Source organism: Oryza glaberrima, chromosome 1, assembly GCF_000147395.1.
Source record: "Oryza glaberrima chromosome 1, OglaRS2, whole genome shotgun sequence".
Classification (NCBI taxonomy): Eukaryota; Viridiplantae; Streptophyta; class Magnoliopsida; order Poales; family Poaceae; genus Oryza; species Oryza glaberrima.
In genome coordinates, this window is record NC_068326.1 from 8792059 (window position 1) to 9062247 (window position 270189).

At 40.8% G+C, this 270189-nt stretch overlaps 21 protein-coding genes, 2 long non-coding RNA genes, 7 other non-coding genes and 1 pseudogene across 45 annotated transcripts; 10 read left to right on the plus strand and 21 right to left on the minus strand.

Moving 5' to 3' along the window:
* Positions 1-22952: 22952 nt before the first annotated feature.
* LOC127768643 (protein argonaute 15-like) lies at positions 22953-33729 on the minus strand. Its single transcript, XM_052294266.1, is given in 23 exon segments — positions 22953-23119; positions 23231-23262; positions 23403-23497; positions 24379-24452; positions 24569-24704; positions 24823-24906; positions 25088-25154; positions 25276-25403; positions 26524-26661; positions 26760-26872; positions 26960-27119; positions 27193-27306; positions 27403-27465; positions 27565-27672; positions 27760-27876; positions 27973-28138; positions 28218-28315; positions 28455-28552; positions 28674-28742; positions 29386-29393; positions 30804-31088; positions 31410-31618; positions 31742-33729. Coding segments are annotated over 23 exon segments (2697 nt in total). The 5' UTR covers positions 31910-33729.
* Positions 28815-29778, plus strand: LOC127768652 (uncharacterized). Its single transcript, XR_008016607.1, has 2 exons — positions 28815-29233; positions 29317-29778. It is a non-coding gene; the product is annotated as an uncharacterized LOC127768652 (long non-coding RNA).
* Positions 33730-35070: 1341 nt separating the features above from the next.
* On the minus strand, positions 35071-42639 carry LOC127768628 (protein argonaute 4A). 2 transcript variants are annotated; one of them, XM_052294249.1, is made up of 24 exons: positions 42521-42639; positions 41580-41617; positions 40695-40928; positions 40397-40602; positions 40079-40300; positions 39824-39960; positions 39622-39719; positions 39416-39513; positions 39113-39275; positions 38913-39029; positions 38723-38830; positions 38561-38623; positions 38358-38471; positions 38076-38241; positions 37885-37997; positions 37654-37791; positions 37161-37291; positions 36975-37040; positions 36732-36795; positions 36496-36607; positions 36333-36406; positions 35655-35749; positions 35535-35566; positions 35071-35442 (listed from the first exon to the last, which is right to left on the minus strand). In XM_052294249.1, exons 3-24 carry the CDS (start codon positions 40914-40916, stop codon positions 35267-35269), a joined length of 2715 nt encoding a protein of 904 aa, XP_052150209.1. In that variant the 5' UTR covers positions 40917-40928; positions 41580-41617; positions 42521-42639; the 3' UTR covers positions 35071-35266. The 2 variants fall into 2 exon arrangements, with proteins under 2 accessions (XP_052150209.1, XP_052150216.1); XM_052294256.1 differs by having other exon boundaries at positions 41580-41612; positions 42521-42624.
* Positions 42640-47850: 5211 nt separating this feature from the next.
* Positions 47851-55186, minus strand: LOC127784867 (uncharacterized). Of its 2 annotated transcripts, XM_052312284.1 has the most exons (10): positions 54611-55186; positions 54053-54189; positions 53898-53960; positions 53207-53296; positions 52348-52513; positions 51373-51559; positions 49927-50762; positions 48673-49257; positions 48508-48573; positions 47852-48353 (listed from the first exon to the last, which is right to left on the minus strand). In XM_052312284.1, exons 1-10 carry the CDS (start codon positions 55184-55186, stop codon positions 48237-48239), a joined length of 2823 nt encoding a protein of 940 aa, XP_052168244.1. In that variant the 3' UTR covers positions 47852-48236. The 2 variants fall into 2 exon arrangements, with proteins under 2 accessions (XP_052168237.1, XP_052168244.1); XM_052312277.1 differs by having other exon boundaries at positions 47851-48573.
* On the plus strand, positions 48269-57047 carry LOC127784881 (uncharacterized). 4 transcript variants are annotated; one of them, XR_008019611.1, is made up of 5 exons: positions 48269-48391; positions 51955-52079; positions 54948-54998; positions 55072-56183; positions 56682-57047. It is a non-coding gene; the product is annotated as an uncharacterized LOC127784881 (long non-coding RNA). The 4 variants fall into 4 exon arrangements; XR_008019610.1 differs by lacking the exon at positions 48269-48391 and having other exon boundaries at positions 51585-52079; positions 55072-55230; positions 55322-56183; XR_008019615.1 differs by lacking the exon at positions 51955-52079 and having other exon boundaries at positions 48295-48391.
* Positions 57048-59630: 2583 nt separating this feature from the next.
* LOC127760887 (small nucleolar RNA Z103) lies at positions 59631-59724 on the minus strand. The gene has a single exon (XR_008015164.1). It is a non-coding gene; the product is annotated as a small nucleolar RNA Z103 (small nucleolar RNA).
* A 69-nt stretch (positions 59725-59793) lies between these two features.
* Positions 59794-59845, minus strand: LOC127760890 (small nucleolar RNA Z103). The gene has a single exon (XR_008015166.1). It is a non-coding gene; the product is annotated as a small nucleolar RNA Z103 (small nucleolar RNA).
* A 173-nt stretch (positions 59846-60018) lies between these two features.
* Positions 60019-60104, minus strand: LOC127760907 (small nucleolar RNA Z102/R77). The gene has a single exon (XR_008015181.1). It is a non-coding gene; the product is annotated as a small nucleolar RNA Z102/R77 (small nucleolar RNA).
* Positions 60105-60221: 117 nt separating this feature from the next.
* On the minus strand, positions 60222-60321 carry LOC127760906 (small nucleolar RNA Z101). The gene has a single exon (XR_008015180.1). It is a non-coding gene; the product is annotated as a small nucleolar RNA Z101 (small nucleolar RNA).
* Positions 60322-62269: 1948 nt separating this feature from the next.
* On the minus strand, positions 62270-65352 carry LOC127760917 (60S ribosomal protein L30). Its single transcript, XM_052285199.1, has 5 exons — positions 65232-65352; positions 64978-65083; positions 63043-63144; positions 62606-62674; positions 62270-62516 (listed from the first exon to the last, which is right to left on the minus strand). Exons 1-5 carry the CDS (start codon positions 65250-65252, stop codon positions 62479-62481), a joined length of 336 nt encoding a protein of 111 aa, XP_052141159.1. The 5' UTR covers positions 65253-65352; the 3' UTR covers positions 62270-62478.
* On the minus strand, positions 63689-63782 carry LOC127760886 (small nucleolar RNA Z103). Its single transcript, XR_008015163.1, has one exon. It is a non-coding gene; the product is annotated as a small nucleolar RNA Z103 (small nucleolar RNA).
* LOC127760888 (small nucleolar RNA Z103) lies at positions 63925-64019 on the minus strand. The gene has a single exon (XR_008015165.1). It is a non-coding gene; the product is annotated as a small nucleolar RNA Z103 (small nucleolar RNA).
* LOC127760884 (small nucleolar RNA Z103) lies at positions 64479-64573 on the minus strand. The gene has a single exon (XR_008015161.1). It is a non-coding gene; the product is annotated as a small nucleolar RNA Z103 (small nucleolar RNA).
* Positions 65353-69453: 4101 nt separating the features above from the next.
* LOC127760933 (isocitrate dehydrogenase [NAD] catalytic subunit 5, mitochondrial-like) lies at positions 69454-74226 on the plus strand. Its single transcript, XM_052285200.1, has 8 exons — positions 69454-69577; positions 69881-70068; positions 72117-72437; positions 72516-72677; positions 72772-72846; positions 73040-73149; positions 73228-73300; positions 73687-74226. Exons 2-8 carry the CDS (start codon positions 69913-69915, stop codon positions 73876-73878), a joined length of 1089 nt encoding a protein of 362 aa, XP_052141160.1. The 5' UTR covers positions 69454-69577; positions 69881-69912; the 3' UTR covers positions 73879-74226.
* Positions 74227-74933: 707 nt separating this feature from the next.
* On the minus strand, positions 74934-79883 carry LOC127760949 (mitochondrial import receptor subunit TOM40-1-like). The gene is made up of 11 exons (XM_052285201.1): positions 79615-79883; positions 79430-79511; positions 79228-79327; positions 79040-79135; positions 78878-78928; positions 77893-77958; positions 76978-77079; positions 76136-76204; positions 75972-76055; positions 75649-75744; positions 74934-75248 (listed from the first exon to the last, which is right to left on the minus strand). The coding sequence occupies exons 1-11, from the start codon at positions 79808-79810 to the stop codon at positions 75192-75194; spliced, it is 999 nt and encodes a 332-aa protein (XP_052141161.1). The 5' UTR covers positions 79811-79883; the 3' UTR covers positions 74934-75191.
* Positions 79884-83999: 4116 nt separating this feature from the next.
* LOC127760485 (embryonic protein DC-8-like) lies at positions 84000-84947 on the plus strand. Its single transcript, XM_052284754.1, has 2 exons — positions 84000-84418; positions 84524-84947. The coding sequence occupies exons 1-2, from the start codon at positions 84000-84002 to the stop codon at positions 84828-84830; spliced, it is 726 nt and encodes a 241-aa protein (XP_052140714.1). The 3' UTR covers positions 84831-84947.
* Positions 84948-86280: 1333 nt separating this feature from the next.
* LOC127763021 (presenilin-like protein At1g08700) lies at positions 86281-88488 on the minus strand. Its single transcript, XM_052287592.1, has one exon. The coding sequence runs from the start codon at positions 88399-88401 to the stop codon at positions 86965-86967; it is 1437 nt and encodes a 478-aa protein (XP_052143552.1). The 5' UTR covers positions 88402-88488; the 3' UTR covers positions 86281-86964.
* Positions 88489-89000: 512 nt separating this feature from the next.
* LOC127762639 (histidine biosynthesis bifunctional protein hisIE, chloroplastic) lies at positions 89001-93595 on the minus strand. The gene is made up of 5 exons (XM_052287139.1): positions 93321-93595; positions 91943-92188; positions 91759-91854; positions 91535-91686; positions 89001-89383 (listed from the first exon to the last, which is right to left on the minus strand). The coding sequence occupies exons 1-5, from the start codon at positions 93549-93551 to the stop codon at positions 89182-89184; spliced, it is 927 nt and encodes a 308-aa protein (XP_052143099.1). The 5' UTR covers positions 93552-93595; the 3' UTR covers positions 89001-89181.
* A 748-nt stretch (positions 93596-94343) lies between these two features.
* LOC127775062 (E3 ubiquitin-protein ligase SIRP1-like) lies at positions 94344-96153 on the plus strand. Its single transcript, XM_052301379.1, has 2 exons — positions 94344-94503; positions 94926-96153. Exon 2 carries the CDS (start codon positions 94998-95000, stop codon positions 95985-95987), a length of 990 nt encoding a protein of 329 aa, XP_052157339.1. The 5' UTR covers positions 94344-94503; positions 94926-94997; the 3' UTR covers positions 95988-96153.
* A 2263-nt stretch (positions 96154-98416) lies between these two features.
* On the minus strand, positions 98417-103706 carry LOC127775053 (pyruvate kinase, cytosolic isozyme). The gene is made up of 3 exons (XM_052301368.1): positions 103294-103706; positions 99559-100020; positions 98417-99485 (listed from the first exon to the last, which is right to left on the minus strand). Exons 1-3 carry the CDS (start codon positions 103546-103548, stop codon positions 98670-98672), a joined length of 1533 nt encoding a protein of 510 aa, XP_052157328.1. The 5' UTR covers positions 103549-103706; the 3' UTR covers positions 98417-98669.
* Positions 103707-106775: 3069 nt separating this feature from the next.
* On the minus strand, positions 106776-113745 carry LOC127782432 (glucosidase 2 subunit beta). 2 transcript variants are annotated; one of them, XM_052309617.1, is made up of 16 exons: positions 113495-113744; positions 113255-113368; positions 112984-113079; positions 112563-112802; positions 112254-112432; positions 111489-111563; positions 111067-111162; positions 109320-109671; positions 109122-109226; positions 108942-109043; positions 108270-108327; positions 108071-108139; positions 107623-107710; positions 107455-107516; positions 107317-107368; positions 106776-107229 (listed from the first exon to the last, which is right to left on the minus strand). In XM_052309617.1, exons 1-16 carry the CDS (start codon positions 113592-113594, stop codon positions 107173-107175), a joined length of 1845 nt encoding a protein of 614 aa, XP_052165577.1. In that variant the 5' UTR covers positions 113595-113744; the 3' UTR covers positions 106776-107172. The 2 variants fall into 2 exon arrangements, with proteins under 2 accessions (XP_052165577.1, XP_052165585.1); XM_052309625.1 differs by lacking the exon at positions 107317-107368 and having other exon boundaries at positions 106776-107262; positions 107369-107516; positions 113495-113745.
* A 1913-nt stretch (positions 113746-115658) lies between these two features.
* Positions 115659-116492, minus strand: LOC127758743 (uncharacterized). The gene is made up of 2 exons (XM_052283935.1): positions 116230-116492; positions 115659-116136 (listed from the first exon to the last, which is right to left on the minus strand). The coding sequence occupies exons 1-2, from the start codon at positions 116315-116317 to the stop codon at positions 115874-115876; spliced, it is 351 nt and encodes a 116-aa protein (XP_052139895.1). The 5' UTR covers positions 116318-116492; the 3' UTR covers positions 115659-115873.
* Positions 116493-138110: 21618 nt separating this feature from the next.
* LOC127774405 (cyclic dof factor 2-like) lies at positions 138111-142802 on the plus strand. Its single transcript, XM_052300651.1, has 2 exons — positions 138111-138626; positions 140747-142802. The coding sequence occupies exons 1-2, from the start codon at positions 138528-138530 to the stop codon at positions 142112-142114; spliced, it is 1467 nt and encodes a 488-aa protein (XP_052156611.1). The 5' UTR covers positions 138111-138527; the 3' UTR covers positions 142115-142802.
* A 108-nt stretch (positions 142803-142910) lies between these two features.
* Positions 142911-149366, minus strand: LOC127774400 (phospholipid-transporting ATPase 1-like). The gene is made up of 7 exons (XM_052300639.1): positions 147708-149366; positions 147321-147627; positions 145422-146130; positions 145203-145326; positions 144884-145103; positions 144198-144656; positions 142911-143307 (listed from the first exon to the last, which is right to left on the minus strand). The coding sequence occupies exons 1-7, from the start codon at positions 149197-149199 to the stop codon at positions 143091-143093; spliced, it is 3528 nt and encodes a 1175-aa protein (XP_052156599.1). The 5' UTR covers positions 149200-149366; the 3' UTR covers positions 142911-143090.
* Positions 149367-154602: 5236 nt separating this feature from the next.
* LOC127760811 (uncharacterized) lies at positions 154603-158206 on the plus strand. The gene is made up of 3 exons (XM_052285109.1): positions 154603-154914; positions 156346-156673; positions 157736-158206. Exons 1-3 carry the CDS (start codon positions 154719-154721, stop codon positions 157938-157940), a joined length of 729 nt encoding a protein of 242 aa, XP_052141069.1. The 5' UTR covers positions 154603-154718; the 3' UTR covers positions 157941-158206.
* A 12526-nt stretch (positions 158207-170732) lies between these two features.
* On the plus strand, positions 170733-174407 carry LOC127765796 (chaperone protein dnaJ 72). Its single transcript, XM_052290759.1, has 3 exons — positions 170733-171303; positions 172069-172138; positions 174065-174407. The coding sequence occupies exons 1-3, from the start codon at positions 170840-170842 to the stop codon at positions 174125-174127; spliced, it is 597 nt and encodes a 198-aa protein (XP_052146719.1). The 5' UTR covers positions 170733-170839; the 3' UTR covers positions 174128-174407.
* Positions 174408-175933: 1526 nt separating this feature from the next.
* On the minus strand, positions 175934-176911 carry LOC127756838 (calmodulin-binding protein 25). The gene has a single exon (XM_052282229.1). It carries the CDS (start codon positions 176870-176872, stop codon positions 176165-176167), a length of 708 nt encoding a protein of 235 aa, XP_052138189.1. The 5' UTR covers positions 176873-176911; the 3' UTR covers positions 175934-176164.
* A 23371-nt stretch (positions 176912-200282) lies between these two features.
* Positions 200283-217037, minus strand: LOC127771921 (uncharacterized). Of its 10 annotated transcripts, XR_008017241.1 has the most exons (31): positions 216844-217037; positions 215330-215932; positions 214663-214823; positions 214280-214345; positions 212862-212976; positions 212653-212762; positions 212460-212555; positions 211820-211943; positions 211386-211453; positions 210124-210210; positions 209880-210032; positions 209687-209782; positions 208498-208557; positions 208301-208422; positions 208130-208217; positions 207376-207480; positions 207167-207271; positions 207035-207087; positions 206889-206952; positions 206663-206797; positions 206389-206501; positions 206226-206319; positions 205865-206084; positions 204881-205011; positions 203815-203961; positions 203122-203250; positions 202947-203045; positions 202760-202798; positions 201163-201343; positions 200741-200803; positions 200283-200617 (listed from the first exon to the last, which is right to left on the minus strand). XR_008017241.1 is itself a non-coding variant. In XM_052297881.1 (30 exons), the coding sequence occupies exons 2-29, from the start codon at positions 215577-215579 to the stop codon at positions 201194-201196; spliced, it is 3180 nt and encodes a 1059-aa protein (XP_052153841.1). In that variant the 5' UTR covers positions 215580-215932; positions 216844-217037; the 3' UTR covers positions 200283-200803; positions 201163-201193. The 10 variants fall into 10 exon arrangements, 7 of the variants coding, with proteins under 7 accessions (XP_052153841.1, XP_052153853.1, XP_052153870.1 ...); XR_008017240.1 differs by having other exon boundaries at positions 200741-201343; XR_008017239.1 differs by having other exon boundaries at positions 200697-201343.
* A 6073-nt stretch (positions 217038-223110) lies between these two features.
* On the plus strand, positions 223111-229683 carry LOC127760836 (putative protease Do-like 14; annotated as a pseudogene).
* Positions 229684-229925: 242 nt separating this feature from the next.
* LOC127771570 (uncharacterized) lies at positions 229926-230607 on the minus strand. Its single transcript, XM_052297496.1, has 3 exons — positions 230291-230607; positions 230118-230219; positions 229926-230064 (listed from the first exon to the last, which is right to left on the minus strand). The coding sequence occupies exons 1-3, from the start codon at positions 230605-230607 to the stop codon at positions 229926-229928; spliced, it is 558 nt and encodes a 185-aa protein (XP_052153456.1).
* Positions 230608-261551: 30944 nt separating this feature from the next.
* LOC127760196 (putative disease resistance protein RGA1) lies at positions 261552-268152 on the plus strand. Its single transcript, XM_052284416.1, has 6 exons — positions 261552-261860; positions 262637-264437; positions 264525-264765; positions 266768-266872; positions 267890-267976; positions 268062-268152. The coding sequence occupies exons 1-6, from the start codon at positions 261552-261554 to the stop codon at positions 268150-268152; spliced, it is 2634 nt and encodes an 877-aa protein (XP_052140376.1).
* The last annotated feature ends 2037 nt before the right edge of the window (positions 268153-270189 follow it).

Here is a 270189-nt window from a genome sequence, read left to right on the forward strand (position 1 = left end):
TTGACACCATGAAAAAGGGTTTATTTATGGAATAAATTTTTTGAAATGCCTATTTATAAAATAAATTTTTGAAAATACCAAAAAATTTTAAAAAATCCAGCCGTTTTTCTCTTGTGTTTTCTTCTTTTCTCCTTGGAATAGTAAAAGATCTTGTGAAGATTAAAATAATCATTACTGTGACTCAAATACAACTCCAGTGTACAGTACAGTCTCCAGGAACGGAGAGGGGGCGACCGTTACGGGCACCGACCGAGACGACCCGGCGAAAGGCGACAAAAGGTGTGTGGGTCCCACAGACTGACAAGACCCCGCGCACGCACACACGCTCAGGCACCAGCTTTTTCCGACCGAGCAGCCACGCACACACCACCCCCAGCTAACGCCGTCAACGTAAATCTCCGCCTCTCCTATGCTTACTGTACAGCGAACCAGTACTCCACTCTAAACGGCGCCGTTATCTTGTTGTCGCGTAGCATGGCGGGAAAGGAAAGGAGCGGACCCGTCGCGTCGGTGTGTGGTGTGCGGGGGTTATGAGGCCACACGTGTGGGGGGGTGGGGTGGTGGGGCCACGTGGACGGCCCAGACTGGACGGGGCCGACGGGACGTGGACGGCCGTGATGCGGGCCCGTCTCGTCTCTCTCGGGGAGGAGAGGAATAAAGATCGGGTTTGCAGGATTCGATCGGGTCGGGTCGGGTCACCTGTTGGGCTGTGGGCCCCACCTGGCACTGACTGAGTGGTTTTCTTTGCTCCTCTTTTTCAACGGGGCTGCTTGTCCTGCCGGTCCACTTGATGCAATCCTGCTCCTTATGCTACTACGTGGTACTCCCTCCGTCCCAAAATAAGTACCCCTCTATACTCATAAAGGAAGTCGTTTAGAACAATATTTAAGTCAAATCTTGGGAATATAAATTATCAATAACTCTTAAGTTGTTGAGTTTGAAAATATAAAAGTTATATGAATAGATTTGTCTTGAAAAATACTTTCATAAAAGTATAAATATATCACTTTTTAATAAATATTTTTATAGAAACAAGAAGACAAAGTTGTATTTTAGAGGCCGTGTCGCTGTCTTAAACGACTTCCTTTACGAGTACGGAGGGAGTACAGTTTTGCACTATTCACGTTCAACGTTTGACCGTTCGTCTTATTTGAAATTTTTTTATGGTTAGTATTTTTATTGCTATTAGATGATAAAACATGAATAGTACTTTATGTGTGACTAAATATTTTCAAATTTTTCATAAATTTTTCAAATAAGATGAACGGTCAAACGTTGGGCACGGATATCCACGGCTGCACTTATTTTGGGACGGAGGTAGTAAGTGCAGCCATGAGTTTCCGCGTCCAACTTTGATCGTCCGTTTTATTTGAAATTTTTTTATAATTAGCTTTTTTGTTGTTATAAGATGATAAAACATGAATAATACTTTACTCGCGACTTATGTTTTTAATTTTTTTCAAAAAAATTCAAATAAGACGAATGGTCAAAGTTGGGCGCGGAAAACTATGGCTGCACTTATTTTGGGACGGAGGGAGTACAAAAATAGATCTAACTTTTTGTCAAAAAAGGAGTTGGATTAAAAATTAGTGCATTTTTCAGCTAAAAATATTTAGGCTGTGTTTGAAGTATTAAACGTAAACTAATAACAAACAAATTACATAATCCGCCTGTTAACTACGAGATGAATTTATTAAGCCTAATTAATCTGTCATTAGCAAATGTTTTTTAGCAGCGCACCATATTGTCAAATCATGGAGCAATTGGGCTGAAAAGATTCATCTCGCAAATTACATGCAATTTGTGTAATTAGTTATTCTTCTCATTTATATTTAATACCCTGTGCATATGTTCAAATATTCGATGTGACAGGATGAAAAATTTTGTCAGGGATCTAAACAGGGTATGTGAAAGAGTTTATAACACATTACCACCACTACATACAACAATACAAGGAGGAGCCTCGATGGCATACGAGTTGGGCTAACACGAGAGGGAACTGGGGTGGATCAACCACGTATGTGTCCGGGCATGTATATATAGGCCCCGATCGAGAGTGAGAGTGAGGGGCGGGGAATAATCCCTCCGACACATAAAACGAAGCAAGCCATTAGCACGTAATTAATTAAGTATTAGCTAATTTTTTTAAAAAAATGCATCAATATGAATTTTTTAAGTAACTTTTATATATAAACTTTTTTAAAAAACACAACGTTTAACAGCTTAGGAAGCATGCGCGCGAAAAACGAGGTGGCGGGAGCAGTTGCCCGCGGGAACGAGCGCACCCATAGACCTAGGTGGCATGTTTGGATCCATTGACTAATTCAAGGCTAAAAGGTGAAAAGAGAGTAGAAAAAGAGGAGAGAGAGAGGGAGAGAGAGAGCTGCTTTTTTATGGTCCCCATACAAAATTAGTCACATTAGAACCTCTTGGAGGGGCTAATGTTTTGAGAGGGGTTAATTCACTTTAGCCTCAAATTAGCCCAAGAGTTTGGATCCTTGGGGACTAATTCATGGCTAAAAGGTGGGGCTAATAATTAGCCCATGGAACCAAACAGGGCCCTGGTTCAAACCTGAAAAAAAAAAGGATTAAGTAAGATAATGATTAATTAAAATATAATTATTACTATAAATTTGAAAGGAGTTTATTTGATTTTTAGAGCAACTTTATATTAATAGCTTCCGTATGTTATGCACCATTTAGCAGATCGAGGTAGAATATCTGAATATGCATCTTAATCATAAAAGAGCAGGAGTTTAATGCATCATCACCTACTACTAATCCTATCTTAGAGCAAGCATAATAACATAGCTCACTTTCTACTATTAGCCAATTTTAAAGCCAACACATATAATAGATTAGCTATAAGGTTGACTAAAATTTTCTTCTCCTCTCTCTATTTGTCACTTATACATTAATTGTATTTGTCTAGAAGCTTGTGTTAAGCTGGCTCTTACATGAGAGCCAACACCCTTAACTTTTTGTCACATCTCTCCTCCATGTAAGCTTATAGTAGGCACATAAGCTTATAATAGGCTTATAGCTCACTATTATACTTGCTCTTACTAGTATAAAGTTATAACCCACTAATTTTAAAGCTCACATGCAAACATGCCACCTCAAATGATAACAATCCGGCCCAGGTGGGGTCGGCCGAGGCCCAATAACTTAAGGTTGCCCGGACCCAACAGTTCTTAGGCACACCCACTCGGGGAAAGGCCCAATATCCCTAAAAGACTAGTCCAATAGGGGATGGGTGGCTCTCCCTTTTAAGGTGGCTTCCTTCTCCCAAGCTAAGCAAAGTGGGATTATCAGAGGCTCACACGGTCGCAGCCCGACTTTTGCGTCTCTGCCAGCGGGTAATAGTGGAGGATGTCCTCATCATTCCCAACCTCTTAACAAGGGCCCAAGCTCTGATACCAAATGATAACAATCCGGCCTAGGTGGGGTCGGCCGAGGCCCAATAACTTAAGGTTGTCCGGACCCCAACAGTTCACAATCCGGCCCAGGTGGGGTCGGCCGAGGCCCAATAACTTAAGGTTGCCCGGACCCCAACAGTTCTTAGGCACACCCACTCGAGGAAAGGCCCAATCTCCCTAAAAGACTAGTCCAATAGGAGAAGGGTGGCTTTCCTTTTTAAGATGGCTTCCTCCTCCCAAGCTAAGCAAGGTGGGATTATCAGAGGCTCACACGGTCGCCGCCCGACTTTTGCGTCTCTGCCAGCGGGTAATAGTGGAGGATGTCCTCATCATCATCATCCACTAGCAATAATTACATGCAAAACTTATGCAAGCATGCAACATCATCTATAATTCATTGAATTCTACAAATCAACATCCAATCATCTTCCTTCACATTATTTTTCACAATAAATAACATGTATATATATCCATCATTTTTATAATCCTTAACATATATTCATCCATATAATCAAAGTACGGGATATCATATTTCACCTATAATCTCATACAGAGTCTATTAAATGTATTTCTATCTGAATATAGTTTGACAAACCAGTTTTATTTGTTGTTAATAACTAATATAATTTTTACTTTTAGCCCGATTACTAAAAAATATTAAAAGTTACATAAAAATTTCCGCAGCAAAGAGCGGGGAAACACCTAGTTTAACTAATCGTATGCCTGCACGCATACCACGACGTACATGTGCATGAATATTGAATTGATGTTCACCTAAGTATAATATGGCTATACTACAAATCGGGGAAAAATTAATGTAGTGGCTAGTTTGTGATTCTCCTCCTCCATGTATTAGCATAGTATATGTGCAGTAGATGTGTGTTTGTTTTCGTTTGCAGATGTGATCGATTTGGATCTAACGGTACACGGATTGATCGAGCAGAGACATAACGACACTGTGTGTTTATGTACTAGACGACGACGACGACGACGACGACATCGATCGATCGATCCGGACGTTACGGCCTACCGCAGCCATTGTTGAATTGAACAGTCTAAACTACAGTAGTAAAGCTACACCCAAATTAATTGCTAGGACGAGCGTGCGTATGCACGTGCATTTTACTGCTAGCTAGAAAATATAAGTATTTTTTAAGTTGGCACGGGTATTAAGAAAGTATATGAGAATGATTTAAGAAGGCGTGTGATTGGTTGAAAAGAGAAAGTAGTTGAAAAAGAATGGTTGTGATTGGTTGAGAGGAGAAGGTAGGTAGAAAAATAGCTTTATTTTGGGACAAAGTACTGTGCTAGAAATAGCTATATTTTGGGACGGAGGTAGTACTTCCTCTATCCCATAATAAATTTATTTTTGTTCCGCTCATTTATCGAAAATAAGTTCATTTTATATAATCATTGAATCAGAGTTCGTAAAAGTAGAAAATAATTGTATTGGAGTACGGAGCATATGCTAAGGGCATTCTCAACCCAATGATTAGGATGGTGTCCATAGCATTAAATAAACTGCCACCTAGGATGAAAAATGATGTGGAAAGCGAATAAATGAGGAAAGAAAAGGAAACCATGTCTTGTATGAGACAAGGTTTTTACACAACATCCAAGATGAGATAAGTAGCATTAAATTTAAGTATGGAATAGTAGTGTTTGCATTGGAAGAGTATTATCTAATACTAGTTTCTTGATGATGTGGAGTTTATAAAAACTATGTCTAGTATCTTGGGTTGGGAATGTCCTAAGTAAGAACGTCCTATCAAGCATGAATCTAAATTAGGTGAAATCTAGTGTAAAATGGACCGTACGTACGTCGCACCAATACGCTAAGTAAAATGGACACGGAATCATATAAATCAGAAAATGGGGGCTAGCCGTAGCCGACGACATGGTTAGCTAAGATATTCAAAGGATCGAGAGATTATAATCGTTCGTAGTACAAAATCAATCCGGTAAAGCCAACTGTTAAATTAAGCGAAAGAGAATCAATATGACTTAGGTTGTGTACGTTTCTCCAACAAGAGTTGGATGAAATTTCGGATACTCATGGCATGCTTTTTAAACTGCTAAACGATGCATTTCATACGAAAACTTTCTATATGAAAGTTGCTCTAAAATATTAGATTAATTAATCCATTTTTCAAGTTTGTAATAATTAAAACTCAATTAATCACACGTTATTACCACATCGTTTTTGCGTGAAATACTTAATTTTTATCTTCATCTTCATCTTCAGAAGATTCAAACACTATCTTAGTACAATTTATACGCACGTATCCTGTTAAAAACACATATACACTGTATATAGACAAATTAGTCGAAAGTAACCACTGGTGGAGAAGGGGTTTTTACTCCCGGTACGTAACCCCCCTATAGTCCCGGGACTACGAATCTGGGACTAAAGATAGCGACCTTTAGTCCCGGATGAAAAAACCGGGAGTAAAAAGACTAAAGATAGAGCCTTTTTAGTCCCGGTTGGTGTTACCAACCGGGACTAAAGATAGAGCTAGACTAGCTAGATCCGGTTGCTCTATTATTATTTTCTTTTCTTCATTGTGTTTTTAATATATTTTTATCACTCCATCCCCATCCCAAAATCCCAAATAAATTATCCCCAAATCCTCAAATCCCTAAATCGGCCATATCCGAATGCATTACAAATTCTTTTAAAAAAATTACATCACAACTTCTACAAAATTCATCACAATACATCACATATTCACATGTCACATCTCACACAAATCAAATACATAGATCCGAATCACAAATTTCAAAAAAAAAAAAGAAAAAAAGAAAAAAACGCCTACTGCCCGGCCGCTGGCGCGCCGCCCGTCGCGAGGCCGCCCGGCCTGCCGTGGCCCCGCCACATCGCCCGCCGCCGCGAGGCTGCCCGGGCCTCCGCCCGCCGGCGCGCTGCCGCGAGGCCTCCGGCCGCCCGGCCCATGGGATGATGGGGGAGGGAAAGGAGGAGAGGAGTTATAGGAGAGGAGGAGGAGGAGGAGGAAGAGGAAGAGATGGGAGGAGGAAGAGATAAGGCTAGGGAGGAAGAGATAAGGCTGCCTGTCTCGTACTCTTCATCGCGCATACCGATCTTTAGTCCCGGTTGGTGTTACCAACCGGGACAAGAAATTTTTAGTCCCGATTTGTGTTACCAACCGGGACTAAAGATAATAGGGATCTTTTTTTTCGGTTGGTGTTACCAACCAAGACTAAAAATAGATCTTTAGTCCCGGTTGGTAGCTTTAAACTTTTGAACCGGGACTAAAGATATCTTTAGTCCCAGTTTTTATTGCAACCGGAACTATTGTGGATTTTGGCTGACCGACCAAAGATGGTTTCTCCACCAATGAACGTAACGTCTGAGAAAGAGGAGAAAAAACAAACAACCCAGCCCCATCAAACACATACTAGCAAACAAAGAGAACTGTTAAATTAAGCTGCATAATTAGCGCTTGATTTTTCTAGTACTGTTTTTCTTCGTACTTCTTTCGTTTCAAAATATAAGAACATAAAATCCAGATGAGAAATTTTTTATTACTATGATTTTGGATAAACAACCTGTCCAGAACTCCAGATTCGTAGGTAGGAAATGTTTCATTCAGTTCTAATTTCTTATATATTTTAGGATGAAGAAAGTAGTACTGCGTACTTCATTCGTTCAAAAAAAACCTAATCCTAAGTATAAGTCTAAGACATTAACATTATTATGTTGAGATTCAAATTTAGAATTGGTTTTTTTCTGAGGGACTACGTCCAAATTAAGCGAGCACTCAACATCACATCACATCAACCTTGGATTACCCTGTCCTCCAATTCGCGCACGTGATCGATGCAGATTACTGTCACTGGCCGAGTGGCTTCAATAATTAAATCCGCTTAGGTTATATAATAATTCTATTATATGACTGTATGAGTCATGAACACGACAAATTAAAGGCTTGCCATCACAGATGCACGTACAGTAACAGTGCCTTTTCCTTTAGTAGGACACATGCACATTTACTTAATTAATCACACGTCGGACAGTCGGAACGGGAAGATCGTCAAGAAGGTGCACAAGTTTAACTTGTCTAGCAGGCAGGAATGAAAACGGTCGTAAACGATCGGAATTAATAGCATCTCTTCTTCGAATATGATCCTCAATTGACCGGTAATTAATTATATTTATCATTTAAATTACTCGGTGTCGACATTAATACGATGCAGAAAAAATTAGAAAAAATAAAATTTAAAAATAGCCAAAAACGGTACGGTCAAAAAGATAACTCTTATACGAAAATGACGCTCAGTTGATCGGGAATTTTCGTACGCGACCATTTTTTTTTTACCGACCTTCAGTCATCCTAGTTTCATCGTTCACTATCTTTAGCTATCCACTTGAGGATAACTAAAGATAATCCTAGCTCCATTTCATATTATAAATTATTTTGATTTTCTATTTAATTTTTTAAAAAATTGATTAAGGTTATAAAGAATATAGCAACAATTTTAATACAAGACAAACATACAACCAAAATATATTCAATGTTACATATAACAAAACTAATTTAGTGTCGTCGATGTTGCTAAATTTTTATATATTTATCGAATCTAAAGTAGTTTTAACAGAAAAAATCAAAACGATCTGTAATATAAAACGGGGGAAGTATGCCTCTACTCTAGTTAACACAGTAGACTTGGCGAAATATAGATGGTAGGTACTTCCTCCGTCCCAGTAAACGTGACGTTTTAAGGTTTGGAACCAAAATTAGCTGAGGTGTAAAATGACCAAATTGTCCCCATGATTTGATTGAGCTATCATTTCTAGCATTTGTTAATGCACCCAGATTATCATTTCTGGAAGTTTCCTGATTGCTGATGAAACCACAACACAGTGCCACGTGTTACAAGAAGTTTACAAATTGGCGCCTTGGCCACACTATTGATACAGGGAAAAGGCATCATTAACATATTCAAAAATTTGAATCAACCATTAAGTAATCTTTGCCGCCCAGGACTGCCTCTTCATTTGCTAGTTCTGGCGCCCAAGAGTGCCTCTTCATATGCTACAAATCCTGAAAGGGCCATCCATTTCATTCCATTTCATCAACCTACATATCCAACTGAACACCACTCACATCCAATCCAAATAATCAGAGATCTAAATTTACTACCGGAAGAGGAAGGAGATGGAGGGGCTTTACCTGATCTCAATGGAGAAGCTGATATGGAAGAAGATGGAAGAGCTGCTGTTATCCTTGGAGATAACCTTCTTGGAGTTGATGGCCAGGAACATGGAGGTTTTCTTGATCTCAACTTGCATCCTTTTGATCTCAACATGGAGGCTATAGAAGAAGAACAAATGCAACAAGGTAAGATTTCAATACTTATCAATCATCTGCGCTGGACCAAGCACTTACTAACTTGATGGAATCAAGGGCTTTTATTTGAAATGGTTTTATGGATGATTTACACTAGCACACACCAGTTTCCTATTAGTTAAATAAATCAATCAATTCCATTTAGTAACTGTGTTCCATTCCAGTTTGATGATCCAGAATCATACCATAATTCAGATATAAGCTGGTGTTGTAAGGTTCGAATGTTACAGATAATGTACCCCGGAAAAGAATGGTACAGTTAGTGTACAATTTGAGCATTTTGGTTTCTAGTATTATTTTTCCTGATCCTTACTCATATAAGTGATATGTAAGTGCATATCTTTAATTCTAAGCAATGACTAGAATCTTATAAGTGATCCTTATCAGTATACTAGAAAATTATAAAATGGTATGTATATGCTGAGTACAGGCAATGACAGCCAAAGGTATATGACACCAATGCATATTCCCTGGCCTGTATGTATTGCTCACAATATGCATGAAACAAGGCCAAACAGCTAGGATGCGACAATGCGTACGTGGATTATAAATTTACATCTTCAAAGACTACTGGAAATTTGCTCCAACTGTATAGATTCAGTTTCTTATGCAGTGCATTAGAGCTAATACTGCTTTTCACAGATCCATCATGGATGATCTTACTTTCCCATTGAATGGAAGTGCTCCATAAATCTTTTGTTGAATCAACTTTAATTTTTTTACAGTACATTAGTTTTTTTTTTAAATACATTACATTAGTTTTTATTTAGCAACTAACAATCTTTCTTTATACATATGCAGATTAGTTATCTCCAAAATGTTCTCTCACTCCACACTACATATTTAAACAACAAAATTTCAAGCATGTATACATGAACAAAGGTCGCATTAGTTAGTCGCTGACCTCTTGCAATTTGCATTATTAGACCACTAACCATTCATGCATAAGCCTGCATGTAAAATGCAACTTGAAAACATTTACAAGTGTGCATGACAACATGAGCAGTGACATATTTACAAGTGTACTAACCAAGAAGTATTTGGGCAGACAACGTGATGCACTGTGCGGCGCATGTCGTGCATGGGAATGCACATGTAAATGAGGAACAAGAAGAAACTGAACTAGGTAAAATTAATGTTTGAATAAATGTACGCATTCTTATTAACCCAGATTAACTTACCATGTCAAACATTTTTTGTAGATGATCATGACGCATTGCAATTTGAGTTGGAAGCCTTGGAGGATGATCTTCGAGAGTACGGAGTGTACGCCGAAGCTGTCAATGTTGTCTTTGATGTAGAGGAGTTGCCCGACTTAGATGACGATCAAGAAGAACATGCAAATGATAATGTGGCAAGTAAGTCAAAAGATTTGACAAACATACAAAGGCGATGCATTTATCAATTGTTGCTTCAGAAAAGTAAAGATGGAAAATTAGAAAAACACACCACACGTTTAGTTGCTCAAGAGTTCCATGTTAGCATCCGTACAGTCCAACGTATTTGGAAGAGAGCAAAGATTTGCCATGAACAGGGAATAACAGTGAATGTTGATTCAAGGAAGCATGGAAACTCTCGACGCAAGAAGGTCGAAATAGACTTATCAGTTATTGCAGCTATTCCATTGCATCAAAGGAGCACTATCTGGTCACTAGCACAAGCCCTTGGTGTTTCCAAAAGCACATTACATAGGTGGTTCAAAGAAGGACTGATACGGCGTCACTCAAACTCGCTAAAGCCTTATTTGAAGGAAGCAAATAAAAAGGAAAGGCTGCAGTGGTGTGTTTCTATGTTGGATCCGCATACATTGCCAAACAACCCAAAGTTTATTGAAATGGAAAATATTATCCACATAGATGAGAAATGGTTCAATGCATCAAAGAAGGAGAAGACTTTCTACCTGTATCCGGGTGAAGAGGAGCCATATTTCACAGTGCACAACAAGAACGCCATTGATAAAGTAATGTTCTTATCAGCAGTTGCGAAACCAAGGTATGATGATGAGGGTAATTGCACTTTTGATGGAAAGATAGGCATTTGGCCTTTTACTAGGAAGGTAAAATATTCTTCTTATTACAAGTGTTGTTGATGTACATTTATTTCTGATATTCATGGGTAAACATAACTTATTTCATATACTAACAGGAACCAGCCCAAAGGAGAAGTCGTAATAGAGAAAGGGGAACACTAGTAACCAAGCTAATAAAGGTTGATAGAGACACCATAAGATCATTCATGATCTCTAAAGTGCTACCAGCTATTAGAGCATGTTGGCCTCGAGAAGATGCAAGAAAAACCATATGGATTCAGCAGGATAATGCTAGAACTCATCTCACTATCGATGATTCACAGTTTGGTGTGGCAGTAGCCCAAACCGGACTTGATATTCGCCTCGTGAATCAACCTCCAAATTCCCCGGATATGAATTGTCTAGATCTTGGATTCTTTGCTTCACTTTAGTCCTTAACACATAATAGGATATCTAGAAACATGGATGAGCTAATCGAGAATGTTCACAAGGAATACCGTGACTACAATCCTAATACTCTTAATAGGGTATTCCTTACACTACAAGGCTGCTACATTGAGGTCATGAGAGCTAACGGAGGGAATAAGTACAAGATCCCTCACATGAACAAGGAGAGGCTAGAGGCACTTGGTGTTTTGCCTAAAGCCCTTAGTTGTGATCGTGGGCTATATGAGAGAGTCGTGGAGTCTTTGGCTAACTAGTGGTGGCTATTTTGTGTTATATATGTAAATTGCTAATGCTATCTATGTAATTGTGGTTTGGAGAACTAACTGGTGTTATTTTGGGTTGTGTATGTAAACGTCATCTATCACTACGCCATCCGCAGGTTTTGGCAACAACCACTATGTATTTTCGACAGTCCTCATATAATATGTGTTATATATGTATTTTCACTGTTCGTTTCATCCTTAACAGATACATCAATGGCTGACTATCATATAATATTCCTAAACTATAATGTCGGTTCAATTGTGCACCAAATGCTTAGCATACTCAACTCGAAATTTTGCAATACTGTATTTACAATCAAAATCTCGCAGCATAGACTACAAGAAGTTTTTTTTAGGTTCGAGGTGCAAGTGACATATTGAGCTAAGTAAACAAATTCACCAAAGATGACACAAATAAACTTTAAAAGGTCCTTATAATTAATTAGTTAATTACACATATTGATCAAGCATGTACTGCTTACAGACTACGCAAAAGGGAATGTGAACCAAATAGGCTTGGTAGTCATGCTAGTTCTTCATTTTTTTACATATATGCAGAGATCAAAGTGGTTTAGCCAAAGCAGGATTCCATTTCTCTAGCCTTGATCTCATCATTAGTAATGCAATATTACTAATATGTCTTACTCCTAGAACTAATACTCCTAGATGGCATATCTTCCATGGCATTATTTGTGAGGTATGGTGAAGTATAGGGGAAGTAAAATCCGTAACATACTTTCGCGAATTTCAGCAAATTCGTCGACGCCCTCATCTCCAGCAGCTACACCGTCGGGAGGCAGCTCGGAATCGTAGTCGCCGCCACACGCCTCGTCCTTTGAGTCAGGGATGACGCAGCCGTCGGGAGGCAGCTCGGAGTCGTGGTCACCGCCACACGCCTCCTCCTCGGAATCAGGGACGACGCAGCCGTCGGGAGGCAGCTCGGAGTCGGGGTCGCCGCCACACGCCTCCTCCTCGGAATCAGGGACGACGCAGCCGTCGGGAGGCAGCTGGGAGTCGGGGTCGCCACCACACGCCTCCTCCTCGGAATCAGGGACGACACAGCCGTCGGGAGGCAGCTCGGAGTCAGGGTCGTCGCCACACGCCTCCTCCTCGGAATCAGGGACGACGCAGCTGTCGGGAGGTAGCTCGGAGTCGAGGTCACCGCCACATGCCTCCTCCTCGGAGTTAGGGATGACGCAGCCGTCGGGAGGCAGCTGGGAGTCGGGGTCACCGCCACACGTCTCGTCCTCGAAGTCAGGGACAAAGCCGCCGCCGGGAGGCAGCTCGGAGTTGGGGACGGCACCGTACTCCTCACCCTCGGAGTCAGGGACAAAGGTGCCCTCGGGAGGCAGCTCCGACTCAAGATCGCCGCCACAAACCTCGTCCTCGGAGTCAAGGACAAACCCGCTGCCAAGGGGCAGATCGGAGTTCGGTACGCCGCCACTTGCCTCGTCATCGGAGTCAACGACGAAGCCACCGCCGGGATGGCGCTCCGCATCGGACATGTAGCCACATGCATGCTGCTCCTCGGTGAGGTAGTGGACGCCGCCGACGCCGAGCACCCTACCACCACGCCGCCTGCATCCTCCTCGGCTTCCTCCACTTGCCTGCTGTGAGTCGGCATCTATTTCCACAGCCCTCCGCTTGCGTACAGCCCTTCTACCCCGCCGAGCAGTTACCTCCACGACCGTGACGGCCGGAGAATCGGCGCAGCCCCGCCGCGCCATTGCTGACACGGACCGCCGAGGGGAGAGGAGAGGTAAGGAGGCTAGGGAGGTGGGAGGCGACGGATGAGATGGATCGGGGTGGGGGAGATTGGGGATCGTTGGGGGGCAGGGGGGCGATGGAGGAGCCGAGGAGAGGAGAAATTGGGGATCGCCAGATTGGGGATCGGCGCAGGGAGGGGGTTGCGGGCGACGGAGGAATCGAGTGGTGCGTCATGCGAGAGGATAAGGTGCGGAAAAAAAATCGAGCGGTACTTAGATCGGAGAAAAAAATCGAGCAGAAAAAAAATTCGCCACATGCATTTTTTTCTGGGTCCCACCTCTGTAGATTGGTCCCACCTCTGTAGGTTGGTTGAAGTAGTGCAGGAGCAGCAAAACGACATGTTTACTGGGACATGGATAGATCGGTAGAACGACACGTTTACTGGGACGGAGGAAGTAGATAATTTTAGGCTAGTATTTTATATTTGGAACAAGAGAGTATACTAATTTATTGTTGGTCGGTCTCGCGGTTAATAGTTCGAGAGACCTAATCATGAGGGTATGGGGTACACTCTGTATCTACTCGTGTATGTTCATAATGATATCTCACACGCTAAACCTAAAACCTCCGAAAATATTATGCGTACGATTTACATGTACGATCATTGTATGATTGCTAACATACGTTAAATGTTATGTGTTGCTTTGTTAGAAACGGCCAGAAAATACCATGGGATTTGACTGGTAGACGTTACATCGTACAAGTATCGTACACAAATAATCGTACGTATAGCAGCTATCTAAAACCTCCTCCCAAATAAATCCTGACACGACCAACTAATCCTCGTAAGCACAACGTTGCAAGGGATCCGATCGATCGAATGACATTTAATTTCCATGGCTCATTGCAAGAGATCCCTGATGTCTCCGTCCTCAGGCTGGTCATTTATCGGCGGTTTTAATTGGCTTCAATTCCCAAAAACTCCGATCAGTATCTAGTTCCACAACAATTATCACGTAATTATGCTTAGGATAAGGTGTTTTAATTCATACTTTGAGATAACATTAATTGTATTTCAGTTTGTTAATTGCACCTCTTGGATCGACCTAGGAATCTAAGCTGTCGAACTCTAGAGATCAGTAGAACTAATTTGACAGATTCGAAGAAATAAAGTCATAGTCGATGACATACTACTACTGTATAAGAATGATGACAAAGTGAGAACAATAATAACGTACTCCGTAACAAAATAAACTAAACTGTAGATTTTAAAATTTATTCTAAAATAAACTACGGAATACTAACTCCTAGTACTTCTTACATACAACCAATCCGTAAATCCAAAAATTTTATTCCGTGGATACTTTTTACCTACCCATCAACCATTTCAAATTACTAATCAATTAAATTATTACTCATTTTAAATTCGCCATCAGATGGTAAGGTTTGAGTATTTTAGACATAGGGATATAAATTGTTAACCGTATGAGTACTAATTAATTAGCAGGCTGCTGCAACGATTGCACGGGTGTGATCGATTCGAGGGCTTCAGATCATTTCACCGCGGCTTCCTGCTTGGAGCGTGCATGCATGTGTACATGAGCTACATGGTGACTGTCATATGTGAGATGGACGGCATATTTCGAGAAATTTTTGACAAATGCAGCTTCTTTTCAGTAACCAGAAACCCTTCTAAATAATTCTTTCAAAAAGAAACTCTTCTAAAGAGTACAGTTTTCTCGTTCAGTTTCTTTCAGCATCTGATTTATTGTACAATTCAGAAAATAAATCAGTAGTTAGAAACTGAAAACCCAGTTTTTTTTTTTTCTAATTAGAGCTGAAATCCGGTTGGCGACAGGGCATATGAGTGTTGTCGCTTTCATGTTGTTAATTACACGCAGCTCTTCTAATCGCGATTGATTAGATAGCCGAAAGCGATATGTACTCCTCTTCCACGTTCTCTAGTTCGGCGCTGTTTATGGAACAGAATGTGAACGAATCCCTTGGCTGTATTAGGCGGATTAAACTACTAGTACTAATCAATCTGATTACTCTAATCTAATCTCGCCTGATCGTTCGTGTTACTGTTCCCCTACAAGTTAATTACTAGCTACTAATCTAGAGTTATAACTAGTAAAACACTCCTAGGAGTGGAGGTGGAGCAGTGGCGCGTGGAGATTCGTGCGGTGGCCGACAGGGCGACGGACAGCGGGGCCCACGGGCCGAGGGCGCCCGTGCGGCGTGCCAGGCCAGGCTAGGCTTTGGGCGCACGTGTGGGGGGTTGGACTTTTGGCGACCCCCTCCGTGGGCCGCCTCGCACGCCACGTGGCCCAGCCGCCTCTGCTCCTGCTCCTGCTCCGCACCCGTGCGCGCGCGCAACCCGACGCACCCACGCGCGCGCGCGCATACACACTTGTGGTTTGGTTTGGTTTGGCCGGCGTGGGTCCCACCCTGTCTTTTTCCTTTTTAAAAGAGAAATGTTGAAATGGACTCGCTCCTAAACTGGAGATGAACTCGAATTTGCATCCATTTGAATATAATCCAGATTGTAGATTCTAGTATTTGAATGCACATATATAGCTTCTTCTTCTTCTTCTTCTTCTTCTTCTTCTTCTTGATTGAGGCGAAAACATGTATTATCAAAATTTGGTAACTTAAGTAGCAATAAATACGCTCCTAATTTAGATTGGAGCCAAACATGGGAGTGCCCATGCTCTAGTTCGTTACATTTTAGAAATTTATTCACTGTACTAGTATTAAAAATTGGCTTCATATTAATAGCAAATCAAATAGTAGGCGCTAGCTAACTTTGTTCTACCAAATTATTTATCGTATCAAAATTTGTCTACATATTGCACCAAAAAAAATTGGTAGGGCAACAGATTTTAGGTTGCATTCGTTTCGAAAAAAATAAATCCGTCGTTTTTCGCGTGCTCGCTTTACGAACTACTTCCTCCATCCAATAAAAAATAAATCATGACTGGATATGACACATTCTACTGCAACGAACCTGGACAAATATCTATCCATATTCGTTTTACTATGATGTGTTACATTTTGTACTAGGTTGGTTTTTCATGAGACGAAGAGAGTACTAACGAGTCGGGGTATGTTTTTTTCTTAAAGAAGAATTCATATAGGAGAGTTGTTTTCTCCTACTCTCTAACATAACCTTAATAGTTTCTTCTTCCTTTCTACTCCCTCCATCCCATAATATAAGATATTTTGAGTTTTTGCTTGCACTGTTTGACCACTTGTCTTATTTAAAAAATTTGTGCAAATATAAAAACAAAAAGTTGTGCTTAAAGTACTTTGGATAATAAAATAAGTTAAAAAAATAAATAATAATTTCAAAAAATTTTGAATAAGACGAATGGTCAAACAGTGCAAATAAAAACTTAAAATCTCTTATATTATGGGACGGAGGGAGTAGTTCTACTCCTAGTACGTACGTACTACAATTTGCTGGTTGGTCACCATAGTCAAGATCCAGGATCACCTCAACTAAATACGTATTGAGTATATATTTGTTTGAATCGCCCACTAATTAAGCACGCATGCATGTAACTAACTAACTAACCAACCAGAAAACTTGATATTCTAGCATCGATCATCAGTAGCTTTCACTCGAGTCACAAAAGGGAGAGAAAGTTCAGTACCATCGCTCCTCCATTCCACGAGCGAAAGCGACGGTGGATTCACAGAATCCTCTCCCCAGATTACACAACTCGATCGAGTGCATGCATGTACACATGAACTACTACTACACGAGACTGCGAGTGAGTGAGTGATCCACGAACCAAACATTTCAACATCAAAGGTCTTCACGCCACATAAAACAAAATCAAAGCCAGAGGAGAAAACCTGCAGAATTCAAGTTCTACCTCCGTCTCAAAATAAATACAGCCGTAGATATTCGTGTCCAACATTTAACCGTCCGTCTTATTTAAATAATTTATTAAAAAAAACTAAAAAAAGATGGTCACACATAAAATACTATTTATGTTTTATCATTTAATAATAAAAAAAAATACTAATAATAAAAAAAATTAAATAAGACGAATGGTCAAACGTGGAATATCAACCGTGGAAAATGGGACGGGGAGAGTAGATAACAGTTTAAGTTAGGAGTAACTTGGAATGTTGCGACGGGGCGCGTGGCCACTGTCATTCGAATCTGTCCTTGATAGAGTAGTATGAGTAGTATATTAGTTGGACAGGGACGGATTATAATTAGGCAGGTGCATGCGATATGGTACGAGACAAAATCTGCAGTTAATCTGTCTGCGATGTTGATGCCCTTGTTGTTGATAGGAGTAGTATAGTCAGTAGTGTGTAATGAATGATCGTCCGGTCAAAAAGGTTGCTGTGTTAGTCGGCGCATATGCAGGCGCGGACAGTGAGTTGAGTTGAGCTGGTTTAGCTAAAAAGGCTATCTCCGCTAATTCAGATTAATTAGCTAGAGCTGCACCACTAGATCTGTTTAGTTATTTAGCGGACGTGTCTCTTGTTTTGTAGTTGCTCACTCACGTATTAGCTTTTGGCAGAGTTTATGTTGGACGCGCGATCATGTCGCCGGAACAGAACAAGATCCGGCACCGGCCAGCCGCCGTGAGCACACTAGAGCTAATTTTATTTTTATACTCCATCCGTCCCTAAATAGTTGATGCCGTTAACTTTTTAAAGCATATTTGACTGTTCGTTTTATTTAAAAAACTTTTATGAATATTATTAAAAACTAGAGTAGTAGTAGTATATTTAACCATGAATTAAATGATAGAAAAATAATTAATAATTAATTAATTTTTTAATAAGACAAACGGTTAAACATGTTTATAAAAGTTAACGGCATCAAATATTTAGGGATGGAGGGAGTTTTTTTAGGGGGTCTTTTTCACGAGCAGATGTGAGGTAGCGTGGCCACCGCCGGTGCCGATACGGCAAGAAGAGAGAGAGGATGACACGTGGTTCTTTTTCATTGTTTTTCTTTTTCATTTTGGTCTGTCATTTCACTAAGCATGTCATCTCAATTTTTAATTATGTGATAACCTATTGCAGTGTGTAAGCATTGAGATTTCACATGAATATTTTCTCCGTGTCCTAATATGTACATATATCCTCCGAAAAAAGGGATTGCTTAATTATCACATCATATTTTTCGCTTGATTTTGTATGCGATTGTGCTCTCTCCTATAGTAAGTATGCTTTTATCTCTTGTATATCCTCCTTTAAGAAATAAATTACTTCTAATCCTAATCCTCTTATACATTATGCATTAGAAAAATTACAATGTAAGTATTGAAACTTATAATGTAATTATAACACTGTAAGTTTTGAAATTTACAATGCAATTATACTATAAATGTATGTAACTTACAGTGTAAAAACGATTTGACTATTTTTGTGAAAACATTATGGTACCACAATATGCTATAAAAAAACAAATCATGTCTTTGAACATGAAAAAATACTAGTCCAAATGCATGAATTGTTTTTTTAACGGAGAGAGGACAGCCTACCTATTCATGGGTGGAACAGCATTATGGGACCAAGGTGATACTTATGGCTCTCCACTTATCTATTGGAGGTTGCAAAGAATTTGCTACCCAGTGCTTAGAGTAACACTTATGTTGCTAGTTTGAGGTTATCTTTACAGAATTATAGACAGTATCATATGAACATATCATTATTTTACAAATTGGATGGATGCGGAGGAGTAGACACAGTAGAATGTACGCCACTTAAAACAAAGCCAAATAGCAGTACTATCAAACATGGGAAAAAACAGGGGAACAGGCAAGGAGAGATCAGGGACGATTCAGATCACAAAATAGTTAGTACCTAGTCAATTACCTAGCCTAACTAACGGAAGAATGTGCACACACCACATGATCTAGCTGAACAACAACAAGAACAAAAGAACTGCAGAGAGAATCTCTGCATGATGGATCCATGGTCCTGCAGCCCATGATCTGTTCTCACATAGGTAGATGCATGCACTCATTAATCTATTACTCCTAATTCCCATAGTCGGGTTAGTTTAATAATCAATGTAGTATCACTAGCTAATTTTTGTTGGTTAATTTATGGGCTCCAAAGGCTTTGCCTCTCGTGCACACAGTCATCAGGTCAGATGTATGGAAAACCCTAACCCAATCCATTTTGTTAATTAAGCTAGCTCCCAGTACTGTATTATAGTATGTACCTGCCTCCACTAAGCTCCAATAGTTGCATTTCCAAGGACCTCCCAAACTTCCATAACTAACAGTTTTGTTTAGTGACTAGGCAGTGTTGATGTCCAATTAAGGATTATTCATGTAGAGGAGGCAGTACAACCAAAGCTCTGAGCATTGGAGAAGTGATTGTACTACTGCTGCCAAATAGGCAAATGTTATGGTACATGTACCAAACAAAGTTTACTAGTAGCAGAACAATGCAAAGTGTGCCGTGGGGCTTTGGATTCTTTGCCTCCGTCCTCTGTTAATTTTACAATGGCATTCTGTTTTGAATCAGGCTCTTAGTTGTAGATTGTCTGCATGCTCCTTTTTAACGGTCACATTGATAGTATATCCTCCCTGCGTTTTTTTTTTAAATATAGGATGCTGTTATTTTTTTTAACGTGATGTTTGACTATTTATGTTACTCAAAAAATTTATATAAATATCACTTATTTTGTTATGACTTTTTACTATCAAACAAACTCTTACTTTAACTTATATTTACACTAAACCTTTAAATAAGATGGATGATCAAATGTTATAAAAAAACATAACAGTGTCACCATATTAAAAAACACAGAGGTAGTATCTCGATAATCTTGAACTAACATTGTCCTATGGTCTGTATATGTGTGGAAAGGCAAAATATGATATTCTTCTGACCGTCCCCCTAATTTTTTGTTCAACATACATCGGACGCTAGCTTTTGTGTGCTTATTACATAATTTAAACTTTATTTATTTATGGCAAATAATGGTTATGTTTGATAGGTAGACTATGAAATCTTGAAACTAATTTGCTACTCTCACTTAACTCGTTTAATTTGTGGCTCCATATATATAGCTAGGATTATCTTTTTAAGTCACTCGATAATGACCATCATCCCTCACTGTACACCTTGCGTCTGTGGCGCTTCTCACATGTGTATAGTGATCGTTGTCGACTCGTTTAATTATTTACTTTCATGCCTTCTTTTATCATATTAATCCATTTAGCTTTATAAACTGCTAAACGATATATTTTTTAAAAAAATTAAAAATCATATTAATTTATTTTTAGTTTTTAGCTAATATTTAATTAATCCCACACTAATGACCTAATCTATCTCGTTTTTCATGCGGAGAGAATAATTAAGTTTCTGAATGCACCCTTAATGTTGAGTTCTTTGTTGAGGTTACTAACTCAACTTGCATGTTTTTTCGGCATGCACGCTTTGTTTTTATTTTTGAAATCCATACAAAAGTTCCTTAAAAAATCATACTCCGTATTAATCTATTTTCTTTTTAAAAAAATAGTTAATACTTAATTAATCATGTGCTAATAAGTCACTTCGTTTTATATGGGCGAGACATGGGTTACCAACACCAAGCAACGAACTGAGCCTAAAAGTCGTCTTTGTAATCCATTCCCTTTCTATTTATAACGAGGCTAGGCACATGAACACACAGGATACCTTCAGTCAAATCCTTCACCATATGCAACTGACCGCCCAGCGTTTTGGGAGTACGTACCAATGTACCACCCGCAGCGTTTTTACTTAGTAGTTTGCTGTAAGAGCAAGTTTAATAATAGAGCTAAATATGAGCTTATAGCTTATATTAAAGTTAGCATGTATAGTAGGTGAGCTATAAGGTTATCTTTTTTTTTTTCTCCTTCTCCTTCTCTCCCTTTCCTATAGTATGTGAATAGCTAGCTCTTGCATGAGAGTCAACCCTCTCTATTTTTCAAATTCTCTTTTATCCATATAAGCTTATAATTGGCTTATAACCTACTATTATACTTGCTCTAATGTAGGAGTAGTGGTACGTCAAAAATCCAAAGATCAATGAGGCAGCAATCGAGGGGGAGGGGGAGAGAGAGAGAAAGAGAGCAATGCACAGATGTTGAGACCCCTCGTGTGAGAAATTAACCGGCGGCTTAATTAGCTACGACTCCTATAGCTGTTGGACTGCACGGTCTTTGAGCGTGTGTGGACAAGCGCGCGCTCGGCGGGCGAGACAACATGGCCGGCTGGTGTACAGTACCAACACTAATAGCCCCGTTTGAGTTCACTGTGTTAAGATGAATATTTTGTACGGTTACATGAAACGAGAAAGATATTAGCGTATGATTAATCAAGTTTAAGTAATTTTAGTTTTTTTTAAAGAATATATTTTTTTGATAATTTAAAACAGCTTCTCTACGTAGTAGGTTTCCGTATGGAACATACTCCCTCCATTTCAAATTGATCTACATATTTCATAGGTACACCAAGACCAAGAAGAGCTAATAACTATCCCATACTATATTTACTCTAGCAACAAACTCGATGTATGCACCATCCCCACAATTTCCTAGCCAATAGCAAATCAAGATATTGCATGTGGGTTATAAATACTTGTGTGCATGGATGCATACATCAATGTCCATTTACTCCAATGCACAGATAACGAATAGACGGAATGAACACAAATATGTAGATCATTTAGAAATAACCTCAAAAAAACTATATGTAGATCAATTTGGAATGGAGGGAGTACCATTTAGTAGTTTGAAAAACTTGCTAATAAAAATATAGATAAAATGTGTATCTTAGAGATGATGTCGTAGAGGTGAGCCAACTCATACACCATCTCAAGGCAGCCACCCTATTGCGACATGAACCTGATCGCTGTGCGCACTAGCCAGCCAGCCAACGAGAGCTCAGCGACACCTGAACAGTACAATTGGAGAGTAGAGTCGAAAGCTAGAGAGGAGGGCCGAGAAGGAGCCAATAGCATAAGCGTGGGCGAGGTGACATGTCGCTATGTCTGGCTCGTTGAGCTACTGGAGGAAAAATATGGGCGAGAAACTCAAGAAAGCGCATTTGGATTTACCACTTCTTCCATCGTTTGCTTAATGGGCTGATAAGCCGTGAAAAAAATAAACAAATCAACAAAAAGTTATTTATGGGTAAAGCTTTTACTTGTGCCATTAGTGATTTAAAAGTCAAAAATGAAATAAATAAATAAATTATGATGAAAAACCTCGTAAGGCACACATGACCATGCGTTAGTGCACATGGTACAACTGGGCCAACTATCTGAACCTGGGCCGGACCAAGCCCAACACGACAATTAGCATGTTTGCTCACGCAGCAAAGCATTTTAAACAGTGCAAGAATCAGTAGGAATCAGTTCGTTTAGCATGCTGTTATCCATTCAAAGCTGCAAAACAACAGCCCAAATAAAATGCACAGATCAAACTATTCAAGCCCATTGCAGACTAACAGTGCAGTCTAATAAGATCCAAATGAAAAACAGATAGAAGAAGGCACTTATGTCCATTTTGACATTCCCTAGATAGATCATAGACTGATAATCTAGCGTCTGCTGCGAACAAAGACGCACAAAGCCTAACAATGTCGCATTACAGCTTGTGATTATTGAGTAGCAACAACCAGTTTCAGTTTTCAGAGATCAATCCCAACGAACAGCAAAGCTGCGCCACAGCAACAGCTACTTCTTGCATTGCTCACAGACTCAGCAGAAGAACATGGACTGCCTGACGTCCGGGTGCAGGCGCGGGAGCTCCGGCACCGGCCGCGGCGGCGCGCCGCCGTCACCGCTGCCCTCCGACGCCGCGTCGTCGAGTCTCACGAACTGCGACACCTGCGCCGCCGCCAGGTGCGCGTAGCAGATCGGAGCGACTGAAAAGAACAAAAGGAATGACATGTCAGGTGAAACTACTGAACTTTTGATTTTTCAGAGTGACAGAAAAATCGACTGGTCTAATTTGTCTGTGTTTAGATCAAATTTACCAACTGAGATGGCCGTCGTGCTCCTCTGGTACCTGAGGCAGAGTTCACAAGCATCACAAAGTTGATTAGAATTTCAGAACAGACGAACGAAATGCAGTCGAATGATCACCAGAGATTACTGAATTTTTTTTCTTCTTTTTCTGTGCGGTTTCAGAGTTTCAGTGTGGCTTACACGTATGAGAGGTTGTGCACAAGCTCCTGCAAGTCATCAGGGGTGAAATTGTTCTCATCATGCAGCACATGGTAATGCGTCGGCCTTGTAGTCCCCTGTCAAATATAAAGCCAATCTGATTAGAGCACAAATTGCAATTGTGTAGCAAGTGTGTTCAAATTTTTATCCCAAATATAGCAAACTAAGACATGTATAACTTTTATCACTAAACTACTCATACTCTCTACCTCCCTCCCTCTCTCTCCTTACCCTCTTTTTAGTACCTATGTCATCTCTAAAAATTACTAAATTTTGGGATAGAGAGTAGTACATGTACATTTGTTTGAGATGTAGTTGGGAAAAAAATAGAGTGAATTTTGCAAACTATATACTTTGATCAAATTATCGTAAAACTACAAATTTAAGCCGGTATATCACAAAACTAATTTAGCAAAAAATACCACGGAACTACAAATTTAAGATGAAGTATCACAAAACTATAGATTTTGTATCAAAATTATATGAAAAAAAAACACTACATGTTTAGCACAATTTAATCATAAAACTACCACATTGATAGCTTCAGCATAACATCAGTGCTAAGGATTTAAACTCTAAAATAGTTTTTTACAATATATAGTTATGTGATAACTTTAAGATTAAATCTATAGTTTTTACAACATATAGTTATGTGATAACTTTAGAAATAAATCTGTAGTATTTACGATGCTCAGTCTTAAGTCTATAGTTTGTGATAAATTAGGTCTAAATCTGTAGATTTGTGGTATAACGCCTTAAATCTTTAGTTTTGTGATAGTTTGATCAAATATGCAAGTTTTGTGAAATTTACTCAAAAGAATATCACATTTGTCCGAATGACATGTGGATCTGAGAGTTACACGTGTCCAGTGGCGCGTATGTGGTAATTTTCTCGATTATGTAATCTTTCCAATGGTACTAAGCCAACTGGAATTCATATTTAAGATAGGGCACTTACAATCATCCCAGCATGAGCACACATGTAGAAATCACAGTTCCTGGGATGACAGATTCCTTTGTCAACAACAGTACCTACAAAACAACGGCACATCTTCAAGAGTGAGGAGAAAAATGTTGATGGTACCTGACCAGAATAGGATTAAGAGAGGATCCTGAAAAAAAAGTGAGATGAAGGATGGAATTGTTACCAGGAGGAACATTGACAACTTTGTTCGATCGATCTGTCTGAAAAAATTTGGTGTGATGGTTCTTCTGTGCAACTATCACCGTGAACTTTGGAGACCATTCACTGTCATTTTTCTCATTGGCAAGAAACTCGCATGCCTAAATCGATTCGAAATACATGAGTATCAACTAAAATATGCAGAAGATAGATGTTCATTGTATCAAAAGCACAGGGGCTGAGCAGTAAATGCAGACTGTGCAGATCGGGCATGTTTACCTTGATTATCTGGGCTAGCTCAATGTTCAGCACCTGATTAAACTGGCCTTCACTAACCCCATCTCTAAAATTAAGATGGCAAAACTAGTTAGAAAACAATAGTACCGAGATAACGAAGTAGTAAAACTTACTGTCAGACAATTCCACCAAGACTGAATTAGAGTGGTTTTGTGAAATTTACTCTTGTTTAACGTAAGAGACAGGTCCAGAAAAATTTCAGTATAAATTAGAAGTTGCAAACATATATTTCAGAAGAACAACCAACCTGAAAATGATTTTTTTTTTCTGGCTTGTGTCCGCGAGAACTGTTGTAGAAGTCCATTAGTGACTCCCTGTGGTAAACAATTCCGATTCTTAGCAAGCAAAACTATTACGGAACAATAGTGGCAGTCTGCAAGATATACCTCAAACTATTCGAAATGAACCGAATTGAATGTCATAGAAGCATCTCACCTAATGATACCATGATCCTCATTCCCCACTAGCTTAAACAAGGAATCGATCATTTCTAGCCTGGGAGACTGGGTGCATACGGAAGCTTTATATTTTGATATGAGAGGCCACTCCAGGGAACTAACAACCTAGATAAGAACAGAAAACACTGTAGCACATCAGCTAATTGTCAGCTGCAAGAACCATCCAGATGTCACTGAGCTTCATATGCTGATACTTTCAGAAGTAGAGAAACATAAGTAAGAGAGGTTTTACGGTGTTTGCATTCCAAAAAGAAGATCCAACGCTCCTCAATCACAGGTACCATGTTAAAAGTATTTAAGTATTGATATAAGTACTTAGGTACTAAGAGTAAAAACATAATTTTGCTAGTAGAGAGAAAAGGGTAGAATTGTCTCCCAAATTATAAAAGGTACCGCATAGGTATAATGGTACGTATTAACACCGTAAAACCTCTTTGCACTGTTTAATTTCCTGATTTGCGTGGTTTATTGTAGATTTATGTTGTATTTGAGTTAAGTCGTTTACTGCGTCACTAAGGTTTAATTTTCTGATTTGCGTGGTTTCTTGTAGATTTACGTTGGATTTGAGTCTAGATTTACATTGTGTTCTTATAACACATTATTGACCCAATTATGTGATTTTTTTTCTACATTTACATTTTATTCCAACGAATACGTAAAAACTCCTACCTTAATTATGTTGAAAATTATATTTTATTTCCAGCAAGAGATTTATATCGTCGACCAGACAATCTAGTCTCCTATTCAACCCTCAACCATACCTACACTTTTCCCTCTGTCTCTTTCCGGTGAAACGTTCAAACCCTAGAACAAGAACAAAGCAGGGAAAGAAGACGATGCGATCTGGAAAAGAAGACGATGCGATCTGGTATAGATCGATTGGATATCCGTGATTTTCTTTTTTTTTTTCTGATGGCATACCGATCGATGGATATTAGATTTACTCTTTTTTCTGATGGCATACCGATCGATGGATATTAGATTTACTCTTTTTTCTGATGGCATACCGATCGATGGATGTTAGTATTCAATTAAAGTATAATGGTCATGTTTTACAAGTTAATTACACCACTGCCATCATGTTACAATAAATTTGTTCCGTACCTTACCCCTCTCTTGATCAACAGTGCACGTTGTTCCACCTCCAGGTACCTCTAGGTACCTCGCAAACACCGTAAAACATCTCCATAAGTAAGCAAGATCATAGCATACGGGGGAAACTTACCGCAGCGACAGACGGTACATCATCCCGTCCCGGTGAGCCATGGGAAACATCCATGCCTAAGATAATGGTTGGAGTCTTCGACAAGAGAGGAATGGCTTGGTTTCTTTCAATTTGCAGCAGCGAATTCAACCCTCCAAGCTGATTGAAAACACAGAAAAACAACATAAAATTCACAACAGGTGGCAACAAGAAACCGTGTAATTTTGTTTTCTGATCACGTCTGCAGTGCAGATTACCTTTGCATTTATCTTTAGAAGCACATTAGTCAGGTACTGATCGTTGATCTTGGTAGGAGCCAAGCATTGTGTTACAATACCGTATTTGACGAGACACATACGCTTCCATGGTCCTGAAAATAAACAAGAAAATAAATGATCCTTGATGATAGAGGCATGGTAAGCTCATTTACAGGGTTAAAAAGTTAAGTGGAGCAAACCATAGATGTCACAGTTCTTCCTCTCAGGGAGAACACACAACACAAAAGAGGGCTTGTCGCCAGACAACAACTGCTGAAACATGTCATTCACCCTTGTTTCCGCACGCTCGCGTCCCATGTGAGATCTCTCTTGAAACACATGATCTTCAGGATCTACTGGCTGCAAGCCAAACTAGTTGAGCGATACCGGAATCTGCAGAAAAGGCACAAGATTGGGTGGAGGATGAACTTACAAGTCCCTTCAAGTTCCCACAATGGATGAGACGCTGAGCAAGATGATGGGCATTGCACCGCGCAGAAAAATTGACAACTACCCATCTCTGCACTCTCTTGGGCTGAATGAGCCTCTAGAGGAAGAGAATTGGCAACATTATCGACAATGAACATGATGATGAATAGTAGGTACGGTATACAAATGGAGTGCAACTAAGCGACGTACTCACATTGTTATTGAAGTTCCACCTCCCATTGCGCGCAAAAATATCTTCGCCATCTCCAGATTTCAGCTTAACAATGCAAGATTTGATTAGATCAACAATGCTTCCTACATCATCAGTTCATCAAGAAAAGTTTCTGAAAGGCAGCAGTGGATAGTTATGACCAACCTTTGGTGCCGGAAGGACTCTAGCAGCAACCTGGGTAAATTCTTGAGCTATAGAAATGCCACACTCCCTCAGCATTGGCACAGAGTTATAATCACTGTCCCTCAACACCTGCCACAGATGGTGAATTTTTGACAATCATGGATACGGGATACCATCAGCTGAGCTGAATTTAGGGTATTAAGCATTGCAACTTACACCAGACAAGACAAACATCCTCTCTTGAGGATTCTGCCTTGATCTCTCAACCAACATGGACCGCTGTAACGTCGACAAAGCCTTTTTGTACCTTTGCAATGGCACCAAATGGCAAAGCTGGTAGAACATTTTCCACACAGTTAATGACATGAACAATAAAAACAGCTATAGAGATTTGTACCTAAAAAATGTTTCAGAGAAAGTAAGACATACCTCCAATGGGATATATGTTGGCCGCTTTGGCTTCCCAACATTTAGACAGGGAAAGTGAGCAGATCCCTTCAAATCTATTTTCCAATTCTTCCTGTAGTATTCAAAGACTGTCACTTCTTCCACTGTATCCGAGCCACCGTTGCCATTTTTTCTCTTTATTTGGAACCTGGATCAGGAAAGAAAAACTAGAATAAGGTCGAGGCGCGTTTGCAGCTCAGAAATGGAATTCAGGAATATGGCCTCACGTCTGCGAATAGCAAGTGTCTTCAGACAAACCGATGATCCTAAATTCAGAGCCGGTGTGAGTCGTTTTTATCCTCAGGTTCTTCAGTGCACGCTTGGCCTTAAAAGGAAAAAAAACAAGCAAAGAACATGGAAACTATGTGATCTAATGAACGTTCACTGGTTATCCCTCTTTCAGGACTAGTACATTTGATAATTATGAAAAAAAAACATGATCAATAACAACGCTTTTGATTTACCTTTCCCCAGTCAATTTCATGAGGGTTCTTGATATTCTGGTTGAAGAGAAGAAACTCTATGACAGGTCCAGGTCTGACGATCATCGTCGTGGATACATCTGCACAAAATCAGATAATGTTCTGCATTTAATATCACTTTGTCACATGTTGTTTACTTTGCTAAGGATCTGATGATAGGTGATCTCATGCAAAAATTAAACATGTAGATGATGAACATACCAACATTCAGTGACAGGCCACTGTCAGTGGGTCGAAAGCTGGAGTGAAAGCAGAGGCGAAAATCATTCGCTGTCATGGTGAACAGGCATCGCTATTTAAAAAGAGATTTTCTCCCGTCCTCCTTTCGGTACCCCAGTTTTCATCCAGCCGTCCATTGCTGAGGGGTACGATGGGCATGAGGCTGTATCGCGTGCGCTATCCATAGACCATCTCAGGTTTTGGGCGACCTCATCCTGAAGCGCCATAGCCATCCCACGACCAAGCAGGCATCAAGGGTTACCGACCCGCTCGACCGGAAGCGCCGCCGCGGCAGGTGCACGGGCTACCTCCGGTGGACGTTGCCGCCGCCGCAGTAGGGGCAAGTCGCCAACGCCGCCCTCCACGGCCGCTGCTGGAGCCGTCGCCACCGCCGCAGGAGTCAACCGCCGCCGCAGGTGCACGTCGCCCCTGCCGCCGTGGGGGCACGTCGCCAACGCCGCCCCCCGCGCCCGTCGCTGCCGCCGCTGCAGGTGCTCGTCGCCCCTGCCGCCGACTCCTGTGATTTCATCGCTCTCGTAGAGGTAGACTGTTGTGATTTGACTGTGCCGATTTTTGTTTGACCGGATTTGAGTACTGAGAATGAATTGTGAAATTTTCTTTATAGGCAAACTCTTTATGGGTGAAGATATGGCAGACAATTTCAGGACCCTGAGGAGGAAGAGGAGTATCGTACGATTACTGCTATGAGATTCAAGACTGAGGATGACGGCTTCAAGTTATAGGCTATTACATTTTGCAATCATGTCTCTAAGTTGTTTTCGTCATTCCTACAATTTCAGGAAAGTAGAAGAAGATGTGTGAGATGGATAAGAAGTAGAAGCAGCCCTTTGCTATGCACTTTACATAGTTTTGTCATGCTCTTGGTCCTAATGAATACATTGGACTGTAATAAATCTTGATGTGCTTTCCTGTAGTATGATGGATGTACTACTATTTTGAGTTGTGCTCGCATGGTTGAATTTTGATGTGTTTTACTGTATGTGAACATGGTGTATGCGAATCTGAAAATTATGTGTTTTGGTGCTGGTGCGTTCTGGAAATGAAGATATGTTTGATGTATTGCAATTTGGTGCGCTAAATTGTTTACTGTATGTGAGTATGAAGTTGTGCTAGCAAATTTGGTAATTGAGCCAATATTGCTTGATATGCTTGAGACTGACAGCCGGATGGTTCTAATTTATTTGAGATTTGAGAAAAAAAATTGCATTCATAACAATACAGTTCGTACATAAATTATTCAACACTGGTACATATACTCCAAGATATTGTACATAAGAATTGCAATAACAACTAGGGAACCCATGAACCAACTTTTAACATGGTCTGCCTCTTTTTTTAGCTTTGTAATTTTTTTCTTATATGTTGCTTCACAAGCCAAAATCTTGGCAGCCATTTCAAATTCAAGTTTCATTTTGTCTTCCTCAACTTTTGCTCTATCTGGACCATTCGTACTGCCGCCTGGTTGGATTTGTTGTGCTAGCATGGTCCAGCGCAAGCCAAAGCTTCTCGAATGCCAAGCAGGGGCCGCCGTCGCCACCGTGCCTTCATCGTGGCCGCCGCCGCCGCCGCGCAGGGGCTGCCGTCACCGCCGTGCCTTCAACAAGGCCGCCGCCCCCGCCGCGCACGGGCCACCGCCGCGCCGTCCAGATCGGGAGAAAGGGTAGGATTTTGCTAGTCAAGAAGGATATGCCGCACTTCCCCAAACTATCTATCATCATCAACGGTTGGGATTTCATCATCATCATCATCAACGGTTGCGAGGTACCAACTAATCTTAACCGTTCGATCTATCATCATCAACGGTTGGGATTTCAGTACCTCGCGGTACCAGTACCTTGCGGTAAAAAAGAAGGACTGGAGCAATTCTCATTTAAAAAATCCATTGAATCCGGTTCAAAAATTCCCACATAAGCAAAAAATAAATGTCGAATTCATTCTGGCATTGAATATTTGCATACTTCATAACTTTGAGCACTACATTCAGTTTTTTTTTCCCGATGGTGTGGATGTAGGACTAGACCACCCAAGTTTAAGACCTCGTTGAGGAGAGTTTTTTATTTTATTTTATTTACAAAAGCATTGCTGAATCACTGAAACATGGTGAATTCTAACAAGCAAGGCCTTGCAACGAGAGGATCAAGAATTTACTGCTTAGCAGAGTGCTGCCTGAGCGTGATGTCAAGAACCCTAAGAGCCTCCATCGAGTTCTCTGTCTCCTGCCCTCTCAGCACCTCGGCAATGGCGCTCATGGGGACCTTCGCCGCGAAGGAGATCTCCACCATGAACTTCTTCACCGCCATCGGCCGCTTCATCCTCTTCCTGTCACTCCCCCCAGGGCTTCCATCGTCTCCTCCGGGGCTCCGCCTCGTCGTCGTCCTGCACACAGCAAAAAAACCAAAGAAATGGTGCTCACCACCTTGACAATTTTTTTTAGTTACTGGAAAATGGTTACATCTCCGGCCTCTGCCAACAGACGTCACCACCTGGACATAGCAACAGTTACATATCCATAGTTTACTTGGCTTATCAGCCGCGAACAAAATTTAATTTATGAAACTTAATTTCAAAGATGATTTTGAGGGTTCTTTTGTCGTAGTTTAGTTTTGGTTGATTTGTTCATTTTTAAACGGCTTATCAAGTATCAACCCATAATTATTATTATTATTTATTTTTCAAGCGCTTTGTGATCGATACTACCTTCCAGATGAGGAGGCGTCCTCCATGACGACGACGAACTGGTGCTTCGTCTGCAGCAGAGCTCCGGCGGTGAAGAGGCCCTTCTCGCCGTCGTAGGCGAACTCCCTGCCGGCGAGCTCCGACGCGTAGGTCTCCTGCAGCTTGTCGACGACTCGCCGGCACACGCCTTTCGCCTCCACGGGGCCGCCGTCCTCGTACTTCACCTCCACCTGCAGCCATGGACACACAACAACACACATGAAATGCAAGGATTCAGACATGGAATTTCAGATGCAGAAATGACCAAGATAGCAATGAAGAAGAAAAAAATTGCGGGGATTGTGTTGGTGTACGTGGTAATGGTAGAAGTGGCCGTCCATTCGCCGGACAGAGACTCTGAAGTGGTTCGTCAAAAGCTGTATCGACTGCCCTCTCGTGCCAAACCCTTTCCTCGACATTGGAAGCTTCTTGGGTGGCTTGGCCATGGCCGAAGGTTCGCCTTCATCACCATGAGACTCCATCCAAGCTCAGCTCAACTTGTAACTGCAGACCCAAAAAAAAAAAAAAGAAGAGAAAAAGGAAAGATTGCACGATGGATTGATGGATGGGATTGGGAAAATAACCAAACAAACTGAAGTTTCCTAAAGTTAAGACCAGGTCAATGAATAGATTATGGTGATCAGGACTAGCATACATAAAGATTAAAATCGATAGATATAGCCGCGATCCTGGAACCAAAACGGTGAACTATGTATACAGAAATGAAGAATCAAAACAGTACATTTTGGAAAAGCAATTCGAGACTATATATATTTCGACAGCCTATATATAAGCAATGAGGGTCCACGAGGATGATAGATTAGGAAACTTGTATATAGACAGGCGACTCCAGAAAGCTATCCTTTTCACATTTGGAAAATAGCCTTATTTGCACAAAAGTGTAGTATTGGTAAGTTGTAAATAAAAAAGTTATATTTTCTCGATGACATTAAATAAAAGTCAAGTTTGACACACATCAATAACGAAAAGTAAATCATTCTTTATTATTAAAAAAAGAGGAATATAAGTGAGTTGGCCCGCATATAAAGGGCTACCTACTTAAATGGCTTATAAGGATTTAACGGTTAACCCACTTACACGGTTACACCTTGTCCTACCGTACGTACGGCTATACTCCTAACATCACTCCTCCTTGCACCCGCATATGAGTATAGGCCCTAAAAGCCTCCTCCTAAAACTTTTTTAAAAAAAAAATCATGAGCATCACGATGTCGTTGGCGCACAAACCTTCATACACAACCTAAACTGTGAAAGTAATCCTCTTTAGAAAAAAAAAGTTGATGGATGGTTACCAAATAAAAAAAAACTGCAATATTCAAATGTGAAATAAAACAGTGATTCTACAATCCTTGGTAAAATGAGAATCATCATGAGTTGTTAAAATACTATATCCATCCCAAAATATAGCAATTTCTAGCTATGTATTTGGACATGTGTCTAGATACATATCATTTGGATTTGGATAATGGTCTGTCCAAATACATAGCTAAAAAATTACTATATTTTGAGATAAAGATAGTTTGCTACAAAATGTGGAATTCCCATACATCTTTGAGGACTTGGAAAAAAAAAACTCTGAAGTCTAAAGAGAAGAAGCAAACAGCGGCGTTTTATCCTAAGTGGAGCTGTGGAGGTGATGATGCAAAACCCCAACCAAAGTTAATATTGCAGCACACGGAAGATGTGGTTTTTGTCTCTGTGTTTCATATAGATGCACATCTCTTCTTTATTTAACCGATATCAAAGTTGCTAAATGGTGCATGGTGCCCCCATTTTCTTGTTTTTACCAACCGATCGAAAGAAAGATCAAAATAGCAAAATTCAGGAATTAAAAGAACCCAACCGTCCTTACAGAGCGAAAAACCGCAGATCAAACCCTGGCCAAAAAAGAACTCTACAACAACATCAAAGATCAGCAAAGGTAACTGCACCGAAACGAACTAAAGCAGAGAGATCGACGAACTCTGACGATGAAACTGTGAAGAGACAGAAATGAGATGGACGAGATTGAAGAGGGGAATCAGAGAGCACAAAATCGGTAGGCTAGTGAGATGCCAATGCAACTCAACCAAGACAAGGTAGCAGCAGGAGAGAGAGGAAGAAGCAGCTTTTCAACTCAAAACATATAACATATATAGAAGAAAAATGAGGAGAACGAGAATAAGATTGGCAATTCATATGGTATATCTTTTGAGATATATTAGGATACAAAGAACCAATATTCACTGTACATCTCTCTTTTGTACACGCTTCAAAGAAGAAAGAAGAAGAGAAGGAGGCATCTCACCTTGGTGTGGCCAGACTCCAGAGAGAGGACTGTTCTGGCAGTGCAAAACCCTCTTCGTCTTCAGCAGGAAGAAGCGAAGAAGGAAGCTTAAAAGGGCACGGCAGAGCAGAGCAAAAACCCACTTTGTTTGCTTTTTAAATGATTTGACCTCAAACGTTTAGCGAATCACCAAGAGCCTACTACTGTTACTGTATTAATAATTAATCAGTTTAAAGACTATCCAAATAATCCAACATTCAATGCACCAAAACATTTTTTTTTACTATCTTTCTTTCCTTTTTCTCCATCCTCTAGTAGCAAATGAGTTAACATATACGGAAGATAATAAGCTATAGTTGTATTCTATTTAATCCTACCAGCAAATGAGTTAACGTATACAATAGTTTTTTCTCCATCCTCCTATAGCAAATGAGTTAACATATACGATCGATAATAAGCTATAGCTGTATCCTATTTAATCCTACCAGCAAATGAGTTTACGTATACAATAGATAAGATATGGTTATATTCTATTTAATCCTACATTAGAGCATGTCTTGCTCTTTTAGCTTCTAATATAAAACCAACCAAATTGTACTTGCTCTTTAGCATCTTACATGAAAACCAACCTAGTAATCGTACTCTGCTCTTTTAGCTTTTATAGATGGACTTTGCGAGACATTTGATTGGGCCCACCGTCGCAGAAGCCATGGAATGAATCCATGGTACTCGTTGTCTATCTCAGTTTCAAGCTAAAAAGTGTGCACCATGTGATCTCCTTTGCAAAGCTCTCTCCACTTGTTGATGCTTGCTGCTGGTTTCCATTCACGGTAGATGCACAGACGTAGCAAAAAAAAAGCTCACCAATGCACGCTACTGTTCATACTTCGTTCTCTACGTTAGAACCTCTAATGCAGATTATCCTGATTCATGAGACAGCTGTCAGAGTAGGGAGCAAAATTTATGACTTGCAACGTTTTAAAACCAATTTGTTAAAGGGGCTAGCAATTCAGCAAAACTATGTCACCTACTCCTTCCGTCTTAATAAAAGGCAAACCCAGATTTAGCACGCCCTAGGTAGACCCTAGGTTTGACACGCCCTAGATTACCGTGCCAACGTTTGACTGTCCATCTTATATAAAAATTTTTTATAATTAATATTTTCATTGTTGTTAGATAATAAAATATGATTAATACTTTATACATAACTTATTTTTTTAAATAAGACGAACGGTCAAAGATTTGGGACGGAGGGAGGTACACGGCTACATGGGTTCCAAGAAAACATGAGCTGATTCCAACGGATGCAAGCAAAATTCAGCAAAAAATCGAAAAGAAAAAAGGCAACCCAACCCATAAGGGCAGCAAAGCAGAGCATGGAACAAGCTGCGATTAAGATGGACAGGTTCAGTAGTTATCCTAACAGGTTCAGAAGTGCGGCATCCAGCCTAATAACATCCACCCCCCAGCTGGTACTTAAACAAACACGACATAAACAAGACTACCAAAACATCCACAAGTTCAGGCCATAACATAGCAGCCAAGCGGCTGCTCAGCAGAAGAACATGGAGCTCCTGACTTTGTTATGCAGGCGAGGCAGCTCGGGCACCGGAGCGCTGCCCGCCGAGGTATGGCCACCATGGCTCGACGACGTCTCCGACATCTCGTCGAACTTGATGAACTGGCTGACCTGAGCAGCAGCGAGATGCGCGTAGCAAATGGGTGCAACTGCAAGGAAACAAGATAAAGATGAATAAATAAACACTGGCATGCAAGTTCCAAGCAAACATCTATCACTAAACCAGGTATTGCCCACTTACCGACTGATATGGCTGTAGTGCTCCTCTGGTAGCTGAAAGGGTACAAACAAGCATTTGGATGTCAGAACAAGTCTGTTTCCAAGAAGCGAAAAAAGGAATCATGGCATATATCAAACTTACACATAGGAAAGGGAGTGGACCAATTCCTGAAGATCGTCAGCAGAGAAGCCTATCTCATCATGAAGGATATGATAATGTGTAGGCCTTGTAGTTCCCTAATACAGCACAGGCACAACCACCATCAATTCAAGTAGGACCCAAAAAAAAGGGACTGGCAAAAGGAGTGAAACTTCATACAGAGAACACACACACAAAAAAAACTATTAGAAATTTCTGATATTAGGCTATAAAGAAATTCACATAATAATACTACAGCTGGCCAAGATGGTTTTATAGCATAATTAAAAGAAGTTGCATAAAGCACCCAAGATAAATGAATTAATTCATCCAACATAAATCAGAAGTTGCACATTAGTTTGGTTACCAGCTGTAGCAATGCATTCCTGATCAACCGTCAATAGTTACTGATTCAATTCATCAATGACACGTACAAACATTTATGTACAAAGAGTACAAAGCTTGGCCTGATGGGATCATGGTAAGTATCAATCTAGATCACTTTTGAAGGATAAAAAACTCAGGGCAAGGATTGAACAAAGCAACAGCCTACAAGTGCCATGTATCAATAACTTAATTTTAATATGAAAGACTTGCCTAAACAATCGACCTTGAAAGTGGAATATTATACGTGACCCAATTAAAGCCAACCCCGATAAAATACACCAAGACGATACTTACAATCATTCCAGCGTGCGCACACATGTAGAAGTCATTGTTCCTTGGATGACAGACTGCGTTGTCCACAACAGTACCTAAAAGTTACATCATTCAAATCATTAGATATTAGATTAAGGATGTACAATTGCCAGTTTTGACACAACATATCGAACAATGGGATTACCAGGAGGAACGTTATTTTGAGATCCAGGCACAAAAAATTTGGTATGATGATTCTTCTGTGCAACAATCAGTGTAAACTTTGGAGACCAGTTTTCGTCAAGAAACTTGCATGCCTGCAACAATTTAAGGATACAAAAGTGATTGTGCAGCTGATGATAGTAATGATACTTGGCAGTCTTGCATACAAAATAAAAAAGAACTAAAAACAATAGAACAGAAAGTTATAATGAACAATACCTCAATTATTTGATCCAGCTCAATGTTCAGCACCTGGGTAAACTGGCTCTCACTGACCCCATCCCTATATTTAAAGCACCAAATAAGTGAAAAAAATTAAACGGTTACACAAAGAACCAGTTAAGTCAAAGCACAAAGTAATCATTGTCCATAATTTAAGTTTTGCTTTTACAATCCTGCATTCAGGTGTTTCACTGAAGCTTATTAATGGCATTTACGAGAAGCTTTCAAAGAGTAACTGACCTGAAGATAATGACTTGATCAGGCTTACGTTTACCAGTACTGGTATAGAAGTCAACTAATAACTCCCTGAAATAATTTCCAGCACAAATGGCAGAAGATATCATTAGCACTGGCAGAATTTAATGAACAATGGAACATGCCACAAAGTTATAAGGATTGCATCACGGTCCAAATAAAATTGCTTACCGAATGAGGCCATCATCTTCCTGAGCTCCTTGTGGCTTAAATAGTCCATCAATCATTTCTAACTTAGGTGACTGAGAACGGACTGAAGCCCTGTATTTTGATACAAGAGGCCATTCACGAGAACTAACGACCTAAAAAAAGGTTAACGATTAAGAATTAAGGACCGGTAAGAGCAAGAATAATAGTGGACTATAAGCCCACTATAAGCTTATGTGGAGAAAGACACAGAAAAATTATGTGTTGGCTCTAATGAAAGAGCTAGTTCTCCACATGCTCCAAGATAGATGTATTAAATATACAAGTGAGAGAGAGGAGAAAAAAGTGAAGGCAACCTTATAGCTAATCTATTATAAATATTAGCCAAGATGGGTTTATACTTATTAACTTGTAGTTAGCTCTCTAAGCTCTAAACTATCAAACTTGCTCTAATGATTAAGTATAGTAAAGCTTTTTGTTTCTGGTACAGTGCAGAAAATTAGAAAAGTTTACTTACCGCAGCAATTGAAGGTATATCAGACTGTCCAGGTGATCCATGGGAAACATCCATTCCCAATATTATTGTCGGGACCTTGGATACAAGAGGAATGGAAGGGGATGTTTCAATTTGAAGCAGGGAGTTCAAGCCACCAAGCTGATTAATAAACAAGCAAAAATGTTAGTGCTGACCAGACCAGATATAAAATGGTACAATGCGAGAGAAGGAAGGATGTGAAAATCCACAAACCTTTGCATTTATCTTTAACAGTACATTTGTAATATACTGATCATTGACCCTAGTAGGGGCCACACATTGTGTAATAATCCCAAATTCAGCAAGACATTTCCGCTTCCAGGGCCCTATTAGAGAAGAACATGTGAATGCCATAGAAGGGTTGCATATTTGAATAGGCATAGCACAATCTTAGTGTAACTGACCATAAATATCTGAATTCTTCCTCTCAGCAAGAACACAGAGCAGAAACTTTGGTTGTCCAGGAAGCTTTTTTTGCATCTTGTCAATCATGCCATCTACCCTTCTTGCAGCAGGAGCTCGTCGCATTGAAGGGTCCTCCTCAATGACATCAAATGGATCTTCTACTTTCTGCAAAGCCAGTCTTTTAAGTGAGGGAATCGCATTTGATGAAACATGCAACACTAAAGTGAGGGAATTGCATTTGATGAAACATGCAACATTTTGAGTAAAACAGAAAAACCTACAATTCCTTTCATGCCACCACACTTGATGATGTCTCGGACAAGATCCCTAATATTACACCGTGCAGAAAAGTTAACAACTGCCCATTTCTCGATACTGCTAGCCTTAATGAGCCTCTGTAAAAAAAAGATATAACAGAAGTTACAATATGTATCACAACATGGAAGTCTAAAGAGTAAAGTGGGAGTAGAACTGAGACACTAACCTTATTATTAAAGTTCCACCGCCCATTACGTGCAAAAAGATCTTCACCATTTCCAGCTTTTAGCTGCCAAAGAAAAAAATACAATTGATCTAAACCATATACAAATAAGAGAACACAGCAAAGGGTTAATTAAAAAACGCAGCATAGACAGTTCTGACTGACCTTGGGGGCCTGCAGCACCCTGCCAGCAACTTGTGTAAAACCTCGAGCAATTGAAATACCACAAGAATTCAACATAGGCTCTGAATCATAGTTGCTGCGTTTCAGCACCTGCAAATTCACCATTGATGATTTGATTATTCTGTCAGGAAAGGGGTACATCAGCTCTTAAGCTGACAGAGGAGCAACTCACATCAGACAAAACTGACATCCTTTCTTCAGGTTTCTGCCTGGACTTCTCAACAAGCGAAGACCTCTGTAGTGTACTCAAAGCCTTGGTATACCTTTGCAAAGGCACAAGAGAGCAGAGCTAGCAAGCATAGGAACATTCACCACAATCAGCAAAGGATGTTAATTGGAAAATATTTATGTTGGATTAAGGAAAACAATTACCTCAATTGGAAAATAAGTTGGCCGTTTTGGTTTCCCCACATTGATACAGGGAAAATCACCAGAGTATCTCAACTCTATGCCCCGATTCTTCACAAAGTACTCGTAAACAGATACTTCCACACCTTCAGGTTCACCATCACCATTTCTTTGCTTCAAAGTGAACCTAGATAATTATGAGTAGCTAAGTAAATAAAGCTATTTCTCAAAGTACATAAAAAACCAAAGTTGCAATTGCAAAAATGTCAAATATCCAAGCACACAACAATATAAAATATAAGAAAAACAACACATGAACAAGCTCACATTTGTTCATAGCAGTTTCTCTCACTCAAACCAACAATCTTGTATTCAGTATTTGCTGGACTTGTTTTTATCCTTAAATTCTTCAGAGCACGCTTGGCCTACAAATTTGTGTTAACAATACAATTCAGTCATCTCAAAGGGTTCACATTGTTCTTGTCATTCATTCTTAAATTATTGTTTTACTCAGTGAAATGACAACATAATACCTTTGCCCAGTCAATTTTGTTTGGGTGATCAACCTTCTGGTTGGCAAGTAGAAAATCTACCACAGGACCAGGTTTCACAATCATCGTTGTGGACACATCTGCACAAGTTAAAGCAGCAACATGCAAACATGTATTATCAGCTACAGCGTGCATGTGACCACATACAAAATATGAAATTGGGGCCATAATAGCAATCGTTTACCGATATTGAGTGAAAGTCCACTCTGTGTAGCTCGGAAGCTTGAATGGAATCCCCTACAGCCCATCACACCACCACCCAAGTCAACAAAATTTGAAGGATTGTTATGGAAAAAGGATTGGCGAACCAAAAGGCAACCCCTGCATAAAAAAAGGAAAAGTTAAGAACAAATGCAAATCAGCCATGATGTTAAACATTCTAAACAATATAGCTAGAATATTTGCAAAGTAGGGGCTTCCAAAAGATATGGAAACATACTGTTTTGCGGAATGCTGTCTTAATATAATATCAATAACACGAATTGCTTCTTGGGTGTTTTCAGATTCCTGGCCTCTCAAGGCCTGAGCAATGGCGCTCATAGGAATTTTTGCTGCAAAGTTCAGCTCAACTTTAAAAGTTTTCGTCTGATATGGCCTTCTAACCCTTTTCCTGTCATTTCCTGGACTGTCATTGCCAGGGCTGCCACCATTTGCAGATGACCTAATAGCATTGGAAGTTATGTGAGCAAAGGGAAAGAAGTAAAAAAAAATGTTGGCATCATTGAAAGTAGCAGAAAGAATTGAGATAGATAATTACTTTCCAGTGTTGAAGTCTTCCAGAACTACCGTGAACTCATTGTTCACTTGAGGAAGAGCACCAATGGTGAACAGGCTCTTCTCACCATCGTATGCAAAATCTTTATTTGCCAGCTCAGACGCATAGGTCTGCTGGAGTTTGTCCAGCACCTTTCTACCTATGCCCTTTCCATCCACTGGTCTATCATCCTCATACTTCAGATTAACCTGTGTAACTCAAGCAGTAGTGGCAATCAGACATGAACAAAAGGAACTCAAAGAAGATAAATAAAGAACTGTTACAAGGGCTAGAGACAAACATAGTAGTGATGGAAAAATTCGTCTGCTGCCTTCAGTGAAACCTTGAAGTGGTTCGTCAGCAGCTGTATCGGCTGCCCTTTTTTGCCACAACCAGAGCGAGCCATCAAGGCCCTCTTAGATTTTGATAACTTTTTTGTATCATCAGTTTTAATTGGCTCAGCATTTGGTGGCAAAGGTGGGGGAGGTGGCAACTCCTCGATTTCACCACTGTTGGACTCCATGTGCACACTTCTCTGAAATAGAGCATAAAAGCCAACTAAATAAACACTTCTCTCAGACTAGAATATAACAAGTTAAATCAATCTTCAAAACTAGAATCATACAGAAAACCCCTAGGTCTCACTAATATATTTTGCATGCAAATGAAATCGTAAAATACAAGAAAATTATTATGACACCACAAGGTTTAAAACATTCAACTAAAAGCATAATATAGTAATATGCTAACACAAACGTTATGTCAGTCAGTCTGCCATGTTGCATATGCACACAAAAGAACACACAACAAACGTTTCAAGTCACCGTTCAAGTCCAAACTCTTATCACACCTACATGAGTTTGCCAGTACACTTTAAATACACTGTCATACTGAGAATGACCTGAGGTTACTACTACTTCGAGGGTCAACCGGTGCCAAAACAACTAAGCTTCTTGTTTGCCATCTACATTAAAATGGTACTCCAGTTTTTAACAATGTATTCAAAGACACTAATCGTTTGTCAGACGATTGCAACATTTGCAAGAAAGCCTGAGAAACTAGTAGTACATGCAAAAAAAATATGTATAACTACTGAGAGTGAGACCACAAATATAGAAAATTCCTAGTCAACTCACAAAGATTAAAACATTAATTAATAGCCAAATTAAGAGCGTAGTACACTTACCGACTAACTCCCCAAAGCTGTCAAAGCGCTGCCCTATCCTGCACACAAAATACATAACTCATTCAACAATTAACAAGGTAAATCAAAACAGAAAAGGAAAGGAAACTAAAACCCATGCTAACAGATACCAGACAATGAAAATGCTCTGGGTCAAGAGTTTTTCCTCCAGAAAAAGAAAAGAAAAGCAAAATTAGAAAACTATTTTCTTAATTTTTCTTCCAAAAAGATAGGAGAAGAGTGCATCCAGCCTACAGACTTTCAAAACTACAACAAACACAACCTACCCATTTTTAAGTACAAGAAACTTAGCCATTTTCTTAATCAGCAAATCTTCTTTTCCCAGTCAAGATCAGTATCATAAACCTTCCCAAAAACCCCTAAACCCTAACAAAACTACACAGGCAGATATCCACCAAAACAAGCATCAAAAGGAGGTGCTCCCAAACAAAAAAAATAAAGGTTTAAAACAACAAGGACCAGAAATATCAAACGAAGAAAGAACGCAAAAATGAAAAAGAATCGCACAAACACTGTTTCGGATAAATCTTCAAAAAAAACATCTAAAACAAACCACCATAAACGGCAAAAGACGAAAAAGCCCCGAGAACAACGCAACGAAGAACGAACGAAATCAGGGGAAAAAAAGAAAGAAAACCCCAAATCAAACTCCTTAATAGAATGCATCAAAATGCAGCGATCTTTAAACCAAGAACAGAGGAAAACCGCAAAAGAACACAAAAGAACAGAAACTTCCACGGTAAAACCCCACGGAATCCGCCCTCCTCTCCTCCCCGAAAAACCCCACCACCACCAAGAACCGCACCAAACAACACAAGCCCAACCGCTCCCGCATACACAACAATCCAATCTGCAAAAACCCCCCCGCCAAGAACCCTAGATTTCCCTCCACCCAAAATGAAAAGCGGGACTCCTCGCCTTACCAAAGAAAACGATGCAAGAACGGAGGCGACCTCTCCGAGAGGGTGGTGCGCTCCTCCTCCTTGTCCCCCCTCCCTCCTCTCGAAACTCGAACGCCTCGCCTCTCCACACACTCTCTCTCTCTCTCTCTTGTAGGAGGAGAAGACGCAGCGGCAGGGGACGAAGGGTAAAACCGGCACTTCGCAGGACATCGTCGAGGCCACCCGCGCCACCGTGGCACGGGGGTGGATCGGGAACGTACACGTGTCCCCCGCGAGCACACGGGGATGCGCGGCGACACGTGGACGGGCCAGATGGCCCCCGCGCGCACGACGGCCCAGTTGGAATGACGCTTTTACCCCCGGGGCTCTCCCCCCTCTACCCCCGTGTTCTCCTCCACTACCCAACCGAAACCATCCGCTTTACTGCTGGGACATCGCTGACGTGTGGACCACGAGGGTTTCTGGCCCCACGTGTCATCGACCTGTGTGGCTGTGGATGCCGAACAGTCAGCCTTCTTTCCAGCTTGCCGATGGTATCCCGGCGGCGACACGTACTCGCTCACCGTGGGCCCCGGGGGAAGGTCTGGGCCCACCTGTAAGTGACAGCAGTTCGTTTCGCCTAGGGTAGTTCCGCGCTCACGGTAGACGTGACAACGACACTTTCGCCGTATGGAGCGGTGGAGCCCACCCACCCATCCTCCGCTGCGTACGGCGTTAAGTCCGACGGAGGGGGAGGGGGCGAGGAATCCGAAGCTTCGAACGATCCGACGGCTGAGTCGCCTCCACGCGGGCAATCCCAGCCGTCGGATATTCACGCCGTCCCCCGAGCCGTTAAACTCCCCGGGCATCCACGCCCTCTCGGCTCTCTTCTCTTCGCTTCCTCCACCCGAAAAGGCTGCCCCGCACGCGCGCGAGCGAGGGAACCCGCGCCCATGGGCCATGGCCCATGGACCGAGCCTACCAAACACCATCCCACCGACACGTGGGTCCCAAGCGGCCCTCCCATCCGAGCCGTCTCCGCGGTGCACGGTGGACGCGGCGCATTCAACGCGGGGTGTGGAGGGAGTACGAGCGGTGGCTGCATCTCTGCGTGTTGTCTGGCCTGGTTTTCGCAAAGGATTTTTGGATGAGGGGGGAGAGAGGGCGAGGCTAAAGCTGGGCCGGTGCGTTTCCTTCTTCAATGGTGGCCAACCCTACACCTGCCAACCATGCTACTGTCCTACAATTGCCACATTTGGGGGGTTGGGTGTCAGGCTCATGGGGCCCCGGCGGTAAGCACGGTTACCGCGCGATAACCGTAAAAAACCGTATGAAACCGTGTAAAATTTATTAAAAATTTAAATTATTTTTTAAATTTATTTGAATTTAAGGAGGTTACCGCGGTATTTATATTACCGTACCCCCGCGGTAACCGCGCAGTTACCGGCGGTAAGTCGAACCCTGGTCAGGCTGTGATTTTGGTACAGATTCCATGTTTGAGTTTTGGGGGTGTTTGTGGAAAGAGAGGTATAATGGGGAAGGATTTTAAATTTGAATAATTGGAGGATGAAGTGGAAGCGCAGATGGGGTGGGTTCTAAATTTTTTTTTTTTACTTTTGTATATGAGTACTCTTTTGGAAGGTAATTGTGTGAATATTTAATTATAACTAATATTAGTCTAGTTTTTTTTAATTAGACTAATGGTATTACATATTTGACGTCAACAATTCATTGTTCTTAACTTTTGTGGATAGAACTCATTTAGTAGGAAAAAAAGAAGATATTAGATAGGGTGATTAATTATGTAGACATTTAGATAAGATGGCATAGATTTAGTATGCATTTGCCCAATTTCTTTTAGGCCCATTTTGGATCTAAAATTTTGATAAATGGATTTCATTTTCATTTCTAATATAATTTAGGGGAAAAAAACGATGAAGTTCAGTTCAAATGTTAAATTCTTTTTTTTCAGTGCCATCTAGAATTGCAAAAGCAAAATAATCAACCTAAGCATAATTGAATAGAGGCTAGTGTAAGCAACAATCATAACGTACCACCTCCACCGCATTTGTTTATGTCATCGATCAGTCCCCATTGTTGCACAGTGCACATCGGATCTAGCACGTCATTCAGTGATGGGATATGTTGGTTGTTTTACGAAGGATGTCACACCACCCATGGATCTAAACATCTCTTAAAAATGGATCTAAGGATCAACGACCATGGAGTCATGCCAAAATATAGGAGAATACGATGGCCTAACCCCGAGGCCTTGGAGCACCATCAGAGCTTGAGGCTAGAGCCGTCGATAAAGAAATAGAGTTCCAATAGACAGTAGAGTGAGGGAAGGATGCCCGGACATCAACAAAGACGTAGGCGTAGTGCATAGGAAGTAGATTGCGGCAGTGGCGGCGTGCATTTGGAGGAGGTGTGGAGGATAGAGTGATCTCGATGCGCAGTGCATGGAAAAAGGAGGATTAGAGTCCTTGGACAGATGGATCACGAAAATGATGTTTCTTACCCTGATTTATAGGATCCAAATGGGCCTTGAAGGTTGCATTTTAACCCTTCCATTCTTTGCCTCGAGATTTCGGCGACAAATATGCAATATGATAATATCGCTAAACTAAACTAACACGCGGAAATCCCGGCCCGTCTTATCGAAATCTCACATAGCTAAATGCTATCAATCTTTCTTTTATGTCAACGTGGTGCACACGTGTTCACTTGCATGTCAAAGTCAACACAATGATTCCAACTAGTCGTTGACTAACGGTGGTCCAACGAGCTCTAGTGAGTGCACCATAGAGTAAATATCAATCTCGTGAACTTATCTATTCATATGTGACAACATAGAGATTGATGAAGCGGAATAAACTATGACGGTATTATGGTCTCGATTGAAGGTTCGGTGGATATAGAGTAGCAACTAGAGTAGAGCATGAGGCGGTTAAGCCAGATGCGATGACACCAGCTCGTGGTGGTGTTCTAGTCATCAAATAGTAGAGGTCAAAGGAACTATCTCGATGGTGGCGAAGATGGATTGTGTGCAAAGGCAGCAGGAGAATGTAAGAGGTTCAAGCGGCAATTGGGTGACATTGAGAACTCCTCAAGCATAGGTCCCATACGTTAGTGAGAGAGAGTACCCGCCTATCCACCTAACAATGGGACGATGGGAGTAGAGAGAGAGAGAGAGAGAGCATGAGAGGAAGAAGGGAAGACACAATGTTAAGTGGATTCCACATTCCCACGTGATTTTTTTAATCCTTTTTTGCTAGGATGCCATGTAGATCAAAATCATCTCGTATTAGTTGAGAGCCGTAAAGTGGAAGAGTTTGAATAGTAGGGATGGTAAATGATTTTTGACTTTTGCAAAAAGTTTATATATGCAAAATGATCCCCCCCTATTTATTTATGATAGATAGCAAAACAAGATTTTTAAGAATGACATGATCCAAGTACCGATCACTGACTACTCAACGATGTTTTGCGATGGAAAGCCTTGTACTTGTCATCTTCTAGCTCCTCCAACATTTGAGGTGGTTCAAAATACCCAGCCAAACAAAACCCATGCATAACCACCATCATGCCATTGATGATTCCAATAAATCTTGGTAGTCGAATTATTTGACAACCAATGCAAACCTTAGGTAAAAAAAAAGGGGTTAATTGGAACCATGCCATTATAAATATCATAGTTTTGAAATATGCCATTAATATTCATCTATTTGGATTCATGCCATTATAATTCCACATCTATCCATTATACACCACTACTTGCCCCTTTAACATATTTTCCAAGATGTTATGATCAAATTACCCATATCTTCTTCTTCATCCCCTCCCATCTCTATCTTGTTCGTTGAACCTGACATCCTAGCAAACGAAGATGCTCACTACGGACGATCGATGGGGTGGAGAAAAATCGGACGCTGTCTGCCACTGCATCATGCAAAGAATCTTTTCTTTTCTTATTTCTTCAAAAGATTTTTTTATCGTAAACTATTTATCTAATCTACGATCTGATTGCACCACTAAATTCATTACAATTAAATCTTTACAACAAGACCACACATGATTATATTTCGACAAAAAAATATTTTAATTTTTTATTGATTTTTTTAATGTTGCATGTGGTCTCTTTTGATGTTTCAACCAGTAGTTTTACAATGTTTCAGCTAGTGTACTCATTATGTTTCATTGTGTATGGATCAAATGTTGCAGTGGAACGCGCTGTTGCAATAAATCAACCACATATTTTGGAAACCCTCTATTAAGAGAATTTGGTTTATTTTTTGTTCCACAAAAAAATGTTTCACCTAGTGCACTCACAATGTTCCACTATGTATAGATCTAATGTTGCAGTGAACTGAAATATTTCATTGCAACAAAAAACCCACATATTTTGGAAACCTCCTATTAAGGAAATTTGTTTCATTTTTTGTTTCACCGAAAAATGTTTCACTTAGTGTACTTATAATGTTTCACTATGTATAGATTTAATGTTGCAGTGAACTGAAACATTCTTCTGCTATTTGCTGAAACATTATTTTTATATAAGGTGAAACAACACCAGATTTAAACGAGTGAAACATTTTCAATTTACTTAGTGAAACAATTCCGATATATCTGGTGGAACATCATGCAACATTTAAAAATAATTCAATAATAAGCTAATTTTTTTTCATCGGAATATATCCATGTGTGGTTTTGTTTTGAAGATTTAATTGCAACAAATTTAATGGTGTAATCGGATCATGATTTGGATAAGTAATTTAAGAGAAAAATCAGTTTAAAAGTAGTTTTGCATGTAAATCGGATGATAACGTCATGCTGATATGAGCGTCCGATTTTTCCCTAAAGCATCGGACGTCCGACGCGTAGCCCTCTCCCCTAGCAAACGAGGTGAGGTTACGGGCGCAGGGGATGTTCACACCCGGCCGGATGTGCTCGCGCTCCGCCTCACGCACTTGCTGCTCTCGCCGGCGCAACCCTCCGTGCCCATGGCTGCCGTGCTCCTGCGCCGTTTTATTTCCGCCGGGTCACAGGATGCGGGCCTCCACGTCGGGGTTCCCCATGTTTATCTGGAAGAAGCTCTCCTACTAGGAGAAGGAGATGGAAGATGAATAGGGTAGAGATTGGAAGAGGATGAGGAAGAAGATAGGGATAATTTGGTCATATACATTTAGAAAATGTGTTGAAGAGACAAGTAGTGGCATATAATAGATATAAAATGTGTTGAAGAGACAAATAGTGGCATATAATAGATATGTATGAAATTATAATGACATGGTTTCAAATAGACAAATATCAATGGCATATTTTAAAACCATAAAAGTTATAATGGCATGGATCTAATTAACCCAAAAAGAAAAACGGTCACTAACTTACGAGTTCCATTCAAACTCTGATCCATTCAAAACAGTAGCTGATCGACCTTGATCTTTTTTTCTTTTCCAACAGTAAGTATTCAAAGAGCAATTTCATATGCTCTGATAAGTTAAAGTGTCAATAACATGTCATGATACAATCCCCATCAAGAGCCCTAAGTGTTCTATTTACATTGTAACTCTAGTTAAAGAGATTAATCCTAGTACTAGTGTACTGGTACAGTACAACGGTACAAGTACCAGATCTATGACACGTGTCACGTGTAGTATACCTTTACAGTTCCCCGTTTCCCGCTATGACGCGGCACACCAAAAATTTCAGCGACCCCGCTTCGACGGCGGCGGCGGCGCCGCCGCCGGGCGGCGGACTACGTGGCGACGGCCGTCCAGTAGCTGGTCATGCAGGCGCTGGCCGGCGTGCCGATGATCCGCGCCCACTCCCACCCGCCGCCGCACCCGTCCGCTCCTCGCCGCAGCTCCGCCAGCTGCAACCACGAGTCCACGACCAAAAAAAAAAGCTCCGGTAATTAGACAAAGCTCATCTTCCTGGCATTCTTTGAGCGAGGGCGCGCGGTTCTTGATTTCGTGCGATGTGATGATGATGATGAGGAGGGGAATCGAGGCCGGTCGCTTGCTTACCCTGCCGTCCCGTAGCTCGAAGACCACCGCGTCCTCCGAGAACTGCACCGGCCGCGCGGCCGCCACCTGTTCGACGAAATGCCCCCAGCGCCATTAGCAGCCTTTTAGACTCCCTAGACCCTAGTTACTACCAAGAAACAGCGAAATGGAAGAGGGGTATCAGACCTTCTCGTCGCAGCTTCCCACGAAGCCGTCCGCGTAGTGCGCGTCGGCGGCGGAGCCCGGGGTGGCGCAGCTCTTGTCGCCGCCGGCCGCGTTCATCGCCACGGCGGACGGTGCCGACGGGTGCCCGTGGCTCGTCCACCTCCACGTCCAGTTCTCGAGGTGTCGCCGGTAGACGTCGCCGTCGGACCCGATGACGAACAGCTGGGAGCCGTCGAAGCACGGCCCCGGGGCGCCGACGATGGCCACGTCCCGGTGGGGCGTCCCGTGCTCCACCCACTCCCACCCGTCCTGCGGGCTGAAATGGTACTCGACTAGGCCGCCGTGCTCCGACACCATGAAGATGGAGCCGGCGAGGGAGAGATGGGACGGCCTCATCGCTGTCCCCGGTGACCGTGAGAGGACGAGGTGGGGTGATTGGTAGTGCTTGTGCCATAGCTCTGTGATTCTGTTGTACTGGTACAGGCGGCCGTTGCGGCCAACCGCAAAGATGACGTTTCTTCTGAACACTTCCTGATCCACTATGAATGCAATCTTGGTATCAGGAGGGCTCTGGCAGTCCTTCCACTTGAATTTCCTTAATGCAACCTGCAAAAGTTTTAGAAGGGCATCAACTTGGTGCTGTTCTGCACAGAGGTTGGCATATCTGGAGTGTTAATTATTGTCATGTAGGGTTTACTTGGTATGCTTACCATTTAATTGTACTTTGTTTATGGTTTGTATTATTAATTAAAAAAGTATGTCAAACTCTTTAGTTACTGTCTATCTTGTCTCAACTGCAAGCAATATGAGTAATGATTGTTTAGAATTACAAGATGTTCCTCAACATGAATTCCTTTTTATTTTATACTGCTTTGCTCATACTAAATGCTAAGAACGTAGGAAGATGTATGGTTATCCTGAATTACTGAAGTATATGATAGCAGATATATTTGCTACATTTGCCATAATATGGACCTATTTCAAGCACTCTGTTTCTGTTCTCTGCCTGTAAACTCCTATCAGTGAATCTCATTTCTAACTACTCTAGATTAGTATGATGCATAGACATGCCATTATCTTGAGTAATGCATTCATCATTTGTTCATTGAATCATTATTTAGCAAGAATTAATCAATTTTGCCTGCCAAATATGCACATGTTTAAATCTTGGGCAAAGGAACAGCTCAACTAAAAGTGGGCACATTCGAAATCATTTTTATTTCTAATAAGGCTAACAATCGCATGAATGAGATTAGAGCATGTTTAAACTTTTACCGTGAACTGTAGTAGCCTGCCTCTCTTGTTAACAAAGAAGAGTGCGTCATCTGTTGTCACTCTGCGTGGTAAACCTGGAATGCCATCCCATGGAGACCCACTTGCGACCTGCCTTCCCTTCCTCATTGCTGTGCAGTTGATCCATAATAAGTCATCTCCATTTCTTTCTCTGATATGTAAGTTCCCGTGAACATCGACAAGATACAAGCTGCCATTATAGCTTCCTACTGTACCTTTCATGGAAGTAGTGTGCTCATGTCTTAGCCATAACCAAACACCATTATTGTTTAGATATTCAAAAGTTAAGCCGTTATCTGTTATGAGAAAAAGTGATCTATCTGCATGCATCACCCGCATGTGGAAGTTAATATCAATACTTCTTGATAGAAAGTTATATGATTCGATTTCATCCCTCTCATGGGTATTAACGTACAGGTATTGTTGCTTATCTTCTTTACGCCATCTGGAAGGTGGGATATTGCTCAAGTCATTTGATTTGGTATCTGCAGCTACATTCTTTGCTCCAGTAATACAATTTGTTGGACCATGCTCTTCTGTGCAATATTCTGCATTCCAACCTTCTGTTTCTGGTGCATCTAGAATGGACCACTCATACTTGTTTGGCACTTTCCTTCTCATGCTATAGTGTTGACTTGGACCAAAATCATCACCACCCATACCAGGCAAATGCAGCTCCCCAAGCCTACCATCATCCAGTGGGAATATTACTCGGCCAACTTGAACCTGTACACCTCGGACATTTCTTGCTACCTTTGTATTCTCAGGAGACATGTGATTTACCCATAGTCCTCTGATCTTATTGCTTTGAGCTCCACCTTTTCCATTGAAAATATAGATCATGTCAACTCTGTTTCAGCTTGATATTAATAATAAGTTGTTGCTCTAGTATAATAATTAAATGATTGAATGAAGACAATTTGTTCAAAGAAAAAGGTTCACACAAGAATGTTCCACAAGCATTAATCTAGTTGTTTTGCTTTGAATGCATGATTCTATTGTGTTACCTTTATTATTGTTTTTTTCATAGAACATTACTTTTTGTTGATAAAACAAGAGCAAGAACTAAGAACTAAGAACTAAGAACCAAGAACAATATTTTTTTTTAAAAAAGAATAAGTGCATACGACATTGAATCAGGAGCATATGGTTTAGATGAAAGGTGTTTTGCTGGAGATATCACCTTAAGAGCAGTTCCTTCGTTTTTTTTTTCTTGTTTTCATATTTCAAACTGAAACCACACATTGAAATAAATCAATATATGGATCTGCTATGAAAATTTTCTTCAATTCTCAAATTCATCTTTGTTGTTTGTTTGATTTTATTGACCTTTTTAAGGGGAACAGTAGGGGAGAACTCTACGAGAATACTTGATTGACCTTGAGCAAATGAACATAAAGAAAGCAGCATCTCCAAAGGAGTCTATACCTGTATATTTTGGAAACTGATACTCAAATACTTTTCCTGTGGTTGTTGTAAAATACATTGAAGTTGCATCATTAGATTCATCTTGTTGCACTTCTGTGATCGAACTAAGTCTTTGACTCTTAGGAGCTCCATGTTTATACCATTTCCACTTCCTTCTATGCAAGCGCCGCTCCACTAATAAACCATCCTGCCAATCTATAAAATATCTTTAGCAAATAGATAAATACCGTTTTACAATGGAAATAGAGGTCCTAGCCATGGCATAATTTTACTTTATTGGTTAACAAGAATTCCTATTATTACATATATATTACTCTGAACTTATCTATAATGAGTTCATGAAGAGGCTGTCAATTTCTCTTCAATTGTATTATAACACATGATCGGTCATAATGTTCTTGTTGACACCCTATTTTGGTTGTTTTGCTTCTGCTACAAGATGTCCAACTAAGGAACCATATACATGTTTCTTTTTCTTTTAGTACATTTCTTGATATCATACTTATTGCAAAACTATCATAAAAACCACAACTTTAAACAGGATTTTAAGGAACCATATGAACTTTGCAAAAAATGTTTCAGAAAATGGGCTGCTCAGTCAAGATGGTTTCTGACGCATTGGACCACATAAAAGAGAGATAAGGCACATCCTTCCTGTTTACTTGACATGGGGGCAGATTCCGTTGAGGCTAAAATATCCACATCAGGTACCTTAAACAGACTGAATATGTCTTAAAAAGTATTCTTTTGTAGAAAAAGGTTTGTGCAAAAGCATGATCTCAACTTCTCAAGAAATACACTAATCTTTTTGCAAGTACCTTCATCAGCTCTGTCAGTCTATCAGGAGCAGATAATATATTTTTGAGATTATTTTCATATTATAACAATCAGCATCGCTAGACTGTATGCATTTATAATGTTGCTGCATTAGCTTGGATCCAGTAAGTCATTTCTGAAAAGAAAATCCTTGCATACCTTTGTTATCAAGAAAAGTGATACTGAGTTAGATCCTAGCAGGCCATGTAAAGCACACCCAACTGATGAGCTTAATGAGACATTCTCTGCTGTTTCTTCACTCCATATGTGCTTTTTCCATGATGGTCTTGATTCTCTGTCGAACTCATACAAGTCTCCTGTAGAACTGCACCACACTTTCCCATCTTAGCACTGAAATACAGTAATTATACAAGGTATTCTACATCTTGGGATAAAAACATAAATGAGTATAGCCTTTTTCTTGTTTGAAAAACTGAGCGTAGCTTAGCTAGCGGGAGGTCTGAATGACCTTATTTGAAATCTAAGAGTGGCTTATTTGGTGGAGGTATACACCCTGCTACTTGAAATCCTTATGGCTCTAGATATTCTTATGCTGTATTTGTCTAATAGGTGGATCATCCATCTGCATAACATATCAATGATTCTAGGAAGGTACTCCATTAGAGATACCTTCACTTCAAAGAAATATCAACAGTTGATCAATTTTAAGTGAAGGTACATCTAATGCTTTCTAATGCCTTCCAAGTACTTGTAAAACATCTCAACCATGGTAGTTCTTAAAATAAAGGTGCCTCTAGTTTCTTTCAGGCACCAAAAATATCTCAAATGTCTAAATTGTAATGTACACAGAGCAGGGGCAGAAGATAAGGAAAATAGTGCATAAACATTGTCATTTTTCTCACCTTCCTCTCTCCCCATTTGTACAAGTTGACTTTTGTTTCAGATATTCAAGATTCACAAAAACAATAGAGAACCGACTATTGCACCAGTTTATTTTCCCACTAAAGTAGTTTGGATTGACACAACCCATTACCTCCTAAAGAACACATGACCATACCTTACTGTGAACACTGTCCCTGGTCTTGCATTTCCAGCATCAGATATATATGATACATCTCCTCCTGGTGGGTGGCCATGGTAAGTCCACCTGTACATCAGTAGTATTGGACCATTATTTTGTGGAGTAGGTCATGGTAATAGTGTAAATAAGCTGCCAATTTCTTAATTCCCGAAAAAAATAGCGGCATTCACTCAAGTTAATCAAGTGGTAGCCTGGTAGGCATGGAACCATTCAGAATTTTATATGTACCGTCAGCATTTTAATCAGTAGAAATATAATGGTCAACCCTTTATTGTGGCATGGCATCATTATTTTTTTGAGAAGTATGTGGATTGCCATCTAATATAGTGATGTTTATGATGATGTGGCACATTCATGTACTTTTTTGTACTTAGCTCTAAATATTATTAAAGATGCGTTGTTTTCAACCTCATATGTTTTCTTTATATATCAGATGCACTCACACAACAATAATAGTAATGAAAATATCATAAAACATGACTTTACGGTACTGATTTATCATGTCAAATTTGAATAGGACATCATATGTTTTCCGGTAGGGCTCTCCCCTACTGTTTTCTTTTCAGTAAAAGAACATTGTATTCATATGCTAGTTATTTCATTGAATATTGACCAAGATATGGCAGCCGTGCAAATTAATATAAACTTCAGTAATACTGCTTCATACCTTAGGGGCTGAAGTTCTGTGACCTCCACTAGGGATCCATGTGTAATAGATAGGAAAAGTTTCCTGTTTGGGAGGAACAATAATTTCCTAAATTATTTTCTTATATGCACAAACTGCACTAGAAAGGAAGCATCAGGTGTAGAAAGCAGTCTCACCTTCCATCATAGGACACTATCCCATTTCTTATGTGCATAGCTTGACTTTGTGTCTTTTCTCCAAGGACTATGAATTGTTGTTCAGAGTTGAATATTACCTCTGTCCAGATAGGTTGTGCATGTTCATTTAGCTGTAGCTGAAAGTGTGTAGAAATATTAGGTCTAGCATAATAGAAACTTTCTTTTTTTGGCAATTGAATTCATCAGAAGCTTATTGTCTCATGAGAGGAAACTACTTCCCTAGTTATTTACATACAGTTCTTATTCCTCTGCTCTTCCCATAAGACTTCCTATCGGCTCTTCATTAATCATGACTACATGTCTATTGATCTTTGCTTAACAATTTCAAATTTTGGGCACATGTAATATAAGGTACTGCAACAAAACAACGGAATTGGGTTGGGGAAAAGAAGGGAGGGGAGGGGATAAAACTACTGTTCTGTTACAGAACTTCAACAGTTGAAGAAAAACATACAACGGTAAAGATGACCAAGGAAGGGTATTGTAACAGTTATGATATGAGCATAGTTCTGTCATACAGATAGAGATGCAAGTTACCTGATAGAGGATTCCAGCCTCTGAGAGAGCAAGAATAGTTGTATTCACAATGAAAGTTGCTGTAGCATAGCCAACTGAAATTGGTAGTTCATGAGGAGCAATCACCCATGCCAGCCCATTCCAGAACCTCTCATAAATTGATCCACTTTGCCCTGTCACCCACACAGATGATTCTGACATGCGCGTCAAGGAAATCCTTTTTCTTATGGGCAGGACTGGATCATTTCTATCTGCTTGATCATTGTCATCGATCTCTGCATCCTTCTCCTCCTGACTAGAAATTGAAGCACGGCCATGTCTCCTTTCCGGTTGCTCGATTGATCCTACCTTCGTGCAGGTATCGTTGATGCAGGACATCAAATTGAAAGGCATGCTTATTTCCACCCAGGTATTACTCTGTTCCTGGTACTCCCAGAACTTGTTTGTCTTCTGCTTAAACTTTGCTTCCTGCCTCGAGCTAGGATGTAAGGGGCACCATGAATGAACAGAAGCAGCAGACTCCAGGAGAACACATGCTACAAAACATAGGAACCACAACAGGAATCTGCAACTGCAAGATGGATCATCCATGGCCATCTTATAGGACTTATCCTCGATGTTGATGTGTGCCGGCGTCCAAGGTGTCCTCCATAGCAGCACAGTTCTTGCAGCGATAGCCCTTGAACCTGGAAGGTTGGAAGCTAGATATCATGAGCTCTTTTTTTTCTGCAGGAGAATGAAGTATGGGAAGGACCCCCTCTTGTACTTGCTGTCCTGCAGCTCAAAACAAATAGGTATGCAGTGCAAATAAATGTTGCAGAGAAGAGGAAGAGAGAGGAGGTATGGAGGAGGGTACCAATATCTCGCTGTGAGACTCAACTGTCATTTGATGAAGGCCATAAAGTCATTAGCACAGAAGCTGGGTGGTTTGCTTTCCTTTTCAATTGTTTCTTTTCCCTACAACTTTCTCACCAGTCGCTGTTAATTCCACCAATCAAAATTTTTTAAGGAGATAGTTGTTGCAACCTTCGCATCTCCCACACACATATCGGTACTGTTAGATAATGGTCCTAATCTCTTATACTAGTGAATAACTTTATGCCTGGTAGGGAGGGGGAAAGGCATGAGAATCTTGGATATATTTCCATTGGACAAGTTTTTTTGTGGAAAATGAAGTTAAAATTCATTGGGACCGAATAAAGTTGTAGCTTTTATATGACCAGTTCTTAAATCGTCCTTTTCTCCTTCTATTCCTGAAGTTGATGGTTGCTTGAGAGTTCAAATGTCCATGTGCAAGTTGCCAAACGCTAACCACTGCCGATGACTGCAGGTTCTTGAAAAACATGGAAAAGGAGCTCCCGTTTGCTGATATCAGACCTGGGAATTTCTTTTACACCTGCTTTGTCATCACTTGCTGAAAAAGAATATCAAGATCTGATCGACTGATTGATCACCCTGAGTCAGCTAAAGCTTGCGGTCAGGGAGGGGTAAGTGCAACGTGAGGCCTGCGTCACTCGCTCTTGCCTTGTACCGCGATCCATTATTGGTGGCATGGAAATTCTTAATCCAATCACAATAATCAGCAGCCAGCCAAGTAAGTTCACCATCTTATTTACTAGTACTATGCATGCGTCTAGTGGTTTGTGTAGTCAATCTAGTGATCCCTCCCCCAAAAAAGATATATAAAAAATATCCTCGATTGTTGATACTACATGATTACCCTGGCTTATTTCAGTTGGTATTTCACAGTCACAGCCACTGACCATATGATTGAGCTTCCCACATGGCCCTAAGTTCCTAACTTGTGGTAGCACAGCTAACTACTACACTAAAGGCATCACCACCAAATTAGTCCAATTACACTGCTCGTAATGTCTTACCTGTCTCCTGTGTGCTATGCCTAACAACTTAAGCACGAATTTTAGCTACAACGTTCTGTGCTAGTACTATTTCAGTTCAGTTTATCAGAGATGAAGAAGTTTCTGTTCTTGTGGGAGGACTTAAGCAAAAACAGTACTTGCTGCAAAACCTTAACTGACAATGGTTCCTTGCCTGACCATCCAAAACTATACTTTTCGGAAACACTGTGCAGGCAAAACGAGGAAGGTGTTCTTGCCTACGCTGTGACCATAGCACAGCAGTACAGAACTACAGCGCGGTGCAATCCAACTCCTGTTTCACTCAACTAGTCAAGCTTCTCTTCCTGCTGGATGATCGATCGGCTCGTCAGAAGCCATGCAGGCTAGGTAATTAATTACATTACACACTCCCATTTAGGACCCCTTTGAATAGTCGGATTAAGAAAACATAGGAATAGAAAAAACGTAGGTTTTTGATAGGAATGTAAGTGTAAAACAGAGGATTGCAAAACACAGGAAAAACACAGAAATGAACGTTTGATTGAACCACAGGAAAAACGCAGGAATTGGATGAGAGAGATAGACTCAAAGGAAAGTTACCAAGAGATTGAAGCTTTTGCTAAATTTCCTCCAAAATCTCTATAGGATTGTCCATTCCATATGAATTTCGAAGGATTGGATTGGATTCAATCCTTTGTTTCAAAGGGCTTCATAGGAAATTTTACTATAGGATTGAAATCCTCCAAAATTCCTATAATTTTCCTCTAAATCAAATGGGCCCTTACTGGCCATGGCTATTGGTTTGTCACTGGCGGTCCGGCACTGCAGAGTTTCATTTGCGATGTGCAGCTCTCCTCTGGCAACTGAAGCGTTTTAACCAGGTGTGGATATTCTTAGATGTGAGTGAACCAGGTTGCTTTGAAGGATGGGACTGAAATCCAAATTGTGAGAACTGAGAAATACTCGATATTATGTGAAAGGTAAATAATCCTAACACAGATGAAGAATCACCTCTAGCAAAGTCAAAATTATATAAAAATAATAATTCCGGTCAGTTAGCAGCTGATTCAAACAGATAGCAACACTTGCCTGATAGTCAAACACGTGGAACGTCCTAATTAAACATATAACTTAAAAATTATACACACATACACATATGTTTATAAATATATATACCCGTACTCGCACAACCGTATAGGAAGTACATACATGTGTGTGTGTGTGTTTTTTTTTGCTTAAAGGCATCGGCCAAATACCAACTACTCCGTAAAACATGTCCTAATAACTTGCACTCCTCTTTAAAGTCAAGTCTTTAGAGTTCAAATTTTAAACCCATTGGAATGGAATACTTTGATTAGCATTTCAGTTAATTCCACGCCAAAGTTACGCCATCCTTTGAACAATTTTTCCTACTGCAATCCAAACAATTACTGTCGAAATTACGCCGTACTTATGCAGTTGACCTGTGAATAGAATTGCCTAATAATTTTTTTGTTGAGAAGTAAAACTAACTGGTAAACCTACGGCGAATGGTAACCTGCACGTCGCGGTCCAGTTTTTGTTGGCCCAAGCAGCAATATATATGGCCGAGATTAGAATTGCGAGGAATCTTCAGCCCCGCTGGGTCCCACAATGTAGTTAAGATTCCTCTTCCAAAGTTGCCATCACAACGACTTATATTAAGGCGAATATTATGTAATTGCGTCTTTAATTAATCGACCAATATATCCAATCGATCGTTAAGTTATAGTTGCCATCACAGCAACGACTTAAAAAGGCAATTGTGTAATAGCGTCTTTAATAAATGCAATGCTGATGATTAATGGAACGCTGTTTCGAAGGTGAGGCTTTTCGTTACGGATGGGCTTTTCTTCCTTACTAAATGGGAAGAGATCGGGCGTAAAATACGGATGGGCTTAACTTCCGGACAAAATGGGCCGAGATTATTGGACGGGATTGGGTAGTGTTGAGATATTCGAAAATTCCTCCAAAATTATCAAACTTCTCCAAACTATGGGGAGGAATTAATAGCAAGGCTCCTTCACTCGTCCGTAGGACTGGGCAACGTGTCAAAGCAAACCGTCATCTAGTCCCCACGTCGTTAAATTGTTCCTGGCTTTGCTCGAGGCGTGACACGAAGCTACGTCAATGGCAGCGGCGGCGTGGGCATTCGGCGGAAAATGAAGCGGCATGGCATCGCTGATGGCAACTTTACCTGAAAATGGCATCGCCCTGATGCATAAAAACATTGAGAAGCTATGGCCTACGGATGCACTCTGAGCTTAGAAGAAATAGAAGTGCGGAACGAACATCATCGTCGTCGTTCTAAGATTTGTCAGATTGTATTACTGCAGCCTACCATCGTTGGTTTGGAATCAAGCTTTTGCTGTAGATACTGATGCATGTCTGTCTCACGGGTTTGCTACATGATGAGCAGAGAAAGACGGCATCACCCTGCTAGCTGAATTCCCTACATTTACAGAAAATTTTCCTAGCAAACATACTGAAGACTCGTAGTAAAGCGTTTTCCATAAAGCGTATTTCCACTTCTGCTAATAAGTACTCCTTCCGTCAAAAAAAAAAAAAGTCTAGAATTCCATACCAACATTTGACTGTCTGTCTTATATAAAATTTTTTTATATTTAGTCTTTTCAATGTTGTTAGATGATAAAACATAATTAATACTTTATATGTGACTTATCTTTTTAATTTTTTTTATAATTTATTTAAATAAGATGAACGGTCAAACATTGGACACATAATTTGTCTTTTTTGGAACAGAGTACTAGTTGACTTCATACTGAAGACTGGTAGTAAAAACAAGCGTTTTCCATAAAGCATATTCCCACTTCTGCTACAAGTTGACGAGTGAAGCGTTTTTCATAAAGATCATAATAGTTGGCATCACAGTTACTGTATGGAGAATTATTATGACTCAATACGTACTAAATCACAGTTACTGTTTGATGAATTATTATGACTCATACACAATCGGTACTAAATCCACTGGTAATCAGTTTTCAACGCTAAAGGTTTCAACCTGGAGAACCAAATTTGCAGAGATAATAATAGACAATTATCTGTGTTATCATACGCAAGCTAAACAATTGAACATATCAATAAATCCATCATACACAACCACTGCTTGCTCAAAATAAAAGGAAATGCCTGCATAATATTTGGAGAATCAGAATACTGGCTTGGTTCTCAAAGGAGAAATAATAGCGCTCAGTATGTTCATTGTCGATCATCTGGGGAAAGGATCATCATATTCTCCATATTAAGCAGCACCAAATAAAATTTCACCACAACATGCTAAAAGAATCAACTCATGCATTAAAATTGGAGGATAGCATGTTCATTGTTGATCATCTGGGGAAAGGATCATCATATCCTCCAGTACGGACTTATCCAAAACTAAAATGTAGACAACAGCACAACAACAACATACAGGAATCAAGTACAATGAACACAGCAAATAAAATTTTGCAAAAAAAAAAACAGCAGAAAGATCCAGGAGGGAAAAAAACAATAAGATCATTCAAAATGAAACAAGAAAAATGTGGAGGAAGATGATCAGATAGAGCTAATACTTTGAGGCCATCATGGCGGCCAATCAAACCAATAGGGAAACAAATTTGATCATCATATCATCAATCCCCAGCGTTTTTTCTTTTCTTCGAAAGACTAAAAGAACAAGGGCTAATAGAGGAAAACTTTTTAAAAGAAAATAAAAGTTAATCGAGGAAAAAAATAAGAAGGCAGAAGATTTGTAGATGCATCAGATCTCCAAGGTGAAAAAGGGTGTGACATCACAGAGATGCCTCAGACGCAAATTACCCATTAAATCTTGTGCCTCCTCATCTGCATCATCCATCATCCTCAAGCCCAAACAAAATCCCATCGACAAAACAGCCCAAAAAAAAGCAAACAGATTTGAAAGCGAGACCAAATCAAATCAAATCAAACCAGCTGGAAAGAGCAAGCAGCGCAGCAGCAAAGATTACAAGTCCTCAGCCATCACGAGAAGAGACCGCGTGTGCAAACCCTAGAACACGAGAGGGCGAAGGCAATGGAGAGCGGCGGCGCTTATATAGACAGAGAGCAGACGGAGACGCTAGGGTTTGTTAGGGTTTTCCTCCCATCCGACGGCTCGTGACGCACACCGCGACCAAGGCACGGGCGGCCCAGATTTATTCTCGATGTTATGGGCTGTCGTCGATGGGCCTAATTTTGGGGCTGTCAACGAACGGGTCGGGCTCGACTTCGAGCTAACCCAGTCTTTATGTACTTGAAAAGTACATAACTGCTCCCTCAACTATGTACCGAGTAAGATTAACGTCGCAAAATCGGGTATAAAAGCTCACTCAAGTATTAAGGCTGTGTTCTTTGCTTTAGTGGGGAGCCAATCCCTCCAGTACGAAAAACATAGCGGTCCATTAGCACGTGATTAATTATATATTAACTAATTTTTTAAAAAAAATGGATCATTATAATTTTTTAAGCAATTTTCGTATAGAAATTTTTTTATAAAAAACGCACACCGTTTAATAGTTTGAAAAGCTTACGCGCGGAATACGAGGGAGAGGGGGTGGCAAAGAACACAGCCTAAAACCAGATCAATTTACGTCCCTGATCGGTTTTGAAGGTTGTTTCGACTTAGCGTTTTACAACTACGAAAAAAGTTGACCGTTTCTGTCAGTGGCACTTCCTCTCTCCTTTTCCTATCTCCTCTGCTCTGTGTGTCTCCATCATGTCTTACCCTGACGCTAAGTTCGATGCCTGGTCGTGGCTTGAGCTCGAGCGGCTGCTTGGATCACCGCATGCCCTCAACTCCCCTAACTTGGCCACTGTAGATCACCTTCGACGTCGCCGGAGCTGTTCGTTCCTCCCATTCTACGCTTTCCCTCGCGGCGGAGACGTTCTGGAAACGACGGAGCTCGAGCTCTAGCAGCGAGCAGGTTCCTAAGAATTATATAACTATTTACCACTCTTAAATGTGCCAATTAATGATTTATCATCTGAGCCCGTATGTCATAAATAGATGATGGCTCACATATCTGGGTGGTAAATAATTAAACACCAGATCTAAAAGTGACAAATAGTTAAATACCATGGGTCCTACGGGAGGTGTCGAGATGGAGACATGGGTGGCCTACACTATGTTAATGTATGAGTAAATTTTATAAAACTACACGTTTTGTAATCCAAGTTTCCACTGCTAAAATATATGTACTTTTTCTGCCACTTGAACTATAAAACATAAAACATATAAAACATGTAATTCTGTGAAATTTACTCTTATTGTATTCAGGGTCTGTTTTGTTTATACTGAATTCAAAGTCTCTAACTCTGTATGTTAAATCACAGAGTTTTAAAAGATTTCAACTAAATAATAAGAAAATGATTTGTAATGTTAGGAATATATATAGATAATTTCACAAGTCCTGTTTCCTATTAATTCAGATGTATAAATTCTATTCAAATGGCCGAAATGCTGGTTGCTCAATACAGCGTTATGAATCGGCAAAGCTCTCCCATGGTCTGTCAGTTTATGAAGCCGGTCTCCATCGTGCATGCAAATCAGGGTTTCCCAAACCGTAGAAAAACCGTAATAAACCAGACAAAATTTATCAAAAATTCAAATTATTTTTAAAATTTATTTGAATTTAAGGAGGTTACCACGGTATTTATATTTCCGTACCCCCGGTAAGCCACGCGTTACCGGCGGTATCGTCAACCCTCGTGCAAATGCAGCAGCGCAAGCTGGTCTGCATCTAAAGAGCTCTTTAACAACCACGTGTAATGATGCGAAGTTCAGTGAACAAACAGCCAAGCGTTCTAATTGAAAACATGATTCGGGCCAGGAACAAAATTTTCCAATCCAAGAACAATGTTCCCACGAAACTTTGGTTGACTGGTAAAAGCTGTTCGATACACGAGAGAGACCAAATCAAGTCCAGCAACAACTACAATGTCTAGAACAGCTCAGTGTGACAGCATCTGAAGCGCCAGCGGAACCGCTCATCCTTACTGCTCACCCGTGGTCTTGATGATATCCGAGTCACCTGGAAATCAAGCGCATTGTACAGTATTACAATCAAATAACGGTTTTGTTTAGTTTCTTTCAAATACTAGGTAGACGTATGGAAGTTACCAGGATCAATAATGCTGAGGCAGCAAACACGGAAGTATTTACCACAGGCTGTCCCCAGATCGACATTATCTGAAAACAAACAGATAGCTGTTATTTTTCAAACAAAGACACAGCTAATGTAATAAGACTGGCTAATCAAGCAATATGGGCATATGGCAGAAACCGATGTCTGCACAGTTTATTCATTTGTCCTATCTATGAATTTGTAAGTCTTCTTTGGTCCACTTTGCAGTTGCGAAAAACAAATGCAGCATTGCCATGGCAACAGAAGATAGAACTGTGCACCTTATTTCAGTTTCATTTAAAAAAACGCATAAAAATAATTAGCATGGCGTTTCTACGATATAATTTGATTACATATTTACTCCCAAGCATGCCTCACTGTTTAAATCTTTGCAAAGGTCAAGAGATGTCGAAAAGCATGGGTGTCAACTTACTTCCGTGGAAGTGGTGGACGGTGACCTTGGCCAACATAGCGTAGTACTCAATTTCTGACTTCCGAAGAGGTGGGCAGTTGTTAGAAATGATCACTAGCTTCGCTGTAATGAAGACATGCGGGGACATTAGATATCAGTCTGCCAGCAAAGATGACAAAACAAAGTAGGGTAGTATGCAGCCATGCTCTGAAAAGTTTACACAATGAAAAAGAGCTGATGAAAGTAAAACATTACATGCAATTGGTCAGAGAGAAAAAAGGACACTCTGCAAGCTTAATTCCCTACAGTTACAGAAAATTTTCCTTGCAATCATACTGAAGACTCATAGTAAAAAAACGTTTTTCATAAAGCATGTTTCCACTTCTGCAAATAAGCAGTTGACATCACAGTTACTGTATGCAGAATATGGAGAATTATTATGGCGTTGACTCATACACATTGGCCATATTGGTACTAAATCCACCGGTAATCAGTTTTCAACGCTAAAGGTTTCAACCTGGAGCAACAAATTTGCAAAGATCATAATAGACAATTATCTATGTTATCATACCCAAGCTAAACAATTGAACATATCAATAAATCCATCACAGTCTAGGAAACAACCACTGCTTGCTCAATATAAAAGGAAATGCCTGCATAAGATTTGGAGAATCAGAATACTGGCTTGGTTCTCAAAAGAGAAATAATAGCGCTCAGTATGTTCATTGTCGATCATCTGGGGAAAGGATCATCATATTCTCCATATTAAGCAGCACCAAATAAAATTTCACCACAACATGCTAAAAGAATCAGGAAAAATAGGCAGCACAATCAAATTAACCACAAATCAGTACATTTTCAGATAACACAAATCTTTCAGCAAAAGAGACTGCATTAAATTTGGAGAATCATAGTTCTGGCTTGATTATCTCTTAAGAGAACAATAGCGCACATTATGCTCATCGTCGATCATCTGGGGAAAGGATCGTCATATCCTCCACTACCAATTCAACCAAAACTAAATAAAGAAAGTGCACTACAACATACAGGCTACTCAGCTAGGAGAAACAGCTGATAAACACATAAACTAGAAATAGATTGACAACGTATTCACATTTGAGTACAACACAGCCAAACAAAAAAGCATACAGGAATATGTCAAGTCTTGGCTAAGTCTATGTTAATACTAAACCATAAAGCGTATATACACCACTGCCAAATACTGAACCACAACATCGAGCACATTCAGAAGAACAATGACAGTGGGGCATGGCTATGGCATCGACTCATACACAGCAGCAATGAGATCCACCGGTAATCAGTTTATACGATGCGCATACTCACACTAACATCCATCCAAAGGATGATGGTAAATAAGCACAATGAAACTAATCAAGAACCAACTCATTTGAAGATAAAGGAAATCTTTCAGAAAAAAAAACTCTACATTAAAATTCGAGGATCAGATTTCTGGCTTGATTATCTCCTAAGAGAAAACAATCGCACGGTATGTTCATTGTCGATCATCTGGGGAAAGGATCATCATATCCTCCGTACGGACATATCCAAAGCTAAAATGTAGACAACAGCACACAGCAATACAACATACAGGCAATAAAAAAACAGAGAGCGGGTATAAGTTTCATTGGGTACAAAGATTGAATGTAAGAGGGGAATGTTTTAAGTCTTGGGGTAAGTCCATGTAAATCCTACCTAAGTATATACACCACCATCAGCTACTGAACAGCAATATCAAGCACATTCAGAAGAACAGAGACAGTGGGGCTAATCACTGTGGCATCGACTCATACGCGGCGGCGATGAGATCCACCGGTAATCAGTTATTACGATGCCCAAACTCACTATAAAACCGCAATACTAACAACAACGGATGCGAACCTTAAACTAGAATTTGGCGTAATCTAACAGGGAAAGGAGAGCATTGATCCATCTTACCCTTGGAGTTCCTGAGGGTCCTGAGGACGGTCTTGTAGCCGAGCGTGTACTTGCCGCTCTTCATCACGAGCTGCAGCTTGTTGTTGATGTTGTCCGTGGACTTCTTCTGCAAACACAACCACCATCACACCATCACCACGACGAACAGAGAGGCGTTAGCGCCATGAGAAATGCAGGATCTCGCTCGCTCGCTCGCTCGCTCGCGCGGCGGACCGAGGTGATGGAGGGAGAGACCGGGAGGAGGACAACGTTACCGTCTTCTTTGCGGCCACCATGGCTGCGCCCGAGGAGAAGCGACGGCGGCGAGGGTTTCGGGCGGCGGCGGCGGCTTCTGCTCGGGGTGGCGACTGCGAGGTGGAAGAGTGGGGGCGTTAGGGTTTGTGGACTTATATAGGCACGGGAGGGAAAGGGTTCGCCTGCCCACGCTGGGGGTAAATGGGTTTGTTGGGCTTGGGCTCCGCTTTCCTGGATAAGGCCTGACTGTTGGGCTTCTTTTGTTTCACCAGGTTAGTTAAGAATATATTTTTTATTTTTTGAGCATTTTAATTTTTAGTTTTAAAAATAAATTCTTCTAAAATTTATTTCCATGATATGAACCTTTGTCCATGTAATGCAGGTTGGCATGGCAAAAATAATATTGCCATGTCAGTCTGGTTAGCGTGATAACGTTGTCTTGCTGGCGTGGCAGGACAAAATTGTCATGCCCGCTGCGGAGTGACGTGAACTGTTGTTTTGCCACGCCAAACGCGTTTTGAAAATAAGTTTTGGAATAGTTTGTTTAAAAAAATAATAAAAATAAAAATGTTTAAACAGTAAAAAAATATGGTTAACGAGATGTGGGTTTTTTTCTTCCTGTGAACAATTCTGTCTTGCCACACGCTTGTGCTTAAGAAATGTGCCAAAGTTTATCAAATGCTGGATGATTAAGAAACGAACGAACCAACATTGACTGATGTATAGTAAAATTTGGCTAGAGCATGCTTGATTCATATGATGTTATGATTAATGTTTGTGGTTTTCTTAGTAACCTTTTCGCTGTTTGACTCCCTTTTCATGATTGATAAGAAAATAAGTAATAATTTCTCCTAAAATTATTTTTAAAACAGAAATCGAAAAAAAAATGTCTGTGACCCATAGCAAACCAGTTGGGATCTTATCCTTTGATATATCTATTATGCAACCCCTCCTACTACCGAAGTAGTCTAAGAAGGATAGTATAATTCTTAAAAAATTAGACACAGGATATAAGGGTGTGACATCCTTTCATTCATGGTCTTCTTATTCATTAGTACAATCCTCGATAGGAAGCAAGCTGACAAGGAATGGAAGATTATAGAAAGTTAAGTAGTTGGAACTAACCTTGTAGTGTTTATGCCTTATTTTCTCAAGGCCCATTGAGGAATTTCTAAAAATATAGATTACTGCATATCAAGTTTTTTTTAATCAAAATGATTGGGCCATTTTGGTTTGAAGTCAAAGGCGATGTTTAGATCTAGGGGTGTAAAGTTTTGGCGTGTCACATCAGATATACGGACACACATTTGAAGTATTAAACGTAGTCTAATAACAAAATAAATTACATAATCTGCCTGTAAACTGCGAGACGAATTTATTAAGCCTAATTAATCCGTCATTAGCAAGTGTTTACTGTAGCACCACATTGTCAAATCATGGCGCAATTAGGCTTAAAAGATTCATCTCGCAATTTACACGCAAACTGTGTAATTTATTTTTTTCGTCCACATTTAATACTCCATGCATGTGTCCAAACGTTACATGTGATAGGGTGAAAGATTTTGGGGTGGGATTTTAACAGGGCCTACACCCTACCATATTGTTGGGACTTTAAATACTTTAGCTAGCATTTGGTTTGCTACCAAAATACACCAATGACAAACATAAGTTGCCAAAAAATTGAAACTACCAAAATTGCCTAGATTTTGGTATGGTAGCAAAACAAACAAGCCCATGATCATTTGGAAAAATATAGATTGGCAAAATGGAATGCTTGTTGAGCTAAACCACAAGGAGATCTGGGGCATGTGTGTACGTATTGTTGATGATGTTACGTCTATCCTTCGTTGGATGTCCTTTCAGCTTTCTTGTCACCTTGAATTTTGAGAGGTGTTAATTGAAGTTGTATCAGCAATGAACGATGTAATAATTGGTTATAGCTTCTTTGAAGCAGTGGCTAGGATGCATATTTTCCATTATCAAAAAACAAACCAATTGGGACTTGGGAGTGGGATATTTATCGAGAGCAAACCTCAACATCCCCCCGAGAGCAAGTTCGACTAAGGTTAGGTCTTACTCCCAACAACCTCATAATATCCTTGTTAAAGGGAGATTTATATGTTAGTCTATAATGCAATGAGACGAGTCAGTGTTCTAGATATGAGATACCTTATACCTGCGTATTAAGACTTGGTGGACCCATCATACACCAAGTCCTATATGGAATAAAATCTCATGTGGAAGGTTTCCGAATAAGAAAAATAAATAGAGTCCCTGCTTGATACCTACAAGGTCTACTTGGATAGTATCCATACTTGCTTCTGTAATACTACTTGGACAAGGGGGGCATTGAGGGTATAAATACAAAACCCTCGAGGAGGAGATGGGGGAGACGAAGATAAGCCAAGATAAGACCAATACAATGCCACAAAAGCCAAGACAATACAAGACACCTTCAATCTCGTCGAGTTAATATTCAATGAAGCCAACAACAGCTAACCACTAGAGACTAGATTAGGTTTTCCTCTCTATTGTATTTGTGTGAGATTGATATATAAAAGCAATACCGACTTCGGACAATGGGAGTAGGGCTATTATCCGTATAAAAATTTCTGTCTCCCATATCTTTTACCGCAATCTCATGTATGCTCTTGTACCAATGATCCCCATACATTACAAATACCATAGGTGGGTATAACCTGTCAACAGGACAGGGGTTTGTACCAAAACTTGTGCAAAAATTGCTCATTTACCGCAAATTTCACAGCCAAGTGGAACCCCTCTCTTTTGCCACAACTTCGTAGGGAACACCCATTTTGCGTTCATCTCCAGCCATCCATTGGTCAATGCGAGCACACCAACTACACTTGGTGTCTCTCGTGCTTGATCTCCATCACCCTTCTGCATCGGCCCGTGCATAGAGCTTTGGCTGACACCTGACTCATACAAATAGCTCCATCATGTCCTGCTTGCCTATTTGCTGAGCTCCAGTCACCGCCTACCTCATGCGAGTCCATTCTGCAGTGGCATTAGCTTGTAGCTGTTGCCCCTAGCTTGTTGAATTCTAGCTGCCATCTAAGTAAGCAAGGTGTTGGTGCAATAGATTAGTTGCTAGAGTACCCGTGGGCACATGATGGAGATCGAGCGTAGAGGCATTATCGACAACTACTGGCGAGATTTGGAGGTGACAAAGGATAAGGGAGAGGAATAACATGAGGAAAGGCTATATATGGGTGCAAATTCAATATTTCTAATGAAGTTACATCCCATTCAGCTTAAACTAATTTTAGGGTAAACGTGTGTACAATGCACGACCCTCAACTCATTAGCAAATAGAAGTAAGTAGTTTTGAGAAAGCTTGTTCCACCTCTTGACATGCTATAGCAATAGATATGATAGGTCAAATAGTGTGCGATGGATTATAGGCTGATTTTGATTAGAAAGGCTTAGATCGGACAATAGGACTAGCTAGCTAATTAGAGAGAAAATGTTCATGACTTTTGTAGCGTGCATTGTAGTTACACACTTACATGTATCGTTATGCTACGAGCAATGGCTTTTCTTTTATCTCTATTTGCTGTGTTACTCTCGAGTTTTAGTTTCACGCCAATATTCGTGCTTCCACTCTAGAATAATAGGACAATATTTGTTTTGAGCAAATACAATTAAATGTCATTTTTGGTATACGGGAAATGCACATAAGTACAAACCACCTATGCCTATTTGTCATTGTCACCAATATCAATTCAATTAGAATGACAATGTAGAAGTGCTAAATTATCAAATCTCAGAACCATAAACATATCGTGATACATCGAAATTGATCATTTAATTTTGTTTTTTTATCGTTGTTGAAAAAAGTGTTGTCATTTTTTAAAGTTATCTTAGAAAATACTTAATCATCTGCAAGCATTTATAAAATACTTACGAGAGACTGAATTCCCTTCGAGCTGTTAGATGACAAAGCTGACTCCACAACTTTTGTTCTAGTAGTATATTTCTTTTAGAGGAAACCTAACAATTTTTTTTTTAAAACAAGAACAAGCCCAATTCGTTGTACCTCAATCAACTTGGAATAAGAACATCCCCGGGCCCACTTGAAAGCATCAATTTTATTCATCTTTCTCCTCCGCAAGAAAGAAAGAAACCCGGGGAGCATCGTCGCCGTCAACGCGCCGTGGGCCCGGGCAAATCCCAGCCGTCCGATCCAGATCGACGGCCGAATAAATGGGAGAGGACGCAGGAGAAAAAGTCTCCCCTTCCACCATCCTCTCCTCCTCCTCCTCCCCTTTCCCATCCATCTCTCTCTCTCTCCTCCTCCTCGCCGCCGACCGCCGCCGCCGCCGCGAGTCGCCTTCGCCGTCCGGTACATTCCCCTCTTCCCCATCTCACCTCCCCTGCCCCTCGCTACCCGGATCGCCTCCGATTCGATCGGAGGTCGTGGGGGGCGCCGTTCGCCCGATCGATCGAATTTTGCGCGGTCGCGCCGCGCGCTCCATCGGGGGGGATTGGGTGGGTGCCCCCCCCCCCCCCCCCGGCGCGTTCGATCGAGCGAGCGTGATTTGGTTGATGATTTTTGTGTTGGGGTTGGGGTTGGACTAGTCCGCGCCCCGTTCGTTCCGCGGGTGTTGGGAGTCTAGGGTTGACGTGTGTTTGTGGTGGTGCGCAGGGTAGCAGCAGGAAGAGGGAGGAAGGGGGGGCATGGCGCTACGGAGGCTGCTCCAGGGGAGCGTCCTGCCGCGGATGGCGGGCAGAGCCGCCGCGGCGCCGTTCTCGACGGCGTCCGGGGAGACCGTCCGCGCCACGCTCTTCCCAGGCGACGGCATCGGGCCGGAGATCGCCGAGTCGGTCAAGCAGGTACGGAATTTCGGTTTTGTATATCCTGATTTGTTATTATATATACCCCTCTGTGACCACGACTCCCATCAGCTCGGGCTGTATTCGTCCGACGCGGACCTTCCTTGATCCGATGAGAAAAAAAAAAGCAAGTTTGTTAGTTTGTTTTCAAGCTGTGTGCAACAGCTTTAAGATTTATTTTGGCCATGACGTGCAGGGAAGATGATTAAATTCTTCGTCTCTTTTAGTTTTTTGTCTGCTGCCCACAGATTTATTTACATTCTGTCTAGAACGTGCAAAGATGGTTCTTATTACGCCATCTGATAATTGATGTGAACTTATGCCCCCGCCACTACTGCATGTAAATAATAATGACCTCTACCGCCTGTAAATGGCAATGAAAATAACGAGGACATTGCTTATTTCTGTTTTGTTTCTTTTCCATGAAAACTTAGATATGACAATGAGCATAAATAGTTTGCACATTCTACCTTAGTTTTTCTGTTCACTGGGAATGTTGCTTATTGAAGGATTACATTTACGTCGATAAAGAAGCAGAAGGCCCTTGTAAATTCTAGCCTCTTACCCAAGAGACAGCATTTTGGACCCTTCAAATTAAATCACGTTCCTGAATTAGGGAGGATAAATCATGTTGCACAAAATTAAAATACCTTATACCTCTGTTTGGATCTCATGACTTTTTAGTCCATTGCGTGCATGCACTTTAAGGTAATTTCAGTTTAAATTTGACATGGCCTACTCTGCAGACAAGTCTATGTATGATATATGCTATTATTCTTGAAAGTAGAGCACTTGATTATTTATAATTCTAGTTGGAGAGCCAACTGAATTGAGCTGATTTCTTCTAAAATTTGCTATTGGTGTCAGTTGGGCAACTAGGTTTTCTTGTTTTGATGTTTCAATCCCCTTGAAATTTTATGTGGCCGGTAATGATATCTACGGTTTTGTTCACAATGTATCCTCATCATTTATGTAGGTCACATGCAATGTAGTAGAGAGTTTATGGGTTACAATATGCACCTTGGTCAAGTGTTTTATTTTTGATAAATTATATTTTATTATTCAATCATTGATTGAATGTGTGCCAGGCTACTGTGTTTATAAGCTTTCTAAGATAAGTAGTAGATAGAGTGTGTGCATCAAAAACTTCACAGTGGAAAATAAATAAATTTAAACCCCATAGTATTTCTGTGATAATCGAGAAAAAGTAGAATATCCACCGGCCGTTGATCTCTCTTTTGCTTTATTTGAATATGTGTGCCTAGTTAGTTTAGCTTGTAAATAAAAAGGAAGGGGCCTTTGGGTTTAACTTAGCACAGCTCCACTATTGAGTTTCATTTAGGCATATCAGCCCATTCCTTTTGATTTCTTTCTCTTTTCATGTCTGAAATCATGTTTGGTTAATTGGCTGCAAGCACATGCCTTTGATATCTCTGTTTGATTTACCTCCAATCAAACTGATTTAATAACTGCTGTCAATTGTGTACCATCAGATTACTCTGTCATACTCTAATAATCAAACGACAATCAAATCTCCCTAGGGAACCTGAATGTTGGAGCTAGTGTTGATGTGATGTTGCTGGCTTGCTTAAGATAGTGCTATATCCGTCCCAAAACGAATGCAAGTCTAGCAATGCACCTAGACAAGTGTTTGTCCATGTGCATAGCTAGAATTGCATTCTTTTTGGAACAAGGTAGTACATTTTATGCTTATGCTGAGCTAATTATCTTCCTAGTTTTTTTGGTGGACATAAATGCACATTAGAGTTCATGTTTAAGCGGGGTGTTTAATTATTGCATAGAGCATGGGATCCAAAACTTACTGAGCAATGCTACTATGCTAGGCAACTCTTCTATATGTAAATATCCTCATTCTTGCAAAATAGGATACAACCTTACATAACTCTTCCGGCGATTGATGCAATGAAGTCACACCTTCTTGTTCCAAAAATGGTGCCAAGTGCTTTCTGATCATGCTTTCTGACTATGTAGCTCGTTCTTATGTATTTATTATATCTTAGTTTGAACTTTTCCTTTTGCTGTTTCAGGTATTCAATGTTGCAGGGGTACCAATAGAATGGGAAGAACACTATGTTGGTACAGAAGTTGATCCCAGAACAGAGAGTTTTCTGACTTGGGAAAGCTTGGAGTCGGTGCGGAGAAACAAAGTTGGCTTGAAAGGTCCTATGGCTACGCCTATTGGAAAAGGCCACCGTTCATTGAATCTTACACTAAGGAAAGAGCTTGGTCTTTATGCAAATGTTAGACCTTGCAACAGCCTCCCAGGATACAAGACTCGATATGATGATGTGAACCTTGTGACTATTCGTGAAAATACCGAGGGAGAATATAGTGGCCTTGAGCATCAGGTAAGCATTCTTAAAAGCAATATCATTTTCATTGGTCTTGTTAGCATTATTCATCACTGTGTGCTATTTATTCTCCAGGTTGTGAGGGGTGTTGTGGAAAGCTTAAAAATTATCACTCGCCAAGCAAGTTTAAGAGTGGCAGAGTATGCTTTCCACTATGCCAAGACCAATGGCCGGGAGAGGGTCTCTGCGATACACAAGGCCAATATCATGAGGAAGACCGATGGTCTTTTCCTCAAGGTCTGTTTGCTACCTGTTCCTTCTAACTTGATGGAATGTATTAATTCATATCACTGGGAGCTGATGTTCTGTTTGTTCTTTGTTTTACTTTCAGTGCTGTCGTGAAGTGGCTGAGAAGTACCCTGAAATTGTATACGAGGAGGTCATCATTGACAATTGTTGTATGACGGTATGTTGTTCTGCTGATACCAAAACCTGTGCTTTGTTTGGTGTTAATGTTGAAGCATTCTTCACACTGGTCTGATGATCTCTGATCGACCTGAGAAATGCAAATTATCCTATTTGTATTCTAGCCACTTCTATTGCTGTCCTGGACAGTTAATTAATGACACCATTGATTTGTGAACATTGTCCCCTTGCAGCTTGTGAAGAATCCTGGTCTTTTTGATGTACTGGTGATGCCAAATCTTTATGGTGATATTATTAGTGATCTTTGTGCTGGTCTGATTGGAGGCTTGGGCTTGACACCCAGGTAAATTTGTTATTGTTTGTTCTATCAATTTGACATCCAGGTAATACAACGCCAACTAACTATTTTGCACTCTCCCAGCTGCAACATTGGTGAAGGTGGCATTTGTCTGGCAGAAGCTGTTCACGGTTCTGCTCCTGATATTGCTGGCAAGGTGAGTTAGACATGAACAATTCCTGCTTCATAGCTTGATTTACGATGTTTCAACCTATATAAATTTCCTAGTACTTGTAGAGTCAGTTGTATCACTTGATAATTCATGACATTTCTCGTTATGTACGGGCCTGTTTGGTACAGCTCCAACTCCTAAATTTAGCTCCAGGAGTTAGGTCTGGAGTGGAGTTGTGGAGCTGCCTAAACCCAGCTCCACAACTCTAGATTATTTTGTGAGAGAGCTCCACCCATGGCTGAGCTCCAGCTCCAGGAGAGGTGGAGCTGGAGCTGTGCCAAACAGGCCCTACATAGGAAAATTATCAATGTGAATTACTGATCAGCCAATTGTTCCTACAACACTTTAACTGAATGTTTTTTTTTCCCCAGAACCTTGCAAACCCGACCGCTCTTATGCTGAGTGCTGTTATGATGTTGCGCCACTTGCAATTCAATAACCAAGCAGACCGGATCCACAACGCCATCCTCCAGACCATCTCCGAGGGGAAATTCAGGACTGCTGATCTCGGCGGAAAGGCGTCGACTTCAGACTTCACGAAGGCAGTCTGTGATCATATCTGATCGTCCGATGTGATTCCGTCCTCTTGATTGTTTTCCTTCCCCCTAATTTTTGTTGCATACGCGGAGAGAAGCTTTAGCTTTAAGAGGTTAACTGGCGGCACCTCAATTTCTTTGGGCTTCAGCATGGGTTAAGACCACCTAATAATCCTGTCGCATTCTTGCTCTTGGAAAAGTTTCTTCCAACATTGCAGTCCAGTCAGAGAATGGCCTGTAATAATTAGTGACAAAATTATAGCAGTAGATAGAATCTGTTCATTCAAGTTCTTCAAATTACTGGGCCAAGCTTCAATGTCATTTTTTGCTTAACTCGTGCTCGTGCTGTTATAGTTTACAACTATCTTCTTTACCTGCCCATAACCAGTGTGACCATCGAATCAAACGTATGTGGCGGTGAATCCCGTTGCTTGTGCGTTGCTAGATTTTTGAGGTCGCCTTCTGTTCCAAATTCCAATCATTTGAATTTGAAGGGATTACCTGTCGACTGCGCATACGATCTTTTATTGAGAATATTTGCTAGGTGTGGGAGTTCCTGCGTGTGTTCGTTTAGTGGACGTGCGTATATGAGCATGTGTTATATGTTGTGCTTCGTGAAAACTCAGCTTCTTTTCATCAAGATCGGCACCTCTGCTTATCACCTAATCCCATCATTCCAATAGCAACATAACATAGATGTGACACATCCTATACATGATATTGGGATGGAGAGAGTATTCCTAAGATGCATCTCTACCCTTTCTCTTCGAATGCACATTTATTGGGAGTCATTTTTAATGTGCATTTGTGCAAACTGGTACCATGGAACCCTAGTGCTACCCTAACAGATATGCTCCATCGTCACTACAAACTCTTGTTTACATCCACAAACTACTGCTTGGAAGGACACGCTGACATTTGATCAGAAGAAAGAATGACATGGGTGCCAAAGTTATGGATCAATGTGGTGAAATTCGAGAATAACCGACAAGATACTTCTCAATCTTGTCACAATAAGAGGGTTATTTTTGTTTAGTACAGTACAACTAACGATACCGCACAAAAAACGGTGAACTCGATATCGCACAAAAAAAGAGCAACACGTTTGAATTATATTCAGGTTTGCTACTCCAATCCAACACCATCTCATAACTACATTATCCTAATCGAGCCTTTTTAAGTAATGAGGCCAGTACAATTAAAAAAGGTGCCGTAGACAATAGCAAACCCATGAAGAACTGAAAACAAATGAATGCAAAACTAAAATTGTCTTAGTTCTGTCGACAAATGCCAACTGCTATAATCGTACATGCGTCTCCGAAGAAACCGCCGACACTGCCTCACTCTCCAAGAACCATACCAAACCCAAATTTGTAATCTTTCTTCCAGTGATCAAGCTGCACAGGATTGTAGAAACATCATGTCAATTCAAAATTATACTCCAAATACAACTAAATGCAGGGCACGATAAAATTCACCTATGATGGCTAGATATGCTTCTCAAATGCTAAGTTCTGCTGCCTACGAAAGCTGATATCTTGGAATTTCAAGCATCTGAGATGGCTAGGATTTTGAAGGCGTGTAATGTTTCTTTACCTTTTGCTATTATTTTATTATTCAGCGCAGCTCACTAAGGAGACATCTATATTTCATTAATTTACGTTTCTACTTAACCTTCTGATTCAATAATCCAGTTCCAGACTTGGTTTCCCACTTACATAAACGTGTTAAAAATAGAGGGCATTGAATCAGTAATAGGTAGCCTGGTGTATAGAATAAGTAGGGCTGCAAGCTGACCTCTGCAGAAAGAACGAAATTCACGCCGGGGGTCAACCGCTCCTCCAAAAGAGCAGAAACAACGCCATTGGTATCAATCTTCCCCCTCAGACGACACTGCAAGGTTAAACATAAATGTACTTTAATTTAATGAGGTGGTTACAACTTCAATAATCAAAATTCTCTAAAAACATAGAATTTTCCATTTTTGAAAAAAAAAAAGGTTCCATAGAAGAGGCAAAATATGCTCAAGTTGTTGCAGCAACTTTTACATCCCACATACCATGCTAGACCAACGCACAAAAAAAAAAAAAACCGAAAAGCTGGAAACAATCAAGATATACCTGTCTCAACATATAATCATAGCCGAAACTTGCTGTTACATCCTTCGCCATATGATTGTACATAAAATCAGATGCAAGGGAAACCTGCAAGAAGAAACTTATAGAGTAAGATGGTATAAAGAAAATAAAAGCAAATGTTCAAAACATCATTACAGAACACCGACCTTTTCTGATACTTTTTGGACGTAACTGAGTGAAACCAATCCAGTGGTTGCGATTTGTCCAGTTGCAACCTGCACATATATATCACATGTCTCCATTAATTATACAAATTTAATGTCAAGTTGACCATCCAGCTACCAATTAAGTAACCGATATGAATTCTAATGTCTCTTACAATTCAATGAACCAAAAAAAGGGTCAATTCAATATTTCAACAATGTCTCAAAAAACCACTACCAGTTTACTAATCATATGAAAGAGCCATCTGAGCTCATACAATACAATTCATGGTTTGTATTTGCATCTGGTAGAACATTTATCACTAATGCATGCTTATTGCACAAGAAATTAAAAATACAATGCTTGCAGTTAGTTTAGATTCAACAATGGGAGGCACTAGGGATGTAATAATAGAGTTTGTGAGAGGCAGCAAACTTGAAGAGAAAACAAAAGGCTGGCTGTCAGGATTATAAATTGCAAATAGTCCGATTCATATACATGTATGAACTTGTGTGTGCTATTTTGACTATTTGCTTACACGATATTACAAACAATTGTGGAAGTGGTAACTAACACCCCAGAGGTATTGACCTGTTGCCATGACTGCAAACGCGCTCTCATGACTAAGCCCCCCAAAGTAGTAATTAAGCAAATGCGTCCCCATGACTATATGGCTGAGCGCTAGAACAGCGCTTAGAAATCTATCCTATAAAACCTTGAACGTAGCCTTTTGAGGCCGTGGGCATTAGTTACATGGTAAATGAATGGTAACCTAACAACTTCACATGGGTGGACACTGTAATCATGATTCTTAAATAGCTTAAAGATAGGTAAACAAACTTACCATTTTCTTTGTGTCATATCGAGCAACAAAGCCAACTCCTGATTTTCTTTGTTGCCCAAGCCAGAAAGCTTCAGTTCCCAAGGAGAGGTTCTTAGTTACACTCTGAAACACACAAAAATATTAGTTTAATATATATGTTAGAATAAAAACATATTCTCTGCAACTCAATTCATGCAGTTAAATCAGGCATTTTCTTTTGGATCATGACCCTAACAAAAAAAGTGAACCGTTTAATCACTTTTATCCTCCAGTTTAATCAACAGAATCACATGGCAAACACCACAAAGTTACTTAAGAGATTTCTAGAGTTATATTCTTACGCTTATTGTACAAAGAAGCTACCACGGCACATTGTTTTTGAAATATGTTTGTCTTCTCTTAGCATTATTACTTCCTCTCTCCCAGTTTAGTGGGCGTTTTTTTTTTGGTTGTTGTTGATGTACCAAATCACAGGACACACTGGGGCTTTCAGCCAAGAGTGCTCTGCTACATGCATGCATGCAAGCGAGGAGGTGCTGGCCACATAATTGGTGCATGCAGTGTGGCGCCATTTTAATTGGCTTATCCGTTTCATGCATGAGGAAACGGAGCGCTTCAATTTACTAGAATTTGGTGGCTTGGTGCTTTGTTTACATGCATTGTCTGCTTAATAGGGGCAGATCAGGAAGAAAATATATTGCATGCAAGGGCCTTAGCGAAATATTTTACACACCCTGTAAATGGGGACAGAGGGAGTACTTCGTCTAGGTAAATTTTAAGTTGAGAAAAGGAAAAGGGAAAAAAAGCTGTCTAGTCATTACATCATATTAACAAGAACTGTCTTCATAGCAGCTGTCTATGCACTTACACAAGAATCTAAAATGTAGAAAATCCTCAAAGGGCATGGTTATTATATGCAAACACATAAACACATACCTGGATGTAGTTCCCTCCATAGAAGGCATTATTCCCAAGTTGGAACTGTGATCTAAAATCTTTGCCCTGCAATCAAAGATATAAAAGCAACACAAGTTATAAAATAAAGTACACCTTCAGATATAATTGATAGGAAGAAACTAAATAAAAGATATATCTATCTGGAATACACTATATCTCAAATACACCCCTTTACACTTGCGAGAAATTTAAACAGGAAACAACACAAAGTTTCATGGAAAGAAAAAGTTTCTTGCATTGGCCATTCCCAGTAGTATTCTTCAGAACTAGATATTATGGAAAAGGAAGGGGTAAAACTGGGAGGAAAGGGAACAAAAGAAAACTATGGAAATTATGTGTTGTTGAGAACTCCTAAGAAATGCATCACTACATCAACAAACACGTCTATCAAATTAACAAACTAGTAAAAATTAGGGGCACGTTTCAGAGTGTGCATTCCATCTTCACGTTCTTGATGTTTTCGATTGAAATTAAAGATACATGACAATAGGAATTTATTTGGAATGCAAAGTAATTGTAGGAAACAGACTGAAAATGAGCTATAACGCATTTCATTAAATCAGCCATAACTTTCTTTTGAAACTAAATTGTTCAGCATCTGCTAAGAAAGAGTCATCTGTTAATGATTCATGAGATGCATTATGAAAATACTACGAAAGTTTCGATGCCATCTCTTTTCTTAAAATCGTTCGGCAAGATAACAGGCTTTATGTTGTCCTAAGTGGAAATTTAAAAGATGCCAGAAAAAACAATCATATCTTCCATTATTCCATCATTTTCATAAAAAAAAATAGCAACAATATAGGACACACTTTCATTAAGTGAGAAGGATTCTATACCAAAACACAGTAGCTTGTTGAAGAAAAGAAAAAAAAATGTATCGCTGGAATGACATTGCCATCAAATAAATTTACCAAACTAGGAAAACCCATCATCACAAATCCAAATGTACACAAAGACTGACCTTATAATCAAAGCTAAACATGCCTTGGGAGTAATGGGGCTCGTTCGTCAACTGCCAGGATACATACAAGGTAAGCTAATTAGTAAGTACAAAAGGATGGTGTTAATTAGCGCTAATCTCATATTGAACACAGTTTGGCTCATATGGTTCCAAACAAAAAACCTGAGCATTTATCTTGAGGCAAAGATTTTCCAATAGATCGCACTTAACGCGACCGGTCACCCTCCCGTCGTGCGAAACCCTCCCAATGAGCATCATCTGGCAAATGAACCACACTAGGATCAACACTGAAACCAACCATATTAGAACACCAAGCATGAACCCCTTCACAGAAGAAAAGCATTGCAAACCTTGGGATCCATAAAGTTTGCGCCGAACTCGTAGTTGGAGGTGGGGACCTTGATCACATCCGCCCCCTGCGATGGGAGCTCCATGGATCCCATGGACACACTGAGGCGCACAAGGATTGTCACGATACAGCCAAAACCGCTAGTAATAATTTACAAAGGGAAAAAAACGAGACTAGATGATGGGGGGAACCGGAAGTCGAACCTGTGGCTCAATCCGAAGAACGGGTTGAGCATCTTGGTGAAATCGAAGCGCAATCCCTCGAAGACATCGGGCTTCAGCGACACTGCAGCGAGAGAGGATCACACGGCGTCACCACCGAATCAACAACCACCACCAGATCAAGGGGGGGATGCAAAGGGAGGCGGGGGCGGGGGGCGGAGGCTTACTGAAGGCCTCGCGCTGGATCTCCTCGTAGGGGACGGGGCAGGGGAGGTTCATGTAGTCCACCTTCTCCTCGTCGGCCGCCGCGTCCTTCTCCGCCGGTGGCGGCGCCTCCGCGGCCGCGGGGTCCACGAAGGGCGCGTAGCCCGTGGGTGGGGGAGGCGGGGCCGCGGCGGAGGCGTGGCTGACGACCGCGCCCATGGCGGTGGCGGCGCGCTTGCGATTTGGGGGGAGGCGGCGGCGGCGGCGGAGCGAGAGAGGGGGTAGGTCGGATGCGTGTCGTGGTGTGGGTTTTAGGAGGGTTTTCTGGAGTTGGGGGGGTTGACGGGCTCGGTGCTGGTAGGCGCCTCACACCCGTTGGATTTGCATCGGGATTCGTGCGTTGTATTTGGGAGGGGGCTTGATTCCTTCTTGGGCTTCAAGTATACGCTGCCGATTTTTTGTTGGCCAGAATTTAGGGATAAAATCTTTGTAAACGCAGAATAACCTAGCTATATTAATAATAATATGGTTTTTCAAGAGTATTATATCATAACTAATGGAACGGTAACGCAAGAGAATTCAGTAGATGCAAAAGTTAGGTGAACGAGAGTTAAGGTGGCAAGTAGTAGTCACACGATGCAGCGATAGTTGTCGGTGTCAAACACGGTAGATGTGAGGAATCACATATTCGGGGATCTACCAGGGGCTCAGAATGCAAACGGCATATTCGAGTGTGCTAGGGAGTAAGAGAGAACATGATCACGTATACAGGTTTAGCCTCTCGAATAATACCCCTCTCCTGGTCACTATCGAAGAAGTTCGTATAAGTTTTGGGAGGCTCTCGAGCTAGCTTAGCAAGCCAGATGCTCTTGCCAATTTCTAGCGTTTAACCCTCCTACAGGGTTTAAGATGGGCATTTATAACCTACAATTAATAGTCATCTCTTTCTCTCTGACGAGATACAAAACATTGTGCACACTCATAAGCTTGAGCTACCTCCTTCGACTCTCCATTAGATCTACTATAGTAGTCGACCTCCTGTTGGAATCCATGCTAGGCCCACTTACAGTCTCCTCGATATTTTACGCGTCTTAAAAGCCACGCCTGATGACCTGAGAGTGATTGAATCTTGGATACTCTGTATCTCTTTGTATCTCGGTTTGGTCTTTTATTTCAGTTTGGTCTTTTATTTTGTTGGGTGTGTTTAATTTCATTATGAACTACACTCTTCGTTTGAGTGATACATTGTAATAATTGGCTGTAGCTTTGATGAGCAAAGGCCGGAATGTTCATTCCATTATCTTAAAAAAAATACAATGGACGAGCTCTATAGCTTGTGCATGCTCCCAAGGGTGGCATAGTGCCCTATTGAACACACATCAACATGTCATCGGCACGCGAGTATGCCACTCTACCCTTGACGAGGTGCCAAGGTTGATTGCAATATGACACATGGAGTGCAGGGTTCACCCTCGGGTGCAATTATATGGTGGACCGCGAGAAGGGGTGACCTGCCTACTCCACTTGATCTCACTAGCCAAGATACACCTAGTAGTCCTCAGGCAACCCAAAGTCATGTACCCCTAGCATGACTTGGTTCCTAGGTGGCTAGCCAGCATGCCTCATGCTCCAACGCAAAAGGATACGTGATTGTTTTCGAGCAGCTCTGGGGAACGAATTCAACTTAGGTTAGTTGACCCAACCAGAGTCTCGAATGTCTAGCTTTTCTTGGCATATCTTTAGACAGATGATGGACACGTGGACCTTCTCGAAAGACCTTGATTTTGGTTTAAGCTATGGAGGTGTTGGCCCATAATCCACACAGTTTCGATGACTTGCCTTCTGAACTAAGCAAGATGGTCAAGTCAGGACTCCCTCTGGCAACAATATTCACTTGATGAAGCAATAGGTATGGGTCTACATTCGGAAATTTAGTGTCATTGATCAGGGTATGTCCATCCCAAGTGTTAAAGAGTAACGACCGTGCATATATTAATTATTCATAACTTTTATGGTCATTTTCATGCTAAATGGAAAAAAAACCACCTAATAAGAGATAACTTTTAATCCTACCGATATACTATTTCTATCTTATTTTATCCTAACTTTTTTCACTTAGTTTTGTTCATATTTTTTTATATTGCAAATGGCAAGAAGAGTAAAACGTTAACCAATGTTTACCGCATTTTTATCCTTACAAGTTTGTTTCGACATGTATTTACATAAAAATATTCTTAAATATGTATCAAAGAGCTTTCAACATTTAAATTCGGTGACTATTGATCTATGTATAGATGGCGTTCCTCTCAAAGGTTGCTAATTGGAACATACTCATCAATGGGCACATGATACATGTGGTCAAAAGAGATAAATGGGGCCTGATAAGTCAGAGGGTCGAGAGTCCCTGATAAGTGAGGCCCACACCTATGGGCCCATAAGTCAGAGAGACACATCCTTTGACGTACGTGAGAGGAGCCCCACCGGGACATAACATAATAATAGCACTCAAAATCTTTTTTCTTCACTTGGGAAATTATCAATTGTAGTTTGATCAAATTATATTTTGAATGTTATATGCGTATGACCAAATCACCGAAGGAAGGGAGGATGACATTTCACATTTTGTTTTGATAGCACGTGTTTGTTACTTTATATCAGACTAGATTTATAAAGTCTAATAAATCTTAATTGATTATGAAAGTTTCTTTAAGACAAATATACTAATAATATTTTTATTATTTTAACTAAAATGTATCGTTCATCAAAGTTTTAAAATTTTGATTGATCTTACCCAAACATTGAAATTTTGTGATAGAAAGGAGGAACTAGCTCACACATTGGTTTATCTTAGAAACGTGCATTTTTATCCTCAAGACGAGAAACATTTTGTAGGGTGTTTAAGATGCTAGAAGGATAGGGAGTTGCCAATTAGTCACAATCTGAAAAAGCTAAATTTCTTAGCTTGCTGCTACTAGTTTGTTTTTTACACTATATAAATACTTATTTCAAAACCAGGAATAAAAATCAAGATCGAGAACTGGTAGCTGACGGATGTTCCTTAAATATAACATATTTGGCGTGTTTCTGAAGATAATGCCAGCAGCATTGCGCAAAAAATTCAAAATGCTAAGGAATATATTTACAGTTTGGTTAATTATATCAATGCCATTATAAATTTATCAGTTTTGAAAAATACCACTACTATCACATAATTAAAATCATGTGCTGCAAAACATCAAAATTCCACATTATACGTCTAAAACACATTATGAATCGTTTTGTGACTACTCTATTTTTTATGGACTAAAATAAAACCGTCTCTTACAACTCAAAGAACAACAACACTATCCTTCCTCCTGCCAACTCCACAATTTGATGCTTTAGTTCTAATCAAAATTTTCAATCTAACATTTGAAATCGCTACCACAACAAACTGCTGCCACTTCACCATTCATAATTCGTGTACAAAATAATTGAATGAATATCATATACAAAAACTACATAGGAAAAAAAGAGAAAAATAATTGGGTGGTGGAGGAGCCAGGTCGCCGTTCACGACCATTGGCATCGCTTGTCGGCATGGAGGGGTCGCCGTCCACGACCGCTCAAGTCGGCTAGCTGGCACTCATTGCCAGCACCAGCACCATTAGCTTGGTGCTCATCGGCGCCTAGACTGCGCATCGTAGCTGTCGAACGCGTCGTCCTAGACCTTGCCGCCTCCACCAGTGCTAGGTCTGCTCATGTTGAGCTCGCCGTCGCCAGAACCGACTTTGCGCAACCTAGATCGAAACTTCATCGTTACCGTGCGCAGCCACTGCATATGCTTGTGTCGAGAGCAAGCTTTGTATTTAGCTAGTCGTCACTTGCCGCCGGCGTCGTCGCAGCTGATTGGCGCTCCCCATGTTGGCAAGATTAGGTGATCGATTTAGTTATGGTCGTTGGATTTGAGGTTAGAGTTAAAAGGAGACATAAAAATACAGTAGGAAAGAAAAATTCAAAACGCGTATATGGATCAAATTATATAAATTGTAAAGATATTTTTTAAAACAAATGATTTTTTCAATTTGCAATGGCAATGATCCCATTAACCCCCTCCCCCGCATTGAGGAAGAAGCGAACACACTCCATGCGCCCCCGCAGCACACGTATGCATGGTACGTGTCCGCCGGCGTCACACGCGGCGTGCAGCGCGACGCCCGCGGCGCATCTCGGCGGCCGCCCGCGCCGCCGCCTCATCCATCTCCAGAGGATTCCTCCGATCCTCTCGCCGCCCTCCTTTTTATCCCCCACCCCCCTCCTCCTCCTCCTCCTCTTCATCCTCCAAGAAGCAGAGAGCGAAGCAAGCTCGAATCGATTTCCAACCCAGAGGATTTGATTAGCTTTGACGCAGACCAAGATCATCTGATCAATGGCGTCCATGCAGAAGAGCCGCGAGGAGCGCGCGGAGGCGGCGGCGCACAGGGCGGCCGACGAGCTCCACGCCGCCAGGCGGGACGAGCCTGGCGGCGGCGGAGGCGGCATGCTGGGCACCGTGCAGGAGAGCGCGCGGTCCCTCCTCGGCGCCGTCCGCGACAAGATCCCCGGGCCCGGCAGCGGCGGCGCTGGCGCAGGCGCAGCCGCCGGGGAGGGGAAGGCCGCCGAGGCGAAGGGCTTCGCGGCGGACAAGGCGGAGGGCGCGCGGCGCGCGCTCGCGGGATCCGCGGCGGCGAGGAAGGGCGAGACGGACGAGTCCGCGTGGCAGCACGGGGAGGACGTGCGGCGGCGCGCCGCGGAGAAGGCCGAGGAGGCGCGGCGGCGGAGCGAGCCTCAGCCGTCGTCGGAGGAGAAGTAGCCGTCGCCTCGGCTCGCCGCCATTTCTCTCTCTGTTCTTGAAAGCTTCTTCCTACTCGGCTCACCTGACCGGAGTCCGGGACGTGTCGTGCTCGTGCGCAGGGGGAGGTCGGCGACGGAGAACATCTACGGGTCGGCGGCGAGCGCGGCGGAGGCGTTCAGGCAGAAGATGACGATGCCGGAGGACGTGGTGGAGCAGAAGCGCGCCGAGGCTGCCGCCGGCGGGAACAAGGGAACAGCCGCCGCGACGGCGACGGCGACGAACACCGGCGGGGAGGCGGCGGCGGAGGAGGTGATGATGCGGGTGAAGGCGGCGGACCAGATGACGGGGCAGGCGTTCAACGACGTGGGCAAGATGGGGGAGGAGGGCACCGGCATGGCGGCCGGAGATGGTGGGCGCCGCCGCTGAGATCGCCGGAGCCGACCGCGCGGCGCCACGCCACGGTGTTTTTGCTCGTCGCGTTTTGTACTAATCTCAGTATAATCTGTAATGTAAATATGTAATGCGGCAGTTAAAAGTAATAAAATATCCCCTAATCACTTGTCCAAAGCAGAGAACAGTTTGCTATCCCCTCACTCTCCCTCCTTACGGACGGTCTAGTATCTCAATTAATCTCTCGTCTAATTCACAATGCATGAAACTATTTAAAACCCAAAACATGAATCTATTTAAAACTCAAAAACATATGACGAATCTATTTAAAGCCCAAAACCCAAAACATATGAATAACAGATGAAAAATAACATATGAAGTACGAAAATACTTGTCTTTTGTTTTTAATTTTTATCATTCGTCTTATTTAAAAAATTATAAAAAATATTATAGAATTATTATTTATTATAGAATTATTATTTATTTTATTTGTGACTTACTTTATTACTAAAATGCTAATTTTTTAAGTAAGGTAAAACGTTTACAAGAAAAAATCGAAATCGACCACTATTTTTTTTTTTTTTTTTTGGGACGGAAGTAGTAACAATTATCGGAAAACCACTCACATTCATTTCTTCGTTATGCATGCTACGAAGTCCACCATAGTTCATGATAGCCATGTAAATGTTATACAGCACACAAGATGTCAGAATCAATCAGCCAATCGAGTTTGAAAAGAGGGACTGTGCAAATGCAACACTGCAAAGAATTGGAGAGGTGCATCAAGATTCAAGGCACATCTGCACACAGCCTACACAAGGCCTCAATTCAGCTACACAAAAACATCCTGAAATTTGATCGATGTTACTTACACCTGATCGGCGGCCAAGCAATTTATTTACCCATTCATCGGTGACAGGACCTGCGTTAATTTTGTCAACAGTGAAAGAAACATCATCTCCACGATTATGTACCACAATGTCACGTATCAACATATCCGTTGAAGAAAAAAAGACTAACCAAAAGCACGAAGCAGTTTTGCTACGATGTAGGAGTACTATTATTATCGTCTTGCGAACAAACACAAACCTCCCAGCAGCAGGTGTAATTCAGTTTTGACAAAACGGTGTGCAGGCAAACACATACTACAATGCAAGGAAAGGAACCGTATGCAACACTAAAACTGCTATCAAGAAACAATCGGCAGATCTCATTTCTGAACCTCTCTTTAGCTTCACTATTTCCTCATGAGCTCCAAAAGTTTCTAGTTTGTGAAGATATAAGCTCCAAGATGTAAAAATGCCACTGCCATACCTTCCCCTGAAAGTATCAAAATATGCTCATACAACTCAGGATTTTCATTAATGAATGATGAATCTTCTCAGCCGTTCTGTACATGTACTGATTAATTCTGTTAGAGATTAGAGAAGCTTAAAAAATGCATTTTCCACAAGTCAAACTTGCCAAAGGCTAAGCACTGAAGTATGAAGTTGTCAAAATGCTTAGGCTCACCTGCACAGAAATATGTTGGGTTCTGAAATCAAATACACATGAAACATCAGGTTTCTGATTATTTTTGCTTCAAAAATCACAAATTGGGTGTACTAAAAGAACAACTAAAGAATGGCGAAGTGGCAAATCCTAGAGCAACATCTACTAAAGGATGGCAAATTCAATTAGTCCTGAACAGTGCCAAATCCAATAGTTTCCATTTAGTGTATCTGCAATACTGAAGAGTACTAAGAATAATAGAAAGTTCTGATCTTAAGTTTAGCTCCAATTCACTAAATTAAGCTTATGGGAGGAATAAGAATATTAATTTGACTTCAGGTTGGTAAAAAGTATGATGAATAAGTGATTACTTGACCTCTGATCTTAGTGAGAGCAACCCAAAATATCAGTCAAAGAGTAATCAAGAGAACATGAAACGAAAATCTTTCTTCTCAAATGTCATGTCATGTTGATAGAACCATACAACAAGGCATGTAACTAGTCGATCCCTGAGACTACCTTAAGAGCCTAAGGTCTTGAACTTGTAACAACATTTCCTAATGATAAATACATATGACTGCTCTACGAAGTGACCAACAAAAATACCAGTCACTGAAAAAAAATGCCAATCATTTCCTCTTTCTTGTTTCACATATGTAAAATGGCAATAGCAGATTAATCAGAACATCACCAAGTTGGTTGAAGAGCCAACGACGAACGGCTCCATCAGCAACCGAGTCAAGAAGTAGAATGTGACACCCAGCAAGATGGAGATCGGGAGTGCAGGCAATGCATGCTTGCATATTGACAGCAAGATAAGGGTGCAGCCAAGCCCAGCAATGATGGCAAGGTAGCACGCATACACCGTCATCAGATCATACATCGCAGCCCTCCCCACAAGCACGCTGTAGAAGATAAAATCACCAAGTCCCAGTTTGATGCCCCTGGTGGACTCGAACATCTCGAACTCCATACCAGAGTCTGAAGAAGAGCTTTCTCTGTGCTCCTCATTAGGGGCTGCATTGTTGGCAGATGCCGCTGATACCAATGGCACTGTCTCTCCTTCCTCGTGCTGCTCAATCTGAATCACAGCATGCTGTGAACTCCCACCCTGATTCGATGAATGCCCTGATACCGATACCGCCATCGGCGCCTCCCTTTCGAGGTTCCTCTCACGAATGCTTGATCGGCTACCACCAACATCCCTCATTTCCACCACGGCGCGGCTCGAATCATCCTCCTGCTCTACTCTGTCATACTGATTTCCACCCGATCGACCGGGATCGGCCACCGGCTGCATCTCAACTGATCCCATGGCCGAAGCGTAGGAGGAAGAACCGGAAGCCGGCCCAACCGTCGGCCTCGACTCGTAGACGAGCGCAGGGAGCTCATCGTCCCTGGATGAGGCGAGCTCCACAAGCATCCTGAGAGGACCCCGCGGCGCGAGCACGGCGACGAGGTCATACAGGGCGAGCGCGATGAGCATGATCCAGGTGGTCCACTCGGGCAGCCTGGAGAGCCAGGCGGCGACGATGACGGCGAGGGCGACCATGTAGCCCTGGCGCACGACGATGGGGACCGCGGAGGCGAAGACGGAGAGGACGCCGACGGCGGAGGCGTTGAAGAGGAGCACGAGCGCGGTGGCGGCGTCGAGCGGGGCGCCGAGGCGGCGGAGGACGGCGGCGGCGATGGCGCCGCCCATGGAGAAGAGGACGAAGAAGGCGGAGAAGCGCATGTAGTTCTTGAGGAAGCCCGTGCAGCGGTAGTAGTAGAGCGCGACGAGGACGAAGGTGACGACGGCGACGAGGGCGACGAAGACGGCGGCGTCGAGGAGCGCGCCGACGAGCTTCTGCCCCGGGGTGTCGGTGGGGCTCTCGAGGTAGACGAGCGTCGCGGCGGTGACCGGCGGCGGCGGCTGCGCGGCGGCCGCGGCGGACCCCGGGGCGGAGGGCGGCGCGAGGAGGGAGATGAGGAGCACGACCAGCGCCATGCAGATGGAGACCGGCGACATCACCGCGAGCACCTCCGCGCCGAGGCCGTCGAGGACGGTCGCCGCCGTGGAGGTGGTCGCCCCCGGCGCCGGCGCCGGATCCGGCGAGCCGGCGGCGGGATCCATGCGGCGGCGGCGGCGGAGGAGGAGGAGACGGGGGGATTTGGGGATTTCTCTGTCTCGTCTCGGAGTCGGGAGTCCGACCGGGGTCAGAGTTCTCGGGGTATTTTCGGGCGGCTCACGCGTTTGTGTAAATTCGCGCGAAATTTCTCAAATTTACGGGCATTTTCTTTCTTATGGAACTGACTGCTCGATTTTTTTTTAATCTATTGCAGGGAATTTGTTTGCACGCTGTTTTTTATTTTTGTCCGTTTCCTTTAATTTGCTACTACTTGGCTGTGAACATCTCCGAGGCGATGTAACAAATTCGTTGAATTTCAAATGAAATTCAGCGCAAACCGATCTGCTTAGGAGAGCTTCAGATTTCGGATGACAAAATTCGAACAAATTTGTGAACACTGCTTAACTAATACAGTTAATAAAAGTGTAGTATACTAACGACTTGTATGTGTAGCATTTTCCCCAGATTCCTGTTGAGATTGAACTTTGCACGGCGTTGAAATAAGAGCAGCGGTTTCACAACATAGCTAAAAAAAGATCATCAAATCAGGAAGATGCTTTACTTATGAGCTGATTTTATTATTTTATTGGCGACAGCAAGAACAGCACTGCAAATTCCAGACATGTATTTGCTCAGTGTCTTATTGGAGAACAATTAAAGCATAATCACAATTCACAACCTTCGGTCTAATTAAGAAGACCAAACTACTCAATGGTACACACTTGGCACCAATGCCGATACGACATAAGCAAACTGGTAAACCCATCCACTCTGTGAGTAATATGCTAAGATTTGTTGCGACTGGCCTTCTCCTCAATACCAGACTGCGAGAATCGCTTCCTGAGGACCTCCAAGACCTGTTCCATCCTCACGCCCTTGACCCTAAGCAGCACCATCGCGTGGTATAGCAAATCACCCATCTCACTGATTGTGCGGCTCTCGTCCTCGTTCTCAAGCAGTGTTTGGTTTAGCTCTCCAGCTTCTTCGCTGGAAAATATGAAAAACCAAATCAGTATGTATGTCAAATATATGGGCATTCACATTGAGAGAGGGATAGGGAAAAGGCGAAAGAACGACGGCAATATAATACAAGGTACACAATATGTATGTCAATTGCTTTCACAACGCACATCGATCATCATATTGTACATGCTAACAGATAAACTCTGAAAGAGAGGCCAAATGATTAACAACATATGGTGCATGAGACGCATTAATGGCTATAAGAGTATGTTCTTTTGCTATATGATGATTAAGAGGATTCCTTTACCTTGATCAAATGCTGAATACTTCAAACAGGTTGACGATGATGAATTTTATTATCTAGTCGAGCCCGGAACCGTATCCTCTGACATTACACACTAATGTCACAGTGTGACATTCTTGAATCCAGACCATCCAAACTAAATCAATGGCTATAGATTAATTGGCATACAAGTAATCAAATTAATTAGCAGATTATGTAGTTAAACATTACCATACTTAATGAGTAGGAAATTTTTTTAGCACTAAAGTAGTCCCTTCATGTTCAGTAACATGAGCCCACCAACTTGTAGATTAAGAGAATTGTCTTTTTCTGATGGAAGATGTGGCAACACAAAGAAAATTGATGCACGAGATTTATTCCTTAACAGGTTCATATGCTAATCATTGCGTCTAACAGGTAAGAGCAAGTTTAATAGTATAGCCAACTACTAGCTCCAATTCATCTATAGCCAATCTAATAACTCATTTATACAATAGTTACATACTACACTATTAATATTTGGTCCCGCCTGTCATACACACACCGTGCTATAGCTGGCTACAAATCTGTAGCCCACTACCCTTCTCTCTCCTCATTTATCTTCTTAAAATATGTTTGCAGCTGGCTTATAGCCTGCTATTGTACCTGCTCTAAGTTAAACCTAATTATCGACATGTGCTTGTTACTTGCCTGAATTTGCCTGAATTTGTTTAACTACATAATCTACTAATTAGTTTGATTAATTGCATGCCAAAAAATCTATGACCTTTGATTTAGAATGGATGGTGTGGATGGAGGGGGAATGTCACACGGTGACATTAGTGTGTAATGTTAGAGGATACGGTTCCGTCGAGCCCACCCCCAAGATGCCTTTTAAACCTTTGTTGATCCATATTAACGAAATCTTAAAATGGTATCCCCTGAATGGTGTTCAAGCCTAAGGCTATATCAAAAGTTCAAAACTGAGGTATTAGGATCTAATTTTATATCCAACAGTCATACCCTAAGAACAAGTTAAGTGTATTAGGCTCCCATTTGACCATTTCCAAATGCTGATGAAAAAGTCCGAGAAAAAATGTTGCAACCAGTAATAATTTTATCAACTTCAGTTGTTTGCAAGATGATGTTTTTTTTTCTTGACAGGTGAATAGGGAGAATATACAAGGGACCAGAAGAATATGCAAGACCTCACCAAGGGCAGAAAAGGAAGAAATCTAACCCAGCAAGTTGTGTCCTAAAATTATTTCCCGTTCGATATGATGTAGAATGACACCTTCCCTAAACAGGATTTCATTGCAATAACATTTTGAACGGTTCTATTTTCATGTTGTGCTATTGTAAAAAGGTAGATTCTTCTAGTAGACCACCATAAAAATGCTTGTCAATTTGTCACTGTAGCGCATGGTATCAAAACTTTTGCTCCAGAACTAACAGTGTCTTCTTCAACATCTGTGACCAAGTAAAGATCACATGTGTACTATGTTCACCATAGAAACTACTTCCAGTATGTTTTATGTTGATAACTTGAAAGTATATCACAGAAACTGACATGGTTTTATCTCAAAAGACAAGAAACTAAAAACGAGGTTAAGACCAGAGGGAGTACACAATATTAATAGTATCACATAATGTCCTGCAAGCTCATAATGTTTAACAAAAACCATGGATAAAGAATAACTGTGAACTGTCTTGGATATTGAACAAGCATACATAACAGCACATCAATTAACTAACCAATCGGCATACCCAATAGTGATGACTGAACTAGAATATGAGAATTAATGACAGGGAATAATGCAATGTTTTGTCCTGAGCCATGCATAATATGCTTATTTATTTAATGTTTGGACCATTAGTTTTATAGACGAATTTTGAAATATAACATCACATACCTTATTTTTGAGCAAAGCAGCCGGTTATCAAGTATTAGTTTTTTTGTCCATGATGGCTTGCCACTTCCTTCAGTAACTATCTCTTCCTTCCGTCTACTAATTGTATCTTCAAGTGAGTACAGAGTTGAGACAACCTGCCTATCTTGATTGGGCTGTGAAGGAGTCTCATAGTTAAATTATATGTAAAGGTTCATTTACAGAAAGGGTAACCCAAGAACAGATACCTTCGAACCTTGTAGAGCATCATAGACTGAAGTATAGTAACAAGTCTCTGCCCCTGTATGGCAAGTAGGCCCATCTGGCTTCCCAAGGTATATTATCTATGTTTCAGGAAAAAAAAACAAACAACCCAATTAGCAGTTAGTATCCACTGAAGCAAAAGTAAGCATCGTGACAAGCAAGGCTTACAGAATCACGGTCACAGTCCAAGAAAATGTCATGCACATTGATGAAATTCATTGATGTCTCCCCTTTTGTCCACAATGAAGACCGTGAACGGCTATAGAATGTAGCTTTCCTGGTTGATATAGTTGTTGCAAGGGCTTCTTTGTTGGCAAAACCCTGCATGAGAATGGCTCCAGTATCCACATTTTGGGCAATAGCAACAGCCAAGCCTTTACTGTCCCACTTCACACTGTCTAGTATTGCTTTGACCTAAAATTCGTCCAGAATGAAAATAAAATTTAGGTAAGATATGATATAACTAAGCAAACCAGTCACATACAGTACATGATGATTAAAATTGTATTGCATCTTAAGAAAGTTTATTTGTGAAAAATGTTTCTTCAGATCCATGCAAAAACTGGCAGTCTCATATTCTGTCTTAGTTCCTCTAGAACCTAGAACAAACTAGCTCCATAGCACTGTGAAAGTTATAGTTCAGCGAAAGTCTATGGAAGGCAAATCTGCTAAAATACCCAATAGTCATCAAACAGTCACGGAATGGAAAACACTGCATCTATGTCAATTCATTTAGAAGCTAGTTTAAATTCATGAGACCATGGCAAATATTTGCTTTACTAAAGTAAATGCCTCCCATCAAGAGCAACCAAGATATGTATAAGAACATAGTTAAGAAACTAGGGTGTATTAATATTAAAATACAGAACAAACATGCACTGCAAACTAAGAAACACGTCATCATATTCCCCCAAAATACAAAAGTATATTTAACACATAGAAGGTACTGAAGTAGTCATCTGATAATTGTGCATTTTAGAATAATCCCTGCTAAAAAACAGTTAATTGAGATTCTGATAGAATGGGTAGGACAGTAGGTGACATGACAGGGCCATTCGATGTTTCATATCTACAAGTTGATAAAAGGGCCCAGGATGATGAATTGCATGCCCTTCAGTGGCTGAATCCTTGTTAGTGCATACATCAACGTAGCTACGCATCACTCCAAAAATGAACTGCCATTGTGCCTCTAATCAGCTTGCCCACGGGTCTTATACTAACAGCATCGTTCTATCAATAACTAGCGTGATATACTACCATCTGCAAAGATTTGCAGCAACAAAATAAGCTTAGCTCAAAGCAAGAAATCCCCAACTCTGCGGCACAAGAAATCCAGCATACTCTTCTATCTCTACATGAACAACAATAAAAGCCTCACGCTACACAGCACTACAGCGGTGAACCCTCATCTAGGAATTCCGACGAACATGTGGCGGCTGTCATTCTCGTCTGTCTTTAGAGCACCAAAGGAGAGGCACATCCACCCTGAAACGCTTCCGGCAACCTCTCGCCGAGAACCGATAGGGATAGTGGTGCAGAGACCAACCTTAGGATCGACGGCGACCTCTCCCGGCGTGGTACCAGCCGAGCGCGCCGCGACGGAGGCAGCCGGGAACGGCCGCCGCCAACCCGGTGCCGCCGCCGCCGCCGCCGCCACGCCAGCGCATCTTCCGGAACCTCCTCCGCCGACGCGGAGGAGGAGGAGAGCGCGGACCCCCGGTGACGCGGCGGCGGCGGAGGAGGAGACGGGGGCGCGGGGAAGCGGAGGCGCCGCCATCGGAAGCAGCAGCAGCAGCGCAGAGAGGGTGACGGGGGCGATGTCGTGCGCGATGGACGCGTCAGCGTCACCTCGCGATATTCCGGCCCACTATATCTGGACCAACTCAGGCCCAGCCTAAACCGGCCCGTAATACGGCCCATGTTAGCCTGCTTTAGGCCCGTTATTAAGGTTGGGTACGTAGATAGAACTATTAGCGTATGATTAATTAAGTTTTAATTAAAATAAACCGAAAATAGATTTATTTATATTTTAAAGTAAGTTATATATGCCTTTTTTTTAACCAAAAGTCAAGATAAAATATGTGTCTTATTTATAGTACATTAATGCAACAATTAGTGGTAGATATCATACGAGGGTTTATGCTTTTGACGAAAACCGATCGAAAACAGTGAAAAAATTTTAGGTTCAAAGCGGGATGAAAGCAAATTGGAAGTGAAATTTTTAATGGTTTTTAAGAATTCATAATACGTTTGATCGAAATTTGGTAAATATCGCTGTACTTCAATTAAAAAGGTGAACCGGCTCGGAGCGCACGCATTGCTTTTTTTAAGGAATCATAATAATGTCATCAGCACATGATTAAATCTATTAGAGAATAAATGGGAAATAATCTTTTAGAAAAAAAAAGCATATTTCTTTTCGTCGCTTTTATGTTCCTTTTCATGATCTATTTCTGGGTTGGATGAAAGCGAAATGGCACCACCACTGAAACTTTTTTCACGGGAGAAAAGAGCATAGAGAAAAATCAACAAGAAATTGTTGGGGAGTTTAAAATTAGGATGACAGAGCATCCTAGGCAATAATTAAGCAGGCAAAAGCCCTCTTTAATAACTGCCTAAAAAATGTGTTGGATTAGGAGGTCATCACTGTAATAATAAAGAGGAGGCTGGTGGAGAGCCCCTCCCTCTCTGGCCCTGATCTCCTCCCCCTCTCACTTGCCCTGCCCAAGGTGACCATCTCTTTTTTTTTTTTGATTGATTGACTGATTTGGTTGATGATTTCCTCTGATTTTGTGTTCTTTCTCCTTCGATCGGTTCTGTCAAGAGCGTGTTCAGAGGAATTTAGGGTTGCAGTTGTTCTGTTTGGTGCAAAGATTTGTGGTTGCTCGGTTGGTTTCTTGATCGTATCCTAATTTCGTTTGCGGCCTTGTTGAACATGTTGTTAGAATCTTCTGTTCTTGGTGTTAATTTGTGGTTGCCGTTCTTGTTTTTTTTTTTGTTCCTGGTTGGATCTGAGTGGTTCTTGTTTCTTGTTGATGGAACTTTGTTCTTGATTTGGGGATCTGAGTGCCTTTCGATGATGGAAAGGAAAAGGAAAAAGAAATCGTGCATTGGGTTTTGATCTCTCGGTTTGTTGAATCCTTCGTCGCAGCCCAAGAGAGGAATCCAAGCTGCTGCATTGACGGCGGCGGCGGCGGCGGCGGCGGCGAGGAGATCGGGAGCAATGGCGGAGGAGGCGGCGGCAGGCGGGCTGTACTACTGCCACATGTGCGCTTCGACGGTGAGCGCCGTGGCGGCGGCGGAGGGGGAGGTGGAGATCAAGTGCCCGTACTGCCACAGCGGCTTCGTCGAGGAGATCGAGTCCGCGCGCGGCGCCGCCACCGGCGGCGGCGGCGCGATCTCCTCCGTCTGGGCCCCCATCATCGACGGCATGGTTGGCGGCGGCGGCGGCGACGCCGTCCGCCGCCACCGCCGCAGCCGTCGCCTCGCGGACGCCGCCGGCGCGGACGACGGCTACTACCGCGACCTGGCCCTCCTCGACTTCTCCGAGAGCCGGCGGCGCACCGCCGCGCTGCTGCTGCTCATGCAGGAGTTTCGGGAGCGCCAGCTCCAGCGCCTCGAGTCCGCCACCGCCACGATCTCCGCCGCCGCGGCCGAGGCCGGCGCCGTCGTCGGGACCTCGAGAGACGCGGAGGGCGTGGCGCTGGCCGACTACTTCCTCGGCCCCGGCCTGGACGCCCTGATGCAGCGGCTGGGCGACGGCGACGCGGGGCGGCAGGGCACGCTCCCGGCCAAGAAGGAGGCCGTGGAGTCCATGCCGACGGTGGAGGTGGCCGCCGGGGGCGACTGCGACTCCGCCTGCGCCGTCTGCCTCGAGGACTACGCCGCCGGCGAGCGCGCCACGGAGATGCCGTGCCGGCACAGGTTCCACGCCAAGTGCATCGTGCCGTGGCTCAAGATGCACAGCTCCTGCCCCGTCTGCCGCTTCCAGCTCCCCACCGACGACGACGACGACTCCTCCAAGTCCGCACGCGGCGGCGCCGCCCACGCCGGCGGCGGCCGGCGGTTGTCCCAGCCGGCGCCGCGGATCGACGGGGGAGGCCTGGGCAGGTTGCCGGCCGTGATGCAGGAGCTCAGGAGCATCCTCTCCCAGCCGTCGCCGGCGTCGACTTCCGGCAGCAGCTCGCACGCGCAGCAGCACAGCGACGAGTGATGACGACTCAGGATGGTCGCCGGTCACCGGTCACCGGCGGTGCTGCTGCTCCGGCGACCGGCGGAGGAGCTCATGGTTTTGCAACTTTGACAATGTACATAATCCGGGGTTCGTCGTCGCTGTGGTGACTGGCTTTGGTGCCAATGGAACTTCATTTTTCCTCGTCTCCCCTTTCTTTAGCAATCATCTTGTGATATATCCCATGATTTTAATATACAATTTGCGTTCGGCGGAAAATGGAGTATATTAACTCTGCATGATGCTAATCAAGTTCAAGGTTGCACCGGTGTCCTGAACACAAATACTAGTACCGTTCAAAAAAAAAAACAAACCAACCTCGTGTTAAAGATGCGATACATCATATGTCCATATGTCACATCGTAGTATGAGATTTGCCTTTTTTATTTGGAGTACTCCCTCCATTCTATTTTAAGGGCGTTTACAAATTACCAAGGTGGCGTTCAGCCTCGCACCCAAAAACCGAATATTCGGTGCCACATCGGCAATTCGCGCGGAATCCTCAAGAACGCGGAGCAAGTTTTGGCTACGAGTTCCTCGTCGCAGCCGGCGGGACCCACACATGCCAGAGGAGAGAGGGAGAGAGGAGCGAGGAGGGGAGGGCGGGGCCGACCGGGAGAAAGGAGCGGCGGCTCCGGCCGCGCCGCCCCCTGATCTGTGCCGGCCAGGGCTCGCCAGCCGCCCCGCCCCTCGATCTGCGCCAGCTGGGGCTCGCCGCCGCTCCGACGCTTCACTCGGCTCCGCGCGAGGATGAGCTCGCCACCGCCCCGCCGCGCTCCACTCGCTCGCTGCTTGGGCCGCCCAGCCGTCGCTCCGGTCGCCGCCTTGTTGATTCCGTCGGTGGGGAGGAGTTTATGGTTCAGTGACTTTCTTTGGTAGGAACGAAGACTAGAGGATAGAGAGAGGGTAAATGGAAAGTAAAAGGGAATAAAGATTGGTGGCCCCACTTAAAAAAAATCTGCACTGTGGAGTATTGTTCTTGGGCGTTCTCCTGCACAAGTGGCATACGAGGCTCCTCAAATTTTGATGACGCACTGCTACTGCCCTAAGTGCAACCATAAATTTCCGTGCTAAATTTTGATCGTCCGTCTTATTTGAAATTTTTTTATAATTAATATTTTTGTTTTTTGAGATGATAAAACATGAATAGTATTTTATGTTTTCAATTTTTTTCAAAATTTTTTTTAAATAAGATGGACGGTTAAGGTTAGACGCGAAAAACCATAGCTACACTTAAAATAGGACAGATGGCTACACTTAAAATAAGACGGAGGGAGTACAAGTTTCAGCTTACGAGGAAGAATGTTGTTTGAAATGCTCATTTGATGCTATGCAATGCCATACTGTAGTAATTCAGTTAGAAATATGAAAATGTTACTAACTTCAACAAACTCCTTCTGTTCCGATAAAAATTCAATTCTAAAGATATCCAAATTCATCCTCGGAATTGGATTTTTTTTTTCAGGACTACATCCATATACAGAGGATGGCAGACCAAAAAAAAAAGACAAATCAGTGGTAGCAGCTAAAGTAATCCAAAAGCAACTTGCTAGCATAAGTATTCAACTCCATATACTGGTTCATTTTGTCAAGAACGCAATTCATCCTATGAGGCATGCATTCAACTTCCCAGTTGCCTCACTTTTCTTTGGAGATCTTTAACTCCCCAGTTCATTCTGATTGCAGTAGCTTCCCAGGTTTTTTTTTTTTTTTTTTTTTTTGGCGGGGAGCAGTAGCTTCCCAGTTGCCCCACTTTTCTTTGGAGATCTTTAACACCCCAATTCATTCTGATTGCAGTAGCTAGGGATAAAAATGGAGCTGAGGATAAAAACAGGATGAATACAGATAGATAATGTTTATACCATATTCGTTTTTATTTTTTCTAGATTAAAAAATAATATGAATAGCTCAGATAAAAAGATACAAAATATCTTGAATACAAGTATAATCGAATATGATCGTACGCAAATATCAAAACAAAAATTTCTCAAAACATGAAAACCACCTAAACTTCTAATAAAAACAAATACCATCACATAAACACAAAATAAGCTTGTTTTATATAAAAAAGTTTGATCATAAATTATAAACAATGCCTAATTAAGTCCAACATGTAAAAAATGAGATGTTTCACGCCTTCAACAGATATCCAAATAACACTGTTCTATCCATTTGGAGCAGTTTCTGCTCCGAACGGATAGAAACTATCCACTCCATTTTATATCCCTACAAGTACTGCTCCGAACGGATGAAACTATCCACTCCATTTTATATCACAAGAAGTAGTGGACGGAAACTATCAACTCCATTTCATATCCCTAGCAGTAACCAGTCAAGCAGAACCCCAAACCATATTCATCATAACGAAACGAATTCAAGAAATGCATTTCAGCCAAGAAAACAGAACAGAATAGAACTAACAAATTACGTAACGGCTGTCAAGTTTAATACTAGTAGCAGCAGAGGCAGCGAAATAAGCTGCGGTAGCAATAACGAATTTAACTGTTTCAATGGTTAACCCATGAACAGCAAACACCGAAGGTGCACCTGAATGCAAATGCCACTATCATGGCAACAAAAGCTATAGATATGCGTGGTAAGTAAGAATCCCCCAGCAAAAATTTTCCTCCGAGCAAAATGGTGTGGATTAACTGCCGTCTGCCACTAGTTCGCTGTCAGGAGCTTGATGACAGATGCAGTTCCGATCCGGTGGAGGGCGACGACGGACTCACCGGAGTTGCAGAGCCCCATCGCCTTGGCGTTGCTGATGGCGAACCCGAGAGCTTCTTCAGTGGCTTCGTTGTCGAAGGCCTTGGCAGTGGCTGCACTCAGCATCGGGATCACTCCCCTGACGATGAGGCTGTGCCGCGCAGGAGCTTCGTCGCTGCAGGTCCAGTCGAAGGAGTCGGTCTGTTTCAGCTCAGGAACCACGACGGACAGAATCGGCATGGATGGCCTGTACTTGGCCACCAGCCTAGCAGTTGTTCCTCCCCTAGTCAGGACCAAGATGAGCGCCGCCTTGGCAGAGTTCGCTGTACGCACAGCTGATGATGCAAGGCTCTCCAATGGGCTCATGGGAATTGGAGCTGATGCGGTAATGGACTTGAAAACAGCGGCATGGTCGACGCATGACTCCGCTTGCAGGCAGATCTTGGCCATGGTCCGCACAGCCAGATCCGGGTAAGCCCCAGCAGCTGTCTCACCACTGAGCATGACACAGTCAGTGCCATCAAGAACTGCATTGGCAACATCAGTCGCTTCTGCTCTAGTAGGGCGGGGAGACTTGATCATAGATTCCAACATCTGGGTTGCAGTCACAACTGGCTTGCCCTGAATATTGCACTTGAAAATCATCACCTTCTGTGCATAAAAGATCTTCTCTATCGGAATTTCCATTCCCAAATCACCTCTTGCAACCATAAAAGCATCAGATTGTGCCAGGATATCATCAAAGTTAGCCACTCCCTCTTGATTCTCAACCTGAAAATTCAATAGATTAAAATCTTTGCAAAGTGCAGCTTAGAAGTGCAATACTCAAAAGAGAATGTTATACCTTTGACATCAGCATTATTGACTTTGCATGCTTCCCAAGCACCTTCCTGACCTCTACAAGGTCTGAGCCTTTACGAACAAAAGACAGAGCAATCATGTCAATCTTGTTTGGGACACCCCATTTAAGAATATCCTCCTTGTCCTTCTCAGTAAGTGTCGGGAGATCAACAATAACTCCTGGAAGGTTAACATTCTTCCTCTCACCAAGCATAGCAGTGTTCTCACAACGGCAGCGAACCAAGCCTTGCTCTTTATCACAGTGAAGGACAGTAAGAGTGATGGTGCCATCAGCACATAATATTACACTGCCTGGCTTCAGATCCACCGCTAGCTTCTTGTAGCTCATTGATATCATGTTGTCATCACCCTTTATGCTATAATCAGTTGAAACTGTGATTTCTTGACCCTTCTTCAACTGTACGGGTTTTCCATCTTTCAGAAATCCAGTTCGGATCTCTGGCCCCTGTATTTTAAGCAAATCCAATATCTGATAAGTACACATTTTTATACAACAATAGTTATACATTAAACAAGCAATTTCAACAATACTTCTCTAGAAAAGGAATTCAGGAGATTGAATGTTGTTTCATAATTTCATTAGTCACAGGACTCATGGAGAAATAAATAATTGCTGTTACCCTCGTGAAATTATATATATTAAAGGCAGGGGATGCTACGATTCATGCAGATAGAAACAAAAACATTTTGCGTGTACTTGTAGTATCTGCACAAAGCACAGCGTGTTCAAGGTATTTATTTGTAAACACCAACTAACGTTGTTACAACATCTTAACCCCTCAAGTACAAGTCCACATAACCAAATGTACGTATTCATAGAAGAACACTACATCTTAAAGAAAAAAAAAACAAAGCAAAGGCAGATAATGGCAAAACAACCAAAATATTGAAATATGCCCTAATAATGCATCCCATAAATTCAGACTCATGTTTTAACTTCAACTAATAGTTCATACTCTTCAGAGTCGATCAACTGAAGATTATACCGTTAGCATTGTATTTTTACTTTACATTCTTTTTAGACTAATACCCATATAACAGGAAGACAGGAAACCGCTGCTGCAAAAAGAATGGGAGCATAAATCAAGCCAGTAGTCATAGTCAAAATAAATGGAATTCCTGAGGGTAGTCACAGGAAGGAATAAGAATTTCTTAAGGGCTATACTATGCAGCATAATTGATAGTATACTGACAGAAGAGAAGATGCTGAAATGAAATAACCCAATATCCACAAAATAAATGCTGTTCACTAAACGCAATTAACACGGCTTTTCTTTTTTCATTGTGAGAGCGACTGTCTCAAATGCAACATGCATTTCCATCGCAAATATTAACGCTGCGTAGAAACCAGGATGAAAAGAAAATTTTCCCTACAAGTATCTATGAAGAAAAAATGTAAGATGATTTGACAATTGACATCCTGTCTATTTTACAAGCACTAGTCTCCACCCTATTGTTCACTAGGGTGGACAGAATCTCTTATTATTGGTATATATACAGATAAAACTGAAAGGAAACTTGTCCCATCTCAAACTCTGGACAGAAATAAGAACTACAAATTCAACTAGACAAGAACAAGGGAAAAATATGTTATCATGCAGATCTGGAGTTCTGGACAGCTACAACCTACAAGAGTTCCTCGAATCCAAGAACAAATACGATTATCGTTGTCAGTGCAGGTCCATGGGACAAGCTTGTTTGGTGGTGGATGGAAGACAGCATATGAGGTTGTTCTTCAGTTGGTCACCCAAGGTAATGCAGAATCAGTTCTGATGCTTCTAATTTAAACAATAAGCTACTTCTACCAATCTCAAATATCAAGCTCATGATCATCTATATCAGTGAAAAGTGGTGTGGGTCGGATGGGTGAGGAGCTGGAGGTGCGTGGATCACATCACGTGCTATGTGATATAGATAGTGTACAATATCACATCTCTATTCCTAAGCACAAGACACTTGCTAGGTTTGGCACTCCCTGAGTTAATAAAAGGAGGCCATCATTTCGAATTTCCAAACATACGTACAATACATAAAATCAGAAACTCTCCATGGAGTAGGGTTAACCTTTTAAGCTTCTAGATTCTAAGAGACCTCAAGCCTCTGATAGTCTGATACTACAAAGATGCTGAAGTCATTTTTCATCAGCTACTGAGAGAAGACCAACTTTTCCAAATATGGCCTTGAAGATAAACCTAACTTGATATAGCATAATAACAGAAATATTTATACATAATAACGACAGCAAGCCCATAAGAAGCAGTTCCTTTCCCAGCAGATTAGCAGGGATCAAATCACTTAATTTGCATCTCCTAAATAAACTGAACCAACTCTGGAAAAGTTGGGAAGCGTGTACTGGCCCGCAACTGCGTGTTCGGGAATATATGAAAAATATGGAAAATAACGTACAGGTTTAATGCCATTGAGAAATCCTGAACAAAGTCTTTCAGAAAATTGGTCATGTACCACACAAATCTTATCATCGTCTAAGCTAAAGATTGGAAGTCCTCAAAACAACATAACTAATTCTCCCTTTACGACCATTTTCCAGAGTTATAACATACAGTCCAAATTAATCCAGAGCGCTAAACTCCACTAATTGAAAAACTGGCCACTTAGAGCAAGTTTAATAGTATAGCCAACTACTGGCTCTAAACCATCTATAACCAATTTAATATCCAATTCATATAATAGTTACCTATAAACATATACTACAATATTAATACATGGTCCCACCTATCATACACACATTGTGTCTTGGAGCTGGCTACATATCTGTAGCCCGGTGCTCCTCTCTCTCCTATTTTATCTTCTCAATATGTGTTTATAGCTAGCTTATAGCCTACTATTTTACCTGCTCTTAGCACCAGGTGAAAATACAGATCAAAACAAAAATAAACTTCACTAACAATGGACCCGCCAAATGAAGAAAGACGAGAAGAACAGAGGACCACAGCCAACAGTGGGAGGAAATGGACAAACAACACGCTAAGCGAGCACCAATTTGTACCAGTTCAGGAGCTAATTCAACGTTAATGTTCCATCCAATCCACAGAATCCGCACGCGGAATGACGCAATCCAACTAACTATCCAATCTACTACAAGCCAAAAACGCGGACAAATCGAATACCCAGATCTTCAGAAACTCGTATGCATCGCTCATCCATCGTCAGCGTTTCTTGCCGCTTCTAACGCGTCGGTGGCGGGCAAATCAATCCATCCACAGTACGAAAAGTACTACTACCAACATCCACAAACAGCCAAACGTACCTGATTTTGAGCCAACAAAACATGACTGATATTGTCTTTTGACCAGCAGAATAGTCAGGGGGTGAGAACCCAAGAATCAGGGACGAGCAACGGCCTACTGTGAAAACGACCGCACAAAAGTCTTGAAGAAAATAAAAGGTGGCCAAAATTCACACCCCAAGAACGAAATCACGCGCCTGAAAAGTTGGCAAGAACAGATAGATAGATAGATCGATCGATCGTTCGTCTAAAATGCACCGGAATCATCGGATCAAACATGGACCAAATCTCTTTCTACCCTAATCTCCCTCTACATATTTCAAAGGATGTTCCCAAGCGCATAGATGAAACTTCTCTCTCTTTTTTGAAAACCTTAAATTGCGGATCAAGAACAATAGATCAAGAAGAGAAAAAATTAAACCGAGAGATCGAGGAGGGAGGCAGGGAGGGGATTGGAGACACGAATGGGACCTTGGTGTCGAGCATAACGGCGCAGAGGATGCCGGTGCTCTCCATGGCGGCGCGGAGGTTGTCGAGCGTCTCCTGGTGGTACTCGTGGGATCCGTGGGAGAAGTTGAAGCGCGCGACGCACATCCCGGCGCGGAGCAGCCGCCCGATCATCTCCACCGACCTCGACGCCGGCCCCAGCGTGCACACGATCTTCGTCTTGGGCCTCCGCCGCATCACCCCCGCGGCTCCCTCCTGCTGCTCCTCCATCACCGCCATCCTCCTCCTCCTCCTCGCTCTCGCTGGATCTCCCCCTCGACTTGGTAGGCGGCGGCGGCGGCGGCGGAGGCGGAGATGGAGGTGGTGTGGTTTCCTCTTTCTTCTTCTTGGTCTCCAAGAATGGAGGCGAGATGGGGGAAGGGTTAAATAAATAAATAGGGTTGGGCGAGGTGAAATTGGAAAGGGAACCAATGGGTGGGGAGATGCGGATGCGGCGGTGCGGTGGGTTGGGTTGGGTCCAACGGGAAAGGCCTCCACAATGTCGGTCAAAACCGTGGGGAGGTGTGGGCCGGGGACTGACAGGTGGGACCACCCCGGGGTGTGGGTGGGGGCTGGTAAAAAGACCTCCAGGAATAGGATGTTTCTTGACGGGAGGGCATATTTGCCCAGTTGTCCATCCATGCTGATGCTGGGGGGGCGGTGGATACAACCAAGGTTGTCTGTCAGCATCGGCATAGATTCGTTTTGCTTAAAGTAATATCGTATCGTATGGTCGTATTATAGTATCGGGATATTATGAGATTTTCTTTTTTTAAGTTTAATTAACATTTATATTAATTATATATAGCTATTCTATATAAAAAAAAGTAGTAATGATATATGTCATGCAAATAGAGACATTTATCAAGAGAAATCATGTTGGTTTTGATATATTTAACTGATTTTCATATAAATTTGAGCATATTTAGTTACATTATTTTCAAACCATGTTATTTTAAATAATATTTTATAGTATCGTAGGGATTGTAGAATCAGGATACCACCTAAGATTTCGTAGGATCGTGTAGTAATGAATAGTAGGATCGAGATACTATAAAAATTAGGATACTAGATGGGATCGGTATCATAGTATCGTAAGATACTAGGATACGAATCGGGATACTGACAACCTTGGATACAACTGGATGCCGTTCAATCTCCTCTTTTGGAGATATTTTCAGCGCATGTCGAGAAAAGTAATTAATATATAATTAATTAATTATTATTAATTATAAACTTAAAAAGTATTTATTTAATTTTTTTAAAGCAATATATATATATATATATGAATTTTTCAAAAAAAATATCATTTAACAGTTTGAAAAGCGTGCAAACCAAAAACAAGAAAAATTAAAGTTTGAAGTTGAAGAAAACTTGGCTTTGTGTTATTTTGTTTGATAGAATGTTTAAATATATTTTGCATTAATTTCAAAATATTAAAATGAACCAGGATATGATGTTTCTAATCACCTAGGTTAGTAGTACATTTTAGAACGGAGGGAGTAATACCTTTTATGTCCATTCGAGCACGTAAAATGAGAAAGCCATTTGTGTATAATTAGTTAAACTTTAATCATTTTAAACTTATGAGACTATATTTATATGATATTTTATAATAACTTATATATAAAAAGTTTTCACGTAAATTATACTGTTTAACAGTTTAAAAAGCACACTAACGAATGCCAAAATAAAATATATATCTTTATTAGGGGCATTTAACATATCCGATCCACAGAAATGGTGTTCTCAAGAAAGGGAAAGAAAATCCACTGAAATGGTAGTACATCTATCATCTCTGGTGGTTTGCCCTGCTGGTTTCCGTTGGCTGTCTCCTGCAAAACGTGCACGCGCGCCTTGGGAGCGAAGCCGAGTCGCACGCAGAAATTGACCGGGCGCGTCGTACGACACACACGCAGAAATTAAATGCGTCTCGTTCTAGAAGAGTTGGAGTCACGGGGGAATTTCTCGTCCTCTTTTTTGTTGGAAACTTTGAACGTCTTTGAACCCAAAAAAAAAAAAAAGGTCGGTGGGAGAACAAAATCGCAAATGGCTTATGCATTTCGGATATGATTAAAAGAACTCTTTTGATTTCAATCTCCATCGTACAAATATCAAGTTTGGCACCATGATGTTACAACCGTTTTTGTATTTTTGCAAATGTATAGTGCTTCAGTTGTCAGTTCGATAAAAATAGCCCTTTTTTTAAAAAAAAAATCGGTGGAGCATTTCGTTTTCTCTTGTGTTTAATAGTGGTACAGGCCTATAGCTGTTTAAAGTTAATATAATAAATAATATGCCCCCACAGCCAGTATCAGCGCCCCACCTGCTGATCGAGATCAATTAGTACTTATTCTATTAAACTAAACCATCTGTTCAGATTCTCTTCTCGAGCATTCTCTCTTTAATCTATGCTCTTTCCACCGAATCAACTTAGGCCCTGTTTGGTTCCATGGGCTAATGTTAGCCCTCACCTTTTAGTCTCAAATTAGCCCTCAAGGATCCAAACAAATGGGCTAATTTTAGTCTCAAATTAGCCCTTAAAATTAGCCCCCCTTAAAACATTAGCTCCTCCAAGGGGTGCTAATGGGGCTAATTTTGTGTGGGAACCATAAAAAGCAGCTCTCTCTCTCTCATTCTCTCTCCTCTCTTTCTACTCTCTCTCCATCTTTTAGCCTTGAATTAGACCATGGATCCAAACATACCACCCTAGGCTAATGTTTAGTCTACCAATTCATGACTAAACATTATCTCTCAAAATTAGCCCTAGGCTAATCTTCCAAACAGGGCCCTATACATATGCCACGCGTATCGTGCATCCGTTCTAGCGAACATTCCCAACAACTATATATAAAAAAAGAAAAGACAAAATATTTAACCATCAGCGTTTACTAATTTAACACCTAACCTACATATGGCTTACACATATGGTAAATATCTAAAATGATAAATAGTTAAAATGCCATAAAAATGAACTAGTACTAGTACACTTGGTCCAAATTGGTATCCGTCTCTTTACGAAACAATGAGCTTCAACTTCTTTTAGAATATCCAGCTATCAAAAGCTCGTCAGACAATTTAGATATTTCACCTAAAATCTAACTAAAAGCCAGAGATTAGGTTTCCTAGCTTGTCCAGATTCTTACCAGCTGTTTTTAAGAATTTTAAGTTCCACAAATAAACCCTTATATTCATCCCTAATTGGAGTAATCCAAAGCGATTTTATCAAATTTCACAGTTTTACTTTTCAAAGATTTTTCCATTTGTCCTATTAGCAACCATGAAAACGACCAAAAAGCACCTAAAAATCTAAAATTAAATTCGGCGTTGAATTTTATAATCCAACAACGAGCCAAGCATACAACAGCGCAGTGCAATAACCACAAACTAACTAGCCCCACCTACTAGACATTCTGGAGCAGTGTTAAAAAAAAACAAGGCTTGAATTTGATCAGAAACAGCAGCCGGCAGATGCTACATCCAGAGTGATGAATATCCAGGATGTAGTTCATAAATATACTATTCATAACTCAGAAACACTCAGATTGTTACAAACAACAGTCTAGCATCTTTGGGGTGGCCTAGAAACATTGAGCAAATACGTTTACAGGGAATAGTGGTAAAAGAAAATCTACCGACAAATCAGGGTGAGGAATTTCGCGATATCCTACAGCTTTTGTTCAAAAATTTTTCTTGCCAAACTAATGCTGCTTCGGTGGCAATCCGAGTGCTGAACTCCAAGAATTCCAGTTTCATATGCTATTCTATTCATATAATAAACCTGTTAAACCTCTCTTGTGAGTATGGCTGTATGGTGAGAGTTGTTTTCCTTGTAGCAAGTTCATTATTGTCTCACCCCATAATTTAGAGTTCATCATGGTCACGCTGGTTCGAAGATGCCTCGAGCTTCTGTTCCAATTCCTGTTACATTAGCACAATTCCGTAAGCTTCAACCTATATTGGGAAAAAGAAAGAACAGAACAAATTAGCCAGAGGGTGAGAAAGAACCTTCAGTTTTTGTTCATCGCAAAGCGCTGGAGTCGATAATACAGCCACATACCTGTCACATGAAGTAGGCATGTAAGTTAAAGAGTAATGTGCATTTTCAGGAAAAGGTGGAAGGTGTATGTAGAGAAATCAACATACTCGCATCTACTAGGCTCATCGACACCATTAAGTTCATTGTTCAGCCCGCATCGAAGCCTAACCTGTATCATAAGGCAAGCCATATTTTATTAAGTTTCAAGACCTGCAAACAGAAACAGACAATCCATCTTAAGATAACGGGCACGAAGGCATGAAAAGGAGAAGCACCTTTAGACTTCGGTCAGGGCCATTCCAGCATCTGTCTCCATTTGAAAATTGCATTACTCTGTAGGATTCTTCAAATTTGTCCCAGCGCCTGACAGCAGAAAAATTTATGTTATCGCACAAAACAACTGCAAAATCACTATTCTGAGAGTAATAAAGTATTGCTTAACATAATGGTTCTGTACTTGTATGATGCATGCACAGAGTTGGAATTTTGGAGCCATAAAGCAAACAAGAAAACAAAACATTGCATTCAATCAGCTCATATACAACCTTTTGCAGTATGTAAAGCTAGGTGGCCTGCTAGCTAAAACTGAGCAGGAGAGTTATTCTGAACTCTACGACTCTTTGCAAAGTGGTATAACCCATTATTAGGAAAAACTGAACTAGACATCTGCAGAGCAATAATAATGAAAACTTAGTACACCTGAAAGGAGGCTAACAAACATACCCCAGGCTGGTGGTACTATGTCCTTCAACCTGCGAAGCTTTCTTGAATGGACATACCTTGTAAACATACCTATCAATAAGAATAACAATAAACGAGGAATTAACAAAATATAGAATGGTAATAAAGTAAACCATGGAAATATTTACGAGAGAGAGAGAGAGAGAGAGCGCATGTGAGGTTGGATGACTAATATACGTACTTGCCCTCCTTGCTCTCAAAGCACTGATCATAAAAGTAATAGAACTCCTTCTCCTTACCTAATAAGAATGTATTCCTTCAATTAATTTCAATATTATAGGCCTATCAAATAATATATGAACTAGACATAACTCTGATGAAGTCAACATCTAGAATACCTATCAACTCATATAATTCTTAAAAATGCATTTTTCTACAGTAATGAAGCTCAATGGTAAAAATATAATCAAGCTTTTTTTTTACAGCTATTAATGAAACACACTGCTGTCTAGTGTCCACCACAAAGGCGTTACTGCTGAAATTGGATATGGTAACGATAGAAAAATAGGAGAAAGGAAGAACACCCTCAACATGCCTTGCCTGCATGAGAGGTGACTTGAAAGTGCACATTCCTGCAAATGCTCCTACGACTTGAGTATTTATTTTCCAGTTTAAAGACAGGTTTTTCAATGCACAAGTTACCATTCTGGGACAAGTCAAATCATGCTAACTGGGTGATTTTTGCTAAGAACCATCAATATTAGAAGTAAAAAAAACTGGATGGCTTAGGCAGTAATTCAATGGTGGCAAGCGCTGCCATATATAAACTTGCAAGGCCATTATATAGCTAACAAGAATATACAAGTGTCTTGTGCATTCAATCACCAAGTAAACAAACTTTCAACTGACTTACCAAAGTCGTGTTTTAGCTTATCTGTCAGAGTAGATATCCTAGACTGAATCTTGGACAGCTTTGAGCTTGCATCATCATACTCCTTCCGAACACGAGAAGCCTCTAAAAAGGAGATCAATAAGTGACACAGCATCTCACATGATTTTTGAAGGATCATAGCAGGTAGAATACACAACCTACCAGATAAATCCACAGGGGTCTTGAAAAAGTTGAATGTTCGTAAAACATTCTGTACAGTTTGCTGAATTTTATCCAGCCATGATGCTTGCCCAGAGGCAGTGAAATCTGACAGAACAAAAGAAAAAAGAAAAATCGATAACCAAATACAGAAAGGAGTCAAAGAAGAGAGATAGTGGGCAGGTTACATGAACCATATACCTGAATGGTCATCACCTTTCTGATCATCATCAGACTTGTATGACGCAACATGATCATCATGATCATCGACATATTCATCATCTGATTCATGTGAGAAGTCTTCATCATCATATTTATGTCTGTCATCCTCAACTTCTGAATGGTAACCAGCATAGCTGTCTTCAGCAGATTCTGGTACATCTGATTCATCTTCATGTGTTTCTTCTGAATGTTCTGGCATATCATGCTCAGCTTCATGCTCGTTTTTATCATCTTTACTGACCTCATCAACCTTTTCTCCAGTCCATCTGGAAGCTACCAGACGACCTAACTCCTCTCTTGATAAACCTTCTGAGTCAGCAGGAGTGGATTCCTACAAAATTTATCAATACAAGTTCACATTGCTTCAACCCTTGCAGTGCATTAGGAAAACCATGAAAATTACTGCTTGTACTGATATTTGTAATGTAACAACCCCTGGAAAAAGTTTTAGCTGTATTCAACCAAGTACAATTGAACATAAGGGCAGGAAAGATGTGCAAGTGTTGTACAAGTAGCAAGTGCTGGTGTTGGCATGGCTTATGGGGCATTAGACATCTAGCTACGAATGTTGGTTTATTACACACTGCAGAGATCATCAGTTGGACTAATCCAAAGAGAGAGTCATAAATGGGTTGTTATGACATAATCAGACTTGAAAACATTTAAAGGGATTTGAATCCATAAATTCATAAGGCTTATTCAGTTTGGAGGAATTTGAATCCATAGGAATAGGAAAGGTGAAGGAATAGGAATGTTTGCACACATCAATCCATATGAATTTTTCCAAGAGGTTTGAGTGGATGGAAAAATTCCTATATGTTTCCTCTATACAACTTGTACGAAGGGGAATTTTCCTTTGGTTTTCCTACTTCAATCCTATAAACTGAATGACACTCATAGGAATTAATCCTTAGGAATCCAAATCCTTTGTTTTTTCCACCAAAACGAACTATTAGAAGGGAAATGGCTTGGTGCACAGGGAAACAGGGAAACATGCATATCCCTGTTAGTGAAAATACGATGGATCCAGCACATTTTGATGTTTCAAAAGTTCCAAAAACAAACATGAATGCAGTGCACATAAAATTATCTAAACCTGCAAAATTTCAATTTCAAAGTCCATTGTATTAAGATCCAATGCCAGATTGATTTGTTGTCATTCTTGTTTACCGATGCCATTGAGGACGAGTATGAAACTGATATTTTTGTATATTTACTTAATTTTCAGAGCGCAACATACTACACACATGGTTTGCTTGAATGTTTCAAACACCGTAACATGGCAAATTTGCAACGGAAGTACCGGTTCTTGGGACACCAAAACAGTCACATACCAAAGATTAGGTAAACAACATTACAAATTTAGATTTCAGTAACTATCATTAATATGCATATGAGTGGCTCATATTCCATCATGTAGCTCAACTCACAACAGCAAATTAGATTTGAGGGCTGTTAGATTGGCCTATTGGAGGGATGTTTACAAGGAGGGCACTAAACGGTATAGAGTTATATATATTTAAAGAGGGTATGCAGGATATCAGTTTTTGAGTTATAATAGAGAGAAATGCACAATACTTTTTTGAAACAGGTTCAATCCCTGGAAGGAATATGCTATTATTAATATAATCAAATTTATCTCTACTATTGCCTCTAAAGAACAGGGAAAAACATATATCAAAAGGGCCCAAAGAATGACTCAGATGCAAAGCAGTTATTAAGTCACCTGCTCTTTAGTAGGTGCTGCAGATGTCTCCTCTGGTGGTGATTCATCAGCAGGTGCGGCTTTTATGCTAATGTCATCTTGGCTTTCAGGATCATGCTGACATACAAACCCAATATATATATGGAAAAATCCCTTAATGTGATATTCCCTCCTTCCAAAAGTCTAAGACCTATTTCATTCTTTGGTTTTTCCAAAAGTCTAAGTCCTATTTGTAGTCATTATGTGCTAAATTAAATTGTTGAGGAACACAAGAAGCCATTTTAATGCTTATTGGTTGCATGTTCATTGGTTTTGTCATATGGTGAATGAATTAATTGCTTCTTGGTCTTGGTGCAAAAAGAAATAGGACTCAGATTTTTGGAAGGAGGGAGTATGTAGCACTAGAATTGTTAGTATTTTATAATAACGAAGTTAAATTATACCTGCTCAACAGATGACTCGCTTTCTGGTGTGTGATTGTCATGGCTCATGGCATGTCCATCATGATGTTCAGCTACCTGTATTCATCATCAAAAACAAAATAATATAAATATCTCTTTATGGCATTGAGCTACCTAGTTGTGCAGTAAGTTCCTACAATTCATAAGTGAGGAACTGAGGATTAGTACAGCATAGCATCATATGTTACCACAGTGATGATCATTTTTATGTTCTTTATGACTAACCATTACTGGTAAATTGTGGGGAAAAAGGTTATAAATAGCATTGATGGAACATCCAGTCGCTAGGATACATGGGGACTATCCGTTCTTGATGTATGTATGTATGCATATGGTATCTCTGTTAAGAAGGCAGTTTAATGGTTCAGATCGTCTAGCCCAAAACCTAAAATGAAGCCAACAATTTGAGGCTTTAAGTGCCACCAAGAAACTTAAGGTTCTGCACAATTATGACATAAATCCTGTACTTTTCGATAAACCATTGTTACAAAACTCTGTAGAACATTGATTTATCTTCTTATGTGAATCATTTTGCGATAAAAATGCACTGAAACCATTGGAAGGATGGTAGTTCTCTCCCAAAGCATAGTAATTTCATGAGTATACAACACATAGCTGCACCCTATTAGACGTGTCAACATGCTAACACCAACTTAACTCGATTCAAGATATTAATGGTGAGGATGAAGAGTTCATCAGACAAAGGTATATATGGCAATCTAACAGATATATAGAAAGAATGCTAACCTTGCTCTCATCTTCTTGCACAGTTTCATGATTTTCCTGAGAATCTACCTCCTGAGAGGCATCTGACGCTTTCTTTTCATCAGCAGCTTGCTTTTCGGCTTCTTCCTTCATCCTCTTTTCTTCCTTTTCTTTTCTTAAGCGTTCCTCTTCCTCTGCCTTCTCTATCAATTTCTTTTGTTCTGCACAACATGAGAAGTCATAGTTTAACACAAAATAAACTATCCATTGAAAATTAGCAGCGCCAACAGCATTTCCCAACATAACATTCTTTGGTAAATGACTCAAGACAAACCGCCACGAAGAGCACACCTGTGAGCTTGTCAACAAGGCCTTGTAGTATTTTCTCTTCACCCTTCAGTTTCGCTAGCTCTGCCTCGTCTTTAGCAAATGCCACTTTTGCCTTTTGAATTTCCTGATTTCGAATAACAACTCCGCTTTTATATGTAGCTACTTTTTTCTTCAATTTATCCCTTGCCGCTTTACCAGCCTCCCAGCACGTATTCTTGCAAGTGACATTGCTATCATACTCATCACTCCCGTCGCAGCAATCTAAGAGGCAGCGACAAACACATATGGGTAATTAGAAAAAAATATAGCGGGAATTTCCTCAAGCACTATGTTTACGGAACAAAAGCACCCTAATCTCTAGCCTTACAATTGATTTTGTGTACATTTACTATGTTTACATTTGAATGATACAGAGAATGGCCACCGATTATAATCCTCTTACCACAGATACCATCATTCACTCGCGACGAGAAGATCGTGATGGGAGAATGCCCAGCATTCTGGCAGTAGAACTTCCCCTCCGGGCACGCCGATGTCCCTGCGCCAAGGCAAAAGGTAAACACAATTCGATTAAACAGCTCTCTTAGATTGCCTACAGTAAGTAGATTCGAGCTACTAGCACAAACACGAGAACCTAAAACCAGAACACCTCCGCAAAAAGCTAAGGCAAAAAAAAAGGGATAATCTTTTTCAGGCGAGAGCAAGGAAGCAACCTGGCTCGTCGGTGCCGTCGGGGCAGTCGCAGAAGTCGTCGTTGAGCTTGTCCCTGGCGAACCTCCCCGATCCGTCCCTGCACCTGATCACGCCGCCCCTGAAGTACGCCTCGTCTGCAGTGCAGTGCAGCCAGCCACCCCCCCCCCCCCCCCCACAGGCACCAAATCAAGAACCGCATCAAGCACCAAGAAAGAGAGATACAGGCAGATCCGGGGGGGAGAAAAAGAACAAGATGGAACCTTGCGGCGGGATGCCGAGGGTGTCGAGCGGCGGCCTGGAGGCGGCTGCGGAGGCGGAGATCCGGAGGAGGAGGAGGAGGAGGAGCGCCTGGAGCCCCATGGCCGCGCGGCGCGGCGGCAGGGGGTGGTGGGCGACGGCGTCGGCGTGCGTGTGTCTCTCTCCTCCTCCTCCGCCTCCCAGGGAAACGGGAAGTGTAGCAGGGGAGGGCGAGAGGAGCAGTGGTGCCCCGTCTTCAATTCAACACGGGGTTGCTGAAATTTCTTGATATGCAGTTTACAGAGCATGAGATTTTAATGGCTGATTGATTGTACTGTAATCCTTCCGTCCCGAAATATAAGCATTGGATTATGCGATTATAGCTTATTCGATTGTTTTATGGTTGGTATGGTGCGAGATTATCCTTCTTATACATGCAGGCTATCTAGGTTTTCTCGATCATCGCATTTTATTACTGAAATTGAGATTTATTTGTTTCTATAAAGTAGACGATTGGCTATTTGGAACTTATTTAGATTCACTCAAATTATACTTATGTGCTGGATTCACTTTATAGTTTTCAAAAAAAAAGTCTTAAGTTGATCTATCTAAGGGGCAGAGCAGGAGCGCCACGAGTGGTGCCCAAGGCGGATGCACGAGGGGGGGGGGGGGGGGGACAAGCGAGCTCCATAGTTGGCAATCTTCCCTGCTGCCATGACAAAAAGATGTAGACGGCATATGGACTAAAAGGATGAGGGAGAGAGGATAGAGAGGAATGAAAAAAAGGATTATATTTACTGTAACTGACATGTAGGTCCTACTTTTTTTTTCTACTTATTATGTCAAGTAAGCGTCACGTAGACGTCATGTCAAATGAAAACCAAATCAAACATCGCGTGGATGTCACGTCAGCTAAAATTCACCGTCTAAAGCATCTTGGAACTATATTTGTACTGGTTTTGAAAGATAAAAGATACTCCTATATTGGCTTTGTTCGGACGGCTTAGCTACAGCAGCGTTGTGGCTACGCTGCAGCTAAACAGCCAGTAGCTACAGGAGCTATAACTATCCAGCAGCAAGCAACAACTTCCTGTAACTATGTGTTTGTGTAGCCGAACGGCTACATTGTACAACACAACTTAAAACGCTACAGCAAAGTCTTACTGAACATGCTAGTATCCAGTTTTGCGGTTGAGAGATATGATTTAAACTCAACCTATAATGAGGAACCAAATTTGAACTTTCTCCACCCGTAAACCCACGTAGGGCATATGCCATTTAGGTGGGCCTTCCCCAAATCCATGATGAGCCCAGTAGTTGGGTGGGCCTTCAATATGCATCATCAGCCCATCGGTGCAGTTAGGAACAAGGTCACTATGTAAAAGGATGTTTGGTTTGCTCCCAAAGTTTACCAAAGGTTGCCAACTTGCCACACCTCATGTTAGTCAAGTTTGACTTGGTCTATTGTTTGGTTCATAGCCACACTTGTGGCAAGATTCCTTCTCATCTGTTTGAGTCCCACATGTCATCAACTCACCAAAGCGTGGCACAATCCAATTTTGCTAGCTAAGTTGTGGCTCACTTTTTGTAAGCCACAATTTAGGCACGTGTGGCATAAAAAACATGGTGAATGGTGGCAAACTTAGTATAGCATCCAAACAACCCCTAAGTACCCCGGGTTTTGACCGGCCTATCTTTTCGCTTATTCTTATCAGCCAAAATTTAAAATTTTAAACTTAAATTCAAAGTTGATTTTAAGATTTTGTTTTCATTTGTAAATATGTTGTTTCGCTTATGCTTAAAAACAACCAACCAATGGATCCGGACATCTTTGTGTTTGAGGAAAAGGGAAAAGAGAAGAATGGAGAGGTATACAAAATAAGGTGAGTCATTAGTGCATGATTAATTTAGTATTAACAATTTTAAATTTTAAAAATAGATTGATATGATTTTTTAAAGCAATTTTCCTATAATTTTTTTTAAGAAAAACACCGTTTAATAGTTCGGGAAGCGTACGCATGAAAAACGAGATAAATCTTCAATCTTTCACCTGCTGAGGAAAGCAGTCATATTGAGATTCATATATAAAAGTAGACTTACTTTGAGATGAAATGGAGGGTGTATTTTTTTGTTGAAAAAAAGTTAAATAGCATCCCTTTGCATGCCCTTGACAATATTTGAGCAGGATCACATTAAGATAATGTTTAATTTGATATGTATACGAGTGTTACATGTAATACTACTAGTTATACATGCGGTACTACTAATACTGTGTGCAAAATTAATTAATTGTGTGATAAACTCAACACACGCGTTTGCTGCATGTGTAGTATTGTACAAGTAGGCGTATGCATCTCCACCCCATGAATCAACGGTAGATAGATAGCTTCCCTGCACGAATCTCAATGCGGGTTCCTCGGATCGTGGCGGCTGTTGGCGCCGGAGCTCGGGTAGTCCTGCGTCGTCTGCATGTCCATCCGCCTCGCCGCCGCCGCCGCCGCCTCGTCGGCGACGACCGGCAGCTCTCCCTCTACTCCGGCCATCCCCACCACCGCCGCGTCCTCCGCCGTCGACGTCGTCGGCATCACCACCGCCGCCGCCTCCCTGGGAAGCAGCGCCCTCCGGTAGCCGACGACGCTGGTGGTGGTTGTGGTCACCGCCGCCGCTGCAAGGAGGAGAAAACACAGGGCAAAGATGAGGAGCATGGCCTCCGGCGAGAGTTCCGGCGAGCCGAAGAGCTCGATCAAGCCGTACAAACCGTGGACGAGGAAGACGCAGGAGAGGGCGGCCAGCGCCGCCAGGATGAAGGGCACCGAGCACCGCGCCTTCGCCGCCGCCGTCCTCATCGCCGGCCAGCCACCAATCCAATCCAATCCAAGCTAGAGGAAGAAGAAGAAGCTAGCTAGCTAAGCCAGAGTACTATGGGCAGTGACGACGAGCTACACAGATTAATTCAGATTGGTTGCTCGCCCCTTTATATAGCGGAAGAAGTACAAGGAATGTGTGGGTTGCTGTGGCCAGGAAGCAGCCATGGGTGAAGTAGATATATATGTATGCAAAGATTGATAGATGAGAGGTCGCGAGGTAGAAGAAGGGTCACATCAAATGGAGGTCAAACGAGCACACAATCACTAGATCCCACTGACACTACCAATGCGTACTTAGAGTAATTGTTTAGGGTTTATTACCAGCAAGCAATATGTAGGGATGCGGATTTTCAATCTCTACGTAGGGATGTGGATTTTCATTCCTTGAGAGAGAGGATATCTCCATGTTCTATGTATGCCGCGTTATCCAGAATTTTTTTCTAAAAAAAGAAGATAGAATAAATCAATATGTAATATATTTATTGTACAAATATTTTATCAAGGCTATAAATACCACATAACTAATAGTAGTTGGCTAAATCTCGACAGGTCCCACCACATACCATGTTTTATACGGAAACAACCTTCGGGTATAGAAGGAGTTCCGGATAAGGAAAAATAAATAGAATTCTACATAGAAACGACAAGGATTACTCGGATTGTATCCATATTGGTTTCCCTAGTTCTACTTGGAAAAAGGAACACGTATGGGTATAAATACAAGACCCCCTAGGAGGAGAGGGGGGACGAAAAAATAGATCAAGACACAAGATCAACATACAAACTAACATGCACTAAGATAAGACGCCGGATATCGACTTCAGAGATAAGTATGGCTAGTCCCCTACGGTGTCTACGGATACTGTCAGGAGAGACATAGCGATGTCTTTGATCTCGCTGGATGCGGATTCGAGGAGGAAGGCTACCCTGGTGTCGACTACGAGTCAGCACTTCATACCGCCAAGTCGACAACAGTTAGATAGGCTACCCCAAATATTGTACTGGTGTGATTATGGTGAATAAAAGTAACGACCGGCTTTGGCCAACAGGAGTAGGGTTATTACCTGACAATTCAGGGGCCCGAACCTGTATAAAAATCCTCGTCCCCATCTCTTTTACCTCAATCTCGCATATATCCTAGTACCAACGATCCCCATACTATGCAAATACTGTAGTCGTGACATCAAACGTCGACACATATAAATTCAACTTGGACAAAAAAAAGTTGATATTTCTCATTTATATTGATCTACCATGTTATGTTTAAAATAAAAAATCATTTATGAAAATTGGATTTACCTTAAAAATGAGAGCGGAATCTCCTTAATGAATAAAGAGTTTTCCGCTATTGTCTATCTAGTACGAAATGAGACACATTCTAGCACTATGTACGAATTCGAATATGGGACATATCGAGAATCATAGTTCTATCATATACTTCATCCATTCTAAAAAAACCAATTCCGTATTTAGGGATTTAGGATGTGACAACGAATCTGAATATTCGTTATACTATATATGAGGTGGTTGGTTTTTTTTTTTTGGGCGGAGGGAGTATTAGCTAGGATATTTTTAGTTAGAGAGAGTACTATAGCTGGTAGTAGACTACTAGCTAGGTTAGGCTTAGGTGTAGAATCATTGGTCTTTTTGGTGCGAAAAGGTGGGGTCGTGGGCGTGCACTCCACTAACACACACAAGGGTCGATCACGCGCACTAGAAATGGGCGGGATTACGGCCACGTATATACGACCATGCACATACATGCGTCGTTGCGTTTCACTGGCATCCACTACGATCCAACTGTTTAATTGCGCCGTGATTATCTATCAATCTATCTAATCTTGGCTGGAATTTCATCGATCGAAAAGCCAACGAGCTTTAATTAGTTTGGCCATGGAGATCGATCAGAAATAATGGAATTAGTCAGAAAATAATTAATGGTTAATTATCCAGTGGATGATCACACGTTTTCAACGTCGAACCATCTCGATCGATCTGACATGCATGTATGATGTATTGGTGGCAGTGGATCTGTATGTTTGTGTGTGATACATTAGGCGTGTTGAGATCTCCATGAGAGATAAAGCATGGTGATCTGATGACACAGACATAAGCATTGACCTGCACATGATCACCCTTAGCTTTATGCTGGATTGATTGACGGGCAAGTACAGAAAAAGGGAAAACCTTATAAGTAATTTACGACCAAGATCTAGCTGTTTGGCAATTTGGCATACATTTTCTTTAAGAAACACGAACGCCTCGTCGCCCAAAGATACATCGTTTATATCATTAAAAAAATAATTAGACATAAATACGATCACTCGTGTCAAGTCTAAAACTTGTATCCATGTAGGCTGAGATTTCACCAAACCTAATCAGTTGAGCTATGCTCACCTCGCAACAATTTGACATACATAATTTTAGTTCTCTTCATCGTAAACCGTAAGTATTTTTAGAGCCGAACGCATGAGTATTAATAAGAAACTACATAAAAATGATCGTAGGAAATCACGATTAGTTGAGAAGATAAATTAGCTAAAGAAATTAAATGAAGAATAATTATAATTGATAGAAATGAGACGATAACTAGAGAAATAGCTTTATTTCAAAACAAAGTTTGAGTGGTAGAAATAGCAACTTCTCTAGACATTCCCTTCCAAATACAAAACAGAAGAATATTATATTTTGGTACGGACTGTACAACTTCAGAGTGAGTTTTTTTTTTTCTTTTGAAGAAATCTCTGAAAGATATCGTCTCTTCGATCTTGTCTGACAACGAAACTAAAAGTTTTCTCTCGCAGCTGCAAAGAAAGTTTTCTGACGGCTGTTTCGTCGATATATCCGGGCTAGCTCCATGAAAATTCAAGGAGACGCACCCCTGCCGTGTGTGAAGTGTCGGTCGGTATATCACATCATATATATCAGTCTTCAAAAGAAAAAAAACTCCCTTTATCCCCTAATATAATGGATTTTGATATTTTACTGGTACTGTTCGACCATTCGTCTTATTAAAAAATAGAATTATTATTTATTTTATTTGTGACTTATTATCCAAAGTACTTTAAGCACAATTTTTTATATTTGTGCAAATTTTTTAAATAAGAGAAGTGGTCAAACGTCACAAGAAAAATAGTGAATATCCTTTATATTAGGATAAAGAGGTGGTATATCACATTATTAATTGGACATGACCTAATTTCTTTCGGCCACGGAATTTATCCAAGCCGTTCATACTGCTAAACACGTGTGGCAATTAGCTGTCTAGCTAGCTGGAGTAGTACTAGCTAGAACCGTTACTACCAAACACAGATCTACCTTTAATACAGATCAGGTATGATCGAGATCGAGATGGTTAAATTAATCTCTCACTTGAGAGTCAAACCACTTGCAAAAAGTCAGCATGGAAAGAAAAGACGATAAAGCTAGATCGACACAGTACATATATCATGTTCAGATTGAGATGATCGATCGAAGAGACGGCGACGATATATATGTATCCAATCTAGAATTAATTAGTACTCCCTTCCGCTTCAGATTATAAAATATTTTGACTTTAATAAAAGTTAAACTACCATAAATTTGACTAATTTTATAAAAGAAAGTAGTGCTAGTATTGTAAATATTACTATTTTTTTTAAAATTAGTTAAACTTAAAGTAGTTTGACTTTAACAAAATTTAAAACATCTTATAACCTGAAACGGAGGGAGTGGTAAGTTGCAACCGGATTAATTATTCTGCAACACACTTTTAAAGATACGATTTTTATTTAAAAAGAACTTTCTTCTGTTATATACATGCATCATGCATCACTTAAACGACAGATTAGATTTAATTAGATTGCTAGATTGATTACTGATCGAATAAGATGCATCTCTTTTCTTTTATTTTAGTGTGTGTTCCAAACTTAACTTTTCGTTATCTTTCGTTCGTTAGTGTTCTAAACTTAACTTTTCGTTAGTGCCCAAGACACTTACTTGTAATACGAGACACTATATATAGCTTCTGTTAAAGATCCGATATCTTATTTCATTACAGAAAGAAAAATATTTTCTATATAATTAAGTAGATATATATGATAGAACTTTTCATAAAAAGCGCTAGCTTAGACATGCAGATAAAATTAAACATACATAGTCCATGCTTAGTCCACACAGTGAGAATCCGTGATACAAGTACAGAGCATCCGTAGAAATGGGCAACTTGCAAGTCGTGTCGTCAATTCGAACAGATTTATGCGAGGATTCGGGTATTTGACAAGAGAGAGAGAGGCGCCACCTTTGATTTTTGCTGCTGCTAATTGTCACACACACACACACACACACACACACACACACACACACACATATATATATATATATATATATATATATATATATATATATATATATATATATATATCGATATAGTGTGGGTCCGGATCCTCTGCAATAATACAGTGAACAATGTGAGAAGCAAGATAAATCAATGCAGTGAACAATGTCGATCTATTGTAGCAACAGTAACCGTTGAGTACCACAACAGATTTACTGTAGCACACGATCTGATTCTTGGTTTTTGATCGAACGGTCTCCATTTCCTCTAATACCAGGTACTCCCTCTGTATTTTAATGTATGACGCCGTTGACTTTTTAACTAACGTTCGATCATTCGTCTTATTTAAATTTTTTATGCAAATATAAAAATACTTATGTCATGCTTAAAGAACATTTGATGATAAATCAAGTCACAATAAAATAAATGATAATTACATAAATTTTTTGAATAAGACAAAAGGTCAAACGTTTGTCAAAAAGTCAACGGTGTCATATATTAAAATAGGGAGGGAGTAATATAGATTCTCTACGTTACAACTTGCAATTCAGATAATCCCGATTCACACAGTATACGTACGTACGTACATATCGATCGCGGTGGCAGTGATGAAGCTATAGTGACTGTAGTGGTGGTGGTGCATGCGTGAGCTAATCACTCGCACTGTTAGCCACACGCATATGCCCAACCCCCACACACAAATTAAAGTGCCTCTCGATCGATCGATCAGTCTCTCACCACATCATGCATCTCTTGGAAAGTTAATTAGTTTTGATACACGCAATAGTCCACTACTCCCACTGCTTGTACATCCCAGCGCTGCAGCTAATAGGTTGCCTAAAATAAATCAACCGATGTTACGTTCTAAAATAAATCACTTTTCAATGTTGTCTGCCGATTCCCTCGTCTTAAAATAAATAAACTTTTATATATTAATTTAAACATTGTTAATCTTCTGTCTCAAATAAATCATTTTTTTTACATGAATCTAGATAGGACGAAAGAAGTACTCCCTACTAATTAATTATCCCATTCCTTACTAGGTTATCGTATTTTGGGACGGAAGAGTAGCTTGTATTGCAGATTCTAATATGAACTAGTATAATTTAGTTACTACGAGTATACTCTTTCTGTTTTAAAATAAACGACCTAAAATATGATTGGAAATTACATATTATAACGAATAGTATTAGATAAAGTATGTTGTCACATCCTATTCTAAGTTGATTTATTTTGAGACGAAAAAAATATGGTGTGTGATCTTTCGTGGAATCATCCCATAAAATTTAAGGAATGATGATTCTGTCATTCATCTAACAAGTTAGCATGTGCTTTTGAAGAATAAGACAGTGATGGATCGACAAACTCATTCTAATCCTCAAACCAACCAACTTGTCGATTTAAAGTGGTGAATTTATCATCCCACTACTCGAATCAAATAGGCCATATAGAAAGACGACATGCACGATATAACTGAGCTAGCTAGCTTGAACCAGGACGGAAATGCTATATGTATATTAGTATATACAGTATAATTAATGCGACCTACCTAGGAGGATAACGAACTTGGATGACGTGTACATATGTTGCATGCTGAGATACGTACGCTACAAGATCGCTATATATATATTACTATGGCTGTGTGTTTAGTTACTTTCAAACTTTTAATTTTTCTTCACATCAAATATTTGGACACATGTATAGAGTATTAAATGTGGACAGAAAAAACAATTGCACAGTTTGCATGTAAATTACGAGACGAATCTTTTGAGCCTAACTACGCCATGATTTGACAATATGGTGTTACAGTAAACATTTACTAATGACGGATTAATTAGGCTTAATAGATTCGTCTCGCAGTTTAATTTATAGGCGGAATATGTAATTTGTTTTGTTATTAGTCTACGTTTAATATTTCAAATGTGTGTCCATATACATCAAATTTTTTTTACCAAAACAACTATACACGGCCTATATGGAATGGATGGACACAGAAAAAAGGTTTCTTATGTCTCCTTCACTTTTCTTACCTCGATCTTGGGAACTTATTACTCCGCACCTATAAAAAAATTACTGTGTTCGGTTGTACTACTTGGGAACTTATTTCTCCGCACCTATAAAAAAAATAAGTAGCTCATTAGCATATAAATATTAATAATTAGCTTAGATGATATAGAAATGAATTAATATGACTTTTAAAGTAATTTTTATATAGTTTTTTTAAGAAAAGGGTATCGTTTAATAGTTTGGGAAGCATGCCTATACTTTTATTCTTCCATTTGTGTCAAAAGTTTTAGTTTTTTAAGCAAGCAGCATATTATTGTCTCTCTTGTGCTTTAACAAATCCGATTAAATCTGAATAGTGCAAGCCACATAATATGTATATGGAGCATGCATGAGATGAAATGAAGGCCCACCTGCCACCATAAAAAACCATAGAAAAGGACAATGCCTTGAGCCGGGTGCTCGATGAATGATCTAAAAATCGGGCGTCCACCTCGCCTCCTCCATACACTACTATCCATGCACATGCATGTTATATCATGTCTATCCATGCATGTCCACGCAAGTTTTTATATCTCATTTGCACATTTTTGTCTCTTCTTCAAATGTATTTTCTTCTAAAATAATTGTTCATTCTACAATTCGATTACACCTTTGTATTCCTCATAATTAAACCTTTATAATAAGATATCACACGATTATATTTTGATAAAAAATTGAACGTTGTTTCACCCCTTGAAAAAAAATGTTTTAGTTTACCGCATAAAGTGTTTCAGAGAAATGGTATTCAAAAATACCAACTACAACACCAGTAACCACCTAGTATATGAAAACACTAAGTCCCAACAAGTAAAACAAGAAAAGTCATATGAAAGATACAATATATTTGAAAAAACATGATATTGTTAAAATATTTTTATATCACATATGAATATTAAGTTGTAACTATCGAAACACTACAAAATACTTGGTGAAACATTCCAAGAATATCATGTGTAACATTTGCAAATAAACTAGTAAAACATCATACAATACTAGTTGAGACTGTCACATCTATAAAACATGTGCAACATTTAAAAAATCCATGAAAAAAATCTAAATATTCTTTTTATCGAAATATAACCATGTAGTCGTGTCCTAAAGATTTAATTGCAACGAATTTAGCGATGCAATCGGATAGATTGGAGAAGTAATTTAAGTGGAAAAATAGTTTAAAAATTGCTAAAGAAAAACTTATAGCAACCCAAATACTAAAACTTATACTGACTTGGTTTCTAGTAGGCTCTCTGTAGGATGCATCTATGCCAAGTCTCTGACGGAGTGATGGAGACTCAGGCGGGCGTCCGATTCTTAGCTAAAAATTGGACGCTCAATCCGGAGTCACGTCCCATAAAAAAGGCTGGTGTGGTTGATGTAGCACGCAAATTCGGATCAAATGGTTTTGATTGGCAAATCGAGGGTTGGTTTAATTACCTACAACTTTTTTTTTGAAAACACAGTACAAGTGCAGCACACTCATCTTTATAAACGCACACACGCATACCTTACCCTTATGAACATCTCTGGAAGACGGGATGAGCATATGTTGAGATTCATGAAGTCACCTCAGGCGCCTCGTTATCAACAGTTACATCGCTTAGCACTGTAAAAATAATTAGCTATAAATATGAACACCCGAGTGGACTGGTTCTACCACTTGGAACCTAACCAGTTGAGTTACGCACACCTTGCAATGACCTGCAAATTTTGATCTATTAGGCCCTCAATAATCCCTCAATAATGCCAAAATATTAGTATGAAGCATATGGGTATGCAACTCTGTATATATTCAAACAACAATTTAGAATTCCTAGAGCTCCATGTAAGATTTGTTGGAAAGCTCGGGCCGTTGCGATTCAGTCATCTTTCTAATTTCAAAATTATGTTACCGTGAGATAAACATGTAGATTGGGGTCAAATATAATCTCATAGACTAGTATTTCAACATTAAGTGACTGTATAGCTTCTGTTAAATGCAAAGACTAGATTTTATCAGTTTTCTTAAAAATATATACTGCGATAGTTAATAAATTACGTTTAATTTAGCACTTATTTTTTTTATATTACTAAATATTTTAGTATGGTAGCGAAACAAACAAACTAGCCCCACATGACCTAATCGAACAAACCATGCATACCAGCCAAGGGAAAAAGCAAATAAATGGGGGCTTATGTGAGATCAACCTCAAAACCCCGGTAGTGGTTTCTTTTGTACCATGATGTCATCATCAGTATTCATGTATATTCCTCCCTACATGCACTCTATTGTATGTGTTGGGCACAATGAAATGTGGCTACAACCTAGCTGATGTGCATCTCACAGGTGTCGCCACAAAATTAAATGCTGTGGCTTCAATCTGTTTATGCTCTTACCAAACAATTAGAGCAAGTTTAATAATATAGTCAATTGTTGGCTTTAAAATATTTATAGTCAATTTAATAATCAATTTATATAATAGTTACCAATTTAATAACCAATAGAGTCCTACACAATTAATATATGGTCCCACCTATCATACACACATGTATTTTAGAGTCCATGCTATAGCTGGTTACAAATCTGTAGTCCACTGCTCTTTTTTCTTATTTTTTATCTCTTTGAAATATTTTTGTAGCTGGCTTATAGTCTACTGTTGTAGCTGCTCTTCACAGTGCCTATTTTTTCGGTCACACAGGGAAAATGCTCTCTTAATTATGAGTGTGTACTACTACTCTACCAGTGCACATGCATGTTTGTTAGTGACCGAAATATTCCATATACTAGCTAGCTAGTGGGTTTTGGTGATGCACAGAGCCACAGGTGCATGGGGTCATATATGTGTGAGATTGTGAAGTGAGGATGAGAGGAAGCTTCCAGGTTTGTTGGACCATATCAATGATGGATCACACATACTCCCTCTGTTGCTCAGAAACTCTAACACTAACTTCTCGAGGTTGAGATATATAAGGAGAAAGATAAATGATCAAAATACTCCTATTGAATGGAACATTTACTAGTACCTGTCCAGATTTAGAGTACTAAAAAATATCTTATCCAATACTAGGTTCTTATATTTTAGACGAAGGTAGCAATAAAGTTATATTCAGTGATGTGTACGTGAGGGTTATATAAGAGATAGAATTTTTTTTAGTTTACAAACCAATGGCAGATAATAATGTAGAAGTTGGTTTATTTTAGGAAAAAGTTCAATCTTTAGAAATTACTTCATCCGTTTCACAATGTAAGTCATTCTAGCATTTTACACATTCATATTGCTAATATGAATGTGGAAAATGCTAGAATGACTTACATTGTGAAACGGATGGAGTAGTTTATTTAGGACGGAGAGAGTATTTCATTATTTACAACAATGTTAATAGACGTCAGATTAAGGTATTGTTGCAATTGATTATAATACAGTTGGTTAGTTTTTTAGGCTGGAACCAATCTATCTTGGTCAAGGGTAGATTCAGTGTGGGTGCGGCAGAAGGAGAGAATGATGAGGAAGAAGACGTAAGGTGGTGTTGGAGTAAGAAGCAACCCCACAACTGATTTCAGCTTAAGTTTTTAATTCAGATGCTTAAATTTATAGCTAACTATTTACTTTTAAACGCTGGATGATATATTAAAAATGAACAGCAAACTAATAAATATTATTTGGATGATAAATTAACAACAAAAACTAAATACTGTTGCCTGAACCGTAAAATCACTTCCTCCACATATCCTCTCTCTTTCCCTTACGCATTGGGCTATGTTGGGCCCAAATGCTTGCAGAGCTTTTTAATTCCGAAGAGACTTTCAGGTTGGAAATGACTTATGCAGCATTTTGGTTGGAAATAAATCCAGGCCAATTTATATGCTAATTAAATTATGTGGCACCATTAAGGCCTCATTTGGTCCAGACCAAATTTCTGGACCAAAGTTATTATACAATGAATAATCGGTGCGTACGCTGCATCCACATCATACAATGACAGATCAAATTGATGGAATCAAATTGATGGCCACAAATCCATTTTTTTTAGATAATGGAATGAAATAGCATCCCGGCCTTTAATTAAAAGCACTCTGTAAGAGTGAAGTCCAAATAGAAGCAAACACACCAACCAAACTAGACAAAATAACATTATTCCAGTCTATTGGTAAATCTCCATCCATGATTGGCAAACAGTTGCATAACCGTCGCTTCAAGCTTACGACATGCAACAATTAATAAATCTGCATCTTCATCACACTTTTGTAACTGTGCCCACAGACGAAGCCAATATGTTGCCTTGAAAATGACCTGCATATAAGTAACAGTAGGTGATTTGTCAAAAACCCTATCATTCCTACTCAGCCACAGAGTCCAACACAAGGCAGAAGCTCCAACAAATATTAGTTTGCTCTTTTTGTTTACGACTCCCTGAAGCCAATCATAAAAAATATGAGATATGCTAGTAGGAATATATAAAACAAAAGAAAACTGAACTGCTCTCCAAATAAACTTGGCCACAAATCCATAGATCAATCGCATTATTGGCTTATTGCACCTTATACAAGTACAGAAAACTATAGGCCCCGAATTCATCATCATCTCTCGATGGACTAACTCATTTAGTATTTGAGCAAATTGTCGCATAAAAAATATCTTGAATAATGGGCAGTGCAAATCAGCAAATAAGAAGCAAAGATCACCGTTGAGGCATGCACTAGAGACACTCCATTTGTTCAGCTTGTTGCATTTGTTACATCAAGCTTATACCAAAAGAAAAATTCGTACATATTTATTCACTTCTTATTAATTTCAGGCTTTCAGCAAAGATTTATGTTGTCCAGAGAAAATTCTGCTCATATGCAGTTCTATGCAACTTATCATGTCAGTCATTTTCTCTTTCTGTTTTTTTTTGTTCTTTTTGAAGTATCATTATGTATTTATGTTAGTCTGGGTTACAAAGAATTCTGAATTCCTGAATCTGACGACAACTTCAGAACTGACAAGTGTACACTGTTGTTTCTTTTTTCTAGTGGAAGTTGGAGTAATTATGAGTTCTGTCCATCATCTTCTCCTCTGTCCGGATGATGCATCAATTAAGTCAACTGCTACAAGACTCGTTCTTCGTGAAAACACTGGAAGATAATAGAGAAATCTCGTCTTGTTGGTATTAAAGGAAAAGCCAAAAATGTGGGTTGCCGAGGCTCGTTCAGGTTTCAGAACTTGCTTCGTCAGAGTAGGATAAAATGGCTGCTCCTCTCCATTTTCATAATAGAAAATCACTAGTACATTGATAAAGTATTCATCATGTCAATTGTCCAAAGAAAATCTGCTAATATGTACTTAGTTCTTGAAAGCTCATCCTGCTTGTTTTGTCAGTCAAGGGTCTGAATGCCTGAATCTGATGGACAAGTTCAGAACTACACCCTGCAGGTGTTAATTGATGGGATTCATTGCTTAAACTGTTTATGCCTTCAGATATTTCAGAAGTTTTACTAGCATCTAGTTGGAGCTAAATCTTGGCTTCTCTTGCCCTGTTTCCGGACGATGCATCTATCAATTGCCAGGAAGAATTGTGGGTTATGAAAACATGCTGTCTCTACGCGTTCTTTTGGTTCTCAGAGACAGTCTGTCTCCTGATTTTGCATTATTTAGGATTATTGTCTGGTTTGCTAACATGTTAAAAACAAAAGCAATGCAGCCTCTGAATATCTAGCTGAGTGGTCACATGCTGAAAATTCTTTTCTTCTGTGAACTGTGATGGTTCTGACAAAATTTCTTTATGATCTAGCTGAGAAGGAAGTTAACATGGCGGCCTAACATGTTCAACAGGTGATTGAGAAGTTCTGCCCTTGCATCAAGATTCTCTCTGCACAAGTAAATGCTTCACATGGCAACATAACATTTTTCAGACGGTGCTTTCAATCCTCATCTTCCCAGTCATTCAAATTCCCATGGCCTACTGAATGCTTCCATTAGGATAAGAACTGGACTAGCTTAGCCACTGAACCCATGGTTAATTATGAATGCTTTGGTAACTACTATGGTCTAGTAGGGCATGTGGACAGCAGGTGAAGGGCTCAAAGATTCAGCCTCTTGAATGGGCATTGCAAACCAGATGCAAATCAAACATAAATTCAGAGTCGCCGCCAAGGCACAGAGCAACTAGATTACTCACCTGAAAAATCTGAAATCTTTGGTCTACTCCACCACAGTTTCAGACACTTGACAGACAGGTTACACTTAAAAACTCAAATCCATATAAACACCACAAATCTTTATCATACGTCAGTACCAGAACCTATGAGATGGAAATTTATCAAATCATCTAATGGTAGCCATCCTGAAATTGTACTTATTTTTTCACTGTGCCAAGTTGAGTAAAGGCTTGCACAACCTTTAATTTCCTCTGCATCAACTTTACTTAGCTGAGCTGCAAAGCTTCTTGAGAAAAGGCCACATCTTGCAAAATCTCAAGGCCAAAGTACAGAGCTTAAATGCAGATCCATGCATGCACCAATGACCTATGTAAAGTAAAGGACCCGGCTTAGCAAAGAGAAAAAGGCCAGGGTTGGGTAGGGCCACACATCACATGATCATTCTGTACTAATTACTCAGACCATTTCCTGTACAAATTACTCAGAGCATCTGCTGTGTAATTCTGTACAACACTATATAGATCAATAGATGCACTTGAGAGAACTTCTAATCCAGTGTGTTTATTAATTCTGCCGATCTACTCCCCCCATTTAAAATTATGTCATTCTAGATTTATATGTATCATCAATTTATAGAAATTCATATAATTTAACGTCATAAGATTTATATTTTTATATTCACCATGAAAAGTAATTTCATAATATATACTACATACATCCCAAAATATAACAACTTTCAAGTACAAATGTAGATAAAAGTATGTCTAGATTATCACCAAAAGTTAGTATATTCTAGGACGGAGGGATTAATTAATATGTTGTTAAACATAAAAACATGCTGTTAAACCACACAAATTTTAAAAAATGGTTGTTAAACTTAGGATAAAACTAAAATAATAAGTAATTCGAAACGGACGGAGTAATTAAAATGAAGGAGCATCATAGGATACGCATGCTCGTTATTCAGCCGTGACTTCTGAGAGGTTCTTCAATTCGCTCTAATTTCATTCATGCATGACCGAATGGCTATTTTCTTTTTAAACTAAGTTTCAGATCATGGAAAATAGAATTGTTTTTCTTGTGGATGAAAGGTGCAACCAGCTTTGTGTCTTTTTCTGGATCTAGGTGGCCCATTTTGTTGGAGGATCATTTCGATAGGCTTTGGCTTGTGGTGGTGAAGAGCTGTAGATCGATGCGGATGTGTACTGGTTACTGATGTGAAGTTCTCCTATTAATGACGTGACATTTAAGAGATAAACTTATCGCTTTGGCTTATTTATGCTGAGCATTGAACACTTCTCGTTAATAAATTTCCTGGGGCATTTTCTATTTTTCTTGATCTGTAATACTCCATCCATTTTAAAATGTAGCTATTTCTAAAATTTAAACATGTCTAAAAAAATATAGCTATTCCTAGGTCAGTGCTATTATGTCAATTATAATCCTATGAATCCAAAAAGCCTTATTCGCGAACGTGCACACAATTGTTAGTGAACACTTTCTGCATGTATAACAACAAGAGGTTAGGGTTAAGGGGTGGAGGGGGGCTAAGGGGGCTGGGCTGTAGGAACGTGCCTACGGCTTGCGAACACGCTCGCCCATTAGACCCACCCTATGAACCACCTCGCACCCACCAACCTACATATTCCTTCATGTCTTTTGTGTTTTAAAGAAGGCATTGTGGTATTTTTACCTTTATTCCTTACTCCCTCGAAAAACCTAGAAATAGACATTTTAGGATAGAAGGATTATGCACTACACCCTCCATCTTTTAATTGTAGTTTTAGTCTTAGAATTCGTCCTTAAAAATGTGTGGTTTTAGAGTGGTCCACTATACCTCTTTAATGCTACTACTAATAGTAATCTTTTTTTCTCATTTGTAGTTATTGAATCACTACAAATCATTTATTTCGGTTTTAGAGTAGTTGTTTGGAAGAAAGGGATTTGCTCTGTGCATTTGATTGGAGAAGTACAGAATCACCACTTGTTTTCTCTCTTGTCCATACGGGAAAATTTCCATGAAGTTTTGATGTAGTTTCGTTTTCGATGAAATGGTAGGAAAAGAAGAGAAAATAAATATAAACCTTAGGAATACTATTCACGAATTCCTTTGTTCCAAACGGCGCAACAGTAAACTCCTCCAAGAGCCCTTTCTCCATCTCCTCCATCTTCCCATATGAGCTTTTACTTGTTGAATAAATTAAGAGCTTACATAAGCTGATTGTCAAATGATTAAAACAAATCATGAGTATATTAAGAATTGATGCACTAGACCTTGGATTAAAACCACATGACTCTTGACAGTTGCCTTAGCACTGTTAAGTACTCCATCCGTATTAGAATAAATTTATTTTTTGGCACATCACATTTATTCCAAAATAAGTTAATTTTTAAGTAACCATTATACCGGAGCTTATAAAAATACAAGATAAATACATAAGGGTATCCTAATATATTTTTGTATTGATATATATATGTGTGTGATGGATTAAAAAATAAATTTATTTTAGTACGGAAATCGTACTTTACTAGCATCCATAACATCATCTTGTCTCACCATTAAAAGAAAACAGCATTATGCTGTCCCCGGGCCTCGCATAATTGCGTTGCTCCTCCCCTCCTCCCTCGAAAACCAAAATAAAAAAAATTAAAAAATACCACCACGAAATTATTTCTCCTTTTCGTTCTCGGAAAAAGTACGAATTACCCCCCTAATCACAAAATCAGACATTTTACACCCTTAACTATTTTTATCGGGCAAATAACCCCCTGAATCAATCCGGAGTAGTTTTACGCCTACGTGTCAGTTTAGTCAGCAATTATTTATTAAAAAAGTCGGTGGGGCCCACCTGCCAGATTCTCTCTCCTCTCCATCTCTTTCCCCTCTCTCTATCTCTCCGCGTTGTGCCGAAGAACTCCTACATGCGCTCGCCCGTCGGCCATCGGTGGAGCTCAGGGGATGCTGCTGAAGCACGCGGCGGCGGCCAGCCCGTCGAGCTCGCCAGCCGGGCCTCCACCTCCTTGTCGGCATAACATCGCAGCAAGTCGCTACGCGGTAGCGGAAGTACTCCCGCACGGCGGAGCTCGGGCGGCGGCGGCAAGCCCGTCAAGCTCGCCGGCCGGGCGTCCTCCTCCTCGTCGGCACAGCAGCACGTTGTCGGCCGAAGCACTCCTGCATGCGCTCGCCTGGCGGCCAACGGTGGAACTCGGGCGAAAGCGGATGCAACGGCGGCGGAGCCGGAGCTCGCGCGCAGGCAGTGACGAGCCCGCTGCCGCTGTCGTGCTTTCTCACACTTTGTCAGCCACGCCCGGAAAATCCTAACAACCTACTTCTAGCTGCCAACAAACACTCAGAAGATTGGATCAAATCAGTACACGGAGGAAGACGAGATTTTGGTGCCGCGTACTGCTGCTGCTACTTTTCTGGTTTGTTATCAACATAAATAGGAAAACTACATGCAGACTCGCCATCTTCTTGTGGGTGTCGTTCCAAGACGATGAGTCCGGCCGCCGCGCTCGCCATTTTCTCGCGCAAGTCCGGCGCCGGCTGCCGCTCATCGACCATCGCCATCTTCTTGCACAAGTCCGGCGCTGAGGCCCAGCTCGTGAGCTTGACTGGCCGGCGTCCACCGGCGCGCGCCTCATACTCGGCCTCTGCCGCGAGGAGGCTCGCAGCCGCCGGCGCGCCGCTCGTCCTCGGCCTCCGTCGGCGCGTGGGGTTCCTCGTCGGTCTTCGGCGTGAGAGAGATAGGGAGAGGTGGGAGAGGAAAGAGAGAGAGAGGAGATAGAATCTGGCAGGTGGGCCCCACTGACTTTTCTTAATAAAAAGTATTGCTGACTAGACTGCCACGTAGGTGTAAAATCACTTCGGGTTAATTTAGAGGGTTATTTGCCCGATAAAACTAGTTGAGGGTGTAAAATGTCCGATTTTATAATTTAGGGAGTTAATTCGATCGACCACGATAGTTGAGGGGGGTAATTCTTACTCTTTTTTTTTCCTTTCGTTCTCCCCCGCGATCGAGCGAGGCACACCCACGTGCGGATGCCTCGCCATGCCATGCCGGCGTGGGGCCCACTCCGCCAGCGACTGCGGGTGGGCCCGGATAAAGGTAGGGCCCACGGGTGTGGGCCCGGGGGTGGCACGTGGGCGTGCTGATGTGGTGGTGGTGGGGCCGAAAAGCTGACGGCGGCGAGGCGACTTTCCCGGGCTCTCCGTTGGCCGTCGCTGTCGCTTTATCCTCGCTTTTGGGGGTGGGCCCCACTCGCTGAACGTGAAACGGGCGAGCAGATCAGATGTGGGCAACGCCAAAAATATGCCACGGCCACACGTAACCCCTACACAAATCTCCTGCTCTTTTTTTTTTTTAATTTTTTTGAAAGGTTGGTTTTTTCAAAAACTTATTACGAAACTAGATTGTAAGAAAAGCTTCATTAAAATACTATTTTTCGGTTGAGAGTTTTTTTTTAAAAATAACCAATTTGTCAAAAAAGGGGGGGGGACACAACTCTAAGCATAGTAGTGGCGGAGCTTAAACGAAATATAGGTGTTACAATGCTTGAAGTGTACATATGGTGAAAATAAATAAATAAATAAAATTAGCTTGGGTTGTTCGACATCCCCTAGATACATATAGCTCCGCTCCCGATATCAGACTCTTGCTCCAAATATTAGGTGTAGCAGAAAAAGAAAAAGAATACTCCAAATATAGGTGAGGAGTATATGCAGAAATTGGAAGACACGGGCAGGGTTCACAGTTCCAACGAAAACCGATCGAATTCCGTAAAATTTTGACGTTTCGACACGGCTCAGAATCAAGTTTCGATTTCGAAGGTTAAACAGTAGATTTAGTCGAAATTCATCAAAAACCGTGATACCGATGGAGCTCAAAATTTAGTGGTCAACCGGTAATGTAAACCATGGACACGGGAAAATATGTCGCAGTCGCATACGGCAATTTTCCGTATTGGTGTGTTTTTATGTTTGTCGCTACTACTACTATATTATCCATTTGCACTGCATTTCAAAGTTGGGCATCGCTTTACCACAAGCGCTCAGATTGTATACATACTAATATATGCTCCTCTTAGAAAATTAAGGACTTATTTAGTTGGTGAAATGAAAATTTTTGGGTGTCACGTCGGATGTTTGACCAGATGTCAAAAGGGGTCTTCGGACACGAATGAAAAAACTAATTTCATATCTTGTTTGGAAACCACGAGACGAATCTTTTGAGCCTAATTAAACCGTCATTAGCACATGTAGGTTACTGTAGCACTTATGGCTAATCATGGACTAATTAGGCTCATAATATTCGTCTCGCGATTTATATGCAAACTGTGCAATTAGTTTTTTCTTTTTATCTATATTTAATGCTCCATACATGTGTCTAAAGATTCGATGTGATGTTTTTACGAAAAGTTTTTGGAGAACTAAACAGGGCTTAAGTAAAACTAGTCATGTAGTCTCTCCTTTTGCAGGACTTTTGATCTAGTTTAAGAACTTTTGTATATGATTTGTTAGTTAGCTTAGCTTTTAAGAAGGTTTTGATATGAGTTAATGTATTTACAAAATATTGATTGGTCTAATCAACTATAGATTTAGCTAAATTATGCTATATTTCTTTTAAAAAAAGGATTCACTAGAAGCCTCCTGTGTTTTTTCCCTCATAGTCTTTGCCCGTATCATGTAATTCCCATATGTTTAGCCTTACCGTTTAATCCAATGAACATTGTTTATTAAAATTCTTTATCCAACAGTTTTCGATGACATGAAGTATTTAGGGGCTGTTCAGATTGATGTCATTTTCAACCGTACCATTTATTGTAAAATTATCAAAAAAATAACTACATTTAGTTTATTGTCAGGCTTTGAGAAATATATAAAAAATTCTGTCAAAATTTTGATAATATTATCAACTTGTCAAAATTTTGACATTGCTAAAATTTGGTAAGATTTATTTTAGCTATAATCTGAACAAACTTAGAGTATCATAATTTAAAGTGCAATATGAATTGAAAAATGGAACCCCATTGAATTTTGAAAGTAGCACAATTTTTTTTTAATTGCTAGAGAGGCTGGAAGGGCAAGTCGAGGAGCAACGCAAACGCAAGTGTTCTCAAAAAATTAAAAACGCAAACGCAATTAGTTCGAGTAGGGCCCACCTACCTGCCAAAAAGTTCATGCTCTGAAATTGCCTCGTCAAAAGCATCCCCGTGACGTGGATCCGCCAGCGGCTCACGTGACCGGCTGCAGCAGGTCGCTGCCCGTCGTCAATTCGGGCCTGGTTTTCGAAAGGACAACACAAAATTCGGGAAAATTCGAGTTCATAAATTTATAATATGATTTTATAATTTATAACAAATTGGTATTGTAAATTTGTAAGTTCACGACACCTATAATTACGTGTCAGATCCCTTATGATTTCATATACTTAGAGCAAGTTTAACAGTATAGCCAACTTCTACCTCTAAATCATTTATAACCAATGCAATAGCTAATTCATACAATACTCCCTCTGGTTCTATATTAATTGACGTTTTGGACAAGGTTGAGGTTAAACTTTTATAACTTTGACCATCAATAACTTTAAAAATATTTAGTTTAAAGAAACTAGAAAAACATATATAGATTTGTCTTTCAAAATACTATAATAAAAGTAACCATGCATTTATTTATTATATATATTATAATAGAAAAATAAGGTCAAAGTTATATCTTATAGAACGTGTCATTGTCCAAAGCGTCAATTAAAATGAAACTGGAGGGAGTAGATGCTTACTATACTATTAATAACTATTAATAACTGGTCACACCTATCATACATGTATTACGTCTTAGAGTCCGTGCTGCAGCTGATTATAAATCTGTAACCCACTGCTCTTCTCTCTATTCATTTATCTCTTTAAAATATGTTTATAGCTAGTTTATAATCTGCTACTGTACCTGCTCTAATATAACACCTAATGGTTAAGATTTATTGTCTCCATTTAAAAATATAAACGCTTTTAGCTGTGCAGTGAGTACTGAGGGAGTAACATTTCCCTATTACCTGGAAAAGACCCTCATGCATACACATAATCACGCGCCTACATCACACACACATTAAACCTTATGATTTGAATGCAAGGCATCCTATAATTCTATCCACTAGTAGTATTCAAACTTCTAATTAGACTAAAGCGAAATCTGTTTTACTATTCATCCGTCAGAAAATGTATTTTATAGGTTGTTTAGTATATATTAAGGTTAATGGAAAATATATCTTTACTCGTCTCAGTGGTTAAAATTTAGGTAAATTTTGTAACAAGATATTGTGGCTCCGCGGTTTTAGATGTAGGACACCGCGCAAAGTGATTTTTGGAGAAAGATACTCTTTAAAGTTAGATATTTGCTGGTGAACACCGTGTCCATTAAAACAATAATTTTCAGGTGAGGAAGAGAGAGTAATCACATGAAACGTCAAAAATTCTCATGGGCCCACATGTCAACTCTCCTATCACTCTTCCTAAAGCACTTAACGGAAAGCCGCTAACGAAATCTGTTAGGTGATGGCATTTCTCTGACAAATTATCCTGTACGATAATATTTTATAAAATTCACGCTTATCGATGATATTTTGTGAAATCGGGTGTTTGTCAATGACATTATTTGTATTTTCTCAAAAGAGAAAAAAAAATCTTTTTAGAGTTGACCGGTGCAGCCGGTCTCCCTCCCATACCCTGCAGGCTGCAGCAGCAATCAATCAGAAAGCGCGACTCTGCTGGTACTACTTAGAGCAAGGATAATGGTGAGCTATAAGCAAGCTAAATGGTTATGTGGAACAGAGAGATAAATAAAAGTGGAGAGTGTTGGCTCTTATGTAAGAGTTAGCTCCACACAAGCTCCAAGAAATATGCATTAAATTTATAGAGAGATAAAGAGAGATGATGAAAAAAAAATAAAGCTAACCTTATAGCTAACATTATATATGTTAGTTTTAACATTAGCTTATAGTAAGTAGTGGGCTGTACTACTAAACTTGCTCTTAGGGGTGAATAGCGAGCTAGCTCGGCTCGGTAAAGCTCGTTAGGATAACGAGCTGGCTCAGCTCGTTCCGGCTCGGCTCGTTTAAAAGCTCGAGCTAGCTCGTTAAGCTCGCGAGCCAAACCATACAAAAACTGCCTCTAGCCCTCAGCAACAGCCAACAGCAAGCATGCATAATGATAATACGATAAATTGTTACATGAAAATATCAAAGGAGGAGGCCGAGCACGAGGAGCAGCTTCGACGCCGACGAGAGGGAGCCGAAGGTCGACGTCGTGGCGACGTTGTGGGAGCGGCACGGGGAGAGGAAGGCGCTGCAGAGGCCTGGGTTACCGGCGAATGATGTGGCGTTGAAGTAGGCGAACTGGCCGGTCGCTAGGACCTCGCCAGAGAGATTGTTGTCGGAGAAATCGACGGCCGTTAGGCTCTGCATTCCAGCGCGTTGTGGGACAGATTGAGATAGTTGAGGACTCGTAGCCCGGCGGCACCGATGGCCATGGGGTTGGCGGTGTTGAGTTCCTTCGGTGGACGGTGGCTGAGGAGTGGCCGGATGCGGCGGCGGCGCCGCTCCTTCGGTGGCGTGGCGGCGGCGCTTGGTGGTGGTGGCTGGCTGGCGGCGGCGGCGCTTGGCGGTGGCGGCTGGCGGCGGCGCTTGGCGGCTGGCGGGTGGTGGTGGTGGCTGGCGGCGGGGAGGATGAGACGAGAGAAGGGGATGGATCGGGAACGGAATTGCTAGAAAACTTGCGACAGTTTTCTTCAAAGAAAACTGTTAAATTTTCAGCCCTTAGATCCGCTTCAAGATTCGTGCGTGCAACAAGATAAAAAACAGCATATAATGTGTCGTGGACAGGAATCGATCATTGGCCTTGCTCATACATAGGGCAGCATTCAAACCACTAAGCCAGCACAACTTCATGTTTGTTAATCTACTTATATAGCATTTACACTCTAGTTACATAGTAGTTACACGCCAGTTATATACTAGTTACATAGTACTTATACCCTAATTATATAGTAGTTACATGATAGTTACGGGGTAGTTACATTTGTATAAAATTAGTATTTGTAATTTTTTTCAAGAGCATGTGTTTTACTTTTGAATTATTTTTCCATTATACATGTTGACCAATTTCTTACCGTTCAATCAACTTGGATGCTAAGATTAGTGGTTTCTACTTGTGTGTACCCATTTCAACTGTTGATGACAAATCATATGGTTAAAAATTTGAAAGTTGAGCCTCAAAAACTGTCGATAGATTACTAGCTAGTTCCATCGGGAATCGGCCATGCCAGACCGGGATCGAGGTGTCACTAGGGTTTTTTGGCTGCCGAGTTGGGCTCTTGGGCCTCCATTCTCTACCAAAATCCAATTCCAAAGGCCCATAGCTCATATGCCCTGGCTCGTGAGCGGCTCGCGAGCCAGCTCGATTCGTTAGGAAAATCAAACGAGCCGAGCTTAACGAGCCAACCAGCCACGAGCTTCCTCCACCCCCTAGTACTACTACTATAGTGTCATTACTCCGAACACAACGCGAGCGGCCGCCTCCTCCTCCGCCCAGTGACATGCCACCCGCCCGCGCCGCCGCCGCCGCCGGCATCATCCCCGCTCGTCGCCGTCGTCGTGCTGCGCCCGAGGAGGAGGAGCCGGTGCCGGTGCCGGTGGTGGCAGCGCGGACGAGATCGGGGCGCCGCTATGGCCGCGCTTAGGCAGGGCGACAACCCCGCCATCAAGCTCTTCGGCCGCACCATCCCCCTCCTCCTCGACCCCGCCGCCGCCGCCGCCGCCGACGAGGTGAGCCATCGATTTCATCCAATGCCAATAGGGAAGTAGTCCGAGAGAGGAATCTTTATCTAACTCCCTCCCCGCTTTGGACGAGATGCGACGCGCCTCACTTTCTTTCTCTCTTTCTCTCTTTTCCTGGCTGCTTTTTGGGGTATCGATGCTTTGGGTTTGCTCTTCTAGTTCGTGTCGGCTAATTAGGAGATTGAGAAATGAGTTTAAAAAAGGGATTAATTCTTTGCCGCCATGGTGTTCGATGCAAATTCTCAACCACATTCTTCTTGTTTTTTCTCTCCCCAAAGAATTCAAATACCGCCATGGTGTTCGATGCACGGCTCCCACTTTTTGGCAAATACAAAATTGCCAACTTTTGCTTAGATCCATTTTGTAAAAAGTACTCCAAAACAGCAAAACTTTTACTACCTCCGTCCCAAAATAAGTGTAGCCATGAGTTTCAGCGCCCTACTTTGATCATCCGTCTTATTTTAAATTTTTTTATAATTAGCAATTTTGTAGTTATAAGACGATAAAACATGAATACTACTTTACTCGTGAATTATGTTTTTAATTTTTTTTTAAATTTTTTTCAAATAAGACGAGTTGTCAAAGTTGGACGCGGAAAACTATGACTGCACTTATTTTGGGATGGATGGAGTACTATTTTGGAGGAACTAAACAGGGCCTAAATATACTAATATAACTAGAGAAAAGAACATTTTTTTTTTCAGTTTTAGCTCATTTATTTGAACAAATAGAGTTGGTCAACGGTATATTAGTGACCCATGCTAATCCCCAACCTCATATTTGTTGGTAGGAAAATTCTGTTCTATCCTTTCTTGATTTCTTGGCAACATTTGGGGTAAGATTCTGGGAGTTTGATTGGCTTATCTTAGCTTTCTTTGTGCAAAGAACCATCTTTCGATAACCATATGCAGAACCTAGAATAGATGGTACTAAGTCTGTTTGTCCTGAAACCTGATAGACTGGATAGTCCGTGCCTTTGAACCAAATTGCTTATCAGGACTTGATTTCAGTGCACTTGCACTCTAGTATGGGTTAACTTTTGTTGCCAAAGGTACTTTTTACGTACTAGTATATGAGTTATTCCAGCAAGCAATTCTGGAAAAAAAGAAAAAAAAACAGACTCTAAATGCTAAATTGGAGTCTGGAAAAGTAGTGTTATACTATGTACTATGATAGTGGAACTGAGCCTTAGTTTTCAAACAGTAGTTGTACGTACCTCTGAAAACCGTATTGGTTTGCAATTTGGTTTCAAAACACTGGAGAAGGGACTCTGATCAGCTCTCTGCAAGAAGGAACTGAAAATGTGTCATATATCGTATATGTCGATTGCTATTTGCTACAGAGCAAATTTGCCATACATCAAACAATTTTGCATGTCAAACTGACTCCAAAGATGATTTTACTACCAGCCTTAAAAATAAAATGCCCACTCATTACTTATTTACATATGCACATTGTATTGTTGCTATGTAACAGGTTTGATACTGAGTAGCTCTGGTACTAACATGTGAAGTATTGAGCTATGAAACTGAAGTAATGTTTTGCTCGAAGTGCTGCTTTATGCTTAAACTCAAGTGCGCCAGAAAACAGTTGCATAGCCACACAGTGATAACTTGAAATGTTAACATATGGTATTTTTAGCAACCCCAAGTATGAACTAGAGTTTTACAAGTGCAAGTGAATACTGAGTATAATAGAGAAAAGATCCCAACGGGGAGAAATTCTTAGTAACATTAGGCAATAACTTATCGCACAAACATGGCGACTCTGATTATTCAGGGATAACATAAAATGATTTATATTTAACTGAAGGACATTGAAACTGCAACAGAACATTGTAATGGCGATGTATCAGTTGTGCCATCAGGTAGTTTCCGTGACCCCACATGATTCAGCTGAAGCTGAAGAAAGACTTTCATGAAAATTTAGGCCAGTAGCACCTGCATCATTTTGAATATAACATGGCTTATATGCCTCATAATAATTGAATACTTGACACTATCACACTATCACAGTTTTAACATTTTGCTATACTTTTAGCTAAATGATCCAAAATCTCTGCTTGATATTTTATTATTTTCTTACCTCTTATGTATAATCCATTTCAGGTCATGCCTAATTTAGGAAATGGTGTAAAAACCAATAATGACTTACCTTTAGTCTCAGACAAGCTTTTGATTGTCAAAGGTATTCCTTTTTGTCCCAACAATAGTAAGAAAAATGATTTACAAGGCATCAGCAGACCGGATGGAAGAATAGAAATCGATTCCATGACTGAGGATGTTAAGACTGAGCCTGATGGATCTGTCCCTGAGAAGATACTCAAGAAGCCAGATAAGATTCTGCCATGTCCACGCTGCAATAGCATGGAAACAAAGTTCTGCTACTTCAACAACTACAATGTTCACCAGCCCAGGCACTTCTGCAGGAACTGCCAAAGATATTGGACCGCTGGTGGAGCTATGAGGAATGTCCCAGTTGGTGCTGGAAGACGCAGAAATAAGCATGTGTTAAAATACCGTCAGGCGATGATGACGTGCAATAATACTGTAGCTCCTGGAGATGTTTCTGATGTGGTTCACCATCAGGTTATTACACATGGATCTTCTCTCCTTCCAGCAACACTGAAGGAAAATGAAACACCTACAGAATTCATATCAGAAGTACCACCATGTAAGTCTTCAGCTTCAATCCTTGATATTGGAGAGCCGAATGATACTGACCTTGTTCCCTTGGCCTCTGGTGATAACAAGGAAGAAAAATCATGTGCATCTTCTGTGGTAGTATCCAGCTGTTCAGAGAATCTGATGCCAGATAATGCAATTATGAAAGAGCCAAACAACAGGTCAGGATGTTGTAATGGTGTGGCATTGCCTTTCCCTACTGGACCTGCTTTGGTGCTCCCCTGGAGTCTTGGATGGAACAGTGTTGCTCTCATGCCAGCTACCCAGTGCTCGACGCAGCCCGTTCTTGGGTTAAAAGATGGGATACCCTGCCCGCCTTCATGGCCACCGCAACTGATGGTGCCGGCCCCAGGAATCTGTACTCCTGTTGTTCCAATCCCTCTTGTGCCACCTCTGTGGAGCTGCTTCCCTGGCTGGCCTAATGGAATGTGGAATGCACAATGTCCTGGAGGTAATACTACTGTGCTGCCGTCAACCGCTCCAAACAAAATTTCTTGTTCAGGAAGCAGTTCTCTGGTGTTGGGAAAGCATTCAAGAGAAGAAAGCTTGCAGGAAGAAGAGAAGACGAGAAATTACTTATGGGTACCTAAAACTCTTAGGATTGATGATCCAGCTGAGGCTGCAAAGAGTTCAATCTGGGCGACCCTTGGCATCAAGCCTGACGATAAAGGCATATTCAAGTCTTTCCAGCCAAATGTTGCGAAAAATGGCACGGCACCAGAATCGCCTCAGGCTCTGCAGGCCAATCCAGCAGCATTTTCGCGTTCTCAATCGTTTCAAGAGACGACTTGAGGAGCTTTTCTGTTTGTTTTCTGACATAAGGATCATACTGCTACCTCCACAGGAATGGTCACAATGTTTCTATCCAGTGTGATCTTGAGCTCATATGTTGCTAGAGCCAGATCAAATCTAGCAACTCAAATCTGGCAGAGTTGCCAGTGATGAACTTGGTTCTGTGGTAATGTTTATGTTGATCAAAAATCTCTGCTTCTCCCCAAGGAGAGAATTGTGAGCTTGTGATCCGGAGCTCAAAACATGCTCCATCTGAAATCATTAGTCAATAGCTGTCGCTGTGATGGAGGTGAAAAGGATAACTGTGAAGTCTCTTTTTTCTTACTTTCTTTGAATTTTTAGACTGGCATTCTGACGTTTGTATATAGCTTCTCAAAATTCATGTAATGGCTTCTATGTTAACCTGCAGAAAATGCATAATTTTGTAACTGGATGGGGATCAACTCCGTTTGGACATAAGCAAATCAGCCTAGTTATCTCATTTGCAGCATTGAAATTTACCCCAAACTAACACCATATCTGTCAATACCATTGGGTCAAAATGAACACCCATTTCTAAATTATCAAAATTCATTTACCTCACTGAATCAAAGGGTGTAAAAACCCTATGTTGTGCACTTGTGTGGAGGTGACAGATAGCATGAATAAACTGAAGCTAAGAAACTAAAAATACAAAGATAAATCAGCTTATGCAATAGGACAGGATCATCGTAGTGATAGAGTAAGAGGTAATATAGGTATATAACACTCTTCACCTTACAGTTGTGCTGGTCGACACAAGGATGAGAAACTTGCATACATCAAACAATTTATATTTCCTTTTCAGTAAATGTTAGATGAACACATGCCTACATACATACATCTTGGAGGCTAAACCTATCACCTTAGTGCTAAATGAATTTACTCGTATACACACCAAAGAGGCGAAAAACAACAGAAAAAAAAAGAAATTTCTATAAAGGAGAATTTTCTATAGCTATCTCCTTGGGTCATGCAGACGTGTCATTGGAACTTCTGAACGGTTCACCTGATTTACATTCTCGAATTTTTCTCTCTCTCGGGCAACTTGAATATCACTGGGGGTAAAATACTCTGTAAAGGCCTTGATTACAAAATGTGGTACCATTGCTGCAACAACAATGATAAGCAGCAGTAACCAAAACAAACCTGTCCCCATTATATGAAAGATGGCCCTGAAATAGTTATATTGAGTCAGTATGCAATCAATCAAGAAATTGCAAAAAGAATTCCTATTTCACTTTAGGAGATCCATTCAAGAAAACATGATCATGGTGCTCGCATTACATGATGGATGTAGCACAAACATGCTTGCAAAGAAAGAGGCATTTAATCTAACTATGTATCAGGGCAACTTTTATCCCTTTTACATAGGAGATATTGAGAGGTAGCAGCATCTATGTTAATTTTCTATATATCTTAATCTGAACACTTATCCCTCTCAATAAATCATAGTTACCACTTGAATATATCTCTACTTCTCAATATCCTCCTAGGAATAAAAGAACTCTACAAGGATTAACGTGAACAGCAACAAGGCAACACAAAATACTACAAATGAGAAAATAGAGACCACATACTCCCTCCGTACTCATAAAGAAAGTCGTAACACAACTTTGACTTCTTGTTTCTATAAAAATATTTATTGAAAAGTGATATATGTATACTTTTATGAAAGTATTTTTCAAGACAAATCTATTTATATAATTTTTACATTTTCAAACTCAACGACTTGAGAGTTATTCATGATTTATATTCCCAAGGTTTGACTTAAACATTATCCTAAACGACTTCCTTTACGAGTACGAAAGGAGTACTCAGGAGCTCCTCCCATAACAGTTGCATAAGCTCAAAAGTCATTTTACTTCCTAGGATAACTGATATTAACACATATTTCAGAAATTTACAGTTATGAAATTTACAAAATGCCTTGCAGGAAAGAATTTAAAAAGCCATTGCCAGTTCCAAACATCAGGTTGGTTACTACATTTTTAGCACCAAAACATTTTAAAAAAAAAAGAGGGTTCGCCTATAAATAAAAGAAAGCTGGAAATGAAGTACTTACCCATATCCAGGAAGAAACCAAATGGAGTCGATCACAAAGAGGCAAATGGTTGTTGCTGCTATTGTTCCCCACACAAAAGCATGTACGATCCAATTCCACCGAAAGATGTCCATGGCTAGTAGCATATTTACAACAATGACAGGGGCAAGTGCCCATAGATCTCCCAGACTAGACATATCTATCGTACTTTGTCTATATGCAAAATATGGCATGTAGAAAACAACCAGACTTTGCCATAGCGCTTCGAGCATATTGAGGACAAACAAATTTACATTATACTTCTCATCCCTTTGGCCAGATCCATATAGCTTTGGATAAGCTAGTAGTGTTTCCTTACTAAGATCCTTGTCAAGAATACCAACAACAATTGTTGGAAGGGATGTATATAGCACAGTATACAAAAGGCTACTCCATTCTGTGATAGCAGTTGTCAGAGTGAATGCTGTATAAAGTACATACCTGAGATCACAAAATTAAGTGTTATATTTTGGAGACAATGTCTCTGAATATTGCAAAAATTAAGAAAGCAACAACTTTGGTAATTCAACTGAACATAAATAGAGTCCACTTCTTTTCACTAGGTCTTACTAACATGGGGGTTTCCACAGTAACGTTTAGATAATTTTCTACATAAAAACAGTTTTTTTTTTCAAAGTGTGAAAACTTCAATGCAAAAGGGCTCTTACCAGAAAAGAACCAAGACAAATGTCGCATTCTTGTAAAAGTTGTAGAGGATCATATATGACATTCTTTGATAATTCCAATGGCCATGAACTAATAGAAGAGGGACCAAGAATCTGAATTGGCCCATCGCAAAATCTGATGCCATTACAGCCTGCCGTCCTTCTTGACCACTGATGCCAACACCAACATCAGCCATTTGAATCATTGAAACATCATTTGCACCTGAACAACAAAAGATTAATTAGCATATATCACATGTACATAAATTGGTTCTCACAGAATATTATATGCCATAATAGCAGAACCAGGAGGGAATAATACCATCACCAATTGCTAAGGTCATGTCATCTGTTCGGTTTTTGATAAGTGCAACTATCCCTGCCTTTTGTAACGGGGCCACCCGACAACACAATACAACACTACATTCTCTTGCCACTTTGAAAAGCTACACAAACAAAAGAAGAAAGTCCATGCATCAACTATGATTTTATACCAAGGATGAAAGGAAATGAAAAAAAAGAATCATATTTAGATGAGTACCTCTTCTTGCAACTCTGTCTCAAGTATGTAAACCAGGCTGTTACCATCTACAATTAACGCAAGAGTTACACCAGCAGATTCTGATGCTAATTCTGGACTCTGTGTGCCAGTTGAAGCAATTCTGAGCTTCTTAACCGTTGCATGTGCTTCCTCGAGACTCCTCTTACAGGACTCCTTTGAGTTGTTGTTTATCACAATTTGTGTCATGTCATTGGTCAGCAGTTTACAAGAGTAGCCAATAGAAATTGCTGTCTCCTGCTTATCTCCTGTTAAAATCCAAACCTTTATGTCTGCTTGTCGAAGAGATTCTATTGCTTCTGGAACCCCATCTTGAAGCTTATCTTCTATCCCAGTAGCCCCCAATATGCGGATATTGTTCTCTATATTGGCCGCAACTGATCGGAGTAAATTTCCCCTTCCAAGTACTGACGTGCTAGCATTTTCATATGCCAATTGCCACTCCTCAAACTCAGGTTGACTCAATTCACGCATGCCAATAACGAGAGTTCTTAGACCAAACGATGAATATTTGTGGAGGTGTGCCTCTGTAGCACGAACAATGTCCAGATCTAATGAATTTTTGGTAATTCCAAACAATGAACTGTCCGCACCTTTCACATATAGCTTAACAGTCTTATCGGGGCAGCCAACTATGACAGACATCCTCTTACGATCACTATCAAACTCATGAAGTCCTAATATATCAAATCTGCACATCCCATACCAGAAGATAAATTGGAACTATAAGCCATTCTTGTAAACAAGATATTGAAAATAAAATTTACACATAAAGAACAACGAACTGAAAGAATGGAGCAGAGTAGTCAATGTAGTAACAAAGCGGGCATTTATAAACAAAGCTGGCGTACTTTGTACATATGAGGTAACTAAGAATGCCTTTTGGAATAGTGTTATTAAAAATGTTAGATAAACATTTGGTTTGGTGAAAAATGATATGGTTTTATCCAAATTATCCAGAAATTCAGCTGCAAATCCATATGCACATCCTAAATTTGCTTTGTTTATAAATGCCAGCCTGTTCAATGCAGCTCCTTACAAATTTATGGCCCTAGTGCAGATATGTGCTCATCACAATAACTGGGTTCAAAGTGATAATTAACTTGGTTTTGCCTATAGCCCAGGTGTTTGACATGGACTTACAGCAAACACATTTAACTCTCTACAGTTGGTGATTAACCAATAAAAAGAGCTCCATTCATCAAATATATTCAACCAATATATTACAGTATTGGCTCCACAAACTAGCTTACTATAATAGGATATGCAAGCATGTCTATAAACACAAGGAAAAGTCAAGACATGCACTTGGAGAGTTGTAACATATCTCCAAGAGGTAAGCCTGATAAACTAAGTACTGAAATTTCGCTCATGTGGGGTAATGCCACAAATCATTTGGAGTTGGCATGTTGCATCCCAAAATATTCCAAATTATTATTTTTATTTTGAATAAATATTAACTGTATGCTAAGAATAGGAATAGGAAGATAACTAGCAAGATACAACTCAAAGTTAGCATTCACACCAGCAAACCAATAAGATAAGACAAAAGAATGACGTCACTAAACACCATAAAGCAAAGTGCATAAAACACTTGTGAAAATCGTTATTGAATAAGTTATGCTACCAACTGTTGATGACTATATGACATTGCAGTTGAATAAAGTTTTGTAGGTATAATTTTCCAGAGATGTAAACATCATGGATCAGGTAGCACACTAGCACTGTAGCAGACATCCACTCCTAGTCACATAATGATGTTGATACACCAAAATTGGTATTAGCTAAATTGCATAATGCCACTAATTATTATTGAAAACACACTCATGCAGAGTTGAAAATTAGCATGTCCATAAAGCAAATGATGAAAGACTACCTTACCTCTGTCTGTCACCAAGGACATCAATCACCACATAACCAGATGTTCGCTCAACAAGCACAATGCCATAAGATGCTGCAGCATACACTAGTGCCTGCTCATCAGGGGACTCACCCTGATAATCAATCAACTTTTGCTTAGAATCACGAGTATCTAGGACAAGTGGCACAATGGTATTACATGCAGCAAGAGCAAGGAAGAATTCGAGGACAAGCTTTGTTTCCTCATCTGTGCCACCACCCCTCAGTAACTTCAAAAGCCGATGATCAGTCTTGACTGCCATCTTGGGTGTCCATAGGAGATCATCGACTGTCCAAAACCAGAAAATAAGCAGCCATACTAGGAAAGTTCAACATGAAAACCAGAAATATACATTAAAGACATCGTACCTACAACTGAGTATCCGCATGAATCTTTGCCAGAACAGTAATCAACCCCCCGAATTGATGCACACTGGAACTCCATCTTGTTCTCTGTCAGCGTCCCTGTCTTATCAGAAAATACATATTTAATCTGTCCTAGATCCTCGTTTATATTCAGGGCCCTGCATTGGAACTTTGACCTTGATGACTCATCATACAAATCTCTGTCAGCACCCATGAAATATGCCTGCCCAAGCCGTACCAACTCCATTGATATATACAAAGAGATCGGAATGATGACCTGATATACAATCACAGCCATGAGGAATGTAATGAATATCTGCATCCCCATGCCATAGTAATTGTAGTTCTTCCCTGTCGTGTAATCCTTCTCCCTAAAGAACTGGGTGAATTCCAAATCCCCACGGTGATTCAGTATCCAAATCCCCGCGAGCACACTTGCGGTCGTGCACATCCCAATGAGCATAATGGACAGTATGACAGTCTCCCGGTTCAACTGTGTCTCCAACCGGCTCCGTTTCGACGGCGCCCCGGAGCTATTAAGCATGACCTTGGTCTCCTTTCCAGCATACACAACAACCCCTATCGCCCAGGTGGTATTCTTGAGCTCACATCCACGGAGCACAATGTTCGATGGCCCTAGCGAGACACGCTTGCCATCAATCTCCAAATTCGCCTGAAATCCATAGATGTTCCTGTTTGGCCGCTCACAATGAAGGACACCGCCGATTCCACCGTCCTGCGAGAACCTCAGTTGCGTCTCCTGCTTAGCATACCTCGTCTTGAGGTTGGTCTCCCCGTCAAGATTGACGGTCTGGACGTGCGCGACGCCGGAGGGGTCGCTGGTGGCGAGGAGCACCATGTCGGCAGGGAGCGTCTCGCTGGAAGCGACGCGGACGACGTCCCCGACGCGGATGTGCTTCCATTTCTTGGGCGCGAACTCCCCCGCGGCGGGCGGCGCCAGGAGGACCCTGGCGAGGCGGTTGTTCTCCTGGCGGTCGGAGCGGTGGCGGCGGAGGTCCTCGTAGGCGTCCTTGACGGCGGTGACGAAGAGGACGAAGGCGAGCGGGAGCACGGAGGCGCCGCGGCCGAAGACGGCGACCTGGGGGAGCTGGTTGAGCACGGTGATGGCGAGGAAGTAGACGTACGACAGCCGCCGGAACTGCTCGAACAGGTTCCGCGGCAGGAACGTCAGCACCGAGTACTTCGCCGTCCGTACGCCGTTCCCTGCGAACCCCGCCGCCGCCGCCGAAGACGAGGGCTCCCCGACAACAACCGCGCGGGACTCCTCCTCGCCGCCCCCCTCCTCCTCCCCCCGCTGCGACGCGGCCGACGACGGGTCGGGCTCCCGGCGGAAGGGGTCGGGCACCTCGAGGGAGAACGCGAGGCGGTCGGCTCGGAGGGGCGGCTCCGGCTGCGGCGGCGGGAGCAGCGACGACGCCGGCGGCTGCTGCGTCGGCCGCGGCGAGGCGTCGAGCAGCGGGCGCTCGGAAGCCATGGAGTCGGGGAAGCCGGAGCGAGCAGGGCTAGTGGGCCACCACCGGAGGCATGGCGGCGCGCGGTGGCGTCGGATTTGGGCGGGAGGTCGCCGGCGACGGCGAGGCAGCTTGGAGAGGAAGAATCGAGAGGTTTCGGTTTGGAATTTTTTGGGGAAGAAGAAGAAGCGAAGCAGAGGAGAGGAAAGGGGTTAGGGGTTGGATTGTGATTTCTGGAGAGTACAGGGGGTTTACTGCGAAGTTTGGTCAGCCGATGGAAGACTACTGTCTTTTGAATTCGTGTGGCTTTTACGAACAACGGACCTGTTCACTTTATATTCATTTTTAATTTTTCCAGAATTTGGCATTACCAAAAATATTTGGTAAGTTGCTAACGCTATCAAGGTTTTAAGGATTGGTTAAATATGATGGTCAATTCTCTGATAAATATTTAGTAACAAACTAAATAATATCATATATTTATCAATTTTACTAAATAATGGTATGGTATAAAATGACATGATTCTGAATAGGCCCTACCAATTACAATCGCCGTTCGAAATTTTAGGTCATGTTTTTTTAGAGAAAAGTAAGTGAATGAATTAATTTAGATATCTCAGGATGAAATTTTCATGTATTGGAAAACGGTGCCTTAGGAGGGAAGTAGTAGTAAACGGAATTATTTGCTTACCTTAGCTATGTTTTTTTTTATTTACGTTTTGCAGTTAAGTCCTACTAGTGTCGAGTTTTCTATGCCAGCGACGTCACATTGATTTTCGTAGCAACTCCGTACGAGGGCATCGGTGCTCCTGAAAATATTGGTTTTATACTCTGTAAAAGACGAAAAATTTGCGAAAAAGAACATATCTCCAAATTACATGGAAATATCCACGAGTTTCAAAAAAATCAAATTCCTATAACAACAATAAGAAATCAGCGTTCTACGAGGTAAGCTCAATAATACATATCACTCTTTGTTCTCTCTATAATAGCCGGCTGAAGTCTACCATCTGCATGTCATATAATAAAATTTTAAACAAATATAAATCACAAAGGGTTTGCTAAAAAGTTATCATCACATTTTATGACTGATTATAGTCAAGATCTAATGGCTACTTATAAGTTTTCCATTAAATTTGCACCAGCATTTTCTATTTACATCTATTTACGTCAACTTAACTTACATTGTAAATACATTAAAATTATATATATATATATATATATATATATATATATATATATATATATATATATATATATATATATATATATATATAACTTAGGGACTTACGATGTACGTACGTGTTAACTATATTTTATGAAAAATACGACGGAATAAATATAGGTAGTCCCAATCACAAAATCAACTCATTAAACTATTTGCCTTCCAAAATTTTCTTCAACACGAAGAACATGATTATATAGCCATTATGTCAATGTCTCTACCAACGCACGGAAATAATATGTTCTTGCAGGAGGTCCACTATGAAAAAAAAAAAAAAAGCGACCATTCTTCCCGTCCCCCTACTGCTCAGCCGTTTGCTGTTCCGTTTTGTGATTGGATTTCAGAGATTTCCGACGGGAAAAAAACTGAACCTGATTGACTACCTGATGCTGCGTGAGTTGGTGGCCGGCTCTGATGACGGCTGGCTCTACCAAATCGGCATATCCAGTTTGGGTTGCAAGAATCTTCAGTTTTTCCTCGTCTGGAATAATGCGGGTCTTTTTTAGGGGAATTCTCAGTGGCATGGTCAGAGGAAACATTTTCATCATACACCGTAGGTTTTTTGTTTAAAAAAAGAAAACACATCACACTTTATTAAACGACAGCATTTAGGGAATTGAAATCCCGAATACTTCGCCCATGATAAACATAAGAGTTGAACCATCTTTAATAAGAGAGAGGTTAACTGAAAAAAGGGAAGCAAACTTCCTAATGAAACTAAGCAGCAATGAAGGAGCAAATCGACAGGGTACTGCGGCAATGCCGCGACGACTGCATCCGAGGGACTCTATTGATGTGCACTTCGCTTGACGAACCGGTAAACCTCTTCGGCTGCCTCCACAGGAACAACACATATGAGAGGTTTGTTGTGAAGCCGTATATCAAACACGATACAACTTGTTATATACTCCCACCATCTGAGAAAAGAATGCAATTGTACAGTATTCAAAACATGAATTAGCAGGGAAGCAAAATGGCTTAGATGTCTCCCCTTAAATGGGGATGGTAGGAAGTGAAAGGGTGATTGTGATCAGGGTTCATAATTTCAGATTGAAATTTCCAAAATTTTGGTTCTATCGGACCCCCCCTCCCCCGGCGATACAATATAGTTTCGGCCATTTTCTTTTCATTTTTTCATGAATTTGATAATATTTTGTTCAAATTTTATTCAAAAAATCGTAAAAATTTCGGACCAAAATTTCAGAAATTTTGGCCACCCTTGATACAAATCAGCAAACCAAAACATTAAACCCTAATTGTGATACGATTAAGAAAAGTAAATAACTAGTATTTTTTATACATTAGAGCATCTGCGCTTCTTGTTTGATTACTAAGGGTCTGTTTAGTTGGCAAAAAAATTTCATCCCTTCATATCACATCGAATATACGGATACACATTTAAAGTATTAAACGTAGTCTAATAACAAAACAAATTACAGATTCCGCTAGAAAACTGCGAGATGAATTTATTAAGTATAATTAATCCATCATTAGCAAATGTTTAATGTAGCACCACATTGTCAAATCATGTTGTAATTAGGCTTAAAAGATTCATCTCGCAATTTGCTGGCGAACTGTGTAATTGGTTTTTTTTGTCTACATTTAAATATTTAATACTCTATGCATGTGTCCAAACATTCGACATGACAGCGAAAAAATTTTGTTTGGAACTAAACAGGCCCTAAGATTGAACAAAAGTTTGTTTCTTTCGTTGACCGTAACGTTTGACATTAATTGTGGAACCATGTAAAAAAAAATCTCTAATCACATGCCCACATCCTTCCTTGCGCGGCCAGCCAACTACGGCAGACCATTTTTTTCATCGCTAAGTTCAACTAATTGACTCTTTCTTTGTGGTAGATTTTTTTTATAGGCAACAGTTGGTTGTCATAGCGTGTTGTGTTTTTTTTTAATATATGGTTCAATTTTACTTATACATTCGAGATGCTTTTATAAGAAAAGTTCTAGTATGTATTGGACAGAGGAATTATTGAACTTCTAATATTTATTCATGACAGGCTAAAATGTATTAGTAGTTAATTTTATTTGACTTTTTAGACTAAGTGCAGTTACTTGAAGGGTGCGGTTGCCTGTGCACGCACGAATGCTTCGGCGGTGAGTACCACCATCTATTTCACTCGTCCACTTATCATTGTTGTTATGTGACTGTCTGAATGGACCAAAATGACATGATTGTTCACCTAGACCTATAACTATCAGTGGTGGATCCAGAAAATCGATTCGTTGATGTCATAACGTGTTTATCGTTGTCATAGAATGTTAATTATGCTTAGATCATAGTGTTATAACATGTGGATAAACAGTTTCGCTATAGGTTTTGCCGAAAGTCGTCGGTGTCGCCTGACACCGCTCATACTACTGTAGATCCGCCCCTGATAACTATCCAAGGCATGAAAAATATTACTAGAGTTATCAATCTCTCACCCTTTTCTTTTTTGCTTATACATAGTGAGTTCATATGAGCTTTCACCCAATACTAATATTGTGCAAAACTTTAGAACTGTTTTCCTGGTACGTAACCAATATTCGCCGGAAGTGTTATCTTTATTTTCTTTTTTCAAAGAAACAATTGGTCTTCTTAGATTTTGTTGATCTAATGGGGAAAAGGACAGCAAAGAATAGAAACAAAAATACATTGAGCCAACTTGATATCATTAACATATTTTGATGAGTTACTGTCATGCATACTTTTAAATGGAAGAAGCTAAGTTGATGTGTTTATTAGTTTGTCCTTTCTTCATTGTCAATTCTTTCTCAATTGACATTCTGAAGCGGTGAAAGTAAAAAAGAACTGGTGGATAGGAGCAGGCAAATAGGTGGCGTGTCCTTTCAAGTTTGTTGACCTTAATTCTTTTTAATTATACCAATCACTTGTGGAATTAGCGGCTTTGCTAGATGGATAGCTTCTTTCCAGAAGCATTCCAGAAAATCCACGCTCTCCACTAACTTCAGAGATACTATAAAAACATAATTCAAAAATGTTTTAAAAGGTTAATGTAATAATGCTCATGGAGTGACATCTCAATTTCTATTTAAAAGTCTAATATAAAATAAAGAATGATGTACATAACATTTTGCTTCTCTAAATTAATTATCAGGCCATCTATAGTGCAAATAAAAAGTGTAGTTCCCCATATCATCTAAACAGCCTTTGAAAAGAGTTATTTTTAATCTTATTTTGATGGTTCTAAAATCAATTAATTCATTTTAAAAAAAGGATCAGCTCAACTGAAATAAAGGATCAAAGACTAAAGTATTAATGATGAAGAACTTTTTCAAAGATCTATCTACTCATCAAATTAGTTCTCCGTGACTCAAAATTTACCTTCCAAACAACATAACTCCAAACACCATATTTTTTTCTGTTTGAATTTAAATTTTAACTGGCCTCTACTGTTTAAAAGAGATAGTCATGCTCCTTTTCTTTCTCTCCCCCACTTCCTCCTAAAAGCCACTTCCTTCCTATAAAAATTGATTTTAAAAAACCTATTATATCGGCTCTGTTCGGCTGCACTCATTTTCATTGTGTTGTAGCCAACAGCCACATTGTTTTCTTTGTGCAGCAGCACAACTGCTAAACATAACAGGCGAACAGGCCCATTATAAAAAACTAATCAACCTAATATGTTTAAATCAGATGGTATCCCGCGCCATCCAGATACTACAAACAATTAAGGTGATGGAGTGAGCGTAACTCAAGTGATTAGATTCCATGTGGTTGAACCAGTTCACCCGGGTTCAAGTTCTAGATTTGACATGGGTGTTCGTATTTATAACTAATTATTCTTTAGATTTGACATGAGTGCTCGTATTTATGGCTAATTATCTTTCCAGCAATAGACGCTTGTGGCGACTTCTTTTGAATCTCAAGATTACTAGCCTAGTCTTCTGAAAGTGCTCATAGGAGTAGGATGTGCGCGTATTATGAGCGTATGTATTTGTACCGTGTTTCTAGCAAAATGTGATGTAGTTTATGAGAGAAGAGAGTTAGGATGAACCTCTAAAGTCCTTTCACAGATCTGTTGTAAAGCACGGGCCTATAAATAAAAAGTCAGAAATATCAAAAATTTTCTTTTCCATGGAGACGATCGACAAGTTTCCACAGTTCCACTTCCACAGCAAACGGGTAATTAACTGGGATTAATTTGCCATAAGCCGAGGTGAGGTGGGCCCCACCGCAGCCCGCTTCGCCCTCTCCCACTTGCTCGCCTTCTCTCTCCTCTCCTCTTGTGCTTCTCCTCCCAGATCTCTCTCCCACACCCCACCGCCGCCAGCGACGCGAGGCGGGATCAGGCCATGGACGGCGGCGGCGGCGGCGGCGGAGGAGGCGGGTTCGGACTGGGCGGCCTCCAGTGGACGGCGGAGGAGGCGTCGACGATCGGGGGCATCGCGACGGTGTCGCTGCTGCACTCCTTCATCCCCACGCACTGGCTCCCCTTCTCCATCGTCGCCCGCGCCCAGCGGTGGCCGCTCTCCCGCACCCTCCTCGTCAGTCAGTATCCCCCAAATTTCCCCCCCGCTTCCCTTTCCCCAATCTCGCTTCTGCTGTGCCGCTTTACGCTACTACCGCGCCCCCCCCCCCCCCCCCCCCCCCCCAGATCTTCGGGGTCAGTGGTGAGGGGGCACGCGCCACATTTCTTGCAATGGCGATACTCTAGTTTGGTGTGCTCGTGCTGACGAATTTGTTGCATTCTAAAAAAAACCCAATGTTCTATCGCAAAACTGAAGTTATAGTATTTGGATTGTGGCTAACTGCTTGATGCGGTGGGTTTCATGCACCGATTAGTAAGTTTCGCCCGAAAATCTTGAGCTGTTACTGACGAATTGGTGGACAATCGAGTAGTCTGCTCATAGTTTGATAGGTAAACTTCTGAGTCCTCTACTGTGATCTTTTCAGTGGGGATCTCTGTTCCATGGGATGTATTTCTGTCAACAATGTGTAGTTATCATGTTTTCCAACTTCAGGGCCATGTGCCTTTTGTTTCGTACATAACGGTAGTTCAGGCAATACAACTTTCACTTTGTGTGACTACATGGGTTGAATACATCTAAGTTCGGTGCTGCTTCGCTATTATTATATGATTGCAAGATGTGTACCGTATGTGAGTGCATGGAGTTCGATTTATAGACTGCAAGCCTGCAACTATTTGATTGATCCAACTTGGAGTTACACAATATCCTAGTTGGGATGTTGATCAATGATTAATTCCTGGGAACAATAATGCAAACTGAATCAATATTGCATCTTTCTGTTTTGTTATGCTGTGAATATGTTATTTTGTCATAATTACAGGGATATGTGTATTTCGTCGCAAGTATGGGGATATTTTTTTAAATCAGAACACACAGAAAATTTTTGATTGAGGTCTATTGCTGTTTATATTTGTGTAGATTGATCATTGGCATTGGTGTTCCTTTATCAGGCTTACTTTTCTAATTAATCTTGTAATAATATATGCAGCTTACCAATCTGTTATCCCTTAATCTTGCACGATTGTTGTGATTTCAGTAAACTACGCACAATCACTTCTTTTTTCTGTTCAACTGTGCATTATCACTTGGATAACAAAAAGTGCATTTGAATGACCAGACTCCTAACTTTGTAGTTATTTTTCCATCCTATGTTGTATTTATTGTCTGCAAACCTCCAAAGCTTACTGTATAATTTTTTATTAAAAAAGTTCTAATTTCTAAATCTTATAAAATAAACCTTTTATTTCTGTTTGATTCCTTGTTCATGTGTTACTATTGTGCTGTTAGCCTCAGCCATGATACGCGTTTAGAAAGTTACTTGTATTTTGTAATTTCATACTGTACCCTACCCCCTAGTATTTTCTACATAAATTAGTGATGAATACTCATATTACTTTTCCATGTTCTTATTCTATATATCACTACTAATAAAATATCCTAACTTCCGCAGCTGCATTTGGAGGCGTCCTTCATGTTGTTTCCACTGCTCTTCTTGGGATAACTGCTGTTACTATGGCAAATACTATAGCAGGCGAGGAAACAGTGCATAAACTTGCATCACTGTTGCTGATTGTTCTTGGTGGAAGCTATATCCTGCTGTTTGCACTGGGAAAAGGTGGCCATGGCCATGCTCATAATCATCCAATGGAGAAGATGGCAGTTGCAGGTCTTGTACTTGTACCTGCATTATCACCCTGTGCAACAACTCTTCCAGTGTTTCTTGCTGTTGGCAATTCATCCTCCATGATGATCCTTGCGATCATTGTGCTCCTCTTTAGGTAGGTACCCCTTTCCACTGTTTTCAGTTGCATTGCTTGTTTTCTACCGAACAATAAATTGCTATACTTTTTTTTTATAGCCGCAACACATTATGAAAGAGGGAACAATAATAGTTTATCCTTCCACTAAAATAATGGGATTGTCTTGTTGAGAAGTTTTTCTAAGCTCTTGTTAGGACTTAGGAGTATCACACTCTAGGCTTATAGGAATCTCCTTGTATTGAAAACCCTTTTTTTCATTGGGTCAAATCATCAAGGTATCACCTACCAGGCTACCATAGATATACAAAAGCACATTTAGTTGGGACAAAATGAACATCGAAATATATCCTTCTTAGTAGACTGTATGTTGTGGTAAAGTAGAAAGATAAATACTCCTATACTTCCATGTGCCACCTTTCCTTTTGGGATGTTTCTTTTTCCTCGTTTACCAACTAGCTAATGTTGTGTTTATAACTATGGATTCTACAAATGTTTTAATATTTAATTCACAATGAATTTGCTCAATATGGCATTCTGTAACCTATATGAGGTGTAATATCTTAAGATAAGTTATGTCTCAATTTACCCTTTAGTTGATGTGAAATGTTCCCACAAACTGACTGCTTTACATGTATGGAAACAAATGGTGGTATTTGATAAATATTTAGTCTTCAACGGTGTGCCTGACAAGATTAATAGATTCTTAAGAACCACTTACATTATAACCCTTTGAATCTCCTGAGACCCTGCGTCCCTGCCACTGTTATGAACCTTCAAGGGTGGGTCTTAGCAACACCTCAGTTGTGAACTATAGGTCCATCTCTATGTTGTGCACTCTATTGGGCATTCTGGTCAGTCATCTTGAACACAAGAATAGCTGGATTGAACGTTATAAAAATACCTTGTGCAGTGCAATGTATGATCAGTAAGATTGCTGAATACTAGAATAGCTGAATTGAGTGTTTTTGTGATTCAAGATTTCCCTTGTGTGCTTTGTGTTAATTGGCATGTGAATAGATCAGATATTTATCAAAATCTTTACCAATTCTTCTGTTTGATTTGTATTTTCCCCACTTGCAGTACCATCACAGTGATGACATCCTTGGTGGCCCTCTCATTCTACGGTGCTAGCCAGATTAAGTTCCACTGGGTGGAACGTTACGACAAGATCCTTGTCGGCTCGGTCCTGTGCCTCGTTGGGGTTTTGACATACGTATTCCATCACCATGACGGCGACGAACACTCTCTCCATGAACACGTGCACCGGAAACTCGTGGGTCTTTAGAGTATAGTATAAGATTGCGGATGAAACTTTCCTACACTTGCGAGAGAAAATTGTGTTGTTCCCTAACCACTGTAACGGGTTTGCTGTATACAGATCTGATTATTAATCCATCTGAAGTCAGCTAGCCGGTTTTCTGGCAATGCAAAGGTTGTGCTGACTTGTGTTGTAGTTGCCTGTACATAGAGGTATTCTATCGTTTGCTTATGCTGTTATGCACCCCCAAAATCTGAATACTACTTGCAAATGGGAAACATACTTGAACTGCATCCGTTGAATTTGGAGTATTTGGTGGTAATGCAGAACTGGAAATCAGATTTGATTATTGCGAGTGATCTACTGTAATAGTTGGGGGTAATGGTTTGAGATTATTACTTCCAAAGTGTTTGTTTCCTTTTCAACTTTGTTTGCGACTTTTGAAGTTTGATCAGATCTGTATCTACCGTAACGAATACTGATCAAGGCCGAGAGCATGTCCAATTAATTGTCAGCAAACAGTAAGAGTTTAATTAATTAAAATTCAAACTCGGTAATAGATTTGACCTAAGTAAAAAAAAAGTTCAAATCCAGAAATTGGATTCCACTATATGAACTCTCGTGAATCTCACACGCGACAGAGAAATCCAGGCCGTACGCCAACGTGGGGTTTAGACGTAGGCACAAATAAGTTTTTAGGTGTATTTGTAAATAAGCTTTTAGAAAGGGACAAATTGTAAAAAAATCAGTTGTTAAAGAAGCTGATCAAAATGTGAAAAAAACGGCTGGGAAATGAATAGATTAATAACTGGTGAAGGAGTTGATAGAGCGAAACACCTCCTAATTAGAGTCGATCAAGAAGTTGATCGAACGTTTGAATTACGCGCGTGTAAAAATAGGGGCTTCTTCCGGCAAAAGAGAGTCGGATTTGACTGACCTATAAACACAAATCCGATCGAATTCTATCGAAATGTATTACTCGAACTCAGACTCAGTTTCTATTCGGACTCGCAGGCGAAATCAAAAGGCTACAAGCGCCCTATTAATAGTGATCTAAATTGAATCGCTTCGTATACAGTTTTTTGGATCCTAAATTACTGCATCGCGCGCGAAGAGAAGCTAGCTAGCCCGACACCTCTTGCAGCTTCGTCTTCGTCGTCGACATCGATCAATGGCGCCCGGCGGCGACGGCGACTACTACCGGACGCTGGGGATCGAGCGCGGCGCCAGCAAGGCCGAGGTGAAGGCCGCGTTCTACCGCCTCGCGCCGCTGCACCACCCCGACCGCCACGCGGCCTCCGACGCCGCCGCCCGCGCCGCCGCCGGCGGCCGCTTCCGCCGGGTGTACGACGCGTACACCGTCCTCCACAGCGACGCCACCCGCGCCGCCTACGACCACCTCCCTCGCACCGCCACCTCGCCGCCCACGAGCCGCGGGAGCGGCGGCGCCGCCGCCTCGGGTAGCAGCTACGGCCGCTGCTTCTCTCGGCCTCAGCCGCCGTCGATGAAGCTGCCCGTAATCTTGTTCTTTTCGCTCGTAACCGGCAGGTAATTATACTTAAGCTGATCAGCTCGTAGTTAATTTCGATATCTCCGTTTTTATATTGTAATATGTTTTAACTTTTTTGAAGTCAAAATTTTGTTTTAGAAACTTAGCAAATATTTACGATATCAAATTAGTTTTCTAAATGTTGCTTTATTTTTTTTATAATCTTTGTCAAACTTAATGAAATTTGATTAAAAAAGCTTAAAATATTTTATAATATGAAATAGTGGGAGAATTAGTTACTTTTTTCTGACATATATTTAATTTGACTGTGGGAGATCGAAGTGGGAGTAATAAATCAGGAGGGAGCAAATTATGTATAAGCAAATGCATTTTTATAAATTGTTCTAAGAATATATTTTTGTATTGCAGCGCCCTGCTTGTGGCTTTGTCAAGAGGAAAAAACAAAGCAGCAAATGAGGTAAGGATGAGTGTGTTCTTTATAGTATGCCAGCTGATCAGTGTGCATTCTTGTGTTCTAGTCGACCTTCAGAAAATTAATACTGATGCTGTAAAATCTCATAATTTTTTTTATAAGTGTGAGAAAATACCAAATTCAAGAGAAAACTGAAATATGATTTTTTTTTTCACAAAAGTATGCATTATAGATCCGAGAATTTACCAATTTTAAGAGAAAACTGAACTACTTTTTTATTCACAAAAAATCTGCAAAATGTAGTCTTCCAATCAAGAGTTGTTTTTAAAAAAGAGCGAGAATAAATTAAAAAAATTCAAAATAGGGACCACCATTGAGAAGCATTTGCATACCTAGATATCTTTTTTTTTATATTTGCGAATATGATATCTACACACTGTAACTAAAGCATTCGGTTGTTGTTAAATTTGTTCTCCAGGGAGCAACGATGGCACAGGGAAATTGATGGATTGATCAAGGCCTTGATAGACTACGTCGATTAAGAAGCTGAGTCTGTTAAGGAAAGAAACCAATTAATATGATGGATTCATCATGCTAGCTTGTCTCTTAATTTGTGAAATGTTCATGGCTAATGCCTCTGAATCAGTATTTTATATACACCTAATGTGAATTTGGTTGATACACACAGTTCATGTATATCTCATGTACACCATGTATACCATTCTCTCGCCCTCCACCTAGCGTATTTTTTTTGGGAAATTCATTTTGACCTTTGCTTCTAAGAAGTTATAACCAATTATTATAAAGTCTACAGCCAAAACGATTGCAGAAATACAAAATGCATGTTGATACAAAACAAGAAAACTAACTACAACACCAACCTAAAGACAATGATAACGACCTCTAATGCTAAACCTCTCTCCGCGGAAGGCGAAAATCCGCATAATATGTATGTAGTCCTTGTCCTCTTAAACCTTTGTAGCAAGATCCTAATGTCAATAAAGCGGATACACATCGTCACCACCTAAGTTCTGAATTCAAACTCTAAGCAACAAAGACTCATTGAAATCTATGCTCGATTCTTCAACCGAATGATCACCTACATATCACCACTAACGATTGCTCTTCAACCGAAGCAGAAGATATCATCGAAAAATTAAATAAACTGCAAATCAAAGTCTCTCTTTACCATAGAGGGAGAACTAGACGCCGTCACCATAAGACAATAAGACAGGATGGGCTAAAACTCAGACTCTAGGAGGCAAGCCTAGGGTAACTTGGGTTTGAGCCCTAGGCTTACCTTCATATAATCATGCTTAAATTCTCTTAATTCACCATGTACTTTTTTGAAAAAAATTAGAGACTATTAAAAAACAGCAGCAAGTTTTTTAAGGGAAAAACTTTCAACTATAACTATAGTATAATTATAATATAATTTTGCTATAACTGTATTAACTAGAAAAAATATCCGTGCGTTGCAACGGGTAAATATTATTTTAATTCTATTGTTGTTATACGGTTTAGCTAGGGTAAAATTCACTGTGGGAATTCGCTTGGATATTTATTTTTTAGAAAATCATAAGCTACAATTAGTAGTCCATATTTTATCTCAAGTTAGCATGCGAGTTTTTTAAAGAGATTTCTTATCTTTTTTATTTCCAAAAGCAAATGAGCTTAAAATCCAACTCAAAAACATATCTGTATTTCTAAAAATGAGCGATCTTAAAAACCGACTCAAACACGGACGACGTATCAAAATGCCGGCAAAAACATCCTTAACTTTTATAAGTACTAGAAAAATACCCGTGAGTTGCAACGGGTGAATACTATTTTAATCTTATTATCATTATACGGTTTAGCTAGGATAAAATTTACTGTGGAAATTCGTTTGAATTTTTTTTAAGAAATCATGAGCCGTAATTGGGAGTCCGACTTTCATCTTAAGTTAGCATACGAAGTTTTTTTAAAATAGATTTCTTATAGGACTCCTTTTGTATTTCCAAAAGCAAACAAGCTTAAAATCCAACCAAAACATGGATCTGTATTTCCAAAAGTGAACGATCTTAAAAACTGACTCAAACACGGATGACGTATCAAAATACTGGCAAAAACATCCTCAATTTTTATAAGTACTAGAAAAATACCCGTGAGTTGCAACGGGTGTATGCTATTTTAATATTATTATTATAGGGTTTAGCTAGGGTAAAATTGACTGTGGAAATTCAAAATTAACGGGTAAGGATGAGTGTAGCTAAGTGCACAATATTAGAGTTCTCGTGGACCTTAACAAAATTAATAGTGATGCTGTAAAATCTCAAATTTTAATTTTGTTATACGTAGAGATGCAAAAAATTATCAAATCAATTAGAAATTTGAACTAGTTTTTTTTTCATATAAGTCTGCAAAATATAGTCTTCCAAATAAGAGTAAACTAAAATTCAAAATAGGGACCAACGTTGCCATGGATATGCATATGTAGATATATCTTTTGTTCTTTGCGAATATGATATCTACATATTCTAACTAAAAACGTACTGTGTTTCTTAAATTTATTCTCCAGGGAGCAAAGACAGCAGGCAAATTATTGATGTAGGAATTGAGCAAAGCCAAAGCTGAAGCAGTCTGTTGAAGCAAAGAACTAAACCAATTAATTCTGGTGGATTCTCATGCTAGCTTGTCTCTAAATAGGTTGATAATAGAAAGTGAACTCTTATCCTTGCTCTAATACATCTTAAATAGTTCTCTATACACCTGGAGTTGATACACACAGCTCATGTATCTCTTATATATACGTGTACACCATGCATCCATTCTCTTAATATTAAGAAGATATAAAAGGGGTGAGTAATTGAAACGTAAGAAAATGAAAATTAAAGAAAGAAATAGATATTTACTGTCTGTTTTTATAATTGTTATCTGGCACATGGACACAATCTTCAATACCCACATTTATTATTATCCTAAAATATGTATTTGTAAAAAAAAATGATTACACGCATGTAAGCATTTTCAAAGTTCTAACTAAATATCATACTTTACTTAGCAACTATTCATATTTTTGCTTATCTATAACTAATATAAATATTCGTATTTTTCCGGTCGTCACATCTAATTTTCGTCCGTTTTTCGTCCATACACAATCCGATTCGGTTAGCAATAGCCATGAAAAAAAATTGAAAAAAAAAATCGGCGGCCACCGCCGCCGGAGGGAAAAGAGAGGCGGCGGAGGGAGCGCCGATGCCGGATCCGCCCGCGGTGGCCGTCACCGCCGACGGATCCACCCTTGGACGAAGTCGTTGCCGTCGACGCCGCCGTTGAGAAGGCGCCGTCGCCGTCGAGGCCGACGGGGAGAGGGAGAGGGATCGATCCGCGGCCGCCGCCAACGCCGCCACCGCCGCCAGATCCATCGCCGCCGGATCTAGGTCGGGAGGGAGGCGAGAGGGGAGGAGGGAGCCACCGCCGGCCCGTGGCTGCCGCCACCGTCGACGCCGCCGACACTGCAGCCGCCGCCACCACCCTCGCAGCCTCCCGCGGCTATCGCCGCTACCGCCGCCACCACCGGCAGATCTGCCGTGGGAGGAAGCGCCGCCGACGCCGCCCCCACCCTCGGATCCGCCGCGGCCGCCACCAACCCGCCACCGCCGACCCGAGAGGGAGAGGAGGAGGGGGGGCCGCCACCGTCGCATTGAGAGAGGGGATCGGGGGCACCAGTCGCTGCTCCGCGCCGCCGCAGCTGCTCGGGTAAAGGAGGGGGGGCGCGACGCCGTCGTCGCTCGGGAGAAGGGGGGAGGGCGGGGGGAGGGAGGAAATGAATCCTAGGGTTAGGGTTAGGGTCTGGGTGTATTTATTTAGGATAGGATTAATCTGGACTGTCCATTCGATCGGACGGCTCCAGTTGCTCCCACGTCGGGTCGCCGGCCTATTGGGCCACCGAATGGAGGACGTAAAATGGACTTCAATGGAGAAAGAAAACAGGCCAGACACATAGAATAGACAAAAGGAGGGAATATAAACTTTTCTATATTCGGCCCAATCATAGAAAGGAGGATTTTGATTTTTTTTCCAATTAAATAATTTTTAAATGCTTTTTTATTATTAAAAATTAGTAATTAAGCTCTGATAATTCCAATAAAATTTCAAAGAGCGTAACTAATCATGGAAAATTTAATAAAATTAAATTTAACCATGTCATTTTATTTTTCACACTTGCTTTACTTGTAAATTGATTTAATTATACACCTACCTACTTAAAAATACCAAATATTTTAATTAATTACATAATGTAAAGTTTTCTTAACTTTTTCTCAATTTTTTTCTGTACACTTCCTGTTGCAACGCACGGGCACCTTTGCTTATTTTAATTAATTACATAATGTAAATTTTTCTTAACTTTTTCTCAATTTTTTTGTTTTGTACACTTCCCGTTGCAACGCACGGGCACCTTTACTAGTATATTAGTGAATTTTGATTGAGTGGTTTGGTTGGACGCATCCTGGGATATCTGTTTAATATACAGATTGAGTTATATGTTGAATTATGTTGCAACTTTTCGTAGCTGAAAAGTTCTGCCGAACCGGAAATCCTACGTGCGTAATGGAAGAAAAAGAAAGGGTTACCGTCCTAACCTTTCAATTTTCGACCTTCACTAAAACCATAAATTCCTAAACTTTCTTATCACGTGACCTATCTTATCATTCTATATTATCGTGAAAGCCGAGGCGAGATTTTCGTGGTCGCTGATCATGAATGACACACTGCGATTTTGGGAGAGGAACCGGCGTAGACAGTCTGGGACGTTGGATCAAACTGAGATGATTTCCATCGTTGAATTTGATAAATGAAGGATGTAGAACTGCACTCTGCGATTTTGGGAGGAACCAGTGTAGACAGCCTGGGACGTTGGATCAAACTGAGATGATTTTCATTGTTGAATTTGATAAATGAAGGATGAAGGATGTAGAACTGTAGTTGGTGAATATATAAGAAGAACGTTAAAGTTGGAACTTGTTCAATTGATTAAAAGTGAAGAAAATAATGAAGATTAAAGTGTGAAAAAGAAAAGATAAAAAAAAGAAAGGAAAAAAAAAAAGCATGGCTACCGCCTATCCTCTCTCAAACATATTGATGAGCTGGGAGAGAGTGATGAGTGGGCAAGAGAGTTTGGGGAAGAGATCTCCGGATGCCCCGCCGGCCCTCCGTGAGAAGACGAGAGAGGAGATGAGCAGGGGAAAAGTATTTTCTACACCTGTATACTACGGTGTCCACATATATTTATGTGGTTTAAATAGTTATTTAAAATATTTATAAAATTTAATAAGATATTTGATAATATAAGACACTATATAAACATTAAGTCTAAATTCAATCTACACATGAAGAAAGAAAAATAACGAATTTTATCTACGTTGTGTAGGTACTATTCACTCCTTGATTTTATTATTTTTTTTCTCTGGTTCTAAATTAAATTTAGTCTTGTATTTTTGTTTATGGATTCATATCATTCTAATTGATGTTACTATTCTTTTTCCAATTTTTTTAGCTATTCGAGTTACATTAAATAGCGGGTGATATGATGTCGAGTTGAAAAACCTAGCAGGGAGTAGACGATAAGGATGTCACTGCAATTTTGTATTTTGGTCCTTTAGTAAATTAAATTTACAAGGTAACCTCAGCGTTAAACGTGATATTCACCTAGTTATGGCCTTGGCGCTTCGTGGCGGCTGGTAACGATCAATTACGATTTTACGCTCCCACATAAATAAACAGTTGACAGAAAAATAAAAATAAGATTTCTGTTCTTTTAAAAATACAGCGAATGCTATAAAAATACAACGGATTTCCTTGAGATGATTGCAAATCTTTAGGTCTCTACAAGCTACTGTTTTTAAATCCATCAATAGGTCTTTTGAATGTATATACAATTTTAGAATCAATTTATGATAATTAAACTAAGTGTTGTATCAATATTTTAAAAATCATGTTAATCTAAACAAAGTACCATGCCATCTATTTTCATGCGCACGAAAAATAAAAAAGTGATAAATAAATTAAGAATAGTGTTTACGAGGTACTAAGGCACGAACGCTATATGCTTTAATAACCTCGAGGCAGTTCAGATTCATGACATTTTCAATCATACCATTTTTGGCATCAATTTGAACAACGCCTAAATATAGAGTGAGAATTAATATATATACAATCCAAAGGACAAAAATAAAGACATAAACAGGGCTATATAACAGGGAAACTTTTTTTTCCAAGAACAAATGTATATTCAAACGTTAGATATTTAGATTGATATCAAAGCTTAAAAAGGAGAAGAAAAACAAATGATCGTTCATTACTGCAGAAAACCAGAACGCAACATGTCCTTATATATATACATTATATTGTTCCTTGACCAGAATGAGTAAATTAGAAAAAGAAACAAAAGTGCCGTGTACATGCTAGTTTATTTTCTCGTAATTGATAATCATGGCTCTTGAACAATCTGCCTCCGGCCCTCCGACAACTAATATATACTCCTTCTATCCCATAAAAACTAACCTAAAACAAAATGTGACATTTATACCTCTTCTTCTGCTTTCCCGTCATTGTATACTCACTCCTGTGGTGATAAAACAAACCCCAAATTAATCAAGAACAAGAAGCTAGCTGCAAACAACGTTAATACACATACCATGCATGATGATATAGTAATATCAAAGAGAGAGAGATGACAGAGATGTAGCTAGAGGAGCTCCCTTCAATCCAATCAATAGAGGAAGACAATGGCGGGTTCATCTCCCGAGTCATGCAAACCCATGAAAGGGTAGGACTATTTGCCCTGCACTCCAGAGGTATCCATGAACCGGCAGCTGCATCCTACCACTTCCTCTCCTGAATTGGATCGAAAGGGAGCTCTTCTTCTTCATCATCTTCTGATCCCCTTCACATCACACCAATATTATATCGTCAATCTTCTACTTATCAAACGCAACAAAAAAAAAAAAAGGGGTGTGATATAGGTTTCTTCTAGCCTAGGAACACATGAGTTCTGATGAGTACGACGATTGCTTAGGGGTTGGTGATTTATATAGAAGTCGGGCTAATCTTGGATAGATGACTTGCCATTAATTTCTTTCTTGACCTTTGCCCTTTTTTTTCGATTGGCCTCGTGATTTTTAATCGGTATTTATCATCCATGCATGGCAAGTGAGGCTCTGGCGGCTGGTTTTGTTGCTAGCTTATTTAAAAATATTTTCGCGAATCTCTTAATGTTGTATATATAGAGAGCAATTTGATGGCCGGATTTCCAAATTATTTAAAAAATATTTTCGCGAATTATCTCTTAATGTTGTATATATAGAGAGCAATTTGATGGCCGGATTTGGCTGTTGGAAGCGTCGATCTCGTTCTCGAATCCTCGTGTGTTCGAGCACTTGTCATAAAAAGAAAATCGCGAAAAGAATATCATACGTGCAAATTTGTTTCCTTTTTACACATGATTCTCAGTTTTCTCACAGTATTTGTTAACATTGTCGTGAAGTTTCCATATCCATTATTCATTTATTCAGCTATTTCTGCTTGATTCACGCTTCTTTGTATATTGACTTGATGTTTTGTGAGGCATGCAAATATGCAAAAGGAAACAATTCCCACCAAATGGTGAGACATTTCCAGATAATCTGCGTGCATATACTTGGTGGTAGCTCAGGCTACAACGAGCCTCCTATATGTTAGTTTAAATTTAATCTATCTTTGTTTAGGATTGTAAACCAGCTTATAAACCGAAAAGTTCAAAGACTGAACAAACAATCAGCCTTTTCGTTTGGCTTTTTCGTTTATGTACAGTTAAGTAAACTATGCGGAGTCTGAAACTATTCAGATAGTCATATCTATATATATTTATAGACGACTCGATAAAAAATCTTATCCACAGTAACTTTGATAGGCCACCCCAAATAAAACAGTGAGTATAGTTTTGTACTCCCTTCATTCTAAAATATAAGAGATTTTGATAGGATAAGACATATAATATTACTACGAAAAGTAAATTGCATCCAAGGTGCATCAACTTGGCAGGTGGATATAATTTGGTGCAATAACTTGAGAAATGAGCGTTCTAGTGCAACAACTTGATATGTAGGTGTAATTTAGTATAAGAACTTTATAAGTGATCGTATGAATGCAACAACTTGCAAGCTAGGTACGATTTTGATACAATAAATTTGCGACAACTTAATTATTTGGAGCATTTTTTAATATAAAATCAAGTTTTAAGTACTTATTTTGACAATATACTAGCACGGATTTGTATAAGTGTATTATATTTTTATCCTAATAAATAATAACTGAAAGTCAATTAAACTGGATGTAGAAATTATTATATTTTGGTTGATATTTGAGAAGGTGAAGAAAACAAAAAAATCTTAAAGGTAATTAGATGTAAATTGTACTACTATGTGCCAGTATAATTCTTAAAGGTTAAATTCAATATTATAAGATAATATCCGTATAATTATTATGTAATGGCATATTGAAATCATGAAAAAAATCACCTAGCATATGCTTAGCCAAGTTGATGCACCAAAATACTAAATTGTTAAGTTCTTGTACTAGAACGCACCCACTTGCCATATTGTACCGTGGGTACAATTTACTCGACATATAATATTACTACGAATCTGGATAGAGGATATGACTCATCTAACTAAAATCTCTTATATTTTAGGACGGAGGGAGTAGGTAACATGTTGGCCCATCCCACCTAATTTACAAGCTGGGGTAAGACAAAAAGAAATTTTAAATAGGTACCATTGATGGGACATGTAAAAATACTGATAAGTTTTAAATAGAAAAATTTATTACAGGACACTGAAAATTTATATAATTTACTTGTAGACATAAAAAAAGTGTCATGACCGAAAAACTAACCTAAAAAATAGGTAATTTGCTGAAGGACACTTTTGTCTCAATTGGAGAAAGAAATTTTTCAAAAAGATGAAAAGCACATAGTGTTAAAAGATTTTTAGCTTAGGCTAAAGTGAAGATGAAATATGATGTATGCTAGTGATGTACTTGGGGTGATGGCAAATTTAGAGTTGCATAATTTCTAGATTTTTCACTCTAACGCCATGTTTGAAGCATGTGGTCCTAGGGGCATTCTCGTCTTTCTTCAGAATTTATCTCTCTAATTAAGCCCAAAATATAACCTCTAGAAAATGACTAGTTTTTTAGAGTGCCTTTTAGCCATGGAACGTTTTCACAATATCTATCAGCAACAAATTTTTGATGTCCTATAACAAAATTTGCCATTTTAAATGGTCATAATGATTATGTTTGTGGACATAGAGAGTATGTTGAGAAAAAACCATGCATTCAGTTAAATGTTTTGAATTCTGAGATGAAGTTTTCAAATTTGATTTGAAAGTTTCAAATCTTCAGTTCAAAGTTGTTAAATCCTTGTTGAAAGTTTTCACTCTAAGTTTAAATTTCAAATCTAAGTTGAAAGTTTTCACTCTAAGTTTAAATTTCAAATCTGGACTTGAAAGTTTTCAAATCTGAGTTAAACATTTTTTGAATCTGAGTTGAAAGTTTTCAAATCTTGACTTGAAATTTTTCAAAACTGAGTTGAAAGTTTTCAAAAATCTTGACTTGAAAATTTTTAAATCTAAGTTGAAAGTTTGTTCAAGTCAACTCCAAAACAAGATAAGAGGGAAGAAACACACGCAGAAGGAACTTTTTCCTGAAAGAAAAAAGGGAAGGGGCATGCGCGTGGGAAGATTTCTTTTTGGTGAAGTAGAACAACCAGTGGACCCCACCAATACCTTCCTAGTCCACCGCACACGCGACTTAGGACATGTTTAGTGGAGTTGGAGATTTTGTTAAAAGCTGCAATTGCTAAAAGCTTCCCTCGAATAGTTCAAATTATCACTCGGATACTCAGAAGTTATATATTTTAGCAAATAAAACTAAACTTAGAAGTTAGAAAATCAGCTTCTTTATATTCTCAGAAGTTGGCTATCAAGTACCAACAAACAAGTTCTTAGGACCTTAAGCTCCCCGTACAAGGCCCTCGCGCGTGGGGTAGGAGCATCTTGTAGGGAGTACAATTTTGTAGGGAATAAGTCCACTTTGACTCCCTCAAATATACGTCAAATCTAATTTGTATCCCTCAATTGCAATGTCAGATATCTTGAACCCTTAACTATTAAAACTGGTGCAACATATGACTCCCTCGATGGTTTTTAGTGTGGTTTTCGCTAATATGGCCCATTGACCTAGTCCAACCGCTAAGTCATTATTGTGGGGGCCACATGTCATCCTCTCTCTTTCCTTTCTTCCTCCTCCCCCCTTTATCTTTTCCCCCTTATCTTCCTCTCCCCTTCTGATTCCCTTCTCCACAACGACGACGGTAGCGATGGGAGGACGAGGGGAGTGGCAGCAGTTGGGGGCAAGCTCCTGCCGGGGCGAAGCGAACTTAGCGGCTGGACTAGGTCAATGGGCCATGTCAGTGAAAAACCACCCCAAAAACCACCGAGATAGTTATTTTGCACCGTTTAAATAGTTAAGAGTTCAACATATCTCAATGTCATGTTGAACTTAGTTATTTTGCACCGTTTAACTATTTGCCACTTTTAGATTTAGTATTTAACTATTTGCCACCACTATATCAATGACACGTGGGTCTACATGTGTCTATGACATGTGGGTCCAGTGACAAATAGTTGTCTAAAAGTGGCAAATAGTTAAATATCTCCTCGACATGTGCGAGATCAGATTTGACTTATTTTTTGAGGGAGTGAAAGTGCACTTATTCCATTTTCTAAACTGACTGCCTAACTGGGCCGGGCTTAGAGGGCCCGAGGAAACGCGCGGCGGGGAGAAAGGCCACGCCACGCCACGCAACCGTCGTCGCGCTCCATCGCCTCCTCCTTCCCCTTCTCCCTCGCCGAGAAATTTCGTGATCCACCGGCCGGCGAGATCCTCTCCAAGCTGCCGCGGTCGTCGCCGCCGGTGGCGATGGGCGGCGACCACTACCAGACGCTGGGGCTGCGGCAGGACGCCACCAAGGCCGAGGTGAAGGCCGCCTTCCGCCGCCGCGCGCTCCGCGACCACCCGGACCGCCACGCCCACTCCCCCGACGCGGCCGCGCGCGCCGACGCCGCGCGCCGCTTCCGCCTCGCCTCCGACGCCTACAGGGTCCTCTCCGACGACCGACTCCGCGCCGAGTACGACCTCCGCATCCGCTCGTCCTCCTTCTACGGCCGCGCCTCCTCCTCCGCCTCCGCCTCCGCCTCGGCCTCGGCCTCCTCCTCGTCGGCCTCGTATGACTACGGCTACGGCTACGGCCACAGACGCGGAGGTGGTACCTGGCGCCGGCCGCCTCCGGGCGGAGGGGGCGCCGCCTCGGCCGGATTCGATTGGGACTTGCTGCTGAAGTCGGTCACGCGGCGAGGGTTCCTCATCAATCTGGGTTTCGCCAGGTGAAGCTGCTCATATGCGCTGATGCTTTTCTTGCTTTGGCTGATTTGATATGCCGCCATTGCGTGATTGTTGTGCTGATCCGTTACATTGCTGGCTTTTCTCGAGGGAATCATTGTGGCAATTGCCAAGTTCATAAATAATAGGACAACATAGGATGTTCATGTATGTCTGACCGAGATCAAAATAGAACCAAACCTGCAAATGTTGCCGAGTACAGATAAAATGAATACCGTTAGAAATTGCATGCCCATTTATGACCTACGAAAGAAGAGGATTTAGTCTTTATGACCATTTCTGTTGTGTCAAACATGAATTCACTTGGTGTGGATTCAACGGTTCCATAAAAAAGTATTATCGTTGCTGTTCCATAAGAAAAAGGATCAAATCTTTATGACCATTGATGTTCCAATGGTTCTTCGTAAAAAGGAAGCTCATCAATTCAGTTTGTATTTTAACGACTGCTGAGACAGTTAAACCAGCAAGATAGCAACTACCAAAATAAATTAGAGTAGCTATTGTTGGTACCAGCCAGATCTGGTACTATACATAGATTTTGAGCAAGGTGACGGGAAGAACAAAATGCCATGTATTGGGTCAAAATCTGTCAAATAACGCACCCTGATGTTGGAGACTCATGTCATTCCACACACTACTTTTTTGCAGCAGTTCTGTGTATTCTACTGCTGGAAGTATTTTAGTATTTGAAATGTAACAGCGTTTTAGAGTTTGAGATGTTAGCTCATGTTGACAACTCTGTACTGCAGTGTACTGCTGACTGGAGCAGCTTTTCTTGATGGAAGTATTTTAGAAATCTGGAAGATGAATAATTCTGGGGTAAGTATACACCTTGTTAGCTTATCATTTTATTTGGAGCACCCTGCATAACGTTTCTTCAATACTTCTTTTTTTCCTTGCATCTATGTGAATTATTTCGCAGCTCATTCAATTGACCCTCTACACTTTTGAACTTAGTGATGTATTGATCAAACACCCACTGGCTATTGAATTGAGTGGCTACTTTGCACATTGTTGTCCATAAGGATGTGATAGGCTGATAGCAGATTTTTAGGGATGCAATTAGTTTGTTCATTTCATTGGTAATTATGAAATTTGAGCTGAATAAAAAGCAAGTAAGGAGGGAGTTAATTGGAAACTTTCACTAGTGTACTCTGAAAGGTCTAGAAAAAAATGGAGATAAATGTGTTTACCAAGTAAAAGCGGCATCACTTCGATGACTTGTTCATATATAAAATTTCAAACAGCAGAAATAGCTTTGCTTTTTCCCCTATTGGTTGTTTACTATTGAACCTTGCAACTTGCAAGGAGCCAAGGACTGAATGATTAGGACACTTAATTAAAATCTATGGCATTTAGATTTGATTTCTAAAACCTTTCATTGTAATTGTGTACCATCGAACACTATGGAAGAGTTTAGGGTGTCAGCATATGATTTTCATTTGTTTTATAGAAAGAGCAAAAGTTTTCTTTCAGGAAATTAAACCATCCATGTATTTAACTTAACAATGCTGGAGAGAAGATAGTATATGTTTCTTTATTGTCATTGTTTTTGTTTTGTATGTTGAAAAGTATCTAATCTGCATATATAATGTTTGATTTCACATGGATTACAAACTGTATTGTTTTTCTCATATAGCGCCTACTATGAGAGTCAGAGAGTGTGTACTTTCTTGTATTGTGTGTTAGTAGAAAGTAAAGGGTGACCCTTGTATAGTAGATTCAGGTTATTCTCACATCCTATGCTCTAGTATATATGCCATTTTTCATACGAAACCATGGCATTGCATTTTTAATATGTCCATGCCTTACTTTTTTAAATTACTACAATGTGCATTTAGTCTAGTTGCACCAATGACTGGAATTCTAGAAGAGTAAAGTGCACAGATAGTTCTTAAACTTGTAATGGTGTGTCATCTAGGTCCTTAAACTATCAAAATGCATATCCAAGTCCCAGAACTTATCATAGTGTGTCATCTAAGTCCCAAATCACCACAACCCCTTTTGGGATCCTACGTAGCGCTAATGTGGCATGCCACACGGACATGACGAGACAAATGGAACCCATTTAAAAATTTTTTCCTTTTCCTTTTTCCTTCTTTTCTTCTCTTTTTCTTCTCCTTTTTTTTTCCTTTCTTCTCCTTTCTCTGTGACCAGAGCAGAAGAAAGGAAAGAAAAAAAGAAGAATTAGAAGAAAACAAAAAGGAAAAAGAAAAAGAAAAGAAGAAAAAAAAGAGAGAGAATGATATGCCACGTCCATGTGGCGTGCCACATCAGCGCCACGTAGGATCCTAGAGGGGCTATGTCGATTTGGGACCTAAATGATACACTTTGACAAGTTCTAGGACCTCAATCTGCATTTTGAGACTTTGGGGATCTAGATGACACAACCCTACAAGTTTAAGGACCGCCTATGCACTTTACTCATTCTAGAATGTCTGAAATGTTCGGTGCAAACATGGGATGCTATATCCTGTCATAGATAACCTGTTTCTATTAAGCATCCTAGGGATGTTTGAGTACCGTTAGCATCCTAGGGATGTTTGAGTACTGTTGGGTTGGGGTGAGCTGTCTGCTTGATATGTTGTTGAACACTTGATTGATTAGAAGCATGGCAGGAGGAGATTACACACGACGTGTGAGAAATCAATCCAAGCCATTTGAACCATATTCTTCCTGCCAAATGTTTGCTTAATTGTTTGTTACTGATGTAATGTAATGAGCTGTTTGATAAATAATGTGCAGAAATCATTTGAGGATGCGATGGAATCAATTGAGAAGGTCAAAATACAGAAGGGAAATAGGTAGAAGTTATATCGACTTTCCGTATATATATACATATATGTAGAAAACCAATGTGCATATACTGTTGTTCAGGTGGTGATATGTTGTAATGCGTGTGTTCTGAATAATTTATTTCTCGCGAAGTCATGATTGATCCTTGTAATCTCATTGATCAGTATTCTCTGCTAGAGAAAAATGAGTATCTCATGTTGGAGTACTTATTTAAGTTGTAGCCCCGTATATGCTTATGTTCTTCAAATGCAAAAGAGTGCCGGTTACAGGACTTGGCGACTTGCAGTGTGTACGTCAAAGAGGCTCAAACCATGGGTGACTGAAATATGTTGCGGACTTCATAAGTTTTCAAGTCTTTTACTTTTATCTTGTCTTAGTGCCTGTTTAGTTCCCAAACAAAATTTTTCACATTGTCACATCGAATGTTTGGACATATGCATGGAGTATTAAATGTAGACAAAAAAAAAATCAATTACACAGTTCGCTAGGAAATTGCCAAACGAATCTTTTAAGTCTAATTGCGCCATGATTTGATAGTGTGGTGCTACATTAAATATTTGCTAATGATGGATTAATTTGGCTTGATAAATTCGTCTGGTGGAATCTGTAATTTGTTTTGTTATTAGACTACGTTTAATATTTCAAATGTGTGTTCGTATACATGTGTTTAGATTATAGCCAAAATAAACCTTATCAAATTTTGGTAATTTCAAAATTTTGGTAAATTGACAATATTACTAAAATTTTGACAGAATTTCTTATATACTTACCAAAGTTTAGCAAAAAAACTAAATATATACACATTTTTGTTAATTTTACCAAAAAATGGTATGGTTTGAAATGGCATAACAACCCCTTAACTATGGGTGTGTTTAGTTCACGCTAAAATTGAAAGTTTGGTTGAAATTGGAACGATGTGATGGAAAAGTTGAAAATTTGTGTGTAGGAAAGTTTTGATGTGATGAAAAAGTTGGAAGTTTGAAAAAAAAGTTTGGAACTAAACTCGGCCTATCACTATCACAAACAACCTTTAATAGCAGTATCTCAAAATGATTATTTGCTAATATTCTCTCCATATATAACCTAGCATCGAATGAGGCGCATTATAATACATTAGTACTATGAATCTGTCCAACATTAGTAGTATGGTGTGTCTAGATTTGTAATACTATCATATGTCCATTCAGTCCATTATGTATCATATTCAAACATAATTTCTTATATTTGGGACAGTAGCACACTATTCATTGTCACGGATTAATTATATGGTAAATTAAATACTTTAAGAAATACATTTAGTTAAAATAAAATGAAGTAGATAAAAGTTCGTTAAAGAATAGTAAGCGTGGATCAAATAATTTTAAACAATAAGTAAGGTGAAAAAGATGGAGCAAATATTCCCACGAGATCATGGCTGATCAAGGTCGTCGGGTCGCAGGTCCAGTGGTGGGGTCAAAGCTGTCCGTACCACGGTACAATAAAGACAAGCACGGCCAAAGCCGGGTTTCACATTACCCTTTGCAGGCTTTTCACATTAACCCTTTCCAGCTAATTTGATTTCATCACGTAGGAGGATACCACTGTCCACGTCACCCCCTGCCTACGCTTTTATTTGTGGCCACGCACGAGTCGAGCCACTAGCGACGTGAACGAAAGCCATACCACATTAAAGGCGTTCACACTACATCATTACGTGGTGCCATCATCACCACGGTGGGGTTATTACGGCAGCTCAAATTAGCGGATGAATCAAGACACAGTGGTTTAGAACTAATTAAGCATATCATTAAACTCGTTAACTAAATGAAGGCAATGATGAGCAACAAACAGAAAGGAGTAATAATTACACCATGAGAAAAAGAGAGCGAGAGAGAGAGGCTGATTTGGTTTCTAGTGCTACGCTACTTGGCTACGACATCATCATCATCATCATCAGCTTGGCTAAGGGGAGGACAACCCGCAGCCGTCCGATCCTCGCATCGGACGGACCAAAAAAAACCCTGAAATTTTATGGGAGAAAAAAAAAGAGAGGAGAAATCGAGGTCAGAATCAGATCATCCCCCAGCTCTCCAATGTCGGGAAGGCCGACGCGCCGATCAACTCCTCCAGCTCTTGCAGCAGCAGCGACGACGCCGCCGCCTCGTCCGCCGCCGCCGGCGGCTGCGGCGGCGTGGAGGCCATTGTGGTGGTGGGCGTCTTGTCGTTCTTCCGCCCCGGCTGTGGCTGCGGCGGCGGCGGCGGAGGTGAAGCGCGGTCGAGCAGGAACGCGGACGTGTCCAGAGTCGGGAGCACGCACGCGAGCGCTGCGGCGGCGTGCGGGGCCGCCGGGGCCGACGACGCGGAGGCGGAGGGGTAGGCGGTGTGGGCGCCGGGGACGGGGAAGCCGGTGATCTCCTGCACCATGCGGCGGAAGTCGGCAGGGTCGGCGGTGATGTAGGTGGTGTGCGCGCGCCGCGACGGGCGCGGCTTCCGCTTCGACACGCGCCCGCTCGGCCGCGTCGCCGCCGCCGCCGCCCGCGCTCCGCCGCCCGCGAGGATCTCTGCCGACGCGGCGGAGGAGGAGGTGGTGGTGGTGGAGGTCGACGGCGTCGGCGAGGCGGCGGAGCCACAGTACGAGGACGCGGAGGACGGCGCCATGGAGGCCCAGAGCGCGGCGGTGATCGCGTCGTCGGCGGCGGGGGAGAGCCAGGTGTGGTGCGGCGGCGGCGCGGGGAGGTGGGCCCAGGTGGCGTCGAGGCTGACGCAGCGGTTCGCCATGGTGATGGTGTGGTTGCTTGGTGGATGGATTGGGCGGGTGGGTGGGTGTGGTTGGGAAAGGGGGAGGGAGGGCGGTGGGATTTATAGTCGAGGGGAAGGCATTCGAGGCAAAAATGGGTGGGTGTACCCAGCGGAATGTACCCAGAGTTGTCGCTAGATTATAGTTTTTTAAGATAATGGAAGCTTTATTTAGACTCAATTAATTACATTGAGATGATGGCCCCCGCCGCCAGATTATGGTAACACGTTCAAAACTAGATACTTGAATTTTCATTATATTTCGATAAGATTTCAGTGGATTTTTAAGACTAAGCCTTTTTACCTCAAACCCAATGTGTTCCATTTGTGTTGTGTCTTCGCTACTAGTAAGTAATTTCAGAGTAGTATATTTTAGTTTCAAAAAAGTCGGGGGAAATTTTCTGATAGAAAATATTAGTAGAGGGAATTTAAGGAAAAAAATGTGCCTGCATTTTAAAAAACTTGTACTTTTCAAGGGCCTAATTTGAGAAACTAATACTTTTCCAAGACCAATTTTGAGAAACTCAATACCACTCCGTACTAGTACGTCTAGTGGTACTAGAACCGTGGGCGCGGCACAGGTAGAGAAAAGCGTTGCCGCCGCGCGCGGGGGGGGGGGGGCGCGGGTTGTCATGCGCGGCGTGTGGAGTGTGAAGGAGAGCTGGAGAGAAACCGCGTGGAGTGCCGCGCGGTGCCACGCACGCATATGCCTCTGGGCGGCTGCTGCTGCTGGCTGCTGGCTGCGGGTGAAGCCGGCCGTTACTACCGTGGGACCCAGCTATCCTCCCTCTTGGCTGCCACATCGCCGCATCCGCATGTGCCCTGTGCTCCTCCTCCTCCTCCTCCTCCTCTCCTTGCACAGGAAGCCACGCCGTTTTATTTATTTTTACCTGAGCACACAACACAAGGTGGGAGTACAACTGTGGCATGTGTCGGTCAACTGGGCAGTCAACTCTTCTTGCGGCCCAAGCCATGCCACGCTGGTTACATTGTTAATGATGTACTACTAGTAGTAATATTCAACAAATAATATATGTTACATTAGAACTATATAACCGCAAAAAAAAACTCCTCTAAATTTGGTTTAAGTTAATAGAGAAATATTAGTAACATCTATAATAGGAGATTAGTTTTATTAAATGTGACATTGGTTATAGTTTGATAAACATGTTTGTTTTGTGTTAGGGATATTATTATATTTTATTTATAAATTTGATCAAACTTTAAAAGATTGACTTTGAAAAAAAAGTTAAATTGGATTATAATATAAAACAAAGGGAATAGTAGCCAATATTATATTATATAAGTCCACAACTACTACATGTTTTATTTTAGGACAACTACGCTGTGTTCGTTATGGTAGGTTGGGAACAAATCTCCTCCGCACGGAAAACGGAGCGATACATTAGCACGTGATTAATTAAGTATTTACTATTTTTTTAAAAAAGATCAATGATTTTTTTAAACAACTTTCGTATAGAAATTTTTTGCAAAAAAACACACCGTTTAGCAGTTTGAAACGCGCGAAAAATAAGAAGGGGGAGTTGGGAACACAGAGTTCCGAACACAGCTTAAGTACATGTTCCTTTTTAATTCTCTCCCTCCGTACTTGTTAGTCAAGGAACATAGTACTAAAGTTCTTTCAATAACACCATAATTTGCATTTTCTCCAAAATAGACCATTATGTTATGCCATAATCCTTTCATTCCATAGAACAACAACGTAGGGAGTGTGATGTTTCTTATTTCCCTTCTCTTGTTTCCAATTTTTTTTGCTCACATGATGCAGAGGGCAGAAGAGAAGAGAAAGGTGGGGAAAAAGAAAAAAAAAAGAAAAGAGTCAACGCCCGTGTGTCATGTCACGTAGGATTCTGGTGATGTCACGGCGATTATCAGAGTCATTACTGTAGGATCCTAGTCAGGTATATTATCCTTGGAATGTCAAAAGTTTATTTTAGAAAGAACAATATGTTAGCTAGCAGACCTCATTCTTTTTATCCTATAAAAAAATACATATAAAAGCAACCATGAGAAGAAGGAAAAAAAAAGCAACGTGCACCGCCAGATCATCAAAAGAACGGTACTCCCTATGTCCCATAATATAAGGGATTTTGAGTTTTTGTTTGCATTATTTGACTACACATCTTATTGAAAAAATTTATGCAAATATAAAAAACGAGAAATTGTGCTTAAAATACTTTAGATAATAAAATAAATAAAAAATAATAATTCTAACTTTTTTAATAAAACGAATGGCCAAGCCGTGCAAGCAAACACTCAAAATGGGAGTAGTAACGATGGGGGACGCGTCAGGCAGGCAAGTGTGAACACAAATTGATTGTGCAATGGGCGTCGACCCAGACCGAAACGGTTTGATCACCGGGTTGTTGTTGCTTCAAGGGGAAGGGAAGAAAGTCGCGGGCTCGCGGCGGCGGTGGTGGTCGTGGGGTGGGTCAAGCAGCTGTCGCCTGTCAGTCTGTCAGTCAGAGAGGCAGGCGACAAACCGAGAAGCCGCGTTGTCAGAGGCTCGACCCGCTGCGGGCCCCACCGGCCCACCGAGAAATCCCGTGATCGATTGATTGCGATTTTGCGATTGCGACAGTTTGGCTGCGCCTTCGTGCGGATGGCAAGGGGGGCTGGAGGCTGCCAGGTGGGACCCACGCGCCCCAGCCGCGGATTAGCCTGCTGCTGGCCTCCACCTCGCCGCCCGGACACCGCTTCGCCGCCTCGCAACCGTCGGATCTTACAGATGGACGGACTAGATCGACCCGGCCACCGCTCTACCTCGACGGATAGCAATTGACTAGTAGCAGCGGATGACGCTGACGCGGCTGCGGCTGAGCTTCATACTTTTGTTTCTTCAGTTGTAGTACTATAGCAGAAAAGAAAGGGCCAAAGGGGTGCGTGGCGAACTAGCCAAACGTGTTTGCGCTTCTATCTTATTCTATCATAATACAGTCTCGTTAGCTTTGGCTGTGTTTAGTTTCTTTTAAAGTTGAAAGTTTGGGTTGAAATTGGTACGATGAGACTGAAAAGTTATGTGTGTATGACAGGTTGATGTGATGAAAAAAGTTGGAAGTTTGGATCTAAACACGGCCTTTCTCCCCCTATTTGAACTTGGATTAAGAATACATCTCCTAATCAATTTCCTCCTAAATCTCAAATTTCAATCGGAACCTCTCAAAAGTTCTTCTATTTGTGGTATAAAATTTTCAACCCAATCGATAAAATCTACAATTCATAACATTTTCAACTCGACGTCGAAAACTTTCAATTCATACTTTAGAAATTTTCAACTATATACTGAAACTTTATATCCGAATTTTTGAAAAGTTTCAAATCATAACCTCAAAAGTTTTAACTTACATAACAAACTTCCAAATTTAGAAAACTCAAATTTTCAACCGAGGGGAGCTCACTTATATCCCATTCCCGTAGCTTTCCCCACAACACTGATATCTCGCTGGGAGGAGAAAGAAGGAGAATCGAGTCTCCCCAAGGAAGAAGAGACATAAGGTCTATGAGAGCGGCGGCTCACATGTTGTGTCGTGTGGAAGTTGGTAGCGAGGTGCCGAGGTCCGTTCGACGCCATCAATGTCTCGCCAAGGATGAGTAGGAAGGGGAACTTAGAATCGCTCAAGAGGAAGAAAAGGGGGGCAGGGTGTGCAAGGTGCTGGGGGAGGAGGAAGAAATGAACCTCGCTTGGTAGTGTCGAGGGGAGCTAGGAGCGGCATCTCATCTATGGTGGAACGAAACATCAAGGTTGGGGGGCAAAACCAAGGGAATCGGATGGAGGAGTAACCGATCGAGTGAACGGATAAGTGGATAAAGTGTTCGCCAGTTCGGTTGCTAGCACATTTGCGCCAAAGTAGGAATTCTAGAAAATAAATTCATTTTACTCCTAACTATTTCGCTGAGCTTTTAACCCGTAAATATTTTTTTGGTTCATTTCACACCCTCAACTATAAAAAGCACTCCATCTTACTTCATATAAAAACGATCAATCTTACTCCCTAACAATATTTTGTCTGTGTCTATATATATGTCATATTATGCTCCGAAATTTGATGGGTTAGTAGATGCATTATAACATATACCTCTTAACATTTTTGAGAATTTCTATTATTGTCGTTTGCATATGTTGAAAGTACATAGGCTGATTTAAATATCAAGGTTTTAAATTTAAAGTAAATAGCAATAGAAATATTTGGGAACTTTGATAGGGTGTCATTTATGTCTTAAAAATTTTAGCTTAAAATAGGACTGATACAAAGAGAAACAAAAGGTGATAAATAATATTCAGTACTAAAGTGAACTATTTTTAGTAGTTTAGGGTAAAATTAGGAAAAAAAATATTGTAGCGGTTAATTCAAATGAAATAGTTTAGGGGATAATTAAATGGACTTTTTTTTTACGTATATATACATGTTTGTACATAATTGAGTACAAATTGGACCATTATTAATACCATCTCTGTCCTCAAATAAATTCATCTTTAGCCATTGGAACACAAATTAATGTGGAGTAAAAAGACCAAAGTATCCTCGATTAATAGAAAATTATAGTATTGATGGGTAGCTAAGGGTATTGAACGAGTAAAATTGATTTGCGGACTGCACACACGTATAGATAAAGGAATGTACTTATTTTGGGATAAATAGTAGAGGTTGAAGATAAACTAGTTTGGGGACAGAGGGATTTATATACCTTAGCTTTGCTTTTCTCTCTACACATCAGGTAAGTAGACAACGTATCCTATATGCACAAGTTCACAGTACACACTCCGTATACACCAACTAACAAATTTCACTAAAAATTCAAAACAAACAACTATGCGTTACTTCTAATAGTATTATACCTACATGCATATCATCTTAAAATTCATTATATTTTATATTTTAAAAATACAAAATCCTTACACATATATACTCTTAAAACTGTAGGTTTTTTGTTGTTTTATAGCTAAAATATAATAAATTTGAAGTTGATACTTTATATATGCAATACTATTATATTTACTTTTTTTTAAAAAAAAATTAGTGACATTTGTTAGCTGGTGTGAATGGAGTGTGTACCATAAGCTTGTATATACGTAGGATTCCAAGATATGTCCCGGTCATTTATATATAACACAAAATAAATAATTGATGCCTATTTGGCACATGCATGCTTAACACGTGACAACGACCATAGTACCTAACAGTAATATAACAAATGACCACAAACCATATTCACCTTAAAATAAACGTTATCAAACTATAAATATCCATGTGTTCTAGGCATGCAAACCCATCGTCAATTAATATTGCTTTGGTACGAGATAGATACCACCAACGCTCGTGCTACTTATAAATGATCTAAATATAGTTTTCAAGTCATTAATATATGCGTAATTCAAGTATATAATACACTAAATATATAAAAGGACAAATATTAAAGAGTAAAGTATGTTCAACCTCGAGAAAACGTACTAGCTTCAACATCGTTCACGTCATGCATCAAGATCGATTTACTCAAAAAATCGGGACATATGTACAAAGTGATCATTTTTCACAACAGAACACAGCTTAGCGTTCTCTCAGAGTCATCGTCCTCGAGGCCATGCGTACGTGTGGAGCACCACAGCCTCCTCGTCGTCTTCCTCATCCGCGCGGCCGTGGCGCACATGCACCTCATCTCCAACAAAACTTGGATAAAATTTTGGATACTCATGGCATAATTTTTAAACTGCTAAATGGTATATTTCGTGCGAAAACTTTCTATATGAAAGTTGCTCTAAAATATCAAATTAATCTATTTTTTAAGTTTGTAATAATTAAAACTCAATCAATCATACGTTAATATCACCTCGTTTTGCGTAAAACACTTAATATTCATCTTTATCTTCATCTTCAGCAGAAAAACACCACCATAGTCGTTGAGTCCCCATCGACCTCGTTGTCGCTGTTCTCGAGCACACGCCCCATCCTTGCTGAGCACGAGCGCGAGAAGCGGGTAGCTAAATCGGCGTACCCATCGGGTTATCCATTTATTTATACCACAAGTAAGTTCGCGGATCTGTTCGCTTGTATTTCTATCTAAGCTTGACAATTAATGGAGAGAAAAAAAAGAAAAAGAAGGGAACATAAGGAAGGAAGGAGGAAAGAAAAGAATACGATGACGATGGAATAATTTTAATTTTATAAAATTTCAGAAGCATTAGACCTATATCGTAAATAGTAATGATGAACTTTTAAAATAGAAAGTGTGAGGGCATGTACAATGGTTTTTATTAGCGATCTCTCTGTATTGTCATGCAAGCATATTTGGTGACGTGGAAGAGAGAGGAAGAAGGAAAGAGAAAGATGGTTGCTACGCATGACAACGGCGTAGAGTCGACTCTTAGCATTTATTAGGAAATTTTTTGTTGCATTGAGTCTAAGGGCATGTACAATGGTGTCTAAAAACGAGCTCTCTTCGTTGTCATGCAAGTAAATTTGATGACGTTCATTGCTACGCATGACAACGGCTCAGAGTCGACTCTTAGCATTTATTAATGGAAAATTTGTTGCATGAGAGTGGAGAAAAGGAAAGAAGTATAATTAAAAAAATATTTAGTGTATTAATGGTTTAGAAATCTCATTATCTCTACTATTGTAGGAGGATAGTCTCTAGTGACATAATTAGTATAGAGAGCTCATATTAGACTCACATTTGTACATGCTCTAATAAAAAAAAATGACTAGTAAGAAAGTATTTTGGTACATTAATAGTTAGAGACTGTATTGTCTTAACTATTTGTAACATGACAATGTCTAATTAACGTAGTACCTTTGTACTTGCCTTAATGATATAGATTAAATTTATCCTAGTAATTAACCGTATGTGGGACCATGCAGGCATGTGGATGTGTCATCGATCGACCGACGGTCGGCGACACGCTAACGTTGACCGATCGGATATTCGGATTACGAGTAGCCCTATGAAGTCTGAACTTATTATTATATAAACTTCGTTAATTTAATAACTTATTAGTTGCTTAAATGTATTAATAAATTAATCGACGATATATAGGGCCGTACACATATGCATGCAGCACGCGGAGTACGTACAGTGTTCCGTGTGTACCTGACCTACAGTAACAGTGAAGAATATAATAAAAATTCTGGGAGTACTCGTGGCAAGCTGCTACGATATTATATTTTGAAAATATGTAGGAGTAGGGTGTGTTTAGTTCACGCTAAAATTGGAAGTTTGGTTGAAATTGGAATGATGTGACGGAAAAGTTAAAAGTTTATGTGTGTAGGAAAGTTTTGATGTGATAAAAAAGTTGGAAGTTTGAAGAAAATGTTTGAAACTAAACTCGGCCTAGTATAACTAGAACAGCAAAAATTAGGGGGTGTTCATCAGGGGTGTAAAGTTTTAGCGTGTCACATCGGATATTATATAGGGTATCGTATGGGGTGCCCGGGCACTAATATAAAAAACTAATTAAAGAGTCCGTTCTGTCATTATATAGGGTGTAGCACCACATTGTTAAATCATAGAGAAATTAGGTATAAAAGATTAGTATCACAAATTAGTTGTGATCTGTGCAATTAGTTTTTTTAGCCTATATTTAATACTTCATGCATGTATTCAAACGTTCGATGTGAAAGGATGTAAAATTTTTGGTGGGATCTAAACATGCCCTATGGCCGAGTTTAGTTCCAAACTTTTTCTTCAAATTTCTAATTTTTCATCACATCAAAACTTTCCTACACACAAACTTCCAACTTTTCCGTCACATCGTTCCAATTTCAACCAAACTTTTAATTTTAGCGTGAACTAAATACATCCTATGTTAATATGTTGATTTTTTTTAGGACGGAGGGAATACACCAATCAAAGTCACCTTTTAACAGTCTGCGAGTAGGAAGTCAAATAGAGGAGCAGCATAGTACCGAACAGTCAATATGTCGTTGGTTGTGTCGATCTGCATGCATGTGCATGGCAATGGCCGGCCGTTGATCGACAGAACGTGATGGGGACGGCGTCGTTGGGTGGCTGATCGGTCCAGGCCGTACGTAGTACACTCTCTATTTTTTAACAGATAACACCGTTAATTTTTTCTTACATGTTTGACTATTCGTTTTATTTAAAAATTTTATACAAATGTATAAGATATAAATCACACTTAAAATACTATAAGTGATAAAACAACTCATAACAAAATAAGTTATAATTACATAAACTTTTTGAATAAGACGAATGATCAAACACGTGAGAAAAAGTCAACGGCGTCATCTATTACTCTAGAAAACAGGATGTAGTAACTACTCCGTACGTACCCTTACCGAGGCGACTGATTGATTGACTGTCCACGGCCGACGTCATGCTTGCGTCAGCGTCACGTCACGGGCAACCCCAACGGAACGGAACGGCGGCACTCCCAATTGATGCCGACCGAACACACCGATCCACGTACGGTACGTACGGACGCTATATATGGCCTTTTGGTGTGTGTGTGGTACGTAACACCTGATCAACTCCAATGTTCGTTCATCAACATCATCTATGGTCGGATTCACCATTTATAAAAGGAGGGAGGAAATGGAGAAGAGGGAGAGGAGGAAGAGTAGGGGAATGTGAGTTTTCTCTCCAATCTTATCCTAGATTCATCCCTGGATACAACATCTCATGTATAAATAATTTAACAGTGAGCATGGAAAGTCTGAACCAAGCTGGATTATTACTTTCGCTATCCCAAAAATATAATATAAGATTGAACATTTTCTCATATCTCATAATACAATGCGTGCACATATGCATATATTAATTAGTGTATCTTCCTCCTCTAAATTTGGTTTATTTAAAATCCTCTACCATCAAGCCCTCTAATCACATTGCGTGCATATATCGAGGTGATACAATCTAGTTAATTAAATTATTTCTTCATTTTTGAGTTTGTGGTGGTTATGCCTTATATTTTAGGATGGAGGATGCCATTGTTCTAGACCGGCAATAAGAAAAGGGTGTAGTGTACAAGGTCTAAAAGTGAATGAGTAAAGAGGTCAATGGTTTAGACAGGTCCATGCCCTCTACTTCTATTTGGGGATTGAATTCATCGGGTGTTGTATTGATCTAACGATCAATTTGTGGTTATGTCCTTGTAGGGCTTCATGCCCATCTAATATTAGTTGGGAGGCAGAGTTACAAAGAGAAAAACTTAGCTAGACATGCACTACTACAATAACGATTTTTCCGTGCAGTGGAAACTCATTTTCGCGTGCGGTGGTTTCGCCCGTCTGGAACCCAACATCTGCGAAAATCACAATTTTTTCGTGCAGGTGAGGCACCCGCACGGGAAAATAAAAAATTGAAACAAAAAAAAAGAAAAAAACCAAAACCCTAACCGTAATCCAGCCGCCGCCGTCGCCCCCGCGGTCGCTGGCGACGGATCCAGACGCTGGGAGACCGCTGCCACCACTGCCGTCGTCGTCGCCTGCTCCTGACGCCGGATCCGCCGCCCGCTCCCGTCACCGGCCGAAGACGCCCCTCCCCTCCACCGGATCTGCAAGGCAAGGGAAGGGAGGGGAGGGAGGGGCCGCGCACTGTCGTTGTTGCCCGATCCGGGGGGGGGGGGGGTGAACATGCATAGATGTAACCTAGAGGGGGGGTTGAATAGGCTTGCCAGAAAACTCAAAAACAAATCGCAGCGGTAAAATTCTACAGGCCCGGAACTTCCAGGTGTAGAACACCAGAACTTCCTATCTGCTCAAAAAGTTTGGAACTTCCGGTGTTCTTATACCGGAACTTCCGGGCAACAGACAAATTCAGGAATCACTAACAGGAACTTAGCCAAAATTCACGAGATGAATCACAGGTAAACAGAGAGGTAGCAATATCACAGACACATACACAGATTCATCACAGAAGGGACAAAGAGGATTTTTTTTCCCGAAGTTCGGATCTCACGATCCTACTCTCCGTTGAGGTGCTCCAAAGAGCCGGGTCTCAATTAACCCCTTGCCTCATTTGTGCAAAAATCTCAGAGGAAATCCACAGCCTTCAACCCCAACACCTTTAGGTCATTTTCTAGAATTTGAGTGACCACTAAGATCCAACCCAACCTCCTTCTAGAAAACACCACACTAGGAAAACCTCTAGGACTTCAGCACAAGATTCTTTACTCACTTACCTCGTTTCCTTGCAGAGGTGAGGAATACCTTCACAAACTTTCCCGGGACATCCACAATTGAAAGGAAGCTCGCGAACAACACCTAACCGTCTAGGAGATTATCTCCAAGAGTAATAAGCACCGAGATGTCAGCCCACAAGATACCCCAAGTGCTCACACCAATCCTAACCTTCAAACCTTCTCCAAATCTTCTCCTTCACCCTCAAAATCTCACTCTCTCTCAAGAATGGCTCAGGATCGGGTGGAGGAAGCAAATAAACTCTTGGGAGAGGCTAGCAACGGCTATGGAATGGAAAAGCAAAAGTGAAATGGCCAAAGAGTGAACTGGGGATGGCTAGGTGACGCCATCCAGCCGTTACTCACATTTTTGAACTGGAAACAGGTTCGGAACTTCCTGTCCTCCAGAAATTCCGGACAACACTTAGGAAATTTTCACCCTTCAATGGTCCGGAACTTCCGGGTCCATAGGACCGGAACTTTCGGCCGTCCTGATCTGTGCTGGATAGGGCTATTCTCAAAAATAGCTCTAAAAAATATTTTGACACTTGGATCTCACTAAGAGCACTTGATGTATCCCAGAACCACACCTGGAACCCCTCTTAATAGTACGGTTTTTCCTAAAACTCGATTACAAGAAATAAACTATCATATGCACACCTCGAGTTCCAATTCTGCTCGAATATATGTTGTGGGGGTCTCCCAAGCATCTCTTGACCACACAATGCCATCTTGGGACTAAAACACCTGAGTATTACTCAATAAAACTCATTAGTCCCTTAACCCTATTATTATTAATCACCAAAACCCGCTAGGGGGATAAATGCAACTTCAGGGGGCAGCTGCCAGATCCGGGCTAGGGGCGGTCGCCCGCCGCCGCGCGCACATCAAGCAGCGAGCACATCCCCTCCTCGTCAAGGGGGCAGCAAGCAGACAGATCAAGCAGCAACACATCCAAATCCAAACAAGCAAGAAAGATCGAGCAACAAGAAACACGAGCACTCAACTCATCAAGAAAGTGCGCCATCGCATCGATCCGGTCTTCCCCTTGCGCACCGTCACCAATGGATGCTCAAGCCTCGCTGCCCCCGGATCCACGCCCCGCAAGCCGCCGGATCTGGGCGGGGGGGGGGGGGGGGAGGGTGTCGCCCGCCACCGCCACCACGAGCTCACCACCGCGTGCACGCCGCTCGCGGTTGCCGAGCCCGCCGCTCCCCCCCCACCAGATCTGGGCGGCTTGGGAGGAGGGGGAGGAGATGGGAGATGGAGATGGAGATGGGCGAGGGAGATGGGAGAGGGAGGAGTGGGCGTGCGGCCGGATTAAATGGTGGGCGCCTATTTTCGCGTGCGGGCCACTTAACACGTCCGCATGCGAAAATAAGGCTATTTTCGCGTGTGGACGTGTTAAGTGGCCTGCACACGAAAATTGATTTTTGTGTGCAGGTAACTGCTCGGCGCCGGTCCCCTGATTATCATGTGTGGTTTCTCTTACGGCCCGCCTGGAAACAAAAGTGTCCCATGTCCAGGAAAATGTTTTGTGTAGTAGTGACGGCATCAATTTTCTAATCTATTATATGTTAGTATTCAGCCGGAGCTCTATACCCTACTTTAGGATACAAGGCAATACGGCAACGAAGTCTTACTCTATTACATAATACATGGATTCGGTCCACCTCCTACCGCTAGTCGGATAGGCAGGCCAAGTGGGTATGCGGTACCCATGATGTCCACAAAGGGAGTAGCAATAACTAAGGATGTAAGTAACTAATCCGTGAATCCACTTATATCAAAATAAACGGATTATTCTGATCTATAAGGGAATTTGCAGGTTAGCCAGTAATAACACTGGTAATGTCAAACCAAGACAACCCAATATTAATTGTTTTCCTTTTGACACTGAACAGAGTTAATTGTTGACTGGACATGTGAGAGCGAGAAAAAAAGTGCCGAGAGCCCAAGGCTCACTACAAAACCCCCTGTTTGATTCAAATTACCAAATAATCTATACTCGTTTCACTAAAATATCAATAAAACTCATTAGTCAAGTGTTAGATTTAATTAGGTAATTGATCCATTTAAATCAATTAAATTCTAAGTCTTATTATGCTAGGAGATATGTGTATTCATCTTCTCATGAGTTATCAATGGTTAAGATGAAGAATTTTTTGAGAATTAATCCAATGATTAATTAATCGAATGGTTGTTTCATGGTGGTGTAGTGAAGGATGATTGATGGCTTGGTGATGACAATCAGTTTCTATCTTTCTCTTTACATTACATGAGTCCTTTCCCCTTCATCTTCCTTTTTCTCCTATAAAAGAAGATGGATTTGATCTCCCGCGTGTGAGAATACACATATTTTCATCCATTTGCACTTCTGTTGCTGCTACAATGATCACATCCCGACGAGTGTGTGCACACGCGCTGGGAGAGCAGGCCTCCGGAACCCCCACCTTCCAGATCTTGCACCGAGAGGAGGAAGCGAATCAAGTTTTTGGGAGAGCATTGTGCAACTGCTCGCTTGTGCTTGAGTACGACTACGTCGACTACTTCTTCATCATGGCTGATGACAAGAACAGGAACAACGACGGGAACAACAACAGTTCTCTTTCCGCTACCGTCGCAACCACTGCTCCATCACCATGTGTTATTATCCTCTTCTTTCCTTTTTCTTTATTCTGTTTATTACGCCAATGAATTAGACATGCTTGTTTATATGATTTACACCTATAGCATATCTATTTTGCATATTCCTATGGTTGAGAATAATATTTCTATGGTTTTTGCTTACATTGTCATGATTTGCAATCTTTATTTTTGGATTAAATATTATGGTGAATTGCTTATATTTCCAATATCAAGTACATGTAGATAGAGAGATAACTAGATGATACCCCTGGCGTAATTTATAGTAGTCAACTTAAATAAACTGGAAGTGGTTAACTGTTTTTAAGTAGGAAAAAAAAAGCAGAGAAATGCTAAAAGCACACAGCATAATCTAAATGGAATTAGTTGAATGAATCTAAGTAATAGTCAAACTGTACATTCTACTTTAAATAAAAAGTAAAGCACTAACTTTAATCGGTTTCTGATGTGGACGTTATTGCAAATGAGCTTCATGGAGCCAAATAGCAAATGCACTCACTAGTTGCAGCACACTGAAAATCAAATAAACAAAAACTAATTTTTATCAAATCTGATTCTTGTTTATCAGATAGGGCATGTTTGATGAAACCTCCATCACAATCACAAAAGAATATCAACGTTTGAAGCTTGATGCTTTAGTAAGAAAAAGCACAGCAAACAGAACATATGGATTAGATGAAAGCAAATATCCAAATTCACACTATACAATATATGTAGGTATAATGCACCTTAATGATATAATAAACCTATTTGATCATGAAAGGAATATTATTTCAAAATTCATTCGACCTCATATTTCCACTTATTCTTATACTTCTAAGATTAAGTTTGAATTTTAAAACTTTTGATTTTTGTGGTTTCTTTCCACCAAGGTTTATTTTATAGTTTTGCATTTGAATCGCTAAGGTCACATATATAAAAGTATGTCAAAAAATATTTTTTTAATTACAAATAAGCATATACATAGGCGAGGTGAAACAAATTCTAGTACACTTTGAAAAGTTTGACCGGAATTTGATCAAAGCATGATATATGAAAGCATAGTGCGGAATCTATACAAACCGCCGGCATAATATATATAAATCGCTATACATCCTAATGCAATAAGGGACTGGGCCTCGTATATATTTGCATTCGCATACACGATTTTAGAATGATTAGTTATATGCCCACTCTTTGCTATATATAAAAACTATTACAATATGCCATAAATAAAATATGTTTTTCATTAAATATGTTATCAGTTGTTTAAACCAAATATTAGAATGCTCTTAACATCAAAGGTCAATTCGGAAAAAAAAATGTTGTAAAGACATAATCTGTAAATAACCAGAGGTGACAGATTCAGTGCCATCCACTGTAACCTTTCTAAAATACTAGTATATAATAGATTGCATTCATGGCAGTGGCAATCCAAACAAACACTGCTTGGGCTAAGCATGATGTAACACATAAGTCTAAAGCATACTAAATACTACCTCCGTTTCAGGTTATAAGATGTTTTGACTTTGATCAAAGTCAAACTGCTTCAAGTTTAACTAAGTTTCTAGACAAATATTGTAATATTTACATTACCAAATTAGTTTTATTAAATTAATAATTAAATATTTTTTAAAATAAATTTATCTTAGGTCGAAAATATTACTATTTTTTTTCTATAAACTTGGTCAAACTTGGAGCAGTTTGACTTTGACCAAAATCAAAACATCTTATAATCTGAAATAGAGGGAGTATGAAATTATTGAACAAGTACTTATGTGATAAAAAAATATGTCATTAGGGTTCTTCAGCGAGTGGGTGACAACCCAGATAAACCGATAATCACACACAACAATTAAACGAAATAAATATGACAGTATATATCTAAATCTAGACATCGAAAAGAACTTTCATTTGATGGATTTATGTCACCTAGATAGAAAATACATATGCAAAAAAAGAAAGAAAATAAGATAAAAAAGTATATCAAGTTTGATATAAAAAGAAATGAAAATTAGGCCAGACAATACGAACGAGATAATCGTGCATTATATTTCCTTAACTAACATCATTTTTATATATGGGCATCTTATACCTCATCCTATACCTCTACCCATTCATCCACACACTATGTGTATGCTTTACCCATTCATCCACACACTATGTGTATGCTTTTAACATCACAACACTATGTGTATGCTTCTAAAAACACAACGAGAGAGCTTAGATAAATAATGTCTATGCTTTTAACATCACAACACTATGTGTATGCTTCTAAAAACACAACGAGAGAGCTTAGATAAATAATGTCTTTCTCAATTCACAAGTTAAGAAAATATAGAATTCCTCTACCCATGCATCCACACACTATGTGTATGCTTTACCCATTCATCCACACACTATGTGTATGCTTTTAACATCACAACACTATGTGTATGCTTCTAAAAACACAACGAGAGAGTTTAGATAAATAATGTCTTTCTCAATTCACAAGTTAAGAAAATATAGAATTCCTAACATTTCTCATATATATACATGATTATGTAAATATAATCAAAACAAATGTCAATGTCTAAGCTGATTCTTTATAGAATATGTATGAAAAAAATATTTCTAACAAAAAATACGTGTCAAACACTATACATAACACAAACCTAAATTCAGGACTCAACATCTAAGACAACAATGGTCATCTTCAGCATATTTTAATTTATGCTTAACGAACAGGAAAAGCAGCGATTTAAATCAATAACCGTCGTAGTCATTGTTTGTTTTTTTAAACACTTTTACAAAAAAAGAAAATAAAAAAAATAAACACCTAATAATCAGTGTACTTACATAAATAAAATTATTTTAAAATGTATAACATAAAGAGTAAAGTTGGCATCTCTAAATTATATCATATAGTAAAGTTGGCATCTTCAAATTCAGAAGTTTCCTAAAAATATAATTATATCCTTGTTATATATGTTTTTACCATGGCCAAAAGAATACTCATGATAGAAATGGACACCTTTATAATATTATTATATCCTCTGTACATGTATGTTTTTATCATATATCCTCGTGAACATATATGTTTGATATGTATGTTTTACCATGACTAAAAGGTTACTTATGGTAGAAACATGGCTAAAAGAGTACTTATAAAATATAATTATATCCTTATGAGCATATATATATATATATATATATATATATATATATATATATATATATATATATATATATGGGAGCGTATCCTATGCACACAGGCCCTCGCGTGTACACACTGTGTACACCAACTAAAAATTATCACAAAAAATTCTAGGAAAATTCATACATGTACTTTCAATAGTATTACATCTACGTTCAAAGTCGCATCTTCAAATTCATTCTACATAGAGAATAACAAAAAAGATAAAATTCTGACAAAATTGCAACCTTAAAACTGTCAGATTTTTTGTTTTTTTGTTACGACTAAAATATAATGAATTTGACGTTAAGATTTTAACCCTAGGTGTAATACAATTGAAAGTATGTGTATGATTTTTTCTAGATTTTTTGATGACATTTTTTAGTTGGTGTGCACGTGTGTACACGTGAGGGCCTGTGTGCATATATATATATATATATATATAGAAAACTATTCTGTAGCCCCCTAACCGCGCCATCCCCTCAATCCCACCACCTGGCGCCAGCCCCACCACCCGGCGCCCAAAACCGAAAAGAAAACCGATGAAAAGAAAAAAAAAAACGCTCTCCCACCCGGATCCAGAACCCTCGCCTCTCCCTCACGCGCCGCTCTCCCTCTTCCTCACGCGCTGCTCTCCGCCGCCTCCCCCTCACGCGCTGCTCTCCCTCAGCGGCGACGGAGCCTCCCCGTCTGGACTACCTCTCCCCTCTCCTCTCCGCGCCCCCACCCCCCTCCCCGGGCTCCCTCCCTTCCTTCCTCCCCTAGCGCGGCCGCAGATAGGCGGCAGCGGTGGCTGGGGCCGACCCTCCCTTCCCCAGCCACCTTCCTCCCCCTCTCCACTAGGCGTCGGCAGTGGGAGCGGAGCCTCTCTCCGCAGCCTCCTCCCTCCACTTTTTGCAGTAATAGATCTTTTAATTTGCAGTAACAGTTCTCTTAATATGCAGCCTATATTGTGCATGACTCTGATTTTAATTTCCATGGACATTTCTAGTAACAAATATCTTAATTTGCAGTGACAACCTTCTTGCTCTGTAGTAACACATCTTTTTTTCTACCTTTTCCATGCAGATAAGAAGAGTGGCAAGATTTTGACAATAACAAAGGTTGTGGTTAGAGACGGTGATGAAAATCTGGAGATTTCCCTTAATCGTACTCAAACCCAAGTAACTGAACCAAATCTTCTGTTGTTTTTTTATGGAGGAGGATGGAACACACTTTCGGCAGGAATTCCTATACCATCGGTTGAACAACAACAAACCGTTATTGCCTGCGATTCTTGAGAAATTTAGGCCGTAGATTGACACCAAGTAGTATTGTAGTTTTCTTTTTGCCTTCCCACTTTGTATGGAAAATACATGTACTCAGTGGCTCTTAGACAGTAACAAACATTTATTTTGGCAGTAACATATGATCAAGTGTTGCCAGTAACACTAGTAGTACTTGTACTTGGCTCTCAGATTATATTTTTGCTAGATCGGTAGTAACATGCTGTTCTTTTTTTTCCTTTTTTTTGGTTTCTCTGATGCAACAGATATGTGTTTTTTAGCGGTAACAGCTATGTAATTTCGGTAGTAACAAGCATGTACTTTCGTAGTAACATAGTACTGTTGGCAGAAACAGCCGTTCTAGCAAGCTTATCTAGCAGTTCTGGTTTTCTGAATGCAAAACAAATGTTATCAGAATATATGTGTCACATTTTTCTCAGTCATATCGGTAGTAATATTGTTCTTTTGTTCTTTTTTTCGATTTCTCCGATGCAAAAGATACGTGTTTTTTTTGCAGTAACAACTATGTATTTTTCGGCTGTAACAAGTATGTATTTAGCTGTAACAGCTACGTAATTTCGGCAGCAACAAGTATGTATTTTTGATAGCCCACGAAAGTAGCTTTCCGTAGAGTCCAACGTGGGCTGAAAGAATCTAGCAGTAATGCTGCTAATTATTTGTAGTAACTTCTATGTATGTCTGACAGTAACATACCTGATTTTGTATTTATTTTGGTACCACAAATGTAACAGTACGCCCGTGTTTATAATTACCAAGGTTGACGAGAGGACATAATGACATTGCAGCAATCGGCATTACGTCGTGTATCTATTGTTCACAACAGCAATACAATTTTAGATTGTTCTTACTTTCCTGCAGTAACATATTAGTATTTTTGCAGTAACATATGTATCATGGCAGTAAACATACTGGTAACATGTCATTTCAACTGGAATCATGATAAAACATTACAATATAGCAGTACTAGAAGCATGTTATATAGCAGTGATGTGCTGCCCTAACTGGGCATCGTGATGAAGGAAAACATTTTAGCAACCTATATGCTTAAAGACAGTCACAGTTATATACTATGGCAGTAACATATTACAAATGTCCTACAAGTCAGCAGCAATGTATCTATCACTTGTACACTTATTCTTCTTTCTCTTTTTCTTCGTCATAATCATCTATTGCTTGGCGGTTGATTGTTTTTTGTCTTTTGCTTCTACTAGGACATGTTCTAGCATTGTGTCCTTGAATTTTGTGACAGACGCTGCACCTTTTGCTATGGTCTTTCGGCTGCTTGCTCTCAGCTTGTTTCGACACCGGTTGTTCTTTGTCTTTCTTCCTCCTCCCCTTTGTTATTGAAACCGCTCCCCTTTATTATTGAAACCGCTAATTACTTGTTGTAACTCATATGCAATATCTTAGACAGCCGGCAGTTATTTCATACGCGATACATACACCAATGAGCAGTAACAAAATACTTGCAGTAACCAGTCAGCAGTAACATGGAGATTCCTAGGGAAAAAGCTCTCTTGAACAAGTTCACATGTAATAAATCAGACAGTAAAATAGTACAGGAAATGTAGTAACAAAACAGTTAAAATGTAGTAACAAAATGGTGATTCCTAGGGCAAATGCTCTCTTGAACTAGCTCACATGTTGTAAATCGGACAGTAAAATAGTACAGGAAAGGCAGTAACAAAACAATTGAAATGCAGTAACAAGAGCTAGCAGTAACATGGTGATTGCTAGGGCAAATGCTCTCTCGAACAAGCTCACATGCAGTAAATCAGACGGTAAAATAATACAGGAAATGCAGTAACGGAACAGTTGAAATGCAGTAACAAAATCTTTCTCTTAAGACAAAGCTCACATGCAGTAAACCAGACAGTAACAAGGAGGTATATAGACAGTAACGACGCAGTAACCACATATTTCTCCTGACAAAGCTAGCATGCAGTAAACCAGACAGTAATATAGTGATCTATAGACAGTAACAACGAGATTTTTTTTAGGGAAAAACTCATATGTAGTAAACTAGACAGTAACAAGTAGATCTATAAACAGTAACAACGCAGTAACCAAAAATTTCTCTTGACAAAACTTGCATGCAGTAAACCGGACAGTAATATGGTGATCTATAGACAGTAACAACAAGATTTTTTAGGGCAAAACTCACCTCAAGAAAAAAGAAGGGAGTCATGAGGCTGAGAGGGGTGCGTCGTTAGGGTTCCCCATGACGGCACGACGCTATGGAAGGTATGAGAGTTGTTGCGAGAGATGGAGGAAAGGAGGGAGGAGAAAGACGGAGGAAAGGAAAGGGAGGGGGACGGAGAGATGGAGGAAAGGAGGGAGGAGAAAGACGGAGGAAAGGAAAGGGAGGGGGACGGAGGGAGGAGAGGGATGGGGAAGGAGGCCGGCCGGAGGGAGCCTCCGTGCGGCGGCGCCCGAGGTTGGCGTAGCTGAGGGCAGCGCGCGACTCCCTCCTCTCGGCGGCGGATGCGGGAGTTTTTTTTTCTCTCTCTTTTTTAGCGTTCCTTTTTTTTTTCTCTTTTCACTATTTTGGGGTGGGCCGGTGGGGTGCGGGGGCGGATCACGGGACGGTGGGGGCGGCTAGTCGGGATGGCGCCTTGGCCGGGTGTAGAATATATATATATATATATATATATATATATATATATATATATATATATAGTAAATTTGTTTGGTGCTCCATGGTGCCCGGGCACCATTGTTGAAATTGAGTATATACCCAATTCAAATGAGTATGAAACTTTTTCAATTACTTAGGTGCATATGCACCAGCAATCTGGACCATCCATATGCTTGTGTGGATCTCAAAGCATGCACATTTAGATATTGTTGAATTGTACCTACCCTGCTCAATCCCTTTACAGTGAGGGTAAGAGATGATACACTATCTAATTCTCATGACCGAAATACCCTTCAAGTAGTACTCTATTCCAATCAATAATTATAAATGGATTATAGTCAAATACTTAAAAATATGATAGTTTTTTTTTGTCTTTATTAGAAGTTGAAAAGAGTGCGATTAAATCATATATTAAATAATTGAAGGAAAATAACCAAATATTTTTTTCCCGATACATCGTACGGGAACTCAACTAATAAATTAAATAAAATATAATTACTCACATATTGTATTTAGATATAAGCTATATAAGATAACATAAAAATATATATATTTATATTAATTATTTTAAAAGCACAGTCTCTTCACCTTTCCAAAAAAAATTATCTTTTTACTCTTAACAATTTCTTTCATCCTCCTTCCCCTAAAAAAACTTTAAAAAAATTACAATGCTCTCTCGTCCTCCTACCTAAAAAGTTAATTCCTCACCGTTATAAAAACTATCCTCTAAAAATATATCTAAATAAATGTTAAAAATCCACAACACATCATAAAAAATATATAGAAATGAACCAAATTATATTTTTATCTATAGATCTAATTATAATGCATGGGCATGTAACTAGTAAATAGCGAAAGTCACGACTCACTAAATAATATATATAGTGCAGTGTAATCGTTGGATTCATAACAAGTGTTAGTTCTAGTCCGGATTTGTACTATGATCATTGGATTCGTACATATGAAACTTATGTTGGCTACCTATCCAGATTTATAGTATTATGATGGTTCACAAATGAAGGGCTTAGATTGGTTGACACCGGCATGTAAATCAATGCGTTCGAACCAACACAAAGTGAAGATATCAATGTGTTTGAGTACCTCGGCTTGCCCACGCAGAGGACTTGGAATGAGGCAGATTTTGGAAGCCGAATAAGGGCATGGCATGTTCTGATTCCTGCTTAATAGATTAATTAAGTTGTAGTGGAAATGGAGGTACACTGACCATAGGGATGCGATCCTTATTGCTTTAGTTGTCAAAATTTCATCCAAACTGACAAAGGGAATGTAACATGTAACATGGGACTTCAACATTAAGAAAAATCAACTTAATTGGGGGACTGCATAGAGTTTGTTAGCAAATGATCTTGCAGTTTGTTCAACATACGCTCCTAAAGAAGTATTCATTTCCAAACTGAGTTTTGTTCTGTACTTTTGTTAATCATACAAAAGTTTAGCAAAAGTATATCGACTTGTTTGGGATGAACACAAGCATTATTCCTCTCGCACTTGTTTGTTTGCGTTTGCTTAATACATATTGATGTGATAATATATTTAATAATGTATGCATATTTTTGTTCGCATTGCTAATAATTCAATATGATAAGTCATGTCTTTCTCAATTATGTTATAAAGATTGAATGAAAATATTGAGGCCGTGCTCTTTTTTGTTTTTGTTTTTGGAACTCTATTTTATATGCGCAACTAATGAAGAAGGACTCGCAAGAGGTCATTTGCTGGGATATTGGATAGGCTGGAAAAATGCTACAGCGACAACGAGCAAGCGGGTTGGCAAATTTGAGCCCTGTTTAGTTTCCAACTTTTTCTTCAAACTTCAAACTTTTCCATCACATCAAAACTTTCCTACACACACAAACTTCCAAATTTTCCATTACATCGTTCTAATTTCAACCAAACTTCCAATTTTGGTATGAACTAAATACACCCTGAGGCGATGTTGGCAGTCGGTTTTCTTGTCGGACTTACTGTTGGATCCACTCTAACTCTATGAAGGAGATGTGAAGCAGCATCCTTCCATATCCAAAGTAACCTACCTATTATCGGTCAGGATCGATGTGTTGTTCTCGTTGTCAGATGAGCATCTGCTTGTTAAATGTTCAAGTGCATTGTTGTTTGTCGTTGCATCCTGACTAGTGACCAATGGTAGCTACTCTCAAGCACTAATGGGGACATTCCGCATTTTGTCTATTTTTGCCGTGTTTTTTCTGCCTCCTAAGGTCAGATTGTGCAGTTTGCCACATTTTGGCGTGTTTGGTTGCCTCCATCAGGCTTGGCAGATCGTGTTTTGTGCCACTTCTATCCTTCGACCTCTGCATCGGGTTTAACTGTTGCAGATGCAGTTTCTTCTCTGTTTTTTTTGTTACTGTCTGCTTATATTCTCTTTCCCATTAGAATTTAGATGTAACACGACAACAATGTACATGTATATATCTTGTGTTATATGTTATCCCCTTTATTTAAGGCCCGGTTTACTTCCCCAAATTTTTTTTTTCCCAAAAACGTCACATCAAATTTTTGGACATATGCAATGGAGCGTTAAATATAAATAAAAATAAAAACTAATTGTACAGTTGGGGGGAAATCGCGAGACGAATCTTCTAAGCCAAATTAGTCCATGATTAGCCACACAAGTGCTACAGTAATCCGCATGTGCTAATGACAGATTTTAGGCTCAAAAGATTTATCTCGCGGTTTCCAGGCAAGTTATGAAATTAGTTTTTTCTTTCGTGTCCGAAAACCCCTTTCAATATTCGGTCAAACGTCCAATGTGATATCCAAAAATTTTAATTTCGCGAACTATACAGAGCCATCCGTGTCACAGGGCTTGAATGCCCCAAGGATGGAGGACTCAGCGCCGGCACTGTAGGCCCATTGCACAACTACCGTATGCTGAAGTCTACGAGGGTGTTTAGATCAGGGGTGTAAAGTTTTGGCACGTCATATCGGGTATTATATAGTATATCGTATGGGGTGTTCAGGAACTAATAAAAATAATTACATAATCCGTCGGTAAACCACGAGATGAATTTATTAAGCCTAATTAATTTATCATTAGCAAATGTTTACTGTAGCACCACATTGTCAAATCATAGAACAATTAGGCTTAAAAGTTTCATCTCGCAAATTAGTCGCAATCTATACAAATTAGTTATTTTTTAGCCTATATTTAATACTTTATACGGGTATTCAAACGTTCGATGTGGTTCGATGTGACAGAGTATAAAATTTTTGTGTGGGAACTAAATAGGGCCTGTAGTGAGAGCGTAAACTGGGGAGTGATGTGCCAATACAGTGACACTCACAAAGACGTTAAAATCCCCAATTTATCCATTGTTCAGATGTTTACTTGTTTTAGATTTTTACTGGTTCTTCCTGTACAAGTGCAGTATTGAGAAGGTATTTTCTTAAATGGAATTATATGTAAAGGGTGAGCTAAGCAATAGTGCTGGAAAAATTCTGTGCTTTTATTTTAATTAATTATTAAGACGTACTTTATATGAATAATTTGTACTTTCATACTTGTTGTAAGGTACCGAATTTTACAGGAAATATGGGAAGTTTGAAACCAATCAAGAATAGTAACCTGAATAGTGTCAAACCAAGGAAACCAGAACAGAAACCCAACTAGCTATATTAACCTATAATACATCTTAAGAGCAAGTGGAAAATCAGACAATCTAAACAATCTAAACTCTGAAGAAGACTAAAGAACAAGATTAATCAACAAATACCGTGGGCAAGACTGAAGAACTGCCTTCCATAGGTCCATAGGCAAAAGGCGCCGTCGAGCTCCAAAACTCTGGACAGCACCTCCAAAAGAAAAATGCTGTACACAACATTAGTCCGGGGCTATAATGAACCGAAATATGGAGAGCTGCAAAAAAAGACGTTAGCTGAATAAAAACCTGTATTGAAGCTCAAGGAGCAAATCTACCGTCTCCTCACTTACAATTTGAGCACTGACAGCAACAGGAAGCACAACCATTTACAACTTTTTTTCTATTCTTCTAACCTGTTAACAAATGAATTATATTTTGAGCGATGGCTGCTTTCGCCCTAACAACTTAGGGAAACAGCGATCACAGGCTTTCACATGAATATTGCTGTACAAGCAAAAAGAGATGGAATTAACACTAAGGTATAAAAAGAGAAGAAGAAGAAGAAGAAGAAGAATCTCCTGCACTCGCCAGTCTAGTACACGACAAGGTAAGAGATCAACAACTGCATTTTGCCACCACGTGCAGCAGGAGAACCCTTCATCTTTCAGCCAATCCAAACCAAACTGAGTTAAACCATAACTTTCCCCCCACGGGAATGGTGGTTCCTAAAACGAAGCTAAGCTAAAGTATTTACAGCACATGAGTGCACCACCTTAAAGCTGGTAGCTGGTCCTGAACAGCTGTCATGCCTGAATGTTCTTCACACGGAAATCATGCCTGAATGTTGTAAGATTTTTAGTGAATTTATCTCTGTTCTTTGGTTCCAAGTTCCTAGCAACATCAGACATCAGCTTCTCGAAGCATTGCGAAAGGCGTTGTTGCTGGTCTACAGGCTGCAAACAAGACGTACATTAGTTCTTCAATAATGATTACTAATGCTGTTATTGGCAGACATATGTTAACAAAACTTAGGTACATCACAAGCTGGACATACAGTTCTAATCAAAAGATGTACTAGTAGAATTTAATATTTTTACTGAAAAGAAACTTGTCTCCTAACACCTGCACGCTGATGACTGGAAACATTGTTGATAACTTGACACTAGAAAGCTTCAAGCAGAGGGAAAAAAAGGGTTAATTGGATCCATGCCACTGCAAATATGCCAATTCAAAAAAATGCCACTACTATTGAGCATATCGGCTACGTGCCACTAGAATTTGGGGAAATTGGAACCATGCCACTTCCATCCAGTTTTTTGTCAACCTCCGTCATCTCTCTCCCTCTTCCTTTCTTTACTTCTCCACCATGGACACCGGCGAGCACTCCACCTCGGACTCGCTGGTCCTTGCCACTGCAGCTAGCCAGTGATCCCCCCCCCCCTCCATCTCTCGCTGCTCCACCAGCAGCCGCCGCGACCCGTCCGTTCCTCGTCGTCCTCGCCGGCGGACGCAGCACCCTCACCGCCGTCGTCGAGGGAATTAGCAGCCGGGGAGCTTCTCCGCCATGGACGCCGGCGAGCCCAGGAGGGCGACAGCTGAGGGGAATCGGCGGCCGGGGAGCCGATGGTGAAGTGCGGAGGGACGAGCGGCACGGGGGAAGGAGATGAAAGCGAGCGCTCCGGGAGGAGGTCGGTGGCGGTGGCGGCGAGGGTTGGCCACAGCGATGTGGCGGTGGGCGGGGTGGCGACCGGCACGGGGGCGGTGGCCGGGGACCTTGCCGGGGGAGCAGACGACGACGATGCAGGCGCAGTCTGGCTCGCCGGCTCCGAGACGAGGCGCTCGACAACGACGACGACGACGCAGGCGCATCCCGGCAGGCCGGCTCCGAGACAAGGTGCTTGACGAATGGTGCCACGACGGTCTCCTTGTCGAGCCCCTTGGCTTGGTGCTGCGGATCGCCTTGGGCGGGCACAACGGGCTCGTCGGCCTCGCCGCCCGCGCCGCCGCAGCCGGCGCGGCCACATCACCCATCGTCGCGAGATCGGTGAGGGTGAATCGCAAATCTTCCGGCTCCGAGACGATGGCGACAACACCTCCTACCGCATCTACGGTGGTGGAGAGAGAAGGGGAAAGAGAAGAGAGGGGAGGGAGATGGGGCCCACGTGCAGTTGGGGGCTAACAGCGATTTTTGACGGAAAATGTGAACGGTTCCAGTTTCTCCAATTTTCAGTGGCACATAGCCGAATGCTGAATAGTAGTGACATTTTTTCAAATTGGCATATTTGCAGTGGCATGGATCCAATTAACCCAAAATAAAACTAGAAAGACAGGACTGCATAGTGGAATATCAGACCAGAGAGTTCACTGACCTGTGATGCTAATATCTGTGCTCTCAAATTACTAAACATCTGCACAAAGAAAAACAACTGATTAGAAAAGATCTAAAGACCCTCGCAAAAAAAAAAAACAAAAAAAACAAAGACAATACAAACTGGAAAAAAGAGTGCAAAAGAAATGCTAAGGAACATGATTTAAAAGTTTTAAAAAGACAAGCACCTGTTCACTGATCATTATCAGACTCAGTATTGGCCTACTAAGACTCCATTGATTACCCGCATCCTCAAAGATGATGATCTCAAAAAGCGTCTTCAGTATCTGTCACAAAAAAAAAACAAAATGTAATTACATCCAGACCTTTCTGCATATGGTAGAGAAGATTATTAACACAAACCTGAGGAAATAAAGTGGGGAACTCTCCAATATGCCGAGCAAGATTTAGTGCAGCTGGTGAAGGAGGGCCATCAGCAGCTGTGATATTGTTGAAATAAAAGGCCGCCAAGCTATCAATGGCAGAGGCACACTGCCAAAAGGAAGCAACAATTTACAGATTAGTCCAAACAGAAAGCACTAAAGAACAATGATGGATTCCAATGTGATGAACATAGTTAAGGGCCCTTAGGCTTAATGAACCAAGCAGTGCTGAGGTAGCTGCATAAGGGAAGGAGATAAAAAAGAGACTAAAAGCTTGTGTGTATTGCTTCCTTAATAAACCTCTACAACCCAAACCTTTACGATATACCCGTATCGAAGAACATGGAAATGATTAAACAGTAACCATAGGCAGATGTTGTTCCCATTACTATTCATGTGCACAGTACTGCAGGCCTAGAGAGGTTGACTGCTGCTTCTATGTGGGCCCTAACCAGGTTGCACATGACATCCAGATCCAAGAGAAGAAACTAAAAGGGAAACCACATAAAAGAGAATAGAGTATTATGATGGCATCAATTATTATCTACCAGCAACCACAGATTGGAAGTATGTCTTCCCCGATAGGACACAGTTTAAGCAGTGATTCACCGATGCTGTTGTAACAAGAAGCGGGGAACATTTTACAAGCAGTAAAAAGCATCATGTCATATACCTGTGTTGATATCCCTGTATCTAGACCTTTTAAGCCAGATTCAAGAGTGCTGACAATATGCACGAAGGTGTTTGTATCCAAATTGAGAACAAAAGTGATATGGCTGCTGAACAGAACTTCAATATATCCATAGAATGCTTTTGACAGCTGAAATAAAGAAAGAGCCTAGTATGAATGCTTCCACGGATGAAACAAGAATATCTCAATCATCTGGTTAACCATAAATCAATGTGGGACAATGCAAGACCTGGAATGGTGTCTAGGCTGTTTATTTGTCTATGATCAAGCCAGTAAAAGCACAATTGTTGGAAAACATAGCACTAAACCTGTACGCATGTTACCAGTGGGCAAAAATTGCCAGGAGATCACCTAAATAAATAAACTAAGCTCGCATGCAGGGTACCTGCTGGTAAAATGCCAAGGAGACTACAAACAAAATGTTGAAAAAATATATGCAAAGTTCAAACACAATGCGCTGCTGCCTATTTGTTGTCAACTGGAGTACAGTTCTAGGGGTTGGAGAATGCTCTTAAAAAAAATGTTTGAAAATGTCTGGCATAAAAATAAAAAATAACAGCAGCCTCCCATGTTCCAAAGAAAAAGTTTCCTGATAGAACTCTGGAGCCCACTGTTGGCGGTACTCATTTCATGTTTTCTCCTGGTAATTTTACTGTGTATATTTTCAAATAAAAAAATGACAGCGCTGTTATGACAGAATATACAAATCTTTCTAGACAGGCTAAGATACTAGGATCTGATCAATTTGTATATTCTGTCATAACAGCGTTGTCTAACTGGACCAAGTGCGTAAATGCAGGGTTCTCAGTTAGATTAGAAGATTGGCACTAAAATCACTCAGTCCAGTTCCTGAGGCACAAGTAATTACCTCTGCTTAATTGATATACATAACATTCAATTCACTTTCATTGCGATATAATGAGAACTTTACATCTTCAATGCTATAAAACTTAGAATGAATATATTTGAGATCTTAATAACCATATTAATAAAAGCAATAGCACTACACAGCAAAACAATAGTAAATCACTAAAGTTGCAAGGAATACCTTTTTGAATGCCAATATGTCAGACAATGGAACTGAGAGGCTCATCTTTAAAGATATATCAAGGGCATCAGCAAGTGCTCTGTCACCATACAGCTCAAATACACCAAAATTGACATAGTTTCCACATAAAGCTGCAATGGTTCCAGTCAGAATAACAGCAAAAGAAAAAAAATACAAATCTTTAGTCTGCAATGGGAGATAAGGTTCCCAGAAGATACAGTTTAAGAACAAATAATTGGGCTCGGAGTTGAGTGGAACTCAGCCAATTTTATTCTTTTAACATTAAAAGCACAACAAAAAGTTTGAATCAGAGATGGTGGAACTCAGCTGTCACCCTAACCGAAAACTCCAAGTAACATCTCATACCAAATTCAAGTAAATCAGTATCCTCTTGAATAAGGAGATCCATAGATCATACCACACATGAAACTGAAAAGGTATAGAAAGTCTGCCATATTTGCAACAGAATTTAACCATAGTTGCAGTTAAATTTCAGTTTAGCCAAAATCATCATAAACCCATTCTCAACTACTGCAAATCTTATGCAATTGAAATATTTATCATCTGTCAGGGCCTATGAGGCTACAATTCAACTCAAATATCACAAATCAGTAAGGAGTTAAATGATTAACGGAAATGAACAAGCTTTCAGAGTCCAGGTAATATGGTCCATGGGGATAAGTTAATATTGTCTGTTGGAAAACAATGATCTCAATGGGGTGCAAAAACAAGGTTTTGGTCTTGAAATTTCGTAGAGACATGTTGGAATTCAAATAACATTTCACAGCAAAAGTGTAACCTAAAGCACACTTTTTCAAACAAAAAAATTGTGCAATGAGAGTCGCACATAAAATTGGAAAGGATGAAATCCACTAAAAAAATCAAGCATTAGAAAACAGTGAATAACAGCAGGTAGACTTTACTGAAACTGTAATAAAATTGCAGAGCATACAGGTGTTTTCAAAACATATTTTCTGAACTCACCTCTTGAAAGAACAGCAAGTGATATCCATATGCCTTTGTATTTACTTCCATAAATATCAGTGCCGTTTGGAAGCAACAGAATACGTGATCCATAAGCCACAATCAGCTTGCTAACCTCCCGGAATAAAAGGATCCCATTTGGTGATGATGAATCAAATGTCAATCTCTGAGCTTTGTTCAAAACAAACTCGCACATAAACTTGAGTAGGGGTGTGGTGACCTGCATGAACACAAAGTGGTGATTTTGCAGTAGCTGAGCAAAAGATTTAGAAGCATAAGGCTCTAGATATTTTCTAAAAACAGTTCAAACTTTTTCAAAAAGAACAGCTACGCAAGGAAAGCATTGCGATTTGGTAGTTACCTCCGGCTCATCAGCACAGAGTGAGATGGCTTTCAGTAAAAGTGGCATGCGAGATGGATATAGCCAGTCAAATAGGAGGCCATAGGTCCTGCGGCTGGATCAGATCAACAAAGTAGTTAGTGAGTTGATGCACATATATACCACATATAATCAAATTGTGCACCTGTTTGTGGCCATAGCAATGCCTCGTAAGTCTCTCATCAAACCAATAAATGCGTACTTCACAACATCAGTCCAGAAAGCAGCATCAGCGGTTGCCTCCAAATTAACTGCAACCTATGGAGAATACGAAGAAGAAAACCATATAAGAATGGAGAAAAAACTTAACTAGTACTTCCTACACCCCAAAATGTAGCTATTTCTACCTACGATCTGTACAGGTCCAGATATAGCTACATTCTGGGGCGGAGAGATTATGAATATAAGTAGCAATGCACTTGTAGGAGAGGCTCCATGAAACTCCTGAATTTTACTGGGGTGTCTTCCATGAAAACCAAGCAGCCAAGGATGTAGTAGAATGTTGTTCTACTGCGGGCACATCTGTGTTCTTCAAGAAATGGAAAAGAATCCCTCTGAAAAGATTAATAATGAAAATAGAATCACTTCTAAGACCAGGAATGGCACAGGGATAACATGAAACAGAAGCTAGTGAGAAGACTGTACAGAATGATTTGCAATTATAAATTTTGTACTCTCCAGCTTGAGAAGCAGTTTTCCAGTCATATAGCTGCTACGAAAATACATATGAAGAATTGTTACCATAATAAGCATGAGACATGTAAAGTGAATACATATAGCTACAACTTTACCCAGATGCAAGTTCAAGGAAGAGGGACAGAGTATGATCAATAACATCCTCGCACTGTAACCACACAAAGGATCAGCCACAGCATATAGATCAAAGTATGCCTAAAATCAGTAAATGTCTAAACAATAGGTACCTCAGCATAGCACTTTAGATTAGTAGCTATTTTCCCAACAATGGCATTGAGTAAAACTAAATGGTCATTCAATCCAAGAAGCTCAGATAATCTTGCATACAACTGCTGCAGCAAAGAAGTAAAACTTGATGGGGATTTACATAAAAAGGTACATCAAGATAAAAAGAAAAATTATAATAGTTATGTCCTATTATTCGGTTTCTTCTAACCTTTGAAGAATGCATGGCTTGATCTCCTACATATGACCTTCTGAAATTTTGCACAAAGATAAGAATAGCACGACCAAGTCTTTGCTTACTTAATACTCGATATCTCTGCAAAGAATGCACCCAAGTCATCATTCACAAATTTGTGAAGCTGTGAATGGTTATAAGAGCAGCTAAAACAGGTTAATGAAAGTAAAGAACAAATTGGAGAGCATCCTGTGATATGTAGTGTCGCAATACAGAAACAGATTTGGTTTATGGGGACAGTATGTGGTTTACATGCTGCACATAATACAATATGAAATATAACTCTCTTAAAGTGAGCTGGTTACCAAAGGTTAAGTTCATAGGGGGACATTGTTTAGATATTTTCGTTAAATAAATTCAATTTCAGCCTATTTTTAAGTGCAAATTCACAGCTTCTATTGGTAGCATTCTCATGATAACTGTAAGAAACACCAAAACACCATCAACAACCACATGCGTTGCTGTGACTCCAAGCTTCACGACAAATAGAGAAACGAGTAATTGGTTATATATGTTACAGTATTGGCGATAAAAATAAAGTTGTAAGTTATTTGCATTACAGTACTAGAAAATATCTATGTTTGTCAAAAAACAAAATCAGTCCTACCTACATATGCAATTATATTCTATAATTTGCAGACAATACTAGAAAGGAAAATTGTTGTTGCTACAAGTACACTAGCTCAGCACTCAGCATTGATGTTAGATGACCAAATCATTTTCATCTAACCTGTGCGTGCACCCCCGTGTCAGTAACGTTTATCAACTGTAACACACGGGCTGCAAGTTCTGCATCAATTAACTCCTGTGATTCTTGGCTGCATGAAAAAATGAGCATTGTAGGTGAAAAAAAAAGGAAATCAAACAGAATATAAGGAAGCAAGGAATATTAATTTCTCACCTACAACCAATGGTCTGCCTAATCTTGAGAATGGCTGCAATTATGTGGACTAGCCATGTGAGCTGTCCTTCAATGACAGAGAGCTCATTCGCATCTCCAGGAGCTGGTAATCTTGACCTTTCCTGTAAAAAGTATTTGGCTTTGAAAAGGCATTCTTTCTGCCCAAAAAAGAGGACTGTGAAATAACACTAACATACCGTATAAGCTTGTAGAAGAGGCTCCATAATATTTATGATGTAAATGCTACTGTTTTGGTACTGCAAATCAGCAAAAGAAAATCATGTTATGGCCATGTCATATAATGCAACTCCCTATCAAAAAAAAAAAAGGCCTAAGAACAATAAGGGCATTTCATCTAGCTTCTTCGTACTATTGGTAACTGGCAAGGAGGTTAGTAGTGACTCAAAATAATTATATAAAAATTCCATCCGGACAAAAATAACAGATATATATAATGAAGTGGCGTAATAAATTAGCTGAAAACAGCAGAAATGGTAATAAGAGATCTTCATCTGTTTGAGAGGCACAATGTAGATAGCTAAACTCACATGTTAGCAAGCTAACATACATAATAAACATAGGATGTGTACACAACACTTGCGAAGGCTCAAAACTGCTAAGTTGCATGTCTATCCACAGTTGCCTTTATTCTTGACCATGTCAATCGGGAAGGGCTGACGACCACATGAAGTGCTTAGAAAATTTCAATCAGCCAGTTTCCCATAACAAAACAAATAGCTACTGTTATACTGGAACATGAGCATCTGATCACAGCCATTGACCCCCCCCCCCCCCCCCAACGGCCCAAAAAAGAAAAATGCAGAGAGAAACTGGTATCTTTCCTTTTGATCCATCCAATAGCATTTCTAAATTTGTCAAATTTTTTATCTTATTTACTATATTTTCTGCACCCGTCCAGAATATGAAGTTGAACAACTCAACAAAGCACTTAAGTTGGCCAAAAAATTACTCTGGTTATTCTTGTTTTAGAATCGTATAATTAAATACCATAAAAAATGAATAGCATAATGCAACTTAAATTTGATGCATCTACTGTTGTTGTATCATTCTATTAGTTCTCCATAACTTAAAGAAAGAAATTCTAGTGCCATATACAAGAAATTACTAAGTGCATGCAGTAAACTGCAAGTAGATAAAAGTAAAACCAATGTATATTTTCAATAAAAAAAATCAATTACATAAAACTATGAATCCTGTTATGTGAAAAGCTGGAACAGGGTTAATCTCCATAAAAGAAAACATTCAATTGATTAAGCAAGGTATCTTATCTACAGGTGGACATGATTACAAAGATGGATCCAATCAAAAGTTTAACAGAAAATTGTCTCTTAAATTGGAAACCAGAACTTGACAGGAAATGGCGACCTGGAATCTACAAAGGTAAGGAAGAGACTCCAACTGCTCCTGAAGAACATCCACATTATCCAAAGTATCATCGGATGAGTCGTTTGCAAAGCTGGCCTGAGATGGATAGAAACAACAGAATATAACAAACGTTACTCTTCAACTGAGAATCTGAGATAGAAAGCAGTTCCATCATCTCATTAGAAATCAGTACCTGAACAGAATTAATTCTAGAGGTGATAAAACCCTCCGTGATTTTGGGAACAGTCTCATCAAGCATACTTGGTGTGTCACTTTTCAAGTAAGGAACAGATGTCACCAGCCTTGACCAAAGGCTCAAAAGATAGTAGACACTATTGCTGGCCCACTACAAATATTCAATAGTTAGAACTATTGGAAATTAATTATTGAATAATCCAGTGCTAAGAGAATTAGTCAAAAAAAAAAGGGAAACAGACCTGCCATGACAACAAGGATTTAGTTGTGAATTCTGCTACTAAACCAATCCATTCACCATAAAACTCAATACTCAGAAGCTCTGACAACTGCGAAGTACAACAATGCAAGAATCCACACTTGATCACAAAGAGGTCCATTCATAGCTTGAATATTACTATGATAATAACAGAGAACTTGATAAAGGATCATAAATGAGTGCAGCCAACACTATCTAATACACAGGTAACAATCAACCAACCAAATCATTTGGTAGTCAAAATGCCGGGAGTATTCCGAATGTCACAATGAAGATATGCCAACAGAAAACAAACATAATACAGTTCAATTTTATTTTCATGATCAACATAGACTAATTTACATAACTACGTTATTATCAAAGTTCTAAATAAGAAGGAATGGTCATTATGGCAAATTTTGAATGTGGTAAGAAAATATTGAACCATGCTTTTTGTTCCAGAACATATACAATAGATACAACTTAACAAACAGTAAGTTAGTAATAGGCAATTGGGACAAGGAATGCATATAGAAAAATGGTAAAAGAAAGTTTGGAACAATGGCCATCTTCAGTTGACAACACTATTACACAGGTATTAAATGCTCCGTTGTTTATTGAAACTTTGAAAGCTAATAAATTGGTACCAAATGTCTGTAAGGCAAAAAATTAAAAGAAGATGCCAACAAAAATAGCACTTGCAAGTTGCAAACATTACCAAAAATACATAAAAACATCATAAACACAATAGTTCACTTCGTAGAATTATAATTATGATACAAATTAACTATTCCATCAACTGTTCACTACAACATGCACTGCATCATTACGATATGCTCTACATCAAAACCAATGCACTATAAAAATGCAATCCACTATTTAAAACCTTGAACTGCATATCAGTATGACTAGTTAGTGCTCCCAGTAAAGCCAAAAGACTAGAAGCTACAAACCATTGGATTTACTTATTACTGTTCCTTCAAAGCAATAGTACAAAAGTACAAATCAGGGTAAAATAACATCAGTAAGGCGTGTTTGGAATCCCACAAAATCCCCACCATCGCAATTCATTTCAGTCAGGATACCAACCAGAATTAATGCATCACTACTGTTGCCAACTAATTCATCAGTTGTTACGTACCAAAAACTAGCAAGTCAATAATTCTGTAAAAGAATGCAAAGAGAGAGAACGAAGAGCAAATCCTTGACACAAAACAAACAAGAAAAGTTAGCTTCATCCTTCATTTTAAGTAACAGGATTCCAACCTGGAAATTCACTTTGAACCGTCCAAGAAGACGGCAGAACTCGTGGTAATTTCCATGATCAGCAAGACCTGCAGATGAGCAGATCACACATCAGAATAAATTACGTAAAGATATGGAGTATTTATTTTTGTTCCTGCATGGAGCTAATTTGACAGACAAGTACCTAAGTTTAAAGATTACTATTGCATTTATAATGAACCAATGTGTGCTTTTACTTATAAAAAGCAAGTCTGGTTTCTACAGTGCACCACATAGCGTGACTAGGCATGAGTCAATCAACTCATGTTTTAAATGCTTCTTCACTTTACATAAAAGAGGCTTTTCACTCCATGTAAGAGGATTGCAATTGAAACCGCTGGTCCAAGTAACTGAAATTTGTAACAGGAGTACTACAATAGAACAGAACTTGGCAAAAAAAGGACAAAGCGTTATACCTTGGCCAGTTTGGAGTATCTCCTTTGTGCCTGACATCAGATGAGAAAGAAACTGGGTCCTTGAAGGGTCCTCAACAAAAATACTGCGCCTGACAGAAGCAAGTCTCACAAGACATTCCAAAGCCTGCAGAAATGAAGGGCTAGGACACATAAAGAAGTGCATAGGAGAGGGAGGCGGGGAAGAGTCAAGGAAAGAGCAAATCCACTGAACATGGCACATTACTCATATAGAAAGAAAAACGAAACAGCTGTTTGTAAGATAAATTCACAAGGAAAATATTTCTTCTTAGAGATTCTTGAAAGGAATAAAGCATGCCTCTTAGAGATCCATATATTAGGAGAATATTGCTGCTTCACAGAGGTGAGGAAGTCATGCTTTTAAAAGACAACATTGGAAAAATATTGCTGCTGAATGGAAGTCAATCAAAATATTGCAGAACTGTAGTGGTAGCTAACTAGCAATAAGTTTGTAAAATGTATTAATGAAAAATCATGCGATCAAAGTGTACATTCTAAACATGAGGAACTATGAAGCAAACTATACCTCTTTTGTGTTTATGGAGTAATGGACAAAGCACTCGGTAAAAATAATCAGAGATTATATCATCTATATTATTCAAATCACCCAATCAATGTATACCTCTTTTGAAACACATGTATCATTGACTTTATAGTAATCGAAGAAGATCTGAACAGTAGAAGGATCTTGAAGGAGAGGCCTCCAAGATGCAGGAAGCTGCATCAATAAAAATTACACAAATTATAAGAAATAGACCAACTGGGATAGGTCAATGGTTTTACAGAGAAGATAACAATTGTGCAAACTAACATACCTGCACTGTACCAAATTCCTCAGAGCTTTCATCCATAGGACAACCAACAAAGTCAAATGACAAGCACCTTAATGCAAGCGAGAGGGGATCACGCCTAAAGTCATCAGGTACTGCAGTTTAATTACAGATTGTATCAGAAGATGGAAGTGAGAAAGTGTGGGCATTCCGATACACTCTACTTTTTACAAAATGTGGTCCTTGAACTTTACCTTCACTCTTTAGTTGGTGTAATGAGGTTAAAGAAATTTGGAAGATCTGTAGAAGAAACTGGTCCTTGAACGAACAAGCAATTTTTCTGTGAAGTGTCAAAGGCATAGCGTTTGCCTGCATGCATACACAGACACAAAAAGTCAGCTAAACACATTACAGTCCACCTGACAAAGGAAATTGAACAAGAGTGGATAAAAATGGGCACAGCAGTATAAACTATATTGAAAAGATATAAGCAACAACATAAGTACATAACCCAATCAGAATTGAAGATATTAACGAACACTATATAATTCATAAGCAGAAGACAGCATGCAAAAAGTATGAAGCCAAGTACATACTGAGAAAGCTTAATGGTCCAAATCAACTATTCATTGAAAGAATTGTTAACGGAAAAAAAGAGAAACAGTTCATAGAAGATATTTGTAGAACTAGAACCCTTTCTTGTACTAAGTAAGCAATCTGTGTTATTTCATGTTAAATAAAATGAAACTCAACATTACAAGAAATACAGTGACATGCAATCATATTCAAGAAACTATACCAGAAAAAGTTAAGACAAAGAAGGAAGGCATAAAAAGAAGTGACAGGCTAACAGAAAGGTGGGACAGTAAAAAGGCTGAAATGTGCATCACAGCTCCAAGCAGGTAAAAAGGAATGCTACCAACACTACCCCAACACAATTTAGTAAGGTGCCACATACTCCCTCCATCCCAAAATATTTGACGCCGTTGACTTTTTTAAAAATGTTTGACCGTTCGTCTTATTCAAAAAATTTAAGTAACTATTAATTCTTTTCCTATCATTTGATTTATTGTTAAATATACTTTTATGTATACATATAGTTTTACACATTTCACAAAAGTTTTTAAATAAGACGAACGGTCAAACATGTCTAAAAAAGTCAACGGCGTCAAACATTTAGGGAAGGAGGGAGTATCATATTGCCGCCAATACTCTTTAAAATAAATGGAAATTAATACAGTAACCATCAGTGTCAATGTTTAACTTTGGCTTGTTAACATTGGTTGGATTAACCATTAATATTTTTTCAATAATACTATGCCTATATATGTCTATCTGCATGTTTATAACTCTTTGTTAAGTGTCGCAAAGGAAAATAAAGAACAACTTTTACTTATGATATTAATTGATTCATGCACAAGTTAGTGCATATGTAGTGTTTCATGTACGTTTGACCTTCTGTGTTTCATCCGATGTTTTATAAGTGCCAACAACACTATGCACGTTGTGCAGTTCTAAACACAAAAAAAATACTGTTGAAATATTTTTTTTTCAACTTTTAAATTAATCTATGTATTGCCAAATTGCATTATCTTATGGGTACCCTTATCTTATTGATTAGAATCAAGAGTTATTGAACAATTATAATAATAGAGAAGTTTCTAGGTGGCACCTGGTTCATTTCTCCTACAAGATGATATAGTATCTTCAATCCTATGAAATAATGATCCTGGGATGCCTGAAATGAAAAGCATAAGCAGCAACTTTAGTATGCATCAATTAACTCGCAATAGAGCATGGAATAAAACCTATAACTGTTCCTCATATGGATTCTTTAATAGAAATCAGGTTCTTATGTAGATTTATCTGGTAGGCCGGTTATCCTTTTTCATATTACTTAGTTCTAAAGAACGGGCATTGGTCATAGAAATTGCCAAGGATTTATGTACCAAGGTGTATAGCTCCACTCAAATCGAAGGTACATAGTCCTTAAATATGTTATCAACGGTTAAAAAGCTCTCAACTAAATGCCAACAAAACAGACAACAAACTTACAAGAGATAAGAAATCAGCTGCCTCCTTGACAATATCTCTGAATTTATCATCATCGAACCATCCAAATTTTGTAATTCGACAGACAAGCTGAATTAGGGATTTAATCACAAACGTCTGCAGTTTAGGTCCCCTCATAGCAAGATAGTTTATGACATAATTCGCTTCAAACAGATCACAATATATTGGTTTAAAATTAGCAGTAGACAAGGGCACAAAAGTACACAAAATAGATTTAAGCATTGTTTATAGACATGTATTTTTGCAATTTAGCTACATTACCGATGCATAAAACAACAGTGGGTAAATGGAAATAAATATTTGGCCATTCTAACATGCTGCAGAGGCATAAATGAATTCAAGGATAGAATGCAAAGAATAAATATTTGTTTGTTCAACTCGAGCCATATTAAATAAGCATAAGACATCAAAGGCAACAGAAATAAGTTGAGTCAAGGAAGGAACAACAAAGATTTAAATATGGCCACTTATACTAAATAGCAGTACAAACGAGTGCTTACTGCTTTCTGTGGTAACTTGCAATGCAGAAATAATCATAACTGAATAAATTGGTAGAGACGTAAATGAAAACATGCCATGCAGATGCAATAGAATAGCAAAAACAGGTGAACAACTGATTTCATGATAAATTTTTGGTAAGGAACATTACAGATATCAAGACGCAATTGGAATGAAAGACTGCGGTTGTTGACTTGGTTCAACAAGCTTGAACTGGCCAGCATCAGGGCATATGGTGTTGAGGCATTGTCCAATATATATTGGCACTGTGAAATGTAGTCACTGTTCTCCGAGAAGCACTTGAGGGTGCTTTCTGCATGTGCTCGCTCAGCGGAGTCTCTAGAATTGTAAAGCTTTTCACATAACAGCTCTAACTGTGCTAGGCTCTCCATTGATGACATGAATAAGGAGCTCCAATTTTCCAGTAGACCAAGTATCCAATGTTAATATCCACGAATTTGCATGAATGTTTGTCACAAGCTTAGAGTTAATGCACTAGGTATTCGGTTCAACAGGAAACTTGAAAAGTACCACAAGAGCTTTGAAGCTGAAATATATGATTCTAGCACAGGAGAAGGATAGTCACAAACTCAATACATTCATATTACAAGAGAAATGTTTCAACAAAAGAGTTTTCTCATGTACAGTCTTTTCAATGACCCGTAATCAAAGATGAAGACCAAAGACACAAGAGAAAACAGCTAACAAGCTTATATCGCCAATACCAGCCACAACTCAGCCTGGGTAGAGTTATCTGCAAGAGTGGAAATGCCAAACTCAGTGACAGCTAAAGCAGCACAATGGCAGAATAATCATCTAAGAAGAACTTTTTGTTGGAATTGACTAAGCATTTCTAGTTCATAACACGCTTAAATGAGCACTAACACAAACATATGCAACAGTTACAGCACAGGTAACGGAAGCATTCGAGAGTAACAAAAAGCTTCGTGCTACATTTGGTAAGCTGTTTCATACTAAAGCGCGCGCAAACATGCACCTATATTACATCTGGGCCGGAAGTGTAGCACGCGAAGACAAGATGAAAAAGGACAATCATGTAAGAAGAAAATACATGCCACATTTGTCACGCAATCCTACCGCAAAAACAACATAAACATGCTATCCGCATGCATGCACATCAGCAGAAGCATCACACGGAGTTCCAAACCCCTAATCACCAATCCGATTGCGCAGCAAAAGCATCCGTACAGCGAAATCGCCCTATCGCAACCACCCCTCCAAGGATGTAGGCACGCAAACGCACATCAGGCAGCAAGCACAAGATCCAACAACAACCCGCGAACCAAACCAAGCTACCGTCTACCCACCACCAAAGCGCCCCACAAACCAAACCCAACACCGTCGAGAGATCCGACGAGCAGAGCGCCACCGCAAGATCCCCTAACCCCCCCCCCCCCCCACCCCACACACACACACACACCATCCACGAGCAACCAATCCACGACAATTCCACGGTATTCCGATCCTAAAACCCCCACAGCGAAGGCGCCCGGAGCCCCCGCCCGGGGCCCGATCAACGCCGCCCGCCGGCGAATCGCCAGCGGCAACCAACGCCCGGAACGGATGACGGCGTCGGCCTCCCCCACCCCAAACCTTCCCGAAGGGAGCGATCGGGAGGGGGGGAGGAGGCCAGCCCAAGTATACCTTGGTTGTCTCCCCCGCGCGCGCCCACCGGAATCGGGAGGGGGTGTGTGTGCGCGACGGGGGGAGGGCTCACTTTCCCGCGGAGGCGGCGCGGCGGCGGCGGCGGCTAGGTCTAAGGCGAGAGGATCGGAGGCGTGCGCTTGGGAGGTCGGGGTGGGTCTGCATCGTCTGCCTAACTGCCTTTGAGGCTAAAGGCAAATTTTACCGTTGGCTTCATCTGGTCTATCCGTTGCATCTATACGTCATCAACTTTTGTTTATCTGTTTTCATCCGCATTATCTTTATTTTTTTACATTTTCTGTAATTACCCTTCCTATAGCTAACCATTATCTATCCTGAAAACATGGATTGATCTGCAAAATAGATAATGTCCCAACACTTGTCTAATCAAATATTAAAAAAATTTAGAATCCCTAGATTATTGATAGATGTAATATATATATATATATATATATATATATATATATATATATATATATATATATATATATATTATATATATATAATTTGAACTGTGAAGTGAAGATGATGTTGGTAGATATATCGTCCAAACATTGTCTTATGGTTTTAAATTTTCGTAACAGTTAGTTAGAAAGGGTAATTATAAAAAATGAGACATTCAAAATTATGTCACCGGTGTTCAAGAGATCGATTAGCTTAGAAAATATAGGTAGTAATAATTAGCAGTACATTTTATTGTACAAGAAGAGCTATTTGTTTATGTCAATAATTAAAGAACAAACTGGCACATTTAGTTCACTATGTGATTCTCCGCGCTTTGTCGTAGAAATTACTATGTGACTTTTAAAAAAATTAATAATCGAGCTAAAAGGAAAAAATTATATTAGTTCTTAATAACAAATAAAACTAATTTGTCAAACTATATTAAGAGAGATAAATTTAGTAGGCTCAGTATAAGATTATAGATGAAATATGATATCACGCACTTTGATTATATGGATAAATATATGTTAAATATTACAAAAATGATGGATATATATGTGTGTGTGTTAAATATTGTGAAAAATAATGTGAAGGAAGATGATTGGATGTTGATTTGTAGAATTTAATGAATTATAGATGATGTTGTATACTTGCATAAGTTTTGTATTTAATTATTGCTAATAGATGATGAGGTGGCATGTCTGCATATTGAGTTTTAGAATTAGTGGGCTATAACTTTATAACTTTATAGCAAGATAGGACTAGCTATACTCCCTCTTTTAAGGAAAATTAACTCGGTAATTTTGACTGATAATTATTACTATATCTAGACAAAACATTATGCATGTTATATCACTGTATTCATATTTTTAATATACTTTTATGTGATGCTAATTTCATATTTATTGGGATCAGAATGAAATAAAATACCTATCAAAATATATTATTAAAGACCGTGTAAAAAAATATATAGGAGATAATTTGGGAGAGAGGGAGTACTATCAATCAATCGGTCGTTAAGCGATTTAGCAGAGCTAATTATGATGAGTTAATTAGTTCTTGAAGTGGACCAAGCCATGCAGCGCTTTGATGAACAACGGACAGACCCGATGAAACCAACGGCTTTGGTTCCTTTTTTTCTCCAAGAAGAATTGGATGAAGATTAAAATTTTTGTGGCACGCTTTTTAAACTGCTAAGCGGTACGTTTCGTGCGAAAACTTTGTATACGAAAGTTGCTCTAAAATATCATATTAATCTATTTTTCAAGTTTGTAATAATTAAAACTCAATCAATCATACGTTAATACCACCTCGTTTTGCGTAAAAAACTTAATCTTCATTTTCATCTTCATCTTTAAAAGAAAAGAACACCACCAAAGTTTGCCTTTGAGGAGGAGGAAGGCATGACGGCGGATGGGGAAGGGGCGATGCGGGAGGGGAGCTCCTCGGCAAGGGCATCGGCGAGTAGGGCGCGTATCCGCTCCGCACGAGCACGAGTGGGGCGACAGCCATGGAGCCCAAGCCCGAGCTGCACCGCGTCGACGGTCGTCTCATTCCCCCGCTATCATGGTTACAGATAAGGCATATATCTGTTGATGCGAAAAACACACACTGCCCTGGGAGATCTGTTTAGCTCCAGTGCAGGTCCAAAGGTTGGTGGGATGCGAGTGTGCCAGTCAGTTTGATCCTGCAACTGACAAAATATGTAAACAACAAATCAAACAGCCGATCGGCTGACAAGCCGATGGAGTAATCCCAGCCGATGCCGATATCAGCCGATGTCGATAGGGTTTTGAGCTATCGGCTATATGTTCAATGTAGATGATGATATGAAGGCAATCGGCTGATATAATAAAATATAACAATATAATCCAGTAGAAACCAATTGGCTAATAATGATATGATAGATAAGCATCGATCCGAAGATTAAAGCATACATCGGTTGGAGGTCTGATGTCATAAAATCCACAAGATTAGATAGATCAATGAAACCTTTGTTGCGATCGGCTAAATCCAACTTATATGTATATGCAATCCTTATAAGCCGATGCAATGTCCAGATAACTTATCGGCTAGCAACCTGATAAAACATTAGCATGAACCTATCGGCTTAACAAGATTTATATTATCAACAATAATCTAGTAGGTCGGACCTAACCGATGCAGCACGACATTATATGTGGTAATCTAATACTTGATGAGCCGATAGATTTGTCTAATGTGATGGATATAACAAATCTATTTATAACAGCATTGTGATTGTAGAAATATATCAGCTAAGATAGAAGATCAGACCTAACCAAGACAGTTCCAACTAAACCGATGCGTCTCTAAACACAATGCAATTAGAGATAGAACTAAGATATCAGGTAGGCAAATATATCAACCAAACTAGAGTGATCCAAAAGATCGAAGCGATGCAGCCTTGAACAACACCAATGCAGCCGACAGATTCACCAGGGTCGGCGGAACGTAGGACTTACCCCTTCGCCGGAGATCGAACTGAACCGATGCAGCCCCGCATCAGGTGCCAAATTCCACCGGATGGTAAGTAAAAACCACGGTAAAGAGGGTGGCGATGCGCCGAGTAGTTGTATTGATCGAGAGATTCTTACAATGACCCTAGGTGTACATATTTATACCCATGGGTAGATACTAGTCCTTAACAAGAAAGAAACTTTCCTAAAGATAAAAGGAAAACATAAAGTTCTTATTGGACACTAAACACACTTTCCCAAAGATAAAAGGAAACTAACAAACTATTCCTAATTAATAGATAACTTGTCATGCTGTATCCTCCTTGAACTCGGTCACTTCTAGATAAGTTTCCTTTAATAGATTAATTTTCTTAACCGAATATAGTAAGAATTCGACAACTGGCGACTTGATAACTCTCATCGGTCGATCCCAGGACTCTGAAGTTGACACTGACTCTAGGTCGATGGTGACTTTGGGCTTTACCAAATTTTGGTGTTAACAACCTCCTATCCTACGACTTATGAAATATACGGATATGGCATACCTTCACGTACACAGATTGTTCCCGTGTACGCCGTAGGAATTTGTTACAAATTATGGAAAATATCTCTACGAATCAAGCGATTTCCAAAGTCCTGCTCGGAGGGGATAGAGTTTTTGTTATATTATACAAGATCCGATGTCTCCGAGTCTTACTTGGAGATCAAGATGATCCACGGTATAACAAGGACCCCTAGGGAGGGGTGGAAGGCATCGAATCTCATCGCCAACACACCCACCATAGCTTATGAAGCTGGAGTACGCAAAGTCAAGTCGCCGAGAGATCTCGTCAAATACCACGACTACGATCTTGTCGGTATCATTGATTTCGTCTACTTCTATTGTAATATGTGGTTTTCCATCATCAATCCCATATAAACTGGAGTAGGGCTATTACCTGATAAGGAGCCTGAACCAGTATAATCTCTGTCTTCTGTTTGCTTGATATCGTATTACATAGATCCTCGTTCCAACGTACCCTAATACCCTAATCATCCGCTTTACGAGTATCACTCCAAAGCCTAGCCGCCACCAACTACTACTCCAGCCGAGCAAGTCAACGTCCTTCAAGCGCTCCTTTGCTCGCCCGCCTGTCCACCGAGGAGGACGCGGACGAGCAAACGCCCGCCCATCGGAGTAGGTCGCTACGCCAGAGTTCCTTCGTGGGCTGCCGAAGCAGCTATTCCCGAGCCTTCCCGCATGGATCTGTCGAGGCCATCCCTCTAGAGTTCCGTCACCTGCTCAAGCTCCATCGTCGGCCAGATTCGAGACCTAACAACGTCACCCTCATGCCGTCCAGTGTTCGCTGGTCCTTCTCGCGTCGTTGGCGTCGTCCGGTCGTCCTCCACGCGTCGCCGCCACTGCCGTCCACTCTCCATCCTCGAGCCGCTGGTGGGAGCCCATCCGTCCTGCTCGCGTCATCGCCGTCGTCCACTTGCCATCCTCACGCCGCCATTGCTTGCTTGTCCTCCTCGCATCACATCCTCTGCTCGTCCTCAGTGAGTGGGCGGGCGCAGGAGCGCCTGAAGGGAGGCTAGAGGTCGGAGGAGGAGGAGGAGCTCCAGTGGAGGCCTGGGCTTCACTAGGCATGAGAGGGGAGAAAGTGAAAGGAAGAAAAGGAAAGAGGAAGAAGCAAATGGGAAAAAAAAAGAAGAGATGGATGGAAAACGTGACGGCAGTGGCACGGTTTCAATTTTGTAAAATTTTAGTGACACGACTACGAATAGACGAAATATAGTGGTATTTTTCTAAATTGACATATTTGTAATGGCATGGATCTAATTAACCCTAACTTTTATTACCACTTTATTCTTTCACTCATCACTTTTTGTCCAATCACATAATATCCTTTTATTATATAGTAAAATCCCTTATATTCACGGATAGAGGGAGCATAGATTAACGTAGAAGCAGTTTCACCCGAATAGTAATAATATTGTTGTGAATTGTACGGATTCAACTAGAAAAAAGAAACTGGTGGTCAGATTAAATTGAAGATAATCTTGCTCCTCTGGAATTGGTGGGATAACCGAAATAAGATAAATGTGGGTGAACAAGCTAGAACCCCCAGGGGCGGAGCTACATTGAGAATGGGGTTCCTAGGCACTCGGTTCCAAAGATCATTTTATCTATAGTAATCTTATGTTTATCAATCCCCTCAGTTCAGTTAAGTGTACCCTCAACACAGCAGGCAAAGCAGGCTGTGTATATTCTTTGAGTGTAGAAGCTGGTTTAATCCATTATCTAAAAAAACACAGCGGGCAAAGCAAGAAGACAATAGAGACTGCATACTTGCAGCCTTGTGCTGTAGAATGATACTAATACTTGCTAATGCATGCACACCATAAATCAATAATAGCCAATGCATGTAGCCCAGCGCTTGCCTCTTTCAACTTTTCTTAATTAATCACTTCAAAATCAAATCAAATAAACAGAATGCCCTTGTTATTTTCTATGGCCAGAGAAGAGCAACACTGGCAGTCATGCTGTCAAAAGCTGGTCACCAGCTCTGGAGGGAAATCTGAAGCTCAACTTTGATGGTTCCTACCTGGAAGCAACCAAAGATGGAGGATGGGGTTTTGTGGTACGTGATCATAGTGGATGCTGTATACTTGCTAGGGTTTACAAAACCGCGTGGTAACCATGCGGTTATCACGGTTACCATACATGGTAACTATTTCAGTTTTTGAAATCATGGTTTGTCTCGTGGTTACCACGCGGTTTTCGCGGTAACCGCGGGGGTGCGGTAACCACGCCAAAAACGGTAAGGTGAACCTTGATACTTGCTGGAGCTGGACGAATGCTGCACTGCGAGCCCTTGTAGTGCAGTGAATAGTTGATATTGGAATCGAATCTGATTTGGCAATGCTAGTAGCGGCGCTAAAAACGCAGGACTATGAGCCAGCTGCGAGCAATCCTATTTTCCGAGTAATAAAGCTCCTCATCCAATTAGGGCATGTTCAGATTGTAGCTAAAATGAACCTTATCAAATTTTGGCAATACCAAAATTTTGTCAATTTGACAATATTGCTAAGTTTTGGTAGAATTTTTTATGTATTTACCAGAGTTTGTTTAAAAACTAAATAGATGCACATATTTGACAATTTTATTAAAATTTAATAAAATTTATTTTGGCTATAATATAAACAGGCCCTTAGAGTTTGTCAAGGCTGATATTTCTTTTATTCCAAGATCTTGTAATGTGTGTGGTCATAATTTAGCTCAATCTGCTGTTTGGTTGATTGGTTGGACCCCTCCCAGAGTTTGTAAGCGACTGGGTGGCTCGTGATATCGCTGAGCACACGGTTTAAAGGTCAAAAAAAAGAAAAAGAAAAAAAAAAGAAACGCCTACGACTAGCCCAAACGCACCGACCTGTCCTCCGACCAGAATTCCGATCGCCACCCCGCGGTTCTGCTCTCGCCGGCCGAACAACGCGTGCTCACGCTCGCCGCCGCCGGTCGCCGCCTCCAAATCGTCGCCAGAGAATCCGCGTCCTCCCCAGATGACGCTGCGCACGGGAGAAGCAACGCCCGCCTCCCCAGGCGCATGCCGAGGAGGAGCCGGGGCGGGGGAAGCGCCGGCGCGTCGTCGCCCGTGAGACGAGGCTGCAGCAGGAGGAGGAGGGCGCCTCATCCGAGCCGGAGACCAGACCGCGCCCTCCCCCCGCCACCCCCGCCACTGCAGAGGAGCCCGCCGCCACCGCCGCTGGGGCGGAGGCCAGGGCTCAGCTGGCCATAAACATTCGCCGTATGCTTGCTGTCGAGGCAGAGAGAAGGGGCCGAATCGCTGAACGAAGTATGTATGACATCTCTGCCTATCCTGCTCTACTTTTAAATGTTATTAGGATTTGTCGTCGAACTCCAGATATATAGTCATCACTAAAAACTGTGATAAAATGCCCAAGAAATTTGGATTTTGATGAACAAAGCCTATAGGGAAATCATTGCTTGCACAAATACCGGGGCATATGAATGTGCCTTGTCAAATTAATTTACTCTTCATATAATGGAGTATCGGCTAGACAGATTAACCAGCTTGCTCCTCTTATTGTTCTATATGTTCTCTAATTCAGGATTTTCAGCTTATCGATGAATATATTGCTAGGATTTTCTTGCTTATATGGTAGACATGGAAGATCATTTCTGTATGTATTACTTGCAGTGCCTTTGAAGCTTTTCATGATTTCAAGTACCATGGAAGCATATGCATATTTTTATGTATAGAGGGAGGCACAATTGAACTCATGTTTCTACTGGAATGCAATTTGTGCATGAAAATTATATGCAAGTAAAGCTATTGATATTCTAATTCTGTCTGAGTAACTAACGGTAATAATGTTTTATTCTAGTTGGAGTTCAGGCTGAGGGTCCAATTCTCACTCTGGAGGATACATTTTGTGATATTGATGATGGTAGTGCTAAAAGCCAAGTTGCTCGAAAGGTTGCTTTGGGTGTTTCACAGTCAATTGTCAGTTTATCTTCCTTTGCAGGTATTTTTGTTTCTAGAAACAAACCTCTTTATAACATACTTCTTAGACCTCCACTAACTTTGTTATGTAATTCAGGTCGAAAAAGGATACGGGTTTGCTCAGGATTTGTGATACGGTGGAACGATAGTACCAGCATTGGTACAATATTAACCTCAGCAGCACTTGTTAGACCTCCATGTGGAGATGATGTCAGGGTAAGTAATAAGTTTCTTTTTTTCTATTTTTTTTGTGGGGAGGGGGTGTAAATTTCACAAAATACCAGGTTTGGGGGCACTGGTAACATATAACCACCACATATTTTGAGGCAGTCTTTCACAAAATCACAGAACCCAGCTCAATCGTTGCAACCTCCTGCCATGAACCATGCATATCCTTACCGTGGAATCAAGCAGTAGCAAAAGCAATTGAACCATCTCAAACTGGACTACCATTTTCCTTTGGAATAACAGATGTTAAAACCAATTGAATTATGCAGTCCTCCGGCCTGGCAGAGGCATTGTTCTTAACATCCCCGAGTCCACACTCCCAAGAGTCTTGAAAAGCATTAATCATCATCGGACAGGAAAGATCATCAACAAAGCAAACAAGCAGAGCTTGAGCTTGTGCTGGTGGTTTAGGGGAAGAAGTTGTCAACCAACAGGCAGTACAACACTGCGGCGGCAAGGCTGAGCCACAGCAATCGTCGTTGATAGCAAATGGCACTGCGGTGGGAGGTGTGGAGTGGTGGCCAGCCAGGTGGCTCCTTTCCAGAGATTGCCAGGCTGGCTATTGAGGTGGCACCTGCAGGTGGGCCTAATATGTTGCAACAGCTGACTTGGATGGACCCTGGGTTTTGTGAAACAACCGCCACAAAACATGTGGTTTAGTGATAAAAATCACAAAATTGCGCTATTTTCTTGTTACCAATGGGCCCCAGACATGGCGTTTATGAAATTTACTCTTCCTTTTTTGTTGAAATATGTTACCACCCACAATTTATTTTTGTCCTGATTTTTTATTACTTACTTAGGTGGAGGTCTTTCTACCTAGTGGGGATATATCTATTTGCCAGATTTCCATGGTAGATTTCCATCATAACATAGCCTTAGTTGAAGTCACATCCAATTTCAAGCTTCAAGAGGCTGTTATCCTTAAATATATTATCGACAAGGGAGATGTTTTAGCCCTTGGCCGTTCTTATGAAGGTGGTCTTCTGATGTGCTCAAGGGGAGAAATAAGCAACAGAGCCAGCATATTTGAGTGTTCAGAACTGTTAGTATCAAGTTGCGAGATAACAATGGTAAATAATATCTGAACACAATTTGCTCTTTGTTGCCGATATGATACATGCCTTTTTTTCCTTGCTTAATTCATTAGTTGGTTATGCAAACTACTGATTCAAATTAACTGAGACTCTTTTAATTCCTTCTCTGTTCAGATTTTACTACTAAAGCACACACAATCTTCACACAACTCATGTATGCAAACTTGAATGAACATCAGAATATGCATAGGGCATCCAAAAACTACCTGAACTAATTTAATCACATATAGAAGAGCCAAACAGAAATTGTCAGCTGTTTCTGTGGTTTTATTCTGTGAAATAGTTTTTGTTCTCAATTTATAGATTCTGTCAATACTGAGATGATGTTATATGCTTCTCTCTGTCTTTCAGTACTGAACAATTCAGGTTTCATTTTTGCTGATGTGTCCATCATAGAGCAGGTTGGTCTATGTGAATGTTTAATTATCGTCTTCTTTTAAGTAGTTGAAACACTTGGAACTTGAAGCATCGTCCATCACATCAATCTGTGTGAATAGTTGCTAAGCATGATTGACCTGTGTCTCTTAAGATCATTTTACCAGCAGTTACTAGTGTGATGTTTGTTTTGAGGAATCAAATCATTTCTGTGCTGGTGGATGAGATTGCTTGATCATAGGATGATCCCATGATTTTGGTGGGACAACCCACCAATTCATTGTTTTTCACATCTGGTTTTGAGGCATGTTTGGTGATTGACCCATGGCATTTCCAAGACCAAACAACTCGTTAAGTAGAGAGTAGGATTGAGTGGATCCTTTGACATCTTTTTTTTAAAAAACCAAACATCCTATAGCTAGATTGTTCCATAGATGAATATCATTTTGTCAAAGGTTTCTGTATGCAATGTTTTTCTTTTTTCAAAGGTAGCTAGAATTCACTATTCTCTAGTTAACTTGCTAGAGAATCTCACTCTTGCCAGATGCACCAGTGTTTTTCCATGTGAGCATCATCCAACAGTGTGATCTAGTTTCTGTACTGTTCTTTTCCTCTTGTTCAAATTGAATACCTATTCTCCATTCAGACAGGATAATTTTGTTGTTTCTTTGTCAAAGCTTGTTTTGTTTTTCTTTGGACACTAAGAATTAATACTGAATTGATCTACTGAAGCAAACTCAGCTACTGAGATTAGTTGATAATTAGGGCCAGGGTAACACAACTTTATTAACTGAGCAAATTGTGTGAACACTTAATATTTCGTGGAGGTGCAATCCATATTTTTGTTTAAAATGTTTCTTTTGTTGACCTCCTCTACTCTGCGTGTTTTTGCATGTTCTTTGATGCATTTTACATGGACTTTTCCCTTTTTTACCTCTTGCTATTCGTGTACATATCTTGACAATTTATTGTGATTCCTTTTTTCTAGGCTGGCACCGGGGGACCCCTTGTAAATTATAATGGCCATGTTGTAGGTATTAACTTCTTTGAAGAGAACCAAACGCCATTTCTTTCGATGGCAATTGTTTTCAAATGCTTGGAACATCACCAGATATTTGGGTAGGTCCAGTCCTTATGGTGATTGGTGATGAATATTTTATCCTGATATTATTTTTACTTTATTACCTGTGAAGGTCAAAAACTTGATTGTTAATTTCTATACATTATTATACAATTGCCTAGTTTATGTTTACTGCTGCATTATAGTAATATTCTTCTTTACTTTTTACAGAAGAATAATTCGACCTTGGATTGGATTCTGGTTCACCTCTATTCAAATGGTTCCGCTTAGTCATCTAGAGCACATATACAGAAAATTCTCGGATGTTGATAATGGCCTATATATTTCAAATGTGTGAACCTCCTCTATCCTATGTTTATTTTTGCGATACTTTGCCCTAGATTTGTGGACTTCCAGAATAGGTATTTAAAATTTATATATTGTCATTCCTTGTAAATTATGTTTAGAGGCTCATTAACATTTGGATGAGAACTCTATAACATTTGTTTATACTTTGGGTACCAAAAACTTAGATTTTTAACAAGCTTCTTAACATGTTGTGTCTGCTATTTTTTTCAATGTAGTAACTGTATACAACTTTACATATCCATTCTAGCTTATATTCAAGTGCATTTTTTAATACATGCTGCTAATTCGTCAACTTTTTCTCCTAATTATTACTTTTAACATTATCTAAATTTTATGGTCTTCAGAATGTTTATAGCAGTGTTATTCTTTTAGCTATAGTTGCCATCTTAATGTTTCTCTGCTCAATGTATATATAAGATGAACTGAATAAAAAAATGACAATTAGGTGGCTGAGGGATCACCCGCTGATATTGCTGGAATATGTCAGGGTGATATTCTCATGAAATGTGGTGGGAAATTCCTCTCTACTGCCCCTGAGGTGACATTTTGTTTTAATAATTTCCAGAGTCAGCTACTGCTTTTTTTGTTTATATATGTTGTGAACTTTTGATTAGAATCATGCTTTTGTTTATAACCATATTTGTAATGGCACCAGTTCGGTGCAATATTGATGGATAAATGCAAGGAAACTATGGAAGAGTATGACCAAGAAACCAATGGTGATTTTTCAGCGAAAAGGATAACAGTTGAGGTAGCTCATGATGTCATATTGTTCTACATGTTAGAATTATCTGTCATATGTTGTGCTTGTTAATAATCAGTAAACTTGTTTTCACAATTATGGAAATTTCTACTAGATTGTTATAAAGCGAGAAAATGATGGAAGCACTATAGAGAAAACTATATCTGCTGGTTTGATAGAAGAGTTTAACTATAACAGGTGACTTCCTTTTTCTTTACTCCTGTAGACGTAGGAGTATTTTGTTTGTTGTTGATAAAATTTTGTTCTCCTTTACATTCAACCCTTTTCTTTGGCTATACAGGTGGCCTACACCGATCCCTAGCTATAAGGTCAGACGAGATACTATTGGAAGGTGTTAAGAGCCTTAGAGGTGCAGTTCATCTACGTGCATGCATGTTATAATTAGGTCTGACCCACACAATTTGTCCGGCCCGGTGACCTGTGTTACATCCCTCTGCATTTTGCACATCCCGTTCCAAAAAAAAAAAAAAAAAAAAAAAAAAAAACACGACATCATACAACAGCGGGTCGCCCAAATTATTGATGACCGACGTCATCGCTGAAACAAGGAAGTTCCATGGCGCCACCGCTAATTATTGACCTCTCCATTACTTGAACTGCTGTTGATCTTTGTAGGTGACTTGAACCGCTGCTGGTGTTGTTTATCTGATCTTGCTCAGTTCTGTTTCAGGATGTGGCCAGGTTGTGGTCTTGTGTGATGTCTGTGTGGCTCGTGATCTGTATTGCAAAAGTTTGTGGCTGCTAAATCCTGGGTGATGCAGCCAAGTTTTGGCGGCATGATACTTGTGTTGTGCTTGTGCGTCTGTGATCGATCATTTCCCAAATTTCATAGATTACTTTCAAATACATGTCTGTGCTCTGCTCTCTTCGCAGAGAAAAAGGGATGATTCCCAAGTTTGTAGAGTACTAAGGCTGTGTTTAGATATAAAGTTTGGATCCAAACTTCAGTCCTTTTCCATCACATTAACCTGTCATACACACACAACTTTTCAGTCACATCATCTCCAATTTCAACCAAAATCCAAACTTTGCGCTGAACTAAATACAGCCTAAATGTTGCCTATTCAAATCAGGGACGGAATGGGACATAGTGTGTCAGCCCGCGGATGAGCTCCTCGGTCTGAGAAAATTGCAATTATAGGACTCCAAACAATAAGCTTCTTAGTTATAGGACCCCAATTGACGACTTCACTAAAACAACCCTTGAAATGTTGGCACTTTGTTTTACATGACATTTGGTCCTTTTAATCACTTTTCCCTACTAAAATACATGTATTTTACCTTGATGTGACCGTATTTCCCTCAGCTTCAATTGGCGTGCTCCCACGCTGCTAGCCGGTCGTCTGGCTGGCTAGCCGCAGCCTGGGACTGGGATGGCTGGCCGGCCGCCGCCTGTCCATGGCTAGAGCAATGGCTCGCCTAGGATGGCTGGTAAGCTGCTAGCCGCTCTTGAACTTGCTGCAGCTGCCAGCTGCATATGCCCCAAAATTGTACTGTACATGGTCAATCATGCACAAAAATTGCAACACTAACCCAATGAATAAATGAAAGATGATCAAAGATGATCCATACGCAATTACAACGAGATCTCAATTACAAGTAATAGATAAAACCATGAATTTTGCACAAACAAGCTTGTCTCATAAAACCGAGATTCTAGCATAAACAAGTTCATCTCAGAAGACCATAATTTAGTTCCAAACGAAATCTAAGTCATATGAAATAAAGTATGAGTTTACATCTCATCACAACTAAAATTATTCAACCAATGTGTAGCTTTCTCTTTGGAGTCATCTTTTTTGGTGCCGCCGCGGTAGGTATCCTCACGGGACTAGTGGTGTCGGTTTGTGACGATGTACCTTCTCCTAGTAACATCGCAAGCTTGCTACACATAAATAGGATATGACAATTAGATGTTTGGAAAAAATTAATATACAGTAAATATGTTAATATTTCTGACTATCCCGTAGGATTTCTTCTCTAGTCGGCTTCCGTGGAGTGTTAGGTTCTGCTGCCACAGCTTTTGTAACATTCTTCCTAGATTGCCTACGCTTCCTACAAGTAATCAAATAAATTAATATTGGCATTTTCATTTAAGTTTTTTGATAAATAAAATCAGTCCTTACCTCTTTTTTGCTGTCCCATTGAGTGGGCACTTGGCACTAGCTTGCCTGTGGCCTTTTTCTCCGCATTTTTGGCAAGTCATAGGTCCTCTGATCATCTTCTTTCCCTTTCCATTTGTTGGAGCAGTATCATTGTCACCTCCCTTCTCACCTTCACTCTCATTGGTAAATGGACCATCTTTGGAACCATTTTTCTTGTGGCCACCTTCCATCCATCCCTTCCTTCTTAGTTTCCTTTGTCTTCCAACAGGTAATTTAGCAAGAGGCGCACCAACTAAAAATGGTAGGTCAACTTGTGGCCATTGAGTTTTGTCTGTCATCGGCTCAATCTCTCTTCCATAAGCAGCCCTGAATCTATTCACCGAGTAGTAGTTATGCACAAACTGTTCAAGGTTAACTCCCCTTTGGCGGGTTACATAGGCCAATACATGTTGACATGGCTTACCAGTGTGCTGCCATTCAAGACATGTACAGGTCCTTTGGTGTAACTTGACAATATGCCTCTCAACGTTGCTGCTCTTGTCCCACACCTCTGCACTCCAATTAGAACATGGTACAATTTTCAAATGCCCCAAGCCTCTAGTATTTGCCTTTAGCTGATGCATTATAGCTGGAAGTATCCTGCCTTCAGGTAGCCTGTATGCAATATTTCTTATGGAAGCCAGTTGTCTATTGTTTCAGAAGCTATGAAGCCATAAGCGAGTGGATACATCCAATTGTGACCATCAACTGCTACAGCTGCGGCCAAGTGACCATTCCACCCTCCATTAAGTGTTGTAGCATCTATGCTCAAATGAGGCCTACAACCTTCTAAGAAACCATCAATGCATGGTTTAAGAGCACAGAAAAAACGGTGGAAATATACTTGACCATCCACCTAAACGACACTCTCGGGGCACCGCTTCATTACCTCGGCCTTCCACCTAAACAACAACTCAACACTCTCTTCCCATTTGCCATAAACCTCTTCAAGAGCTCTTTCTTTACCCCGCCATACAGTGTCATATGAAATTTCACACTTGTGATCTGTCTGCAACCTGTTTTGCAATCTCTTAGCACCAATATTTGGATCATCTCTAAGGATACTCACAGCCTTGCTAGCTACCCACTTCAGAGTTGGAGTTGTAGCTATCTGCCTCATGCTAGACACATGTATGCTCATCGACTACGACAGTTACATGCAAAATAAAAAATCAAAGAGATTCATGTTAATTTACATAAAAAGTAGAATTAATGAAAGAAAAAATAAATTTATTTACCTCCACAGTGCTTTGGCCTTTTTGTTTGGTGCCATTTATCCTCCAAGTGCAAGGGCAATCTTCATCACCGGACTTGCAATAAGCCCTATATCTCGTCTTACATGACTTCTCTACTCCTAAATCAAACTCCTCCTTAATGGCAAATTGCCACACTACCAACTTGAACTCCTCCATTGTTGGGTACATTGTTCCTAAAGCCATGGATGGGTTGTTCTTATCATATGAAATGAGCATCTCACCCGGTACCTCATCACTAGTAGGAATGGCAGCACCATCATTATTTTGCCCAAGCTCACTATCATGCCCATGTTCATACATTCGACAATCAAAGCCCTGTGCAGGTATATTCGTTGTGTCCTCCTCTATCACACCTAAAAGCTCACAAATCTGTGACTCACTCATAAGTGCAATACGACCTTCATCATCATGTGTCTCGACCATGTGTATGTTATCCAATCAACTCTTTCCATATTTTCCACATGATCTACTTGGGACCTAAACAAGTGAAATCAAGTTTTACTACTGCCTACTACTATCGTGGTAAAAAAAACAGAAATCTAGTGCAACCAATACATTTGCACTTGAAGAACAGGAAGGTTGAACTCCATTGCTGGAAGAGGAGCATTGGGCAGCAATGTTCTAGCAGCGGCTACAGCACTAGCGTTGGCGTTCTGCTATACATGGCCATCGGCTACCACAGCCAAGGCATCAGCCGGCGCGCCCAGGCCACCAGGCGCCGTGACCAGACCCCGAGTGGCTAGGGCAGAGGCTGCCAGGTCTTCGACTGCTTGGCCTTCCATGGCGATCGGGCGTCCATCTCCATCTTCGGGCGGCGACACTCTATCCATGGGAGCCGAGGATGGGAAGGGAACGGCGGCGTGGTGAGGGAAGGAGGAACGGCGGCGTGGGGAGGGAAGGAGGAACAACGGCGGAGTCGGATGAGATGAAAAGATACCATTGATCAAGTATACAGAAGGCAGAAGGGCAATACGGTCACTTTAGGGCAAAATACATGTATCTTAGTTGAGAAAAGTGATTAAAAGGACCAAATGTCATGTAAAATAAAGTGCCAACGTTTCAAGGGTCGTTTTAGCGAAGTCGACGATTGGGGTCCTATAACTGCGAAGCGCATTGTTTGGAGTCCTATAATTGCAATTTTCTTCCTCGGTCTCGGGTGTTGAACAGTATGGTCTCGTCGCCTCCGGAACCATCGGAACAGTATCCAACTCCGACGATCAAGGAGCCCAGCGACCCGGTGGAAAGAGTAGCGGCAGCGTGGTCGTCGTCGTTGTCGAGGGATGGGGGGATCCACCTTGTATAGTATAGGGTGAAGGGGGATGCTGTCGGAGTAGTGGTGCACGGGGAAGTAGAAGCACAGGTTCGAGCTGTCCTCCTCGTCGCCGCCGTCGGAAGCATCGTCACCCAGATGGAAGATCCTCTTGTTTCGCCTTGGCTCGCCGCATCTCTCTTCCTCACTTCCACGTGGTCGCTGGTGGGATGCACTGAGAGTTGGGGCGGCAGCGTAGAGAGCACTAAAGTAGTCATTGGATCGTGGTCGTGGGCTACACTTCGGATCACTGGTGTCCTTTGTATTGCGGATACTGGGCCGTGCGACCGATCTAGGAACTGTACGCGCCCTTTCCGACCACGAATATTTAACGTTCAGCGTAACCGAATTCCATCTTGAATAAATGATCAAAAATTTTAGAATTTTAATCGTTAATTTTATACTACTATTTGAATGAGCTTATAAAATCTACTTTCTCCGTTTCACAATGTAAGTCATACTAGTATTTCTCTCGTGCTGATAACGTATTACGCAACCCTCCTGCTACATGAAGTAGTCCAAGAGGGTCCCGTAATTCTACGCAAGTGGAGACACAAGATATGAGGGTGTGGCATCCTTTCTCATTTATCCATTGCATTCTCAAGTGTACAAAACCTCTCCTCCAACCCTCTATTTATAGAGCAATGCCTTGCCCACTTTCCATATTAGTGATGGGCCCAATTAGTGGGTAACCGGGCCGGGCCTTCATGGGCCGGCGGTTTTCTAACACTCCCCCTTGGGCTCTCACTGCGTGATGCCTATGCCTCATCAAAACTCCACAAAAACCCAGTGGGAAAAATTTGGAGAAAGAGTACATAGCATACACTTGCAATGTCGCACGAATTGCCTCGTTAAAAACCTTAATAAGAAACTGCTGGGAAAACTTATCCAAGGGAAAAAGAGTACAATCCACCCAATTCTTTGTTCAATCTTTCTAGATTGATTTTGGGTACTTGATTTTCTATATCAAGATTCTGAAATGAGTCGGCGAAATTCTCCCCCTAAATTTTGCATTTCTCTAAGTCTCATTATTCCGATTTCTCGGACACACCTATTCAATGAAGATGTCAATAATGAGTTAGCGGATGAATCTGCAAGACTTTCACATGACTTAGTTCGTTGCTTCTATGCAATTCATGTACATAGAAGAGCTTGGGGGGTTCATATGCTTAGTGAGTTTGCTACTCACATAACTCATTTGCATATGTGTGATATATGCTGCTTTAATTTCATAAATGGTGGGGGTTGAGATAGTTTTCAAATCGCGATTGCTGTTGCGGGTAACCATCTCTCAAAACCATATCGAGGCTTTGAACAGTTCAACGACGCTTAGTTCGGTTTAGTTCAATTAGCCAAATATTCATGTGCTGCTATGACACACTTGTGTTTGGGAATTCCATCCCATTTTGACGATAATTGACTATTCAAAAGCCATGCACCATGAACATTTCTAAGTGCAGTTGGACTGATGTACTAGACTTCCATCTGTCGCATGCCTTTACCTGCAAGCGTAAGCATGATTTGGATTCGGCCAAATATTTCAAATCAAACTCAAATTCAAAACGAACGAGTTTCTTTTCTTCAATTCTTTTATGATTTATTCTATTCTTTTGATGTTGGTTCGGAACCTAGTACTTCTTCATGTACTATTATGCAAGTGTCCGATCCAAGCTCCTGAAATGCATCCATTGATTCTATCTTCAATGCTTATCAATATTCAGGTTGAGTTCTTTTCAACTTCTAGTTCATTAATTCCATTCAACTCCTGGTTGACTGCCAATGAGTTTTGTTGTCTAAAAGAGACATTGCCGATGATAGGTCTCATTGCCAATTTCTTTATGCGAGTATCCATGGATATACAAGGAGATGCATTTTTCATATGCTTCTTCTTCTTCTTCTTCTTCTTGCTTAATGCTTCTTGATATGGGCATGTACCAGCGTTAGTGTGCACTCCAACAGCTAGCTCCCCTCTATTCGGTGGATACTTTCCGTGACTTTGAGTATGATAGTCCCTCTTGCCTTGTTTTTACCAGACATCTTCGGTTACTTTAGGGGTGTGAGGAGCCGAAGTTTCTTGTCCAATTGTTTTTGTTCGAGGCCTCTGGACAAGATGAGGGATACCTTTACTTTCTTCGGTATTTCACCCTCCTCCGGTGCATTCATGCAACTTAGTCAAACTCTTCAAAGTCACAAAAGTATTTACAAAGTGATTTGGCAGTTTTAATTCTTTGTGCAAACTGCATTCACTAGTGCGGTGTAACATGCATTAGTCCCTTTCTACTATCATATTTCCTGACATTTCCTATCTAGGGGTTCATTCTCTCCCCCTAAATGACTGGAAATAATTCTTATTTGTCAAGGAATTTAGGCTTCATAACTATCTCCGTAAAAGGTTTCCGACTTTTGGAGAGAGCATTTTGCAATGCATTATGATAGTGAGATATGCACATAAACCAAACAGATGCAATAGCACTAGTTGCAGGATGGATGTTCATGCCGATGGTCTGAGTTTTCTTTCAAAATCCGCTGCTTTCAAGACTACATGTCCTTTTCTACTGCGGCTATTACAACAATGATATAGTAAATATTGCAATTCATAGCTTATACTTAGTCCGCTTATGCGGATATTTGGTACTTCGTGCTACCAATTCGCCAATCATCAAATGCAATGCTAGCATTGTCCTCGCGGACTTCTGAAGATGATTTAGTGAGTTCTAATGGAGTTCACGTGATCTTGCTGAATCAGTCTTGGCAAAGACACGGTGTCTAAGATACACTGGATGTTTGCTGCTTCGGAAGCGCATTTATCCATACAGTACCAAATGGGAGCCACATATATTCTTCGCAATCCAGTTCAGGGATGCTAGAACTATACGCTGTTTATGCATTAATCTCCTATCGGTGCATACTAGCACACAAATCTTCATGATTTAGGAAAATTATGCATATATGTGCTATGACCATATGAGTTGTAATATTTATTCTTATAATTCTAAGACCGGAATGGTTGAAAATCCGTTGCTAAAAGGTGTAGCCCAAACCATCACACTTTTAGAAAGTTCAACGGGGTTGACGAACAATAGATGCTTCTATAAAGTGCATCATTTGTTCCATAGGTAATATGACCATGGCACTTTCTAGGTCGACAAATTCAGTTGTTGCTGTTAGCAACGGTCATAATATTTCCAGTTCTATGGGTCTGGAAATACCTCTTTCTCTTAAAGTGTTATTTGTTGTTATGCGGACTACAATTCATTTTTCTTTTATGTTTGGATGCTACACAAAATTCAAAGCATTATAACTATGTGCCAGAAAGGAGTGATAAAATAGTAAATGCCTTAAATATGCTATTTTATACTAAAAATAATTCTTTATTGCAGAGAAAATGTGTGCTCTACTTGGGCAAGGACCATTTCTTTGATGCAATGTTCAATTCAAAAAATTGCAACACGTGATGACGAAGTATATTGATTCAACGAAGTATTCCGGTACATCGGATTCAATTTACTTCATAGCGAATTTCTTGCTCAACACCTATGGCAATGCTTTACTATTCTGGCATAATCTTACGGCCGATCCTATCTAGCATAGGAGATTCTACGGTCATAGCCATGCAAATAGGCTAGGAGTTCTCCCCCTCAATTCATGATGAGTGTGCTATTAGGATTGTCCTTTTCATGTTCCTAGATTGTTCACCTTGACATGTGTTCTACTCCCCCTTGTCCTCTTCTTTCATTGAGGTAAGTGCACTGGGCTAGATGCTCGTGTTAAATTTATTATCAACTGTGCTAGGTGATTTGGGAAGACAATGTTCTTCTGATGAACACTATGCCGAACGATACGCAATTCTATTATCAACTAGTTAGGCATACTTCTCGTATGTGCACCAGTGATGCATGCGTGTGACTTTCGTCGCGTTCGGGTAGAACATCAAGAGTTTCCGCAGTATTCGGTGCAAATTCGGTGCACCGTATTACCGTACTCTCTGGGTCATCTACTCAGTGAACCATAGTCGAAATATACCCACTCTTGTTCATAGTCCTTGCTCTACGAGAGATAGGGTTTGCACCATAATCTTGTAAGTTGCTTCTTCCATGCAGTCAAAAGAGTACCAACACGCTTATCCATTTAGCATACTCATTCCTAGAGTAGCTTGGAGGCACCAACGAGAGATTGAAGTGCTTGATCAATCTCGTCGAATCAGTAAATAAAGCGCTAGGTTTAATTATGTAATGGAGCTACAAGGTCCACTATAATTTCGACATTGAGTGCATATGTCAGAGATATTCTAGATTTAGCGAATTTTTAATTCGCGATGCTAGTCATCTTCCATTATTCAATATGCGCAAATTAAACGCCGGTAAAATGCACAAGTGTTGCAATATAATGGTACACAAAATTCCCGCAAATAGTTCCAATATATTCTATGCTATTCTATACAATTTTACCGCAACGATATTAATTATAAGTAATAAAAACATCACAAATAATCAATAATCGTAAATGCGATAAATAAATTTCATAATCACATAAGTCAGCAATAAAGGTACCTGGAATGCAAAGTTGAGGGTCGAAGTCCAGAGTCCTGTGGTCCCTTTTGTGCGAAAATATGATTTTTGGAGATATTTGCAAATTATGAAGGCCATTCAAACAAATAGCCCAATGCTGAGGGTTAATTGTGTATTTTCTGGAAAATACAGTGTTTAAAATGCAAACCTTCCAATGCAGAGGAGTATGTGCATGTTTTTCAGAAAACACGGGGACATTTGTACAAAATCACCAATTCTTTCCATTTTTCCTTCTTCTTTCCTTTTCCTCCTTCTCTTTCCTTCTATTCCCCTTCCTGCCTGGCTGCGTGGCCGTGCTGCGGTCGGCGCACGGCGGTGGCTCGAAAAACCCAGCACGGCACGTCGTCTCCATCGATGGCCTCTTCTTCGTTTTTCATTTTCTTGTTCTTCTTCATTTTTCTTGTTTTTCTTCCTCTCCTGCCAACGCCTCCCTGGCACAGTGGCGTAGTATGCCGTACTACAACGCCTTGCAGGGTGCCGTCGGTGCACGGCGGTTCGTGCGTCGGTGGCTCAGGCTTCGCGTGCGATCGCCGGCTTGCCGTTTCAGCGCGATGCGACGTCCGTGGCCGGTGTGGCGCAGTGAAAAATGAGCACGGCTTGGCCAACAATTCCGAAAAATCCCAAAACGGTTTTCACCGGCGACTTCAAGTCGGCGTTGCGGATTTCTCCGGGAAAAGCAAAAATGGATGAGAAGTGGGAGAGGACTTCGTTTTCGCGATTAGATCTTACCCTCCTTCCTTCTTGGTCTCCGGTAAAACGTCGTGCTGATAACGTATTACGCAACTCTCCTGCTAGACGAAGTAGTCCAAGAGGGTCTCGTAATTCTACACAAGTAGAGACACAAGATATGAGGGTGTGGCATCCTTTCTCATTCATCCATTGCATTCTCAAGTGTACGAGACCTCTCCTCCAACCCTCTATTTATAGGGCAATGCCATGCTCTCTTTTCATATTAGTGATGGGTCCAATTAGTGGGTAACCGGGCCGGGCCTTCGTGGGCTGGGCCTTCGTGGGCTGGAGGTTTCCTAACAGTGTGGATACTGGGCCGCGCGACCGATCTCGGAATTGTACGCGCCCTTTTCGACCACGAATATTTAACGTTCAGCGTAACCGAATTCCATCTTGAATAAATGATCGAAAATTTCAGAATTTTAATCGTTAATTTTATACTACTATTTGAATGAGCTCATTGTGAAACGTTTCACAATATAAGACTTTTAGCATTGCCCACATTCATATAGATCTTAATGAATCTAGACATTATATATATATATATATATATATATATATATATATATATATATTATCATCTATATAAATGTGGACAATACTAGAAAGTCTTACATTGTAAAATGGAAGTAGTATTATGGTAGCACCTTCCAAGATAAATGTACGCATACCATATCTTTAACTAAGCATTTGAGATATTATACCTTTGAAGGAGCTGCTGCGAGTTCTCGAATTGTAGTTGAACTGGCGTTAGAGGCTAAACTTACTACATTGGCACTCGCTGGGAAGGCTGTTTTTCATTTGGTACTGAAGCATGAAGCTTTTTCCTTTAGAAAGAAAGCCTTTTTCCATTTTAGTAAAATTCTTTTTTTCTATTTCTACCTGCTCAAGGTATTCATCATTCCAGTACAACTGTTGCAGTAGAATGACAACAGATTCGTGCTACAGGCACTCACTTTCTTTAGGTCCCAGAAGAGAGCAAATGCTAAATGCCAAGACAATTCAATTCAATTATATGATAAAAGGGCCAAAGTGTTGAAAGAGGAAAGAGGGAGGAATTGATACGAAAAGCGTAGGAAATGTAAAAACTACACACACCACTTAGTAAAATGCTAGTAAGAATCCGCTTTCGAGACATCATAAGAAAAGGCGGCTAGGGCAGGGGTGCCATGTCTTAGAGGTTCCAAGCAATCCTCTTCCCTTCAACTCGTACCGAAGGCTATGTCCCAGTAAGCATTTCCTCTGTTTCCTTGTTTCCCACCTTCACATGCAAGGAGCAAGCAATCTTTTTTTCCAAGCTACCCTTACAGGCACCGCACTCAAATCAACAATTAAGGGATTCAAAGGGAAAGAGTTTTGACCAATCAGCTCTATTTTTTTATCACCTTCCCTTTCAATAGAACTGTAAGTAAAGTACTCTTGAAAGCGGCTTTTTCTTTCTTTCAAGAGCTACACCGCAAGCTCGTCTGGCAAGTCGACGCATCTAGCAATGCCTTTGAAATCCAGGTACTTACCATCTGCAAAGGACCTGTTACGCGCTGCTTGTGCTAAGTCACCCAATCGTTCCCCACAACATTCTCAATGGCAACTGCTCAGGCAGCAGAGCTAAGAATCAAGTCACTCAGGAAAGCTAATCCATGGGGAATAGAAATCCCCGTCTGAAGACCGAGCTACCACTTTCATAAACCCAGACATCTATTTAATTATACAAAATATGAGGTCAATTAAAGAAGAGGCAGGTTATTATGTAAGATAAGAATAGTGGAGTGGAGACAGTGAACTAAACATCGCTTTTCAAGGTCCGGTTTTGGTAGGACAAAGATTTTTCACTTTCGTGAAGGTCGTTCTGAGGTGGAATCGAACCACTCTGTTAGGATTTAGAGTCCAACGCGCTGGAAGATGAAGTGCTAGTGCTATATTTATCGGATTAGTCGGATTCTTATATGTATGCTATCTATCAAAGGGTAGAAAAATACCACGTTTGCATTGAAGGAATGTCGCAGGAAGCTGCCGATCCGCCCTAGGCCGCCTTGCGAAATACTTACTGCTCAAAAGCGAAGAAATTAAAATGCTTTACCTCTAAATAAATGTCACATAGTTGATCAGATAGTTTTTTTTTATAACGGGAAGCATTTCATGAGGAAATGAAATTACATCCATCATCCCTTTCTGATATCAGGATGTAGGATGGGCACATCAATCAAAGAAAAAAAAAGAATTAACGATAGCGAACTGTGTTTCTTTTTTGTGTGTGTATAGCATTGCAAGAGGGATGCAAAACTCTGCTCCTGTGCTTTGGTCAATCTGAAAAAGTAGAAACAACGTTTGCTTTGGATGTGTAGGATCGAGATGTCGACTAGAGGGGGGGTGAATAGGCAATTTAAAACTAAATGGCACTTAAACAAAACTAACCTAAATTGCTAGGCAATGTGAGATATAAGGTTAACTAAGCAATTAAGTTAAGTTTTGCAAACCTACGGTGATATAAGCTCAAATATATCTCTATGAATGTAAATTGCACAAATGTAAATGCAACAAATAAATGAGACAAGAGAAAAGGAATTTTTCACCGAGATTCAGAAACTCGCCGGTTTCCTAATCCCCGTTGAGGCGATGTAGGATCGAGATATCGACTAGGGGGGTGAATAGGCGATTTAAAACTAAATTACACCTAATCAAAACCAACCTAAGTTGCTAGGCTCGGTGATGGTCAACTCTAACGAAGCAACTAAGTTATGTTTTGCAAACCTAGGGTGATAGTGGCTCAATTATATCTCTAGAAAAGTAAATCACACTCCTATGTCAATGTTTAGCAATCCTAGGGTGATATGATCTCAAGTATGTCTCTAGAAATGTAAATTGCACAAATGTAAATGCGACAATCAAATGATACAAGGAGACAAGAGATTTTTCACCGAGGTTCGGAAACTCGCTGGTTTCCTACTCCCCGTTAAGGTGAGCTCAACTCCACCGCTCAACCACGAAGCCACCGCACGCCCTCTTCGTCAAGGGGTGGGCAAGGCGGGAGCCGGCCCATGGAGAGGACTACCCAAGCCTCGATCACTCGGGGTGGTTCTTCCTTCACTCCGAAGGTGGTGAACTCCAAACCACTCACAACCGGCGCCGGGCCTCCTCCATAATCTTCTCGGAGAGGTCACTGGGCAACTTCTCCACAAGCCGTCTAGGAGGCGGCAACCTCCAAGAGTAACAAGCGATGACCCGGTGTGGAGATGATCAAGTGCCACACTAGCTCTACAATGAAGCAATGCACTTGACTCTTGGCTAATCAACCCTTAACACTACAATGGATGAACACTAAGCTCAAAGGTGTGTGAGAGAGGTGCAATGGGTGTATGCAATTGAATTGGGTGCCAAGAGAGCCCCCTTGCTGCTGGAGGGGGGAGTATTTATACTCCCACCAACCAAAACTAGCCGTTGGGGGCGAAATCCCCCAACTCTGTGCTCTGCTGATCTGACCGGAGGTATGTTGTCGGTCAGACCGTGCTACTCTGCAACGGCTAGAAAACTAGCCGTTATAGCCCTGTTAGAGGGCCCCATCGGCCTGGCCGGTCAGACCAACGTTGAGTGGCCGGTCAGACCGGCCTCGGCTCGGTCAGACCGCCATTAGCTCGGTCTGACCGAATACGACTCCGTCGGCTCTATATCAGCCACCCCGAGCAACACCATCCCGGCCTCCAGGGGGCCGGTCAGACCGCCCATAAGCCGCCGGTCAGACCGACCTTGTGCGCCGGTCAGACCGTCCGTTTGGGGCTGGTTAGACCGGCCAGGGCACGCCGGTCAGACCGCCACTATGTGGTCGGTCTGACCGCCCCCTGGTCAGGCCGAACTCAGTGAATGCAAGGTGTTGTGTGTGTTGTGAAAAAGTGAGTACAAGTGAAAATGCAATGACCTAATGTGGCAATTAAAATCATCTCTTTGCTAGGTCATTACCCCTCTTAATAGTACAACAAAGCTATAAATAAACTAGCACAATTTTGATCGCCCAACGCCTCGATCAATTTAAAATGAAAACACTAGTTTACCGTCTTCTCTTCCTTTTGCTTTGCGCCGTCAATTTTAATCCATCGGTAGACATCCATGCGCATACATAATGTGAACCTAACTTAATATATATCTCAATAGCAACGGTTAGTCCACAATTAGCGCTTGTCATTAATTACCAAAATTAACAACGGGGGCCTAGATGCTTCAGGCGAGCCCAACTCCACCGCTCAACCACGAAGCCACCGCACGCCCCCTTCGTCAAGGGGTGGGCAAGGTTGGAGTCGGCCCACGGAGAGGACTACCCAAGCCTCAATCACTAGGGTAGTTCTTCCTTCGTTCCGAAGGTGGTGAACTCCAAACCACTCACAACCGACGCCGGGCCTCCTCCACAATCTCCTCGGAGAGGTCACCAGGCAACACCTCCACAAGCCGTCTAGGAGGTGGCAACCTCCAAAAGTAATAAGTCTAGGATGCTTGCCGAGGATGATCAAGTGCCATGCTAGCTCTAACAATGAAGCAATGCACTTAGATTGGCTTAACTCACTCTCTAACACCTCACTAGATAAACTAAGTGCCCAAGGGTTTGAGAGCTCTTGCAAGGGTTCAAGATAATGCAATGGAGTGCCAAAACTTTGCCCTTGCTACTGGGGAGTGGGTATATATACCCCCAACCACCAAAACTAGCCGTTGGAGTCGAAATCCCCAACTCTGTGCTCCGCTGGTCAGACCGCCATAGTGTGGCCGGTCAGGCCGAACTACTTTGTAATGGCTAGTTAACTAGCCATTACAGGGCAATCATTGAGCCCACTCAACCTGGCCGGTCTGACCGCAGTGTAGTGGCCGGTCAGACCATCCACGGCCCGGTCAGACTGCTAGGGGCTCGGTATGACCGGTTGCGGCTCTGGCGGCTCTGGATCGCCAAGACGAGGCCTCCTTCTAAATCAGGATGAGCAGTCAGACCGCCATGGGGGCTGCAGTCAGACCGGATAGCATACCTCGGTCAGGCCGCTATAAAGGCTGCAGTCAGACCGCAGGTCACTTTTCAGCTCAACCGACCGTTAGTAAAACGGCGATATCTCTTGACTCAGGTCTTGGAATTTGACGTTCTTGGACTCTATGGGAAGCTTAATCAAAGGGTTATCCAACACATGAACAATCCATCCAAGAAACACAACTTTTATAAGGGAGAAAAGGGCTCACACTCCAAAGGATACTCCACCGGACAAAACCACATGAGGCTACCCAAACTTATAGGATGTGCCCACTTCTCTCTTTGTTTGGGACTTGAGAAAACTCACCACACTTGGCTAGACAAGCCCACCAAATGCACCCACATGCATATGAACTAATATAGCACAAGATCATTGTCACGCCCAGAAACTCACGAACCAGAATTTCTAAGCTAAATGTGCATTAAATCCCTGTCCAGGACCAGCCAGGGTACACAAACGACAATTGTTGACATACAGATCCACGTCTTACAAAAATAGAAAAGATTACAAATGCAGCGGAAAGATAAAACGAGCTAGACTTGGACGCTTGACTTCTACAGCAGGGCGACTCCACTCCACAGGCATCCCTTGACGGCAGCGACGAGACCAACTTCTTCGAGACAGCTCCAACTGGGAAGAACTTCAACTCTGGTATGGGGGAAAAGAGAGCATGGCTGAGTACTACCCACTGTACTCAGCAAGTCTTACCGGAAGAGGAGGTATGATGCAGGATATAACCAGAGGAGGCTAGGGGTTCATTTGCACAAAGCTAGCATTTAAAAGCAGAAGTTGAAAGCAGTAAAACAGTTATAGTAATTAATCAATATTAACCAATCACTGTCCAACGTTACACCACGTTGCAACAGGCCCAACCAACCACCTAAACTACACCAGTTCATTAAGCTAAACAAGGGGTGAGACTAATCACGGTGAATCTGGGTGATCGCCCATAACCGCGGGCACGGCTATTCGAATAGTTTTACTCTGGCCAGAGGTGTACAACTGTACCCACAAGATACGATTCCACACATGTCGACATGCCCCAAAGTATCACCATGATACTGCAAAGGGGGAAATCGTGACAAGACCCTCCGCATAACCCTCCCTTAACCATCCACACCACGCTAAGGTTTCACTCCCACCCCTAAAAAGGCAGTGGGCGGTCCCCTCTTGCACCGTGGTGAATCCGGCAGCTGGACAACCGGACACCCCGACCGACCCAACTCCATCACGCCCACCCTCGCCACCGGTGCCTAGGAAAGGGTCGAGCTATACTTCAGATCAAGCAGTTACCCACTCCCACTTGTGGTAAGCACGGTAAGTCTCCCAGGGTTTCCCGTGAACCGGTCCTTAATTGCCATGGGTGCGACCAGCAAAACCATGCACCCACAGCCCACCATTCAGTGTATTTTAGTTAACTAACACCATTGCGGTGGCACCAGTCCAAAGCTATGCTAATAGTCAAAGTCTATGTAATAATGTGATCCCCATTTGTGTACTAGTTGAACTAAGCATGGCTAAGCATTTCCTAAACCAACATCTAATTATTTTGATACCCAAGTTATCAATGGCATAAGGCAAACAATAAATGGCTGAGTGATAGGACCCATCCCACATGACATTGTAAAAGAATGCAACATTTAATAGAAATGCGGGATATTTGTGGCCTCTTCTTCTGAGTGGTGGCTCCATTGAACTTTGTAGAATCTGATTACCTTGTTTCTGGTCCTTCTCTCGATGGTCTCAAGGATGCGGACTGGCTTCTCCACATAGGTCAGATCTTCCTGAATTTCGATGTGATCTGGACTTGTCTGTTCCTCAGGAACTCTCAAACATTTCTTCAACTGAGAGACGTGGAACACATTATGAATGCCAAGCATGTTGGAGGGAAGGCTCAAGCTGGTAAGAAACTTCACCCCTGCGTTCCAAAATCCGATATGGTCCCACAAAGCGTGGTGCCAACTTTCCTTTGGTTTGAAAGCGGTGTACTCCCTTGAGCGGAGTGACACGGAGATACACATAATCCCCTGCTTCGAAAGCGAGCTCCCTTCGGCGGTTGTCTGCATAGCTATTCAGTCGAGATTGTGCGATTCTCAATCTTTCCTTGACAGCTCTGACTTTCTCTTCTGCCTCATTTAAAACTTCTGTACCAAACAACTGGTGTTCCCCGGTCTGATCCCAGAAGAGCGGAGTACGACACCTCCGTCCATACAATGCTTCAAACGGTGCCATTTGCAGACTAGCCTGGTAACTGTTGTTGTAGGAGAACTCAGCATACGGCAAGCTTTTGTCCCATGCTCCACCAAAGTCAAGCGCACAGGCTCTCAACATATCCTCCAATATTTGATTAACTCGCTCAGTCTGGCCATCAGTTTGCGGATGGTAGGCTGTGCTGAAGTTCAGACGGGTTCCCAATTCTTCTTGCAATTTCTGCCAGAACTTTGAAGTGAATTGGCTTCCTCGATCAGACACGATCTTCTTAGGTACACCATGTAAGCACATGATTCTTGCCAGATAAAGCTCTGCTAACTTCTTCCCTGAGTAGGTAGTATGCACCGGAATGAAGTGAGCCACTTTAGTGAGTCGATCAACGACTACCCAAATAGAATCGTGCCCCGATGACGTCCTAGGCAAACCGGTGATAAAGTCCATTCCAATTTCTTCCCACTTCCATTCTGGAATCTGAAGGGGCTGTAGCAAACCTGCTGGCCTTTGGTGTTCTGCCTTTACTCGCTGACAGACATCACAGAGTGCGACGAATTCAGCTATTTCCCTTCTCATGCTGACCCACCAGAATTTTTCTTTGAGGTCTTGATACATTTTAGTACTGCCGGGATGGATTGAATATTGGGTTTGATGAGCTTCTGTCACTATCAGGTCTTTTAACTCCTTGTTTTCAGGTACACACAATCTTTCTCCCATTCAGATTGTTCCTTGTTCATCCTCAACAAAACCTCGAGCTTTTCCAACCCTCATGTTCTTTTTGAGTTCTGCTATCTCAGGATCGCTTGCCTGAGCTATGCGAACCTACTCCACCAGTGTGGGCTGTGCCTCTAGGGCAGCCACAAATCCGTGCTCAACTATACCAAGGTTCAGATGTTCCAAATCACGTTGAACCTCACAGCATAGTTCCTCTACCCATGCGACGTTGCAGTAGCTCTTCCTGCTCAAGGCATCTGCTACCACATTAGCCTTGCCGGGATGATAGTGTATTCCCATATCATAATCTTTAATTAGCTCCAACCATCTTCGCTGTCGGAGATTCAGATCAGCTTGGGTGAAGATGTACTTTAGACTTTTGTGATCTGTATATACCTCACAACGGTTACCGATGAGGTAGTGCCGCCAGATCTTTAAAGCATGAACAACTGCGGCCAATTCCAGATCGTGGGTCGGGTAGTTGCCTTCATGAGGACGCAACTGACGTGAAGCATAAGCAACCACTTTGCCATCTTACATCACCACACACCCTAACCCTTGGCGAGATGCATCACAATAGACCTGGAAGTCTTTCGTCTGATCTGGCAAAATTAAAACGGGTGCAGACACCAACCATCGTTTGAGTTCTTCAAAACTCCTATTACATTCAGCAGACCAGATAAACTTTTCTTCCTTCTTCAATAGCTGGGTCATTGGCTTGGCAATTTTAGAGAAGTTCTCAATGAACCGATGGTAATAGCCCGCAAGTCCTAAGAAACTCCGAACCTGAGTGACTGTCCTTGGTGGGGTCCATTTGGTAACTGACTCCACATTTGCTGGATCCACAGCTACTCCTTGAGCATTCACGATGTGACCGAGAAACTGAACTTCCTTAAGCCAGAAGTCACACTTGCTGAACTTGGCATATAGCTGGTGCTCCTTTAACTTTTCAAGTACCAGCCGAAGATGCTGCTCATGTTCTTCCTCGGACTTGGTGTAGATCAGTATGTCATCGATGAAAACCATGACAAACTTGTCCAGAAATTCCATAAACACCTTGTTCATCAAATTCATGAAGAAGGCAGGTGCGTTAGTGAGTCCGAAAGACATAACCGTGCATTCGAACAACCCATAACGAGTGATGAATGTTGTCTTTGGAATGTCCTCCTCTCGGATTCTCAACTGGTGATAGCCTGATCGCAGGTCTATCTTAGAGAACACAGTAGCTCCTTTCAACTGATCAAACAGATCATCAATTCTTGGCAACGGATACTTGTTCTTAATAGTGACCTCATTGAGTGCGCAGTAGTCAACACACATCCTCTTAGTTTTGTCTTTCTTTTCCACAAAGATTACCAGAGCACCCCAAGGCGACGTGCTCGGGCGGATGTATCCCTTCTGTAACTGCTCATCAACTTGCTTCTTGACTTCCGCCAACTCGTTGGCTCCCGTTCTGTAAGGCCTCTTGTGGATCGGTGCAGTTCCAGGTGCCAAGTCAATCCAGAACTCGATATCCCTTTTTGGTGGCATTGTTGTCAGATCATCTGGAAAAACCTCTGGATACTCTCTAACTATGGGAATATCCTCCAACTTCTTAGAGGTTTTCTCCACTGCTACCTCACCAGTGGCCTAGTTCAGACTGATTCCTGGCTTCTGCAGTACTGGAGACTGGAAGGTTACCACTTCTCCTTTCGCATTGGTCAACTTGATGGTGCAACTAACGCAATCAATCACTCCTCTGTGCCTTGTCAACCAATCCATTCCAAGAATAACATCAAGGTCCTTGGACTCGAGAAGAATGAGGTTGCCTGGAAAAATCAACCCTTGGATTTCAACTGTCACAGATGGGCAATAGTGAGTTGTGGTCATGCCACCTCCAGGAGTATGAACTCGCATAGGTATCTTAAGCTTCACTAAAGATAACCCATGTGCACCAGCAAAACGCTTGGAAATGAAGGAATGAGTTGCACCAGAATCAAACAATATTACTGTCGATGTCGAGTTGACGGGGAATGTGCCCAATATAACCTCTGGTGCTGACTGCGCCTCCTCTGCAGATGCATGATTGACATAGGCCTAAACGAACTTGAGTCCGGCACGTCTTGGCTTCGGGCACGTACGTACCATGTATCCTGACTCGTTACAATTGAAGCAGAGTTCGGGCTTTTCTCCAAACTTCTTGGGCTGTTCTGGCTGAGCAGGCAGAGCTGGCTGAAATGACTGAGCTGGAATCATTAGTAGACTTGGAGTAGGGTTCAGGCTATGCTGCTCACTGTTGTAGTTCTTGTTGAAGCTACCCGGGTGGTAGGGACGGTGCTGCCGGATAATCATTGTGGAAGGTCCACCCTGATGTCCCATTGTGAAGCGAGGCTTCTGACTGATCCCCTGGGAAGTCCTAAGCTGAGCTGCCTTCCTCTTACGGTTCATTTTGTTACACTGCTCTTCCTGACGGATAGCTTTGTCCACTAGCTTCTCAAAGTCCTCATAATCTCTGCAGATCAACTGGTTGGTCAATTCGTCATCAAGACCAGATAAAAACTTCTCCTGCCTCTCGGCATCAGTGCGCACGTCCTCAGGGGCATAACGCGCGAGACGGTTGAACTCATGCAAATACTCTATAACTGCTCTGGTTCCTTGTTGCGGAGAACGGAACTCTCTCTTCTTTTGTGCCATGATTCCCTCGGGAACTTGTGCTTTATTGAAACTCTGACAAAACTCTGACCAGGTAACCTCTGTCCTAGCTGGACGGGTCACCATATAGTTGTCCCGCCAAACAGAAGCGGGACCTTCTAGCTGGTGTGTAGCAAAAGCAACATTCTCTTGGTCGTTGCATTGCAAAAGGTTCAGCTTCTTCTCAATAGCATGAAGCCAGTCGTTGGCCTCGATTGGGTTGGTGGTGCTTGAGAAAGTCGGTGGCTTGACACGGAGAAACTCTAACAGCTTAGACTGGAGTGGTGGAAGACAAAACTGCAGGTTCTGCTGCTGCTGCTGCTATGCTTGCTGCTGCACCTACTGCAACACCTGATGGTACTGTTGTTGCATCTGTTGCATCATCATCGTCATCATCTGAGTCTGATTGTCCAACACCTGAGCGATCGTTGGGTTCTCGGGCGGTGGAGATGGACTGTTGTCAGATGCATCGCTGGCACGTGCTCCACTGATATGCTCTTCGCTGCCACTGGCGTTGTTGGATTCACGGGAACCATTCCTTGTCTTCACCATCTGGAGGGGGATAGGTAGAAATATGAGAAAAGGAAGAAAACAGGGGGCTTAGAAACTAATCTTTCTTATAAATTTACGTGCAATTATCTTAATCTTGATTAAAACACTGAAAAAGAGGCAAACAACTCCTAATTAAGGCAGTCATACCACTGACACACATGATATCGACCGCCGACTAACCCACAAGCAACAAACCTAAACACGGAAACTAGCAAGCAAACAGACTAAGAAGACGATAAAGCTAAGGGCGGCGACTCTGAAGCTTGGAGCGGCGCTTGCGATCGAGGAACAGGTCTGACATCTAAAGATGGACAAGGGATAGGAACCAATTCATGCTCAAATCCAAATTAAACAAAGCAACAAATGACTCAAATAAATAACCGAGCATGACTGATTTTTATGCATAGAACATTTTTCATGAACCCAGATAACGACACTGATGCAACTGACTAAACAATAACTTAATGCATAAAACAGATGCATGGAAAATGATGCGCATAAAAATGCCCCATCAAACATAGACACGACCTAATACATATCACCCAATAGATTCCCGACTGATTGTCGAATAAACTCCAAATATTTTTTTTCTAAAACCCTAGACTGAGCTAATTTTAAAGATCCGATCCGAATGAACGACCAAGATTTTTCCCGCAAACCAAAGAGGCAAAACCCCAAATTTTCCCGAAACAAATCCAAGTGCAAAGAGCATATGCAGATGAAAAGGGGTTCAGAGGGCTCTTAGGTTTCCAGTTGGCTTGTTCTACGGTCAAGGTCGGCTCTGATACCAACTTGTCACGCCCAGAAATTCACGAACCAGAATTTCTAAGCTGAATGTGCATCAAATCCCTGTCCAGGACCAGCCAGGGTACACAAACGACAGTTGTTGACATATAGATCCACGTCTTACAAAAGTAGAAAAGATTACAAATGCAGCGGAAAGATAAAACGAGCTAGACTTGGACGCTTGACTTCTGCAGCGGGGCGACTCCACTCCACAGGCATCCCTTGACGGCAGCGATGAGATCAACTTCTTCGAGACAGCTCCAACTGGGAAGAACTTCAACTCTGGTGTGGGGGAAAAGAGAGCAAGGCTGAGTACTACCCACTGTACTCAGCAAGACTTACCGGAAGAGGAGGTATGATGCAGGATATAACCAAAGGAGGCTAGGGGTTCATTTGCACAAAGCTAGCATTTAAAAGCAGAAGTTGAAAGCAGTAAAATAGTTGTAGTAATTAATCAATATTAACCAATCACTGTCCAACGCTACACCACGTTGCAACAGGCCCAACCAACCACCTAAACTACACCAGTTCATTAAGCTAAACAAGGGGTGAGACTAATCACGGTGAATCTGGGTGATCGCCCATAACCGCGGGCACGGCTATTCGAATAGTTTTACTCTGGCCAGAGGTGTACAACTGTACCCACAAGATACGATTCCACACATGTCGACATGCCCCAAAGTATCACCATGATACTGCAAAGGGGGAAATCGTGACAAGACCCTCCGCATAACCCTCCCCTAACCATCCACACCATGCTAAGGTTTCACCCCCACCCCTAAAAAGGCAGTGGGCGGTCCCCTCTTGCGCCGCGGTGAATCCGGCAACTGGACAACCGGACACCCCAGCCGACCCAACTCCATCACGCCCACCCTCGCCACCGGTGCCTAGGAAAGGGTCGAGCTATACTTCAGATCAAGCAGTTACCCACTCCCGCTTGTGGTAAGCACGGTAAGTCTCCCAGGGTTTCCCGTGAACCGGTCCTTAATTGCCATGGGTGCGACTAGCAAAACCATGCACCCATAGCCCACCATTCAGTGTATTTTAATTAACTAACACCATTGCGGTGGCACCAGTCCAAAGCTATGCTAATAGTCAAAGTCTATGTAATAATGTGATCCCCATTTGTGTACTAGTTGAACTAAGCATGGCTAAGCATTTCCAAAACCAACATCTAATCATTTTGATACCCAAGTTATCAAAGGCATAAGGCAAACAATAAATGGCTGAGTGATAGGACCCATCCCACATGACATTGTAAAAGAATGCAACATTTAATAGAAATGCGGGATATTTGTAAATTGGGTACAATATGATCAATTGTAATGCATAACTTGCCTTGCTCTCGCACTGATGAGACCTCAGCAACGTCTTCGAGAAACCGCGGATCGACGAAACAGCCGAGATCTATGTGACAAACAAAGCACACAAGCAAAACATGCTATAAGACTACTGAAACAGGAAACAAAACCATTTTTAATGGATTCTAGGGATTTTTATGAATTTATTGAGACTTGAATGGACTTACACGGAGCTCGGATGAATTAGATATGAATTTTAGAAGATAATCTGTGTTTTTACTAATAAAGAAAAGGCCTTAATTAATTATTGCACAATAAAACCCCAGGGCTGACGTCATCAAGGGAGGGGGCGCGGCGCCGGCAAGCGGGCCCCGCCTGTTAGCGGCACGAGGCGGCCGGTCCACCGTTGACCAGGACCACGCGGGTGGTCCACCGCCGGTCCACGGGACCGACGGTCCAGATCGGCCGGGAGGCCGATCGGACGGCGCGGGCGGCGGCTTGGCACGGCTCGGCTCGACACAAAACCGACCGGCCGGCCATGGGGAGTGGCGGCGGCGAGCGGCCGCCGGCGACGGCAAGCGGCGCCGCGGGAGGCGGCGGCGACCGGCGCAAAAGCGGCGGCGCACGGCCGAAGACAACGACGCACGCACAGAGCACAGCGGTGCTCATGGGAGAGAAAGAGGAAAGGAAGGAGGAGAGCGGGATTCCTCACCGGCGAGCACGGCGGCCGGCGCGAAGGAAGAAGGCGGCGGCGACGACCGGCGATGCGGAGGCGCGGACGGGCGGCGGTGGCACCCTAGGAGGGAGCAGAGATGGGTTAGGGGTGGGGTAAGTGACCACGGCGGCCACCATTGTTGACCGGAGACGGAGGGGGATGGATATCTCACCGGCTCGCGAGGGAGATAGGGTTCCGGTGGGGTTCCAGTGACGCGAGGCGGTGGTCGAGATGACCCACGTGACGACGAAGCTAGCGGCGGCGGCGGCTAGGCGCAGCAGCGGCTCAAACGGCGGCAGTGCGCGGCTGAAATGCGGCGGCGAGCGGCGGAGCTCGGGAGAGCGGCGCGGCGACGATATGAGGCACGGGAGAGAGCGGCGAGCGCGAAAAAGGGAGAGGGGACTCGGGGGAGTGATTTATAGGACACAGGAGGGGCGGAAACGGCCGGGGATGGCCCCTATTTGGCCGGAGACGTGGGAGAGTGGAGAGAGAGAGGGGACGAGATTCAAATCGAATCCCGCCGATTTGCGGGCGCGCGCGCGAGCGGGAAAGACGGAGGAGCGGAGGGCGACGACGTGGGCGCGGCGCGTGGACGCGGAGTGGGCGCGGTCGACGCGGACGGTGACGTGGGAGCGGCGGTTTCGGCGGCGGCGGTTGGAGCTCCAGCTCCAACGGCTGGAGGTGGGAGACGACCATCAGGTAGGCCCCACCTGTCGGCGCCCGAAGGAGAGAGGGAGGGAGGGAGGACTTCGGGAAGGGGAAGGGAGGGCCCAGCAAAGAGGGCGCGCGGGAGGGAGGTTGGGCCGACGGCCCAACAAAGAAAAAGAAGGGAAAGAAAAAGAAAAGGAAAAAGGAATTTCCCTGGGATTTAAATATTGTGGTTTATGAATTTTGATGGGTTAAAATTATTTATAGGGCTCTGAAAATTCCACTAAAAATCCTGTTAATCAATTGTGACATGTGGAACCCAAGAAAAATCCCACAATGCCAATTCCAATTATTAATTGCATTTATCAATTAGGGAATTAGCTCTAGGTTAATTAGAACAATTTCTCTGGACGATTTATTTAACAAATTTTTAAAGCAAGAAAAAGGGGGAAACTTCAGGGCATGACAATCGTCCACATACTCACTTCATAGACCCCTCTTGATAGTACGGCGCCTGTCTAGCAAATCCGATCTACACCAAACACCAACACCGGGAAAAGACTAAGAAAACATTCTTAGCTTGATTATACCGTTGCCTTGCACCATCCAACTTGGGGTCAATGCTTGAGCCAAGATCAACACTCGTGATCATTCGCTTGAACCTTGTTTATGCCGAGGTCTTTACCATCCTTTGTCAAGACTTTCTTCTCATCACAATCTTGATTTCATTCTTGTCAACATGGCGATGTCCTTGGTTTGGTGACCATCAACACATGGTGTCACCATTAGCCTCATCACGGTGGGACCTATTCCTTTGCACATCTCAAAGGAGAACATTAATCCCAACAAATTGGTTGTCATCCTCCACTTGGTGACCAACCGGTTGCATATGAAAGATATGGATATGTTTGTTGAGTATTCATTAACATCACAGGTGTCATATACTCGTATGCAAGCTCAAATGCAAATATCCAATATAAATAATAGAAGAACAACATGGATCTAGAACATGCACAATAAATGTATAGGATTTGCATCCCTAAATATATGCATACACATAAATATACAAGAGAGGCAAGTGTATGCATAAGTAAAGAAGAACCAATGGGTGTTTATCCTATACACATGAAGAAGACATGTAGCAATGATAAAGACAAGCAAAAAAACACATACCTTCATGATCTTCATGTTCTCAATGTAAAGGAGACTAAATAAGATAAGACTCAATTAAACATTAGTCTCACTCTTAAATAACAATAACATGGAAATCATATATATGAACCTATCAAAAAGTAGGAGAGAAGAAGTGATACATATTGTTTTATATCCATGCATTTCATCCTTGTCATAATTAAGGTCCATCACCAAAGAATGCATATCTACCACATCTCATCATCAGGAAATAACCTAGTTGACAACTTATAAAAAAGAGAGGTTAATCTCATAAATATCGGTTTATCATCTATCATCAAAGCAATAATTACACAAATTGTTTAATCCAAGATCTTTCAATCATTTCTCTCTTTGGTGATAGATAATAACCCGATATAAACAATATAGAGAGATGAGATGAAAGATAATTTCAAATCAAGGTAGAGATCTTATAATAAGCAAAATATAGAATAAGCTCCCCCTCAAGATGTGCATATAAATGGATATGAAGGAACGCATATGCACATAATCAATCAAGATCAATGAGAGAGCTCACACTATATTTTGGATCACAAGAGAGACCAAGTTAGAATATGTGAAGTTTAATGCATACCTATCATCATTTTTATTTTCATATCCAAATGAGACTAGTCAAACAAAAGCTCGTAAAAACGTTAGTCTCATATAATTAGATTTGTCATTAATCACTAAAACCAAATTAAGGAACTTGAACTTACAGGATGTCTATACATAAACTTTCAACTTTTCCGTCACATCATTTCAATTTCAACCAAACTTTTAATTTTGGCGTGAACTAAACACACCCTTTGTATGGATGCTCAACGTTGATAGTGAACTGACCATTGTTTTGTGGTTGTCGTATGATGTTTGATGTTTTTTTATCATGCAAGATGGATTACTGATTACGATACCATTAATATGCAAGAATGAGCTAATCTAAATTATGATGTCACTGATTTATTTATGAACTGATTGTTTTTTACATGCAAGCGGTGCGCAAAGGGGACAAGGAGCCTAGATTCGGAAAACTGTGGTGGATAGGAGGAAGAGGCGGCGACTGACACGGCGAGAGCGTTTGGAGAGGCGGTGGTGGTGTGCCGTGTGACGTACAGCGGCGCAGGATCAGATGTGTAAGAATCGGTCGATGCGGAGAAAGAGAGTAAGGTTGTGTTTACTTCACACCAAAATTAGAAGTTTGGTTGATATTGGAACGATGTGATAGAAAAGTTGGAAGTTTGTGTATGTTGGAAAGTTTTGTTGTGATAGAAAAGTTGAAAATTCAAAGAAAAATTTTGCAACTAAACACGGTCTAAATAGAGAGCAGCTACAATAGCAGGCTATTAGCCAGCTATAAACATATTTTAATGAAATAAATGATGAGAGAGAAGAGCAGCGGACTACAGATCTGTAGCCAGCTATAGCACGGACTCTAAGACACAATATGTGCATGATAGGTGGGACCATATATTAATATAGTATAGTAAGAGCAAGTTTAATAGTATAGCCAATTACTAGCTTCAATTCATCTATAGCTAATCTAATAGCTCATTCATACAATAGTTACATACTACACTATTAATACTTGGTCCCACTTGTCATACACACACTGCGTCTTGGAGTCTGTGCTACAGCTGGCTACAAATCTGTAGCCCGCTCCTCTTCTCTCTCCTCATTTATCTTCTTAAAATATATTTGCAGCTGGCTTATAGCCTGCTATTGTACCTGCTCTTAGCAACTATTATATAAATTGGCTATTAGATTGGCTATAAATGAATTGGAGTTAATAGTAACTTGCTCTACCAAGAAAGGCCACACGGAAAGATGAGATACATGCGGCAGCAAGAAAGAAAGAAAGAAAAGCATGTAGTACTAGCAAGCGAAGGCATCCCGGCCCTGATAAGGCCATTCACAATACACACACGTAACATTAATTCTCCTCCACCTCCACATATTTTCTTGCACCACCAAGAATGGGAGCCACACGCCCCGTTCGAGTCCTATGAAAAGGGTGAATGAAATTTTGGATTAAAGTGGCACGTTTTTTAAACTGCTAAATGGTGTGTTTCGTACGAAAACTTTCTATATGAAAGTTGTTCCCAATTTTTCAAGTTTGTAATAACTGGAGGTTGCCTCGAAGATCTGCACTACCAGAGCCTCTTGGCCATGATTGGGAGAAATCGCAGCAAACAGACAACATCGTCGATGAGTACAACCTCCTTCCAGTCTGCTTGTGGTGTAGATACTAATAAGATCCGTTATATGATCCCCACGCTGGATGCATTGGTACGGTTCCGAAGCCGTCTATCGTCTGAACCAATTCAGTATCCCAGTGCAGTGTTAGCGGTAGATTCCTCGGTGGCCCATTGCATCCGCTTGCGCCGTGGTGGTTTAGGTATCATGGGCGTGCTCGGCAATGACAATATAGAGGAGGAGCACCGGAAACTTCCTGTGCATGCCGTTGATGATTTGAATTACTCTTGGCATGAGCATGACAAGGTTACAAGGATGAATAGACAGACAATGCAATCATGTCTGGATTATCTGTTGCCCACAACAATCAGGAACCTGCTGTATTTGGACCTCTCAATTTGCAACCTTGTACAACTGCCTGACCCCATTTATCTGTTGCCCACAGCAATCAGGAACCTGCTTTATTTGGACCTCTCAAATTGTAGTGAAGTTTGGGGAATTTTTCTCTAGAAGCTTCACTACTTTTTTCATTTCTCTAACTCTGCTATATACATGTACATATGAGTAGTATATGGGCCTCATGGGCCAACACATACATAACTCAACACTCCCCCTCAAGATGGGCGATAGATATCTATCATGCCCATCTTGTTACACGATGAAGTACACTCCCCAACACTTAAAGCTTTTGTTAAACAGTCAGCTACTTGTTCCCCCGACATAACAAAACCTAGCTTCAAAATCCCTTCATCTAGTTTTTCCTTGATAAAAAAACGATCTATCTCCACATGTTTTGTTCGATCATGCTGAACTGGATTGTTAGCGATGCTAATAGCCGACTTATTGTCACACCACAACTTCATGGGAATATTCATTAGCAACTTTAACTCAGAAAGAAGATTTCTCAACCATAACAGCTCACTTAAACTCACTGACATTGCCCTGTATTCTGCCTCAGCAGTTGAGCGAGACACTACCGGTTGTTTCTTGCTCCTCCAAGAGACCAAATTGCCACCAACAAATACGCAGTAACCAGAGGTTGACCTCCTATCATCAAGGCTGCTAGCCCAGTCCGCATCACAGTAGCCCTCCACACCTAGATGTCCATTTTTCTTGAACCATAAGCCTTTTCCTGGGCTCTCTTTTAAATATCTCAGGATTCTATATACTGCGTCCATGTGACCACTTCGAGGGTCATGCATGTATCGACTAACAACACTCACAGCATAAGTTATGTCAGGCCTGGTATGACACAAATATATCAGTCGTCCCACAAGTCTTTGATATCTTTCTTTATTCACTGGATCTCCTAATTCAGCACATAACTTATGATTTTGCTCAATTGGTGTAGAGGCAGGTCGGCAACCGAGCATACCTGTGTCACAAAGTAGATCCAATACATACTTTCGTTGTGAAAGAACTATCCCTCTAGGGGATCTTGCAATCTCAATGCCCAAAAAATATTTGAGCTGACCAAGATCTTTGACTTCAAATTCTTTGCTTATATTCTCTTTTAACTGAGCTATTTCTTGAGTGTCATCTCCTGTAATAATTATGTCATCCACATATACAGCCAGGATGGCAATCTTCTTTCCACGGTGACGATAAAACAATGTATGGTCTCCATTGCACTGTTTGTAGCCCATGCCACACATTGCACGTCTAAATCTATCAAACCAAGCCCTTGGTGACTGCTTAAGGCCATACAAGGATTTCTTCAATCTCAATACCTTTCCTTTAGTTTGAGAGGTGGAAAAACCCGGTGGAATCTCCATATAAACTTCCTCTTGAAGATCTCCATGCAAAAATGCATTCTTAACATCTAGTTGGTATAGTGGCCAATCAAAGTTAGCTGCACATGATATCAAGGTTCTCACTGTGCTCATCTTTGCAACAGGTGCAAAGGTTTCATCATAATCGATTCCATATGTTTGACTGTACCCTTTTGCCACAAGCCTTGCCTTGTACCTTTCTACTTTCCCAAGTGGATCTTGTTTTACAGCATACACCCACTTGCAACTAACCACCTTCTTACCTGTTGGAAAAGGTACAAGCTCCCAGGTCTTGTTCTTCTCAAGTGCTGACATCTCCTCCATCATTGCCTCATGCCACTTTGGATCATTCTTCGCTTCTCTCCAATCCTTTGGGATTACTATGGATTGTAATGATGCAATAAAAGCCCTATAGGCAGGAGATAAAGATGAATATGACACATAATTAGCTATGTCATTCCCATTTTCCTCCTCAACCTCCTCAAAGCCATATCTTATAGGGGGCTTTCCTGCTGTGCTTCTTATCCCTTTCCTATTAGCAATAGGCAAGTTAGATTCCTCTCCTGATATTTCACTCTCCTCTCCCCCTGTCTCGGTATTCTCTTGTATAGGATCTGACTGATAAGAAGATTGATCATTTATTTCATCAATGACTAGAGGTTGTTGATGTTGTTCCACCATCTCATTCCTATCAATTGTTAGAGGTTGTTGTTCTACCTGTTGTGTCTCCAAGGACCTTGGCTTTCTCCTTGTGTAAACCTGTAGATTTTCTTCTTCATGTGGTTTCCTCCAATTCTGCTCATGTGGGAGTTTGCCCATAGGGCATGGGATTGACCCAATAATAACCTTCGTCCTCTTTGATTCATCCCCTTCTTCCATTCCTAGTGATTCATTCACCCCTTCATACCTATCTTCACTCATGATTGGATTGTCAAGATCAGAAAACAAATAACTCAAATCTGTCATTTCTCCATAGAAAGGAATAGACTCTCTGAAGGTGACATCCATACTTACAAATGTTCGCCTCTCAGATGGACTCCAACATTTGTATCCTTTCTGACCAGATGAGTAACCTATAAATATGCACTTGATAGCTCTGGGATCCAATTTTCCCACAGAAGGTCTATGATCTCGAACAAAGCATACGCATCCAAACACCTTTGGTGGAACAATAAATTCATTACATCCAAATACCATCTCATATGGAGCCTTCATCCCAAGTATTCTTGATGATGTACGATTGATAAGATATGTAGCTGTCATGACCGCCTCACTCCAGAGGAACTTTGGTACATTCATAGTATACATGAGTGAACGTGCCACCTCCAAGATATGGCGATTCTTTCTCTCAGCCACCCCATTCTGCGGTGGTGTGTCAGGACAAGAAGTTTGATGTAGTATCCCTTCTATCGAAAGGAAACTACCAAATTTGTTGTTCACATACTCTTTCCCATTATCAGTTCTGATAATTTTGACACATGTGTTGAATTGGTTTCTAACAAATGCGTAGAAGTCCTTGAAGCATTTTAGTACTTCATTTTTATGTTTCATAAGATATATCCAGGTCATTCGGGAGTAACAATCAATAAAAGTCACAAAGTACTTCATTCCACTCACCGAGACAATAGGGGAAGTCCACACATCAGAGTGGATTAACATAAAGGGTGATATGCTCCGAAGTCCTCTGCTTATATATGTAGCTCTTGTATGCTTTCCATATTCACATGCATCACATACTAGTTTGCTTCTGTCCACCTTACTCATCTCATCAGGATATATCTTCCTCATAGTTTCAAAACACATATGGCCCAATCGACAATGCTGGAGAATCAATCTAGCTTCCTCTTCACTTGTACAAACTGCCAATGCACTACATAGTGCTTTATTTGTTCCGCTTCTATCTAAGTACCACAATCCGTTCTGCCTAATGCCAATCCCAAGCTTCCTTCCTGTTCTTCTCTCTTCTATTAGACAATTTTCTCGATCAAGAGTAACCCGACAATCCATATGGTCAACCAAAGAACTTATTGATACCAAATTAACTGGAAAGGAGGGAGCATATAACACTAATGATAATGTAATGGATGGAGTGCACTGTACTCTTCCCACACCTTTGATAGGCTGTGAAGTACCATCGGCGGTCTGAACAGTTTCTTTATATGTGGGTGGATATGGAGTAAATGACACAAACTCACTTGGCATACCTGTTACATGTCTAGATGCTCCAGAGTCTAATATCCAGGTTGAGTGAGGTACCTGCATCTGCATGGGATGCGCGAGGTTGACAAGGTTGCCAAGAACTGTTGTTTTCTCCCTCTCCTTCCGTATTCTTTCCCTTATTTCTTGTATTTCTACAGCCATTTTCTCAAGCAGTTGTTCAATTCCTTGACTTCCCTCCATTCTTTTTTTTTTACAAACTCACTCTATTCTAACACCTTGAAGACAACGTCCCCTGGTTTTCTTTCCTCCTGATCAGGGAACTCGACACAGCAGCACCCCTCTCCCTCTCTGTGACTGCCGAGGCTTGGACTGTGTTCTCGCACACACGAATTTTGGTTGGTTGCCTGCCAATCTGAAGCACTAACTTCACATTCACCTTGCACAACCTGTTGCCTTACTTCTTGACAATAATTAATTTCCAACACCAAAGCCGCTTCTTCCCTTCTAGATGAAGCTAGCTACAGCTTTCCTCACCTGCTATTGCTCTCTGCACCTGTAATCTTCAGCACACACAACACCACCAACAGATCCAGCAGCAATACTCCCTTCTTTTTCTTCCTTTCTCAACCACACACAGCAGTACAATACTCACAAGCTCACCTCCTTGCCGCAGCACACACAAGCCACACCAATAGCACAACCGGCAAACAATTCCTCTGCTCGCTCAACAGCAACAGCAACAACACACTTACCAAATTTGTGTTCCCCTTTTCCTTTCAGCAGCAACAGCACACTACCAAATCCTCAGCTCGATCTTCTCTGCCTCAGCAACAGAACAGCAATAGCAGCTCACCAAATCCTCACACCAGCACCAGCAGTGCCGTCCTCACAACCAGCAGCTCCCTCCGCGCGCGGCCGCCGTTGGCTCTGCCTGCCGCCGTCGACGCCGCTGCGTCCTCGCCGGGAGCTCCAGCACCAGCGTTTCCCTCCTCACCTGGAGCTCCACGCGCTCCTGCGCCGCGTACACGTGCAGCTCTGCCAGCGCAGCTCCCTCAGCACCTCTCTGCACGCCTCGACAAGCTCCGGCGAGGCTAGGGTTTAGCCGTCGCCCGTCGCCAGCCACCAGCCGGTTGGCTCTGATACCATGAAGTTTGGGGAATTTTTCTCTAGAAGCTTCACTACTTTTTTCATTTCTCTAACTCTGCTATATACATGTACATATGAGTAGTATATGGGCCTCATGGGCCAACACATACATAACTCAACATGTAGTAACCTTGTACAACTGCATGCTCCCCTGGGATCACTTCATAATCTCTCTGCACTGAACCTCTCTTGCTGCTATTCTCTGCATGCTTTACCAGAGTCACTAGGACGCCTCCACGGCTTGCAGATTCTTCTTCTTTCCTTCTGTCACAAACTGCACAACCTTCCAGTGTCATTTGGTCATCTTTCTAATCTTAGGCTGTTGGATTTATCCGGCTGTTGCAGTCTTGAAATGTTGCCTGATTCTTTTGTCAATCTTAGCAATTTAGAGAAGTTGAACTTATCTGACTGTATAAGGCTGAAGGATGTTCCACAACCGTTTGACAATCTTCGGAAACTGGAATACTTGAATTTCTCAGGTTGCCACAGAATGAACCTGAATGTTGACTGCCTACGCAAGCTTGTCAATCTCAAGTGCCTAACTCTGTCACACCACACTGATATCAAAGATTTTCCCTATTGCTACCAAGATCTTGCAGACTGTCTAGACCTGTCAAGATGGTTGAAGAACAACTGGGTCCATCACCAATGCAACCCAAAGGTATCTTGCTACTAGTTTATAAATTTCAATGTAGTGCTTTCGTACACGCTCAAAATAGAGATTTGCTCCGGTCCAACAAAAAGTACCTCGAGGTACCGGTACCTCATGGTACCAAATCATTTTCGATCGTTGAATCTAATAATGCCCATCCAATCCAGCTAGATCCAAAGATCGGAAACGATTTGGTACCGTGAGGTACCGGTACCTCGAGGTACTTTTTGCTGGACCGAAGCAAATCTCCTCAAAATAACATGCCCTGTCACTACTCACTAGTGGAGTGGTGATGGTTTCAATTTTCAAGAATTTCTTTAATGTGCTTTACAATGTCGAATTTCTTCTTCCTCCACAGACTAGTTTTAATTCCCAACTCTGTTGATTTATTTTTAGAAAAAGTACTAATTTTGCAATCCTCAATCAAACAGGCAACCCTTTTGCAATCCTACAGGTGTCACCACCAAAGTATGATTAACAGGTTACTGTCATATGGTTCTGCTTCTGATGAGGATGACATTACTAGTGAAAAGAGTCTCACATCTATTTGTATAGTTGGTGAAAGCGGCATGGGCAAGACTGAGCTACTCCGCGAAATTTACAATGATGAAATGATTTTTCAGGGCTTTCATTTGAGAATATGGATAAATATGTGTGACAAAAAAGGGCTGTTGGAGAAGATCATAGAGTTTATAACTTGTGCCTATTGCTATGATGCCCCATCGAGCATTCTTGAAGAAACTGTAAGAGAAGAGCTTAATGGCAAACGTTTCTTACTTGTACAGGATGATGCAGATATAGAAAACCGATGTTTCTGGAGTGATTTGTGGAAACTAGCAAATCTTGGTGCCGTAGGAAGCGCTCTTATTGTAACCACAAGGAGCAAAGAAGTGGCTAAGCTATTTGGAGCAATGCAAACCTATTACTTGCGTTCCCTACCCAGCGAAGAATGTTTTATGGTCTTCCAGGAACATGCCATTATTGGTGGTTTTCATATTAATGATTACCCTCAGTTCACAAAGTTTGGCTGGATGATTGTCGAGAAATGTGGTGGTAATCCGTTGTGTATGAAGGCTCTAAGCGGGTTATTATGTCATTCAGAAACTGGTTTGTTTGAAATCAGTTCCCTTTTGTTTGAAATCAATTCCCTTGGTGTTGGTGGTGGTATCTTACCAGCACTAAGACTTTGTTATGATCTTTTGCCATCACGTCTGAAACAGTGCATCAAATTTTGTTCCTTATTTCCAAGAAACTATGTTTTTGTCAAGCATCACCTCGTCCAGTTATGGATTTCTCAAGGTTTTATCAACCCTGAAGAAGACAGTCAACCAGAAGACACTGCTCTGCAGTATTTTAATGAGTTGTTCTGCAGATCATTTTTTCAAAACGGTCCCTCTCGCGATGATGATCATAAGGATAAGTTTGTTATGCATGAGTTATTTCATGATTTGGCGTGCTCCGTCTCAAAGGATGAATGCTTCAGTTCAGGGGAAGCATTTTGCAGCCTTCCAGAAAATATTTGCCACCTTTCAGTTGTTCTTCCAGATTCCAAGTCAGTTGTGCTGACTAAAGTACAAAGACATCTGCAGTCCCTGATGGTTGTCAAGAGATCTGCATCAGAGTACCCAGGTTCATTTGTGCCACTTTTGAAAATACTGGGTCTGAATGATCTTCTCATGAAATGTAGATTTTTAAGAGCGTTGAATTTGAGCTGTACAACAATACGAGAGCTCCCCAGTTCTATTATGAAGATGAAACACTTGCAATTCTTGGCTCTGAACAATACAAAGATCCAAAGTCTCCCAGCTGAAATAGGTCAGTTACAAACCCTTCAGACATTAGAACTCAAGTATTGTTGCTGTCTCATTGAGTTACCGGAAAGCACAATGAATTTGACAAAGCTGCGGCACCTTGATGTCCAAAAGGAACCAGGAAATGTTCATGTTAGCATGCCTCATGGGATCGGGCAACTAACTGATCTGCAAACATTAACAGTATTTAATACGGGGGATGATTTATCACATTGTTCAATTGGGGACCTGAAGAATCTCAGTGGACTAAGGGGACATGTTCATATAACAGGTCTTCAGAATATTACTGCAAGTGATGATGCCAAAGAAGCAAATCTAGTAGGTAAGCAATTCCTAGGAGCTTTGACACTGGAATGGTGTTGGAGCAGTCAGGACATGGAAGATGACAGTGACAAAGAAATTGCTAATCAGGTCCTTCATAATCTTCAGCCAAACACTAACCTGCAGGAGCTCTCCATTCGAAATTATTCTGCGAATTTATTCCCCAACTGGATTCAGGATTCTTCACTTTCCATGCTTGTCTCGATTACTATCGATGACTGCCAAGACTGTAATGAGATCCCACATCTTGGTGACCTGCCTTTTCTTAAATATTTCCTCATACATAAAATGTATGCTGTAGAAAGCTTTGGACAAAGAAGTAACCCTTTGACTACTGAAGGAAAACATGCCCCTATATTCCCATCACTGGAGATACTGAATCTGTGGGAGATGTACTCTCTGCAATTCTGGAATGGAACAAACAATGGGGATTTCGCACGACTTTCCCATCTCTGTATTAGCAGATGCCCAAAACTAACTAATTTGCCGCCACTGATTTCGCTATTATATTTGTCATTTCACTGTGGTGATCAACTTCCAGCTTACTCAGAATTGCCATCACTAAAGTCACTGAAGATTGAAAGCTTCCAGAAGCTCAAGTCTCTCAGATTCTGTCCTGAAATGCCAATGTTACAGAAACTGGAAATCAGTGATTGCAAAGAGTTATTATCAGTAGATGATCCTTTGTTGTCTATTTCAAATTTAAAAGTTGTCAGGTGCCCCAAACTTCGTTTTGGAAGCAGTTCACTGGAAAGCTGTCTCATGTGGGAAAAGCTTCAAAGGTAAAGAAATATAATTTTGCATATTTTAAATTCAGTATAAATATTTGGTCGACTTATCAAGGGTAGCCTAGTAACAAAATGATGAGACCAGAAAAAAATTGTCAGTAATTTTTACTCGCTCCATGCAAAATATGAACATACAAGCCTGAACATTATGGACACTTGCTCACGTGCCATAAAGTTGGATGGTACTTGTAAATTGGGAATTTTACAGTGCCCTATAATGAATATTAACCATTCATTTGTTTTCATCTGATGACTGACGGTCAATATGTAAATCATTTTTTTATCACAAATTAGTTATCCAATTTGCGAATTGATTGCACCGTTAAATTCGTCGTGATTAAATCTTTAAACAAATATCACATGATTATATTTTTATTGCAAATAAATTTAACAGTTATAACTGTTGAAACATCACACAATAACAACTGAAACATAACAAAATATTTGTTGTAACATCACACATATACCTACTGAAATATTCAAAGAGCACTCCATGCAACACTCCAAATGACCTAATGAAACATCATTTAAATCATCACAAAAGAACTGCTGAAACAATCAAATAGCACTACACGCAATATTCTAAATGACCTAGTGAAACATAGTAAACTACTTATTGCAATATTTAGAAAAAGCATTAGAACAAAAAACCTTAAAAATATTTTTTATCAAAATATAATCATGAGATCTTATTATGAAGATTTAATTGCAATGAATACAACGATATAATCGGATCATATATCAGATACATAGTTTAGATAAAAAAATATTTAAAGCTTTGCTATTAAGTTAAATTACGAAGAGTGAGATTGACGAGAGAGGTGGGGGGATGTGTTGTATGCATGTTGACTATTGATGTGATGACATGTGCAACTAAAAGGAGAGGGTGGGGAGACAAAAATCTGTATGTGCTGCGGGCGTCCAATTTTTCTAGTTGGAATCGGTTGCTCGGAAGGAAGCATTGTCGTAGTTTTTCTGTTGACTATTTTTAATCCGTGATTTGATAATTGATACTTCTATATATATAGTTGATGATTTCGATTCAACATATAAAGGATTGAACAATACTACATGTTAGGGCTTCCAATTAACAATAGCAGGTTTGGTTCTGGTGTTTGCTTGCATTCCATGTTTGTAATTATCTGCCTGCACATGAGAGGACGAGCCATCGGGGCGAACGCCGGTGGCATATCACTGCCGTGCGGGATGACATCCCGACGTCGCATCACCCAATCCGAGAAGCCACAGCGCGCGAACATCGGTCAAAGGGCAAGGCAAAAATAATGACGAGAGTTTCTAATTTTCAAATGAAATAGTTATCGAAAATACCCTTGTTAGGTGGTGTTTGGTTGGAGGGACTAAAGTGGGGCTAAACTTTAGCCCCACTCTCAAAAATATAAGTCCCTATGAGAGGGACTTATGGCAGAGGATAGTAGGAAGTAAATGTGACCATTGATTGATTAAGGTAGTAAGGGGGTGTTTAGGAGAGAGGAGCTAAACGGAGGGACTTACGTTTTCGAGAGAGGGGCTAAACATAAGTCCCTTAGGAGAGACTTATGTTTTTAAGAGAGGGGCTAAAGTTTAGTCCCTCTCTCCCAAACACCCCCTTACTACCTTAATCAATCAATGGTACCGTAAAAGTGTCCCTTGGTCTTGGTGCAAAATACTATATATCTGTTCCAAAATATAAGAATCTAGAACTAAATAGGACATTTTCTAGTATAATGTATCTAGACAGAGAGTCTGTTTGGATACGTTGTACTAGGAAACGTCACATTCAGTACTAGATTCTTATATTTTGGGATGGAGGGAGTAGAAAGATATACATGACACATCATTTTTATAATTGCAATCAACCCTGGGGCGAATCTACAAGTACCATCCATGTTTGGGGCATAAAAGATGCATATGGATTCTTATTGTTCTTTGTAATTGTGCCTATAAAAGATGCATATGGATTCTTATTGTTCTTTGTTTTAATTTTCCTAATATACAGGGACAAATACACAGTAAAATATCTCCTTAAGAAGACTACGACAGATGATGGCTGGAATTGGAGAAAGTATAGTGAAAAGGATTTACTTGGCTCCAAGTACAAAAGGTGAGAACATGCATATATCTCTAAATGTATATGTACTACCCAGTCAGAAAGGAGAGTTTTTTTGGACTTTCAAAATTTAGCAAGACATAACTTAACAACTTAATTATTTTGCGTAAAATAAAGCTATGGTACATCATTTTCTTATTCTATGTTCTGAACAGGATTATGATAAAAGTTAACTTGGGTTAACTGCCCACATCCTAACAAACATGCTTTTGTCATCAGATACTTGTTCACTTTATTGCCATTTTCAACTCACCAAAATCTGGTATGATACAAACTAAAAATGATCTCACCAATACAATCATACCAAACTTTAGTATTTTCATAAGTTTACTCTTAAAAAAACACTACTCCCTTCGTTTCATATTATAAGTCGTTTTGATTTTTTAAAGTCAAACTTATTGAAAGTTTAACCAAGTTTATAAACAAAAATAGAAACATTTATAGCATCAAATTAGTTTCATTACATCTAGCATTGAACATATTTTTTTTATAGTTTCTTTGTTTTGTGTTAAAAATATTACTATATTTTTTTAAAAAAAAAACTTGCTCAAACCTGAAGAAATTTTATTTAGAAAAAAGTCAAAACAACTTAATATGAAACAGAGGTAGTACCAAATTATGGAATGGCGTCAAACTAAACACCTACAATATTACCAAAATTTGATATCTCCAAAATGTGTTACAAAATTTTGATAAGGTTGATGTTATACTCCCTCCAGCCCACTGAATAAGACGTGGTCAAACTTGGCACAATCCCTCTAAAACTAATCTTTGACTTTAAATTTCTTATATTCTATAATGTTTATAGCAACAAATCATCATATAAAAGTAAACCCAAATGTTAATCTAATGATAGTGTTTTCATCAAATAAAATTATTAAATTAATTTATAATAAAATAATTATTAGATAAACAAAGAGTTGTATCTTATAAGCATGTCATCTAGCAAAGAATTCTATGGTCACGTTATAAGACTCAATAGTTAAGCTGGATTTTACGGCAACATTTCAGATCATGGTACAGATGCAACCAGAAGCAGTCCACGGGGTGCATGGCAAGGAAGATTGTTGAGCCTAACAACGATGATCCCAACACATGGTTGGTAACATACTTATACGAGCACAACCATAAACAAGAAGCTAGGCCCTGCGACAAGCCATCACCTTCTGATTTGCACGTTCAGCTGGCAAGTGGCAACACGTAAAAGAAAGGAATCTGATGCATCCAACGATGAAAGCACAACAAAGGAACACACTTCAGCAAACAAAAAGTGATAGACGATGTTGGAGACTGAGAAATGATTCGTCAATGCATTTAGATGGCGCAACATTGAAGTGAAATGCAGATGGTGCAACGAGATATTGGCGTGTGCAATACAACTGCAAAATTTCAAAATATAGATATGAGAAAGATTATATATATGCTGATATGAACTATAAAGGTGTTATCCAATGGTGTCAAAGATGGTGATGGTGTAACTTCTTTATGGCATTAACATTTTACACTAAGTGAATCACTCAATGCTAATTTATATACTAACTAATTAATGTGGAATAGTAGCTACCAAATGAATGGTTGTGATTAAGAATGGAAAGGATGTAATGGCTCTTCTTTCTAAATGATGTGGCTCAATACTTATGAAGTTATTGGTTGTAACTATATAGCAACTATATACTCCATCCATCCAATAATACTCTCTCCGTCCCATAATATAAGGGATTTTGAGTTTTTACTTACACTATTTGACCACTCGTCTTATTCAAAAAATTTGTGCAAATATAAAAACGAAAAGTTATGCTTAAAGTACTTTGGATAATAAAGTAAGTCAAAAAAAATAAATAATAATTTCAAATTTTTTTGAATAAGACGAGTGGTCAAACAGTGTAAGCAAAAACTCAAAATCGGGATGGAGGGAGTATAAGATGTGCACGTTTTTTTAGATCCAGCTCTTGCAACACTTGACCAACAATTAGTATAATATGCATTGAATTTTATTTGTTGAAAATAATATCATTGGATTGACATTGAATTTTATTTTTCATAACTGTCTTATATTATGGGATGGAGGGAGTAGGATATATAGATGAGTAAAATTGTCTCCACATAGACCGGAACCAAGTTTGAAACACCATGGGCCCAACTTTTTTTTAGATAATGGAAGCTTTATTAATCTCGGTAAAACTCTATCAAGTGATACAATTATTCTGAGAGCACCTCCGGCTTCTGCACCCAAAGAATACACATAGCCAACAAGAAAGAAACAAAAGATAAACTCATCATCCCAATAGCAGGGACAAAAAGAACTTCAGGCGCCCTCTAACCGTAGCCTAGAACACCACCCATGCGCCGGGGTAGAAAACTCCATGGCCACTAGCTCCAATTGTTGACAAGCCGCAATGATAGTACCCCACAAATTGACCTTCTGAAGGATAGCCCATGAGCGGAGCCAATGTGTAATCAAAAAGATAACCTGCAAAGGAGAAGATATGTTTTTCCTTTCAAAAACCACATCATTTCTGCAAAGCCAAATAGACCAAATAGTGGTAGTTGCCCCTAATAAGACCAAAGATCTCAAATTGCGTGGTTGTCTTCTTATCCAATGCCCAAGTTGTATTATTAGGTAAAATAATATTCGAAGCAAACTGGATTAAAGGCCAAACTGCGCGGGCAAAACGACAATCAAAGAACAAATGATTAATAGTTTCATCTTTGTGGCAGAAATAACAAGACTTGTTTCCTCTCCAATTTCTTTTAATAAGATTATCTTTTGTTAGGACTATTCCACGACGCAAGTATCATAAGAAGATCTTAATCTTTAGGGGGGCTTTAATCTTCCAGATTCTTTTGTTTATATTGGGAACATCGGTCTGCACCAACGCAAGATAAAGAGATTTAACCGAGAATCTGTCATTAGTGGTTAGATTCCATTTAAACTCATCTTGGTCGTGAGATAATATAATATTAGCGATGCGTGAGAGAAGGTGATTCCACGCCACTAACTTAGAGCCAGTAAGATCCCTGCGCCAAGAAAAGCTTAAAGGACTGATTTGGAAAATTTCTAAAATAGTTGCATGTTTATGTCTAACAATGTTATAGAGACAATGATATTATTCTCTTAAACAGGCATTCCCCAACCATTTATCTTCTCAAAACCATGGGCCCAACTAGTGGGGCATCACTAACTTGCTCCGACAGTTTCCGACAACAGGTCATAACCATTAGGCGATTTCCTACAGTTGGAACGAACGAAAATTTTGTACTAGGACGTCTTCCGTCCTAGGCTTATAGGAAGGACTTTGTCCCTCGTATTA

Coding starts and splice junctions, on each gene's coding strand:
- LOC127771570 (XM_052297496.1), bottom strand. CDS start 230,607: ATGACAGACAAAACTCAATGGCCACAAGTTGACCTACCATTTTTAGTT. Junction 230,220..230,290: donor AATGGGACAGCAAAAAAGAG/GTAAGGACTGAT, acceptor GATTACTTGTAG/GAAGCGTAGGCAATCTAGGA. Junction 230,065..230,117: donor ATCCTACGGGATAGTCAGAA/ATATTAACATAT, acceptor TAATTGTCATAT/CCTATTTATGTGTAGCAAGC.
- LOC127784867 (XM_052312277.1), bottom strand. CDS start 55,186: ATGGCCATGGATGATCCATCTTGCAGTTGCAGATTCCTGTTGTGGTTC. Junction 54,190..54,610: donor AGGCTGGAATCCTCTATCAG/GTAACTTGCATC, acceptor ACACACTTTCAG/CTACAGCTAAATGAACATGC. Junction 52,514..53,206: donor GGGACAGTGTTCACAGTAAG/GTATGGTCATGT, acceptor AGTGTGGTGCAG/TTCTACAGGAGACTTGTATG.
- LOC127760949 (XM_052285201.1), bottom strand. CDS start 79,810: ATGGGCGCGGTCGTCAGCCACGCCTCCGCCGCGGCCCCGCCTCCCCCA. Junction 78,929..79,039: donor GCCTCAAGATAAATGCTCAG/GTTTTTTGTTTG, acceptor GTATCCTGGCAG/TTGACGAACGAGCCCCATTA. Junction 75,745..75,971: donor ATGATTATATGTTGAGACAG/GTATATCTTGAT, acceptor TTAACCTTGCAG/TGTCGTCTGAGGGGGAAGAT.
- LOC127760933 (XM_052285200.1), top strand. CDS start 69,913: ATGGCGCTACGGAGGCTGCTCCAGGGGAGCGTCCTGCCGCGGATGGCG. Junction 72,438..72,515: donor ATAGTGGCCTTGAGCATCAG/GTAAGCATTCTT, acceptor TTTATTCTCCAG/GTTGTGAGGGGTGTTGTGGA. Junction 72,847..73,039: donor TTGACAATTGTTGTATGACG/GTATGTTGTTCT, acceptor GTCCCCTTGCAG/CTTGTGAAGAATCCTGGTCT.
- LOC127774400 (XM_052300639.1), bottom strand. CDS start 149,199: ATGGCTTCCGAGCGCCCGCTGCTCGACGCCTCGCCGCGGCCGACGCAG. Junction 145,104..145,202: donor GACCTTAGCAATTGGTGATG/GTATTATTCCCT, acceptor TTTGTTGTTCAG/GTGCAAATGATGTTTCAATG. Junction 143,308..144,197: donor TGGTTTCTTCCTGGATATGG/GTAAGTACTTCA, acceptor TAACTATTTCAG/GGCCATCTTTCATATAATGG.
- LOC127760811 (XM_052285109.1), top strand. CDS start 154,719: ATGGACGGCGGCGGCGGCGGCGGCGGAGGAGGCGGGTTCGGACTGGGC. Junction 154,915..156,345: donor CTCCCGCACCCTCCTCGTCA/GTCAGTATCCCC, acceptor TAACTTCCGCAG/CTGCATTTGGAGGCGTCCTT. Junction 156,674..157,735: donor ATCATTGTGCTCCTCTTTAG/GTAGGTACCCCT, acceptor CCCCACTTGCAG/TACCATCACAGTGATGACAT.
- LOC127765796 (XM_052290759.1), top strand. CDS start 170,840: ATGGGCGGCGACCACTACCAGACGCTGGGGCTGCGGCAGGACGCCACC. Junction 171,304..172,068: donor ATCAATCTGGGTTTCGCCAG/GTGAAGCTGCTC, acceptor TCTGTACTGCAG/TGTACTGCTGACTGGAGCAG. Junction 172,139..174,064: donor GGAAGATGAATAATTCTGGG/GTAAGTATACAC, acceptor AATAATGTGCAG/AAATCATTTGAGGATGCGAT.
- LOC127782432 (XM_052309617.1), bottom strand. CDS start 113,594: ATGGGGCTCCAGGCGCTCCTCCTCCTCCTCCTCCTCCGGATCTCCGCC. Junction 113,369..113,494: donor CCTCGGCATCCCGCCGCAAG/GTTCCATCTTGT, acceptor ACTGCACTGCAG/ACGAGGCGTACTTCAGGGGC. Junction 113,080..113,254: donor CGACGGCACCGACGAGCCAG/GTTGCTTCCTTG, acceptor GCCTTGGCGCAG/GGACATCGGCGTGCCCGGAG.
- LOC127760917 (XM_052285199.1), bottom strand. CDS start 65,252: ATGGTGGCCGCAAAGAAGACG. Junction 65,084..65,231: donor TGGTGGCCGCAAAGAAGACG/GTAACGTTGTCC, acceptor TTGTGTTTGCAG/AAGAAGTCCACGGACAACAT. Junction 62,517..62,605: donor CCTCAGCATTATTGATCCTG/GTAACTTCCATA, acceptor CTTGATTTCCAG/GTGACTCGGATATCATCAAG.
- LOC127774405 (XM_052300651.1), top strand. CDS start 138,528: ATGGCCGCGCTTAGGCAGGGCGACAACCCCGCCATCAAGCTCTTCGGC. Junction 138,627..140,746: donor CCGCCGCCGCCGCCGACGAG/GTGAGCCATCGA, acceptor AATCCATTTCAG/GTCATGCCTAATTTAGGAAA.
- LOC127771921 (XM_052297881.1), bottom strand. CDS start 215,579: ATGTCATCAATGGAGAGCCTAGCACAGTTAGAGCTGTTATGTGAAAAG. Junction 206,798..206,888: donor TTATAATTGCAAATCATTCT/GTACAGTCTTCT, acceptor TAATCTTTTCAG/AGGGATTCTTTTCCATTTCT. Junction 205,012..205,864: donor ACTTGCTGTTCTTTCAAGAG/GTGAGTTCAGAA, acceptor GAACCATTGCAG/CTTTATGTGGAAACTATGTC.
- LOC127756838 (XM_052282229.1), bottom strand. CDS start 176,872: ATGGCGAACCGCTGCGTCAGCCTCGACGCCACCTGGGCCCACCTCCCC.
- LOC127760485 (XM_052284754.1), top strand. CDS start 84,000: ATGGCGTCCATGCAGAAGAGCCGCGAGGAGCGCGCGGAGGCGGCGGCG. Junction 84,419..84,523: donor CAGCCGTCGTCGGAGGAGAA/GTAGCCGTCGCC, acceptor GCTCGTGCGCAG/GGGGAGGTCGGCGACGGAGA.
- LOC127775053 (XM_052301368.1), bottom strand. CDS start 103,548: ATGGCGGTGATGGAGGAGCAGCAGGAGGGAGCCGCGGGGGTGATGCGG. Junction 100,021..103,293: donor CCGTTATGCTCGACACCAAG/GTCCCATTCGTG, acceptor CTTAAAATACAG/GGGCCAGAGATCCGAACTGG. Junction 99,486..99,558: donor CAATAATGCTGATGTCAAAG/GTATAACATTCT, acceptor TTGAATTTTCAG/GTTGAGAATCAAGAGGGAGT.
- LOC127775062 (XM_052301379.1), top strand. CDS start 94,998: ATGGCGGAGGAGGCGGCGGCAGGCGGGCTGTACTACTGCCACATGTGC.
- LOC127768628 (XM_052294249.1), bottom strand. CDS start 40,916: ATGGAGTCCAACAGTGGTGAAATCGAGGAGTTGCCACCTCCCCCACCT. Junction 37,792..37,884: donor TGTTAAAGATAAATGCAAAG/GTTTGTGGATTT, acceptor TTTATTAATCAG/CTTGGTGGCTTGAACTCCCT. Junction 35,750..36,332: donor GTGCGCACGCTGGAATGATT/GTAAGTATCGTC, acceptor GTGCTGTATTAG/GGAACTACAAGGCCTACACA.
- LOC127760196 (XM_052284416.1), top strand. CDS start 261,552: ATGTTGCCTGATTCTTTTGTCAATCTTAGCAATTTAGAGAAGTTGAAC. Junction 261,861..262,636: donor ATCACCAATGCAACCCAAAG/GTATCTTGCTAC, acceptor TTACTTGTACAG/GATGATGCAGATATAGAAAA. Junction 264,766..266,767: donor ATGTGGGAAAAGCTTCAAAG/GTAAAGAAATAT, acceptor CCTAATATACAG/GGACAAATACACAGTAAAAT.
- LOC127762639 (XM_052287139.1), bottom strand. CDS start 93,551: ATGGCGGCGCCTCCGCTTCCCCGCGCCCCCGTCTCCTCCTCCGCCGCC. Junction 91,855..91,942: donor TGGACTGTGACCGTGATTCT/GTAAGCCTTGCT, acceptor CCTGAAACATAG/ATAATATACCTTGGGAAGCC. Junction 89,384..91,534: donor CTGCTTTGCTCAAAAATAAG/GTATGTGATGTT, acceptor CATATTTTCCAG/CGAAGAAGCTGGAGAGCTAA.
- LOC127758743 (XM_052283935.1), bottom strand. CDS start 116,317: ATGAGGACGGCGGCGGCGAAGGCGCGGTGCTCGGTGCCCTTCATCCTG. Junction 116,137..116,229: donor CTGCGTCTTCCTCGTCCACG/GTTTGTACGGCT, acceptor TCCTCCTTGCAG/CGGCGGCGGTGACCACAACC.
- LOC127763021 (XM_052287592.1), bottom strand. CDS start 88,401: ATGGATCCCGCCGCCGGCTCGCCGGATCCGGCGCCGGCGCCGGGGGCG.